At 51.8% G+C, this 276,924-nt stretch overlaps 12 protein-coding genes and 1 pseudogene across 38 annotated transcripts; 8 read left to right on the top strand and 5 right to left on the bottom strand.

Moving 5' to 3' along the window:
* Window positions 1-2,913: 2,913 nt before the first annotated feature.
* Window positions 2,914-40,766, bottom strand: MED12 (mediator complex subunit 12). Of its 3 annotated transcripts, none has more exons than XM_072876757.1 (44): window positions 40,436-40,766; window positions 39,956-40,060; window positions 38,915-39,106; window positions 36,993-37,152; window positions 35,515-35,690; window positions 35,125-35,235; window positions 34,311-34,565; window positions 31,952-32,098; window positions 31,561-31,660; window positions 30,964-31,100; window positions 29,994-30,125; window positions 29,460-29,586; window positions 28,588-28,817; window positions 28,074-28,154; window positions 26,999-27,172; window positions 26,576-26,720; window positions 25,530-25,648; window positions 25,236-25,379; window positions 24,286-24,449; window positions 23,903-24,034; window positions 21,360-21,587; window positions 21,019-21,163; window positions 20,608-20,728; window positions 19,817-19,918; window positions 18,994-19,107; window positions 18,543-18,706; window positions 15,426-15,605; window positions 15,169-15,240; window positions 14,709-14,869; window positions 14,456-14,617; window positions 14,259-14,370; window positions 13,921-14,010; window positions 13,372-13,481; window positions 12,735-12,870; window positions 12,299-12,460; window positions 11,390-11,767; window positions 10,909-11,059; window positions 10,499-10,704; window positions 9,945-10,025; window positions 9,483-9,700; window positions 8,706-8,868; window positions 5,797-5,964; window positions 5,550-5,631; window positions 2,914-3,630 (listed from the first exon to the last, which is right to left on the bottom strand). In XM_072876757.1, exons 1-44 carry the CDS (start codon window positions 40,532-40,534, stop codon window positions 3,587-3,589), a joined length of 6,480 nt encoding a protein of 2,159 aa, XP_072732858.1. In that variant the 5' UTR covers window positions 40,535-40,766; the 3' UTR covers window positions 2,914-3,586. The 3 variants fall into 3 exon arrangements, with proteins under 3 accessions (XP_072732858.1, XP_072732859.1, XP_072732857.1); XM_072876758.1 differs by having other exon boundaries at window positions 5,797-5,961; XM_072876756.1 differs by having other exon boundaries at window positions 2,916-3,630; window positions 5,797-5,967.
* A 279-nt stretch (window positions 40,767-41,045) lies between these two features.
* IL2RG (interleukin 2 receptor subunit gamma) lies at window positions 41,046-50,866 on the top strand. 4 transcript variants are annotated; one of them, XM_072876990.1, is made up of 13 exons: window positions 41,046-41,246; window positions 41,618-41,655; window positions 43,556-43,646; window positions 43,886-44,070; window positions 44,230-44,372; window positions 44,482-44,644; window positions 47,894-47,984; window positions 48,224-48,408; window positions 48,566-48,708; window positions 48,818-48,980; window positions 49,449-49,557; window positions 49,628-49,712; window positions 49,816-50,866. In XM_072876990.1, exons 3-13 carry the CDS (start codon window positions 43,588-43,590, stop codon window positions 50,017-50,019), a joined length of 1,530 nt encoding a protein of 509 aa, XP_072733091.1. In that variant the 5' UTR covers window positions 41,046-41,246; window positions 41,618-41,655; window positions 43,556-43,587; the 3' UTR covers window positions 50,020-50,866. The 4 variants fall into 4 exon arrangements, with proteins under 4 accessions (XP_072733091.1, XP_072733090.1, XP_072733089.1 ...); XM_072876989.1 differs by lacking the exon at window positions 41,046-41,246 and having other exon boundaries at window positions 41,510-41,655; XM_072876988.1 differs by lacking the exons at window positions 41,046-41,246; window positions 41,618-41,655 and having other exon boundaries at window positions 43,386-43,646.
* Window positions 50,867-51,013: 147 nt separating this feature from the next.
* C12HXorf65 (chromosome 12 CXorf65 homolog) lies at window positions 51,014-52,743 on the top strand. Its single transcript, XM_072876996.1, is given in 6 exon segments — window positions 51,014-51,124; window positions 51,127-51,277; window positions 51,454-51,588; window positions 51,692-51,760; window positions 51,875-51,996; window positions 52,596-52,743. Coding segments are annotated over 6 exon segments (711 nt in total). The 3' UTR covers window positions 52,719-52,743.
* A 330-nt stretch (window positions 52,744-53,073) lies between these two features.
* Window positions 53,074-59,630, top strand: LOC140658492 (sestrin-3-like). 3 transcript variants are annotated; one of them, XM_072876994.1, is made up of 10 exons: window positions 53,116-53,270; window positions 55,099-55,231; window positions 55,366-55,569; window positions 55,784-55,966; window positions 56,077-56,313; window positions 56,399-56,510; window positions 56,772-56,890; window positions 57,322-57,512; window positions 57,835-57,979; window positions 58,194-59,630. In XM_072876994.1, exons 2-10 carry the CDS (start codon window positions 55,229-55,231, stop codon window positions 58,281-58,283), a joined length of 1,284 nt encoding a protein of 427 aa, XP_072733095.1. In that variant the 5' UTR covers window positions 53,116-53,270; window positions 55,099-55,228; the 3' UTR covers window positions 58,284-59,630. The 3 variants fall into 3 exon arrangements, with proteins under 3 accessions (XP_072733094.1, XP_072733093.1, XP_072733095.1); XM_072876993.1 differs by lacking the exon at window positions 55,099-55,231 and having other exon boundaries at window positions 53,074-53,270; window positions 56,772-56,875; XM_072876992.1 differs by lacking the exon at window positions 55,099-55,231 and having other exon boundaries at window positions 53,075-53,270.
* Window positions 59,631-64,646: 5,016 nt separating this feature from the next.
* On the bottom strand, window positions 64,647-87,395 carry FOXO4 (forkhead box O4). Its single transcript, XM_072876853.1, has 3 exons — window positions 86,810-87,395; window positions 74,501-75,742; window positions 64,647-70,003 (listed from the first exon to the last, which is right to left on the bottom strand). The coding sequence occupies exons 1-2, from the start codon at window positions 87,206-87,208 to the stop codon at window positions 74,519-74,521; spliced, it is 1,623 nt and encodes a 540-aa protein (XP_072732954.1). The 5' UTR covers window positions 87,209-87,395; the 3' UTR covers window positions 64,647-70,003; window positions 74,501-74,518.
* An 862-nt stretch (window positions 87,396-88,257) lies between these two features.
* Window positions 88,258-93,020, top strand: SNX12 (sorting nexin 12). The gene is made up of 4 exons (XM_072876856.1): window positions 88,258-88,458; window positions 90,276-90,371; window positions 90,589-90,713; window positions 91,216-93,020. The coding sequence occupies exons 1-4, from the start codon at window positions 88,294-88,296 to the stop codon at window positions 91,316-91,318; spliced, it is 489 nt and encodes a 162-aa protein (XP_072732957.1). The 5' UTR covers window positions 88,258-88,293; the 3' UTR covers window positions 91,319-93,020.
* Window positions 93,021-93,093: 73 nt separating this feature from the next.
* Window positions 93,094-97,368, top strand: LOC140658428 (uncharacterized). 2 transcript variants are annotated; one of them, XM_072876854.1, is made up of 8 exons: window positions 93,094-93,871; window positions 93,948-94,067; window positions 94,459-94,584; window positions 94,936-95,037; window positions 95,733-95,833; window positions 96,640-96,712; window positions 96,929-97,000; window positions 97,179-97,368. In XM_072876854.1, exons 1-8 carry the CDS (start codon window positions 93,226-93,228, stop codon window positions 97,232-97,234), a joined length of 1,296 nt encoding a protein of 431 aa, XP_072732955.1. In that variant the 5' UTR covers window positions 93,094-93,225; the 3' UTR covers window positions 97,235-97,368. The 2 variants fall into 2 exon arrangements, with proteins under 2 accessions (XP_072732955.1, XP_072732956.1); XM_072876855.1 differs by lacking the exon at window positions 94,459-94,584.
* A 5,055-nt stretch (window positions 97,369-102,423) lies between these two features.
* SLC7A3 (solute carrier family 7 member 3) lies at window positions 102,424-110,178 on the top strand. 2 transcript variants are annotated; one of them, XM_072876851.1, is made up of 12 exons: window positions 102,424-102,609; window positions 104,573-104,981; window positions 105,187-105,345; window positions 105,432-105,600; window positions 105,702-105,814; window positions 106,782-107,004; window positions 107,196-107,335; window positions 107,415-107,517; window positions 107,815-108,026; window positions 108,672-108,838; window positions 109,119-109,227; window positions 109,335-110,178. In XM_072876851.1, exons 2-12 carry the CDS (start codon window positions 104,612-104,614, stop codon window positions 109,466-109,468), a joined length of 1,899 nt encoding a protein of 632 aa, XP_072732952.1. In that variant the 5' UTR covers window positions 102,424-102,609; window positions 104,573-104,611; the 3' UTR covers window positions 109,469-110,178. The 2 variants fall into 2 exon arrangements, with proteins under 2 accessions (XP_072732952.1, XP_072732953.1); XM_072876852.1 differs by lacking the exon at window positions 102,424-102,609 and adding an exon at window positions 102,686-102,835.
* A 1,176-nt stretch (window positions 110,179-111,354) lies between these two features.
* Window positions 111,355-114,353, top strand: LOC140658685 (serine protease 23-like; annotated as a pseudogene).
* Window positions 114,354-117,939: 3,586 nt separating this feature from the next.
* Window positions 117,940-121,446, bottom strand: LOC140658334 (nuclear cap-binding protein subunit 2). The gene is made up of 4 exons (XM_072876592.1): window positions 121,254-121,446; window positions 120,820-121,001; window positions 119,854-119,992; window positions 117,940-119,173 (listed from the first exon to the last, which is right to left on the bottom strand). Exons 1-4 carry the CDS (start codon window positions 121,338-121,340, stop codon window positions 119,075-119,077), a joined length of 507 nt encoding a protein of 168 aa, XP_072732693.1. The 5' UTR covers window positions 121,341-121,446; the 3' UTR covers window positions 117,940-119,074.
* A 177-nt stretch (window positions 121,447-121,623) lies between these two features.
* TEX11 (testis expressed 11) lies at window positions 121,624-163,763 on the top strand. Of its 13 annotated transcripts, XR_012044696.1 has the most exons (31): window positions 121,624-121,697; window positions 121,837-122,045; window positions 124,184-124,268; window positions 125,434-125,513; window positions 125,991-126,071; window positions 126,153-126,272; window positions 127,086-127,112; window positions 127,799-127,879; window positions 130,376-130,461; window positions 131,939-131,996; window positions 132,825-132,920; window positions 134,530-134,611; window positions 136,533-136,611; window positions 138,276-138,427; window positions 139,158-139,243; window positions 140,424-140,561; window positions 141,372-141,474; window positions 142,582-142,706; window positions 143,475-143,560; window positions 144,244-144,297; window positions 145,051-145,091; window positions 146,346-146,432; window positions 148,063-148,133; window positions 148,691-148,807; window positions 149,698-149,770; window positions 151,274-151,423; window positions 152,443-152,551; window positions 153,557-153,677; window positions 155,460-155,624; window positions 156,181-157,648; window positions 162,518-163,763. XR_012044696.1 is itself a non-coding variant. In XM_072876577.1 (30 exons), the coding sequence occupies exons 1-30, from the start codon at window positions 121,667-121,669 to the stop codon at window positions 156,736-156,738; spliced, it is 2,868 nt and encodes a 955-aa protein (XP_072732678.1). In that variant the 5' UTR covers window positions 121,624-121,666; the 3' UTR covers window positions 156,739-160,541. The 13 variants fall into 13 exon arrangements, 10 of the variants coding, with proteins under 10 accessions (XP_072732678.1, XP_072732676.1, XP_072732679.1 ...); XM_072876577.1 differs by lacking the exon at window positions 162,518-163,763 and having other exon boundaries at window positions 156,664-160,541; XM_072876575.1 differs by lacking the exon at window positions 162,518-163,763 and having other exon boundaries at window positions 156,181-160,541.
* DLG3 (discs large MAGUK scaffold protein 3) lies at window positions 163,663-244,337 on the bottom strand. Of its 6 annotated transcripts, XM_072876591.1 has the most exons (24): window positions 244,155-244,337; window positions 241,894-242,025; window positions 234,644-234,792; window positions 232,833-232,988; window positions 204,467-204,520; window positions 196,830-196,880; window positions 193,606-193,730; window positions 192,941-193,110; window positions 192,429-192,565; window positions 191,966-192,110; window positions 191,654-191,813; window positions 186,848-187,004; window positions 186,292-186,394; window positions 180,245-180,359; window positions 176,275-176,451; window positions 175,514-175,589; window positions 174,804-174,903; window positions 171,868-171,909; window positions 171,139-171,189; window positions 170,217-170,318; window positions 169,863-170,035; window positions 169,181-169,290; window positions 168,081-168,172; window positions 163,663-166,285 (listed from the first exon to the last, which is right to left on the bottom strand). In XM_072876591.1, exons 1-24 carry the CDS (start codon window positions 244,168-244,170, stop codon window positions 166,179-166,181), a joined length of 2,700 nt encoding a protein of 899 aa, XP_072732692.1. In that variant the 5' UTR covers window positions 244,171-244,337; the 3' UTR covers window positions 163,663-166,178. The 6 variants fall into 6 exon arrangements, with proteins under 6 accessions (XP_072732692.1, XP_072732687.1, XP_072732688.1 ...); XM_072876586.1 differs by lacking the exons at window positions 174,804-174,903; window positions 232,833-232,988; window positions 234,644-234,792; window positions 241,894-242,025; window positions 244,155-244,337 and adding exons at window positions 173,018-173,063; window positions 218,271-218,603; XM_072876587.1 differs by lacking the exons at window positions 171,868-171,909; window positions 174,804-174,903; window positions 232,833-232,988; ... (1 more) ...; window positions 241,894-242,025; window positions 244,155-244,337 and adding exons at window positions 173,018-173,063; window positions 218,271-218,603.
* A 423-nt stretch (window positions 244,338-244,760) lies between these two features.
* Window positions 244,761-253,634, bottom strand: GDPD2 (glycerophosphodiester phosphodiesterase domain containing 2). The gene is made up of 15 exons (XM_072877060.1): window positions 253,521-253,634; window positions 252,236-252,339; window positions 252,069-252,162; window positions 251,761-251,820; window positions 251,293-251,391; window positions 250,822-250,915; window positions 250,238-250,383; window positions 249,643-249,725; window positions 248,947-249,097; window positions 248,178-248,393; window positions 247,167-247,318; window positions 246,655-246,802; window positions 246,336-246,418; window positions 245,868-245,896; window positions 244,761-245,566 (listed from the first exon to the last, which is right to left on the bottom strand). The coding sequence occupies exons 1-15, from the start codon at window positions 253,632-253,634 to the stop codon at window positions 245,514-245,516; spliced, it is 1,626 nt and encodes a 541-aa protein (XP_072733161.1). The 3' UTR covers window positions 244,761-245,513.
* Between the last annotated feature and the right edge of the window lie 23,290 nt (window positions 253,635-276,924).

The raw sequence follows: 276,924 nt of genomic DNA, 5'->3' as shown, positions 1-276,924 counted from the left end.
GGAGATCCTTGCACCCTGATGCAGGTTGGGCTTCACCTGCCCTAGCACCTTCCGGCTGCCGCTGCAGAGCAGGTCGGAGTTTCCTGCCCCTCCTGCCCCACTCCCTCTCCAAGGGACTGCTCGCTAGTGGGCGGCAGCTTGACCAATTTTGTTGCTGGCCTGTTATAAGCAGGGTGAGCTGCACGCTGCCACCCTGTATGCCCTTGAGCAGATAACATGGTCCAACACCCTGTGGGAAGGATGCACAACCCTGCCCATGCCCACCAGGGTTCAGCAGCCCTGAGAAGCATCTTGAAGGGGCCCCTGGACTGGTGGCCGGGCTGCCCTGCAGCAAGCAGGGCTCCAGGCATGGCTCCCTGTCTCGCTGCCCAGCAAAACCAGCCCAGGATGGGGTCATGGTGCATGGCTACAGCAGTGCCTCGTAGCCTGCTCCCCACCATGGGCACTGCACAGGGAGGGCTGGGTGCTCACAGAGCTGCTCCACTCCCGGCTTCAGCTGCTTGAGTGGGCAGCAATTGATTTTCTTGCACAACACCAGCTCTGACAGTGCTTGACAAACTGCCTTGCCCAGGGCACAGTCCGTGGGGACCACCTGTGCCAGGCTGCCGGGTGCGGTGGGTGCATGGGGCACGACCTGCTCCTGCCCATCCATCACCCTACTGTGCCAAGCTTTGTGCAACCTCAGGCTTCTCCCCATGTGCTGGGCACACACCATGCAGCATCACCTGCACACACCACCCGTTGACCCTGCCCAGGCACCCTTTATGGCTGACCCAGCCCTAGGGAGCCCAGCATCAAACACACACATCCCACCCCAGACCGGTGGCCACAGCAGGGCAGCTGTGTGAGTTAATGGGCAGTTTGTAATAAAATTCCTCTGGTTGCCTCTGGCTCTGTCACAAGCAGCATTTAGCCACAACTCAGAGAAGGAGCAGAAGGGCTGGAAGCTGTCACAACTGCTTAAAACCACCGCGGCCAGTGCTAACGTGCAGCACAGCAGTGGCAGCTGGAAGGCACGCACCCAGGCTGGGCACCAAACATGCCCTGTGCCGTGACCAGGTCTTGCCCCAGTCCCCACGTTCCCCTGCAGCCTCCTGCACCCACTGGAAACCTCTGGGCAGCCAGAGGGTCTTGGATACCGGCAGCCCTGCGTCCATCACCACAATGGAGCTCTGGAGTCCTGCTCATCCCACGCAGACCCAGCCTGCCAAGCAGCTGGCACAGCTGGGGGGAACCTTTTGTGGGAGGAAAGAGCAGGGGCAGCCCAGTTGCTGGGCCATGCAATAAAGCAGGGTGCCCTGGCAGCAGGCATCTGGCTCAGGGAGGCACAAGTCACCCCCTTTCGCAGAGAGGCAGGGTGGTCCCTAGGGCACTTTCACCAGATCCCTGGGGCACTGAAGGGCACAAAACAGGAGGTCAGCACCTGACTGTGTGCTCTCCTGCAGCAGCACCCCCAACACTGCCACAGCCACCATGCAAGTGGCACCCCTGCCCAGAGCTGCTCATGGCCGTGCTGCATTCCCCCGCCCCGCTCCGGCTGCTGCAGCGAGCCGCCCACCTCCCACCTCCGGCACAGCAGCGATGCAGAAGGCAGCATTCAAGATGCCACTTGGCGCAGGCTCAGCTGCCTCCCAGGGCCGGCACAGGAGGTGGCCGCCGGCCGTGGAGACAGTGCCCAGCTCCCCCAGGCTGTGGCTCTGCTGGCCCTGGGACAATCCCTGCCCACACACCAGCCCCCTCCTGCCCCAGCCGTGGGTCCCTCAGAGCAGGGGCCAGCTGTCACTGCCATGGCCATGAGCAGGGCTTCCACCTCCGGGGTCACCCAGCACAGGCTGTGAGCAAGCAGAGCCCCTAGCACCAGCCCCCTCTGGGGCATGAGGGGATGGGGGACGAGATAGGCTGCTCCTAACAGCCAGCTCAAGGCTGCTCCCCAGCCTGATCGTCGTGGAAGGGGACAAGCAGGGATGCACAGAGGAAGCAGCCCTGCACACGTATCTGTCCTCATAAATGAGGGAGTGAGTCTCCACCAGGCCTGGCCAGCAACACCTTCCAACCCACCTGCAACAACACGGCAGGAGCCTGGTGCAGGTGCAAGAGCAGTGCCCTTTGGGGATGAGCAGGGCATAGGGTGGGCATGGTGCCAGGCAGCCCCACAGCTGGCCCCCTGAAAGCAGCCACCTGCCTGCTCCCCAGGAGGAAAGGGCTCAGCTCCAGTTCTTGGGGCAGCAGACAGGCTCATCAGCCAGCACATGGGGCACTGCCCTAGGTCACTGACATCCCTCACAGTAGTCTGAGCACAGCTGAGGGCTACAGCCCCAACATCCCTCATTCCACTCCCTAAGCTTGCCTTCTTGCTATGGCCTACCCTACGGAACTGTTTATTTGCCCTTAGATTAAGATCAAGTGCAGCTCTTCCATCAGTCCCTGTGAGCCTCACCATATCCCACACAGATGGGACAGAGGGAAGACATTGGTCAAGAAAAGCTACCAGAGGGAACCAGAGGTCAAATGGTCCACAAGCAAGTTGCTGAGAAAGAACCAAAGAGAGAAGAAAGGTGCTGGTGAGGGCAGTTTCCAGGTTCAACAGACAGCAGGAATGGAGAGCACTAAGCTAAAGCAGCCTGCTACAGAGATGAGACTCCATGCCAGCAGGCTGCATTAGCCAGGTCAAAAGTTGAGAACGCAGCATGTTACTCATCAGAGAAAGCACTGTGGCTGTCAGGAAGGAGCTAGCAGAGGAGCCTTGGTGCTTATCAGCAAAAGTGTGCTGCAAGGAGAAGTAGTGTTGTGAGTGCGCTCGGTCTGCAGCTCCTTGTAGACTGCAGAGGTACTAGCTTGAGCATCTCAGTTACTGCTGTGGCTGGGAAGCTGAGCTTGTTAAGGCTCAGAATTACCCTGCAATAACTCCCCCTTTACTTTATACCTCTGTCCTGGTGGAACATGCCACAGGCTACTAATAAAGCTCTTAATCAACAAAAATCCTACAAAGCTCGCAAAAACCCTTGCAAGCATTGTGAACACCAGCTTATGAAACAAACAGGGAAGAAGGGCTTTCTTTCCCAAACCAAATTGTTTAGCCGTTCACAGAAGCTGAAAACGCAGACGATGAAGAGATGAAGACCATGTGTAGATCTGCTGCTGGGCTGTACTGGGAGGAGCGCTGAGGAGGAGAGGCAGGCTCTGAATACACACTCCTTTTGCAAAGTAAGCTCTCTGTATTCATCCAAGAATGTCTGCAGTACGGGGTTCATCTGGTATAAATAAGATACAAAATTTTACAATGTCTTAATCATTATTTTAACAAAAATACTAAAAACTGAGTAAAAACTGAAACCAAAGTGGGAAGGGAGACTATCAGCCACAAGGGATCTCCATAAACATTTGTAGAAATCGGATAGTAAAAACACTTTCTCTGTACAATAAAACCATCCTCCTGGCATCTTCCTGTGAGACGGGCAGCAGCAGCACTGGGGGCACAGGCCCAAGGACGCGGTTGGGGGCAGCCCCAGTTTGTGGGTCAGGCTGAAAAGGCTGTATCCAGTCCACAGTGATGTCTCCCTCCTGGATCAGGCTGAAGTGCCACAGATCAGTAGCGTCCAAATGGGTTGTTGTTCTGCTGCGTCTGTGTATCTGTTGAGGTCAAGACAGAGTTAGACATTCACAAGGTCTGGTTCAGAAAAGAGATCCCTCTCCCCACATCACCAGCACAGTATGAGGAGTGTGTCGCAGGCTGAGAAGAAAAAAAATGTAACCTTTATGGCACTCCCTGCTCTGCTCATTTGTCTGAACCTTTAGGCAGCAGCACAGTCAGGACCCCACATTCTTTGAAGAGATAGATATGTGCCAGTCCCAATCCTGAAGCTTCTCCAGAGAAGACCTCTCCCTCCCTTGTGGTGGAATTGGTGCACCGTAACAAAGCCCTGAAAGGTGGCAGCTAGGATGAGTTTATGGATGAATTATTTCTGATTTTGAAAGACAAATCAGCCCTATAAGATTGCATAATACCTGCAGCCATACAAGCTGCTCAGAAAGCTAGTGTCAAACACTCATCCTGAGGCACACTCAGAAACCTGAGTTAGTGAAGGTTTCAGAGACAACTATCCTGGCTCCCTGTCAGTATCTCAGTACAAATGAAGGATATGCCCAAAGGACTTCCAGATGGCACAAAAAGGGCAGGAAACATGGTAAAGTTATATTCAAGAACCTCATGAACTCTCAAACTGCTGTGACTGGTGTTTTGTGATGTACAGTGCTCACAGTATACTTGGATACTGTCCGATTAATAAAATTCTGTAGTTTTTTTCCTGAAACCCCATCAGCATGTTTGACCCTAAGTCAGACTAAGTAAAAGGAGACCAGCATAACCTGGCTAGTCCGCTCTCCTCCTCAACGCTGCTGGACAACAGTACATTCAGGGATACCCTGGAGCCTCCTAACACAGCCTATCCTGGGCCCAAAGTATTCTTGTCCCCCTCCTACAGGCTGTTCTTAGTTTATGTCCTGCCTTCCACTCCATCCCAGACACTACAAATAAGAACTCCAGATGGTTCCTGGTGGAACTGATGCAAACCCAGTGACAGAGCATGGAAGCTGCACGCTGACACATTGGCTGCATTGGACCCACACATCTGTTCCATATAAAACAGTTCCATTTGCTGTACAGACAGGATACAAAAATATGGCTATTCTGCTATATTCAGATTCTTATATGAGGTCTTCTACACTTGAATGTCCTGGCTGGGATCCTTGCACAGACGTGTGGTTTGTGAATCAGGCTAGTGGGAAACAGCATGTTAAAACTTCTGTGCAGTCCATTTCTGGGCATTTTCGTAGCATGTCTGCCATTTTTATAGCACAAAAACCAGTCAGGTGACAGTAAAACAGCAGGCCATTCAGAAGGGAACAGCACAGTGGGTTCTGTTTCTAGATTCCCCAGTCAGTAGTTCAATGCAGATTATAGGAATACAGTGCCAGACTGAACACCCTGAACACCATCTATGCCATTACCCTGTCTGTGACAGCAGCCACAGAAGCCCACAGAACACTGCAAACACAGCAAACGTGCAGCAACACTTCCCAGAGTACCCTCCCTGCCTCCAAGGAGTCTTGTCCTGATCACAACACGAACACAGTATCTCTGGGTCATCCACCAAGTGGATTGGTCATCCACCCCAGGGATTACAGCCTCCCTGTGCCTCTCAGAGGTTGTCTGCAGCAGAGGAAATACCTCTGAATGCTTTAAAGCTGCAGACTGGATCCTTTCGGGAAAGCTGCATGGCAGCCCCTACAAAGGCTCAGCTCCCTCGTCCTTCTGCAGACAGCAGAAGGAAGGTCTGGAAGGTTGCTCACAAGCTGGCAAGCACTGCCTGCCCTGCTGCTGTGCCCCCTTGGGCCAGGAGCTCTAAGCCCTCATGCCACCACCCTGCCAGCATCATTTATGGCCTCAGACAAGACAGTCTGGCTTGGCCTTGCTTCTCTACACCGGGGTACCTGCAACAGAAAACGGCAGGAAGGAGACTGGGGACAGGATCAATAACACCAAGGCTTACTGGAAAGCTGCTGTTGAAGCTGTCGAACCAGAGCAGCTGTTTGCTGCTGCTGCTGTGTCTGCTGAAGGCCCTGACGCTGGAACTGCAAAGAGAGAAATGTAGTTATAGCCACACCACCTGGCTGGCAGCCTTGGCATTCACACAAGTCCTGGGAAGCACAGGGGAGGGGAGAAGGGGGGATGCAGGTGGAGCACCGTTGGATTTGTGGTGGACTATCATGTCCCTCTGCCTCTGAGGGAACACTCACAATGGGCTGCTGGGGGGGAAGAGCCTGCATCCCCAGCCCTGGGGGCTGGCCCTGCGCCTGCGGCTGAGGCACTGTGGAGACCTGGGGTTGCTGCTGCGGCTGTGGCGGCTGTGGCGGCTGCGGCTGCTGCTGCTGCTGTTGCTGTTGCTGCTGCTGTTGCTGCTGCTGCTGCTGTGAAGACAAAAGAGAAGAGACCATCAGGGAACTATCTGGGCAATGCACACAGCAACAGGGCACAGGAAGGGCTGAAGGAGGAAGGATGTTCCATGCAGTAACATACCCTCTTACACCATTTTCCTTACAGGTACCTAAATTACCCAAATTTCACCAGCACCCTGTCCCGGGCTGAGAAATGGCAAGAAATGGACAGTAACAAGGTTCTCATCTAACAACGATGAGGTATTGACAGATGGCAGGAAGAGAACTACAAGTTTACTGGTCAGCTGGGGAATGAGTAGGAGCAAACAAGATACAAGAAGAGAAAACAACTAAGAGCTAGCTCAAGAGGTTGGCTGGTTCATCTCTTGCCTCCTGGTGAAGATCAGCAATACTGACTTCACTGAGTATTTGCCTGACCTGTTCTCAAAATTTTTCAAGAGGTAGCAACAGAGCTCCTATGACCTCCCTACACAATCCACTCCAGGTCACAGTTACTCCTACTACTGGAGTTTTCCCTGATCTCTACCGTGAATCTCATGTTAAGATTTAAGGCCATTTCTTGTCCCAAAGCCAAGGGACAAGAATAGATAAGGGTTTTTTGGCTTTTTTTGAAAACAAAAAATTTGGAGACTTATGTCTCTTCCTGTCTCTGCCTCTCTAACTCGATGCCCAGCTATTTCAGCCTTTCCTTCTCAGTCATGTTTCCCAACTCTTTGATCTATCTTGCTGCCCTTCTCTGCCACTCAAGCCAGCTGGAGTTGCACTTCAGTAAAAGGATGCAGATAAAACTGGATGCAGTGCTCCAACCTAGATGTTGACAGAACTAGTTACGGTGAGAAGAATATTCAGCACGTTGAACAGTCAGAATATACTCACAAATCTCAAGGTTTTTTCATTTCTCCTAATTTTCAGACATTTCTCCCCTTCTGCCAATGTAGTTTTGAACTCTAGATCAACAGAAGAATTTCTAGCAGAAACAGAAAACTACTAATGCTATCATAAAAAAACCAACATGGTGATGCTAGGTACAGTTCCGATCACTGGCTCAAAAGGATAAGGTTCAAACCTTGAACAGACTCAGAAAACAGACAAAAATACAATCAGAAGGGACAGTATCTTATGAGAGGAGATAAGAAAAACCTGACCTATGGAAGCTGCAAGTGCTCCCTAGGAATACATTGGGTAAACATCAGAGAGAAAGAAGAACCAGTAAACAACAGGACACAGTGGACAATAATTGGATACAAGAACCAGTCACAAACACATTGAGACTTGGATAAAGGATTCTACCCAAAGGGAGTGAGTTTCTAGAACAGCCTCCTAACTTCCATTTGAATCCAGTTTGACCACTTAGGTTCTTGAAATGGATGCTATGACCTGGGTACACAAGAAAGCAAATGACTGAATAAATGAGCCAGAATACCCCTCCCAATTTCATGCCCTACCTTCTTGCAACAGTTGACTACCAACCCATGCAAGACAAACCAAAAGGCCATCCATCGTTTCTACAAGCCACTGCATCATGACAGTCAACTCAAGCACCCAGGAGTCTGTTCTGCATCTGGTATGCTTCTGATAACACAGCAGGAGTCACAGTAACAGCGGAGATTTTGGGCACTCCACTTTTTTTTTTTTAAGCAATCAAGCAATGTCAGCTAAAAGCTGAAGGTATACATGAAGTTACTGAGTTAGGAGAAGTGCTAGCAATTTGTCTGAGGCATGTTCTTTTTCTAAATACGAGTGATGGAGAATGCTAAAAGAAACCAAGTGAATAGTCAGGGGGTGTTACTCATCAAAAGGACTAAAAGCTGCTGACCATGCTACAGGCAGTCTCTTGTCCAGTGCAAGGCAGCAATTCTCAAATACTGCTGACTGCAGCTCTCTGCAGGAAGCGCTGTCTCGCTCAGGCCCCTCTGAGAACACAAAGCCTCAGCACTCTGTGCCATATAAAGTCTCCCCATATTCTACAGGTTTACTAGGCCTTGTCATAAGGTTCACCAATTCACCAATTAACCCAAACTATTTCTGTGTTTCTCTGTCAATTCAATAAATTTCTGTAACTCCAAGAAATGTATTCATATCTGTATATCATAAGTGTTTAATATTCATAAGACCATAATGCAAATCCATAGAATACTCATATCTGTTGACACACACCTGTGAACTTCAAACCTAGAGAGTTGGGTCTAACAGCTTACTTTGGATCAATTTTTCACCATCCGCTGTTAGCTGTGGAGTACATGGACTGATTCACACCAGATTTCTTGCCATTGGAAACTGCAACCAATGCTTATTTTGATCTTGTGAAAATGCAGATATGCCCCTAAAAATGATCTTGTAAGGAACAACTCTACCTGCTCTTGTGTGGGCAGGGGGATTTTCACTTTGTTTCTAGCTCCTACAACACTTCTAAGACAGCTAGCTTTCTGCACAATCTTATGGGCTCAGCTGGAGCAGGAAGAGGTGGGATGCAGGCCACAGAGGATTAAACAGACCTTTACTGCTCCTAACTTCCCTTTAGCTCATGCTGGGTGACTGGCAAAAGGTAGCGCAGCAGGCATCTCCATCAGGAGTGGCCAGCTCTAAGGAAGGCAGAACTGCCTAGCAAATTATTACAGACAGCCCCCAACAGAGCTGACATGCTTCCTGGCACAGAGGGGCAGAGCAGAGCGTTGCTGACACAGAGGTAAGCAGCGCTGGGCAAGTCTCCTCCAGCTCCAGCAGCCTTCGTCTTGTCAGCAACCACTCACCCTCAGCATCTGCTGCTGCTGTTGCTGCTGCTGCCTCAGGTACTGCTGCTGCTGCTGGTCAGGCAGTATCTGGCTGGGTCGAATTCCTGAGGGGACTCCTTGTGGACCCAAATGGTTCATCCCACTCATCATGGGGGCCTGCTGTATTGACTGGTGAGGAAACCTGCAAGAGAAAAGGACAAGCTCATGGAGTAAAAGATTCATGGGCAGCCAGCTTCTTTAATCCAAACCCAACTTCTGCCATCAACAAGACAGACAGCCCAAACAGCCCCTTGCAATCTATGCTGCCTCTCTGCAGAAAGGTGAGGGACACCAGGGCCTCTCAAGGGTTTCATCCAACCTGTTTTTCTGGAAGCCCTAAGTAACAGTCCTCAGCCCACTGGTTCTGCATGATTTCCCTGCTGGATTTATACTTGCTCAGGAGCAGTGGAAATCCCAGATCTAGCCCTTTGATGGTGATCTGCTGGTTAGATTTAAAACCAAAACTATGACTTTCCCAGGTCATTTTTCTCATACTTCCCAATTCCATCTTTCTCTGGCTGGTAACACTGTCTCCTGCCTGAAAATAGCATCTCTGAATTTCATCTTGTCTCTCTGTTTCTTCCCAGGACTGAAAGTTGGATAAAGATGTTCCCCTGAAGGTGCAAAGGACTCAGATGCTGTATAACACAGCACGGAGAACAGGATTTTCACAGATTGCTGTTAGGGTTCTGTGAGCAGAGCGGGGAAGCCCTTAATGAAATACAGCTTATTAACATCCAGTAGGGTAGGAGGTACCTCTGTGCATTGCCCAAGGTGTGCCCATAGCCAGGGGCCTGCTGGTGTACATAGCCACTTGGTCTCTGCTGCATCTGTCTAACAGGATCCACCAGGGCAGGATTAGAGCTGGGGTGGGAATTCTGATAGGGCTGGCCAGTATAGGTAGGAGGTACCATTGTGCCTGACTGGGAGGGGTGCTGCTGAAGGCCTATGTGGGAGACATAAGATGTGTAACCCTGAAATGAAACAAAAAGCCTTTATCAGTCGTGGGGTAAGGTACAAAAGAGAATTTGGAACACAGGACATCAGTCTCTTGTAAATATTGTCACAAGGCTGCTCATCTCTGGAATTCGGATTCATACTGTCCAGTAAGTGAGGAGTGAGAAGAACCAAGAGATTTCAGGCTTTAGCTGCAGAAACAAAGATGCTGCCCTGTGCTGGAGCCAGATTCCAGTGTTACCTGTGGTAACTGACACTTACCTGGGAGGGCTGCAGAGCTCCATAGGATGGGGTTGGAGCCATCTGGCGCACAGGCTGCTGTCCCATTATGCCTTGACCCTGCTGGAAGGCAACAGAGGAACACTTTTTTCAACATCTCCAAAGGGCAGGACACTGTTGCTCTCTTCTCGGCAGCTCCCACCAAACCGGACAAGTAGCTTCACTGCTAAATCTACGAGGCTGCTGCACAGCATGCAGATGCTAATGACTTCTGCCTCACCCCAACTTGGGACAAATAGGCAACTAATATCCCTACCACCCCACAGCCAAGATGTGCCCCTCTCACTGCCCAACAGCCACAGACACCCCAGTACATCTCACTGACAGCCTCCACCAACTGTCAGTGACGTGGGCCCACAAAGCAGGTGGCAAACACAGTGCTGCACCAAAGGAATAGACACAAGAAGCAACATCTTTCCAGGGCAGAAACAGAGACAGGGTTGGAGACTTCTGGCTAGAAGGGACAGCCCCAGCAAACAGCTTGGGCTTGCTGTACTGTGGGGTCCAGCAACAGCAAGAGCACAGCTCTGACTTACCAACTTTGCTTGAAGCTGCTGCCTCAGTATCTGTCCCTGGGACACTGGAGGCTGCTGTCTGTACACTGCTGGCTTGTAGGAGGGGTCAATGCCCATCATGCTCCCCATCCCTGGAGGCAGCACACCACTATAGGGAGGACGACTCTGAACAAGTTTCCCCAGTGGCATGCGTACAGGTCTGTAGGATGTATCCAGGCGAGGGCCACCTGCAAGAGGAAGAGAAACAGGCTGACTAGTCACATGCTATTGCTGAGCCTTGTAGCTCCAGAATGACTGTTCATCACTGTATCTAGACCCACGACAGGCAAAAGGGGAAAGCGTAGGGGCCTGCGTAGGACCAACTCACAGAAGGGGTTCTTACAAGAGGTTCCCAGAAAGGTGCAATATGCTCACCGCTCCTGTGTGCCTACCTGCTGGAAGAGGCTGATTCTGGGCATAGAGACCCACTGGTGATTGTCCATATGCCAGCCTCGACATAGTGCTTCCTGACTGGTGATGCAAGAGATCTGTAGGCATACCAACTCCGTATGAAACCCCTCGGCTAGGGCCCAACACAAAATCCTGCAAAGACAAAGAAGGAGTAAGAAAGATCAATGTGCACTGGGAATTCATGAATGAAGAGTATGAAAGCATTGCAAAGTCCACAGGAGAAAGCCTGGGATGCTATCTGAGCTGGGCAGTCTCCTTCCCTCCCATCAGGGATTAAGAAAATGTTTGCCCTGCCCCAGGCTAGAGAGAGCAGGATAGAGCTCCAGCACTCTCAGCTGAGAGGAAACACATCCCATCCTCACCATTACACCACTCTCAGGCTCCTCAGGAAGGCTCAAGGGAGTGCTCTGTGACTAGGAGGGGGGGATACGGGAGATTCATAGCTGTTGGGCAGTCAGTTACCTCAGTTTTGCTGGCAGATTGGTTGCGTTTCTTGGTTTTGCTCTGTTTCTTCTTGCGTTCTTCAGTAGAGGTGGCAGGATTGGAGCTTGTTTTATCAGCCTTGGCTGGTTCTGCAGCTTTCTTCTCTGGCTCTAAAGCCACAGGTGTAGGAGGCTCTTCCTCTTCAGGGGGCAGCGGCAATGGCTCCAGGTAGTAACTACGGGGCTTGGGTTTCAAGTGCGTGTGGTACAGAAGAAGCCTCTGCTGCTCCTCAAATCTAGACACCTTGCGATCCACCCGGACTGTCCCAAACCATCCCCAGGACAGGGGGGCTGAATGCTTTAAGCCCTCAAACAGATCCCAAGGGGAAATCTTCTGCTTTGTAGAGACTTGCAAACCCTTTAAAGCAAAAGAGATAAGAACCTCCAAGTCCCTGTTGTTTCTCCTACAAGGGTACAGAAAACTCTATGCTTTCTTCAGGCTCTACTCCACACGTCCCAGTAAACAGGCTGAGCCCTTACTAGTGGTCCCTGCTCTTCCACGTGGCAAAGCAGTAATTTCTAAAGGCCTTCATCAACAACTGCCAGTCTCCTTCATCCCATCTCTGCCAGTCTTCTGCACACTGGCATTGCCCAGTAACTCACGTGACAGGGATTATGAGTTTCTCTTTATGGTTTATATAGCCGTAAGTACAAAACCAAAGCTTAAATAACTTCTCAGGCCATAGCAGCATGCGCTGCCCAGCATTAACACCCAGCTTTGCCCTTTTTGGACATGGTCAAGCTTGTCTGTGTGCAGCCAGCCACTTCAAGCTCAGCAGGCAACACAGCACTGCATACAGATGCCTCCCAAGCTGTGTAGGCTCAAGGCATCAGAGGACAAAGCGACACCTGCACTCAGCTGTGAGGCAGACAAAAAAGCCTCACTTACCTCCTTCTTGAAGATGGAGTCAAATCCAGCTATTTTATTGCCTTTGGTGTCAATGAGGGATCCCTGAGGTTCACAGGTGATGACATCTCGGGTTTGTTTGGGAAGTGGCAGTAACTGTCGAACCTTCTCCAGGCTGTCAGATTGCCGGTCCCCCAGCTCTTTCTGTACAAGTGGAACAGAGAAGACTTGAAGAATCGCTCAGGAAAAAAATCATCCAAAGCCCACCTGTGCCTCTTCTGGTGTCAACCTTCATCCCTTCATTACCTCTCACCTTTGCACCCTTCAGCCCTACAGAGCCATTGGGGCCACCCTCACCGCTTCATCTGAATAGCAGCAACAGGACAAGCACCATTTGTGAGGCACAGATAAATCTGCATAGTTGGACAACCACGACACAGCACACACTGCTCCCCGTACAGGGCCTGGTGTCCCTCACCCTGAGTTTCTTGACAAGATTCATGTACGCCCGCTTGTTCTCCTCCATGCTGCCCTGAGAAATGCTGGACATATCAGCAGCCAGGGTGCCATTGATAAGAACACTCAGCATGTCCAATACGGTGGTGAAGAGCTCACTGTTGGTCAGAGCAAAAAGGTCAAAGTCACCTGAGAAGCAGATATAAAGCCTCTGCCATCATAGTAACACCAAACATTAGATTGCCAAGAGTACTGCCTACAGTCAGAAGTGCCAAGTGCTCTTCAGACTAACCTCCCAGACTAATCCTCCTTTTGCTTATACACCACAGGGTGTTCACACTTGACTCAAGTGCAGTATCACAGATTAAGACTGGCCTCCTGTCTATCCATTCAGCTTCTCCAAGAAGCAGGTCCAGACTCAGCTCTCCCCTGCTTATCTCTCTGCATCTGGAAAGCCAAGTTTGCTCTGGATATGTCAGACTGCACTGGGATACTAGGACCTAGGTTGTAGCCTGCTATTATTCCAAAGTCTCCTTCAGCTGTCACGGTACTTCTGACAGATTGTCTAGAGAGACAGCTAGCTCACATGAGAGAAGGGGCCATGCTAACGACTGCCTCCCTTGGGAAGTGTATGGATCAGAAGTCAGCCAGAAAGTTACTTGTTTGATTGCATGTCCACAGTGCCACTGCTGATGATGTCCAGGAGAAGCACAGCCCATTCAGTCGTCTGCTGTGTACTGCGTTGAACTGTATCAAACATTCCCCCCACCTAGCAGAGAAAAGTAGTTTAATCACAAGGACACCATGAAGAAACACTAAGATTTAAAAGTGAGAAATGAGCCTAAACCAGAGCAGCTCCTGTGCTACAGCAACTCCTACTGAGAGCTGAAGGAGACTGCAGTCAGCAGGACAAACCTCAGATGCAAGTAGTAGTGCTGTGGACTGCGAAAGCATTGAAATGAGAAGGTACGTCTCCAAAACAGAGACCAAGGCTGTGGATTTCATCCTGGTGAAATACAGCAAGGGAGTTTTTCCATGCACCCTATCCCACTCAGGGCTCAATACCCAAAAGCAATAGAAGTGCCTCTCCTACTTCCTTGCCTCAGGACATATATAGCCCCTCCAGTATGTGCATGTTCCAAAAAGAGAAAAAAAGGCAGACAACTCTTCACTCCATATGGCTAAGCTCTTTTTCTGCAACTGCTCACCAAATTCAGCCGTAGTTTCAGGGCCTCATGCATCAGCTGTTTGGCTTTGCAGTCATCTTGGTACTGATCTTCCCGCCAATTTGTAACAATCTAAGAAATTTAGAAGAGAGGACAGACCTCACAAGCTGTACGCTGAAGTTTACAGAGAGCAGCTTGTACTGCCCACTGTCCAGTCACTCAGAGATGATCAGCTCAAGCACCCTATACCAACCAGGGTAAGATCTTTGCCTTATTGAGCATATAATCAGACAGACAACATCCCCGAGGACGTGCCCAATAGCCTGCCTGCTGGAGGAGCGAGCCCTTGAGGAAAGTGAGGGGAGAAGCAAGACACCTACCTGCTGGACCTGACTGTACAGAGAGGTGAGGAGGCCTTCCCGCTGCTCATCCTGTCCTTTCAAGCATGTTAGCACCAGTGACAGAAATGGCTGCTGGCTCAGGAGGGACATGCTGCAGAGAGAATCGAGATGGAGCTATACTGCCAAGCTGGGGGATCAGCACAGCGAGCTTTGCCTGCCCTTTCCCCAGGACTCACCTCTTCTGCTTCTGGCGGTCCCGCTCTTTGCGGGATGATGACCCCAGATGTTGTCCTTTCTCCAGTTCTTCTCCAGCAGCTTTCAGCACATGGCCCTGCACTGATGTTGGAAGCTTGGCAATCAGAGGGGCCACCAGCCACACTCCTGATCTCTCCAGGGAGCTGTGACAACACAGGAGAGAAAAGCAGTTTGCAATCCAGCCTATGATTCAAACTTGTCTACAAGGCAGCTGCATGCTGGGACTACACCTACCTGAGGATGGGTTTGGATTTGTTGCTGGCAGGCGTAGCACTTGCTGAGCTACTGATACTGTTGACTCCATTGCCAGCAGAGCTAGCAGAGCTGGTCTCTGCTGACTGCTGGAATACCTCAATGGTGGCCTTAGCTATATTTTCTAACAAGGAGTTCATCTCCTGGAGACAGGGAAGAAAAGACAGCCAAGTCCTTCTCTGAGAGCACCCACTGACAGGGCTTGCACATTTCAACACAACTCAGTACAAACCCAGTTTGCCAACTCCCCCACGGCTGCTGCTCTTTGGGTCTCAGACTCATTGCATCCTTCTCATGCTTAGCTTTCACAAGCCTGACTCCCTCTCTGTTTACTTTCTCCCTATTCCCACTTCTGCCAGGCCACCTCCCCACCACCTCACAAGCAGCCACTTCATCACTGGCAACACACATCCCTGTATGGTTCCTCTGAGCAGAAACTCACATTATTTGCCGTCTGCTTAATCATGAGCTGCAGCTCTAGCGAGGACTGCCTCATGGTCCACTGGTCCAGATTCTGCAACACATGCACACATACTTTATATGAGTCCTTATCTCAGTTCAAACTACATCAACCCACGCCCTCAGCTCCCATGATAATGAGCGTCAGACCCCTCAGAGGGCTGCATTTTTGACAACCCCACTCTAACACTACATTAGAAAATTACTAGGACACTCTTAGATTCTGCCAGGAGCCTGCACCTGTAAGATGCGTTTAATCCTCTGCCGCTGAGGATTTTCTCCTTCCTCATTGTCCAGCAGCCGGTGTGGATAACAAATCAGCTGCATCAGCCTCTGGGCCTGTGTGCTGCTCAGGACAGGATCCTGCAAGTCATTGCTGTCTTCACAGAGGGACTTCAGACATCGCTCACCTACCCACTCCTGCAAGACAAAGGCAGAGTCAGCACAGTCAAACTGATGTCTGATTCCAAACCAGCACCCCTGCTTTCAACCTTGGAGAGATGCAGGGAACATGTCAAATTCATAAAAACCTTATTAGTATGCAGTTACGCCTGATAATCATTTCTCTTCATGAGCTGTACTATCCTGATTCAGCAGGCGTCAGGCACAGCACAGCAATCACAACAGAGGAAACATCAACTTTGACAAGTCAGCAGTGGTGAAACACAGTAGCTGCTGTTTCTTTTGATAAAATATTGGTCTCATTTAACAGTACACAGTCACTGCCATGCCCAGGCTCCATCAACACTGCCGCTTGGGCTCAAAAGATCAGAAGGGATCACTTAAAATTATTTGGTCTATTTCCTGCACAACAAAGCCCTGAAGCTGTCCTAAATTAAATAATTCAGGGCTGCAGCTAAGGCTAAACTAGAACATGTCTTAGGGAAAAGCACACCCCTTAATTTTCAAATAGTGATGGAAAACACACTGCCATCCTTAGCAAAAACCAATGACTTTCTCAGAGCCTGGAAGGGGAAACAACTGACTGGACACAAGCTATTTATAAAGTCACAAATCACGTACAGAAGGTAGACAAAAAACTATTACTGTCAGCCTCTCAATTTCAGTTGGTGGTCCCTAAATGTATGATAATAAAGGCAGCAGTTTCCAAAACAAACATGAGGTAGGTGCTTCTTCACACAATTTACAGCTAAACTGCAGCATTTGTTACTGCAGGATTTTTTCATATTGAAAATCAATTAGGTAAATTCATGAAATTAAAATCTACAGAGGACTGCTATATAGGCACTTCTGCAGCTGCAGAGCAAGCCTGATCAGATAATTCTTCCACTGAGAAGTGACAACTAGAGGAGAAAAGATGAGGATCCAGTTCATGAAGCACAGGTGCTGGCGCTAAGACTAGAAAGCTGGGAACAGTCCCTCTCAGCAGCAGACAGCACTCTAAGCACTAAGTAGAGCACAAAGATTGGAAAGGCTAAATCTCTGCTTTGAAATCCTTGTGAAACCACAGCCTAGATCTTCAACTTCATCCCAGATGAAGTTTCCACTTTGCCAATACATGTGATCTGGTGATTTCTCCAATGCCTATTGCATTTCTCCCCTTCAGTGTCGCTACATCATAATCTTTGAAACTTCTCTTCCTTGCACACGTAATATGCATATCCTTGGGAAGACGGTTTTTGTCACTTGCTCAGCTTCCTACAAGAATTCAGACTTTGTCTCTGATCCACTTTATTGGTATAATCTCACAAATAAGTATGAAGTCAACTACCATCTTCAACCTTGAGGGACTTCTAGCCTCTCTCTCTCTCTGCAACAATTCTTTACAACACAGCTGCCTCCGCAGGCTTCATATTACTGAAACAGAGCCCCTCATCTGCCTCTTCACAGGAGAGCACTATGAACACATTTTCCAAGCACTATGGACAACTCCACCATCCCAATCACCAGATTCAGGTTAGCACCTTTGACTCAAGCCTCCCTCTTGGTTCCCACTGTGGTTTATCACAACTCTATGAAATTAACCTTTTCAAAAGGCCATTTTGGCCTTTCCAAAAGGCCATTTTTAAATTACATTTATTAATTTAAACAGGCTAAAGGGAAGACCAGCAACTACGTCATAATCATTTGCACCTAAGAAACCTTTAACTTAATTCTATAATCTGCTCCTCTTCCCCACCCCCTCATGATGAAGAAAAATCACAACCTATAGTTTAAGGCATTCTACAGACATTTGAAAATTTATAGTGCGAGTTCTGCAGCATCCACCGCTCACACTGGAGGTGCTAATATTACACACATCATTTTAGCAGCCCTTTATAGCTGCAGGAACCCTGCAGGAGCTCTGGCACAATCTGGTGGTACTCATTGGTGTCTACTGGAATGCTCACTTCTACATAACCGGTGCTGCCAACAATTGGTACGAGTAGTGATATCCAACACTGCTACTCCCTCCTGTACACACACATACTATCTACTTACTGTGAGCCCTTCCTACATAGACTGGGACCAGCAAGGAAATATCTACTTCTGTCAATGCTACAGTCAGGTCTCAGTAACACCAAGTATGTTGAATTTATGCTCATAAATAGGTGGCTCCAATTCTTCTTTAGCAGGCTGGTAACATTGCTATATAGTGAGCCAATTAATAAACAACAGCATCACAAAGCATGAGGACAACACACCACTAATGTGTTGTGTGTACACATTAGTAATATAGAATACAGGTTTCAAATTGTAATTCTGCATCTTTCCTGTTAACAGAATAAATTTGCAACCAAGGCCAAAGACACCCTTCAACACCCATTTTCATACAGTAGTGGTAACAGCCACTCCACTCTGCAACTAAGTACCTTATTAGCCAGGTTTCAGTTCTTCAAATGTCAATTTTCCACAAAGGAACAGAAATACTGGTGCTGTCAGATTAGGCTAAGCAAAAGATTGTTGTTGTTGTTCCTTTAATTAACTAAACAGGGCACTACAAAGCCCAGGGATACATTAACAGCCTAGCTGCAAAGCAACACTTAAGCTGCATTCTGAAAGGCACCATTTATCACTTCCACAAGCTTTCTCATGCTTATCTTCTTTGCCTCCAGCACACATTTCAGCAAACCACTCCCAGCACTCCCCTCCTTGGACATGAGCCCTGTGCTGTTGCCAAAGCAAAGGGGATGTGCAGTCCCTGCATACTGCAACACCTAATTCTTGACAACTGTTTGCCTCTCTATTTTTTGCTAATGGTGAGCAATCCTTAGCGCCATCACGTGGCAGAACCATCGCAGGCTCTTTACTGATCTTTCAAAGAAATACCCGCCAAACCCAATCTGCAGAAAGTCATATGTGGTACACCTGTCTGCAGAAGGGATAAGGACAAACCTAGAGATGGGACAGACTCACCTGTTGACATATACTCCTTAGTACATACTTGGCATAAATATCCAAGCTAGCTGTTTCTACAGTTACTACCCTACCACCGGCCTTCCTGGTGCCCAGCTCATCATCCATGAGATCATCGACACCTCCAGGGTGGGAAAAGCCAGAGCCTTTCAGTTCTGCATCTCCTACAAGGAAAGCACAAGTGTCAGTTAATCATCAATGCTAAATCCAAAGCCTGACCCACAAAACATCTTGAGCTTTTGTAAACTCTCTCTGCGATCAGTGATCTCTCTGCAGCTAAGAGATACAAAGCATGTTTACAGCTCAACCAAAGGGCTTCAGACAAGCCATATATCCACCAAAACAGATCATCTTCCTCTGGCTTCTGTACAGCCAACACATGCAATACAGTGTCTTTCTCCCACCTCCCTAAAATACATTCTTACAGGTTCAGGCTAACACAGGTACACACCCAGAACAAAGACAGCCTTCAGCACTGCAAAGACAGCTCCATCCACAATACGATTCTGGGAAGCTGCCAGTAAGTGACGGTCACAGGAAGAGCGGATTCCCACCGTGGGTTTGTCTGCAAAGAGGACAATGAAGAAGGGCAATACCCAGCGAGAGAGAAAGGTGCAGGCTCCAGAGCTGACTGAATTATGTGCCAGCCAGTACCGTAGAATCCAGCTCAGAGAATCCTGAGGCTAGTCCTTTTCCCAACTGTAACATGGAGTCAATTTAATTAAGTATCACAATCACACTGTGACAACTGAACCATGAAATCCAAATGGGGAGCAGTGTCATGAACTGTCATGAACTCCAAGCTCCAACAGTACCCTAACCTAGAATACAGGCTGGGTTTAGAGATCTGAGCTATCAGGATACTGATGAGGAGCCAAGAACAGAGCTTCCTGGACTGTTTCCATCGTCAGATAAAAAGGGAGTACTGTAAAATAGCAGCTTCTGGCAGCAAGTTAAGAGGCTATACAAAGCTCTAGACATAAAAAAAGAAGTGATCATTACTCTAATGGCTTAGTGACAGCAAGGCCACCTCTACTGGCTGGTTTCCTGTCTCCAAGGGCCTCCTCCCCAACATGCCTGGCTACCATGGAGTGACATAAATGAAAAGATATTGTTCTTTGTCCTCTGCAGAAAGCAGTGTATTAGGCTTCGCCTGCTTTATTCAAAGCAAGCAGGTCATGATCTCTAATCATAGGGTTCAGTATCTCTTTTCTTGGGGTGCAAGAGCCTCAGTACTTTCACAATAAAGAAAGGCTCTACTTTCATTCACTTACTGCCATCTTGCTGGCATGGGTTCAGCTGTGGAGTCTTAAACAGATGGAGTAAAATCCGGCAGGTCAAACGTGCTCCTGGTTCCGAGTCCTGTTCACTGCAGGCTATGTAAAGAAAACAGTCAACTGAGACTTCTTAAGCACTGGGACAGCTGACTCTCAATCCAAAAGCTATTCACAGTGCAGTGCCCTGGAGCAGCCAGTTGAGAAGCTGCAACAGCCTTATTGTATTTACAAATATGGAGCATGTGCAGCAATTAACATGCAAGTGAGCAAATCCATCAGTATTATCCCCAATGACATGCACTGCATCCTGCTTGCTCCATCTTCCCAGCTTCACCCTGTCAGAGTCTGGATGCTGCAATCCCCAGAGCAAAGCTAGGATGGCTGGTGGCAGAGTAAAGGTAGAGTGACCCAGGCACTGTAGGCCCAATCAGTCAGCTCTAGCCAAAATGCTAAGCTGAACCATATCAGCAGTGGGAGTCGTACTGCTGGAGCTCAGAGCTGAGGAACTGGTTGGACAGTGTGGCTGATAACATCTCTCCGTGCTTATTTCAGCTTGCACATAAATTCCAGAGAGCAAGACATTGAAAAACCTTAGCACAACCAGTTTTTGACAGAAAGCAAAAGGCCAGAAACCTTCTAAAGCAAAACGTTCAATTCTTAAGTACCACACTATAAAAGAAGTATTGGAGGCATGTTTCACAACTATGGGGTTCATGGAGTATCCATTAAGCACAGGCCTTTAGGCCAGAACTGAGACTAAGACCAGCTTTCTGCAGTGATGCACTCACCAGCATTGAGGAGTGAGGGGATAGCAGCACAGCGAATCAGGTCCTCCAGCAGCAAGCACTGACGGGCAATGAGAATGGCAACAAAGGTGGCCAAGGAATCATGGAAAGATAAGTCACTGACCTGGAAGAGAGGAGACCAGCCAGTGATCACAACAGCCTCTGCCTCATTCCCTCTGTCAGCAATTCCTCAGCTTGTCTAGAAGCTGGGGGGTAGAAGGACCCATAACCCCAGGTCAATGTCCATGATCAGCCCAGGCTGCAACAAACACCAAAAGGTAGCCCCAGTATTCAAAACCTTTCCCCTGTCCTCAGAAGACAAAGCCTCCATCCCTTGTTCATTTCTGCCTTCTCCCAAAGGATCCCTCCACTCCTGCTTCAGTTCCTTTTCCCCTTTTGAATGTTTGCACTTGCATCAACATTGCAGAGGAGATCATTGAAGCCACAGGTCCCGTTATTAGAGGAACAGCACAAAGCTTTGAGCACACCCAGCCACTCGGCACTTAGAGACTTGCAGTAGCCAGTTAGCTCAGCACACAGGATAGCAATGTCGTTCACCCTGTTAAATAATGAAAAAAGCAGAGGGTCAACTTTGCTACTTATGCACGCCATCAGGTCAGTGATTCTCTAAGGGACCCCAGCCTTGGCTCCTCCTTCCTCACACCCCAAGACAGCCAAGGAATGGCTACTGGCTTTCTTACCCTCACCTAAAGATTTTATTATCTCAGTAGAACAATGAAAGTTCTGCCTCTCACCTGTCTGGATCATGGTGTCCCACACACACATGCATAAGTGCATTACAGACAAAACTGTAGCGGTTGGCTGGGTTTTCATTGAGGCTCTTGCCCAGGTTGGTGTATGTAAAGTTATGTGCAGATGGATTTTCAATAGTGTCAATCATGAACTCTGGTTCCCATAGCATGTTGGAGTCAGATGGCTCAACATTGCAGTAGATTGTGTTCTTCACTTTGGAGCAGAAGTCACTAAACAGGACAAGAAAGAGATTAGGAACACAAAAAACTAAGCTTCCACCGAACTCTGACAAGCAAAGCAATCCTGTGCAAGACAAGTCCTCCCTGGGCAAGAACATGTGGAAACTCAAGATCACTGTGTACCAACAAAGACTCTCCCAAAAGAGTGAAGCTGGTTCTTTGTTGTGGAAGCACCTGAAAGTTACCTGTGGGCTCAGTGTACATAGCATGGGAATGGCTATTCCAGATCAGATCAGGAAAACTCCTAGCTCAGCCCTTGGTGTCAGAACAATTGATGCCCAGGGAAGAGTTTAAGAGCAAGGCAGGCATGTGGCAATACTGCTCCAGCATCCTTCCCCACCCTGCTGCAACTTAGGGCTCACAGATTTTCAGAGTTAAAGATAATGCTCTCCTCAACAGATTTTCCTCCTGCAAGTTTGTCCACCTACTTTTTGAATCCAGTAGATTCTTGATGTTCACAACATGGAATGAGTTCCATGTTAACTATGAGAGCTATGAATTTTATTCTTTTGTTCTGAACCTACCATTTGTTATTTTCTATTCATTCCTTTTTGTGCTTGTATTGTAAGACATGAACATTCAGTTTATTTTCCATATCAACCAGAACTTTACAAACTTCTACCATTCCCCCTCAGTCCTCCTCTTCTGTGGGGAGAAAATTCAGTTCCTCATAAGTCAGTCATTCCAAACCTCCGGTCATCTATCCACTCACCCTCCTTTGGGCCTAACTCCACTACATGCTTTTTGGAGTCTGTTGTCCCAAACCACAAAGCACAATTGTACCATGACTTAAATGGTGGCCTAATGATGCTCTCTGGTCTGTTCTTCATTCCTTTCCAAACAATACCTAACATTTAATTTGCTTTTTGATTGTTACTGAACACTATGATGACATTTTCAATTATGTATCTGTTGCAGCTCAAAGATCCTTTATCCGACCGGTAGTATATATCCATCATTACATAAGAGTTTGGAAGGGAACAAGAACAAGAATCCTTTGTGCACTATTTTGTGTTTAACAACACTAAACTTCATCTACCAGTTTATCACCTGGTCACCATCACTGCGCCCTACTACAACAATCTGCAGCCAACTTCTATTGTTATATGATGAATAACAGTTATATGAAAAGTTTTGATATCACCACTCATACAACTTCCGATGTGTAGAACAGCACAAGCACCAGAGTCCTATGGGACGCCTCAGGGAGGGATCACCCTCAAAAGACAAACTCCTTCCCAACCCCTTGTGTCGCATCTCTAACCTATTGTTTGCCTGCTAGAGGATATTCCCTTTTATCTGTGGCCATTTACTTCAAAGCCTTGATGAACAGCTTTTGGGAATTCAGTTAGACTAACATCAGGTTTCTCATTTCCGTACGTATGATGACTCCTTCAAAGAACTCCAATGCACCTGTGACCACAGCACTCCCTCTTGCTCTCAATTCAGTCCAGAGAGAGACTTCAAAGGCTCTCAGCAGCCAGGAGTTTAGCCAGCTGACACCAAGGCACAAGCCACTCTCACAGCCCCTCAATGGGGGGTAACACTGAGGGTTATATGTCCCTATGGCATGCCTGCACTGGAAACACTAATAGGGAGCAGGGGCTGCGAGAGAAGACAAAGTGAAGAACTGTACTGGAAAACAGGGCTGTCAGGAGAATTACCCCTTCACAGGATCATGTAAGCAAAAAGCCAGGGAGATCTGTGAACTCCATCTCTGGGTTACTAAGGGAGGACCTCCACAGGGAGCTGGTGGGGGGACAGTTCCCAAGAGAAGAACTGCAAGGGGCAGAAGGCCACAGAGTAAAGTAAGCCCACAGGACAGAGCCTGGGGGCAATATCAGCAGAGCAGAACCTGAAGAGCCAACAGGGGCAGAACATGGATAAGAAGTGCAAAGTAGCACAGGAACAAACCCAGAACCAAGCAGAGCAGGTTCAGAAGCAGTCCAAGGATTATTAGGGAGCTGAGCACAAGCAGAGAACAACCTTTAGGATGAACTGCTCAGTCATCAGAGTTTGGTAGGAACAGACCTCTCTACTTCTGTCCTCTAGGAGTAGGGTAAGAACACACCTGTGGAGGTGCAGAGAACTACTGAAGGCAATTTACCAAAAACAACTTGACAATCTAAGAGTCAAGATTATACACTGCATCATTACTGCCTGTAAAACAGGCACTAGTCCCAAGACTTCAGTGCCCCGTTGAGAGGATCTCAGGGACAATCTCATCAAACAAGATCACAAGCAAAGCTTAAGCCAAGGTGCTACACTGATCAGCACCCACTGCATCCCACCTGCCTCAGACTCACCTAAAGAGCTCCCCAAATTTACTTTTGAGGTGACTGCAGGAAGTATACAGGTCGTAGAGATAGGCCAGGATACAGCGCTCTGCTGAGGAGCCATCTGAGCGGTTCATGCCATGTTTCACCACCCCACACAGACTGTATAGAGACAAAAAAATGCTGCAGCAACACAGATCTGAAGGAATAACCTCATTACATAGATATCTTCCTGAGCTCACAGCAACAGTGCTCACTGGGTAACATATCCCATCCCCCACAAATTCTGTAAGCTGAACCCTCAGGCACAAAGTTGCTGCCTTTTAGGAAGGACACAGATATATCCCTGCCCCTTACAAGCCCCCAGAAGATACGTTACTTCCTTCCGCACAGTGAGGGGAAGATTCCCTTACCCTTCGAAGACCTGAGCCATCTGGTCCTGGTTCAATATAAGGCAGGAGTGGTAGTGCCGCAGCACAGCCACAATGCACAGGCACAAGCTGGTGGTGTAGCTGCCAACAAGGTCGGAGGATTTCAACAGCAGTTCTGCCTCCACCACGCTCAGTTCATTCAGCAACTGCACCCAATGACAGAAAAACCCTTCAACAGCCACAGGGGTAAGGTGCGGTCAGAAATGGAGCAGGCACACCACACCCACAGCCTACAGGACCTGCCAGGAAAGGGACCGGCAGGCACTTTCTGCCTAGAGATGTACCCCTGGAACAGCTGGCACCCTGTACTTAGGCACAATGTCTCACTCTGGCAGTACAAGTGCTGGGGTATCAGAAGGCAATTGGGATATGGCCACACATAGTATCAGGCAGCTTGTTTGGTAATTCTGTCCTGCATAAATCTCACTTGGCTCCCTTTTTAAGGGCTAACAGCCTCAATTCCATCAGCAACCATAGCAAGGCTTCAAGAAACACCTGGCACAAGCTGCAGAAACAGCAACAGGATTTTAGCAGGATCCAGAAGGCAGCCTGCGCTGCCACGTGCCAAGGATCTTTCAGGGGAGCAAGGTGGGAGAGTTGCCAGAGACAGATGATCTCCTTCCCACTCAGAACAAGGCCTTGCTGCAGCCAGGGACAGAGATGCAATGCAAGTCCTTTGGAGACAACCCTGAAGCCTCTGGAAGAATAATCCTCAGAACAGAACATGTAAGACTATCTGCCACAAACAACCTATTCCTAACAGCTGCAGCCCAGGAGCACCACAATGACCACCTCCAATCTGACCACCTCCATGACACAGGTCAGAGAGTCACTAGCGATCCCAGGAGCAGCCCAACTATCGCAGCACAGATCTGCTGCCTTTCAGGCTGATGAATCCCTCCCCAGGAAGCATCTGAGCACGCTGCGCCTACCTGGATGGCAAAGTCAATAAGACCACTGATATTGAGTGAATACTCCATCAAGTCAAATATGAACTGCACATGCTGTACCAGAGGCAGGTGGTATGACATTCCCAAGGCAAAGCTGGTGATCTGTTCCAAGACATTGCGAGATACCTGCAAGTGCAAGACAACACATAGTACTATCTCCCCTTGCAGAAGTCCCTCAGCAGGCCCATCTCCCTCTCCCTCCAGGAATCTGCTCTCAATAACGCAAAGGGACACAGTCAGGGCCCAAGAAGGACAGCAGTCTTGAAAGTTTCATACCTGAGATGTGACTTGGTGCTGATCAAAGTGAGAAAGGTGCTGGAACTTTGCAAAGATATCTTCAGCTGTTGGGAATGCTTCTGGTTTGCTCTTTTTCCGCTTCTGGCCTTCCTCTCCACCTACCAAAGTTGGGAGGATCAGAAAACAGTATTAGGCTACCTTCCTCATCAGAGGAGGACTAGACATCAGCTATCAGCACCTGCCAGTCCCTCAGCAAGACATGCAGCATAGCCAAAAAAGCCTGAGTCCCAGACCTTAAGCTGATAATGACCATCCTGAATTCAAAACAATAAACTGCTGAGGAAGGAATTCCTAACCTGAGAATGACAGTAGGGTTAACATCTAGTTTATCCCAAGCAAAGGTACTCCTTGGAAGGGGAAAACACTTTCTCTCTCGATTTAGAGGTACACTGATTCCCTGATGAGAACAGGCATTCTGGATTGGAAATGTTCAGCCTCAAAATTTCTTTGTTAGAACACCCCATTGTTTAAAGAATCATCTTTCTACCACATTTCAAGTTGCCTTTCAGGAATCAGACTAAGAGAAAAAAAATTGTAGTCAGATTCTCAGCTGATGGAAGTCAGAGGCTTTCTATTGATTTTGACACAGCTATCCAAATTTCCCATCCTATGCATTTAGCACATGCCCCAGGGATAACGGCATGCTACATTTAATCAAGGTCTTTGCCAAATATACATAGGCAAAGTCCTCTTTGCTTCTTGTGCAAGGATCTAAATGCAAGAACTAAAGAAAATAAAATTTGAAAAGCCAAAGTTTTGGCCAGGGTCTCACTCTGAACCTGTTATGACTTAACCCTCTTCTGAAGAAAAGTTCAATTAAACAGATATTGTCAGCAGGAAACCAATTGTCTTGCCAGTTAGTATGTTTGGGAACAGAGCACCATTCCAGAGTCTCAGTGACTGATACAGCTTACCAAACACTGCAGGTTATATAAAATCCTTTCACTGTGAGAGTCCAGACAAAGGAGCCAGCCAACTGGAAAGACACTCCTACTTCAGAAAGGAGTGGCTCAAGCTCTACTAACCTGTCTCTGCAGTGCTCTTTCTGTTTAAGACTTTTAGAATGTCTTTGGTTATTTTCTTGATCGTATGCCGAGCATCGTCGCGTTGTTTTCCAACCCCAAACAGAACTACCAACCGTTGGTTACACTCATGACTGCATGACTCCTCCTAGGGAGCCAAAAGAGACAACTGCATTAGCAACTGTAACGCTGAATGCTTTAATCTTGTTTCAACATCTGGATTTCTTAAAGGAAAAGGAAAGCTTCATCTCAGAAGTTGCTCTGGGAGTAAGCAAGGAGACATCTTAAGTAGATCACCTCCTGCAGCAGTGCAGGAAAGCATGACTGCTCCTTACCCACCCACAGCAGTACTGCAGGGAAACACAGCAGCCTCATGACCAGAGCACAAGGCAGCAACAGGGGAGCTGTTATGAGCAGGTCTCATACCTGAGGAATAGGAAAGTGTGTTGCATACTGGATGTGCCGAGGCTGGTCATACAGGGATGCTAGCATTCCTTCCACAGACTTATCCTTCAGCAGAGGCTTTGCTTCCTTTTCAGGATCTGGTTTCTCAGGAGAAGGGCTGGCTTTAGATTCACAATGCATTGGAGGAGAAAACATCTAGGGAGATGTAAGAACAAGAAAAGGTAGTTAGGGAACATGGTCATGCAACAGTGAAGATTGTTGAAGGAAGGTACATCTGCTCAGGCCTAAAAAGGAGCAGGAAGAGGGAGGGCTGGAGAACATCCGGTTCTTAGGGCAATGACCAAGGCAACGTGCTAAGACACTATTCCCATTTCTGCTTCTGGTCCATGTTGTATATTGAGTTAAAAACAACAGGAAATAAATAACCATGACTTAGGATTTTGGGAACAACCACCTCCACAGAACAAGCAAGGATCCTGGGAAAGCCACATAGCTCTGCACATCACACCTACTTAACATGTAACCTTGAAAGGCCAGAAATGACTGGATGAATGTAGGTACTCAGGGATTTTTCAACCACCACAAGTTATTTTTATTACTAAGTGCTTCAAAACATTCTGCAACCATGACCTATGCCCATAAACATTATGAAGAACTGTAAAACTGAAGAAGTACTGAAGGCCACACAGTACGATGATAGCAGACCTGTGTCTTCTCCCAGGTCATCAAGAAAACCCCTGCCAACAGTAAGTGGTCACTCCCAGTCTCCTGGTGCTATCATGGTCATCCATTTCCCATCCACTTCCAAGCAGCCCACTTCTTACTCTGCCCGAACACTGGGCTGGCAGTGGCCAGAGCGTAGGAGATCCCAGGAATGACTGGGACTCACTCTATTCTGACAGACCTGACCTGCATAAACAGGTTATATGGACCTTTTTGCAGTGTCAGCTGCCTTACAACCCAGCTACTTCCAGCATACTGGCTTTACAGTAGAGAGGGAGTACTCACACAAAAGCAAGGCACATGCTTGTCCCTGGTTCCACTACAACATACTGACCTACTCACTGAGTAGCAGATAGAAAATGCAGGAACATACCGAAAAGTCTGTCTTCTCCATGTCATCAAAGAGCATGCTGGAGTTGTGGTCGATGTCCATGGGCTCAGAAAGACCTGTGTCCTGGGAACAGACAGCTTTACATCTCAGTGATGCACCAGGGAACAAGAGAGTATTTGTTTACTACAGCACTCAATGGCCATGCTGGACAGTTAGAGCAGCATGCCAACACACCCATGGTGCCTGACAAGTTGGAGCCTAATACACTGCAAACATCATGGACAGGCGTCACACAGCACCTCATGATATGCTGCTTTGAGCAATGCAAGATTTTCCTATCTACCCCTTTACATTCTGCAGGCCCTTTCCAGCCACTTAGAGCACAGCCTTCTACTTTTGAAACTGAAATGTTAAGGAAATAGGTTGAGGGAAGGAGAAGCATGAGTCACTGGTACATCCTCCAGCAGGTAATAGCAAGGAGGCTGCAAAGCTCGTAAAAACAGGCAAGCACAACACTGGGACATGTACAGGAGGGCCGTGGTGCTTGTGCTCTCACCTCTAACTTGATGCCACTGTTTCCCTCCATCTCCTTCCTGTCGTGCTCCTCAGCAGGGTCATCGAAAGGTGAGGGCGGGCGAGGCCCATGAGAATCCATGGCAAGATCACCCCGGGAGATGAGCGTGCACATGTAGATGTTGTGAGAGAAGACATCATGTCGGATGAGCTCACAGAACAGCAGCACCAGGTTAAAGAACTCCACCTTCTCATTTTCCTTCCCAGGATCAGCTGAAAGGACAGCACAGACAGTCAGGGCTATCAGAGTCCTTCTGCAACACTCTGAGCAACACCAGCCACCTAACCTAGGGCTAGAGAAAGTATTTCCAGATATCTCAACATAGTAAGTGACTGATAAACAGTTCTGAGATTACAGCAGGGACTAGAAGCAGAAAGCCCAGTTTCAACAGGTGGCAATTAGGCAAGTCAAAAGCTCTCCAGTTAGTCTCACAGACCAGAAGCATAGGACTTTAGCCTGGAAGTGCCTGGAAGTTGCCTGCATCATTCAGAGTTGTATCTTGTCCCCCTTAATCTGTTTGCAGTACTTCCACTGAGAGACTATTCCAGAGCTTTGTCACTTACTAGTTAGAAACCTCCCTCTAGTTCTTGGCCTGAATTAATTCCTGATTAGGCTATACTCATTTATTCTTGGCCAATGCTCTGTTAACAGAAGTGCTTCTGCATTATCTTTCTGTCATCTGGCCCTCCAGGCTGCTTTCCCTCCCTCTCTAAGGTATGCTCTGGATTGCAAAGAAGCCAGAGAGAGAATTTACATACATCCAAGACCTACACACAAGAGAACAGCACACAAATTCAAAGTTTGCAGGAGAGAGAAAGCTAGAAACTGGGAGACCACAGGTTCTTATTACATACTTAGCATAGGAGCTTGAGTGTCAAGGAACTGCATAAGGACATCCTGAAAGACAGGAGCACTGGCTGCTGAGAGAGAGCCCGAGGAGATGGAGCCCTTCTCATCCACGACTTCAGAGTCCCCACATCTCTGTAGAAACAGAAAAAAGTACCAACTGCTGTCAGAGAGGAGAAACTCACTATCCATAAACCCCAAAAAAGAAGTCTTCAAGAGACTTTTCCTATCTTGCACTTACAGGAAAGCCACCACACACGTTTCTGTAAGCTAATTCACAGTCTCCAAGCATGCCAGTACTTCCACACCGCAATCAACTGTCTTCAAACGTACACAAGAAATGGGATACATGCCATCCCACAGGCTCACTCATTTATGACCTATTTTGGGTTAGACGGAGCAAATGCCATAATTAACAGCACCAGTGTTAAGAGGCATTGTGCTGCTCAGCCTTTGCCTTTCAGTGTAATAGTTAGATAATGGTAGTTAGGTAGCCTCTGCTCTCCTTTACCGCTGCTAGCCTTCCAGGACTAAGGACTTACCTCAGCCTCTATCTCTGCTTGACGCTTCTCGAGGAGCTTGGCCACGACCATAGCCCTGTGACGTCCAGACCGTTTATAGCTGACAGCCCACTCGCACAGCAAGGCCACCACTGCATCATCATCTGGGGAGATCTGTTGAGATATAAGCACTACAGTGAGAATCTGAGCCAAACAGAAGAGGTGAGCAGTCCTAAGGCTTCAGGTTGGATATAACAGTGAGTCTACTTCTAGTAGAGCACAGCCTGAAGACTGCTACATTCCCCTCTTCCTAACATGGAGGACAGATGTCAAGCTAGAGCCCTCCTGCTTTGTCTCTGCTTTGACTCCACTTTGCAACATGAGGTGATCCACAGCCCTTGACAAATCTCCAGGCTGGCTTTGCTTCAGAAAATCATGTCTCTTCCAGCAGCACATATATGGAGTGCTAATCTTAACACAGAGTGAAACACAGCTTCTCGACAGCATTATACAAAGTATGCAAACTACCAGTCCTGCAGCTCACTTCCAGGAACCAATGCAGTATTGGTTGCACTATGGTCCTGCACATCATAAATATGTCACCTCCCAGGCTAAGAGGAACTTGAACTGTGTACTCCCAGGAAGCAGCTGCCAGCCCAGAATTTGACAAGGCTAGCATTTCCTTCTCTCAGACACATAGCATGTCTTTATCATCAATCTGCTATCCAGACTGATGTCTTCCATCAGGAGACTCCCCTCAGTTAGCTATGTGGATTCTTTCAAGCTTACACAGTTGTTAGCATAGACTTTCTAGAGCACAGACCCCCTAATTCTCACTTTAGTACCTCCCTAACTTAAGGCTGCACAAAATCCTTTTCAATGGAGATCACATCTCTTGGCCAAAGGCCACTACCTAGTCAGCTCTCTGCAGACAGAGGACAGTAACCGTGGAATATAAACAAGAATATAGCCACGTCCAAGACCAGGGCCTAGCAGCAAAGTCCCAAGGCACCTCATGACTGTCTTTGGTTGGACCCAGCCCAAATATCCTGTTATACAAGGAATCCAAAGAGTTGCTGAAGTCAGATCTTTCAAAGCTGTGACTGTCCAGAACTTCTAAAGTGTGCAAGACACGGCCAATAGTGAAACCTAGAAGAGAACAGAGAAGCGAAATGTGTATTTGGCAACTGGTACAACAGACTCTGGAGCAAAAGTTTGTGTGAGCTCATTGCTCAGGAGACTGCCTAAGGAAAGCTGTACCACTCAAGCAAGGGTCCACCTAGCTTAGTATCCTGACTCTCACAGCAGCCAACAGCAGATGTTAGGGGAAAGCATCAGAACATGGCACGTATACAAGATGTAGTTCTCTTGTACATGTTTCCAGCTTCCAGTAACAGAAACTCCCCCTATACCTGAGGAAATGCACCCATGCAAGATTTTGCACTGGAAAAAAAAAAAAAGAGCCATTTGGGTTTGGTTTTTTTCACTACTGACAGTAAACACCAATGGCAGCAAACCAGAAAAATATCAAAGACAACAGCCAGACAGGAGGTTTCTCAGGGTAACACATGGAACAAGGGGAGAGAAACTCTAACCTACAGCAAGTTACCTGCTGTGGTTTCCTGGCACTTGTCAAATGACCAGCGAACCTCCACAGCCTGGCCACGTTCCTTTATCTGCTGCTCAATTTCACGCAGCTTTGCCCGAACCTAGAAGCAACGGACTTGTGTAAACATACAAAAGGATGTCTTAGAAGTCCTGTGTACAAAATTATCAGAAAACAAAGAGAGTGACAGTAATTCTACTCAAGGTTAGATTTTGCCTGTCTTCCAAGGACATCACTGTCTTGCTTATAGCAGAATAGGAGCAGTTAATTCCTTGGGAGTGAGACAGCATCTCCAGCTCTGCTTATCACACAACATGAAAAGAAAATCCTGAAGGATCTAAGATACAGCTATTATCCTGGACCAGAAGAGTTCCCTTTTTTGAAAGCTGCTCACCTGCTGTGTAAAGGCTGAATTCCCTCCTGGCATGGGCAAGTTGGATGGGGCTATAGGCAGGTGGTCCAATGGAGAGCCGGTCTTTATCCTGCTATCAGTCAATGAGTAATGCCACACAAGGGCACTTGGGCAACACAAAATTATACTCTGCAACAGATAGAAAAGTCAGTATCATTGAGCAAATCAAGGTCAAAACAATTAAGTTAGATTACCTTCTACAGAAATAACCACTCTTTTACCCTACTGACCAGGCATTCACCATCCTGTATACATATTTACTATTTGGGTTTTTTTTGTTCTAAGCTCTGAAAGAGTCTTTGGGCTAAAAACCATACAAGAGTAGAAAGGAGTGAACTAGTATTTTTGCTGCACTGAGTTTCTTGCCCTAGGTACGCTTAGGAAGCAAAGATCAGAGTTCCACGTTATCCAAAAGCAACAACACGTTGCTGCAGAGCTCCCTGCTACTTCTAAACAGAACTTATTTTCTACAACTCACACCATCAATGCACAATCCAACCCTCGTGGTCCAGCAGCAGCATTTACATTAGTGACTTACAGCCCCCATCAAGAGTAAAATGTGAGAAGAAATATGAGTCAACAGACCCAAACTCATTATACTATATTATTTAATAATTAAAGTATGATTATAATAACAATACTATTATATATGCGTTTTCATTCTTTTACAATCTTGTATAGACACCCACACAAACACAGACAAAACTTCACTGAACAATTCCTAGGATACACCCCTACAGCTTCTGGCTCACAAGAAGCCAGACATTAAGACAGACAGCCAAGGCTGTTTTAAACACTCAAACCAAAGAATCCATCATATCTCAAGAACATTTGAGCAAAGGTTAATTATATACACTATTATATACACTATATGCACTAGAAATGCATCTGTTTCCAGCCTGACTTTACCCAGCTCCAACTTCCAACCACTAGATCTTATTTTGCCTTAGCCTTATCTACTATCTGCAGACCAGATTTGTAGATCTTCTATCAGAAGAGCTCTTCTGAGACATACTAAAAAAGATCAGACCACCATTAATCAATTTGAACTTTTTAAGCAGGTTGTGTTCAAACCCCAAATCAGCCAAATCTTTGAGGTGTATATGTTCATATATTTTCCCTAAACAAAGCTCCGCAAACAAAGGATTTTTATGTTTTAAAAGACATGTTTTATCACACAGAAACTAGAAAAAACAACCTAAACTTTTTAAACTGAAAATTACCAAGAAAGACTTAATAGGAATACAAAGGGGTTATTTATAACCCCTGCATTGCTCTCTAGCCCTTGCAGACAGATCTCTACTTCTAGCCAACTGTGCTCTAGGAATTTTCTTTCTACCCTGTTTGAGAGCTGGCTGGCTGCTTCTTGATCCTGTCAGGCCTCCTTGACCTCAAGTTTCTCTGTTGACCTGCAGGTTCCCAAGCTCTGTGCTCTCTTCCTCTCCACCCCCTGCTCCACCCTGCACTCTGGAATCTCCTCTGCTTTAACGTGCTCCTTTCCTCCCCTGGAAGGGACAATCTCCACTCCTTCTGCAGGGACCCACCTGACCTAGTCACTCTCCTCTTGTAGGAGAAAGACACAACCACGCACATACATGCTGAACAGAACTCACAAGGACAGTAGGGACTGAGTCCCACAGTGACACAACTAGCATTTGCCCTTCAAATGTCCATAAACAAGGCTTCAGAAACATTGCCCTTTTACCACAGGTAAGGTTTAATCAATTTCAAGTATAAAGATTATGAGTTTAGAGTCATTCCTTTTCATAGCCTGCTGCCACTCCTGGGGAGAGTGGTCTGCCTAAACCATTAAAGTTCTTCCATAAAGAAGCACAGAGGGGGTGGTTTTTGTGTGTGCTGGTTGTTTGGTTTGAAGGGGTGGGTTTGGTTTGGTCTGTGGGGGTGGGTTTTTCTGATGAGGGGTTCTTTGTTTTTAAGAGCTCACAAAATTACAAACCACCCTTTCAGTTCTGGCATAATTTCCTTTCCTAGATGACAACCTGTTACTGACATATGCAAAATGAAATAACCCCTTCTTTCTCATCCCCTCTTCTGCAAAGCCTTCCCAGCCATCTGGGGCACCTGTGAATAGAGCAAAAGGCTCTATTCCAACCCATTTTTCTTGCAAGTCTGCAAGTCAGTCAAGGGCACTGCTACAGCACTGATGTCTGGTACAAAAGCTCTGCAACATATCAGCAAAGACCTACCCTTTGACAATCACGGTTTGACATTTCTGTACTCAGGAAGTTGCTGACTCAGATTGTAATGATTTTTCTGTGATGGCATACAATATAAACTGTTCCTGTTGACCCCACTATCACCAACCACTACTCAAACGTACCTGGAGGATGCAGCTGAGCCCATACACCACTGGCCGGTGCTGGGGGCATAGCAGTAAGTCACTGAAAGGGCTGGGAGGAGGATTCCCTGCAGCTGGCTGAGGGGTGGGAGTTGAAGGAAGAGCATTCCCTGTCTGCGCAGACAGGATGTGGGGTGGGTGCCCGCCAGCACCATCCAGTTGCATAGCAAGCCTGCGGGTGCAGAAGTAGGCCAGACGTCTGGACAGGTATGCAGACTGCACAAACTCTCCAGAGTACTGTAGGGAAGAGGGTGGGGGGGGGGAAAACATCCGCATTACAAGCAACACAAGAGAAACCCTTGACCCTCCCAAAGTAGTATATGGTGTGGCACTGCCTTGTAGATACAGTCCCTTTTTACAGAGAGCTCCTTAGCATCATCAATCACCCACTGGCTACTAAGCATCAGAAAAAGCCTTTAAATGCTCTATGGCAAAGACTTCATGTATCAAAATGTACCCACACCCAGCCTTCCCAGGGCTTCAAAGGTCTGCCTAGAATCTGTTGCAACAGAAAGAAAAGCAGTTTCCATATAGTGGTGCACAATGAGTCCAACTATCACAGCTATGACATAGGCAGGGATTACCAAGTCCAGTGCAGGGAAACAGGGTAAAAGAGAAAGAAACAGAAGAGAGCAGGATAAAAAGGTATCCTTGCATGAGCTAAAAAGGATGCTCAGAGGGACACTCCCTAGTGTTCTCAGTGCAAAATAGCTCATCATCCCTCAGGTGATAAGAAGGGGACTGACAACAGCGAAGTCAGCACTCTCCTGAAGCAAGCCGGGTACATATTTCTCACCCGCAGCAGCAGGGGTAGGAGCATTTTCAGAAATTCATCTTCTCCTGACCGTATCTTCTCAAAGCACTCAAGGACCCATGTCAGGAATTCATGCCGGTCCAGCATGCCATCCTGCACATAAAGGCAGAGCAAATGGACAAAAGCTGAAGCAACATTCACTAAGGAAAGGTAGAGCAGCAGCAGCTGCTTGCTTTCTATAACTGGAAATAACTCTAGAAGTTTGCACAGTTCTGTACTACCCCTGTTCTACTACTGAGCTCAAAACTGCATCCAGCCCTAACATTCTATTCACAGAAAGAGAATATTCTGCAAAAGTAAATCACTTTGCATCCACTTCCTCTAGCCCTCCTCTGCTACGCCCCCACCCAGCAGCCCCCTCCAGTCCCTCACCTGGAACATGAACATAGCTAGTTTCTCATTGTAGTCCCACTGCTTCAAAGCTTGTTCCACTTCCTGGGGCATTGGCCCAGACGGTGAACCACAGCCTTGCCCTGGGAGCTGTCTATAGAACTCTGCAACTTTCTGCAGCTGCTCTGACAGGTACTTGGTGATGATCTGTGTCCATTCTGGAGAAGAGGAAACAGGTTAGCAACAAGCGCCGTGATAAACAGAAGCAGGAAAGAACCAGGCTGGTGCACAGGTGGAAACCCAAAAAAGTTCCTGGCATTTGAAAAGGACGGAAAGATAAAGAAAGAAAAGTAAGTGCCACATTAGCTTTATTTGTGGCCTGGGGGTGGTAGGGAGGAAGAGGCACCCACAGAAATAGGGAACAAGGGGAAAGACTTCTGTGTTTGGGGGGCAGGGTTACTTTGTACAAGAAAAGCTGGGAAGAAAGATTCCTCAGCTGCAGTTGTTGAGAATTAGCAGGTGAAGAGAAGAGGCTTTCCAGCGGGGAGCAGTGTTAGGCCAGCCTGGTTTAGCATCCTCAATAATCTGACAGACGGCAGAAACGCTGGAAACACTTCAACTCTGAACTTGTTCTTAATCTCTTACAGATATCAGTGTAAAGCCATGATCAACGATTTTTTAAAATAATTGTTTTTACTAAAACCTAACCATATAAGAGACAAAGTGACAGCATGATTACGCTCCTCTGGGACAATGCAGATGGCAAAATATGCAAGAACATGAAACAAACAACACTTACAGAGTCAGCAGTAGGACAAACACCCAAAACAACAGGAAAGTAAATGGAATAAATATATGTAACAAACCAATCAACCTCCAGAAACAGAGTTAAGAAGTCTGTGTAATTTTTATACCAAAGATAAACAAGAAGGAAAAAAAAAAAAGTATCCACGGACTTCAGCTGCTAATACTGCTTTTCAAAGGAGTGTGGTCAGGTCCTGTAGTCACAGCCATACAAACCAGAAAACAGCCAGGGGAGCTCTCCTAGACCGCAGCAATCTGGAGCAGGCCAGGATGCAAAGGATGTTAGATATGGGATCCAGTAAGGCTTAATAAAATTGGAATCACAAGCAGGGAATAACATACTGGAATTCTCTGAGAAACGTACTTACTCACTTGAGAAGAAGCTAACCAGTCATCGCTAAATTATAATGTTTACAGTCTTTGTACGGTAAGAAAAAAAACAGGCTATACAGCAGAGGAGCACAGTAGAACTTAACAGGGAGAAAGAAGAGGTAGGCTCTCAGGAAGTATTTGTGGCTGGTAAGACCTATTTTTCAACAGTGTACTCGCACAGGCGGCCCCTGTTGTTTTAGACAGTTAGGCACATCAGAGAGCTAGGACTTATCAGCAGGAAACAAGTTTATATGGATTTCCAGGCTACCTCTTACTATTCAAGAGCAGGCTGAGAAGGAAACATCTGGGATGGACAAAACCAGTGCTCTACACAAAGCGCTTACCAATGAAGGGATCAATGACATGACGCTTTTTCACCTTGGTTTCTGTGATGGCAGCATAATAGGCACAAGTCATTTTGATGAGCCAGGCTGCTCTCATTACTGGAACAGTGTATTTCGCCAAATAACCGAAGACCTCTTCCTTCTTGCTAAAGATGGGCACCTGTAACAGAATTGAGAGGGAGAATTGCAACCAAGGACTTAGATGGGAACTATTCCAAAGCAACTACACATGCTGTAGGTGCTGCAAGCTGTGAAAAAGGTAAAAAGGGAAAAGGTACTGTGTTGCTCTCTGTATCTCAAAAAACCTACTGCAAGAATTCACCTCTGGTCAGAAAGCAACAGTACCAGAGCTGCATTTCAGTATAAACAGAAACAAAACAAATTGAAAGAAGACAGAAAACATAATTACATCACTGTAAATCCACACCCTGAATCCTGCAAACAGCTTTGAGGATATACTCCAGAGAGGATATAAACAACTACAAAAGGTACAGACTAAGAACTGAGTCAGAAACACAGAGTATCTACTGTACAGACTGAAGATAAAGACTCTTCATTTTGTAAACAAAACAGAGTGCTTACAAAAGTCTTGTAATATCATGAGTAGCCAACAGAAGACTGTGAGAAACAGGGAATTGAGTACCATAGTAGGAAGGAATTCATTAATCCAAGATTCAAAATTCAAGACACAACATGGGAGGATACCAGTGAAATCATCAGACTGCAGATCTATAAACCAGGAAGCAATAACACATCACAGGAAAAAGTACAGCTGTGGGGCTCATTTCCACAGGATACTACAGAGAGCAAAAGTGTGCATGTGTTCACAGAGGAATGAGATAAATTCACAGAGAACAGGTCCATTTGGTAGGTATCTCGAAGTCCCTGAACTACTGACAGTTCAGTCACTTACTTGCTATGTTTCTTACATTCTTCCCAATTATTCTCTGATGCCTCAAAGACAAGACTACTTGACTACTGACAGTTGCTGCTTTCATGTCTAAGTCCATGAAAACTGATGGAGCCCATTGCAGGAAACTGGGGAAGGCCTTGAAAGGTTTAAGCTTTCACAATGACCTCAGGAAACTGACAGCCAACATGCAAAGGACACAAGGACTAAGTTTATAAACAGACAGATTCTGGGAAAATCTGATTATTTTCTTCCAACAGTGACTCAGAACACCAAGGACTAGACAAACCCCAGCTTCTGAACTACATGCTCTGCTACCATTTTGCAACTGGGAGTTGTGTTTTTCCACAAGGCATACTAGATTCCCGAGTTCCTTGTTTATAGGCCCACCCTGATAGTTAGCTCCCCTTGCTATTGGGCCCGATAAAATGCCAGAGTAAGACCCTTCTTTCTTCTTTCATACTCTACAGACTTCAATGCTACCAGGGAAATATCTAGCCCTAGACCCCAGAGCGCAGAAATGTTCTAGCCTGGATGAGACCAAGCTATAATACACATACTCTTCTCAGCTTAAAACCAGAAACATGTGTCACTGCAACAAAATTCTGGAAAGTCACTCAGCTGATTATTTCCAGTAATCCTCACTATGACTTTTGAAAACTTGAAAAACCCTCCACAATAGGAATGGTCCTAATCTAAACAACAGACCAAAGGCAACAGTGGCAGCTCTTCTGAAGAAGATCTGAAACATTGAAATAAATCAGTTGTATCATAGAAGCCAAAAGGCAACCTCCAACCAACAGACGAGGGACCAGTTCTTTGAGTGGGGACAACTACAGCCAGTGCTGTAATTGTAAACAAATCCTGGATACGCTCTTCAAGCTGAAAGCTTCAAGAGATGCAGTGAGAAGAAACTTCTCCAAATAGTAAAAACCTTCTACTACACAAACACTTCAGAAACAAGCATAGATTAAATGCTCTGTCAGGCCAGGCAGCCTCTCCTGTAACACACCTTCTTAGCAAGATGAGTGAGGGGCTTAGTTCCAGCCAGATCTGTGAACCAATTGTTTATGGCACTCTGAGAACGTGCTGTCACTAGCCAAAAGTTATCCTTCTGATTCACCTGGGGTTTCCGTCTTCCTGTGTCAGGCAGTGTATTGCACCGCAGCTTTTCTGCGATAATACTGCTAAAATTTGAACTGATCTGGAAAAAAAGAAAAAAAGGACAAATTACATTTCACAGGTCAAAGATCTATTCTATGTGCTTAAAATCTCATTTATCATTCCTACCAGAAGTCTCACCAGTATCAACCTTTGAAACACAAAAAAACTGCCAATAATTTCCTTTGTTATACTTACAAAGAGGAATGCTTCTAGACAACTCATACAATAACCAAGCAGGGACTCAAGCTGAGGAGGATACAACTCTATAAATACTTGTCAAAGCAGACAGAAGGCTTCTCAGACAGACATCAGCCAAGGAAAACAAATATACTATGCTTATTCATTGCTTTCCATCCCAGGTCATTACCAGTCCTCTTGTCAGAGAGGCCAGGAAGTTAACAACTTGATTTTAGAGACTGGAAAAATGGAGTTGAAGCCTGTTATATAACTCCCATGTTTAAATTGCCACACATTTCAAGAAATCTTAGTTCTCTTCTACCACGGCCATAATGTAACCAAACCAATAAAGTTTCACGCTTCTGGTATCCTAGTCTTCTGTTTTAATTACAGAATATAAGGAGTTCTAGATGCTGGTTTAACAAAGACTGCGGTTACAGACCTGCCTCTAAGACGTACAGAGCAAGACAAGAACCTGCTCTCTCAGAGGTGGGACACAGTTCCAAAAGAATACAGAACTTTGATTCTAAAGGGACAAAGGGTTAGGTCCTGAAACACCCATCCCAAAGGGAATGTCTAAAGGTCCCTAAGACCTTTAGGTCTTCAGAATGTCTAAGGTCCCTAAAGGGACCCAGGAATGTCCAGGACCCAGTAGCCTGCCCATATGGCACCAGGCCCTGCCAAACCCCCACACCGTCCTGATGGCTCTCACCTTCGCTGGGTTGAAATTGACATTTTTGGCACTGCCGTGCTCATCCCCAGAGACTGCCGGCTGGTTATTGAAGCCTTGCTTCACGTTCAGAGCAGTCAGCTCATCCTGCGGGGGAAGGACAATCAGCAGGGCCCGGCAAGGCCCATCCACGCCAAACGCCCGCAGCCTCTGTCCCCGCCACGGCGGCTCAGCCAGCATGGGGACAGGGCAAGGCGAGGGTCCGGCGGGGACCAGACAGCCTCCCCCAGGCCCTCGCTGCCAGGCAGCGCCCCAGGCGAGTGCTGGGACACAGGAACCGCGGGTGGCTCGGCCAGGCCCCCCACCCACAACCCGGGGCCACGCCAGGACGAGCCCCTCACGCCCAGCCAACACGAGGACGGAGAGCTCCCTACCCCCACCCCGGGGACTCCCAGCGCACCCCCAGGGCCTCCTCACGGCCAGCCCCGGCACGGCGGCCCGGCACACCGGGTCCCCCCACACCTCCTTCTGCTTAGGGTCCTGCGGATAAACGTCGGGCGGACCAAGGCGCGGGCGCTTGAGCGGACGGTGCTCGTAGCTGAGGACGCCGAAGGCCGCCATCCCAGGCCGGCCGGCGGGCAGAGGCTGCCGGGCCACAACAAGGACCGCCGGGGCCGCCCGCGCCTGCGCCCTGCGCCGGGGCCGCCCGAGCGCCGCCGGAGAGGCCCGAGCGACGCGCCGCTGTCACGGGCGCCGCCGTGGGGAGCCGGAGCGTCCCGAAGCCGGGCCGAGGAAGGACGAAGAGTTCCGAGCGCCGCCGGGGAGGGCCCGAACCTGCGCCGAGCGGAGGCGGAAAGTGTCGAAGATGCACGGGGCGGCCCCAGGGGCACGCGGCGCCCCCTGGCGGACTGGCGGAGGCGCTGCGCCGGCGGCGCGCCGGGCTGAGGTCACGTGACCGCCCCCCTCCCCACCCCTCGGCTGCCTCCATCGTTACCCCCAGGACCGCCCCGCAGCCCACCGCCCCCAACCGCCCCCGCTGCCCGGGACACCGTCCCCCCGACCACACCCCCCTCGCTGCGCCCATGTCCCCGTCACTGCCCCTCTCGCTGGCGCCATCACTGGCCCCCGCGACCACCTCCCGTAACTGCCCCCAACTCCCTACAACTGCCCCCATGAGCCCCTTTGCAACCGTCTCCCCGTAGCTGCCCCCGGGACTGCCCCAGTGACTCCCAGTTCTGCCCAGTTCTCAGGGACCCAGACCAGGACACCCACAGTCAGGCCGTGGGTCAGGATCCCCACACCGGCCCTGCTCCTGGGGGGCAGCCCTGTGGGGGTGAGCCATGGCAGGGCGAGCCGTGGGAACACGGCAGGATGAACCGGGGGGTCCCGGTGGGGCAGGCGGTGGGGCCCGGAGGCATGAGCCGTGGGGCCTGGGCGGGAAGGGTGGCAGGGCCCCAGTGGGATGAGCTGTGGGGCCCCACTGGGGTGAGCCATGGTCCCCGTTGGAGTGACCTGTGGGGCACTGCGTGGGGTGGGCCCCTTGGCGGCGGGCGGTGCCGTGGGGCAGGAAGCGGCGCGGGTGCGGAAGCCGGCAGCCCTGCGCGGTGGGCTGTGTGCGGAGGCTGTTCGCACGCGCCCCACGGCTCACCCCGCCATGGCGGTGCCTGGCGCCTTCCTCGCGCCCTTCCTCCTCCTCCTCTGCAGGCTGGGCCCCTACCTTGCTGCTGCCCGCAGCCCCCCAGGTAAGGGGGCACATGGGCCCCGGGGGGGCGGGAGGCCACAGCGCCCCATGGGTGGGGGGGCTGGGGGATGTCACTCCCCGGTGATGGCAGGCGAGGAGGACAGGACGTGGGGCTGTGTGGGCTGGCGAGCTGTTGGGGCATGCACCAGAGATCCCCCGACCCCTGATGTGCCCCGGGACCCCCAGCACCGACATGGCCCCTTGCAGTGGGGCTGCCGGGAGAGCCGGGCTGTGCCATGGAGCCCCGTTGGGTGTCCTTGCTCCTGCCCCAGCGCTAGAGCACCGCTGGCACCACCGGCCCCGTGGCTGCCGGCCCTGCGTTTCTCGTGCCCCATGGCTCTACTGGCCCCACAGCTCCCAGCCCTGCACTTCTGCCAGCCCTGGGGGCTGCCAGCCCTGCAGGCAGTGCTACCAGGAGGGACCCTGGCCATGGGGGTCCCCCATGGCAGGCCGGGCCGCAGGGCAGTGGCAGGATGCGATGTGCAGATCCTATCGGCCCCGTGCATCAGCCAGGCAGGGTGTCAGCCGGCGGAGCTGCGCCAGCCGCCCTTTCCATCCCGGTCACGTCAGCAGTGCTGCACACAGGCAGGGGGCAGGGGACAGGGGACAGCGGCTCCTCTTTCCACCCGGCACCCTCGCTCCAGCCATCATTTTCCGAGAAAAAATCTACTTCTTGGCTGGCTGTCAGTAAAACACCAGCTTTCCGCGGAAATGCAGACTCTCTGTACCCCTGGATTTCCTGGGCTGGGCTGGGAAGGTGCCCTCCATCTCCACGTGCAGAAACAGCCAGAGCACAGTGCCTGTTTGCTCTGTCACATGACATTACAACCCGGGAAAGCCTGGCTCTGGCTTTCTCCTGTCCCTGCAGTGCTGGCTGATGGGTTTGGACCTCGGAAGGGACCAGGTGTCCCATTGCCTGATCTTTAGGAGGAAAAATCCCATTTTCTGGGAGCCTCCAGGACAACTCTCAGCCGCCAGCAGCTGGTTTAGCACTTGCAAGGGCTCTGCCAGGTGCCTTAGTCCATCAGAAGAGCTCGTCCCGCAACAAGCCGTGCCAGCGGCTGCTGGAGCAGGCTGCGGCACGATGCCCAGCACGGGGACCAGCACTGCCCCAGTGGCCCTGCAGCCCCCAGCCAGCCCAGGATGTGGCCTCCGGCTGCGTGGGCAGGACCGGGGCCAGCACAGCGTGGTGGAAGGAGAGGGCAGAGGAGCCGGCGTGGGTGCCTGGAGCGGCTGCTCGGCCTCCCGGGGCTCGGCAGTGTTTCCTGCAGAGATCAAACCGCTGGGGCTCGGCCCCTGGCCCCGTGGCGGAGGGGCTGCGGTGGAAAGCACAGCCCAGCATAGCCCCCGTCACCCAGACACAGGGACACATGGGCACCTGCAAGCACCCAAAAGGGTAACAGCGAGATGAATTTAGCCAGGATGGAAACATCAGGCACAAATCCTGGAACACCTCCGATTTCCTCATGGGACAAGCGAAATGGGTTGTCAGGGAGGAGTTTCCATTCTGCCCCACAGAGCCAGGGGCTGCAAACAGCAGCCGCGGGGCAACTAAGGGGAGCAGATGGAGGCATTGGGGTGAAAGACCACATCCACAGCATGAGAAGCCAACAGCATGGATGCGGGAGGAACAGCTGCTTGGCCAGCAGTCCTTCGGAGGAAGATGGGCTGCCTGGGCATCACCGGCACGGCATGTGTGAACAGGGTGGTGGAGGCCTGGCATTGCAGGCAGGCTGCACCGCAGCTCCGCCGGGAAGAGCTGGGCTTGTTTGGCTCAGACGGAAGAAGGCAGACGTGAATGTGCAGAGACCCCTGGCATGTGCCATGTCTCCCCGGTGCACCTCCGGGCCCTGGTGCAGCCGCCCACCACCGTGGTGCCCAGCGGTGTCTGTCCCTTGCAGGGGTGGAGTGTGTCCTCTTCAACGAGGAGTACATGACCTGCACATGGGGAAGCAGAGAGACGCTCACGGCCAACTACTCCCTCTACTACTGGTAGGTGCCCCTGCCCCATGGCCAGCCCCACAGCAGGGTGTCCAGCGGTGGGTCCCTGTGTGGGGGCCTACTGCCAGCATTGCTGGTCCCAGCATCAGCCTGCTCCTCTTCCCTGAGCCCAGGGTGAGAGAGGCTCTGTCTCCAGGGCAAGCGGGATGGGATGTGCCAGGGAGAGGGCTTCTGGGAAGGGCTGAGGTCTGTGGGGTCTTGGGGAGCCCCGGTAACCCACTGCAGCACAGGTATGAGAACAGATCCCCCATGGTGGAGTGCAAGCACTACCTGCAGGACCAGGGCGTCAGCATCGGCTGCCGCTTCAACCAAAGCGAGATCATCCAGTTCCAGCCTTTCCACGTCCTCGTCAATGCCAGCCTCGGTGGCAGGACCCTGGAGATCCCCAGCAAGCGCATGGAGCTGCAGGACCTGGGTACGGGGCGTTGGGGGGGCACCCACTCTCCTCTGTGGGACTGCTGTGGGGCAGGAGCAGGGCTGTGGGTCCCCAGGGCTGCCCCATCACCTCCCGGCTGGCAGCAGGGCCACCGGGGTGTGGGGACGGCACTCACCAGGCATCACCTGTGCCTTGCAGTGAAACCGGAGGCACCCGTCAACCTGACCATCCGCAACATGAGCAGCAACCAGCTGCAGCTGACGTGGACTTCCCCGTACCCCAAAGCCCAATGCCTGGAGCACGCCGTCAAGTACAAGAGCAACAAGGACACCAGCTGGACGGTGAGAGCCCCCAAGACACGGCACCCTCCCGCTTGTGCCCGGGGACAAGCTGTGCACCAGCCTCCATGGCAGTGCCGGCCCTCATCGCATGGCCCACGTCTCTCTGCAGGAGCACCGAGTGAAAGGAGACGTCTTCTCCTTCCCCAGTGTGGACTACGAGAAGTACTACACCTTCTATGTGCGCAGCAAGATCAACAGCTACTGCGGCAGCACCCAGCTCTGGAGCGAGTGGAGCGTCCCTGTGGTCTGGGGCAGCAATTCCACCAGCAAGGGTAGGTCCTGGGGGCTGCGGCGGGACAGGGTGGGCTGGGGCATGGTGGGGCTCAGCAGGTGAGGGATGGCCAAGCAAGTGGAAAACCGGCCCAAGGCAGCGGCTGTAGGGGCGAGACCCGTCCGGGTGCCTGGGGCGCAGGCAGTGGCATCAGCCCCTGCGGGCGGAGGCGTGGGCGCTTGAGCGGACGGTGCTCGTAGCTGAGGACGCCGAAGGCCGCCATCCCAGGCCGGCCGGCGGGCAGAGGCTGCCGGGCCACAACAAGGACCGCCGGGGCCGCCCGCGCCTGCGCCCTGCGCCGGGGCCGCCCGAGCGCCGCCGGAGAGGCCCGAGCGACGCGCCGCTGTCACGGGCGCCGCCGTGGGGAGCCGGAGCGTCCCGAAGCCGGGCCGAGGAAGGACGAAGAGTTCCGAGCGCCGCCGGGGAGGGCCCGAACCTGCGCCGAGCGGAGGCGGAAAGTGTCGAAGATGCACGGGGCGGCCCCAGGGGCACGCGGCGCCCCCTGGCGGACTGGCGGAGGCGCTGCGCCGGCGGCGCGCCGGGCTGAGGTCACGTGACCGCCCCCCTCCCCACCCCTCGGCTGCCTCCATCGTTACCCCCAGGACCGCCCCGCAGCCCACCGCCCCCAACCGCCCCCGCTGCCCGGGACACCGTCCCCCCGACCACACCCCCCTCGCTGCGCCCATGTCCCCGTCACTGCCCCTCTCGCTGGCGCCATCACTGGCCCCCGCGACCACCTCCCGTAACTGCCCCCAACTCCCTACAACTGCCCCCATGAGCCCCTTTGCAACCGTCTCCCCGTAGCTGCCCCCGGGACTGCCCCAGTGACTCCCAGTTCTGCCCAGTTCTCAGGGACCCAGACCAGGACACCCACAGTCAGGCCGTGGGTCAGGATCCCCACACCGGCCCTGCTCCTGGGGGGCAGCCCTGTGGGGGTGAGCCATGGCGGGGCGAGCCGTGGGAACACGGCAGGATGAACCGGGGGGTCCCGGTGGGGCAGGCGGTGGGGCCCGGAGGCATGAGCCGTGGGGCCTGGGCGGGAAGGGTGGCAGGGCCCCAGTGGGATGAGCTGTGGGGCCCCACTGGGGTGAGCCATGGTCCCCGTTGGAGTGACCTGTGGGGCACTGCGTGGGGTGGGCCCCTTGGCGGCGGGCGGTGCCGTGGGGCAGGAAGCGGCGCGGGTGCGGAAGCCGGCAGCCCTGCGCGGTGGGCTGTGTGCGGAGGCTGTTCGCACGCGCCCCACGGCTCACCCCGCCATGGCGGTGCCTGGCGCCTTCCTCGCGCCCTTCCTCCTCCTCCTCTGCAGGCTGGGCCCCTACCTTGCTGCTGCCCGCAGCCCCCCAGGTAAGGGGGCACATGGGCCCCGGGGGGGCGGGAGGCCACAGCGCCCCATGGGTGGGGGGGCTGGGGGATGTCACTCCCCGGTGATGGCAGGCGAGGAGGACAGGACGTGGGGCTGTGTGGGCTGGCGAGCTGTTGGGGCATGCACCAGAGATCCCCCGACCCCTGATGTGCCCCGGGACCCCAGCACCGACATGGCCCCTTGCAGTGGGGCTGCCGGGAGAGCCGGGCTGTGCCATGGAGCCCCGTTGGGTGTCCTTGCTCCTGCCCCAGCGCTAGAGCACCGCTGGCACCACCGGCCCCGTGGCTGCCGGCCCTGCGTTTCTCGTGCCCCATGGCTCTACTGGCCCCACAGCTCCCAGCCCTGCACTTCTGCCAGCCCTGGGGGCTGCCAGCCCTGCAGGCAGTGCTACCAGGAGGGACCCTGGCCATGGGGGTCCCCCATGGCAGGCCGGGCCGCAGGGCAGTGGCAGGATGCGATGTGCAGATCCTATCGGCCCCGTGCATCAGCCAGGCAGGGTGTCAGCCGGCGGAGCTGCGCCAGCCGCCCTTTCCATCCCGGTCACGTCAGCAGTGCTGCACACAGGCAGGGGGCAGGGGGCAGGGGACAGGGGACAGCGGCTCCTCTTTCCACCCGGCACCCTCGCTCCAGCCATCATTTTCCGAGAAAAAATCTACTTCTTGGCTGGCTGTCAGTAAAACACCAGCTTTCCGCGGAAATGCAGACTCTCTGTACCCCTGGATTTCCTGGGCTGGGCTGGGAAGGTGCCCTCCATCTCCACGTGCAGAAACAGCCAGAGCACAGTGCCTGTTTGCTCTGTCACATGACATTACAACCCGGGAAAGCCTGGCTCTGGCTTTCTCCTGTCCCTGCAGTGCTGGCTGATGGGTTTGGACCTCGGAAGGGACCAGGTGTCCCATTGCCTGATCTTTAGGAGGAAAAATCCCATTTTCTGGGAGCCTCCAGGACAACTCTCAGCCGCCAGCAGCTGGTTTAGCACTTGCAAGGGCTCTGCCAGGTGCCTTAGTCCATCAGAAGAGCTCGTCCCGCAACAAGCCGTGCCAGCGGCTGCTGGAGCAGGCTGCGGCACGATGCCCAGCACGGGGACCAGCACTGCCCCAGTGGCCCTGCAGCCCCCAGCCAGCCCAGGATGTGGCCTCCGGCTGCGTGGGCAGGACCGGGGCCAGCACAGCGTGGTGGAAGGAGAGGGCAGAGGAGCCGGCGTGGGTGCCTGGAGCGGCTGCTCGGCCTCCCGGGGCTCGGCAGTGTTTCCTGCAGAGATCAAACCGCTGGGGCTCGGCCCCTGGCCCCGTGGCGGAGGGGCTGCGGTGGAAAGCACAGCCCAGCATAGCCCCCGTCACCCAGACACAGGGACACATGGGCACCTGCAAGCACCCAAAAGGGTAACAGCGAGATGAATTTAGCCAGGATGGAAACATCAGGCACAAATCCTGGAACACCTCCGATTTCCTCATGGGACAAGCGAAATGGGTTGTCAGGGAGGAGTTTCCATTCTGCCCCACAGAGCCAGGGGCTGCAAACAGCAGCCGCGGGGCAACTAAGGGGAGCAGATGGAGGCATTGGGGTGAAAGACCACATCCACAGCATGAGAAGCCAACAGCATGGATGCGGGAGGAACAGCTGCTTGGCCAGCAGTCCTTCGGAGGAAGATGGGCTGCCTGGGCATCACCGGCACGGCATGTGTGAACAGGGTGGTGGAGGCCTGGCATTGCAGGCAGGCTGCACCGCAGCTCCGCCGGGAAGAGCTGGGCTTGTTTGGCTCAGACGGAAGAAGGCAGACGTGAATGTGCAGAGACCCCTGGCATGTGCCATGTCTCCCCGGTGCACCTCCGGGCCCTGGTGCAGCCGCCCACCACCGTGGTGCCCAGCGGTGTCTGTCCCTTGCAGGGGTGGAGTGTGTCCTCTTCAACGAGGAGTACATGACCTGCACATGGGGAAGCAGAGAGACGCTCACGGCCAACTACTCCCTCTACTACTGGTAGGTGCCCCTGCCCCATGGCCAGCCCCACAGCAGGGTGTCCAGCGGTGGGTCCCTGTGTGGGGGCCTACTGCCAGCATTGCTGGTCCCAGCATCAGCCTGCTCCTCTTCCCTGAGCCCAGGGTGAGAGAGGCTCTGTCTCCAGGGCAAGCGGGATGGGATGTGCCAGGGAGAGGGCTTCTGGGAAGGGCTGAGGTCTGTGGGGTCTTGGGGAGCCCCGGTAACCCACTGCAGCACAGGTATGAGAACAGATCCCCCATGGTGGAGTGCAAGCACTACCTGCAGGACCAGGGCGTCAGCATCGGCTGCCGCTTCAACCAAAGCGAGATCATCCAGTTCCAGCCTTTCCACGTCCTCGTCAATGCCAGCCTCGGTGGCAGGACCCTGGAGATCCCCAGCAAGCGCATGGAGCTGCAGGACCTGGGTACGGGCGTTGGGGGGCACCCACTCTCCTCTGTGGGACTGCTGTGGGGCAGGAGCAGGGCTGTGGGTCCCCAGGGCTGCCCCATCACCTCCCGGCTGGCAGCAGGGCCACCGGGGTGTGGGGACGGCACTCACCAGGCATCACCTGTGCCTTGCAGTGAAACCGGAGGCACCCGTCAACCTGACCATCCGCAACATGAGCAGCAACCAGCTGCAGCTGACGTGGACTTCCCCGTACCCCAAAGCCCAATGCCTGGAGCACGCCGTCAAGTACAAGAGCAACAAGGACACCAGCTGGACGGTGAGAGCCCCCAAGACACGGCACCCTCCCGCTTGTGCCCGGGGACAAGCTGTGCACCAGCCTCCATGGCAGTGCCGGCCCTCATCGCATGGCCCACGTCTCTCTGCAGGAGCACCGAGTGAAAGGAGACGTCTTCTCCTTCCCCAGTGTGGACTACGAGAAGTACTACACCTTCTATGTGCGCAGCAAGATCAACAGCTACTGCGGCAGCACCCAGCTCTGGAGCGAGTGGAGCGTCCCTGTGGTCTGGGGCAGCAATTCCACCAGCAAGGGTAGGTCCTGGGGGCTGCGGCGGGACAGGGTGGGCTGGGGCATGGTGGGGCTCAGCAGGTGAGGGATGGCCAAGCAAGTGGAAAACCGGCCCAAGGCAGCGGCTGTAGGGGCGAGACCCGTCCGGGTGCCTGGGGCGCAGTCAGCGGCATCAGCCCCTGCGTCCTTTGCACTTCTGAAAGCCAAAGTACCAACCCCCGCCAGTAGCACCTGCTGACTTTTGCCAGGGGTTTCTTACCCCTGGAGGGCTGCTCTGACACAGCCGGCCCAGGACACAGTCACCAGCCAGTTGTGGTGACAGCGTGGCAGAGCTTGGGGATGGGCCCCTTCTCCATCCTCTGCTCCCAGCTGAGCCCTGCCACAGACAATGCTGAGCTCCCATGTCCACCCACGAAGGGCCACTGGCATGCACACCCCACTGCCATGGCAGTGCACTGGCCGGGGATCTGTGTCACCCCAGCTCTTTCCAGGCATGGCGGAGGAGCAGCTGCACTGGTTCTGGATCCACACGGTGTTGATCCCCATTGCCTCCTGCATGATCCTGCTGGTCCTTGTCGTCCTGCTGGTACGCATGGAAAGGTGAGCATGGGGGGTTGGTGGGGTCAGCAGCACTGGGGCTCTTCCCCTCCGACACATCTCTCCTGCACAGGGTGTGGGTCATCCTCATGCCCCGAATCCCCAACCCCAGCAAGAACTTCGACGAGCTCTTCATCACCCACAACGGCAACTTCCAGGTAAGGCGGCTGTGGGCAGCCCTGCCCAGGGCTCACCCCCTGTCCCGTGGGGCTGGGGCTGGGTTGGGTGGTGGCTCCTCTCACCCCACTCTGCTCCCTGGAGGAATGGGCCGGAGTCCCCAAAGACGTCATGGAGAGCTTCAAGCCCAACTACAGCGAGAGCATCTGCTACGTGAGCGAGCTGCCCCCCAAGGACAGTTACGAGCCCCTCTGGCAAAGCAGCAACCATGCACCGTCTGTGACGCCCGGGGCCCCGGCCGCCCCTTGTGAGCACAGCCCCTACAAGAACAGCTACGTGGGAGTGTGATGCACTCCTGCACCCCTGTGCCCCGCACGCTCTGCACGCCCGCTTGCCCAAAACCTCACTGCCCCGTGGGCCTTGCTCCCTGCTCCCACCCTGCCCCTGCCAAATGCCCGGGACCCCCAGCCCTGCCCCCTGCCACGGCCACACTGAGCCCCCCACGACACGGCGGCTGTAACTGCACTGCCGGGTGCTGGGTGCACTGCAGGGTGCTAGGTGAGCTGGATGCAGTGCACAGTGCGCTGGGTGGTGCACGGGGGTGCAGTGCATAGCACCCTGGGTGCACTCTTTGTTGCATTGGGTGCTCTGTGTGATGCATCGGGTGCACTGGGTGCTGCTCTGGGTGCGTTGAGGCACGCTGGGCGCACTGCACGGTGTGCCAGCACCTGCCCTGTCTTTGGGGCGTCCAGGAGGGCAGGGTGACATCCCACCACGAGCCCTGCCGCGTGCAGGATCCCTTGAGGGGTTGCCACGGCAGAGCAGAGCCGTGGGAGGGCGGAAGGGCTCCCACGCTGCCGTCCTGTGGGCTCCCGTGCTGGGCGTGTTGGAGCTGCTGGGGGCTCGCCGACCCCCCTCCCTGCTCTGAGGTGCCCGCAAGCATGCCAGGGATGTGTCCTGGCGAGGGGGCAGCCCAGGGGCCCGACCCTAGCCGATGCCAAGCCCAGCTGCGGCCAAGCAGGCCGGAGCCACCGGCCGACTGACGGGGACACCGGGGCTGAGGAGCACCAAGGGCCAGAGGGGCCAAGCCAGCATGTCACCCCCGGCCCCGAGGGCTGCTGCCCCCGGGGCACCGGGTGAGCCCGGCTGTCCCCCCGGGGCCTCGCCGCTCCTTCGCCTGCGCCCCGGGTTTTCTGCTGCAATAAAGCTCTGCTGCGCTGGGGGCTCGGCCGGGCTCGTCTCGCAGGGTCTGGGGGAAGCGCCGGTGGAGCCCCGCGCCTCGCCCACCTCTGACCTCACAAACGCCGTCCCAGCCCCACCGCCCCGGGCTCGCACCGGCAGCATGTTCCTCTACGTCAAGCACGGGGGTGAGTCCCCTCCCGGCCATCCCACGGGTGCCTGCCCCCCGGGCACGGGGGGGATGCGCCGTGGCCTCGCCGGGCGGCGGGCTCGGCCTCTGGGCTCTGCGGCCGTTGCCAGGGCCGCCGGCTGCCCTCAGCCACCGCCGCTCTCCCTCCAGATGACCAGAGCTTCCTGGCCAACGCCAACTGCGCCGTCCTGCGGCTGCTCTCCTACGTGAGGAGGATGGTGGGGGTCCCCAACACCAGTGAGCCCTGGCTGCGGGGCTGCAGCTCCCCCCCGCCTTGGTGGCAGCAGCAGCACTTCATCCCATCTCCAGTGGGATGCCGCACAGGCTCCACGTGGTGTGGGCACAGCAGTGAGGTGGGAGGTCCCTGGCTCACCACGCCGGCAGCCCACACAACCCCTCCCCGGCTTTTCCAGGCGTCATCGACCTGTGTGACGAGCTGGGCACCCCCAAGCTGCTCTTCCAGGTGACCAGCCTGAACAAGAGGGCCAGCGAGTTCCTCCAGGCACATGGCACCTACTATGTGTGCGGGGTGGAGTTCAGAGCACGTCGTAGGTGTCCAGGCAAGCAGAGTCCCCTGGTCTCTCAGGGTCCTAGCAGTGCACAGGGTGGTGGGGTGCAGCAGGCAGGAGTGACCATGGGGCCGTCCCACAGGGACCGAGGAGGAGCACTGGTGCTGGTCCTTCACGCCCCTCCTGGAGCACCCCAGCCCAGCACTGACAGGTGGGTGAGGGGATGGGGATGGGGAGCAGCCAGGCTGGTGGGCACAGGCATGGGGGCCCAGCGCTGGGGCCAGGGGCCACTACGGGGCCCCCAGACCCATCTCTCTGTTGGCAGAGGCCCTGCAGCTGCAGGGCAAGCATGTGCACAGGAGGCAGACCGGTGCCCCACAGATGCCAGAGGAGAGGAGGACGCCTGACACAGAGACACTGCCCTCCATGGCGCAAGGCCAAGGAGTGGTAAGGGGCTGCCAGTGGCCCCCAGGGCAGCCAGCATGGCCTTGCCCACCTTCACCAAGGCCACTTCTGCCCTGGGGACAGGGGGACACTGTCAGCCACAGGCCAGCCCTGCCCAGGGGACCTTCCCACCCCTGCGGCCTCCAGTGGCTTGTGGTCACACAGCTCACAGCAGGACCTGCCCCATCCCTATGCCTGCTGTCCCCATGCCATGTTGCCCTTGGGCCCCACTGTCCTGTCCCTATGTCTGCTGTCCCCACGCCCTGTCACCCTCATGCCCCACTGCCCCATCCCCATGCCCATCACCCTCATGCCCCACTGCCCCAGCCCTATGCCTGCTGTCCCATGCCCATCACCCTTGTGCCCTGCTATCTGGTCCCCATGTCTGCTGTCCTGACATGTCATCACCTTATGGCCCACTTCCCTGTCCCCACGCCTGCTGTCCCCATGCCCTGTCACCCTCATGCCCCACTGCCCTGTCCACCACCCTCAAGCTCCGTTCCTCTGCCCTTCCATCCCCGTGACCACATCCCTGTACCCCGTTGTCCCCATGCACCTCCACCCCCCTGCTGCAGCCCCCAGCACCATGCCTCTCTGCACAGGGGAAGGCATCGGGGCGAGGCCCAGGCAGAGCAGGGACCGAGGGGACCCGGTGCAAAGCAGCTTCACCTCCAGAGCGTGGCCGGGGCCGGGCCAGCAGGACAGGCGGCGCTGGGTCTCAATAAAGGCTGGGGCCATCCCCACCACGCACTGCCCGGGGCTGTGGCTTTACTGGGGACGGGCAGGGCCCGGACGGGGCGGACGGGCGGCAGACAAGGGAGGGGACGAAGACAGGGAGACACGGGGACAGGGGGACACGGGGACAGACATCCCCCCCGGCCTCGCAGCGACTCCCCAGCGGCGGGCAGATCCGGCCCCGCCCCCTACCCGAGGTGGGCGGGGCCCTCCGCGCTTGACGGACGGGTAACTTTCCACCCCTGCCCACGTGGTGCGCCGAACGTCCGCCCCCTCGCGGCCGATTGGGGGCGCGGCGCCGGAGGCCCCGCCTCCTTGCGGCCGTGATTGGCGGAGACGGAGCGGCGGGCACGCCCCTCGCAGCTCGGGCTGCCGCGGTCCCCCGCTCGGCGCTGCCGGGACGGGGCAGGCAGGACCGGCGCCGGTCACCGGTACTGCGCACAGCACGGCGCGGCGCGGCACAGCACGGGCTCACCATGATCGTGTGTCCCCAGAGTGTGGAGCACCCGCGAGGAAGCCGGTGCCAGCGGCTGCCGGGGCAGGTAGGACCCGCCCCGCCGCCACCGGAGCCCGTACCGGAGCACCGGGCTCGGCCCTACTCGCCGCCACCGGCCCGGCCCGCCTGCGGCACCACCAGGCCAGGGCATTCCCGCCGCCTGTCGGTGGTGCGCGGGGCCGGCGGTGCCGCGCTCTTCCGATGCGGTGGCCGGCGGCCCGGTGCCGGTGCGGAGGCGCCGTCCCTGTCCCCTTTGTGCGGGATGCGGGAGGTGCCGTGCCTCCATCACTGCCAATCAAACTTGTTTTTCTCTCTCCGCCTGCACTGCCCGCGCCGCGCACCGGGGGCGCTGCCGCCGCCCGCACAATGGGGCCCCGGTTACCGGCTGCCGACACAGGGCCCGGCACCGCCGTGGGGACCCCTGCTGCGGGCACTAGCACTTCCCCCCTCCCCTCGAGAACCGGGGCGGGTGGCCGGGCGAGAGGTGGCCGCGTCCCCAGCGAGCATCACCGGCGGAGCCACCGGTACCGGCGGAGCCACCGGTCTCGCCTCACGGAGGGATGGAGCCCTGGGGGTGGCGGGGTTCACACCTCGGAGTCTTGCCTGGCGAGGCGGGGTCCCCCGGCCCCTCTCCCGCGGCTCCCGCCGCTGCCCGGGCTTGCTCCCAGTCGCAGGGCGCAGGACCGGCTGGGCTCCTCCATCCTCCTGCCTGCTTTACATGCAAACTGCTGCCCGGCGATTGGCTGGCCAGGCAGCGCCGGGATATCGTTCCCCCGGCAGCACCTGCCCGGGCAGGGAGGGGGTGAGGCTGGCGGTGAGTACGGGCTCCGGGTGCCTATTGGGGTTCAGGGGGCTCGGACACACGAAAGCCTCCCCGGGGAGGGAGGCAATGCTCCCACTGTTCAGGGATGCGAGTGCGTGCAGGAGAGGAGGAGGAGGAGGGTTATGGCTGGGGAGCGTGTCGAAGGTGGCACTGGGAGCAATGCGAGAGACTGGGGGCACAAGGCCGGGGGGATGTGGCTGGTGGTGCCGGCAGGAGAAACCCTGAGCTGAGCCAGTGCTGTGGGGAGAGTGCAGGAGAGCCCGGCTGGGGGACGAGGGCTCAGGTGGGGGGCTTCCCTGCACATTCCTTCATCATCCCCTGCCTTCATCATCTGCATCCAAGGGTGCTGCCTGGACTCCCGCATGTGAGTGGGAGCCATGACTTTCTGTCTGACAAGGGTTAGTGCCTGCTGCACCCGTGCCTCGGGGCGAGTGGGCTGCGGGTGCAGACCCCGCTGTTGGGTGGGAGGTGTGGCAACAGGCTGTTGGGGCGCAGCAGCTGCCTGGGTGCCTTTTGCACATCCCCACCCTCTGCTCCCACCACCCTCTCAGGAGGGACTGGGGCGGTGTGGCTCAGGGCTGTGCTCGGCTGGGGCACTGGTGCAGGGCTGGGGCGGGCGCCGCTGGCCCCCCCTTGCCGAGTTGCCCATCTGTGTTTTCACCGGTGGGTGCACCCAGTGCCAGCTGTGCCATGCACCTGTGTGCTGTGGGACCTGCTCCCACGCTGTCTCCTTAGGCAGCACGTGGGGAGACCTCTGAGCCCCTCTGTGTGCTCCCAACTGCGTGGCAGGTGCCAGGACATCACTTGCCCCTTGGCTTGCCAGGGCAGAAACCTGGGAGCAGCTCAGCTGGCTCCACAGCTCTCTCCCTGTCCCCGTGCTGGGCGGGAGGGCTCAGTGCTGGCGGTGCAGGGGCCTGGCAGTAAGGCTGATGGGCTGCTCCATTCTGGGAGGTTTTTAATCTGTCACGTTTCTCCTGCTCCAGCCTTGCATTTGCCTCTAAGACTGCAAGGAAACATCACTCCTAGTTTGCTCTTTGCTTCTGCTCACCAGGCAATGCCCTCTCCCAGGCACAACCAGTGTTTCTTGCAGCCTGTCCTCCTGCTAGCAGTGACCCTGCCGAGCAGTGCTCTGCCCAGCTCCCCAGCCCGAGCCCAAGCCCTCCGCGGTGGCTTCTGACCTGATGGTATCCCTCTGGGAGATGGATAGAGGGAGATGGAGAGAGGAGGCCAGCCCCTCGCAGAGCCCGGGCTTGGCTTGGCTGGGCTGCTGCAGCAGGGGCTGCTCCGGGGAGAGCTAAGCAGAGCGCATTCCCTGCAGGTAGTGAAGATGTCCGGCAGCGACTCTGAGCGCCCCCAGTTCCTCTTCGTGAAGGTGCTGGCGAGCCGGGGGCGGCTGGAGGCGGTGACCCAGCAGATGGGCTACCACCCGCAGTACCTCGACAGCTTCCTCAAGACGCAGCACTACCTGATGCACATGGACGGCCCGCTGCCCTTTGACTGCCGGCACTACATCGCCATCATGGTGAGCCCTGCTAGGAGCTACCAGAGGGGATGGAGGGCTCTGCTCGGCCCTGCGAGGCTCCCCCATCTCCCTCCACCAGACAGCCTGTGCCACAGGCTTCTCTGCAGAGGCCAAAATCATAATGTTCTGGAGGTTCGGCAAGAGGTGGGCACAGGGTCCCAGGATACCTATCCCGCCGGCGTGGTGCGGGGATGCTGACGGGCTGCTCTTGCAGGCAGCCGCCCGGCACCAGTGCCGGTACCTGGTGAACCTGCATGTGCTGCAGTTCCTGCGGGCAGGGGGTGATCCCCAGTGGCTGCGCGGCCTCGACTTCATCCCCCCCAAACTCCGCAACCTCAACGAGATCAACAAGATCCTGGCACACCGGCCATGGCTCATCACCAAGGAGCACATTGAGGTATTGTGGGGGGGCTATCATCCAGTGGCAGGGACAGCAGCATCCCCGGGAGGTGCCGGCATCCTGCCCACCTGCCCGTGTCGCATTGCTGGTCTGCCCGTGTCCTGCAGAAGCTGCTGAAAATCAGCGAGTGGAGCTGGTCGCTGGCAGAGCTGGTGCACGCCGTCGTCCTCCTGGCACACTGCCACGCGCTCGCCAGCTTTGTCTTTGGCTGTGGCTGCGAGCAGGACGAGGGGCCAGGGGGCCGAGGCTTGCTGAAGCCCTTGTCGCCCGGGAACCAGTGCTTCTGTGAAGCCACCGCCGGCAACGGCTGCAGCCAGGAGCTGCTGTGCATCAACCGCAAGCGGGTGAGCCCTCGAGGGTGGGTCCGTGGGCGGGAAACGGGGCACAGCTGGGACCGCTGCCCTCACCCCTGAGCCTGTGTCTGTGCAGTCCCTGGACTCCTGCATGGAGCTGGATTCCCTCCGGGAACGTGTGCAGCGGATCCACGTGGAGACCGAGGGCAGGGAGGAGATGAGGCTGCTGCAGCAAGACCGAGAGGAAGGTGAGGGGCAGGGAGTGGACATGGGTGTGCAGGATGGGAGTTTGTATGGCATACCTGGGTGTTGCTCCCCCATGTCTATATTTATATTTTCCATGATGTATGGTTCGGAGAGGGGCTCCTGGGATGCTGGTGGCGGGGAAGAAGGCTGTGGCGCTTCCCAAAGAGGCACAGCAAGGCCCGGCTTTCGACGCCTGCTGCGGCTGGGAACCAGGGCAGCTGAGCATTGCTTTGACCCATCTGTGGGGCTCTCCCCTCTCACAGATACCGATGGGGAAGTCACCAGTGCTGCCAATCTTGCATGCTACATGCAGGACCCTGACTTTGGGTACCAGGACTTTGCCCGGCGTGACGAGGACCAGACGCAGGTATTCAGAGTCCAGGTGAGGTTCCTGCTCTCTCGGTGGGCAGCAGCCCAGGCTGCCACCTCTGCTTTTCTCTCTGCTCCTGGTGGGGAGCGGACGGTTGCGGGCGTGACCACGCAGCCTGGATCTGGTGCAGCTGCTTTTGCAAAATGCCTGAGCGGGGAAGCTCAGCTCTGAGAGGGGACCTGCCCCACTAGGGTTGGGGAGAGGGAGGTGACTGGTGACTGCTGTCCCCAAGGGCTGCTGATTTCTTCACATCACCCTCACAGAGGCAAGGGTCAAAATCATTCAAAAGCTGCCTGATGAGGGATGTTGTGGTTTGTGGCAGAGCTGCCCCCAGAGCAAACCTATTGAATTCTGCTGCGTTCCGAGGTCTCCAGCCTTTCTTCCTGGGAACATACCCCAGGCTCCTTTTTGCAATTGCGAAAGCCTCTTGCTGTGCTCAACAGGATTACTCCTGGGAAGACCATGGTTTCTCACTGGTCAATCGGCTCTACTCTGACATCGGGCATCTCCTGGATGAGAAGTTTCGGATGGTGGATGGTCTGCAAAGCAGTGCTATGGCCAAGCGGCAGGGCTGTGAACCCTCCGTCTTCAAGCGGGGCATCTGGAACTACATCCACTGCATGTTTGGCATTAGGTAGGGAAACCAACCTTGCGGTCCAGGGGAGAAAACTTGAGCTGACCCAGGTGGGAGGAGGGTAGGGCACTTGGGCTGTCTTGCAGATGGGCTTGGAAAAGAGGCGGAGGTGAATTGCCTGCCTGGGTGTTGGGCCAGGCAGGGAAGAGATGCTCAGCTTCTCTGGCCAGGGCAGGGCACTCTGGGGATGGGCTTCAGTGCCTGGTGGCCGCTGCCATGTGTCCCCCTGCCCCATGGCTGTGCTGTGCCCCAGGCAAACCACGGGCGAGGTGCTCCATAGGGATATGGTGCTGGCCGTGACTCGCCCCTGTGCTCCCCACAGGTACGATGACTACGACTACGCAGAAGTGAATCAGCTCCTGGAGCGAATGCTCAAAGTTTACATTAAAACTGTAACCTGCTACCCAGAGAAGACAAACTCAGAAATGTTTGACAGGTTCTGGAAGCAGTTCAAGCACAGTGAAAAGGTGGGACAGCCGGCCCCTGGCTCTGACTCGCTGCGGTGGGGCTGGGAGCGGGCAGGGGCTGCAGACTGGGGTGCTTCGGGCGGTTTATGGGAAACCTTTGAGTCACCAAACCAGTCCAAGGCAGGTGGGAGGGGAAGTAGAAACTGGCTGTTTGTAAGGAGTTGGGCTTAGCATGGCACTGTGGCTGCCTGAACCTCTCTTGCTTCTCCCTTAGGTCCACGTGAACCTGCTCATCCTGGAAGCCCGAATGCAGGCAGAGCTGCTGTATGCATTGCAGGCCATCACCCAGTACATGATCTCCTAGATGGTGGGGAGCTGTGCTGCGGCAGGGCTGGGCAGCACCCTCTCTCCCTGGACTCATGTGTGACCTGTCATGCTGGGATGGACAGCAAGGGATTACTCAGTTTAGTTTACTTGACTATCTTGTTCCTTCCCGCCCACACCCCCCTTGTGGGGCTCACTGAGTGGCCCCGTTACGTGCAATTACCAAACTGTGAGGCAAGTCCGTGCTGCTGAGATATCGGTGTGATGCTGGAGACTTGAACATGTCCAAGGAGGACTGCCAAAGATGCGGGGGGAGAGGGAGGTGGGAGGGGACTGGGGTCGGTTTAGAGGGATGCTCCCCCACTAGCAGAAGCTCCTTGCCTGGCCGCTGCAGGAGCCTCGGCCGCTGCAGGAGCCTCGGCCGCTGCAGGGAGGGCAGAGCGGAGAGCTGGCATCCTCCCCTGTGCTGCAGCAGCTGCCCTGCTTGCAAGCCACCCTTCGGCACCTGGCTTCGTTGGGGTGATGCATCTCGCTTGGGAACAGCATGGGCGGCTCGCAGTTGCGTTGCAATGGCCTGAGTTGTGTGGTCAGGCAGGGAGGAGAGCTGGCTCTGAGCGAGGGCCCTTCTCCAGTCCGGGACGGGAAGGAGATGTGCTTGCTGCCTACGCGTCCTGCCCTTTAGGTCTATGTGCCAAACCCCTCTGGGACGGACAAGCGATGACCCAGGCGAACTCCAAACTGTGAAGCTCTTGCTGGCAGGGCCCCCTTGTGCTCTGCCTTCTCTGACAGCAGAGTGAGAAGGTCTCTGACAGTGTTCAGGCTCTGGAGTTTTCTGCAGGGGACTTTGGGCAGTCCTTGGGGAGCTTGCCCCAAAGCCCTTCCTCTGCCTCCCGTCAGCGGAGGGGCAGGAGGAACAAGGGAGGCTTCCTGTGTTCACGTGGCTTGTATCTCCTTACCACCATGAGAGGGCTGAGGTCCTGTGCCCAGTCACTTGCTCCTTAACAGCATTCTCCTTGAACCTGTGCTGGGGAGGACACCCTGGGCTGTCCCCATTTGAACAGAGGCAGCCCGTACACCAGCCTTGCCCTCTGCTTGGCGGGCAGGAGCATGCACCACTGCTCCCCCCCGGTCCCAGGGCTGCTCCCTGCCTGTGCCGCAGCCCCTGGCTGGGGAGGTGCAAGGGACTCAGCACAGGCTCCAGAGAGCAGCCAGTGCAAGGGGAGCCATGAGGCCACCTGTGATAAGTGGGAGCCTGAAGCAAGGGCAGCTGTTGAGTCAGCCCAGCACACGCTGTTTCAGTTGACCTGTTTACTGCGTAAATGTACGGGGAGAAAACCTTGTGTACGGAAGCTACAGAAAAAGCCTATTTTTGCTATAAATATATTGTTTGACATGGATGCGTGCTTTATTTCTGCCAGATGTTGGGAAGGGGATCCAAACTTACACGGCTGCTTTGAAGGCAGACCTGGCTGACCGCAGCCCCGAGATAGCTCCAGCTCCAGGAAACCCAATGTTCCCAGCCACAGCAGGATCCTGCACTGACAGCTCACTGAGGCTGGACCCATCCTGTTCAGCTCAGCTACGTCCTCTTCCCATGCTCAGATGAGCAACTCCCGCAGCGTTGCATATTCCGTAGGAAAAGAGGGAAGGATTTCAAGGGGCTTTGGTGCTCCGGCAAGGAGGAGGGTGCTGGAGGAAGGAGCTAGCTTCTCCCCTGCCAGGTACCTGGGCACGGGTGGGCGAGGTGTAGGTGCTGCTTCTGCAGCTGAGGAAGAAGCATTTTGCTCGCGCTCATAAGCATCTGACCAGCAAGCAAGGCCAGAAACCAGGACCAGCTCTTTCCCCAGCCACGCTGCAGGTGCCCTCCCTGCTGCATGGGCTGGAGGAACCAGCACTGGGGCTGGGCAGCCCAGCCGTTTGTACTGGGCCAAGCTGGTGCCCGGGCAGTAAAATGCCAGGACAACTGGTGCTGGGCAGTACTGGCTGAGCCAGTACTGGTGCCAGGACAGTGGCACCAGTGCCAGGATGACTGGTGCTGGGACAGCTGCCACCAGGCTTGGCTCAACAGTACTGGGACAGGGACTGCTGTACCGTCATTTAGCCCCAGCAAGGGCTGGGCACGGTCACAGATTGGGGCAGCTGGGTGTCCTGCTCACTGTCAGGCGTAGCACTCTGATTAACCGTCGCAGCCTGGATGCCTGCCAGCCATTTTGCCAACCTTTCCCCTGCCCCTGCAAAAGCAGCTCTGTCCCCTTGCAGGGCTGGGATGAGCCACAGCAGCCAGTTCTCCGCAGGGCTCAGCATTCCTGAAGCAAGCAGCGCATCCACAGCTCTGCGCAGCTCGGCACTGGCTCCCGGCAGGCTGGGGGGGTGGGGATCTGTTCTGTGCAGGAATGGGCCGGAGTCCCCAAAGACGTCATGGAGAGCTTCAAGCCCAACTACAGCGAGAGCATCTGCTACGTGAGCGAGCTGCCCCCCAAGGACAGTTACGAGCCCCTCTGGCAAAGCAGCAACCATGCACCGTCTGTGACGCCCGGGGCCCCGGCCGCCCCTTGTGAGCACAGCCCCTACAAGAACAGCTACGTGGGAGTGTGATGCACTCCTGCACCCCTGTGCCCCGCACGCTCTGCACGCCCGCTTGCCCAAAACCTCACTGCCCCGTGGGCCTTGCTCCCTGCTCCCACCCTGCCCCTGCCAAATGCCCGGGACCCCCAGCCCTGCCCCCTGCCACGGCCACACTGAGCCCCCCACGACACGGCGGCTGTAACTGCACTGCCGGGTGCTGGGTGCACTGCAGGGTGCTAGGTGAGCTGGATGCAGTGCACAGTGCGCTGGGTGGTGCACGGGGGTGCAGTGCATAGCACCCTGGGTGCACTCTTTGTTGCATTGGGTGCTCTGTGTGATGCATCGGGTGCACTGGGTGCTGCTCTGGGTGCGTTGAGGCACGCTGGGCGCACTGCACGGTGTGCCAGCACCTGCCCTGTCTTTGGGGCGTCCAGGAGGGCAGGGTGACATCCCACCACGAGCCCTGCCGCGTGCAGGATCCCTTGAGGGGTTGCCACGGCAGAGCAGAGCCGTGGGAGGGTGGAAGGGCTCCCACGCTGCCGTCCCGTGGGCTCCCGTGCTGGGCGTGTTGGAGCTGCTGGGGGCTCGCCGACCCCCCTCCCTGCTCCGAGGTGCCCGCAAGCATGCCAGGGATGTGTCCTGGCGAGGGGGCAGCCCAGGGGCCCGACCCTAGCCGATGCCAAGCCCAGCTGCGGCCAAGCAGGCCGGAGCCACCGGCCGACTGACGGGGACACCGGGGCTGAGGAGCACCAAGGGCCAGAGGGGCCAAGCCAGCATGTCACCCCCGGCCCCGAGGGCTGCTGCCCCCGGGGCACCAGGTGAGCCCGGCTGTCCCCCCGGGGCCTCGCCGCTCCTTCGCCTGCGCCCCGGGTTTTCTGCTGCAATAAAGCTCTGCTGCGCTGGGGGCTCGGCTGGGCTCGTCTCGCAGGGTCTGGGGGAAGCGCCGGTGGAGCCCCGCGCCTCGCCCACCTCTGACCTCACAAACGCCGTCCCAGCCCCACCGCCCCGGGCTCGCACCGGCAGCATGTTCCTCTACGTCAAGCACGGGGGTGAGTCCCCTCCCGGCCATCCCACGGGTGCCTGCCCCCCGGGCACGGGGGGGATGCGCCGTGGCCTCGCCGGGCGGCGGGCTCGGCCTCTGGGCTCTGCGGCTGCTGCCAGGGCCGCCGGCTGCCCTCAGCCACCGCCGCTCTCCCTCCAGATGACCAGAGCTTTCAGCTCCGCGCAGCCCGGGGCTGGGTCCCTGTGTACTGCCAGCAGCAGCATCCTCACCATCCGCCATCATCCTGCGCTGCTGCGGAGAGAGAAGGGGGAAGGCAATGACAGAACGGCTCTGACTGGGCACGAAGGGCTGCCTGTCCTCTGGAGGCACGGAGCAGGTTCCCTTTTGCCCCCCCATCTCTCTCCGTTTATGCACAAAGAGCTGGCCTTGCATGAGCCAGGGCAGCTGCCACTTGCTCTGTCTCACAGAACAAGCACTGGTCACAGCAGCAAGATGAAGGGCTCCATGGGCTGGCAACCCTGGCCAGAAACAAGCACAGCTGCTGGCCAGGCCAGGGGAAACTGTCAGCCTCAGCTCCCTGACAAGGAGAAAATATCCCCACATAATCTCAGAGCTAGAAAGCAAGAGATGAAGCAACCATCTACTCCCATTCCTGCAGAGCCAGCAAAGTTACTATCATGTCCCAAGTAGGTCTCGTAGCAGATAACTCAAGTATGAGGGATTGTGTCACTGGAGAAGCTTGTAAGGGTCTTGTTGACCAGGCACTTCAGGGCAGGTCTACACCCACACCAGTAACTACAGCTTAGCTTTCGAAAACCATGAGCTGGTCCTTCACCTTATCAATACCCCCTGCTCTTCCCCTGTGCCCAGCCAGGCTGTGAAGCTGTTGCACTCACTGAGGCCCAGGCTTTGAGGCTTCCTGGGAAAGGCAGTGCAGGCACTACACCATTCGAGGTAAGTAGATGGATGACTCTAAGCCATGTGGCATGCCATGAGTCTGGCAACTTCAAGACTTGTGGTGCCCTGGTGCCCCCTGCACCCTTCATCTGCTTGGACTAGGATATTCCTCTCTATTGCTCTGTGGCTGGAAAGAGGAGAGCTGCCGGAGCCCGGAATACCTCTCCTCTGCAGGAACCCTCCAGGATGTCCAGCACACCCACATGTGAGCCAGGCCACTGTGACCCTACCTGGAATTACTGAGGGAAGGATGCAGGCACACGTCCAAAGCAGTCGCTGGGTTTCTTGCAACAGTCTGTAACTGTTGGTGGTGGGAGGAATGGTGTGTCCTAGTCTGCAGAGAACAGCAAGCCACACTACAGCAATGCTTACTGTCACAGCTCTTACAATCCACCCATTAAAAGCCAGGCCTATGGCTGCTGGTCTTACCACAGCAGTGGAGGGGAAAAAAAAATAGCACATGGGAGCTGGGGACAGACTGTCCTACCAGGACAGCTCTGGAGCAGGCAATCTGCACCCCACCATCCCCCCATTCCCCAGCCTGCCTTCTCCACACACCAGCTACTCTACCACAAAAGCCACGTGAAGTAGAGCAACAGACTTCCCCGCTGTGCTTTCACACGTGGTCTCGTCACTGGTGGCACAGGAGAAGCGTTCACCAACCAGCAAGCATCTGGGGCAAAACAGGTCTCTGGCCAGAAACTAAGCTGAGCAGAAAAGATGGTGAAGTTTTTGCACTGGCTTCAGGTACTGCTGCTCTGCAGGCAACTACTCCATAGGCCAAAATGCTTATGGTGACAACTTGGGAGAGCTATGAGGTCTCCAAGACTGCAAGAAAGGCAGACCTACTGCAAACAAGGTGCACTGAACCCATGTAGCTGCTAGGACAGAACACGGCAGGACTCTTGGTGACTACTGCAGATGGTGTCACAGACATCGAAAGTGACCCTGAGCCAAGGCATCCAGGTCTTGTCTTCTGGAAGACTTCTCCTGAGCCATGGTGCATGGAGCACCCCCAGGGCAGAGGGGGACAGCACATTTTCTAGCCTCATCCCAGGTGCAAGAAGGCAGACCTGCTGGAATGACACGCTGTTTTGATTCAAGGGCTCCACCACGTTCCTTGCAAGTTGCTTCACTGGCTCAGACTGTATCTGCATTCCTACTTGCCTCATGTCAAGGAAGGACCCCTTAAGGTACCTAGCTGAAGCCTTCTCCTGGCCAGAGAGGCCTCTTACCCACTTGCACACCTCTGAGCAGTCCCAAGGAAGGACCAGCTCCTGGCTTCCACTCTGACATTCATGCTCCCATTGATGGGCAGCTCAAGCCATTATCTTCTAATATCAAAAATGCTCCCCAGCTATAGTAACCTTCCTTTTTCTGATGGAGGATTTGGGGTATGCAAGCAAAGATAAAAGCTCACTCACATGCTCATCTGTCCTAATTAAGTGTCAGCATCTGCTTGTGGATGGGGTGGCTGAAAGAAGCAAACCCATCTCTCTATTCCTAGAGATAACTGGTAGAGTTGCTGACACTCAAAGATGTTTGAATGGAACTAGAAAGGCAAAGAATGAAGGGGCTAGGGTGACTCTAGACTAGTCCTGCAGAAGTTGAAACTCTCCAGGTCACTTTTAGGGCTTGGTAACCCATGGGTCCCCATGCACTGCTGGCAAGTTGTAACAAGGGGCTCTATACACTACAGAGCGCACTGGAGCCTTTGTGGGCAGTCACGCTGCAACCCTTCCACCTCTGGCCAGTTAAGGGGCATTTAACCAAGGGGTTGCCCTAACAGGTGAGGAGGGCAGAGGAAAGAAGCCAAGGGCAAGGAAAAAACAGCTGGTCCTTGCCAGGGAAACAGAACAAACCGCATGAGACACAGAGCAGAGGATTACAGGTTTTTATTTGTCAAACATTCCCCCCTAGTCTAGCACATTCTACAGTCTTGCTAGCACAGATGGCAACAAAGAGCCTGTAATGGTTCAGAAGTTACACTGCTACAGAGAGCAAACAAAAGCAGAGATTTATTATGTAAAAAAAATTGTGAGAAATGGGCAAAACAGTGCAGAGGGGATGGGGTGGAAATTATGTCAGCTAGTGGTGCCTGCCCTGTGTGCAGCAGACGTCTGTGCTAGCAATGCAGAAACCCTTCCTGGGATTGTACCAGGTGAAGACTCCACTGTGCTGGAAGCATCATTTCACAGAACCATCCCCATTGCTTTATGAAGAAGGCTTCTTTCAGGAGAAGTGACCTATCTTCTATGTAGCCAAACCTCTCAAGACACCTTGGGGAGCACCACAGAGTAGCACCACGGCACCAGCTGCAAACATCCCCTTCTACCACACACCATAACGCTGCCTTAGCCAGAGAACCATAAATGCAACACCATCAGCTCTTTCACCTTCAGCTTCTGCTGCCTCTTCTCCCTGCTTTATGCCATGATATTAGATGTGATTTTGATTCCATCAGAGATTGTTTTCCATCAACTACAGACACACTGGGGTGCACGGAGAGACATAAAGGCTACTGAAGAGAGAGGGGATCCCTTTCTTGAAGGGTGAGCAACTGTGGTGATGGGTTACCACATGCTACCGAGCTTTCACATGGACAGATCTTTCAGGCTTCAGGAGTCACCTCTTGCTTGCTTTTCCCCATATGAATTAGAACATGTTTTTCATTAGACATGCAACGGAGGCAAACCCTAAGCTATCCCTGTTCATGTTCATGTCCCAAAGTTGATGATTTGTTGTGGTTTTTTTTGATAATGGGTCCAAACTTGCACACTATTTTGGTGACAGTCCAGGACACCACTCCCAAGGCACTCCTACCTGTGGCACCAGACAAAGGTTTCTCATTCCTGGAGCAAGGCTAGCCCTGAAACATTTGAGTGTGGCTATAAATAAGCAACTAAGTAAGAAAATTAACAAATGATGATCTACATAAAAGCTTTCTAGGCATTTCCTTTGGAAAAACTGATTAGTGCTACTTGCTTCCAGTATGAGCCTTGTTTATGAATACACCCGGGCTCTGGAATGCTCCTACTGCTTTCATTCCTTTCACTTACCAGGATGATTCGACTGCTGTTTTTAAAGCAGCACAGGGTAGGGGATGACATGGTTTTAGACACACTAACAAGGAAAATTAGGGGCTCCAAGAAGTTTTCAATATTCTAAGCTCTCACAGGAAGCTAGGAGTATAATATGATATGCTTAAGTTATAAAGAAGGCTCAAGCAATTTGCTAAACCCAGGTGTAAATAAAAGCAACAAGTCTGCCTCCTACTAGGCTCCATGGGCCTAGTTACCTGAATTGTTCATGACCCAGCGCTGCATGGTGGCTTCATGCTGTGAAAGATGGCATTTGGTCCCCTGGAGATGAAGAAACTTGTTACCCGAGCTCAGTGAGGACAAGGAAAACACATACAGCACAACATAAGGCTTCATGCCATGAGTCCCCTGCCCACTCCCTTCAGGCACTTACCCAGGAGCATCACTCCCCATGTCATGGGCCCCCACCCAGCTGTCCCCACCCAGCTCACAGCTGCTCTTGAAATCCCAGTCCAATCCTTCATTAGAGCAAAAACTAGCCCACAAGTACGGGGCCTACAGAACGAAGATCCACCAAGACACTATCCCGAATTCAGCAGCAGTCAGTAGCAAACACTTTGGGCAAGAATACAAAAAACTGAACAAGTATTGAGCAACCCCCTGCCAGGTACAGTCTTTCAGCAAGCAGCAGTTTAGGAACTTTAAAGTCTCCTGTGTCCTATGGGGAAATATCCCAGGTTAAAAAGCTCAAGGTTTATGAAAAGGAAGCTATTTGAGAAGGGGCTGGAGGACTCCTGAATTCTCTGCATCCCTGCTCTCCGTGCCCACAATCCAAGCTATCTTGCTACACATACAAACAAGAAGCTAAGTTGCCTGCCTGAGCCTGCAACATTACATTCATGGCTTATTAAGCACTCCGGGCGCACCTTTAGTCTTCCAAACACCATCCTCAGCACTAGCGCGCTCTCAGGCTTCTTCAACCACTGCCAGCTCCTGATGCGTTAAGGAGACAGAGAGCACCTGCACGGACTGCCGCAAGACAGAGACATCACTGTCAGCATACTGGTACAGCAGGACTCCAGCCAGAGGTGCTCCTGTCTCCAGTGCTGTCCCCAGGACAGGCAATTCTGCAGGAGTCTGGCCTGGGAATACAGGAAAAAAAACCCACCACACAACAGAGGTGCTCTATTTCTTAATAAAAGGACAGGGTCTCTTGTGAACTCATACTGTAGGGCACCAACCATGATAAGCCTTGGTGTACCTGGGCTGCAGCTCCTTCAGCTGGTACAGGGTGAGGACGTGTACTAGCTGAGAGTATGTCAGATCTCCCCAGGGCTCTACCCGAGTGCTCAGGGCCAGGCTTCCTGCAGCCAGAGATCAGGCCAGGTCCCCAGTGCTGTCACACCTAGGGGACACCTTGGAACAGCCTGAAGACAGCACTTCTTCCCCACAGACTAACCCAGCCAGAGATGGCTCACCACATGTCTGAAGCACTGGTTACTAATATTGTCTTTCCTATTGCTTTGGGCTCCGTTTCCATGAGAAACGGGCTAGAGATTCACATATAACATGACCACACATACCAGTGTCTTGTCCTTTGATACAAGGCTGCGAAGCACAGGCAGCCAGTCAACTTGCTCTGGAGATCATTTCCTCTCAGGGCCCAAGCTGACAAGTACCATATTATGTGCCAAATAACACAAATCCCACCAGATCTATTAGCTGCAGCCCAGAATGGCAGATTCTTGTGTGGCACATGCCATCAGGTATTTGTGGAAAGGGTATCTATCCATTTGTGTAACAAACTAACTGCAGTGAAAATGTGCATCTATGACTCAAGTCTGCAAGACCTGGGATCCCAGCTTAGGATCTGCCTTTTTGTTTGTTACAATGAGGTATGTCCAGACATGCAAGATTGTGGGTAAATTTGAAACATATCACCATGAGGTCTGCCATGAAGACAGCCTTCAAAGCAAAGGTTATCAAACCATTCAAAGGCTCTGATGGCAAAGCATGCTAAAGATAAGACTGTTGAAGACTCCTTGTTGCAGGTAACCAGACAAACCACTCCTGTTCCAATCTCCACTCAAGTGAAATGAAACCCATGAAAACAGAGCAGACAAGGTGATAAAACAGTATGGCTCATTGCACTGCATGATACAAACCTTCTGAACAGAAGCCAACACCACCTTCAGAAAGGACTGGAGAGGCTTTCTGCCAGACCAAGCCTACCAGAACACCATGAAAGCACCATGTCTCCCACAGATCCTGCCACTGCAAACACCAAAAAGGTGACAGGAACATGCCAGCTAATGCTCTGAACTCCTAGCTTCTGTCCTGCAAGAACAAAGAGACAGGGCAGGATCCTAGGCACATCCCAAGGGTATGCCTACAGGCTTCAAGTTCCCCAGCAGTAGCAGAAACTTCAGCAAGAAAACAAAAACCTTCAGAAACCAAAAAGCAAGCTACCAAATACAACTCATCGTGTCCTCCATAAGGGCTACCCAGAGCGTCAGCAGATCTAGCATGATCCAGTCCATACCACCTTCTTAGCAGACTAGGGAATCTGTTCTATGTATCACCTGCAGTCCAGCTACTTAAGGGATTAGCTGAGAATGAGCATGCTGTTAATGATTAGCATTCCCTAACATTGTGCTCTCAGCTTGGCAGGAGTGCCCAGTCAAGGAAAGAGACTGAGTAGCTGTGGCTGAATGCCATGCCACGCAAGCACCTTCCACCTGTTCTGGGGAGAGAAGCCATTCCCCAGTTACGCTGTGGTGCCCTTCCCGCTTTTCCAATGACATTTTCAGCTTCTTGGCCCAAAAAGCCTTAGGTCTGTCCCCTCCCATACTGTAGTGTTAACTGATATCAAGGGGACAGATGCAGCAAATGTGGTTGTTTTTTTTTAATCCAATAATCTCATTTTCAATTAAAATATATAATATATATTTAAAAAGGTTTAGAAAAGCTTCTATGTAATTTGCAGCTACTTTTACATATAGATTACAATAATGTACAACTCTTCCCCAAGGTGGTTTGAAACCACGGGGACCTGCTGATTCTTTCCCCTCAATCATATACATTATCAAACATTAAATGTATTTGTTCCTAATACAGCTCTGAAAAAGAAGTCTGTCACTGGTACCTTCTCAGAGGGAGAGATGCCTAATACACCTAATGGGGACACACTTAACATTGGCTTCATATTCACTGTAGAAAGTTCCCAGATTAGTAAAAAAATATTTCATCTATAGAAAATGCCCTTCTGAAAAGCAACCAGGGCTCTGTTAAGGCCACATCCAGGCTTTCCATTTCTCTGCTGTAGCAAGACAGATCAGAAACAAACCCAAAATGAAGTTTTTATGTCCCAGAAACAGCTATTAGCACCTGTGCTTATTTTACAGCAGCCTGCTGTATCAGGAAAGTGCTGAGAACAGCATAGGGACTTCTTGAAACATGCTTCTGATTCAATGGGGCTCAGCTGGCACAGTGAAAAACTCAATGTCCTCCCGTTCCACTCAGGTGGGCAAGAGGAAGCCTTCTACACCATGACCACCACCCTTCCCTGCAGAATGATGATGGGTGCTCCAGAGATGGGCACACGGAAACCACTGAAACCAACCCCTGAAATAGCACACCCTTTTCCCACAGGGCTTCCACCAACAAGCTCCTTCCAATTCCTCTGCGAGTCTGTGGGATACCAAGTGCGCACCTGGTGGCTTAATGAAAATGTCCAACTACTTTGCCCCAGAGGGCAAGCCAAGTGAGAGCAGAGCCAGCCCTCTGCCAGTTCGAGGCACCGGGAGACTTTCTGCCATAGCAGAGAGAGGATAGCCATTGAGATATTCCTCCAGCAAACCCAACTCTTCACATGGGAAAACACTATTGCCCGGCACAACATCTTCTGGCCAAGGTTTTTACCAGGGCTCTTCTTTGGACGTGTATAGTCCAGGGCTTCTCCAGATGGTCCAAGGCAGGGTCAGGTTTGTAGGAAGAGCCGTGGCACATAACAGAATTATTATTTTTAAACTCTTCCTGTTGCAGCCAGATGCAGGTTGCCCCTTCTTCCCAGGTGGGCAGGTCCTTCTGCCCCAGGCATGGTGTGCAGGGAAACTGAATCCAATGTGCTCCTTTCTTTTCTCTGCCAGGGGTGGGAAGTGAAGTCAGAATCCGATGTTCAAAACCTGAAGGACACTAGGAAGAAGAAAAATAGAGTGAATGGTTAGATCTCAGCTTCAGTGGGAATCCTGGATGCATAGATAAGGAGTTAATTACTATCAATCAGCCTCTGCCACTCAAAGGATGCCAACTTCCAGCAAGGAACAAACACAGATCACAAGAGACCTTGACCAATGGAGAGTCAAGTGGAGGATGCAACTGCTCAGCTCTAAGATTCAGAGTAGGATTGAGACAGACAAAACAAAAGCACAAAGGTCAAAAGTAAGCACTCCTCCTGTAAGCTGATAGCACCAACAATGCTCTGCAAGATAAGGAGGTTTAAAGGAGGACTTGGTTTACCCCAGACACATTGCAGGAAAGCAGCAAGAAGAGGAAAATCACTCTTCACCTTAAGCAACTACAAATATCAATTGGTGGGAAAAAGACTAACAAAGGGATTTTTAGAGATCACACACTAAAACTGTTTATGCTCACCCACTTAAAGAAAACCTGTATCTACCTGCAAATAGTTAAACATTCCTAGATATCTCATTCCCCCGCAAGTCTATAGATCCCTTCTGAGGTCTTCTGCCTCACCTCAACAAAGCTGCCACAACTCATTCAAACAAGCCTTGGAATAGGTCTGAGCAGACTTAAGACACTGACATAAAACCTCCACCGTAGGTCTATGATCCACTTTGGAAGGCAGAATAGTGAGATAAACATAGGGCATCCAATCAATTGCATTCAGTAATAGTGAGCATGAAATAAACTTGTGGAAAGGGAAAGAAGCTACAAGAGGGAATCAGCCTTGTACAAGAAAAGACAGTAACTTAAAACAGAAGCCAGAGCATCAGGCTACTTGGGGAAATTGCAAGTTGATGGGAGTTTTATTTATTTATTAATGTTTTGGTAGACAAAAATACAGTATTTGGACCAAAGGGAATTAGATAGAGCACAGCAAGAAAACCATGAGTCCAGACCAAGCTGGGCAAGGGATAAAGAATTATCTAGGCTATGAAGCTATAGGGAGTCTAACTGAACAACTAAAGATCATTAACTAATGCCCACCAGAAGAGTGGATGGACTTTACACTCATCAATGCGGCACAAACTGTACCACTGTACAAAAGAGGCAATTCTGTTCCCAGGTATTCCTCCTACTGGCTTGCAGAAATACATGACAGAGGTAGATGAGGAAGCCCAAAGTCCCTGAGCTGCTCAGAGACAGCCGGGTGGCCACCCACACCTCCCACGATCAGAATGGAGGACACTTGCATTAAGTGCTGAAGGCAAGAGTAGTTGCCTGTGATTGAGCACTTGTGTGCCACAGTCTTTTCCCATCATCTTGCTCATTAAGGCTCCCTTAAGTCACTCTGTATGGCTTGCACATCCAGTGCCTTAACCTGTGAATGGCAGGCTTACAACTAAGTGAGCCGCAGCTACCAGACAACAGCAGCAGAAATTGTAGAATTTCTGTTTTTCCTAGTCAAGGGAAGTATTCACACACTGGCTTTCTTCCTCTACGGCTAACAGCTAGGTTTGTGGGTGTTGCACCGCTGCTGGGCAGAGGCAAAGTTTCAGTGTTTGATCTCTAATCTCCAAGTAAAGAGACACAGGGTTCAAACAGACTCCTGGTGAAGATGTGGACAAGCTCTTCAGCATTTAACTTGCAAGAAGGGGATAAAGTCATGTCAGCTTTGAGCACCACAGGTAACATCAACTAGCTTGTGTCTTCCCAAGTGCTGCAGAGAGACTAAGTACTTATTCCTAAAGATCTTCTCTTGCCTACAAAGAGAAATATTTCTTCAGCTCCAGTTTCATTCTGGCTGTTCAAATCAGAGTGTGATCACTGGCATTTATTGATGAACCATTTTTGCTCAGTGTTACACCCATAACTGACCCAGAAGGCTATAGGATAAGCCCACAGTAACTACTCAGAAGGACAACTTTAGGTTAGTGATCACTTAGAGTAGCTTTTGCCAATGTGACTTTAACATGGAAAAACCCCACATTCATAGAAAGCATATGAAAGGAAAAAAGCCTGTAACACCGGAACAATATATAGTGGCAGCCATGCTTTCCCTGAACAGTGATTTCCAAACAGGGACCCCAGTAACTCACTGCAGTAACAGATTCAGATAAGGGAGAGATGACACAATCTTGACCTCCTCACAGACACTGATGTCTGCAGCTCACTTGGTTTTGGAACTTGTAAATTTGAGAAAGCATTCTACCTTCTTTTCCCAGGGTCCTTCCTGGCCTCCAGGAACACTCCTATTTCTCTCCACATGCACCCTGTTTCCCCTTTCTTAGAAACCTGGCCCACCTCTGCTCCTCTGCTATGATTAATCAATTCACATGGTAAGTATGGAATAATAATATGGACCAAGAACATAACCATGCTGTTAAGAGCTCAGGTTCTCCCTCTTAAGCATTTGATTATAGCCACATCTTCACCAGTACTAGACCCTACCCTTTGATAAACATTCCCTCAGCTCCTCTGCTTTATGCTCTTAAAAAAAAAATCTGTGCCTGGTATTCCGTAGACAGAGGTCTTGTCTATCCAGCCCAGGTAATTAATGCACCCGGGACTGCAGGACAGCTTGCATACGTTTTGAAAATGTTCCTGTGAAAAACATTTTGCCCCTGCAAAGTCAATGTCTTCCCCAAATATGATGGCCTGCCCTAGCATGGCATGAAAAAAAACAACCCACAAAAAAACCACAAAAGCTCAGAACAATATCCAGTGGAAACACTACTCAAAAGGCCACAGCCTCTGTCACTAACTTGCAAACAGTCCTACCATGGATGAAGGATGCCAATGTTTTGTAAACCAAATTTGTCTTTGAAATCGAAACTGAGTTTCTGTATTCCACCTGAAGTTAAGATATTCAATTTAAGCCACTCAGTAATTCAGCAAGAGCACAGCTAACAAATGCACAAGACTATAAAAAGCCCCATAACGAAACAGAAAAGCTCGATTGATCCTCCCTCTCTCTACAGTGAAGAGATCTGTTAAGTACAGACAGAAGAACGTTACTAATAAATTAAATCCTAAGAAGTGTGGTAGGACTTGGAATAAGAAGGAGTTAAATTGTGTTTAAAAAGTCAATATATAGTGGTGTATCAGTATGTTGACAAAGTTTAAGTACCACCAGCTCAAAGGACGGCATTTCACTTTGTCTAGACCCAAGACACTTGTCTAGAATGGCTGTACTGGGGCAGAGCAGAAAAATATTTAACTTAATATCTGGTCTCCAGCATGAACAGCAGCAGCAATCACCAGAAAACTGAGGTTTAAATGGGCCTCCAGAGGTCACCTAGTCCAAACTACCTCCAGCTTACTCAGGTGCCTCAGAAGGAGTATTAAGGTCAAGTACCTGATAATTTCACTTCAGTCACCATAATTTTGAAGCTCAAGGGCTTCCCACAACTGAAGCAGTATCTGCAATTTGCCCTTAATTCTGCCTGCTCAGCTGGCCAGTATTAGGGGTTGAATTTACAACACTAACCATATCTGCCTCCTAAAAAGGAAATATTCTTGGCAAGGCTTCCACTTTCCATGCAATATCCAGCCTATGCTCCAGTACATAAAATAAACTGTCCATTTTCTGTTAGCTAACTGAGCTCCAAGTGTGAAGTATGCCTTCAGCTCCATTTCTCTAATTCTTCAACTGCCTCAGTGGTTAGAGAGCTTCAAATCAGGGTGTCACACCCCCAGAGAGGAAGACATTTTTATTTTCAACTCTTCTTCTCATATACACCATTTCCCAAACTGACTCCAGAAATCTTTGTGCAAATATGAAAGATCGCTGAAGAGGCAGCTTTGCTGTGCATGGGATAGCACTAACACGTCCTTCCTCCTTCCATCTCCATCCACTCGCATTTCCCATTCTCATTCCAATAATGGGTACATAAGCAATTCAGTAGTTAATGCTGATGAACCAGCTTACCAGACTTTACAGACACTATCCCAGATAAGGGCAGGGCAGAAGGTCTGATAACTGAGAGTGATTGTGTCCTGCTACATACAGGGCAAAGCAGGCAGTCATGACACAGACATGCTTTGCAACTACACATACTAGAAAATTTTGCAAGGATAATAATAACCCGGATAGAAACACAGCATGTGCTTGGCTCAGTTCAACCGTTCTGTATACATAGGATCATGTCTTTATTTATGGAATCAGCATATGCTCTCATGTCAACTTCAGAGATATAGGCATTGCCTGGCAGAGACCGACATCCTGTAACGCAGTCATCTTTGGTAACGAGAGACAACAGGAGTTTCATTCAGGATGCTGTTCTACTCCATAAAGGAGTTTACTACCTGGTAAGTTAAATCGACCTACCTTTACACAGCTTTTTCTCCATCTAAAAGGGAATGTGGCTCTCCCAGAAGCTTTTTACTCAAAGACCACCTGTGCTTCCAAAGAGGTATCTTTAACTGCTGCAGAGATGGGCAGAGGAACCATCCTAGACATGGCTGTTCCCACTATAGAGCTGTAGCATTTTACATAACTACACGTACCTTTTTGTGCTCCTGAAGTTAACTTGGTACCCAGGTATGGTTGGAGGCCTGTGAGGTGCTGGGATAGCTGGGAGTAGACAGAATGGGTTCAAAATTAAAGTCCAGTCCTTCTCCATCCATGAGTTCACTGTTGATTATGTAATCCATATCACATTCAAGGTTCTCCATGTACATGTCAATGTCCAGGTCAATAGGCAGCCTGTCCTGGTTCAATCCCAAGGGAGCAGGGCTATCAGAAGAAAGAAGCAGTGGACTACCCAGCTGGACCGACTGGGCAGTTGTTGTAGAAACTGGAGCCTTCAAACTGGTGACACTGGCAGTGTTTTGAGGAGATGTTACTATGGGAAGCGTTGAAGGCAAAACACTGGCACTGACTGGTTCTGCCTGCTGCTCTGTAGGCTTTCCTTGTGTATTGCCTGAGCTGATCTTACTCTGGGAGGCTTGTCCACCTAGAAGCAGAAGAGTTCGGCTGCTCATCCTATTACCAGTCTGTGGGAGAACTGGATCCACCTGAGTCATCATAACATCCCTTGGAGGTGGAGAGCTGGGTGTCAGAAGAGCTTCCAAGGTCTGAGGGGCAGAGAAATGGCTGACAGAACTTTGCAGTGAGATATCAACAGGGTTAAACAGGGAATTGCCAAAAGTAGTGGTCTGACCAGCTGCATTCGGGCTCCGCAAGGAAAAGCTGGAATCTCTCTGGATCTGACCACTTGAGGCAGATTGCTGGGTAGATAATACAGATGAGCTGGGAGACATCAAATTTAACCCATCAATGAGCTCAAGCTCCTCAGTCACAGTTGGTGGAACATTGCTGGATGCACTGGAGTACACGAGAGAAGGAAGCAACTCTTCATCATGGAGGTCATCCTGCTCTGTCAGGATAGGAGAAAGCCTGGCACTAATGGTGCTTGCATTGGAACTGGTTCGAGGCCGGAAGGTGTTCCACACATCAGAGTCCTCATTGCTTCTTGAGGATGGGCTCCCAGGCCACTTAGGGAATTGGGAGCCAGGACTGTCAGCAGTGGATTCTGGAGCAGACTGGAGAGGAGGCTTCTTTTTGGATGCTTTACCTCTGACTTTTGCAAGTTTGCTGCTGTTGTCCATGGAGGCAGCTCTTCTTCTTGGTGCTTTTCCACTTTTACCACCCTCAGGATTGAGCATCCACCAAGAGCTCTTCCCTGTGGCTTCATTATGGACTTTAATGAACTTGCTGTGCAGGGACAGGTTATGCCTAATAGAGTTCTGGAAAAAAAAAAAAACCAAAAAACCAAAACAAGATATGAGGACCTGACAGTTGACATACCTCCCACCTAGAAACTTCACAAGCATAAATGCGACAGCATCCAGAGAAGAAAGTTCTAACAAAGACCTACCCATAAAAACCTGCTATTTCTGCTTGAACATGCTTGACAGCACTAGCAAGCAGTGCCATGTCTCACTGCAGCACCAAGGGTGAAACTACCATGACAACTAGCAGCTTCCAACTAGCAAAATACTAACACAAAAGAACTTTTCAAGACCATACAGAATCTGCAAAAATTAAGCATACCATAGAGCAAGTAAGCAAATTCCCAAATACAGCTTGCAACTTCAACATGAGCCTAACTGAATTTGAGCTAATGCTGCTCCCACCCTTCTGCCAACCCCATTAGCCAGCATAAGCCTGGCTGATGTTTTTAATTTTTATATGGCTAGCTTTCAGACGGATTTGGACACAGCACAGCAGTGAATCAAATAGACTGGGTGAAGAGAAATGGCAAAACACTTCTAATTCAGTATGCCCATTAGCATCTTCATCCCAAAGCCAGAGAAACAAGAGAGAAACTTTGTGGAACAAGAGTCTTAGTAACCCTGGAGCCTGCCAGCCTCACTCTGCAAGGAGGCAGTATGCTTTCCTCTATGTGCATTTCTAATGGGGTAAGATGTTCAGCAGATAGTGCACTCCCACACAGTACATGCCAGTTTTAGCCTCTCCCATCTTTCCGTTTGGCAAGGCACGCATTCCGTGCCTCTCCCAACTCCCTCCTTTTGGTTTAGCTTTGCGGGAAACTGCAAGCTAACATATCTGCACACCATCATCAAACTGAATTTTCATTCTGCAACTGATAAACTCCCCAGTATTTTAGGATCAGCAAGCAATACTCTCATTGTTTGAACAGATCCTCCATAAACTCCCCTTGAGGCCTGTGTCATGCATTTATTTGATATTTGCATTTAATTTGTTCAGATGGTCAAATTACACATCATTAAAAGGTGCTACACCAGTAGCATAACAACGGTCCAACTGCAACACCTTTTTCATATAAACCAAAAGGTATATAGCAGCCTTCAGCTTTCATGCATGCTCTCTTAATTCTTAACAAAGTTAACTGTGCTTTTATCATCCTTTCCCACCACCTCTGAACACAGTTCTTTCCTGCCTGCTGCTTTCCCTCTCCCCACCCTCTTCCTCTCGGACCTCACCATGCTAATTTTGGCCACCTCACCAAAAGTACTATCCTAGAACAAAGCAGATGTAGATAAACAATACAGGAAAAATGGAAAGTTTTCATGGAGAGGGAAGGAGATGTGAGAATCATTCTGCGTTAGCTTTCATTTTAACCTTTGGCTGTTGAGGACTTGGAGAAGACTGGCTGCTTGTTGTGATTGGTATCAAAGGATACATGTGCTCTTACTCAGAGAGCACCCCAAAGGTTACTGTGGAGCCAGGGCCTGATGGAACATGTGTCAGGTCAATGGTCTTACATAGTTTTATTATTTGAGTTGTTCACAGTAATAGCTATACAACACTCCTGCCTGGCATCTTCTCTAAATAAAGCTTTGTTTTCCTTCAAGTCTCAAAAAAAGTAATTCAGGCTTGTACCCTGTCTCCTGGAAGGCTGCTGCTTTCATTTCCAAAGAATGCCCCTCCTTTTCCCAGGTAAATGTGCATGACTTCAAATGCATACTGCTGCAGCAATAAGAACCACCAGGTTGTCACTAATTCTTCATTTATTCTCCTGAAAGTGATTTGTGAACTCAGGATGACACCCAGTCCCGTCAGGAATGACCCAATAGCTTGTACACACAGTATACATTTGGAGTCTCATAACCACCCATTTTTTAGCTCCATTTACTAAAATGGAACTTTAAACCAATAGGTTCAGGGTTTCAAAATTTCACAGCTAACTATATTCTGTTTTCTTCTCATGCATGGCTATAGCCAGGTTTTAATTCCTGTGTCAGCAAAAGCACACTGCACTGGTGTATGCATTTCTGCACTGGTGCAAGCATTTCAGTAACACCAAAACCTCAAGAAAATTAGCACCACTTCAGGTATCATAAGTGACAACTTTAGTAACTAGTTTTCTAGTTTTTTTGGCTGAAAAGCTGCTTGAAATAAGACATATTGAAATAAGACTAGGATTCACATGAACACAGATATGCGAAGCCTGGTACCTTTTGTGAAACAAAGTGCTTTTACATGTTACTGCTAAACTGACATAACGGCTAATAGCTGTAGGAACAGATAATTGCTGTGCCACCCCTTCCTTCCTCAACTTCAAACTCTCCTCCTCCCATAATACAAGGATCTGTGAGCTGGTTCAGAGAGCTAACCCAACCGAAAAGCAGCCCTATCCCTCCTTGAAAATTAATTTTCCTGCCTCTTTTATCTCTACCTGTTTTTTTGAACTACCTTGCTGTGGGGGTCGAGCACCAAAAACTAAGAAAGAGAACAGAATGTGTGGTTGGAGGCAGAGGAAAAAACCCAAACACTTCTTACATTAGGGTTAACTGCTGTCAAAAGTGCAATGCCTAAATTATCACTTTTGCACCTCTCCTGCAGACTTTGTGAGGCAGCTCACCACCACAGCCACAGCACCCAGAGCCGTAACACACCTGCATGACTGAGCTTGCCTGCATACTGGAGACTCAGGTCCAGAGGGTCCCAAAATACAACTGAACCGATGCACCTACCAGCCTGGGTGCTGTAAGACAACACAAGAGATTCACACTTGCATACCGCACACTCCCCAGCACAAGAATGCATCTGCTAGAATGATTTAATACACCTAACATATGGAGGGCACCCTCAAATCTCATTGAGAAAGTGAGGGACAAATCAGTCACGCTAAAATAATCACAGAACTCCAGGTCAAACATGACAGGAGAGGAAACGACAGAGTTCAGTCACCCAGGCAACCCTGACGTATTTCCTTTCTCAATGTTAAGCAACTCAAACCAGAAACATATAGATGACATTAACTTTTTAGATGCTCAACTTCAGCAGTGCAGGAGGATCCCAGTTGGTCTGAGCATCTGCAATCCACACAAGGCCTTGGCTCTGCAACATCTTTGACCATAAGGAAGCATGACCTGAAGGAAGAGGCACAGGCAGGAATCTTTCAAATCCCTAGGGACCTCTTCAACAACTAGTCAGGGGTGGTTAGTGCTGTTTATTCAGGTATCTTATAGAGGTTCTTATGTATATTAAGTATTGCAGTAAAAAAAATGCCAGTCTGTCTGTAATCCATCATAGATCAAGGATGATTCCTGTAAACCACATTCAGACAAAACCATTCTGAAATTAATGACAGGTATTACGCAAAAAATTAAAGTTTGGCTAGAGACATTTATTGTACACTGAAGGGTGGACCGTTCACTAGGTCCCAACCACTGTGTGTACAAGCTAGGATATATGGACCAGCCATAGAAGTGTGGCTAGCAGCATACACAAACTATTTCCTACATCTCAGTTACCACAACATTAAATCCTCTTTGATAAAATCTCCTAGCCCTATCTAAAGGACAGGAACACTCCTCACCATCATACCAGGCCTGCCCCTAGACCAGCATGAGTGCTGCTGTGGACCCTGCCCAACACTGAACAGTGCTTTGGTCTCAGGATGGAGAATAGCCACAGGAGCTGGCAGCACAACCAACCAACCCAGTCAGCCTTCTGGACAACTGCCATAGACACCAAGATACTATGGAAAATGCACAAGTGGGTCATACAGAAGACAGAATGCCAGTGACAGCCTTGCCAGGGGACTACATTGGCTTTGTAGGTAAGAGCGAGGTTATCTACCATGAAACTGAAGTTTCACTCAGATCAGGTCAGAACATTCAGGATGGATGGTTTGTTCAGACTTTAAGGTTCCTCACACTAAAAATAAGCTTAAACTCACCCTCCTGTGATGTACTTTCTTCTAAGCACCAATGTGACAGGAGCAGAAGGAAGCTCTTGTGCCCTGTCTGCAGGAGCTCTGTGCCCTGTGCTAGCAGAGTGCTCCAGGCCAAGCACAAGCTATGCTGAGAAAGACACAAGAAACAGTAGCTATCCTTGATAATTTTGTGCTTGCCCACATTTGCCTGGCTTTTCAACCACTGTTCCCTAGCACCAGAGCCATTCTCCCAGGAACGTCAAGTTTCTACTACAAACCACAGAGGCACCAGATTTCTTAACAAAAAATCTCTCTCAAGAATGAGCAACAGGAGGGGAAAAAAAAAATGCAATCACTGCAGCTGCCTGTAATACACCCTCACTGCCTCGGAGACACACAAAAGAACATGGTCGCATCCCAGCACAGGGCCATGTTCCAAAGCCAGGCCTATAATTGTGCCAAATTATCACTTGCCATGGCATTCTTGGGAGGCTGCAAGGGCAGAACACCCCGCCTGCTGCATTTGTCAGTGCCTGTCTCGGCACTCACCCGGCCACTTGGCTTCGAAGGCTTCAGGAAAAAGCCTTCATTGCAGAGATTTTGCAAAGTAACACTCCAGCAAGTAAACAACTGCTCCGGAGCCAGGGAGCTAAAACATTTCCCCAGCAATCCCCTTCCACAAGGCACACATGAGCACAGACGTCAATCATGGCAGACAGGGAGCTGTATCTTAGGATGAACATTTTCCTTTCTGTAATCTTTCAATGGGAGCCCAGAAGAAGCAAATCCTAGCTCTCTAAAAAGCAAAGACCGAGGTGATGTACAAGTTTACCAAGACAGGCAGGCATATACAACAAAAGCTGTTCGGGATTAGATAGAGCAGAAGAAACTTGTTGGAACAAGTAATACCAGCAGCCCAGGAGCAGCCTTCACCGAGGACTGCCGGGAAAATTAAGCCGTGCTGCAAGGAAGAATCTTCCAACAAAGCAGCTTTCCAGAACAAACTGGCAGGGAGCAGGAAAGAGCAGCAGCAAAATCTTCAGGTAATTTGACTGGCATTGCATGGGGCAGATGGACTTTTGCCAAAAGACGAGCTCTCCCCCACTTTTGAGAGAGACAACTACACTCTATAAGGCTTCAAATGAAAAAAATAAATCTTGCACTTCCATACTTATTCAGAGCATTACACCTTGTTTGGGACAAGGGGTTCTTAATGTCACTTTAACAAGAGCTAAGTATATGTTGCTACATTGCTATGGTGGGCCCTCATCACATTTGATCACTCATCAATAAGTTTTATCCCACCTGAAAAACAGGACACCTGGTGACCCCACATTTGCACCATCATCCTGTTCCTATGCACTGCCACTGGCCTCATTTTCCATACCCAGCACTTCACCGTCCTCCCGTCCACAACACCCTGCCATGCCCAGCTGCCCTCCGCCCTCCTCACCGGGCCCTCACCTAGGCCAGACTACTTGCTGTAGCCAGACCATTTAAGGACTAATGGGATTAAAAGGTAAAAGATTCTGTTAAAAGAAAGACTGATGGACAAAAGCCACACCCATGCTCCTCAGGCTTCCATGACAGACTCTTTACTACAGCCTCTGAACAACAGTCATTCAGCTTCTGTCTGTTATTTTCCGCCCTGCTTTAAGGAAACCCAGCTAGGCTGTCAGCAGCTGGGACAGAGAACATCTCCCTGCTGCCACGACTAAGCACGTTGTTAACACCACATGAATACATTTGGGGGCATACAAGGTAATGTCAAGAGTCCAGCAGTTTCCATCCACCCCCAGCTACTCTGGATTCGAACAGCCAGACTCTCCCTCCTCTTGCAGGGCAGCAACTTCCAAGAAACCAAAAGAATCCCAACTTAATAGAAAGCAGCACCTACAACACCACTAAAGATTAACTGGACTTAAATTAAGTACCAACGATGACAGCAATGACATCACTATTCCGATTCGATTTAAAACATGCAATTTTTCATTTTTAGCGTCAGACGGTTTAATGGAGAATTGTATAATTTCAGGCACATGGACTTCAGAGTAAACACTATGGGCTTTCTCAGCACAGTCAACAGAAAGTACAGTCAACTTCTTCACAGACTGAGGTTGATGGCTCTGTGCAGCAGAGAGACCCCCAGACTCTAGACTGAGGGTCCCCTATGCACAAACCTGCGCCAGGCTGAAGGTCGGGCAGAATTATACTTTGCTCAGAGCTAAGATGCTGAGTTTAAATTTTGTGTTTCCTTTTACTTTATGACATCAAGTCAGTTATGCCTCAGTGAGCAAAGACAGGGAAATATTTTGAATGTCTTCTCAAACCATCATCTTGAAATTATCACTACCAAAAGTCAAAAGCAAACCCGTTTAAAGCGTTCCCACCAGATGTTCCTTTCCAGACAAAGGGTTTCTTTGTGAAATTAAAGAAAGCTCTCCCGATGGTGATTTGGGCCCTTACCTGTCCATGTTAAGAAGCTACGATTCTGACAAGTCTGAGCCAAAAAATCTTCAAGGATATAGCACAGTCCAGATGGACATAAGCAAAAGCTAATGTGACTATTTTAGGAACCAACCATTGCTTTTTTGTAGATCTGACTACAGAAAAACACCAAAAGCTGGCTGAACAGTAGTCAACAAGCCAACGAACGATAAATTTTTCATCTTTACCAAAACAAGTGTTCACACAATTTTGTATCCACTGAACTGGAATTTATTTGCAAGGCATAAGGATAACCTGGCAGAACCTATCAGCTGCAGCACAGCACAAATAGTCCAGAAGATTGACAGGCTTGCTTTTGTCCGATAGCCTATTATTCTTTCATGGAGGAGCTTCAGAGGGCCACAGGATGAGCAGCTGCTCCAACCTGAGCACGCTCTGTGCACGCTCTGCCAGGAGGCCAGACAGCCTCAGCTCTGGGAGAGGCCGGGGACCTTCAGAGCCAGCACTATGGCACTGGAAACCAGTGAAGTCACTCTATCATCATAAACTGAATTGCAGGGCACATGCAAGGAAGCACCTAAGAGCCCTCAGCCAGGTCTCCCAATCCATCTGGTCAACAGTTGACATCAACTATGGGCAATACGCATATAACACAAGCGTGGAATGGAAGGGTTTAAAGTAAAATGCTGCCCACTGCAATGAAGATTAAGAACTAGCTGAGTTTCCAGACGGATGACACCTTCTGTTTCAGACAAGCAGAATGCTTGGTAATTCTTAATTTGTAATACAGCTACTTGAGTTGTCGCACATATGTATGTGTATATACATGTACACACTTGAATCAAAGTGAATGCAAAGTACCAGAATGCAGAGGTGTGACTTCAGCCTCCTATAACTAATGCAATACTGCAGAATCATTTGTTCTTTCCTTCACATTGCACGCATAGGAAATGCCCGATTTTTGCTTCAGTGAAGTGTCTTTGGAGGGTGAAAAGGATGGTTTTAAAGTTCATTCTGTTCCTACAAAGGGAGAGACAACAGCTTTGGGAAAATACACGGAATGTTTCACTGAGAAAGACTAGTCTTTAACATTGCTCCTCACTGTGTCAAACTTGCTCATACTCATGGATGCGAGAAATGCAACAACCAGTGCAAACTGCTTCAGCAGGGTTTATGCACTTCTACATTATTCAACACCTTCCTCCCCCAAAGAATCTCAAAGCCAGAAGGAATTATCCTCTTATCCACAGAGCAGCTTGCAGAGCACCGAGGTGAGGATTACAAAGAAGCCCTGCGACACACCCCTGCAAGGACACTTCTGCCTTTCAGGCTGGTTAATTCTTAACTTCAGCTGAATTACTGCAGGGAAAGGACAGACTGCACACCCAGCAAATCTGTCCTTTACAAAGCACTTGAAGCAATTCAAGAACAGCAAACACCACCTTCCTCGAAAACACAGATTCTTCCGGAATTCACAGAGGTTACACCCTGGCAGCCTGTAACAGCTGTATTTCCCCCAATTGTATAGTGGAATAGGACAGCTGTAAAGCAATTATGAAGCAACAATGAGTTTATGGGGTTTATATTAACTAAAATAGATTTAAAAAAAAAAGTTTTTCAAGACACATTTCTTTTAATGTCCAATTTAAAATTTTCTATTAGAACCACACTACATACAAATAGGACATATTATCAGTACGGCTCTGCCCAAACAACACAGAAATAACAGAACTCTAGGAGCTGTAGTACTACCTTAACAGGCATCAAAATGCTACATCAGCATTTAGCAGCAGCTCTACATTAATTTCCTTTATCCAAACTCATTCAGTTCAAAACTGAGAAATCAATAAAGCTAAGATAACTCAAGAAGTTTTTATTTTACTTTACAAATTAAAAAAAGATGCAAGCAGAGCTTCACAGCTCTAAAAATAACAAGGAACAGTGAAAACAAAAAATCGGGCAGGTCCATTCCTCAACTGAAGAGACATCTTCTGTTTATTCAGTTTGTCTTAAATATAAAACACGCACCTATTAAATTTACTCTAAGTCCACAAAATCAAATTGAACTGATTTGATTGATTCCACATGTTTAAAACTGTAAATGTCTAACCTGCCTTAATCTAATGCACCTTTATGCAAATAGACTAAGTAAAACAAACAAAACCTTTTGCAATTCCATATAACTGTATGTTAACATAAAGCAAGACTAAAAGTCAGAGCTCTGTAGTCACACGTGATGGGGCACGCATCCTGCCAAGCCCTGCCAACAGGATTTGAGAGCACGAGCAGGGAAGAAAGTGGAGCAGAGGGAATATACCGCAGCCCCCTTTGCCTCTCCTGGGCACGTAAGATTAACTGCATACCCCCTACATACCAACCCAAACTTTGACAGTATTTGTTAAAAATGAAAACAAGTTTTTATGAGAATTTCCCCTGACATTTAAACAGTTTCAACTGTATTTCTATCATGGTTTTCTGTTTGCTGGTTAAAGCCAAGGACTTTAAACTGCCCTAATCATAAGGCAGGCTGATTCCTACCACAGTTGCTGTCATTCTGCCCTCCCTCATCTTTCCTGGCAAGAAATTGTTTCTGTTTTCTTCCTCTACTAAAGCCAGCCTGAGTTAGCCCATTCCCAGGCTGAAAAACTACAAATGAATTTCACACTGAAAAGTCATGACAGAACAGCTACAGCAACAGTGTCTGAGCAGGAACCTCAACCCTTGTATGTGCACAAATTCTCATCTCTGCCTTTCTGCAAGTTAAATCCAACTGTACGTTTCCCAAAAGTGATACATGATTAAAACACAGAGTAAAACCAAAGACTGACGGTCCTGTTACACATGAACGAATGTAACAAAAGAACAGCCATACTGAATCAAGCCAGAAGTCTACCTATTCCAGCATCCCATCTGGCAAGATACTTCACTATATTCCACCTACCCCACGATATCTATGGATGCATTTCAGAAGCTACACTAAACTTCAGTCTCAGGCACTACTGCCAAACAGATACAGACACATTCCTGAAGAGAAAATGCACCAGTTCCATAAACTCTCTGCCAAGATAATGTGACTCCACACAGCAGCAGCAGGACCAGGACAGTGTGCCTAGCCTGAGGAAGCAAGAACTGTCTTCCAGTGAGACCACCAAATCTTCTGAAGAGAAAGAAAATGCACCCAAGCACTGTCCCAAATCAGAACTTAATAAGGAGGATTCAACCTGCACAAAGGAGGGGAAAAAAAAAAGTCAGTTTTAGTCAAACTACATGCACTCTCCAGGAACTGTCAGTGAGCCAGATAAATGGGAAAGGTGAAAAGTTTCGTATCAATCTGTGCCAGCCTAAACTGTGACAGCTGTGTCCCTCTCACCACATTCAAGCAAACGTGGCGAGATGGACCTCTCTCAAGCAAACATTCGCACTCATGCAACCACATGGCGTGCCACTTCAGAGACCTGAGCAAGCTGAAAGCTAACCTACCAGAAAAAGCTATCTTCCCCCCCCCCCCCAATTAACTCTCTGTGCTGACTTACTGCTCGGTCACACAGGCAGAGGAACGCATGGCTGGAGTCACGGAAGCCCCAAACTACACTGGCTCAAGTTGCCACAGAACTGCAGTATGGACAAACTGCTAACCAACACTGCAAATGGAGAGGTACACTGCAAACAAGAGTGTGGCATTAAGTGTAATTCCAGTCTGCAGTGAGGGCAATAGATCACACTCTTTAGACTCCAGTCACTGCGACATCCACTGCAATATATCAGGACAACCTGAGGGACTATCTCGCAAGCCAGCTCTCACATCTTCCTTTCTTTTTGCTGGAGTTTGTTTGACTCCGAGAAGAGAGTCAAAGAGAACGGGAACACCAGGCTGCCGCCTGCAGAGGACGGAAATGGAGTTTAGCTCTTTTAACAGAACTTCGCATGTGTCTATTTCCAGAGCGAGAGGAGAAGACAATGTTGAGACTTTGGAGCAGTATATTGCTTTCCCTTTTCCGAACTCCAGCAGAGGTCCCCAGTCCCTGCCTGACTGCAGCACTGGCGCTGCTCTGGGACACAGCACCCTTTTTAAAGGGAGCCTCTTGAAAGCCAAGAATGCCTGCTATGAAACAGTTATTTATATTAAGCTTTAGCACAGTCAGGTGACAAAAAAAACGCGGCCTTGTATTTAAAAACCCTTCAGCTCATGCACAGAAGCTTAGCTACAGCCTTTTAACTAACCCTTGCTGCTTTCCTGGAAAACTTTCCAAACGCAAAGGGCGCAAGAAGCAGCCTCACGGGGCCATGAGGCTAACCACCCACCCAGAGAAGCCTGCTCCTCTCTGGTCCAGCTGCACAGAGCCGGAGCTTGGCCTGGGCCTGAGAAGATCCTACTCCACACTCCCGAGCTAACAAACCCGTGCCAGCCAAGCAGCTTTCGGCAGAGCTGAACCCCAGGCCGCTGCACTGCAGCGTGGGGATTAGGCGCTGGCGCCAACGCCAAGTGCGCAGAGCCTGGCTGGCGACGCGTAGCAACAGGCGAGCACGGGGCTGCGCGGCGGGGAGGGCGGCAGGCCGGGGCAAGCGGCAGCACCAGCTCGGCAGCAGGGGAGCGGGAAGGCGCCTCAGGCAGCCGCTCCTTGCCTGGCCGCACAGCCCGCCCCGGCCCCGGCACAGCGCAGCCGCCCCGCCGAAGGCCAGCCCCGTCCCTCCCGCCCCGTCCCGGCCCGTCGCGCACCTTCCAGCCGGCGGAGCTGTTGCTGTCGCCCTTGTCCTTGAAGTAGGGGACGGAGCGGACCATCCACTCGTAGATCTGCGCCAGCGTGAGCCGCTTCTCGGGGGCGCTCTCGATGGCCTGGCTGATGAGCTCGGCGTAGGACTGGTTGCCCCAGGCGTTGCGCCGGGAGCCGCCCTTCCGCGCCGCCGCGCCACCCGCCCGCGCCCCCTCGGCCCGCCCGGGCCCCACCGCCGCGCCACCTGCGCCCTCCTCCGCCGCGCCCGCCGCGCCGCCCGCCTCCGCCGGCGCCGCCGGCAGCTCAGGCCGTGGCAGCGGCCAGGTGCAGGAGCGCGGCCGGCTCTGCGGCTCGAAGTCGGGATCGATGTCCGGCGGCGCCGCGGCGCCGCCCGCCTCCGCCATGGGCGCCTGCCTCAGCGCCGCCGCCGCCGCCGCCACCGGGTCTGAGCCGCTCCACCGCCGCGCATCGGCCCAGCCCGGCCCGCCACCCCTTTGTGAGACCCGGGCCCCGCCGCTGCCGCCGCGCCGCTCTGTTTACCAGGGAGCAGCGCCGCGCCCTGCGCCTGCGCGCGCGGGGCACGCCGGGAGCGGTAGTCCCGGAGGGGCGGCGGCAGGCGGCCCTGTCCCGTCGACGGACTACAATACCCAGCGTCCCCCCGCGCCGGAGGGGCGGGGGAGGGGCGTGGCCCCGACGGGCGAGCGTGGCAGCCGATGCGCCCGCACGACTACAACTCCCAGCGGGCACCGCGGCGGCCCCGCTTACATAACCTGCGCCGCCCCGTTCCACGCCTCACCCTGGGGGTCTCCGGGCCCGCTGGCCCCGCGCCGGAGCCCTGTGAAGTGAAGCGAACCGCGCCCGCACGAGAGCGCGCTACGGCACTCTGGGGTGTGCGGGCCCGGGAGTGCTGCTCCCTCGCGCCGTCCCGTCACGGACGGGAGCCCGTTTCCGGGACACGCCCCAGCGCAAGGCGTGACAGGCCCGCGTGCCGGTCCCGGTCCGTTCGTCGGAAGTGCGGCAACCAGGTTCCGGGGGCCTGGCACTCCCCGCGCCATACACCGCCCGGGATTTGTCCCGCCCAGGACGCTGTATGGCGTAGTCCCTATGTACGTTTTTCGGCCCCGCGCCCCGGTTCCCAGCGCAGGCGCCCAGCGCGGCCGCCTCGATCTCGGGCTCTGCACCGCCCCGCGAGGGCCTGGCTGGGGTGACCCAGGCGGCGCGGGGGAGTGGAGAGTGAGCCCGGCGTGCAGGTTCCGGGGCTGCGCCGTGGCATGCCCCGCGCCCTGAATACCCGCTCCGCTTATTCAGGCGACGGCGGGGCGGCGGCGATGGCGTGCGCAGGCGGGGCGGCGGCTGAGGGGCCCCAAACCCTGGATACCCACTGCGTTATGCAGGCTGCGGGCCGGCGACGTCGCGTCGTGCGCGGGCGGGGCGGGCTGCGGCAGCGGACGGGGCGGGCCGGGCGGGGCGGGGCGGTGGCGGCACCACCATGTCGGAGGCGGCGGTGGCGGATACCCGGCGCCTGAACGCCAAGCCGCAGGACCTGACGGACGCGTACGGGCCGCCTAGCAACTTCCTCGAGATCGACATCTTCAACCCGCAGACTGTGGGCATGGGCCGCGCCAGATACACCAGCTACGAGCTCCGGATGCGGGTGCGGGCCTGGGCCCGGGGCGGGGGCAGGCCTCGGGGCCCGCCGTGGGCCGCGGAGCCCTGTGCGGGGCTGGGCTGCCCAGCGGCCGGGTGTACGGCCCGGGGAGGGGTGGCAGCGCTTGGTGTGTGGTGCTGGGGTGGCCGGGGGAGCAGCGGGGGGGCGGGGCGGGGCCGGGGTGGTCTCGCTGCTCTGTCCGAGCGCGGCCTGCGCGGTCGGGACGGGGAGCGGAGGTGTGTGCGTAGGGAGCCCGGCGAGGGCCGCCCCGTGCAGCCCGGGCGTAGGTCCTGGGGCTCGGGGTAGCCAGGCAGGGGCTGTGCTTGTCTGCGGTGGTGGGGGGCTGAGGAGGTGAGCCCTGGCCCTGCAAGCCGGGTAGTGCTGGGCTGGGGCTGGCAGCTTGCCTGCGGCTCTCCAGCAGGCCAGGGCTCAAGGTCAGAGCGCTCGCAGCTGGTGGGTTTGCCGGGGCCCTCTGGCATCCAGCGAGGGCTGGTATGCACAAGGACAAGGAGGGTGCTCCTTCAGCAGGTTCCTGCTCCTGTCTCCTCTCTAGAGCCCGAGGCCTGGCACTTGGGCACCGTTGGGTGGTTGCTGCGCAGGGCATGACTGCACGCAGCTGGTTATCTCAAGCAGGGGAGGAAAGCTAGCTAGCAGTGTCTTGGGACCTGATCACAATGCAGTCTAGCAACCCTTTCTGCATCAGCTTGATCACTACAAAGAGCCCGTGATCCAGGAGTGTGAGTAGCAGGCTGAGGATTTCTTGCAGGGTTCTCTTTGCTGGGCCTTAACCAAGCCAAACTGGGGACCTCTTTGCAGCTCTGCATCTGATAGCTGAAAGAAGTAAAATTGAGCTTCCCCTGAAACAAGCTAGCATACGTTACCATGCTGGTGTTGACTTCTGTTCATAGTGTGATTTAACTGCTAAGTCTCCACTGCCTTTCAGAAGAATTGAGTGTTTGCTTTTTTCTGTTCTGACGCTTGGTTTCCATCAGCCTGCTGAAGGGTGGCTGGCAGGTGGCAATGAGAACCTTTTAGTGTCACTGAAACTAGGTCTTGCAGAGATGCTTTGAAAGCAGCTGGTTTTATTTTGCAGACCTCATAAGAATAGTTAAACATGCTGTAGCAATACCTGTGTTCATCTGGGTGCTGCTTGTCAGAAGGTTTTGCTACCTCAGTTCCTTGAACATTTCGGCCTGCATTGATAGGGTAAAGGTGAAGTTACTGTAGCTGTCAGTCTTTAGACTCTAGTGGCGAGGGAGAAGGGTGGGAAATTGCTGTACGTTTGTCCAGTGACAGAAGCCAGATACGGAAAAAGCTGATCACCTGTTAGGGTAGGCGATCTGTTTTGAGAGAAGATTGTAGCACAAGGTCTGGCCTTGAACAGTTGCTGGGACAAGATTTCCTCCCTTAGTTCTTCCATGGAAACGCCAGTGTCGGGTCAGAGGTTCCTTTGCTTTGCAGGCTGCTGTGAAGCTCTCTTGTAGATCACTCCAAAATGGAGTGAACTCAGGGGAAAAAAAATCAGCCTTCTCTGTATTGTGAGCCCTGGTTCCAGCGCATGCCCCTGGGAGGGGGTGTGTTCCTGAAATAGTCACCTGAAGGGGAGGGAATGGCTGGCTTTGAGTAGCCTGGCAAGTGCTTGCTTGATTCTGAAGGGCTTTGGTGCATGTGCTCTGTCCCGAATGAAGAAGCTAGGTGTTCTTGTGATGCCTCCTTTTCAGGGGGCTTGGTTTTCTAAACACAGCTTCAGGTTTCAATTACATGTTGAAATACTGTCTGGCTTCCAAAGCAACCTGCAAATTAACTACTTCTCTTCATTACAGACAAACCTCCCAATCTTCAAATTGAAGGAGTCATGTGTGAGAAGACGATACAGTGACTTTGAATGGCTGAAGAATGAGCTGGAACGAGACAGTAAGGTGAGGACTGGCTCAGACCTGCCTATTCCTGAAACCAGGACCTATGGGAACAGTTGTAGCAACCAGATTGAGCTGCCCAGAAGAGAGGCTGTGGTGGTGGGTAGCTGTTGGGGCTTGATCTCTATCCACTTAATAGGGCTGGAGATGAGTGTCAAATGGCAAAGGATATCCACTTGCAGGTGGCTGTTCTGCTGACAGGGTGATTCTGTGCTTTCAGATTGTAGTGCCACCACTGCCTGGAAAAGCTTTGAAACGACAGCTTCCCTTCCGAGGAGATGAAGGCATCTTTGAGGAGTCCTTCATTGAGGAGCGGAGACAGGGACTAGAACAGTTTATTAACAAGTAAGCTTGATGTCCTGGGTTTGCTGTGTGCTGCCTTTCCGGCTACTGCCGGTAGAAGAGGGCTGTGGGTTGACCAGGAAGGAGTCTTGATCTGTTGCACGCAGGTGCCATGCTAAAGGGTGGTGCCTGCAGCTGGGTAATGAAACCACAGTTCTGAAGCAAGTCCTGCCTTGAGTGTGGGTCATGTTCAGCGCTCTCTTCTGAGAGTGAAGCAAATATTAGCAGAATAGCTGTGCTGCAGAGAGCGACCAACAGGGTAGCGTTGGTTCAGGATGCTCATGTCCTGCTGCAGGGCATGGTGTGGGAAGGAACACCCTGTGCTCAAGCACCTCTTGCTGGCCCTGTTGCACACCGATCTGGTGACCTTGGTCTGAGCCCGGTGCGGGTGTACTTGGAACTGGTTGCCCGTTAGCAAGGAGGTCTGCCTTACTCCCTACAGAGAGTGGAGGTGTGGGGGTCTCTGTGGCAGCTGTGCTAACCTCCACATCTGATTTTCTTCCAGAATTGCTGGACACCCGCTGGCACAGAATGAGCGCTGCTTACATATGTTCCTGCAAGAGGAGACTATTGATAGGAATTACGTCCCAGGGAAAGTGCGCCAGTAGGAGCACCTGGCACTGTCTTCCTCCATTCCACCCTCCCTCCTGCAAAAATGACATTTATTTTTACACTAAATCTGTCTTCTCTGAACCAGCTTTTCCTCTCTTGAACCTCCCAGTTTGTTCAGTATTTTCCTCTTTTGTAACTGGCAGCAACTTGTTCTACTGGGCTGTGGTCTTGGCCTAAAGGCATGAAGATTAATGCAAGTGAGCGTTTTGTCCTGCACCTAGGGGCAGATGTGAATAGGTGTGGAGCAGGAACTTGCTTATGGCGTTATGGTGTAGGAGCTGCCTCTCTCCCTGTACAGGAAGGTATGAGATGACCTTCACTCCCCTGTCCGTGCAGCCCCAAGCATCTCTGCAGGAGACTCTGAAGAATAGCAGTTGTCATGTTGGTCAGTGATTGCATCAGGTATTAGTTATAAGGCTTATCCAAAACAGTGAGTTAGGTGCCTGGGTGTGTTGGTCTCTCGTCCACCCCATTCACCCTGCATGAAACCCCCATTCTTCACTGTCTGGAAGTGCTGAGACCCAAGACTTACTCTAACCCTGCTCTCAGCCTCCTGCATTACAGACCTGTTTGGTGTATTTGTGTTAATCCCCCTCCTTTCTAACGTGCTGCTGGCAGCTTGAGGGGTTTCCATGACGTGCTCTCACGATGCTCTCCGTGGGCAGTTTGGCGTGTGGAAGCTGGGATAGCCTGGGCTGTAGCAGTGTGTGCTGTGGTGCCTTGGCCCAGGGTTTAAAAAACACCACAGCTTGCTCTGCTGTGCGCTGGTGTGGTGGTGTTTCCAGTAGCACCCTGCTCAGCTGAGCCGTGGTGATCTTATCCTGCGCCCTGGCTGCAGAGGGGAGGAGATGGGTCTGGCTGAGGAGGAGCAGGAGAGGGCTGTTGGGGGCTGTTGTAGTGTGCAGCTGTGATGGCTGCCATAGGAGGAGCCCAGCAGTGGGGCCTGGGGGGGGGGCACCTCTCCTAAAAGGGACGGCAGAAAATGGTCTGTCAGTCCTGGGTTAGACATTTGCTTATGAAGCAGGAGAAGGAACAGTGGCTTTTTGTGTGTTCTCCCCTGTTGTGCAGTGAGCTAGGCAGTTACTTGTGTGGAAGCAAGGACACAAGACTGGTCAGGGAAGCGTTCAGAGCTTGAGAGGGACCATGAGGCTGTGACTTGCTGCAGCAGAACTGTCCTTTGCAGGCTCCCCCAGCTGCCACAGCTGTGATGAGTGAGGTTGGGCCTCAGCTTGGGGGCTCCTCAGGTCAAGACTGGCTGGTTTATAAGCGCTCGGTCAGTTTGTGGTGGCACAGTTGAGCCTTTCTTGGAGCACAGGCCTGCAGTGACTGCCCTCCTGTTCCTGCCAAGCATGTCCCCCAAGGCCTCCCTAAAGTCTCCTGCGTTTTCTGGTGAGGAACTGGTGCTTCTGGGTGAGAGGTGGCTCTTGGGTAAGAGAAGTCGCTGAAACGGGGAGGGAACTGCTCCGGGGGCCGGCTTGGCCCGGGAAGGGCAGTGGGGCAGTGTAGAGGCTGGTGCCGATGGAGGAAGCCGTGCCCGCAGCGGGGCTTAGCCCCTGTCCCCCTGCTGCTGCCGGTCCCCGCTTGGGGCGGCCCCTTCCTCCTGCCTGTCCTGCCGCGGAGCTGCCATCCACCCAGCTGTCTCCACCCTGTCCAGTGTAACGTCCCGGTTCCGTTCGCATTAAACCACTGTGAAGCCAAGTCTCCGCCTCGTCCTGGGGGCTACCGGCGCGGAGGGGGCAGCACCGGGAGGGGGCAGCACCGGGTACTGCGCGGAGGCGCCGAGACGGGAGGAGTGCGGGTGGCCCTCCCCCGCGGCAGGGGGCGCTGTGCGGAGGCGGGGGGGGGGGTGTGCACGTGGGCCTCCCCGGCGACAGGGGGCGCTGCGCGGCAGCGCTGAGGCGGGATGTGGCGGTCGGAGCAGCCGCCGGCGGGCTCCGGCTCGCCGGGCTGCCCCGACGTGCTGCGACACGTAGGCGGCCAGCGCTCGCCGCTCTCCCCGCTGTACCTCACCTTCTTTGAGGAGGAGTGCCGTGCCATCGCCGCCCGCCTGCGCCTCGGCGCTGCCGCTGCGGCGGAGCCCTCGCCGGGCCCGGGCGAGGGCAGCGCCCTGTGGCCCGCCGCCGCCGGGCTCGTCACCTCCACGCCGCTGCAGAACTCGCCGCCCCTCGACGAGGGGGCCCCGGGCAGCGCCACGCCCGCCGCCCGCCCGAGCACGGGTGGCTGCGAGGCCGCCGCCGCCCCGGGCCCGGCCCGCGGGGAGCCCCGGCGCCTCCCGCAGCCCGCTGCCGGCGGTTGCCCCGGTGCAGCGCGCTCCGGTTCCCGCCTTGCCCGCCCGCAGGCCCTGTCCCGTAAGGCAGCACGGCGCGGTGTCGGACAGCCCCCCTGCGGCGGGCCGGGCCCCGCGGGCCGCCCCCGCACCCCCGCCCGGTCCCCGGGCCGCGGCGGCGGCAGGCTCTCTCTCTCCCGGGCACGGGTCTCTCTGGGTCTGGAGCTCCCCAAGGCCGGCAAGGGGCTCGGTGCCCGGGGAACGAGGTTCCCCCAGCCCCCAGGTGAGCCGGGTCGCTGGAGAGAGCCCCAGCACAGCAACCGCTTCCCCGGGACTGCAAAGCTCTCTCTCTTCCCCAGGTACCAAGCTGAAGCTGATGCCCGCGGCCAAGTCCAGGCTTCCGCATCCCAGCAGGGCTTTGCAGCTGGCACAACCCTCTGCTGTTCCCAGACCCACCTCCCGGGACACAGAGATGGAAAGTAATTCTGCACCTGCCAGTTGCCTCACGCAAAGCAGGGAAGCTTGGGGGGACTGATGCTGCAGCTAGAAGGGGGAAGGTGTGGGCTGCAGCATGGGATAGGGACAGGGTGTGGGGACTGGGGAGTCCCTGGAAGCGGCACAGGTAGGAGCCCAGGAAATGTGCTCATGCCCCAAGTGCTGTATTAATTAGCACTATCTGGCTTCCCGCCGATGTGGGCTAGCAGCCTGTTGGCTTGGAGCCCTCGCCCCATGGTCTTGTGGGGTTGTGGGGGTGCTGGTGCCCATGGGCCTGGGGCGGGCAGCCTGGCTGAGCCCTGGGCTGCCCTAGGAGAGGTGCAGTGTAGCTGCTTTGGAGTGGCAGCCTCTGTGCCTAATGTTTGTCCACTATAGCTGCTGTCAAGGTTGGGGGCCGCAGACAGCCCTCCCAGAGGCTCTCTACAGCGATTCCTGCCGTGGCTTCTTGCTCCCGACTGCAGCTGCTGGGAAAAGTGGCTTCCCCCAAGCGCTTTTGCCTCAGTAAGGGTGAATCTGGGCAGAAGCCCCGGAGGGTCTGGTGTCATGGGAGGGGGGAGCTGCTGCCCTGGGGAGAACATTCAGGTCTTGGCTGCAGTCAAGGCTGATCCCAGGCAAAGGACAGGAGGGGACAGCGTGTGCTCGGGCTCAGAGGAGGGGAAGTGAAATGCAGGGCAGTAAGGCTAGGCGAAGTCCCTTTCCCTGGAGAGGCACCCCACAAAGAGCCTGAACAAATCTGGTACTCTAGCTCATCTGTAGGACAGGGAGTGGCCCCGGTCAGTGCATGTTGCTGCCAGGGCACTGTCTGAGCAGGGGTTGATGTTCTTCGCTTTCATTTCCTGGACCCCACTTCAGGATCAACTACACAGGAGCTGATGTGCAATACAACCCGAGAGCTGAAGGAAAACAGTGAGAGCAAAGAACGGCTGGTTGCAGCAGGGACTGTCTTGGGAGCAGGTGAGCAGTATGGAGGTGTGGTCCCACGCAGGAGTGGGGAGCTGGAGCTTTCTCCCCTGTAGAGAGGAGCCCCTCTGGAGCTTTCCTGGCTCCTGACTGCCAAAGACCTGCTGAAAACCAAGGGTCATGTGAGCATACCACGGTGAGGAGAGTCTACATTTCTGCGTTGGGCTCTGGTGGATTCTCGCCTTGTGTTGGGGTGAGGATGGGGGAACATGGGCAGCTGCCTAGGGCAGCTGGCAGTGCTTGTTTGGCAGTGCCACTCGCCAGCAGGGTCCTCGCTCAACGGGCGTGCCTGGGGGTGCTCCAGCCTGCTCTGCAGGCAAGGTGCTCTGCCTTCCCCGAGAACTGCAGATGGGCAGCCTGCAGTCCTGGGCCCTGCAGAGGAAGAGGAAGCACGGAGGCCGTCCCCACTCTGCTGGGACTGCCCTGCCCAGGGCAGCTGTCTGCCCTCCCTGTGCGAGCAGACTGTGAGCAGGAACCCAGAGCTGCTGGGAGCTAGGCCGTGCAGGACCACCTTCTCCCAGCAGCACCCATACAGGCCAGGCCAGCAGCATCCGTTGGGCTGGAGGGGCTTGAAGACCTCTGGCTCCCTTGGACAGGTTCTGCCCCTGGTCTGGAGCAGCTCTGTGGTGTGGTTGAAGGGTGGCCGGGGATGGTGGTGAAGTTTCTAGTGGCAACGCTTCTCTTCACAGGTAAGGCTGACCAGACATGGGTGTGTGTGGGGTCCTCTTTTTCCAGCAAGTTGCCCCCTGCCCTGACTCCAGGGTGTGGGGATGCAGTCCCTGCTGAGCAGGTAAGAGCCAACTGTGTCCTGGCACCATGGAGCACCATTCAGCCAGTGGCTTGGGCCAGCTGTGCCGGAGGTGGGAGGTGATGGGACCTGGGGCTGCTAATTTCTGGGCTGGCACCTGAGCTGTTTTAGCCTTTGCCTGGGGTTTACACAAGATCTTGTGCATTTGCTGCATGGCTTTACCACCCCTCCAGTGCTCAGGGGACCGCAGGCTTCTGTCCAGTTAATTTTTTTAAGGGGCTTTTGAAAGATGCATGCCCCCTGTGGCTTGTGGTGTCACTTTTATACCCCCTGACATGTGGGACGTGTCCCCAGGATGGGCTGAGCAGAGCCTGCAGCAAGGCGAGGCTCCAAGGTGTGAAGTCTCCTACCTGCAAAATATGTTCGTGTGTATTTGCCAATGGTTTTAGGGCTCTTCGCTATGTGGCTGTGGCCTGCTAAAGGGATCCTTGTGACCCACGGGTGCTGGCAGTTGCTCGCTGACAAGCAAACAGTGTCTCCTTTGCCAGGCACCGCTGCTGTGATGAATACAGCCTGGCAGTGGTCCCGTGAGTGCTAGGCTTGGGGTGTCAGTTGGGCTGCACTGCAGCAGTGCCAGGCTCCTGAAGCAGGGGTGAATGTCAAAATGGGGCCCTGCTCTGAGATGCTGATGGGGGTGAGCAGGGCTCCCCAAGCCCAAGAACTGCTGGTGTGCGTGTGCTGCCTGCAGAGATCCTCCTCCACAGGAAGGGCTGTGCTGGGGCTGGGCTGTGGGTCACTGTGTGGGGGTGACCACTCCCTGCATCACACTTACACCCTGCCCTTGCCAGTCTGCAGGTGATCAGCTGTCCGAGGAGCTGAAGCGTATAAAGAAGGAGCTGGAGCGAATGAAGGGCGAGCTTGGTACGTGGGGCTGGCTGTTTTGGGGGCTGCGGGACACCCACGATCTAGATGACGCCCCCTGCACTTGTACCTGGAGCCCAGGGCCTACAGCTCTGTGGGGATGGGGCTGGCTTCTTGTTCGGGGGTAGAGCAGGATCCCAGCTGCCCCCCCACAGGGTCTGGGGGTGAGGTGTTCAGGACAGGCTGAGCACACACCTACTTGCCTCCTGCCTGCAGCGGACAAGACTGCCCAGTGTGAAGCCTATTACCAGACCATCTCCTCCTTGCAGGCTCAGCTCAGAGCAGCAGGTATGTTCCCTTGCTGGGGTGAGCCCTTGCCCCCGGGCAGGCTGCAGGGATGCTCCGGTGATCCCTTGCCAGTGTAACAGGGCTGGCAGGTTGAAGGGACACAGCTCGTGGCCTTTCCTGTGGAGCAGGTGCTGAGTGCTGGGAGCAGTGGTGCTTTGATTCTGACATTGCTCCCCAGGAATCTGTCTGGAAGATGCAGCAGTGGAGGAGAGTGGTGACTCGGGGAGAGACTGACAGCTGGCACATGGGGACACTCACAACAGCCACTTGTGCAGCTGCCTGAGCTGCTGGGCCAGTGATATTTGTGGAGCTCTTGAATGAATGACTTTTTTAACTCCTTGTATTTAAAATAAAGATGACTTTTCCCAGTAATGCTTGCTGTCTGCTGGGGTAGGGCCAGTGCCTGGTGCTGCCCGCTGTTCTCCAAAGGGCTGGGCAGAAAGGGGTGGGTCTGTGTCCGGCTGTGGCTGGTTCTGCTCAGCCAGAGACTTGAGGTCTGCTGTGTGGAGGAGGTGGGTGCTGGTGGATGGAGGCACAGCATGGCTCTGGGGAGGCCTTTCTGGACAAACCTGGTGCTTCCAGGTGGAATGCTTGGATGTGTGGCGGCGGCAGGCAGCTGTATGGGCAGGTTTCTGCCTTAAACTGCCTTCATGCTGGACGTGGGAAGAGCCAGTGCTGGCTGATGACACGCCGGGCTTCTGCAGCCATTAGCTGCTGCTGCTTACCTTTTCATTAGCTGGTGTCTTGTGTCAGCATCTGGGGGCAGGTGGTGGGGAAGCAGTGCTTGGGACTCAGTCCCTCACTGTTCCTGCCCACCAGTGCTGGAAGCCCTGCCCTGCTGCCTTCTCTCTGTTGTAGGTTGATGCAGGCACCTTGTTGTGCTGCCTCACATCTGGATGAGGCCCTGGAGAGTTCCGCTGTCTGCTGCTGGCGGTGCCCCTGAGGCTGGGCCGGGAAGGCTGGCCTGCTCCTGCTCCCCTATTATCTCCCGCTGGTGTTCCTGGCTGCCCTGGAGTGCCGCAGGCAGCCCACACCCCTTCCTGGGGTGGCTGCCCTTGACCGTGTGCAGGGGTGGCTGCACAGGGATGTTCTGTCTGCTGTTTCCCACCCCTGCTGGGCACTCAGTCGCCAAGGCGAGCAGCTCCAGTGCCAGCCTGATCCTCAGTGGAGCACTCTAGTGCACTGTACATGGGGGGTTCCCTGTACATGCATGTTGAAGATAACTTCTTGGTGCAGGTACTAAGGGAGCCAACTAGGAAAGGTGCCCTGCTAGATTTGTTGTTTGTAAACAGAGAGGGACTCATGGGTGAAGTGGTGATTGGTGGCTGCCTTGGTCCCAGTGACCACGAAGTAGTTGGAGTTTCAAATCATTGTCGATAGGAGAAAACTGCCAGGAAAACTTTGACCCTGGGTATGGGGAGAGCAGACTTTGGGCTGCTGAAGGAGCTAGTTAGTAAGGTCCACTGCGAATCTGCTTTTGAAGGTATTGGGGTCCATGAATGCTGGTCACTTTTTAAAAGCCATCTCTTAAGGGCACAGGAGCAGGCAATTCCAAAGTGTTGGAAGTCAAGCAAGCAAGGCAGAAGACCAGCTTGGCTGAGCAGGGATCTTCTTTCAGAACTTAGGCGGAAAAGGAAAGTGTACGGACATTGGAAGCAAGGACAGGCAACACAGGAGGACTACAGAGATGCTGTCTGCCACTGTAGGGAGAAAATTAGTGTGTTGAAAGCTCGATTAGAGTTCAAGCTGGCCAGCACTCTGAAGGACAACAAAAAGGGCTTTTTAAAATATGTTAATAGCAAAAGGAGAATCAGAGGTAACATTGGTGCGTTGCTTGACGAGGTCAGTCACCTCACAAATAGGGATGTAGCAGAGATTAATGCTGCCTTCGCCTCTGTCTTCAACACCAATAATGGGCCCTGGGACCCTCTGAGCCCTGTGTTGGAAGACCATGACTGGGGGGATGATAAACTCCCAGCCAACCCTGAACTTGTTCAAGACTTGCTGCTCCAGCTGGACACGCATAAATCTATGGGGCCCGATGGGATTCATGCCAGGGTACTGAAAGAGCTGGCCAATGTCATCGTGGGGCCTCTCCCCATTATTTTTCAGTGGTTCTGGGAGTCTGGAGAGGTCCCAGTAGGCTGGAAGCTGGCAAATGTTGTCCCAATTTTCAAGAAGGTTAAGAAGGGAGACCCTGGTAATTACAGGCCTGTCAGTCTCACTTCAGTGCCTGGTAAAATTATGGAGAAGGTTATTCTAGGAGTTATTGAAAAACACTTGAGAGACAATGCAGTCATTGGTCATAGCCAGCATGGGTTCACAAGGGAAAGTCCTGCTTAACCAACTTAATTTCCTTTTATGACAAGGTCACCCATCTAGTTGACCAAGGGAAGCCAGTAGATGTGGTAGTTTTGGATTTTAGCAAAGCTTTTGATACTGTCTCTCACAGTATCCTTCAGGATAAACTGTCCAGCACACAGCTAGACAAGTCCATAATACATTGGGTGAGCAATTGGCTGATGGGTCGGGCTCAAAGGGTTATGGTAAATGGGGTCACATCAGGCTGGTGGCCAGTCACCAGTGGGGTTCCCCAGGGCTCAGTTTTAGGGCCAGTGCTCTTTAATGTTTTTATAAATGATCTGGACACAGGAATTAACTGTACATTAAGTAAGTTTGCTGACAATACTAAACTAGGAGGAGCTTTGGACTCCCCTGAGGGTAGAGAGGCCTTACAGAGAGATCTGGATAGACTAGAGAGCTGGGCAATCACCAGCTGTATGACATATAACAAGAGCAAGAGCCGGATTCTGCACCTGGGACAGGGTAGTCCTGGTTATACACACAAACTGGGGGATGAGAGGCTGGAGAGCAGCCCCGCAGAAAGAGATCTGGGGGTTTGGGTTGACAACAATGAGTTGACAGTTGCAGAGAGTTGACAACAGTGGTTGACAATGAGTCAACAGTGTGCCCTGGCAGCCAAAAGGGCCATCTGTGTCCTGGGGTGCATGAAGCACAGCATAGCTAGCCGGTCAAGGGAGGTGATTGCCCCACTCTGCACTGCACTGGTGCGGTCCCACCTCCAGTACTGTGTGCAGTTTTGGGCACCTCACTGTAAGAAGGACATCAAACTATTGGAGTGTGTCCAGAGGAGGGTGACCAAGATGGTGGAAGGCCTCAAGGGCAAGACTTACGAGGAGCAGCTGAGGTCACTTGGTTTGCTCCGCTTGGAGAAGAGAAGGCTGAAGGGCGACCTCATCGCAGTCTACAACTTCCTCAAAGGGGGCAAAGGAGGGGGAGCTGCTGATCTCCTCTCTCTGGGGACCAGCGATAGGACACGAGGAAATGGAATGAAGCTGTGTCAGGGGAAGTTCAGATTGGACGTTAGGAAAAAGTTCTTCACTGAGAGGGTGGTTGGTCACTGGAACAGGGTCCCTGGGGAAGTGGTCACGGCACCAAGGCTGTCAGAGTTCAAGGAGCGTCTGGACAACGCTCTTAGTCATATGGCTTAGTTTTAGGTAGTCCTGCGAGGAGCAGGGAGTTGGACTCAATGATCTTTATAGGTCCCTTCCAACTGTAGATATTCTATGCCCCAGTCGTGGAACGTGATGGGGCTCCAAGGGCTGATTCAGATCTGCTTCTGCAGGGCTTTTGGCCCCCTTTCCGGGCTGGAGCTACCTCCTACCCTCCTTGGCACTGGCTACACGTGCCCTGCCACTGTCTGCCTTTCTGCTGCTCCTGTAGGGATGTGCGCTTGTCTCGCTCCATGCTTCTGCTTGCTCTCGGCCCTTGGCCTGTGTTGCTGGATCAGGGCCCTGAACGGGGCGGGGGTGGGGGGAGGACAGCGGTAGACTGGGAGGTGAGGATGGGGTGCTGGGAAGATGGATGTGGAGCTGTGTGTGAGGTCTGGAAGCTGGAGCCATGTTTGGTGCCCTGGTGCTGCTCCCTGCCTGAAACTGCCTCCCAACGGCTGCTGTTGCAAGAGGGTTTCTGGGAATAGGCGAGTCTTCGTGTCATCCCCCCCTTGCCACTCTAGGTACCCAGCCTCTTCTTGGCTGGGCCAGGGCGTCCCCCCATGGAGCCCTGCTGTGCCTGTGGTGCTGCCTGTCCTGCCCAGGAGCACCCTCGGTGATGGTGCCGCCCACAGCGCCATAGGCAGCAGGGCTTTTGCCCAGCTGGGTCCCTGTCTGCTGCAGGCAGCCCAAGAAGGAGCCTGGGCACTAACAGCGAGGCTGCAGGGGATTTCTGTATCTTGATCTTGAGCTCACTTCCTTCCTGGTGGGGACCATGCGGCCGGGGAGGAGAAGGGGTGTTGCTGAGCCACGGTTGATTCATTCGCAAGGGCTGAGAGCGGGAGGAGAGCCTGCGTCACTGCCTGGCAGCTGCGCTCGCAGGATGCTGCGTTGCTGTTTCCATCACCGTGAGGTCATTTTGCCGAGCAGAGACCTTTTGTCTCCTCGGCCCTTGTGTGTGCACCCCCAGGGGAGGCAGGCACCCAGTGCGGGGCCTGTAGCGGCCTGCCCGGTGCTTCTGCCTGCTCTGCCGCAAACGGCTGGAAGCCTGTTGTCTCTGTGTCCTTGGCAGTGGCGCTGGAGCAGAGCCTTGTCTGCGATGCCAGGGAGGGGCTGGCTCACCTCCCGGCATCGCTGCCTGTTTGAATGGGTTCGCCGCACGCAAACGCTGGATTGCATCAGGAGCAGGTTTCTGGGTAGCTGGTCCAAGCCTGCGTGCTGGAGAAAGGTGCTGGCTCCCGCCTTGCTCCTGGCTGCTGGCCCAACTGCCAAACAGTTCTCCTGAGACTGGTGTTTCCCATCACTTAGAGCTGCCTGTTGCTCCCAGAGTTGAGGAGGCTGTAGCAGAGCAGCGGGGGCGCTGGCCGAGACTCAGTCCCTGCGGAGCACATGGGGTTCGGGGCAGAGCCCCCCTCCGTGCCTCGGGCTGAGCTCCAGCCGCACTCCCTGTGGCAGGGCTGGCCTCCCCACTGCGCCCCAGCCCTCGCCTCGCTCCCAGCCCCAGCGGGGCAAGGCCGGGGCAGGCTCTGCCCTCCTGGCGCACGTGGGCTCCGGGGACCCTCAGCCACCCCCTCCGTGACCTCTCGCGGGGGAGCACGGCTGATGCCGCCGGCCGCACAGTCCCTTGCCCTGGGCTCGGCGTTGCCGCCCGCAGCAGCCGCACTCCCAGGGGCCGAACCGTGCCTGGCGCCCGCCCCGGTGCCATTTATGACTTGAATGTATATTGTTTTTAAATGTGTGACCTGGGGGGCGGCAGGGTGGCAGGGCGCGGGGAACCGGGCACGGGTGGGGCTGGGAAGGGACGGGCTTCCCCGCATCGGCCGCGGGGCTGGTCTCGCTCACCCGTCGCTTCCCCTGGGGCGGCGGGGCGGGTCTGCGGGGAGCGAGGGGGGCGGCCCGGGGGGGCCGAGCGCCGGTGCCTGTTTCCGGAGCTCGGCTCGGGGCGGCGCGCTCCGGCATCCGGCGGGCGGAGCTGGTCCGCCCTTCGACCCCCTCGGCGGCAGCGGCGACGGCAGTCCCGGGGCGAGCGGAGCGGAGCGGAAGGGGACTCCGCGGAGCGAGCCGAGCCGAGCCGAGCCGAGCCGCGCCGCGCCGCCGGTGAGTCGCGGCGGGCGCCGCCGCAGGGCCGGACGGGGCCTGGCGCAACCGGTGCCGCGCTTGCATCAGCCGCCGCCCGCACGTGGGGCCGGTGCGGGAGGCGGCCGGGACCTGGCGCGGCATCCCATCCCGGTCCCGCCGTCCCCGGGGCAGCGCCGGGCTCCCCGGCGGGACGGAGCGTGGCTGGCAGCTCCCCGGAGCTGGAGATGTCCCCGCGGGCGCTGGGGTGAGGGTCCCGAGCAGGGGCTGACGGCCCCCGGCACCTGCCCCGAGCTGCGGCGGGATGCGGTGCTTACCGGGATGCAGTGGGCAGCGGGAGGCTCCGGCCGGCGGGAGCCGTCGCCCGACACGCTGCTTCTCCTCTCCTCTGCCCGCCCGTAGCTCGCTGCGCGCTCTCCATTTCGGGCGCCAACGTGACAGCGTGGCTTTCTGCGAGACACCGCTCCGGCCGTGGGCTGAGCCGCCCCGGAACCAGCCGACCCGCCCGAGCAGCTTTCCCTGGGCCGGCTCTGACGCTTGCTGGTGTGGGTCTGGGTGCTTAACGCGTTCCTTTCACCGGGCACGGCGAATTCCAGCGCAGCAGGGCCCGCGGGGGCTAGGAAGGGGAGGCTGTCCCACGTCTTCCTGCTCGGCGCCGCTCGCGCTTTTTTCTCTGCGCTGCGCTGGGAATAAGGGCTGAGCACGTTTCTGCTGCCAGCCCCGTGCTTGCAGTTTGCAGGGCTCGCGTCGGCCGTCAGCAATCCTTGGAGCAATTGAGCAGCGCTGGGGAAGGCAGGCAGAACTGTCCGGGCAGTGGCTGGGGAGGGTGCCAGTGCCAGGGCACTTCTTGTTCCCTTGAAACGTGGCCCAGAGGCTGCCCTGGGCTGGGACGGCTCCTTGGGCCAAGGCCGAATGTGGCACGTGCCAGCTTAGGAGGAGGTTTCTCCAGAAACGGGCTGGTTTGCTGGTTATGGGGAAGCAGCTGAGGTGGTGGCTGTCACTGCAACCCTGGTAATCCCCCTCAGTGGAAAAGGGTCACAACGTTATCCTTGTGCGTATTTACGCTGATCCATAGAGCGTGGTGTCGGTGCTGCCCTGGGCACCTGGCTGGGGCATGTTTCGTTTCCCAATGAAGGGAGCAGCCGCGGGGGAGAAGGGGCTGGTGGGCGGGTGCTGCAGTGCTGGGCATGGGGTGCCAGCTGCAACCGTGGGCATTGGGAGCCGCTTTCCTTGCAGCTCCTCTCACCCTGTGCCAGCTGCCTGCCTGCTCCACAGGGTGCTCATCTCCCAGAGCTTTTTGGGGATGGGTGGCTGCTGTGAGCAAGGGCAGTGGGGGTGTCGCATGTTTAGGGTGCTTGCAGCCTGGGGAGTATGCGGGCTGCTCAGCAAATGCCGTCGGTACACAGGAGATGTGTGCTGGGGGCCTGCGCTGTGTGTCTGGCCGTGCATCCCTGCCGAGGTGTAGTGCAGATGCTGGGGGCAAAGGAGGAATGGCCGCGTCCCAGTGAGTCAGCCCAGCCTGCCAAATCCTCCGCTGGAGGAATGCTTTGTCTCCCTGCCATCGCTGCTGTGCACGCCCACACGTCAGGCCAGAGGGATGCGGCAGCAGTCAAGTTTGGGCTGCGGGATCTCCAGGCTGCCAGATCAGTGGGCAAGCTCTGGGACGTACCCGGGGGCCCCGAGGTAGGGACCACACAGGGCTTGTGCAGTGAACCTGTTTCCCACCATGGACTCGCGGGGTTCATCCTTGGCTCGCTGTCCTGGCGCAGGGGCTGCGCAAGTGGGGTATGCGCAGCCCCCCAGTGCCTTGGAGGGAGCCGCCACTGTCTCTGCCCCACCAGCGTGGCGGGGGCTTGGTGCTGACAGGTTGGCCGGGATCAGGCACAGCTCCTGTGGGCATCGCTGCCTGCCCTGCTCCCCAAGTGTGGGTCCTATTGCCTGCAGGACACTGAGCTTCACACCCTTATGGTCACTTCTCTTGCAGGGGTTTTGAGCAGCTGAGCACCACCCACGAGAGGACAAGATGTTTGGGGGAAAAATGACCAGTGTTGGGAAGAAGCTGATCCGCCGGCGCGTGGTCGATCTCAGCTCTGAGGACACGCGTTTCGCTCGCTGCCTCTCCACGCTGGACCTCATAGCCCTGGGGGTGGGCAGCACGCTGGGGGCCGGTGTGTACGTGCTGGCCGGGGAGGTGGCCAAGGAGATGGCTGGTCCCTCCATCGTCCTCTGCTTCCTGGTGGCTGCTCTTTCATCGGTACTGGCCGGACTCTGCTACGCAGAGTTTGGGGCCCGTGTCCCCAAGACTGGCTCTGCCTACCTCTACAGCTACGTCACTGTTGGCGAGATCTGGGCTTTCACAACTGGCTGGAACCTCATCCTCTCCTACGTGATAGGTATGGGGCCGGGCAGGGTGCTGGCACATGTGCCCAGGCTCCTTCCAGCACCGCACTGTCAGCATGGGGGGCTTGTGGGGGCAGTGTGTGGTGCTGCCGGAGCAGGGTGTGGGGTGGATCAGCAGGGAGGTGGGTGCTGGGGTGGGGTTGGCCAGTGCCGCTCTGCCCTGGGCTCGGACTAATGCACAGATTTGCCATTGACCAGGCACGGCCAGCGTGGCTCGAGCCTGGAGTGCAGCATTTGACAACATCATTGGCAACCACATCTCTACCTTCTTCATGAACAAGACTACTGTGCACCTGCCAGGGGTGCTGGCTGAGCGCCCAGACTTTTTTGCCCTGATCCTGATTGTGCTGCTCACCGGTGAGTGCGTAGGAGTGGCTCCATGGCACTGTGGGTGGTGGCATGGGAGCCCAGCAGGTCTCCACTCACCCCTTCCGTCCCCGCAGCACTGCTGACCTTTGGTGTCAGTGAATCCGCCCTCGTGAACAAAATCTTCACGGCGGTGAACCTGGTGGTGTTGTGCTTCGTCATCATTGCCGGCTTTGTGAAGGGAGACATCAAGAACTGGCAGCTCTCGGAGGAGGACTACCTCAACCACCCGCTGGATGACATCGAGTAAGGAGAGCAACTGTGCCAGGCCAGGGTCCGGCACGGGGCTGGCACTGGCCCCGCTGTCCATGCACCCCATGGCAGCTGCTCTCCTCCCTCCTTTCCAGGAAAAAAGCCTTTGGTTCCGGGGGGTTTGTCCCCTTTGGACTGGAAGGGATCCTGACCGGCGCTGCCACCTGTTTCTATGCTTTTGTGGGCTTTGACTGCATTGCCACCACAGGTAACGCCTTGGGTGAGGGTGGCGTGGGCATTTCCCCAGCTCAGCCAGTGGCTGGCTGGACCTGCCGGGAAGAATGCTCTGTGGTGTGGGAAACAGCTCTCTCCACCGCTGCTGGGAGGTTTCCGCATGGTGGCTCTGTCCCCAGCTGGGCCAGCACTAAAGGACTCACAGCCTGCCCTGCCCCAGGAGAAGGGGCTCCCCACACTGCACAGTGGGAGTGGGGCTGCACCCTGCCTGCGCAGGCAGCTCCCGGGGCAGCGGGGAGCCTTTCCACTGCTGAGTTGAGGCTGCAACAGCGCTGGGAATTGCTAGTGCCTCCTGGTTATTTCCCAGCCTCAAGCAATGTTTTTCTAAATGACTGAGTACATGCAGAACCGCCACTCTCTGGAGCACAGGGAGCCCTCTTAATTTCCTCTCATTCCCCCAGGAATCTACTTAGTGGGTGGCTGGTACAGGCTGTTCTGCCTGACCTCCCTGCCTGTGCCTCCCCGCCCCCAGGGGCTGCCCGGCCTCCTTCCCTCCTATGCTGGATGCTGAGCCCCTTGCCGGGGAGCGACGGTGCAGCAGGAGAGCAGGCTTTTGCAAAGGCCAGGGGGCAGAGGGCACGGTGGCTGCATCGCTGTGCCCACGCGCATGGAGGATCCGCATTCAGCGGGCTCTGTGGGGAGCGGGAGCTGCTGGTGGGGGCAGAGGGCCGGCATGGCCGGAGGGGCTGCGAGCCCAGCTGCCGGGCAGCTGCATGCCTGGAAGCTGGGGCTGCAGCCACGCACCTCTGCTCTCGGCAGTGCTGAAGCCTCTGCCAGCGCAGCAGCATGGCTGGGGACCCCTGCTCTCCAACAGCCCATGCCTGCTGCTGCCCAGCCCCATGCTGCAATGGAAATTCCCTGCTGCGGCTCATCCCCTGGGGCCAGATGCCCCACACTGTGCCGTGGAGCAGGGACGGACGCTGCCTATTGTCTCCGCACAGGGGAGGAAGCCAGGAACCCACAGCGCTCGATCCCCATTGGCATCATTGTGTCCCTCCTCATCTGCTTCGTGGCTTATTTCGGGGTCTCTGCGGCCCTGACCCTCATGGTGCCCTACTTCCTCCTGAACAAGGAGAGCCCCCTGCCTGAGGCTTTCAAGGCAGTGGGCTGGGAGCCCGCCCGCTACGCCGTTGCTGTTGGCTCGCTCTGTGCCCTCTCCACCAGGTAGGACTGGCTCCATTCCTGGCACCACCTGGCATGGCACGGGGACCAGCAGCACACATCCTGGCTGGGCTGGGGGTTTGCCCTGTCCGGCTGCTGTCCTGCTCCCAGCACAGAGCTGGTCCTGTCCCCATCTGAGTGGTGGGTGTGGACAGCTTGCCTGGCAGGCCCTGAGCCATCTCTCCCCACGGCAGCTTGCTGGGCTCCATGTTCCCCATGCCTCGCGTGATCTATGCCATGGCAGAGGATGGCCTGCTCTTCAAGTTCCTCTCCAGCATCAACAGCCGCACAAAGACCCCTCTGTCAGCCACCATCACCTCAGGGGTCCTCGCAGGTAAGGCTACCTGCCGCGGCCTCATGCTCGGCCCCGTGGCAGTCTGGAGCTGTTCTCATGCTGCATGTCCTCATTGCAGCGGTGATGGCCTTCCTGCTTGACCTGAAGGACCTGGTGGACCTCATGTCGATTGGCACGCTGCTGGCCTACTCCTTGGTGGCAGTGTGTGTGCTCATCCTCCGGTGGGTGCCTTCTCTCTCATGGTGGTGCCTGGGGTGGATGTGCCTTGCGTCGAGCTTGTGGCCACAGGTTTTTCCCCAGAGGGACGCAGCCTGGGGAAGGATCAAGCCCCCAAGATGGAAGCTGCTCACAAGAGCCTGCGTGGTGTCTCTGGGCACATCCATGGGGTGGCCATCGCAGGGCTGCTGCTAGAGCAGCACGTGGGGCTGGAGGAGTGGGAGGGGTATGAGGGTGCTGCCCACAGTCCCCCTGGGCTGGGAAGTTCCTTTGCTCTGCTGCAGCTTGTCCCATCTGCTCAGGTACCAACCCGGGCAGCTGAACTCCCCAAAGGCCATGGAAATGCTGGAGCTAAACAGGAACGAGGAAGAGAGGGTGATCATGAACCCGACCATCACCGCTGCCAGTGCCCAGCAGAAAGAGACACTGTCCTTGGTGACGCTCTTCAACCCACCCACAGACACCCCCACCGCGCTCTCGGGGCGCATCGTCTACATCTGTGTCTCAGTCATAGGTGAGGGAGCGGGAGCTGGCGCCGGCAGCCGATGTCCCCTCCTGCCAGGGGCCGGAGTGTTTTGGTGTGTCTCTGTAGAGCCAGGGAGGGATGGTGGGCAAGCCGGGCAGAGGAGAGGGGCCGGGCAGCACAGGCTGCCAGCTGCTGTTGATCCACCCTGAGAAGGGTGCCAAGTCCAGGGCACAGCTAGGGTTTTGGGTGCGTGGGGGCTGATGGAGGACATGGGCACTAAGCCAGGTATGTGCAGGTGGTCACGGGAGCTCCCTGTGATGAGTCTGGCCCAGGCTGGCCACCCAGCGAGGGTGGTCCCCAGCCCCCTGGGAGCGCTTGAGCTCAGCCAGCAAGGTTTGATCTGTCCATCAATGGCTTCATTGTGCAGCCAGAATGGGGTGGCTCAGCCAGGTCTGGGTAAGCGTCAGAGCTGGGTTCAAGCCCAGACGAGTGCAGGCTCCCCTTGGCTCACTGGGCTGGCGAGTTCTCCCGGCAAAGAGCTTTCCTGGGGCTTTGGGGTGGGTGTTGGAGAAGCATGTGCTCGACCCATACCTGACCGAGAGGAGCGGGTGCCTCAGGCCAGCCGTTGGTGAGGCCTGGGGCCCCAGGGAGGCCACATGCTGTGCAGCCCCCCGACTGCCCCCTCTCTTGCAGCCACACTGATCACGCTCATCTGCGTGGTCCTGACCCTGAAAGTGACCGCGCTGAAGGATGCCAGTGTGGGCTGGATCGCGTCCCTGGTGCTGCTCCTTGTGGCTCTGCTTATTCCCACCATCATTGTTTGGAGGCAGCCGCAGAGCAACACGCGGTTGAACTTCAAAGTGAGTGCAGCCCCCAGCAGCTCGGCATCTGCACGCCTGTGGAGCCCTGGCAGGGTCTGGGCCATTGCAGGGTGTGCCAGGGCTCACTGCCGGGCAGTCATCATCTGGGAAAGCCCAGGGCCCCGAGACACGGCTCTCTGAGGTGCAGTCCCCAGCGTGGAAGTGCCCGGGTGCTCTGTGGGCTGTGGCAGGGCTGGGATCCCTCTGTGGCCAGGAGCATCCTCGAGCCTGGCCGCGTCCCTCAAGGCATAGCTGACACAGCACCTCTTGTCCCTCGCAGGTACCTTTCCTCCCACTCCTGCCAGTCTTCAGCATCTTCATTAACATCCTGCTGATGGTACAGCTGAGTGCCGGCACCTGGGTGCGGTTTGCCATCTGGATGGCCGTGGGTAGGTGTCCTGCAGAGGGGAGCGCGGTGCCCACAGGGTCTCCCCTGGAGGGGCTGTTACTCTGGCAGCCTGCCGCTGTGCATTTTATTGTGGAAACTGTCCTGCAGGTTTTATGATTTACTTCGGCTACGGGATTCGGAACAGCGTGGAAGGGAAAAACGTGAAGGAACCCTGTGCCACAATAGAAAAGCCTCTGCACCATCCTGGACTGGACCTCAGCCCTGGGGCTGCTGCGGTCTGAGGGACTGGGAACCGGCACTCCGTGGACCTCTGCCAGTATTCCCGCTGGGGAAACAAGATCATGATCTGCACGGTACATCCATCCCTCTCAGGCAGGGAGTGAGTCCCAGAGTCAGGACCACGGAGCCGGGTTGTGCTCTGCCCTTTCCCCTCACAGAGCAGAGGTCACGGACATGAGTCCCTGGGCCGGGTGGGAGCACTGGTGGCCCAGGGCTGGTCTCTGCCATCCCCCTCACCCCACCAAGGAGCAGTGACACTGGCATGGCCCTCCCACCGTGGAAGCTGCTGTCAGGAATGCTGCTTTCCCTGTGCACGGGAGGCCCTGTGATGGTGCAGCTGTATTTTTTCCATTTGTCCATGTGGCTGTGGTCACCACCTCCTCTCTGTGCTTTCCAAGTGCTGGGTGTGTACATGGCAGCCATGGCTGGAGCTGTGTGACGAGGCTTGGGGCAGCTCGTTCTGGTGTACCACCAGCAGTCCCGTGCTCCCTGGCAGCATGGGGCTCAGCAAAACCCTCTCTGTGCCTGGGATTTGCACCCCATGCTGAGCCCCATGCTGCCCCGATCATGCTGCTTTCTGTGAGCATCTAGTTCGGGTGTCCATGAAGATGTCCACAGTGTAGCCGTACTAGTGTCCAACCTCATATGCCTTTGTATAATTGCTGTTTTAATGTCGACTTTTATACCTATTAAACTAAATGTTTTTTAAGTGCTTGGCTTTGTTGGTCCTGCTGCATCTCGTGTTAATACCCTGTGGTCACAGACCCCCCGGGCAGGACCCCATGTACTACCAGGCTGGGTGCCAGGCTGGTGCCAGTGCAGAACAGGGCTCGGCCACAGCCGGTTGTGCTGTGTGAACTCACTGCCTGAAACCTGCTGGCTGGAACCACGAGTCCTCACACTGTCCCCTGGCACAGTGAGCCAGGAACTGTGGAACAGTGCTCCAGGTCAGCTCAACCCCGCGCTGCTGGTACCTGTAGGCAGGACACCAGCCTGCCGTGGCCCTGCCCTGCAGGCCCTATGCTGCGTGGGAGTGTGTCACCAGGTTCCAGGACAGCGGCTCCAGTAAAAAGACCTTGGAAATATCTCCTGGAGGCTCCAGCAATGGCCTGCAGAGGAAGTGTGGCGAGGAGCTGGTCTGCATCCCTGTGAGAAGATGATTTCCCAGATTCTGGTCTGGTCTAAATCAGCCCTGACAGATTATTTTGCAAAATAAACTAATTTAGGGCAGATGGATCTTGCGTGGTTTTGGCATCTCTCCCTGTTTACTGGCAGTGGAGCAGGGTCACTGCATGGTCAGCAGCGAGGGCCCCACACCATCAGCTCTGCTTGGCCCCTGAGCTGGAGCTGTGAGCCCTGCCCTAGGGCTGTGCCTGTAGCACCTGCTCTGGCCCTGGGCCGGGCACTGCCGGCCCCGCTGCCCCGGGCCAGGGTGCCCTGCCAGAGCCTCAGGCTCCAGCCCTCAGGCGCAGCTGACTCCTGGCACTGGCTCCTCACAGGTGCTTCCAGCTCTCCTGGTCATGCCGGTGCCCTGGTGTGCCACGCTGGGTCCCACCACCCCGCCTGGTGGGTATCTTCTGGCCAGAGGCAGCACATGGGGCACTGCTGAGCCCTGAGCCCGCAGTCCCCCTGGCACCCATGCACCTGGATTCGGTGCTGTTGCCAAAGCCTGGTGGGCAATGGGCCTGTGATACGGCTGCAGCTCTCACCCCCTGGCTTGGCACTGCTGCAGCCCCCCCCATGCCTTTGTGTGTGCCCATGTCTCTGTGCCATGGCCATGCATGGGTCTGTTTGTGTCCATGGGCATGTCCATGCCTGGCTCCAGGCCATCCCACTGAGCACCGGCGTCCCATCCTGGGCACCCACTGGGACCGGCAGACCTCCGGACATGGAGTGGGGTGCTGGAAGGGAGGGAGGGAAGCTGCTGTCTGGCAGCCGCCAGTCCATGCAGGTGTGGCGTGGTAGGTTGGTGCCATCCTGCCATGGGCACCAGTGCTGGCAGGAGCAGCACCGCAGCAGCCCTGTCCACCCCCAGGCCCCGTGCCAGGTGCCCTGCCCTTAGCTGCCTGTCTGGGGGGTCCGCCCCAGCCCTGGGTGCCCACTCTGGGTGGACCCTGCCGCCCTCTGCCTACTGCCTCCTTCTGCCCCATACGGGCTAGCAGAGCTGCCAGGGATGGCACTGCATCCTCCGCCGGGCAGCGCCTCTGCCTTTCCTGGGTGCTGCTGGCATTACTGTAAATCTTGGTGCATCAGTTCGTGGGTGAATAACACCCAGCTGGTGCCCCAGCATGTGGTTGGCACAAGGGAGCAGCCTGCGCTGCTCCCACTGCTTTAACTGCTGCTGTGCCAGTCTGCGTGTGGCCTGCTGAGATGCTCTGATAGCAACCTGGGGCTCCATTATGCAGAGAGGGGCCAGAAAGGAAGCATGTTCCTGGGTGAAGGCTGTCAGGTGTTGGGGGCTGCAGGGTGGGCTTTCCCCTCCTGTGCCACTCTGGAAGGGGCCATTTTCTGGTTTGAGAAAATGCAGCAAAAAGCAGAGCCTGGCTTTGCTGCTGAGAGGCCTGGTCCCCAGCCCTGTGCACGGCTGCCTGTGGTTTGCTCTGTCAGCCGGGGAGTTTCCACCCAGATTCGCAGCACAGGCTGTGTTCCGGCCTGCTGCCTGGCTGTGGGCCTCCCCAGGGTGGCTCCAGCCCTGGCAGAGCGGCTGGCAGAGCCCTGGAGGGAACCAAACAAGCCTGAAGCTGCTCCCCTGCCTGTGCCTCTGCCGCTGCATGGGTGCCAGGCAAACAAGGCACAAGTGTGGGCAGGAGCATGGGCAGGGGAGGCAAGGCTGGCTCCTGTTTCAGTGCTACCTTGCTGGCTGTAGTGCCGGGGGCAGCACTCAGGCAGGCCCCCCTGGGAGCTACAGCCAAGGCTTGGTTTGTGGTCTCCCTGTTGCCGTCCCCCCTGGGTTTAAAGGGGAGCTGGAGGCTGTTGGCTCCGGCTGTGTTTGGCCCAAGCCATGCAGTTAGGGGCAACATTGCCATGGAGGCCTGGCTGCAGCCACCAGCTGATGGTGACAGTGATGAGAGGAGCCCGTGTGGGTGCGCAGGCTTGGGGCAGTATGGAGACAGAGGGCTGTGCCACTGAGCCTTTGGAGGGAGAGCTGGCACTGCAGAGCCTGCCCCCCCGCACTGCTCCCCTGCCAGAACAGGGGTGGCCCTGGCATGTGGAGATGTAGCAGCAGATTACATTTTAAATTGGGTACAATGATCCCTTTGGGAGTTAAAATAGGCTGGCTGGTCCGCACTGCTCTGTGACACCAAATACTTCAACCTCAGGAGTTAATGCTCCTTCTGCTTCCCTGTAGGACCAGCAAGCAGGTACCGTCAGATCCTCTTCCCCACAGGTGACCAGCTGGTGGAGCGGAGCTGCGGTGGCTGCTGGGTGGGATGCATCTGTCAGTGGGACTTGAGCCGTGGCATCCGGGGAATCAACGCCGGGGCAGACGGGGCTACTGACGTGACAGAGCAAACTCTGCCTGTGATATTTCTGCAGCAGTGCTGGGTTGTGCTGCAGGGCCTCACCATCCAGAAGAGCTCCAGGAGATGAAAGCCAGTGCCGAGTGAGATTCCTATCGCTCCTTACTCACCCGGCTCCAGGCAGGTCCCAACCCTTCTGCTTTCTGTGGTAACAGCTTAAGCATGCACGACCCAGTAGCTGGCACGAGGCTGCGTGCATCCGATAATCCTCCCGGCCCCGAGCTGTGGCAGGTGGCAAGCTCTCTAATCATGCAGGCTTAATGCTCTCCTTGCTCTGTCTTTGCAGGCCTGCCATGATGACTTGCTGCCAAGTGGTTGCTCTTCTCTTGCTCTCCTTTCTTCCCAGTGCTGCAGCGGGTGACCTGGTTCCCACTCTTGTTCCTCAGTCCATGCTGCAACTAGCCAAAGGGCGCTTCTTGTCACAGCCTGTCCTGGAGCTGACAACATGCTGCGACTGTGCCTGCACCCAGCAGGAGGCTGCCCTGGTCCTTTAGGACTTCCAGGAATACCTCTTGTAAGACAGTGTATCCCAACGGCACGCGCACCCTCACTGTGGTGGAAGTGAGCCCCTGGGCAAGTGGTGCGGAGAGGAGACGGCAGAGGCGGCGTGTGCAATGCAAACAGCAGATTTATGGCACAGACAGGCGGTTTTCCATCAGCGGGAACCAATTCCGGATGAACTACCCCTTCTCTGCCACCAAGATCTCCATGGGCTGCGTGGGCACACTGGTGTCTGAGAGGCATGTCCTCACTGCTGTCCGCTGCACTCATGACAGCAAAGACTACGTGAAGGGGGCCAAGAAGATCAAGGTGGGTTTCCTGACGCCAGTGCAGGGCGCTTTCAACAGGATGGGGATGGGGAGGCTGGTGATGCGCTGGGCTTGGGTGCAGTACATGCAGGTGCCCATGGGCTGGATCTGGGGCCCCAACTCAGTCAGCATGGACTATGATTATGCCTTTTTGGAGCTGTGCAGGCCACACCGGCGCCCACACATGAAGCTGATGACAGCTCTGGCAGCGGAGGAGATGGCTGGGAAGAGGATTCCTTTCTCAGGGTTTGACAGTGACCAGCCAGGCGAGCTGGTCTACCGCTTCTGTGGGGTGGAGGATGAGATGGTCCACCTCATCTACCAGCACTGCAATGCCAGGCCTGGTGTGTCCAGCGCTGGGGTGTATGGCAAAGTGTGGGACCCTGTATGGACACAAATGGAAGAGGAAGGTGATGAGGGTCTTCTCAGGGCACCAGTGGCTGGAAGTGGCTGGGGAGCACCACAGCTATAATGTTGCTGTTTGCCTGATCGCTCTAAAGTTTTCTCAGATTTGTTACTGGATCAAAGGGGACTCTAAAAGCTGTTGCACTGAATGAGAACTGCAGCCTACCTCTTCCCATCCGCAGTGCACATGGCTTTAAGTGTGGTGTTCCTGAGCAAGAGCGTGGCTGAGGAGCGTGGCTGCTCATGGCTTGGATGGGTGTACTCTTCGCTGGGTAAAGAACTGGCTGGATGGCCGGGCCCAAAGAGTGGTGGTGAATGGAGTTTACTCCAGTTGGCGGCCGGTCACAAGTGGTGTTACCCAAGGCTCTGTGTTGGGGCCAGTTGTGTTTAATATCTTTATAAATGATCTGGATGAAGGGATTGAGTGCACCCTCAGTAAGTTTGCAGATGACACCAAGTTGTGAGGGAGTGTTGATCTGCTTGAGGGTAGGAAGGCTCTGCAGAGGGACCTGGACAGGCTGGATCGATGGGCTGGGGCCAATTGTATGAGGTCCAACAAGGCCAAGTGCAAGGTCCTGCACTTGGGCCACAGCAACCCCATGCAACGCTACAGGCTTGGGGAAGAGTGGCTGGAAAGCTGCCTGGCAGAAAAGGACCTGGGGGTGATGGTCAACAGCTGGCTGAATATGAGCCAGCAGTGTGCCCAGGTGGCCAAGAAAGCCAATGGCATCCTGGCTTGTATCAGAAATAGCGAGGCCAGCAGGACTAGGGAAGTGATCGTGCCCCTGTACTCGGCACTGGTGAGGCCGCACCTCGAATACTGTGTTCGGTTTTGGGCCCCTCACTACAAGAGAGACATTGAGGTGCTGGAGTGTGTCCAGAGAAGGGCAATGAAGCTGGTGAAGGGTCTGGAGCACAAGTCTGATGAGAAGTGGCTGAGGGAACTGGGGTTGTTTAGCCTGGGGAAAAGGAGACTGAGGGGAGACCTTATCACTCTCTACAGCTACCTGAAAGGAGGTTGTAGAGAGGTGGGGGTCGGTCTCTTCTCCCAAGTAACAAGTGATAGGACAAGAGGAAATGGCCTCAAGTTGTGCCAGGGGAGGTTTAGACCGTATATTAGGAAATTTTAATTCACTGAAAGGGTTATCAAGCATTGGAACAGGCTGCCCAGTGAAGTGGTTGAGTCGCCATCCCTGGAAGTATTTAAAAGACGTTTGGATGAGGTGCTTAGGGACATGGTATAGTGGTGGTCTTGGTAGTGTTAGGTTTACGGTTGGACTCGGTAATCTTAAAGGTCTTTTCCAACCTATACGATTCTGTGATTCTGTGAAGAGGGTCTCTACAGATCACAAGGGATCCAGCAGAAACTCACTGGAGTCCAAGTCCTGCACCATCCCGGTAGCAATTGGCACCTGCTGTTCTTCAACTCGCAGCAATCCCACAATGAAGGGATCTTCTGAGAGGCCAGGCAGGGTAGACAGCTGTTTGATCTTCTCTGTGTTCACAGTGGCTACACCAAAAGTCCATCGGTACCCTTTTGGGTCCTTGAAGTACCCTCTCCTGAGATAGTCTATGCCAAGGATAAAAGAGGCCTCTGGGCTGGTCACAATGGGGTGCTTTTGCCACTTGTTCCCTGTTAAGTTCACCTTAGCCTCCAATAGGGACAATTCTTGGCATCCCCCTGTCACTCCAGAGATCCAGATGGATTCTGTGCCCCTATACCCTGATGGCACCAGCATACACCATGCACCAGACACAGTGTCTACCAAAGCCTTATACTTCTGTGGGTCTGACGTGCCAGGCCATTGAATTGACACAGTCCAGTATACCCAGTCATCCCTTTCCTCCTCCTGGCCAAAGGCAGGGACCTTCTATTCCTGTTCCTGGTCAGAGTATTCACTGTCTGATCCTTTCAGTACCAGACCAGAAGTCCCCTCACCAGGATCAAGGGACGTGATCTCAGTCCTTCTATGACTGGGAGATCACTGATTGCCTTCTTGTGTCTCTACAGCAACTAAGCTGACAGCCTTCTTGGGTGGCCCCTTCTTAACAGCTGTCTTCCCTCTTGGTTTGCATACACAGGCTTCCAGCTTAAAGGTGGGTTCACCATCCCACTCCCTATTGTCCTCCCCCTGGTCATGCAGGAGGGACCAGAGTGTGCCACGCAGCATGCGCCTGGGGCTCCCTTTCCCTCTGACTGGGGCAGGAGAGGACTGACTTCTTGGGGCGCCCCTGACAGCCAAGCTGCTGGCCCATAGGGATGAGGAGGGACAGAGATTTTCTTCAAAGTTTTGGAGCCAAGGAGACACTCTCTCCACAGCTGGTGTATCTCTATCTGGGCAATACCTTGCTGCCAAGCTGTTAGAATATGATGCTGGGGCACTTTGAATCCCCTTCCTCCACATGGCACAGGACTTCCTCTGAATCTTTGGAGACCTCATCATTGTCTAGATCACGGTGGATCAGTTCCAGCACCGCTAATTCTCTCAGGTACTGGGTGCCTTCATCTGCAGTAGTCCACTTTCCTGGGGAGTTCACAAGATCGGCCTTGAATGGATATCTTGCCCTCACACTTGAGAGGAGCCCTCTCCAGAGACTGCAGATTGCTGCCTCTTTTCCAATTCCTCTCTCAATTCCCTGATTCCTAGCAAGGGATCCCACCTGTTGGGCTTCCTTACCTTCCAATTGCTGACTGTTGGCCCCGTTATCCCAGCATTGGAGCAGCCAGGCAGCAATCCACTCACCTGGCTGGCGGCTGTAATCTTTCTGCACGTCTCGAAGTTCTGATGAGGTCAGAGAGTGAGTAGTTTCCACTTCTTGTCTGAATTCTCTCACTCCTTCCTCCAATTTCTTTGCTGAAGGACCAGCTTCTTGATCAAACCCTTCCTCTTCTTCCTGCTCCCTTACTAATCGATGATATGGACCTGTTGACCTTGTCCACTGTTTCTTTTTCACTACTGGGGCAATTCTAGTTGTTGTTCTTTGGGCCCCTATCTCTACTATCATGTCCTCAGATGCAGTTTGCACCCCGGTCTCAGTCAAGGTATCTTCTATCAGGTGGGGTGTCAGTTTGCCAGGGTTACTTGCCTGTTCAGGTGTAAAGTCCCAGGCTATGGGAGGTGATAACTGCCCTAGGCTCCTGCCCAAATCCTTCCACACACCCTGCCACCCAGGGACTGGCTGCTTCAGGGCACATCATTGCAGTATTGCCTCACCCAAAAGTTGTCTTCTCTTACAGCAGGACGACACCAGATTCCACAAACCCCGTAATATGCCAACAGTGTTAATTAGTAGTACTAAACAGCTCCTGTATGGTGAGCAAGGACCTTGGGAGCCTGCATAATAAACCCACCCACATCAATCCCGAGTAGGAAGAGGGAGATGTATTCTCTCATCCTCTCCACAAGATAGCTCCCCCAGCACAGCAAGGCCATCAACGCCAGGGCAAAGCACATAGCCATTGTTTGTACTAACATGTTCACAAGCTCAGCAAAATAAAGAGTAAGCAGTGCAAGCCAACAAACTCCGTGACCCACACAGAAGCTTGCTACTTAATAACTACTATAGCTATAGCACGCTTAATACAAAATTGCCATTGTCTAGGGCCCCATGTTGGGCACCAAAAAGGACTGTAATGGGTTGACCCTGGCTGGACGCCAGGTGTCCACCAAGCTGCTCTATCACTCCCCTCCTCAGCAGGATGGAGGGGAGAAAATAAGATGGAAAAGAACTCGTGAGTCAAGATAAAGGCAGTTTAATAAAGCAAAAGCAAAGGCCACATGCGGAAGCAAAGGAAAATAAAGAATTTATTCTCTACTTCCCATCAACAGGCAATGTCCAGCCACTTCCCAGGAAGTAGGGCTTCAGTAGGTGTAGCGGTTGCTCCAGAAGACAAATGTCATAATAACGAATGCCCCCCCCCACCTCTTTCTCTTAGCTTTTATTGCTGAGCAGACATCATATAGTACGGAATCTCCCTTTGGTCAGTTTGGGTCAGCTGTCCTGGCTATGTCCCCTCACAAGATCTTGCCCATCCCCATCCTACTGGGCAAGGGGGGGAAATGCTGGAGAGACAGCCTTGATGCTGTGGGAGCACTGCTCAGCAGTAGCCAAAACACTGGTGTGTTATCAACACCCTTCTAGCTACCAATATAAAGCACAGCGTGATGAGGGCTGCTAGGGGGAAAATTAACTCCATCTCAGCCAGACCCAGTACAACTGTTTATTTAAAAAATTAAAAGAAACTTTTAACAAAATCACGCCAAACAGTGAGGATCTGAAAAGCCAGGCAGCACTGGGGTCATCGTAAAGAGAAATGCTCTGTAGGCCCTGACCAACCCAAGGGCTAGATGTGCAGTCAAGCACCTCCAAGTGGATGATAAGACCTTGTTCCACTTCTCTCATCCAAACAGCAATACTGCTTTGTAAGCAGATGAGGTTGTAAATTAGAAACCTGAATCTCTCGTGCATGCCCACAAGGTGCGCAGGCACCCAGACGGCTTCGATGGTAGTAAGCTTTTAAGAAGTTCCATTTGAGAGCAACCACGTCTGCAGTCACAGCTTGGAGGAAGCCACCTGCTTAGCTGCAACATGAAGAGTATGCCATAGCACAAGGTGTGTGTGACATGCTGCACTTCTTACCCAGAATCCTGCAGAGCTGTCCATTTTTTTTTCCCCCTTGTTGCCCTGTATCAGCACAGAACATCCTCTCTAGCCCAGAAGGAAGGGGGAATGAATACATGTATATCCACAGTCTAAGGAGGGTCACCTTTTGCTGGAACTTGGATCTCACTCCCTACCCCAATCCAAAATGTGAGAACAGGGCTAGCTCTGGAAGGACAGAGCCCTCTACGAGCTAGGACCCACGAGGCAATTAATAGATTGCAGGCTGATGATTTGCCTTCTGCATCTGAATGATCTTGCCAAAGCCACCTCTTCCCACATCGTAGTCTGTCCGGTACTCATCTCGCACCTGGGGCACAGTAGTAACACAGATATTAGTACCCTGTACTGCCTGTCTCCTGCTAGACTTCAGAATCATCATCCCCTCCTTGCTCAGTTGGTGGGGAACTGAAGTTCAGGTTAGAAGCACTCTGACTCATTTGAAATCTCTTCAAATAATCCACCAAAAAGGTGGTAATGGTGGTGAAAATGACAAATGAGGATAGATCTGATGGCTGAGGTCTTTTTAGACAAGAAGCAAAGACGACCTCAAAATATTTTCATATAGCTTTGCAGTCCAGCTTTCTGAATTGCCAGGCTTGGCCTCCAGAATATTTTCTCCCCTTCACCCTGGAAATCTGCAAAGGAACCTCACCTTTGCACTGGGGCAAACTGCTGCGTTATGAGATTGGCCTAGCAGCTATGCTGTCCCCCTCCATTCAAATTCTGCATCATTTTAAGAGTACTAGCTTGGATTAGGGAACATTCTGCTTGCATTGCAGGAAGTTTGGAGTCCTAGACAGAAATGGCCTTAAGTTCTATTTCTAGCTTTTAACACCAGACATCAGTAACCAAAACAACCTGGAAGTGGCTAAAGTTCATTATCAGGTCTTTACAGTCCACACATTGTTCTGCATGAGACAAAACTAGCAAAGCAGTACACTGTCTTAGGGGGATCAAATTCAAGGTATGAACTGGTATTGCCTTTACCTGTCCTCCAGTCTTTCCTCTTCCATACTGTCGCCCCTCCTTAAACCCTGCATCCCAGTCAGTTCGAATGATGCGGTCATCTAGTCGTGTGCCATTGATAAAACGCATTGCATGTTCAGCGTCTGCTCTTGTGTAGTATCTGAAGCATACTATAAGGAGAACTAAGCGTGCTATTTTGTTGGGTACAGGGAAAATAAAAAAGAGAGATATTGTATTTGAGAAGCAGAAAATCCCTGCCTTCCAGCCTTTTCTACTCTTCCTGCTCTTCTCTATGGGATCAAAAACTGCGCTCCTATAAATCCAAGCTAAAAACAGCTCCCACTCAGAAAGGATTCTGAACTTTAATGTTAGTACCTGCACAGACAAGAAGTAGCTTTGGATCACTTATTTCACAAGAAGATGAAACAAACATGTTAAAGGCTTGCTAAGGGCAAGAAATCTGTAATATGCCTTTTTATACTACATGAAACTTGACTGAATTTGAACAAGAGGGGCAAGCCTCACAGGAAAGCTTTGCAGAGACAGTTCATGGTACAACTTGTACAAGCACGTACCCTGTGCTTGGGAATACTGCCATGGCTTATTCTGCTTCTTCATTCAAGTGTAAAGTTAAGGTGAGAAAGTGAACATGTGCTCTGGCCACGCAAGAGCTCAGACTGATGACTGTAACAGTTCTCATTTGGTCCTAAAATCATTAAAGAAATTAACAAACTAAAGGAGCTCTCTGCCACCTCCAGAAAGTATAGCATCGGTAGCACTTTTCACCTATGGCACTGCTATACAGTCTGTCTCTCAATTAAGGTGGTGGTGGGGAAGTAGCAAGGTGGGAAGGAAAGCGCCTGGTAGAAAGCACTTATCACTCCTTTTCAGGTTTTCCACAGCAGTACAGCTAAGCTTGCTGTGCAGAGAGGAACTAAAAGTGGCAACCACACACGGCTGACAGTACCAGAGAACCAGAAAGGATACTCAACAAAGCAGAAGCCACAGGGGGTTTTCTTGATCTTGTCCAGCCCCATGACAATCCTCTTGACGTCTCCGCACTTGGAGAAGAGCTCCTGGATCTGCTCCTCGGTGGTGTAGAAGGACAGGTTGCCAACATACAGCGTAGAGGAAATTTTCAGGGATTTCTCCTGCAGCTGTCTGCTACCCTGAGGGCAGAGAGGAGCACGCAGCGGGGTGAGCACGCCTGCCGCCCCGCTCCCGGCGCCAGGCCTCGGCGGGTACCTCCCGCCGCCCCGGAGATGCGGTGCCGTCCCACTCACCGGCTCCCCGCACGGCCCTGCCCCGGCAACAGCCCTCCCCCTCGGGCGCTGCTCCACGCCCCTCCCCCCCCGGCCGGGCCCCGCTGCCTCGGGCCCCGCCACCGCCCCCCGCCCCTCAGGCCCGGCCGCCGGGCGCACCCGGAAGTGCTGGTCGCGGTACTGGCTGATCTCGCAGTAGGAGTCGCTGTTGAGCCCGCTCAGCGTGGTGTGGAGCAGCCCCGACATTTCGCCTGCGCCCGGCGGGGCCCTGCTCCCGGGATCCTTCCAGAACCGCCGCGGCGCCCACCGGACGGCAAGCGGAGGAGCCGGTCCGCCGCGCCGTCCGATTGGCCCCAGCGCCTGTCGCTCGGGGCGGGGAGGCGGGGCGGTAGCGCGGGACAGCCAATTGACGTGCGGAGCCACCGGGAGTGCTGGGTTCGGCGCGGCCGTGGCGCAGGGCCCGGCATGCTCCGCGACGGTGCAGGCGCTGGCGGGCAGTGCGCATGCGGGGCTTTTACCTCCCCTGCGGTCTCCTCACAGTGCGGGGGTGGTGTTGTGGGGTGGCTCTGGCCATGGCGGGAGAGCGGCTGGCAGCGGTGGAAGGTACCGCCTGCCGCGGGGCGAGGGGTCCCGTCCCGTCCCGTCCCGTCCCGTCCCGTCCCGTCCCGTCCCGTCAAGCGCCTGAGAGCCGCTGCCTGTTGTTGGGCTGTGCCTCGCGCTCCCCTTTCGTCCTGTCTTACAGGGCTGGTGCGGGAGCTGCTGAGGGAGGAGGCCCCGTCCCGCATCGCCGCCCTCACTGAGGAGCTTTTCCAGGCGGCGGGGAGCATCTCTGAGGAGGGTGGGAGCGCGGCTGAGGTAGAGCTCCGGCTTCCCGGCCCGATGCCCCTCTCCAGTACGCCTGAAGAAATGGGCGTTCCACGTGCTTCACACCACAGAGCAGCGCTCGCCCAGGTGGGTGGCTGCGGTTCCTGCAGCTCTGTGAGCAAGTGCTCCTGCTTCCCCTCTTCTGCGGTGAAGCTAAACGTTCAACTCTAGCGCTGTTGGAATGTAAACAGAACAGTTTATTTTTTCCTCTTTTAACACAATAGCGTGAAAGTCCAAAATAAAGTGGAAAATGTTACATTTTAAAAGTCAATGCAAAATGTTGATCCTAAATATAAAAGTGTGCATCATAGTGGAAAAGTTACTGGTATCTTAGTGTTGTTAATGTTTTTATTATTTCAATTTTCTAGTAGTATCTAATTGTAATTTCAAGTAAAAATGCAAGCATAGAGCACTAATGCATTAAGAGTTTGGTACTGGGTCAGAGGAGAGGTCCTTCTCATCCCATATGTGGATTCTGATAATGATAGCAGATACTTGAAAACAAGCAAGCATGTCATTTTAACTGCCTGGTAAAGCCAGTACATAATATTGGAGTAGGAAGTACTCATCTTCATACATTATAAAAGTGAATTATGTTGTTGTTTATAATGTTTTTAAATTTTTTTTCCTGTGTATTTCTTCTAGAGGAGTACTTATAAAGTACTAAATGTCTACTTTAAAAGGCCTTTTTCAAAAAGAAGTCTGATGACTAATACATGAATCTGGAATAAAAACAAGACCAGCTGAGATACTGTCCAACCTTTTCCTTCAAAATTATATTTTAAAGGGAGATTTAACTCATAGCGATTATCATCTAAGGAAGACTGATTTTGAAAGTCCTAAATTTGTGACAAGGAGCAAGACACGTCAGCAAGTATCACAACAGAAAGTACGCTTAGTGCAGTCTGTAAAGAAATACAGGAGCATAAAACTGGTATCCTTCAGCTCTTCCTGAATCAGTTGGGCTAAATTATTTTTAAAGAAAGGAGAAATCATTAATTTATAATCTGATCTCTTCAATAAAAGGGGCCATAAAATGTCTCCTGGTTAGGCAAGAGCATATTTGTAGGCAAGATCTGCCATGGAAACTAGGATTTGTGGTGATGGAAGGTGCAGCCCTTCAAGGTGGGTTGTTAATGGAGCTTATTGCCTTTATGTAGGACCGCATCATCTTTTTAACAAGAGTACATAGTCAGTAGCCTTTGTTCTTTGTTTGCTAATATCAGAAGTTTCCCAATGTAGGTATTTAAAATAATTAAACTACTTAGTTTTCTTTTTGATAGGCAAAAGAGGTGAAGCCTTGCTATAGGTATGTTTTCAAACCTGATACAATTCTTAGAGCTCTTTTCCAATCCCTTCAAATTTTTCAACATCTGTTTAAAATGTACATAATGTATTCTGAAAGCTGCCAATGAATCAGTTGTATTTTGGACATGGTGATGTGCTATTGCACAAATTTTGTATCTATGAGTGTTTGTGAGAAAACTTCATCCCAGATGGATAGGGTAAGTGAGGTCATGTTTTGGTAAGTTTGGAAAAGGACTTGATAGAAACATAGGTTCAGACATTTCAGTAATATGACAGATTAATGGGATTTGTTTAGGAACATATTTGAATGTTTCTGAAGTCCACCACTTCACTTACAGAATTTGCTATTATGCATAACTTCAAATTGGAGCTGAAGGCACTGTTGGATGATGTGCACTATTGGTCATATGATTAATCGGTTCTTTTTGTTTTCAGGTCTTGTCAGCCTTGGATTTACACAGTCATGTTCTTTCTTACCTTGCTTCTTAGAAGTGCTCTCATGTTTTTAGATGTGAAATAGTCTTCTATAAGACTGAATGTCTTATGACTGAATGTCTTAAGACTGAATATATGTTATGAAATATATTTATGAAAAGAGTATGTGCTTCCTGCCAGCTGCTTATAATTCTTCTGAAATGATGGATCTATAGAAAAGAATGATCCATCCTTTTAGCTGAAGAAATGCTATGTGGTCCATTCAGTGACTGTTTTCAGGTCACTATCCCAAATCACCCTGTGGGATCATGTAACAGTTTCATGGAAAACACACCTTTAATCCAGCATAAAAGGAAGTTGCACAAACATGTGGGCAGGTCATTACTGTGATACACATGAAAGATGGTTCCTTTTCCAGTAGTAAATTTCAGTGTGACCCAAATCCAGGACAAAATTGAATCTAATGGAATTCTCCTACCCAGGTTGAAGAGGGTGCAATAAGCCTGTGGAACTGGGCTGTGACCAAACACGCGGGTTCTGTTGTCAATGATGAGCAAAGAGCTAAATGTACGTACGTGTTCTATACCTTCCTAAATGTGTTTTGTGTGCTGTAGCATGAAAAGGAAAAACTGCTGACAGGCATATCTGTAGTGCTGTAGATTTGTTTGGGTCTTTGCAGATAGAGTGTAGACAGAGGAAAATATACAGCTGGGCTTGTGTAAACAGTTCAGGAAGGAGCATCCTGGTGTAATAGTGATGTTGTCACACAGAATCAGTGTAGGTGTTCTTATCACTCTCCCTTTCCATGCCGGAGCATCAGTAAAGAGGTGATGTGACCAAAGGAAGCTGTAATTTGCCTTCTAATGCTATGGTTTTAATCTAAAAATGTGTGGAAATAACATAGATGTAAATTTTAGACTGTTGGTCAGTTTATATGAAGTTACATTAAAGAAACAATCTCATCAATGTTTACATACAGAAAAACTCCAAGTCCTCTTTTTACTTCCCTGCTTTAGCCAGCTACATGGCTGGTGGGTTTGCTTGGAGCTAGAAGCTGGGCTGGGGGAAAGCAGAAGTGAGCTTTTGGTCTTTTCCCTCAACCTTTTCTTTATGTGGTTCTGCAGGATTGCAATATCTGGCCTACATTTTTGTCTTGAGGGATTATAGTCAAAATTATGTATAATCTGCATCACATAAATTATATCAGGTAAAGGGAAAAGGGTAAGTTTACACAAAATAAGTAGTAATTGTAGAATGTAATGTTCTCAGATCTTATATCACAGCTGAAGGGCCAGGGAGAGGCTATTTTAAATACATTAAGTGGTGTCTTTTCCATCCCTGATGTATAAGGAAGGCCTGAAAATATTTTTGCTTTTTACTTTGAAAATGTAAAGATTATTAAACTTCATTTCCCTATTTTGCTGAAGGCTATTTTGAAGCTTGCAAGACATGTTACTGTAAGCACCTATAATGTAATTAAGTCTTTGAATACCATGTTTTAAACTTAATCTCTCTCTAAAGTGTTTAATAGGTATTTTGATGAGAATATTTTTTTTTTCTTACTACATAAAAAGCAGTTTTAAGCAGCTTGGCTAAAACTCAGACTGCTTTGACTCCTGAAGCTTTCAAATTTTTCTCTCTTGTAATTTAAAGTGGCAAGCAGTCTTTCAGATATAGCAGGGCCTGACTTTCAAGAAAAAAAACAACTTATGTCTGCACTGTTTTCTTGCAGTACGGTTTGTTGCTTGCAGACTGGTGTGCCTTTGTGAAGGCAGTGATCCTCCGGAGGGAACCATTCGAAGACAGATTTTGGTAAGGCTAATGGTGGGTGAGCAATGAAGTACAGTTGATCACCAAGGGAGGGTTGATCACCTTCGAACCCTGTTACGGTTGCTTTGGAAAGGGAGTGAAACATACCTGTAGTTCTGGGGAATATACATGCTGAAGGGGACCTGTATTATCACAGGGATACCTTGCTGAGCCAGTGCAGTTAGGAACTTCTGGACAGTGTGGTTAGCATCACATCTTTGTCATATGGTAAAATGTTATATGAGCAGCATATTCATTTATTTCAGTATCTTATAATATTGTCTAGTAGGGCACCATAAGCCTTATGCTGCATTTAAGCGTTCAGGACTTAATTCAGACGTGAGAGGCACTTGTCAAAAATTGAAGAACTGAAATACCCCTCTCCTACGTTAGGTATGTGCATCAATGAGATGAGACCTAACATTGCCTTTCTTGAAAGTGACTGTATTTTCACAAAGCACTTACCATTTTCTCCTTCAGATGTCTATGAAAACTGGGAAAGGATGGATAGATATTGGAAAAGCTGATCTTGCTGATCGATTTCTAGAGATTGCCATGAGTGTAAGTTCTTTTCCAGTTTTAATTTCTTATAAACACACCTATTTCTAAGTTCCATGGGTGATACCTACGCTTTTTTTCCAGAGTATAGAAAAACTGTATGCGAAGTTACTTAAGGGGAGCGATGGTGAAGCAGATATTCACGTGCACAAAGCTGATGTGGAGAAGAACCTCTTCAAAGTACTCTCTTATCAGGCTGAATCAGTATGTGTTCTTCCCAGTTTTCCTTATAAGTGACTAGGGGTGACTCCCTAGTCATAGAGGGAAACTCTGACCCAGTTATTAGATGTATGAATGCTTGGCATTGAAGACTTGCTGAGGGATACATTTCCTTCACTTAGATGTAAGATAGCAGCTCTTGTGTTTGCATTCGGTGTTGCAATCATTTAATGATTTTTAATTTGCCTAATTTATCGCAGTAATTTCTGCTGTGGTGTTTATATCTTCTAGTTCAGACTCGTTGCTGTATGATTTGTCTAGCATTGCTGTGTTTAAAACAAACAACTGCCTTTCTGAATCATTAATGTGTCATTTCCAAAGGTGTCCTGTGCTTGACTGGAGAAGGGGGATAGGACTGGTGTAGGGCCTGGGTCCCCCAAACTACATTCCTGTAACATGCACACAGCAAGACTAGTCACTTTGGAATGCTCATCATACTGTGCAGCAAATGTAGCTAGCTACATTTGCAGCTAGGCTGACTGAAAATACATGAAGGTAGTATTCATCATGGCTGCAGATAGCGAAGGTTCATATCTAACAAGTAGATACTATAAGCCGCATGTGCAAAGTCTTCTGTGACTTACAACTTTCATGACTCTGCAAACTCATGAACATCATCAAAGCTATTAATATTATATGCCATCAGACAGAGATCTTTCTATACATGGATACCCTCTCTTCCATGACCTCATACATGCTGCTTTCCACGTATAAAGGCTTTAAACAGTGGGAGAATCAGTATAAAATTACAAGATCTGGAAATAGCGAGTTCCATGACATATGATATTTTCTTTAAAGTCTCAACCTCTGGCATCACACAATGAGGTAAGAATCATGGTGATAATTATTAAAAAAAAAAAGCCTAGTGCAATATGAGAGAAGTCTGAAAAAGTGCTAAAGGTTTTCTGGGGGATCAACAACACAAATTACAATAATTCAAAATGTGTAATTTAGAAATTCTAAGTTTGTGAGGCATTGTCGTGCCTGACTGGTTTCTGAGTACTTTATCAATGCTATAGAGTATTACAGACATATGAGTGTAAATATGAGAAAATGTTGCCTGCATTTGTTGATAACACCACTGACCTCAGTATCTAGAAGGGGCATACTATCTCCAAAATTCTCAGGAGTTTCCCTAAACAGGCCAAAGCAGCAGCCAAAATTTTTAATTTGATCATGGAGACAAAAGAGGACCTTAAATTATTGAAGAGGTGGTTTAAGATTTGCTGAACTGTTGTATTGTCTTAACATCTGAATGAACTTGTCCCATGCATCTGGCCTTTTCACACTACCTAAGGACTGCAGTGTTTTTCTGGATGTCTTTTATCATCTGGCAATATATAGAAATACACAGCATTACTGTAGCACTGTAAGGACAGATATCTAATCCCAAACCTAGCTTTACTGAATGTGAAAAACCCAAGTCCTATTTTAGAGAATCAGTCTTTTAATGAATTTTAAAGACAAATTGCTCACTAACAGTTTGTTGGCATGCTCTACTGCTTTCTTAGGCAGTTGCTCAAGGGGATTTTCAAAAAGCGGTGATGTGCATGCAGCGCTGCAAAGATATGTTGATGAAATTGCCAAAAGAGGTAAGTGAAATCATCCCTTCTTTATTACGCCAAGCTTTGAAAATCTGCTTTCCTCTCTTTATGTTAGAGAGTGACATATGCCATATAACATTTTGAAAAGTACTCTCAACTGTGTGTCTCTTCTGTGGTTGCTTGCTTCTTTGAGACTTTCTTACTAAATATTTTACATGTAAACAGGAAGTTTTTTCTTCAAAGTTCATTTTTTTTCTTATTTATCATAGTTTATAATTTGAAATAGAATGATAAACTCTTTCTAAAGAATGAGAGAATACAAATCAGCAAGCAAGGCAGAAAGATTTCTAAATTGAATATGCCATCTACTCTTCTACAGAACCAGCTGCATTTTACATCTTGATCTTTTATATCGCTTCTTCACTTGTACCCATGTGAACTTTTGTCCTGTGGCAGATTGGACAAGAGAAGAGCTGAGTTACTAAGTTTTTGATATGCGAGTCTATCACTACCCTCAGTACTTATCTTCATCTTCATGAAGCTGTAGAGCTATGAATGGAGGCTTCCCATTGCACTAAACTGTGTTTTTTGTAGTTCTTGTGTCACAGAACAATGTCCAAGGAAAACAAACTCTAGCATATGCAGACTAGTTCTTTGCTTGCAAAGATAAAAGTCTAATCTGTTTATATCAGAATAAACTTCCCCACATTTATTTTCATTTGCTTACTTTAATGTTTTCCCAATATTTAGGAAACATTTTGTTTCTGTGTCAGTGGTACAGGTAATAAAATTCAAAGGAGTAGATGTGAATTCTGAAAGGGAAATACGAGAAATACGAAAAAAACAATTTTAAATTGGTTTTTGTGATCTGCAGGACTTGTTCAGTGCATCTGAGTGACTAAGTCAGTTGCAGGGGTTTAGCTTTGATTTGAATCATAAGAGCAGAGCTTCTCACTGGGAATTGTTGAAAATGCTCAGTGGGATCTTTGCATTACTGTTCCTCATTTAATTTTAAATTAATTTCATACTTTCTGCTTAAACTCCTCCATTAAATAATATTAAACTTCTCATGATGGATGCTCTTCACAAACCAGGAGCACTGATGCAGACAAGGAAAAGGTTTCTGATCATGAGAGATACAATTTAGTTCTGGTTTAAAGAGTAGTATTTAAACAATGAGAAAAAAGGAAAGAGCTAGTGATTGCTGAGTGACTTCAAAACTTTTGGACCACTAGGTAGCTGTCAGTCCTTAACTCTTCCAGGTTCCCATTGTACCAGACAGCACTTGCAGAGTATCACAAGGACATTGTTGCATTATGGTAACGTATGGTACCACAGATGAGCTGGAGAGGATTTGTGGCTTGTGAATCATCAGTGGTCTATGAACCATAACTGGGAACTCTTGCCCTACAGGGTGAAATGCCAGAATTGTTCCAAACACTTGTTGTTCAGAGAGGTGCCAGGTTAGTGGGATATTTAGTGTTACGCTTGATGCCTGGAACACAGTCATTCACTGAAACAGTATTTTGATTATCCTTTGAAATACTTCTTTTCCAAGCATGCAAGTAAATGACTGGGGTATGCCACAGTATGCCTACAGTGTTATGCTAAACACTTTGCATGAAACTCTCTCAATACAGTAAACTTTCTGTGCTGGAAAGAAAACGTTCAGAAATGAACTTATGAAAAATAAGGGTTTCATATCTGAGAGTGAACATTTTTTTTGTTCATGCGTACCGAATCTGTGCTTTTGTCTCTGGATTGCAATGAGATAAACAATAAATTTGAAGCAAGATGTTGTGCTACCTCTCTCATTCTTGCCTGAGGATTTGAAATCTGTAGTCAATTGCAAGAAACGTCATTTATACTTGGAAAAGAAAGTTACTGCAGAAGCAAAATGGATGTAAATATTGGCAGCCTTCTAGCATATAAAATGACTTTTCTGTCTCTTCTTTGGACGACATATGACAGGTGCAAATAATTTCAAAGGAAAGACAAGTTGTTATGAACAGACATTGTCAGGGCTGACTGATAAAGCAGAAAGCAACAGTGCTCTGAATAACCAAGCATTCAAAAACAGTTTTCTCCTAAAACTTGTCATGTGGATGATCCTTTTTTAACCCTAAAGAGACATGCTGAGAAGAAGCCTACCATGGTAGAGTCCACTTAACTATGTAAAACTTTTTTGTCACTTTTAAAAATTAAGTTGTAATATTCCAGTTTTTCCTTGCAAGTTTTAATTTTTATTGTTTACTTTACACAGTTCTAGTGCTTTCAGTGTGATTTCTCGAGGAACTATTCTACCTCATGTTTCAAGAATCCTGCTGTTTTGCATGTCCTGGCCTGGTTAATGATACTTCACTTTCCCACACAATTATGATTCCATTTTAGTAATGTTCAATATCCCCTTGTATAAGGTCAGAAGTGATAACAGTGGATATATCTTTAAAGTAAAATGCATTTTAAAGAACCCGAGACTAGAGTGCTGTAGATCTTATGATGTTTCTACAAGAACATTGTAGAAGCAGGAGTCTTTTATTGCAGGCGTGTTACCTGTCAATCCTCTGTTACAATTTTGGAGTGGAAACCTATGAATGGAAGAGGTATGAAGAGAGCTCCTTCTGGCTCAGGTAATGTGTAAAGGCAAACAAAATAAAATCCTGCTTTTGAGATGTAGAAAATATGTGTGAAGGGGAGGGGGGAGCAAGGGAAAGTAGAGGTTTAATTAAAAATGTGAGAATATAAGATTTTAGCTGAACCAAATTAGCTGAGCAGATACTTAGTGACTCTCTTACTCTGTTGCCTAACATTTATATCTGCTTTCCATTGATTTTCATGTCATTAGAATGAAAGTTTTCTTTCCATGGTTCTTGTCAATTCTCTCCCTAACACTTCTTCCAAAGAGATTATTTTTATGAAGAGGCTATTTCCAGTTCTTGTGCTGTTCATAAGTGATAGTGAAGGGATTTGAAAACTTTGGAAAAGAATAGACAAATTCTTCTGACTGGTTTTAAATGGATCTGTTTTAAACAGTATTTGAATTTCTCATAAAGGAGGTGCTTCATTGAGAGCAAATCATTGACTGATGAAAGGTGAAAAAGGAATAGTTAGAGATGGTTTGGGTAGGATCCAAATAAGTAATGTGGTACTACTAAGGAAGAAAAAATGTAGGCTATCGGGAAGAGTATCCTCATGCCAAGGTCACAGCCTCAGCTCAGAAAATTTGTTTTTATTTCTTCTTGTTCTTTTTCTTTTAAATAGTCAGAAGAAAATGAATGGCAACATATCAAGTTCAAAATAGTTATGGTCACATATGTTGTCAAAGAGGATTTATAGAAATGCTTAGAATTAATTACAGCTGGTGCTTTGGAGATTATTTTATATTTTATTCTTGTGGAAAATTAAATACCGAGTCCTGATGACAAAATTTGAGGAGGAAATAAACCTTTGCAAAGTGCAGTTATCTGGAGAAAGAGATGTAGCTCCATCTAGTGGGTTAAGATTTCCCTGTACTGAGAATATATTAGATAAAGAAACAAATGCCCAATTATTGTTTTTCTTTCTAACAGTTCTTAATTCACAGCATTTGCAATCAAATCTGTTTTTGTGGAATTACCACTGTGTTTTCTCCTGGGTGGTCCTTTGTGCTGTTATTTAACTTTTAGAAAAAGAATGGGGAATCATGGCTCCCAGGTTCTGTTTCTGTCTCTGCTATTGATTTGCTGTGATCTTGAGACCAGGTCGTGTATAACTTTTGTGTATGACTGTATTTATATGTCAGGTGAGAATGAGAACACTTGCTTCTTCAAATCCCCTATGGTTAGAACTGATAAAGTCTACTGAAATGTTTGAATAGAAGATGTTACAGAAGGTGGTGCAGCAGGTTGAAAAAAGTGATTGAGTACAATTTTTAATGTGATGATTTAGAAAGAAAACAAAATTTTCTGTTCTCTAGTAAGAGTGAGTACTGAGATTAGTTTGTGTGATTTATGTGGTATCTAACTGGTTAAGAAGTGGGAACAGATAGGAGTGTTGCACATAACAGAAGACTGGCTGAGTTTATCTCTGTTATCCCATTTAATTCTAACTTTCACTTATCATTAATAGCCAGAGTTATGACATTGGGAAGATGGACATGAAATATTCGGTTGGCAAAGAAATGCAGGTAAGAAATAGAGAAACTCCTGTTTACAAATAGGAGGATTTTATTAACCTGACTCCACTGTATCATCTGCCTCTGCTGTGCCAAACCTGACCAGTGATTCTTTGGCCTCCTCTTTAGTACTGTCTGCTATGAAGTTTGGCAAAGTTGCAAGTTCAGTTGCTATGAGCATCAGTCTGAGAGTTCAGTCACTGGTGGGTGCCCTTAAATCACATTTGAATCTACTGTTTCACAGAAAAAAAATTGTAGAAAGTAAGGCTGAAATAGACCCTGAAAGGTCATCTCTTCTTCCCTTCCCCCTCTTCTTTCAAGGCATCATCAGTTACATCTGTGTCATTTCTGATAGGTATTTGTCTGTCTCATTCATAAGGCTCTAATTCACTCCTTTTACTACTCGCAGTGGATATGGAGAAGATTTTAATCTCTTCCTCTTTATATAAATAATTTCTATAATTTGAAGGCCATAATCATGTATGCGTTTGTGTTGGTTTTTTTTCTCAGTGAAGTTTGTACCTCCTGTTCCTTCAATTTCTTTTTTCATTCTGTTTTTTCCAGATCTCTGATTTTCCTTGCTACCCTTCTGTTCTCCTCTGAACTCTAGTTGATTCATGTCCTGTGTGAATTGCAGTGCTGAAGACTGGATACGCTTCAGAACTGAGCAATCACTTTATATGTCTGATACCAGGCAGGCATTCTTTTGACTCAAAGAGCTTTTATTTTTCATGACCTTAAAATTTAAGTCTTTTATATTCATATGTATGTTCACGTGTGGCTATTTTTTTTTCTGCTCTTCAGATGGCATTTAAACTTCCAGTTTGTTTTTCTTTCCAGGCTAAAGTGCTGCGATTGTTAGCTACAGCCTATTTCGAGTGGGACTGCAATCTGTATCTTGACCAGGCACTGAAAGCTATAAGCTTGGCAAATCAGGTAGTAATGTGTAACTGTATTTATGGTGGGCAATAGTTGAAACTCAAGCATTTATTAACATAATAATATGGACCACATTAATCACTGGTGTGTTATCCTTGACATCAGACAGAGGTGTGTTTTCTTTGCTTTGGTTTTCATACTCATAAGTATGTTTTGATGTTCCCAGCTTTTTTATAGATAAATACTTCTTTGCATGTAGATGTAGAGCTGTCTTGCTGCCTCATATCTATTAATAGTGAAGTCCTTTGATAACGATATGACTAAAATTTCTCTGCTATGTATTAATGAAAACTGTACAAACAGAATAAACTACAGTGTAGTCCACCTGAGATTTATAGTAGCTGGCTTTTTATGCACCAGACCTTTGGTCTTGCTTTGGGTTATAATGGATGTGTCCATACTACATTTTGAGTCCCTATCTCATTATCTGTACAAATGTTTGAGCAAGCACCAGAGTTCAGTTTTGAAAGCTGTGTAGCCATGCTGCATTAGTCTTATTTCAAACAATTAATTTAGCTATTGCGCTTTACTAACATGACTGTACTTCTTCTGGAACCTGAAAAATGAGCTGTATAAACATACCAGCTACCCTGAAGAAAGTTCATGTATCTCTAAGCAGTCGCTACAGTGAGATCTGTTGCTCTTGTACAAATTCCGTTTCCCATATAAAGACTTGAATTAATTTTGTGCTTCTATCTTTTCAGGTTAGTTAGAGTAACTTAAATATGAAAAATTTATATTTGTCTTTGGTTGACCAGAGTCAATCTTTGGTTGACTTTAAATTTCCAGTATCTGTTTCATACCAAACAAGCTTTAAGTATAAAATCCTGTTTTAAATGAAAGCTCAAATTAAGTTTTCTGCATGCTGTTAAAACTTTCAGACAGATGATGATGCACGTGCTCGTGAGATCAGGATAAAAGGCAGTGTATTTTAGTCATTCAAATAACATGCTACTACAGTATCTAAGCCCTTTGCAGTTTTTATTGTATTTATTTTTCGCAAAACCTTTTGAGGCGGAAAGTGTTTTTATAATAATTTTTGATAATGAATGTTTTGATATTGTATGAGAGTATGGAAAACTAGAAGAAAATGTTTATTCTAGAGTCTGAAATGTGCAGTGTTTTAGTGAGAGCTGTAGTATTCAGTCTTCATTATGTCAATTTGATCCTATTGTTGTTCTCTCCTAAATTTCATATTATTATTATTATAAATATACTTTGAATTCTGCTCATATTAATTTTAGAGTAATCCAGCCAATTCATACATAGAAAAGCAGGAAACGTTTCTGTCATTCAGTATTGTTCAGCTTCTATTTAAAAGTATCAGAAATGGGCCACAGCAAAATGAGAATCATGTATCTCTTGCTTTCATTGTCCTCATGGTCTTTTGGCAGTATAAGAACAAATAATAAAGATGCACATTGCATTTAAGAAGAAAATATTACCAGTTGCCTACCTATTACTTCAGTCATTAAAATGGAACTGAAGAATACAGTAGAGTGTATGTGATTTCCTGATATTTGTCTGTTATGAATGTGCTGGACTCTCACAAGATCTGTATTCTACAAACAGCTGTCCAAGTAATGTATTGTTTTTCATTGTGCAGGAGAATTTGCATCCAGCAGGGGTTTTTTTGAAAGTTAAAATTCTTCTTAAAAGTGGAGCATCAGATGAAGATATCAACTCAGGTATCACAGCTCTGTATAGGTTTCATAGTAAGGTCATACTACTCCATATCCAAGAATATGGCCTGAGTTGTAGACAGGATTTATTTTTTTTCTTTTCTTTCTTGTGTGTTAGAGGCATCTTCATTAGCTAAATTTTGAGCAACATTATCTGATTTGTACATTCTGAGGTATTTTCACTTCAGGATCACTAGTAACACATCAAGGGCATATTTTTTCCAGTTACTTTATAGGATTTTTTTTTTTTTAATGTATAACTTTCTTATGTCTGCAGAGTAATTGTCTGCATTCTGGTTTTGGAGTGTGAGACATAGTAGTCAGTGTTTACAGAGGATTTATCCAGGTGCTAATGTACGTTTGAGTTAAGCATGATTTTATTGAGAATTTAAACAGACTTGCTGGAAATAGGGAAGGGGGAAGACTCTGAAGCCTGTTAGAATTAAGACAGTGAAAATATAGCAATGTAAAGGTATGGTTTATTTTATACATATGCCTAAAGTTACTCAAAAAGAGTGAAGGTGGATTGTCTCTTACGCAGTCAGCATAGAAGAAAGGCTTGTGAAACATTGCTATTCTCTCTGTGTGATTTTGCAGATTTGGCTGAGACATCAAGTGCTGATCAGTGTGTTGTTATAAACCTCTGTTACCAGAGTTTATTTAGTTTATCTAGGGCATATAAACTCTTTTCTCCTTTTTCTTCAAACTTGTCATTTGAAGAGAACTGATTTTTCTATTGGTATGAGAGGAGAAGAAAGTTTTTTGGGGGACTTTAATACAGAAAGGGTAGTGTATCAGGAGGAATTTATTTCCGTAAATAATGAATTCTTAAGAAAGAGAGGCTTTGTACTCTTCATAGTTGGAAAGCATCAGATGCGTAATGACTGCCCTGAGAAATAAATGTACGATGAGATGAGGAATTTCTTGCAGAGAGCTGAATGGTTTGAATGCTGCCAGACTAGCAGGAATGGAAACTCCATTTCAGATTGCTCCTGGGGAATTTCAGCCAGCTTTCAAGTGGACAGTTATTCAAAACTTACCATTGCAATGGTTGGCTTCTGTTCTGCAATTTGAATTGTGAAGCCATAGTGTTGCCTATCAAAACACACTTTGCTTATATTTAGTAGCACTAAGACTTCAGTCAGTTTTTCAGGCAAGTTTATTAATGAGTGGATGTCTGTCTTGTCTTGTACAGCTGGCAGAAAAGAGTGTTGTGTCCATGCACTGCAACTTCTCTTCCTCTTGAGAGAAGGTTCCTGCTAAATTTTAGACATTTGGCTAAAATTGTGTATTGTGCACTTGTACACAGGTGCCTTAGAAATGCTTCCTTTAACAACTGTTACAGTCAAGTCCCTGTGTATTCCTTCTCTGATCTCATCCAAGCTACAAATATATAAATCTTGTTATTAACCATCCAGCACAGTCTAGCAATTTTTAAACTTTATCTGAGTGGTCTAAAACTGATACCTACTTATCAGCACCACTCAATTCAACAGCTGATGCTAAAGGCATTAGGCTTAAGTAATTCCTATTGCAATGGGATACTACCACACAGCCTGAGCACCGACCTCAGTCTTAAGTGGTTCCTTTTGGATAAGGATGAGACATTTTGATGGACAGCAACTTGAGGCAAAAGTTGGTGCTACTAATGCCTATGCTGTTCCTGTTTAAAGAGACAGAGGGCTAGAATTCCAGGGCTATCAGTCTGTCACCCTTCTGTAGTACTACATTAATTGTACAGTGAAAGAAAAGGCAAAGCGTAACAGACATGTTTTATTCTTCCTTTTGTTTTAGAATTATTATATTGGGGGTTTTTGGGTTTTTTTTGTTTGTTTTTTTCAAAGAAGCTGTAAGAGGTAAATGGTAAATTGAGTGGTTAAGTGTCTAAGGTGATTAAACAATCTCAACTGCTTTGTGTTCTGTCTAGCTGTTGCAGAATTCCTGCACCATGAGCTGTCTTTAGACTTTTGTTTGAATACTGCCAAACTGCTGCTGGAGCATGGAAGGTATGAAAGCATCACTAAAGTGGGGTGAACACAATATTTTGGCTTTGTAGATGTTCTTTTATAAGCAAAGAACATCCATTATACAATGATGCTTTATTTTAAATAAAAACTCACAGAGGTAGGTAAACAGTTTTGAGAAGGAGCCTGTCTTTTCTATAGCAAGGTGATACAGATCATGGCAGCAGCAGAACAGTATGTGAAATAATGTTGAGTGGCAATTTGCAATGCTGTAACCTTACTTCAGAATGATTAAGATTGTCCCTATCTAGTTGTTTTTGGGTTGTGGGGTTTTTTTTTTGTTTGTTTGTTTAGTTTGGAAAAGACCTTTAAGATCATCAAGTCCAACTGTTAACCTAGCACTGCGAAGTCCACCACTAAACCATGTCCCTAAGCACCACATCTACATGTCTTTTAAATACCTCCACGGATGGTGACTCAATCACTTCCCTGGGCAGCCTGTTCCAATGCTTGACAACCCTTTCAGTGAAGAAATTTTTCCTAATATCCAATCTGAACCTCCCCTGGCGCAACTTGAGGCCATTTCCTCTTGTCCTATTACTTGTTACTTGGGAGAAGAGACCGACAACCACCTTGCTACAACCTCCTTTCAGGTAGTTGTAGAGAGTGATAAGGTCTTCCCTGAGTCTCCTTTTCCCCAGGCTAAACAGCCTCAGTTCCCTCAGCCGCTTCTCATAAGACTTGTGCTCTAGACCCTTCACCAGCTTCATTGCCCTTCTTTGGACACACTCCAGCACCTCAACGTCTCTCTTGTAGTGAGGGGCCCAAAACCGAACACAGTATTTGGGGTGCAGCCTCACCAGTGCTGAGTACAGGGGCACGATCACTTCCCTAGTCCTGCTGGCCTCGCTATTTCTGATACAAGCCAGGATGCTATTGGCTTTCTTGGCCACCTGAGCACACTGCTGGCTCATATTCAGCCAGCTGTTGACCATCACCCCCAGGTCCTTTTCTGCCAGGCAGCTTTCCAGCCACTCTTCCCCAAGCCTGTAGCATTGCATGGGGTTGTTGTGGCCCAAGTGCAGGACCCGGCACTGAGCCTTGTTGAACCTCATACAATTGGCCCCAGCCCATCGATCCAGCCTGTCCAGGTCCCTCTGCAGAGCCTTCCTACCCTCAAGCAGATCAACACTCCTGCCCAGCTTGGTGTTGTCTGCAAACTTACTGAGGGTGCACTCGATCCCCTTGTCCAGATCACTGATAAAGATATGAAACAGAACTTTTTAGTATATATCTGGAATAATATATCTGGAATAATATATATATGAGTCTGGAATTATCTGACTGAATTCTTTCTTCCACATTAACTAACTAACCCTCAGAATGAAAGAGAGTCCTAGAATAATTCTTGTGAAAAACAGTATAAGGATGAACAAGTCACTGCACAATAAATTGAAATTTCACACTGTTGAATGCTCCATCAAGATTACCTATGTATATGCTTCTATCTTGCAGTGAATTCTTACTCTTTCATTGTGAGGAGTAAACATTGTGAGGAGTACTGTGGAACAAGCATGTGCTAATAGGAGGTTACTACGGAATAGATGAACTGCAGCTATTAAATATAACTTCATAGTAATAACTGCTGCTATTAAAATTAACAGCTCTTCTTGTGCAGCCTCTTAAAAATGCATCTTTGTGAATAGGGAATCAGTTGGTTTTGATTTTCTGAAATCCATTCCTGAACGGTTTGAATCTTCACCTGACCTTGGAAAAATTACCCTGCTCCACATCGAGTTCCTGTTGCAGAATGAGAGAGAGCTGCTTGCTAAGCAAAAGGTTGAAGAAATTATTATAGGTCTGTATCCATCTTTTGCTGCTGTTTACTGAAAGCTGGTTTAGTCGGCTAAAGTCTTGAATTCTGATTTTCCCTTTTTTGTTTATTCTCATCTTTCTTTCTATTTGTGTCTGTTTTTCCTTATGTTTATTTTGCATGATAACTCTCAACTTCCATAATGAATGACACTCATGATAAAGCTCAGGGTTAAATTCACTTGCTAGAACAGTTCCTTTTTGTTAGTGTAGACTGTGTGTGACTGATAAATGTGGGATTAGAAGCATTTATCAGAAGTTCTGTGTAATGCTAATACTCTGTCCATCCAGCCCAATGTGTTTTTGTTTGTTAGTATTAAAACAGGTTGCATATCCTTGTTTGAGGAGCTGAATAACAGTTTCTTTTTCAGGTCTGTTGCACCTGTAGCACTGTAGTATTTTTTGACTGTCAGATCTGCTGGAAATCAAACCGTATTTTACATAGCATCAAGCTAGGTGCAAGAACCACATTTACATTGTTCAAGCATGAAATTATTTATTCTCTTACCCACTGTTTTTGGGGGGTTTTGTTTACTTGGTTTTTTTGTTTTTTTTCCAGAAGCAGGATATGAAACACTGGGTCCTGGCTGAAACTATTGCTGTGTCAGTGTTTTTTTGTTGTAGGCTATGGGACGGTCTTTCTCAGATAATTCTAGGTGCTTCTCAGTGTGCTTCTTAAAGTTCTTATAAAGTGATGATTTGCAGTATCTTTTCAGGTCATTATACTGGGAAACAGCTGTTGCCTGAAGCCTTGAACCAGCTGCACATCATCTTGTGGGACAGAGCTGCCAAACATTATGAGGTTTGGGACCAAACAGTAGTGTTGTTATTTGTATCAGTGAAAATGAAGATCTGCTTTTTCTGACCTCTTTGGTATGTCTCTTTTTGGTTAGAGTGCAAGCTGTTACTAAGATCCCTGTTCCAGTTGGGACTAGTTTTATTTTCGTCCAGTTGGGTACTCTTTTCCATTCCATGAAGTTTCAGGTAGCCTCATCTCAAGGTTTGTACATGGGAACAGTTATGGCCAGAATTGATCAGCTGAGGAACCTGTGCAGCCCATCATTCTGGTTCTGTCCTGGGAAGGGTACAAAAAAATTAAAATATTCTTTACATTGAGCTGTTTGTTTTACAGTTCCTACCCTCTGACAGTCAGTTGTTGCTTTAAGGAGCATGAAGTGTTACCATTTCTACACTGGTTTTCTTTTTAGCCTATATAAAGTAGCTTTGAATGCCTACATTGTATCTTAGTTCATACACATTTGTACTCGCAATACACATTGTGAGTGTATATATAAGTACTATTATTCAAAACCAGATAGCTTCTTATTCTTTCAGTATTTGGAGAAGATGAGCTCATGTTCTATTCTTGTATTTGTCATATGCTCGTTTCTTGAATATATAAAAAAAAACACGTGCCATTTTATTACCTCTCATCTGTGTAGTCAAGAAGGAATTTTGCTAATGACACAGCTTCCTTCCTCCTCATTTTAAAATGAATTCTCTGTCCAAATTGGAACTATAGTTGGGAGTACTGTCTTCAGCATAGTATGGGATAAAACACTTTTGTCTTTTTCTCTTAGTTTCAGTTGCTTTGTATCATGAAGAGTGAGGTTTTTTGACATATTTCTGTTTTGTATTTAGTCATAAGAATGTCCTTTCTGGGTCGGACAAATCTAGTCCATCTAGTCCACCCATCTAGTCCAGTGTCCTGTCTTTGATAATGGCCATAAGAGTAAGGGAAGAGTAGGAACAGGTGAAGCGTCAGTTCTCCTAATGTGTATTACCTGTGTTGTGGGACCAATGATCACTCATCTGGGGGAAAGGTTGCACTAGAATATACTTGATTATCTAAATCTTTCATTTCCTGTAACCTTTTTTTTTTTTTTAATTTGGGAAAACATGGGCAGTTTAATCACCCAAATAAGGGTCTGTGGTGTTTTTGTTTTTTGTTTTTGTTTTTTTTTTTTTTTTAAATTTCCTAGGCAAAAAGCTATTCTGAAGCTCTTCACTGGTACAAATATTCTGTCAGCTTCTACACACCTGGGCAGATAGATCAGAACTTGGCTAAGCTGCAGAGGAACATGGCTTCTTGCTATCTTCATCTGAAACAAGTTGACAAGGTGTATATGTAATATATAAGTATACACATTTATTTATTTATTTGCATTGTTTTTATTTTTGTAGCTATGTCATTGGGACTTAATTTATATCTTTGTTACTGTACCTCTTTTGCTTTGAGAGAGGGAACTGTCTTTGCCTATCTTGCATCATCTGGCAGAGGGATGTTGTTCATCACCTTAGCTGCTATGGCATCATCCAGCAGAGAGATGATGTTCATCATCTTAGCTGCTATGGGGGCCTCTTGTATCACCTATCATTCTAATGGGGGAAACAGTCCACAAGCTGTGTGACCATGCCTCAGTATATCAGGTTTCTTCTCAGATTAGAGGTTCTCCTTTCTTCAAGACAGATGAGCCCTGGCAGGAAAAACGTTTGATGTGTCTTACTAGAACTTCCCACAACAGTGTGTTAGCCCTCACCTCTGCAGAGAAGTTCACCTGCTTTACCTATCTAGTCCTTCTGGTTTGGGGGTGTTAAACTTCACAGTTCAAAGTGACAGAAGGGAGTTTAATTTTTCAGCACTCTCAGGGCGTTTCTTGCTTTCTGATTCTGCAGCTCTAATTTAGAGGAACTAGCTTTTTCCTCAGTCTGGTCATTGTCAGCCTTTGGTGCTATCTTCTGCTCTTGTCACTTTGCCTTGCTTTCCAGGGAAGATGTTGTTGGCAACCAAACTTCTTGAGTAATTATACAAATATCAACAATATAACCATTAACATTTTGTGTATCTTTTTAGCTGTCTTCTATTGCAAATTATATTACTGATTTTAAGATGTCATTTACTGATTTCCTTTAATCTCTTCTGTGAATAGGCTAAAGAGGCAATTAAAGAAGCAGAGAGGTGTGATCCAAATGGCATCTTTACTAAATTCATTGTCTACAAGATTGCAGTGATGGAGAAAGATACTGATAAAGGTAGAACTTGAGCAATAAAGGGTCCGCTACAAGGAGCATAAGTGCCAAATATGTTAGAAGATACTAAGGAGGTTTGGACTGTTCATCTTGACAAAGGCACAATTGAGGGAAGCTAGAAGAAGGGTCTATAAAGTCATTGAAACTGTCAGATTTAAACTGTCAGAGTGGGATGCTTTTTGCACACAGTATGTAAGATGTGAAGTCTTATCTATCAGCCATATCTGATATTGTCTGGATGGAGCCTCTGGCTAGGAAGTCTCTAATCTTCCCATAGGCAGAAGCTATAGTACCATCCCAGGGTGAGAATCATTGTATACTTACTGTTTCTAATATTCTTTTGTATGCATATACAATATAAGAAAAGGACACTGAGCTAAATGAACCTTAACTGAACCATTACTGCTTCTCTTAATTTCTCTGGACAAGTAGAGCCTGAAGTTACGAGAAAATACATGAATTACTGAGATGACTTACAGAATGACATATCTCTATAGACTTTCTTCTTTATAATGAGTTCTTCCATTTCATATTTTAACGAGAATCTTAGCTCAAGTAATGAAAATTGAGAAATATAGTCTATACTTACTTAGAATACAGAGTAACATGCAGAACTTATTTTCTGATGAGTTCTGTGCCAATTAATTGTTCTCTATACATCTTTTTAATGACAGCATAATTTGCTCACATAATATAGAGTGGGAATCACAGCACAGTGTGAACATAAAAGCAGCAGCACCCTTAGCATAAGCCAAGACGTGGGAGGTTGGAATCACGCCCAGACAATGTATTAGAGAAAGTCTTCTGTCTTTGGTGATAAACAATTATTTAGCAGAACAAAATTAAGGATGTGAGATAGAGTTTCATTTGTATGGCATCTTTGTTTCCTTAGATTAGTAGCTTGGAAAGCCTTTTGGCACCTCTCTAGGAAGAAATGCATAATTGTGGGGAAGTGCTGGTATGGTCAGGTTTTCTTGTCTTGGTTTTTCATATTAAAAAAAATTATAGCCTTTCCTAAGTTGTTTCTAAAGCCTCATTAAAACAGTAGAACTTTCCACCTTCTAATTGCTTCTATTAAAAAAAAATAAAATTTCCCTATGTATATTTCAGCTGTGGAAGCAGTTATTGAAATGGGGAAGCTAGCAGAAAAGCCATCTCAACATGAAAACAAGCTGAGAGTGGATGAAAATACAGGCACTAACCTCCTGAGTTTAGCTGCCCAGATTGCTTTCGAGGTAGAGTAGATAAAGTTGTCTTTACTTTGCTTTATTGATATAAGTAGGACAGCTGTAACCTTTGTAACCTGGCCTACTCTTAATATTTCTGTGTATTTCATGCATTTCTGAGTATTTCATGCTTCTATGACCAAGGCCTCACTCAAATGTGTTGTGTAATGCAAAGTAGAAATTGATTTCACATATAAAGAAATTGTATTTTTTAATATTTCTTCAGGAAAATAAAGGATTCTGAGTTATAATGTTGGTATCTGGAAATGACATGGTGTATTTCTGTAAAATTCTCTTTAGCAAAATGTTACATCTTTTTCTGCTCTGGGATTTGATCTTTGACGTGCTAGGGGGATCTTTGACATGCTGTGTACAAAATACACATAAGTCAACGATGAAAGACTGAAAATTCACTTGTCCCTCCTATTTGCCTCTTGGTTGGTGACTTGAGTGATGTCTGAACTAGCTGATTACATTGGCATAATTAGAAGAGGCTTTTTGTTGCCTTTTAGGGCTTTGTTCATAGCAGTGTAAGGCATGAAAGCCTTGCCAACTTGTACTGATCCTGTTCTTGCCATAGGCTCTTTGTGTGTGGAATTATATGGTCTCTCCTTATGGTTTTCTCTTGACTCTGAGGTTCTTCTGTGCAGAGTCCTTTGTTCTTTTTTCTGCTAGTAGATGGCACGGACTTTTGGAATATGCTGTTGCTTGGGTTTTTTTTTTTTGGCGGTAACTGAGGTAGTGCTATTTATACAAAATGTTTTAATTTCTTTTCAGAATGAACAACAAGTTGTGGCTATCAAAGCTTTGGAGTATTTGTCTGAACATTTACAGGACTGCCGACAATTATTTGCAGCTTTAAAGTGAGAATTCAATATATTTACAAGGAAAGAGAAATTTTACTGGTTTCTTTTTCAGAAAGAATTTATTCTTTTTGAATATTATATACATATATATTGAATATTATATATATTGAGGAAGGTGGAAAACAGAGTAGATGAAAGATTAGTTAGCAGTCTTTTTGGTGCTGCGGATGTACCTCAAGCCTGAACTCTTAATATCTACAGATGTTCCAAGTCTCTCCCACACAAATAGTATTAGTTGCTCTGAATTTTATGATTACGTTGTGATTTGAACAGATGATGAACAGTGACTCTAATGAGATTACAACAATATACTTGGTGAAAATACCAGTTCATTTGTATCCTCTGATGAAGCGATATCTTCTTACTGAAATATTCCATCATGTTTATAAAAACAAATATTGTGAGACAAATGTATTTGTTCCAATATTTGCTTAAAGCCTCTGTTAAAGTACACTTATTTACTTACTATTACGTGATTTAAGAAAGTGATATACAAAATAAGGAAATAGGGTGGGAAATAGTATAATCTTATTCTTGGTTTGACACTTTGAATTCTTCTATGAGTTCCACGGACTGATAGCGTAAGGAAGAAAAGTGGGATCCTTTTTGGAAAATTAGGACAAAGTACACTGTTGGAAAAGAAGTCTTGTTTCTTCATTGCTTGTTTTTCTCATATTTAGATGTTTGGTTCGTCTTACGTTGTCAAAGGTCATGGCAGAAAATGAAGAGAAAAGGTGAGTCCATTTGCAAAACTATTTTCTTGTGGTGGATATGTTGTACAAATGGTGTAATATTTTTTTGCTGGGCTTATTTTCTTGCAGAGTAATCAAGAGATTAGTTTTTATGCTAGTAAAAAGTCCACCCAGATGACTTCTCAGCTTGACCTAATGACATCACATAGGAACATCTTTTCTACTTATATAACCTTTCCTTTAAATGTTTGCTCTTTGCCTTCCTCTTTTATTAATGTGTAAGACTGTCAGGTATTTTTGATGGGGAATGTGAGCTAAGCAACCTCTTTAACTTTGACACTAGGATGTGATATCTTTCAGAAGTTCTGAGAGAACTTCAGAGTGGGACCTCCCTTGCTGAACACTAGCCACTTGGTAGTGGCTTAAGCAAATGTGGCATTAGCAAATGGTGTGTTGGCTTAGAAGTTGGAGAACTGTACTGCTGGATTTTGACTGTCAAGAAAACAGTGTAGCGTCAGTAGGGTTTGAAGCTTAGCCTGCAGCCGCAACAACTGAGAAAATCGCGCTACACTTCTACGACCTGCACTGCTGCAGATCAGTAAAACTTTTTGCAGGCCTTCAGTACTCCTTCTGCATCTTCAAATGCTAGAAGTTTCTAATGCCTGAGATGTTTGTCAGGGGAAGAATGATTATATCCATAATTACGGAGATGTTGTATTCCAACATAAATCATGTATTCTGTTGTAAGAAAGTTAATCAAACGTTTTCTAAAACTTAGTTTTTCCTCCATTCTAGAGATGAAGATATAAACTCAATGCTGACTTACTTGACCTTGGGTATGCTTTTGTTTTATTTACCTTTTCTGTAGTTCTTCCATCTGTAAACATTTTATTATATGATTAGGTCCATACCAACCAAATGTTTAGACTTCTTATTTCAGTCTAGGTTCCCAGCTTCCCACTGAAATTGGTGAAAATTAAAACTGGCGATTCAACCGTTTTGTGAAGTTGGATCTCAGTGCTACAGGGTTTTGCTATGGAAAGCTTGCAGGCTAGTGTTGGAAAAACTGTTTCTAGTAAAGCCTATACTTGGGAACTTCTCTCAGACAAAGGGTCAGTTTCTTGTAGGCATTTTCACTTTAATCCTTCATAAGGCCATGCGTGCAAACAACAGATATTTGGGTATAAGCCACAGCCTGGGTGGCCTTGAGTAACAGTCTTCTACTCTGACTGCATTGGCAGGAACCAAGTTAGTATCTTTAGTAGCAGGGCTACCACAAAAGGAAGAAGTTTGGTTTTGTAAACTGAATTAACAGCATAACTTTCTACTGGCATTAATTAAATGCCAATGGTAGTCTTTGCTGTTCTAGCTGTTTAAAAGGGAGCATTTTTTAAATTAAGTTAATGCTATTTTTTTTGCCCTGGAAGGCTTAGAAAACTGCAAAGAGTAATAGCAAATTGCTGAAAGATGGGAAAGGCTTGTCAAAATTGGTTCCCACTTTTAAGGTGCGCTGTCCTTCAAAAAAGAATTGTCTTGTTTGCATTGGAAAAGATACAGGAGTTTTACAGAGGACTTTTTCTCCATCAGCAGAAATACTTACTTTCACTAAATCTTTTTTTAACCCTCTCTTCCTATCTTGGACAAGAAAGTTAATGATTGTAGAACTTCTTCTACATTAGCCATTCTTACTGCAACTAAGAGAAGAGAATGAAGACTAGAATTAAATTAATTAAAGTTTCCTTGAAGAAAGACCTCAAACCTGTTGTTAAATTTAAAAACCCTCAACTTTTTGTGAAATTAGGTAAAACTCCTCTGCATTAGACTTCAGTGTCAGTAAACTTTGAAGAGGCAGTACTTGTTGGCAGCCTTATATATCTTATCTAAAATGCTGTTTGAGGTGCCTTTTGATGTTTTTTTTATAAGCTGCTCTGGTCAAGCATATTAGATTTAGGTTGTGAGAATAACTCTTCATCAGGAATTATATGGGAGTTTTGGAAACCTCTGTTTTGTGGTGTAGTTAGTAGACTTGGAAGTGTTTTTATTCTGCTCAGAAAGTGTTACTTACATATTGAACAACACATTTTCTGCAGCTCACAAGAGGCTTGCTGAATCTTTCACAGAAGGGAAATTTACAGGGGACATGAGGATCCTTGAAGCTCACTGGTTTAGAAAAGTTGGTAGGTTGCACTCTCAAAATCTAAACTGAATCCCCTCCACCTCCACTTAGCCAGACCTTAAGGAAGAAAGAAGTGTTTAAAGATGTAGTAGATTTATAAAACTTGTCACCTTTGGCAGTTGCTACCTTAACTAGTCTTAAAGTTCTCCTGCACTTTCTGGCTTCTGAAACTATCTGATATGGCTCATGTTTTAAGTCAGTTATCAAGACATGTACTCACACAAGGTCTGTTTGACTGATGGGATAGCTGATACATTATTCCCTTCACCACAGGAATTGTTATATGTGCCCATGATACAACTCTTCAGAGTTCACCATTTTTCTCTTAGTTAGCCCTTCACTACCAAGACTCTGTTATAGAAGTAAAATTTAAATGGTTTTCTTCAATGTCTGAAAAAAAATGCTGCTAAGAGCAATTAAAAAACCTTACTGCTGATTCTGAGTATGCGTATTCTCATGTAGGCAAAATAAGAATTGGGAAGTTCAGATGAGTGTACTGGTGTGATTGGTGCAGTATGAGCTTACTTCTGCCACCCAGATAGACTGTCTTCATTAGTCCCTCAAATCAGCAGTGCTGGAGTTTGCCTTGAACTACAGTATATGAAATCTAAACAGCAAACATTATCATAGATAAAGTATTTCCTAGTGGGAAATGCAGCTCCCATGGAGCTGTCCTAAGCACTATCCATAGTGCGTCTCTGGATCCTCATTTAGTAGTCTTGTTATGCTGTTTTGGTAAAGGAGTCACTGCATTTGCTGTCTATAAATAAAAATATAAGCGTAGGGTAATGGGTTGAAGCAATTTTTCAGATTCTTGCTTCTGCCAGAGCATACAGGAGAGAAAATAGTTGGAATCAATAACAGAAGACATCTGCCATGATGAGTTTTTGCACACATCCTCACAATGTAGACATGCTCCAATAAAGAGCAGCAAAGGAGGGAGAGAAGCAGCAGAGGTCAAATATAGTAACACGAGTGTGAGTGGAATCTGTGGTGACCATGACCTTTCCAAGGCAGCATTCTCACTCACAGAATAAACAATTCAGAGACTACAAAAACATGCCCTAGGGAATAAATTAACATGGAAGTTAGAATCTGCAAAGTCACTGTAGAATCTAAACATTTAATCGGGTCAGATTCTGATACATAAATCATTTGATTGTCTTTAGATGGCTCATCCATTGACTAATCAGAATTGTGTGTTTAATTGCCATGTACTTGATGCTGCTGGGGTAAAATGGAGAATTTTTCAAAATGTGGGGTTTTTTCCTTTTTTTTTTTTTTTAATTTGTTTTGGGAATATTGTTCAACACTTTTATTCAGATAGTAGGGTTTTTTTACTAATGTAAGAAAATGCTTCTTCCAATTCATGCTCTTGTGGGTAGGGTATATAGTAGAATGGATACTTGGTTATGATGAAATTATTAAGACAAAATTTGAAAGCATGAATAAGCTATTTTAACAAATCACTAATAACAGTATTTATTGCTGTTGCTAAATGAGCTGTTGGTGATCTTTTCATTAAGAAATTGAATTGTAGAATGTGAACGGCCTATTACTAGAGATTAGATAGGCATATGCATAACGCTGAAGATTTTTATTCTAGTCTCCATTTTCTATGTCTTTGTTAGCTTGGAACTTAGCTGTACAGTTCAGGGGCTGCCCTGAAAAGATGAGGGATTTTTTTCTACTGTCTTTCAAGGTATGTACTCTTGCTAATAGTATCTCTGAGGAATATTGTCATCTGTCTAGTTCTATTAGAAGTTACATCCATGTATTGGGTATCTCCTTGGAGACATGCTTGTATGCTCTGAAGGCAGAGCACTTTTGTCAGAAGGAGATTGACTTGTAATACAAAATGTAAGCATTATTGTCATACTTTACATTCTGTTGCTTAAAAATGTCATAAGAAACTTAGACTTCAATGAGAACTTTCTAAAATGAATGGATTCTGATGTTTGGAAGCTGTATCGTTAATACAAACATGTTAAGTACTCGAATCCTAATCTCCATACTGAACTTCTACCAACACTGTCAGTTTTGTATGTGTTTGTAGAGAGGGGACTTCAACACTGCTTTACACTTTATATTTAAATAATCTTCTTGTGTAATTGTACAAGTACAATTGCAATATGAATATATACTATTCATGACTGATTACTAGAAGTGTCATAGAGGAGACTCAGCAATCATCTGTTCACGAGCAAATTGCTTTATATGGGCAGAATTCTCATTACCTTTTCCTATTTTTGGTGTCAGTTGTCCCAGTTTTGTCCTTCTGACAAAGCTGTTCTAATTGCTCAGAAGACGTGCCTGTTAATGGCAGCTGCAGTTGATCTGGAAATGGGGAGACAAGAAGTAACACCTTCTGAACAGGTAGGGCATTGCTCTGTTAACTGATTCTGTATGTATCAATGTAGCTTTTTTTAAATTATTTTGAAGTCTTAGTTGTTTCACTCAGAACAGGATATTGAGAATGTAAGCGTGGGAACCTTTCATAGTTAATTAGAATCAATGCACCTAGTGCTTTCCAGACAATTGTAAATGTTGGTTTTCTGTAAATTAGTTCTGTTAACTTCAGTGGATTTGAACAGATTTGTATGAGCAAGGGGTCATGGCAGTACCTTCTCTTAGAGGAATTTTGGTCTACCTTATATATTATGTAAGGAGTCTGCTGCTAAACATTGGTTGGTCAGGCAGATAATACTGCATCTTTAGGGTTATGCCATTGCTGAAAGTAGTTACCAGTATGGTTGTGATAAAGCTCGCAATTTTTTTTGTTTTTTATGGATACATCCTTTTTTGGGGGGTGTTGTACTTACTGTGGTAAGAAGATTAAGGAAGATGTACAGTGGTTATGAAGGAAGTACGGAAGTCTGCTGTACAGTGATTGTTGTAGAAACTTACTTTTGTGGAGAGCAATGCACAGCAATTTGTGTTGTGGAATTTAGTGGTTTGTCAGTCTCAATAGCACTATTTTATGCTTGGGAGCTAAAATAAATGATGTCCCATAGGAACCCATATGGTTCTTTCTGGACCAATGGAACGTTCAGTATGAAGAGGCTTTGAGATGTGGAGGTCTTTAAAAAAGAGAGAAAAAAAAAAACAACCCAAAAAACAGTAACTGGTGTAGATGATGTACTAATTACATCTTATTTTTATTCTTAATTTATTTTATAGTTAGATATAAAGACCCTGTTAGTTGTGACATATCCCTTCCCTTTTAAAACTATGACAAAAATAACTTCTTAAATTTTGTAAAATAGACGGAACTTTTGACTCAGGCCCTTCAACATCTCCAGGCATGCAAGGAGATATGGAAAGTTCTGAAATTAACAGGTAAGCTACAAAGTGTGTCTGTTCAGCACATGTAACTGTTAGACATAGTCACTGTATTCATTAAAAATATAGGGCACGTGGAATTGCTGTCTCAGCTGAAGAGTGTTGAAGCAGATATATGGCAATATGATAAAAGAATTGGCAAAGCCAAGTACTGTTTTTTGTATGTCATTGCAGGCTTTTTATTGTATAGGTGCTGTGAAGTATGGAACAATCTTTCAAAGTGAAGTTGCATTGACTGTTCTGTCATAAACCTTAAGAAGCTCCAAGCTTTTTGCTCTAGAGTGGAGTCGCTCTTGCACTGTTTTAATAGTTTTGCTAGCCTCTTCCTATATAAAGCATTTCAGAATACAGAAAGTCCTGCTACCATACTTTGAAGTGCCAAAACCCATCCTCTGTTCCCTGACATTCCTCTGTTCCATGTCAATTTAGACTGGATATTACTGGAGTCTGGCATGCTTTCAGCTGACAGCTGAGATGCGGAGTGACTGTTAGCCTAGAGGATGCGTGCTTCACTTTTTTGGTAGTATATTGGCAGAAAAATTCGATTATGCAGTCCTTGTCTGGCCTGTGGTCTGGTTTCTTTTCAGTTATAGGTTTGGAACACTGTGGAGTTTCCATTGTAAGATGCATTATTATTTCACTTTTGTCAGGAAATTTACTTGCTGGTTTTTTTCCCCTTAAAATTTCAGAATGAAAGGTTCATTATATGGCCTGGATTTGAGATTCTCTTTGCCCTTTTGCACTGAAGGCAAGATAATTCAGGAAGACTCCTTCCCTTTTAATTTTCCATCCTTAGAATCCCAAGGGGTTGATTATCTCAGAACAGGGACATATTGGAGCTTCTCCTGCAGAGGTTTGTGGAACGGTAGCCTGGTGCTTCCTTCACTTCTTCACTAGACCTTGGCCAATGTGTGGACAAGTCTGTTGCCCTGGAGGAAGCTGAGAATGTCTTTTAGATGTAAAAACAAAGGTCTTTGTGATAGTTCAGTAAAGGATTGTTTGGCATTTGTATCTGGTTTACACCTTCCTATCAGTTCTACTGTTCTCCCACCCTTCTTCTGTGTTTAAGGATTTCCTGAGGGCTTTTCTACCAGAAAGGGGACAAGTCCTATAGAAAAATTTGGAGCTGATGATAACTTATTTCATAAGCTGACCTTTCTGAGCTGGTGGCCCTCTGTTATCTCTTTTACCTGTCTATGAAAATAGCTTCCCTAGTAGCTATTACCTTGCCTAGGAAGGTTGCATGAATTTAGCCAATTACAGACAATCCAGATTTTTTTTGCAGGGGGGGGCAGGGAGGCATGGTGGTTGGTGGGGTTGTGCTTTGGACATCTGAGGTTTCTGTCCAAGACTGCTTCAGAATTCCACTTGCTCTACTGTTAAATCTGAGTACCTTAATGGTTTTTCTGCCTGTTGGAAAGAAAATTTATACCTTATGGTACACCACGTGGCTTTAAGAAAATGAATCATTACATACAGGCAATTCTGTCTCTTCTGTAGGAGATTTTGCTAAAGACCCAACAGACACATTGTTGCTGCTTTATGAATTTGAAGCAAGATCCAAACTGAATGATCCAACACTCCATAACCTTATGGAGTCAGTATGGGAGCAACCACAAATAGAGGTCAAGACGCTAGAAATCATTGCATGTAAGGACTGCATTTGTACTTTCATAGTTCTTCAAGTCATGAAAAATGGCTTTCGTTGCTCTTTCCTGTTCATTTGGGGTGACCAGGATTATCACGTGTTGTGCAGCATGCAGAAAATGGGTCTAACAATATATGTTGTGTCCTGAAGCAAAGATACGTAGGATCTCAGCAACATTAGGAGATCTGTATTTTGAAATACCGTATTACGTGGATGATGAACCAGAAATTTGCGACATCCTTCCTTTTCTAGACCCTGAGACATTTGTATAGGTTACAAGTCTGGACAAGATTATTCAGATAAACTTCTACAAGCTCCAAACTGGCAAAGGCCAGAGAATGACCCTAGTTGATTCATGCCCCAATACAGAAGTTTTAGGATATGGACTTTGGATAGATAAGCAGTTTCAACTTAAAGTTAGTGTAGTTAATTTGTAAATAGCACTTCTCTATACTGTACCATACTTTCATCACAAAGTTCTAGTCATGCCTCCTTGAGAATCTAGAGTAGGATCCAAGGAAGATGTGTAAAATTTAGAACTACTGTGGCAAATCTTTGGAGAGGATTGTGTAGGATTGCATAAACACCTACTTATCTCCCTTGTCTTGCGGGAGTACACGCCTGGGCTTGGAAATACCATACTGACATCCCACCACTGCCTAATTTTTCCATCCAGATTTTCATGTTTGAGGAGACAAACAAAACAATACTCTTTACTTTAGAGACACCCCCCCCCCCCCCAATATTTTTGGCTTACTGCACCAGAAGTAAACAGCAGTGAGAGTACTTGTTAATTATGAAATCTGTGCTTCTGCCTTGTAGTCCTCATTGGTGATGTGCACAGTAAGAAAGTAGTAGAGAAGCACTAGCTTGTGACCAGCCCAGGCATTAAGCAAATCTCTTTTCATTTGTTTATCACAAGGGATCTGGCAACATGCTGTAGTTTATTTTAGTGACCAATGAGATTAAAGTCTGGCTCCAGTCATTTCTTTCTTCTTCTCTATTTTCTTTTGCTTTTAAGCATTAGCAATGGAATCTCCAGCTCGGTATCCTGTACTGTGTAAGAAAGCTCTCAAGAGTGCACTAAACCTTCACAGAAAGCAGACTGTCATTGATGCTGTGAAATTTAGGTTAGTGTTATCACATAGCTTTGCTATGAGCCTGTGACTTGAAATGCTGACAGGGAATAAAGCCTGCAATTTGAAAAAAGTGGATTTTAGCTTATGTGCAAGGTTCCACTTCTTGCTGGCCAACCAATGTATGTCTCAAGTATGACTGTCTAATAGATGGGTTAACTGCAATTTGTTTACTTGGCATATTTTCTGAAACAGTTGTATTTCCAATAAATTAATCTATTGAGGAAGGAAAATGGAAACTAGAACCAGGAGAGGTCTCTGGCTGTTTCTTGTGAGGAAGGTGTTAATTTCAAATGTTAACCTGCAGTAGTGAACTAGGTATTTCAAAGACAATGAAGTGAAGAGAAATTAAGGGCTGAGAAGAAAGCCATGAGTTGTAAGTTAGTGATATGATGCCATAGTACATACGTGATTTATTTTGCTGGGTAACTGGCTCTCTAATAGCTTTACTTTATGGAATCTGAAAAACAGCCTGGTGTGTGTCCTTCTCTCTCACTTGTATCCCATAAAGGATATTTTTCCTCCTTTCTGAGTTCCTTGCAGTAACCACTGGGCAAAGGCAATGGTTAATACTGCCTTTCTTACTTCACACTGAAAGACCTGTTTTCAGAAACCATGGATTTGTTACTGATTTTTCTGAGGATGCTGAATACTTAGTTCTTGTTGGTGAAGTTAGAAAAGGTACTTTTTCCTTGCTGTCATGTGTAGCACCCTAGAAAATACTATGTCTTTCCTTCTGTGTTACTTTAGAGCCCAGCAATGAAAATAATGAAGTACTTGCTGCTCTTGGCTCTCTTTTTGCATCGTTTGTATGAATGAGATCTGATACTAGGAAAATTTATGTTTCTGCTGTAATAATGCAAGTGTAGTAAGCACCAAGGTGGACATGTCTCTCTGACAATCATAGAGACATAAGTTAGTGTGCTGCCGATACTAAAAAGTAGCTGTTTGTGCCTATGGTATTTAATGTTTCCTCTTTTGCTCTGTTTCAATTCTCAGCAAATGCTTACATAGCTTGATTAATCTTTCTTTGCCGACTGGATTAACAGACTTGGATGCCTGTGTACTGCAGGAGGTGTGGGACTACTTTGAAGATGCGCTGAGCGTAGTCAGCAGCACAGTAAGTTGAACAGGAAAACAAGAGTCTGGGAGATGATCCTGAGCACATTTAAAAAAAATTCTCATCAGGCAGAGAATAATTAGTAGACTGAACATTATATAGTGTTATATGTGGAGCAACTAAGACTTCTTCAGTAAAAGATACACTGAAATTACCTCAAAAGAAATGCCTCTTGGATATTTATGACTGAATTACGAATTTCCCTGGATTTTGTAAGATTTTGTGAGTCTTTTTTAGAGACATTTAAGGCCAAATTTTCAGTGCCTATTTTAGAAACATCTTGAGCTAGAACATCCATCTTTCCTCCTCTTGCTTTCTACATTCTTAGGCTGAATATGTTTTTTTAAATGCAGATTATTTTTCCAGATCAGTTTAAAGCTGGCTAAAATTTGGATACCAGTCTTGCTTTTTTCTCAGCTCTGTTTTTTTAAATGTATTTGGGAAGTTATTAGACTACTATTTTTTCCAAATGACCTAGAACTAGATTCCAAGTGCGGTCAGTACTTGTGGCACCACATGCCTTGTTTCTGTGAGGACAGGTATATGGAGAGTAAAGTCTTTCTTTCAGTAAGCATTTCTGCTGCTCCTTTCAGGCCTGAAGCATAATGCTGTACAGTGAAGGCAGTTGTACTGAGGAAGTCAGACATTTCTACTTAGAATTTCATAGGTAAAAGTCAGTTGAGTATTCCTGTTCAGGACTAACGAAACCAATACTATGTTTCATAGCTTCATTCCATTGCATGGTTGTTTCTTTAGTCAGGTTTGAATGTCTCTTCTTTTATAAAAGTGGCATAAAGATATGCCACTGTTCCTGACTTCCCAAAAAAAGAATGTGTCCGCATTCATGCCTGCCTTTCACTGAAGTTCTCATCTATAACTTTGATAATGTTATTGTTGAAGGGTATGAATGAAGTGTTATTGTGGACTGATACTTATAACAGCAAAATTTCACAGTACTAGAACCCTTCTTTTGCAGTCTTGCTCATGGGAGCAGGTACTAATGGTACCATTCTAAGAGAAGGACACTGGGGCAGTACATCAGTACATTATCAGTTAGAAAGCTGGTATACCACTCATGATTTATACCTCCTATTCATAAATGGATGCTGCAGTTCAGAAATTCACTCTGGGCACTCTTACTTAGGATGAGAAGTATCTATCAAAGAGGGAAAAGAAGTCCTTCTGGCCTCCCCTTAAGGATTTGCATGGCAAATAAATAATTGCTTGTCCTTCCCTTCTCCAAGTGAATCAGTTCCCCACCAGGTTCAAAGTATCGTTGGGTACTTTGGCTTCTGTTCTGCAGTTATAAGGGCAGCTTTCACTCTGGCAAGCCATTGCCAGAGTGCATAGAGAAATTCTGAAGACATAAGAACTGCTGCGTCTGATCTGTAGTGAGCAACTATGTCCTGCTATTCAGTACTGTTTGGATGAACTGGAAAGTACCGTGGCAGCAAGTTCAGCCTGTCTGCAGATAGGCTGTTGGAAAGCATACTTCCATTCTAGCATCATTCTGAGTCCCACAGAATTGTATTTTCTGACCTACCAATAAGTAACTGGAACATGACTTACCCATGTTGGAAACAAGCTGTTTGACAGTAGTGCAGATGAACTGTGAAGTACGGGATGGCTCTGAAGGAATTGCCCTTTGCTTAGGAGAAAAAAACCCAAACAACCAACTGGTTTCCCATTCTAAAACTAAACTCTAATGCACTCTTGACTTGTCAGGTTTAAAGTGAAGAGTCTATTTTCTGATGAGCTGCTGCTTCTTGTGTGCTACTCCAGGATGCTTACCCAGAGATGGAGATCCTTTGGTTGATGACGAGAGCCTGGAATACAGGAATATTTCAGTATACTGTTGGTAAATATAAGGAAGCTGAGCAGTGGTGTGGATTAGGAATGCATTTCCTCAATCACTTAGGATCGCTGAAGAAAAGCTATGAAGGCCATGTAAGTGTGAGCAGATGGATTTGAGGATGTGGGATTGGATGTCTGGCCTGAATTTGAGATATAGATCTGGGTGAAGAAACCACTATAGATGATCTTTAAAGAGTTTCAGGAAAAGCATGGTACCTAAATATTTTGTGGGAGCTTGATGCTAAAAGATTTTTTCAAAGTGAGGCCAGAAAAGTTTTGATAGACAATAGAAAGAGTAATGTAGAGTCCTTTTACTGGAAGGATCATGTAAATGGCTGACTGGAAATAAACTTCTGACTATTTGTGGCCATGGGAGAACCTTTGTACCTTGCCTGCTTTCACTAAAGTCAAGGTGCTATACCAGTTTACTTAAATCAGCTGTTGTATGAATACTTTCAAGCTTGGTTTCTAGTATAATCTAATGTCTTATAAATAGGGTATAAGCTGATATGAATAAAATCATTAAAGCTCATCTTTTCAGGTGTAGCTTAGCCACTTCCTGTGAGGGGGAGAAATTTCAGGGCTAGTACCTCTGTAGAAAGCAATTATGCTTTTTCTTACTCTGTCTCAAGTAAGCTTCTCTCTACAGTTTTTGGCTGGTGCTCCTACCTTGATTGCAACACAGTGCAGCCTGGCTGGTGTATGGAATCATCATTCATTCTCTTTTATGCATGAACTGGCAATCAAAAGCTGGTTGCAACTTTTGTAGCATTTTAAGTACATCAGTTAAGACCATAAGAATCAAGATCACTTCCTTCCAACCTCAACCATTCTGTGATTCCGTGAATGGTTTATTCACTGATGTAAGACTTGGCTATAAACTATGCTTTATGTCAGTATAAATAAAACCACCTTTGTTAGGTTGCACTGATTTAAGTATTTTTTTCTTAAACCACTGTATTTAAATCTGTGCCAAAGTCTTTATGTCAATCTGAAATTTTAGGTTTAGAAGCTGGTGGTAGTCTCCCACCTATTCCCTTGCTTCTGTTCCCTGTCACTTTGTTCTGTTATCTAGTTGAATGATACAACTTTATCCATCCTTGTTGACAACTATGGTGCTTGTATTCTCCAGATGATTGGTCTTTATAGTGAGGTTCTGGACAAATTGGACAGAGCAAAAGGGTTTCTTCCAAATGAAGAGGAATAATGACAGCCACAACTGCAACAAAGGAGGACAGCAGTCCTCTTGGAAATGTTCTGCTGAATGAAAGATGCCGTTAGCTCTGCGAAGGCATGGGGTCATGGGAGCAGTGGAAAAGAAACCAGGATCATCTTCTTGTTGGCAATGGTTATGTACTTTTTAGGAAGTGTTTATTAAATAAATGTAATTGTTTTCCTTTAGGGAATAATTTTCATTCTATGGAGCTATATAACAGTTAGAAATAAATACGTTTTCGTGAGATGCATCTGCTGTTGTGTAACAGGTCGGTTTAAATACCTGATTTTAGTAGTAAGTGGCAATGCGAAAAATAAAAGTATTCCAAGATCAGGCATCTCCTCTGGATGTCATAGCTGCCTTGCTATGTAAATATTTATCAGATTGTTTAGGTTTCAGTCAGTATGGACAAGAATTCAGAGCTCTTTGCCAGTTTCACAATTTAGATAGAATAAAAAAGAGCAGGTACTATTTAGCTCGCAGAAAAAGCTAAAGCTTTGACTAGGTACTGCTGTTTATAGACTACTGTGATGGATGCACTCCTCCTATTTGAACTAACTGAACTTTGGTCTAGGCAGATCAGATGCTCAGCAATTAGGCCTAATCAAAGTTAATCCTATTGTGTGAGGCTACCCGTGAGAACTCAGCACCAAACCCAAAAAAACTGGTTTCACTGGAGACTGGGCTGATAAGCGGCCGAAACTACATTATCACAGAAGAAAATCTGACTACAAATCAACCACTTTACACTATAAATATCTGCAGCCATCAGGGCCCACTGAGCTCTCCCTCCATAGCAGCTGGCTGCGTGGCGGTGATCTCCCCTTGAGTAGGGATGCCTCTCAAGGTTACCCCTCGAGGCTGAGGGATCCCTTACCTGACAGCAGACATCCATGGGTTGGTAAGTGACGTTTTTTGCATGCACGTAATATTTAAGATACGTATAGTAAGCTTAAGTGATAATCTTTGCATCCCTTACTAACTTTAAGTGTAGTAAATAGTAGAGTATTGACCACCAATCCATCTGTACTTATTAAATATTTTACATACCTAATTTTACTGATTAGAGCTTAATAAACTAACTACTAGCTCAGATCTGTCTGAGTGATCTCTGACTCTTCTCCTGTGACAACTACAAACTGTAACACAGCAGTCACAGTTCAGCATGAAATCCCCCCAAATCCACATAAAAACACAGGCTGGTAAATGGATGGATCTTACTGCAGCTGGATTGAAGAGATATCTCCCACCTGAAATTCAATGTGGATAGTGAGGAGTGTGGAGAGGTGGAGTGGGGTTAAGAAACATAATTAGTTCTATATAACTGTTGCTGCGTTTCACCAGCAGATTCAGAAGTCAGAAAAAAACATGGCCTGAGTGTTGTCTTCTGTACTGTAGCACAGATGTGCTCCATGACACCTCTTGGTGTCCTGACTACAGGGGACAAACTGTGATTGCATTCTACCTGCATATGAGCACAAGGCCATGCATCTTCCAATGTGCCCAGCCCTCCTCTGGAAGGAAATAAAGGACTGGGGTGGGAGGGAGCAACAATGCACTCCAATAAAGCCCTTTGAGTGCCTGGGGATCAGTACTGTGGGTTCTAGCAGAGCCTACGTATACTTAGTATAGGAGTTTTTCTTTTTTTTTTTTTTTTTTTAAAAAAAGACGACTGATGGGATGCTTGAGCAAAAAGCACAGATTCGGGCTATCAGTTGCCTGCTTAGAAGATGAGGTAGGTGTCATAGCTGGTAGATGTATACTGATTGCTTTTCAGTTAGGGCTGCTGCACCATAGTAAGCAGGTACAAGGCAGGTCAAAGTAAAGATGGTAGTGATAGACCACATATACATTTGCATGATCCATAACTGAGTATACATCCTATAAGTAGATTATTTTGCTGTTTCTTTAAGAGAATATTCAAGCACCCTAAGGAACACTATAACAGTCATTTCAGGTCCTCTGGTTTGCTTACTAGAGAGCTAAAAGTGCTTTGCTGTTTATTCTTTACAAACATTACACAGAAGGCAGGGCTGATGGACAGCAGTATCTTTCAGCTATAAGATAATCTGGTTTGAGATTAAGACTTATTTAATTTTGTTTTTAAAATTTAAAAATATATTTTACTTAGAACCAGATTATTAAAGCCTATTCAGACAGACGACAGGACCACTAACAGCAGTATAGTGGCTATAGAAAAGAAGAAATTGCATTAGTCGTAGTCCATTCTGAAAGCCTGACATGCTCTGGAAGAAGAGCTTACTAGTGTGCTTAGTGCAGTGGTCAAGGCCAAGAAGTAATTTAAAAAGTCAGCTGCATTGCAGTTTCTATCAATGTTCCAGGTCGGTCTTCTTTTCATAGTCTGAGTAAACCAAATATTAGTCATCTCTGCTTTTTGTGTGTACCAGGCACCACTTTGCATCCTACGGCTAAAGTTAGAAACCAGCCCTTAGCATAGCTGCCACATCCTCATGTCTGTTGTGCAGCTGGATATAGGGTCATTTCCTGAAGGCAGGTATGTGCAGACACATAAGTCAGTGTGGCATTTACAGCAACATTAAGTAGGAACATACTGTACTAGATGCTTTGCAGTACTGCACAGGTTAGTATCAGCTTCTGGATAATAGTGCAAGAATGGGACTTGCCTAAAGGAGTGAATTATATTGAAGGTGGCAACCAGGGAAGTATTGGGAAGTTTATAGGGTCTGGTGCCTGTGATAGCAAGATACTGGATGCTATAGCTGAGACTGATGCTGCCTGAGCTGTGCCTCTGCTAGAGAGTTTGTTGTGAAGTTGCTCTTCAGGCTCAGCTAGATAGAACTATGTATTGGTAGGAACAGGAAGGTACCTTTGTGGAAATAGTCAAGCAGGATGCAAAGATAAAAGCAAAAATAATTATGTTCAACTGGAAGTTATGTATGTGTTCTTATTCCTAAAGTCTACCACAGGGCCTTGATTCTTCAGGCTGAGTTAGTATAAGCAGTGGAAGCCACTTCCACTGAAATTCAGTGGCATTCTGTTTATGGTACCCAGACAAATCACCCAGGCTGCCTGATGCAGATGGCTGCTGAGAGACACATATAGGAGGATAGATCTGTTTAGAGTAAATTCTCTACCTCGTGTGCTCAGTTCACCAGGTCTAATTTGGATCTCTGTGAGCCGCTGCTTTCACATCTTTAATGCACAATGTGCTGTCTGTGTAACTAAGAAACACCTTTGAACCCATAAAAAGACAGGCCTCAAATGCCACAGAAAATTGTCGGAGTTACAGTTTTGGAGATATATGCTGCATCACATTAACGCAGGGACTGTAAATGATGCCGTAGAGTCAAAGGTATCCATTGCTGCCTGTAGTATCTCCTTGGTGCCTGCCAGGCTGGCTTTAATTATTGTTCTCAGTTCTGACTTGCACAAGCACATAAACAGGCAAAGGTGTCACACTGTACCAGATGAGAAGGTCATGTTTGGCCAGTAAGTGTAGCAGGTAATTACATACAGCTATAGAAGGCAGCAAGTATTAAATGTGTTTTTGCCTACAGCCAGAATTGTTTGAATTTTTTTCCTTGGAGATGCTCATTTTGATTTCTTTTATGCTACAGACTTTACTAAGGAGTCCAGATCACATCAGTTACAGACTCTGCTGATTGATAGTACTTCTCACCTCTTCTCTGCACATTTTTTGCATTGTACATTTTATTCCAGGCTTAGTATTTACCATAGGTTTTAAGTAGGGCAAGAATTCCTCTCCTAGTTGAATCATACCTTAATTAGCTGGATTTCCAGTCATCATTCGCAATGGGTAGTTTGCGTGCAATCACTCTGCTTTGCAAGTGATTGTGCACTGAGTTTGCTAGTCTAGATGCAGGCTGGTCCAGTGTTTATTTTACTAGGCTAAATGTTGCTTTATAGTTCAGTAGCCCAGCTAGCATGACTGTGGGATATAAATCTTTTTAAACCAGCAACAGCTGACTCGGGGGAAAAAAAGATCAGTGCTGCTCATTCCTCCCCCAGTCTTCTCTTTTTATTGATCACTCTTTTGTTGTAGCATCGTTTCAGCTTAGAGAGTCTGGGTGCTCATCCTGAGATGTTAACAGATTGCTCCAGAGGGTGGCATTGCAGCAGTAGTTTCTGATTTACACATCATTGTGGAAACTACAGCGTGTGCTGGACACTTGCTCTGTAGCTGCAGAGTTCCTCCTTGCTTCTGAGAACACAAATTAATCCTCTAGGGCAGTAGTTCACAAATTTCCCCCCTTTCCTCAGTCTGTATTTTATGTCCTGTCTCTTTTCCTAATCTGATAATTTCTTAACTGTTTGGGGAACAGCAACAGGCTAGAGGCACAAGGGAAATGCAATGTGACTTGGAGAATTGGTCCAGGGAGAGGGTATTTTTACCACCGAGCCACTAGGAATGTGGCCTGCAGGGAACCTGCCCAGGTACTTGCTGAGAAGAGTCTGGGAGTGGGGCAGGGCAGAGAAGATGATAGAGCTATAGCTGCTGAGCCCTGGAGCCCCTTCTGTCACCTCTCACCCAAAGGTGCCTGCAGTAGGAGGCATTCACACTGGCTCTCCAGGAGCTTTCCACTTGGGGTGCACCTCAGGCTACCTCCCACCATACAGTTTGAGAAGAGCTTTGCTGTTGTTAATGTCGTGCCTGCATTGAGGAGTCTGGAGAGGCAGGAAGGAAGAGGGGCTGGTCTGGCCACTAGCACTTAGAATTGAAGTGATCACAGTAATCAGAAATCAAGGTAATTGGAAGAGGGCTGAAGCTCATTAGAGGACTGGGCAGAAGCTTTTGTCTAGTGCACTGGAACTAAGGGAGGAAATACAACTGTCACCCCTGCAGTGAGCCAAGTGTGGCCCCAGCAAGGTATTGCTGGTCCCACAGTGCTCCTGTGTGCTTGCACCATTAACAGACCCAAACAACTTTAGGTTTTTTAACCCTAAGGAAAAACATTAAGTCAAACAACATGACCCTCATTTTGGAGGCAAGGGATATAAATAAACACTGAAGGTCAGGGGTTACCTAAGGATTCTTCAAGGAAAGAGACACCTTTAACGTGATGATAACTTTACCTGCTTCACAGCAGATGCTTTAGTGCCATAAATCCTGCTGTGACAGCTTGAGGAAAGCAGAGAGTAGCAGTCCTTGAAGGTTATGCTGCCAAGCGTAATTAGCAAGAAAAGATGTAAGACAGCTGTCCAGATGCATGCATCTCAGAGAGAAAATTTTTGAGAAAATTATTATTAAATTCCTTTAAAACCCCTCTTCCAGTAGGCTCACAGATCCTGTGCTCCTCTGCTTAACAAAGGCCAAGACAGTTAATTAACCAGAAGCATAGACATGTTTCTTTATAGCACAAGCAGCTTATGGTCTAATTTTCTAGAAGTGTCTTAGGACAGATTAGTTTCATGCCTGTTCCAGGCAGCTGTAGCAGGACATCTTGGGAGAGAAAAGAACCATCCCCCCCTACATTTCACAATGAGACAGGACCATTAACAGGACAATGCTCTGCTATTGTATGGTCCAGAATGACCTTGCTAAGGTCCTGGTAGGCAGAGCAATTTGGCCTTAGCCAGAAAAATTGCTCATTAAAAACCTTCACAAGAGCAAGTTCTTCTTTCCCTTCATGCCACCCTCATTCTCTTAGCATGTGGGTTACTCTTCCAGTGGTTGTCTTCACCTTACAGGAGTGGCATGATTTATTTGAGAACATAACCCCACATTCCTCTCCTCACTTGGAACCTTAATGTTTCACTGTCAGAGCAGATCAAGATGACACATCAGCTCAGGACACATCATGGATTGTCTAGGGAGGAGTGTCTGCAGATCCACATACTGCAACTCAGAGATCCTGGAACTAACTCTGCGGACTGGACAGAGAAGCCTGGCAGCTACCATGGCAGCCATTAACGGACAATGTTCCTGTGATGGTTTACATCAACAACTTCATCATTCCAAATCCGTCACTATGTAAAGGAAACAGTTTGATTTCTGGGAGTGGTAATACCAGCATCAGATCTGCTTAGCAACTGTTTAATCTTCCAGTGTTCTATGGACAACCACCACCACAAGACTGTTGATCTGATCACTTAAAGGGGTTTCTAAACTGTGTTTTATTTGTCCAGTGAGCTTCATAAACAGTGAACTGTCTGCAAACTATATGCCCATGCTCAGTACAACACCCCTGTTACCTTGAAATCTCACTTTACTTCTCTTGTGTGCAGTTTGAAAGGAAAAAAAAAACATTCAAGATTTAAAAAACAAAACCCTCTCACCTTTCAATTAGCCCAGCTAAATAACAAAGCAGATTCAGGCAGGAATGTATAATGATACCCCATTAACCATATTTGTCTTCCAGTGAACTCTCCTGTTCTCTGCACTTAAAGATACTAGTTGTCTTTACAACTTCTTTCTTCTTCTCTCTGATGTCTAAACAGCATGTTAAACTGTAAAAAGATGCTTTATATTAGCTGGACTATATATTTACTTTGCTGTCTTTACAGCCAATACAGGAAAAATTATGTAACAGCACATAAACCCTATTATTTGATCTGCATTTGTAAAGCAAACTCCCCACAATTCAAGCCATATTTATGGTCATGAGACCAGAGTCAACCTGTGTTACAACAACCTAGAGCTTTTCAGTGGCCCGGTTACGGCTGTAAATGAGCCCACTTCCTTTCTTTTCTTTTTTTTTTTTTTCCATTTCCTTTTTCTTTTAGGCAAGTTCTCAGTGACCACCTCATACTAAAAAGGCAATTTTTATTTTCTTTTTTAAAACCACTGTCAACACTTAAGTTTGCTATGGAGAGACCATATCAATAGTTGCTAAGATCAGCGCCAAAAAAACAGCTCTGGCACACAATGAAGGCCTCTGCAAGAAGGTCTCAAAGACAGAGTTCTTTGCAACTTTCTGTTTATTAAAAATATATGTCTCCTTGGAAGAAACACTGGTAACCAACTAGTGTTGTCATGATCGATTCGATACTGTCAGCTATGCCATGGAGTACATCATCTTTTTCTCCATGTGACTTGAGAGAGAGACAGGCGGGGGGGGGGGGGGGGGGGGGTTAGAAAAAGACAGGAACAGTGTGACCAGTATCTTAAGGACGTTTGTTTCACTTACTCCACTTCTCTAGGGAATGATGTTTATAGTATGTGGAACAGGACCTGCAGGTGTACGCTCCTTTAGGGTTGGTCCCACTGAGAGCAGAATCCTTCCTGCCCTTCACCACACTAGTGGCCGCATCTCTTCTGCAGCACTGCTTTCTGTCCCAGGAAGCTGCTCAGTCCCTGCAGGGCTCCTTGTGATGCAGGACAAGTAAAGACAGCTTCTCACCAGACAGTACATGTACAATCTTACAGCAGTTCTCATTCACACTGAAAACCGTGGCCTGTGCGCACCATGCACCGACTGACACACTGGTAACTGTTACCTTCAGGAAAGGGGACCAGCACCCTGTGTGTTCAGTTATCCCTATAAAATAGGGGAAGGGAGAATGGGCCAAGACTTACCTGCTTGTACTCGTATGGTGACCTCCTTTGTTCTGGTGCTTGGCACTGTGTCTGAGAAACAGCATTCGCCAGTTCTTTGTAAGGTTGGAGCGTTCTTCTACCTGTACTATGAGTACCCAGCAACATAGCTCCTTCTCAAAGGCTGTGCAAGTTCCCCCCTCCAGCTTCTGTTCCCATGATGGAGCCTCATTCAAGTGTGGAAGCCAAAGTGTCCTCAAAGACAGATATTTCTCAGCTTAGGGCCAACTGTCTCAGCACCAATGGTCACCTCACTTGAAAAAAATCACAGTGCACAGCAGATGGATGCAGCTCTCATCCCCCTGCCCACAGACCTGCAAGCACAGGGCACCCAATTGAGTTTTCTCAGGTGATCTTGAGAGAGGGAACAGAGCCCAGTTTCAGAAAGAGGATTTATGCAGAGATGTCAGAGACAGAACCAGGTGAGGCAGCCACGTGTTCACCTGCCAAGCCCCAGCTCCCAGAGCAGCAGGTGAGGTCCCTGCTGTGCTGGAAGGATGGTCCTTCCACTGGGAAGGCCACCACCACCACCTGCATGCAACAGAGCTGGGAATTTGGCATGGAGCAGGGAAGAAAGGGAGGAAGTTTTTAAATTCTGTTACTGATTTGGAGAAGTGTGAGCGTCCATCCAAAGCACAGCTGGGGGCTTTTCCTGCCAGTGACTAATGCAGAAGGGAATGGCAGCATGATGCCACAAGCTAGAATAAGTCATTTCACCTGCATCCACAGGTACAGGGCCAGCCCAACGTCCCAGGTTTTCCACAGCAACACAGGACAGTGAGTACATTTGTTCCATGTGGCCAGTAGAGTATTTCCTAACTAAACACTGCAGATCTAGATTCTATTTACAATAGAGCCAGCTTAAAAAATAAGTTAAAAAACAGGATTTTATACCCACTCAGTTCATTATTAACAAGAGAAAAATGGAATAATGAGGAAAAAAAAGCCAACACAGCAACACAATATGGTTTTGGTTTAAAATCAGCTTAAAAAAATAGAACCAAAAGGAAACCTCTCATGCAAACACATAAGGTGGTGTGTAAAACAGTGTGCAATTTAATATGTAGTATCATCCATTCTCTTGCTCTGCAGCCTCCTGCTCAGTCTCTGTCTCCCAGCTGCTGCTCCTTGCTGTGTTACTCTGGACCTCTAGTCCCTTCTGCACAGGCAGCGTACCAGTCTCTGCTCTGCCTCATAGACCCAGGGTGGCTGGCAGGAGGCTGGCCCCGACGGGAGATGCTTCTGAAGCACCTGGTAACGTTTTGAGCTCTTCCTGCCCAAGTGGACTCACTATGCCCAGCGGTTGGGACAGAGAAACTGAAAGATCCTTAATAATACAATACCTTTTAAGAGAGGTCCCTCGGGTTTCCTAGTCCACATACATACATATATATAATATATATATAATATCTCTCTATATATTATATATAAATTACATATACAGATAAATAAAATGCTTTCTGCTGCCTTTCTGTTGCACTGTTCAGAGCTGCTAGACAGTCACACTTGGAAAAATGCCCCTGGAGCTCTGATACTAGCTCATGTGCTCAGAGTCCATTGTTTCACTTGTTTCTTACGTTAGTCCTTAGCCGCCTCCTCCCATCTTGATTATTGGTTTAGTTAATAATAATAATAAAAAAATGACCTTGAATGGGTTCTCATCTGTCTCTAATGGAGCAGTGGGAAGGTCCATGCAGGAACGGTGGGAACAGTCACATGATGAATGAGATGAGTTCATCCCAACAAAAGAAACAGGACTAGAAAACTCAATTTTGCAACAATCTAAAAAAGGGGGCAGGAATAGTTTTCATATCCCCCTCCTTGGGGCAGAGGGCTTGGGTGGGGTGGGACTTCGGAGATCTTCTGCTCACAGGGAAGCAGGTGGGGGACATCTTCAGAGTTTCTCTGGGGACGGGACCCAGATGTAGTGCCCAGACTGGTCCTCAATGATCTGTTTGATTTTGCTGTAAATCTCTTCAAGAGAGTCTCCTTGTACGATGGCTGGAAGAGGAGAGAACAAGCAAGACCTTGAACATCAGGCAGCACTGTGCCTTCCCCACCACAAGCTATGGGAAAGGCCTTCACTCTGCACCAAAGGGGCCAATGTGGCATGGCCAACAATTAATGAACGAGACAAGCCGCGTCAAAGGAGCTGTAACAGGCGCGCAATGACACAGAGGGTTAACCCAGCGTGTCCAAGGGGATTAGCAAGAGCTGATCCCGTGCTGGCAGAGCTCCTTGCGCGTGTGAAGTGCCGGCTGGGTTCTCCACAACAGGCTGCTAATCAGCTTTGCAAGCTGTATCACACCACCGTGCCGAGGCTGCAGGCAGCTGGCCCTGGCACTGCAGCTACTCCGCTGCAGTGAAGGGGAGGGCCTCGCACAGATTAGCCGGTGTGCGCCGAGCACGTACCCCAAGGTGCCGGATTTGTCCATCCCCTCGGGTCAGCTGCTGAGGGCTCCTCGTGTTTGCTGCTTCCTCTGCTGCAGGGTGGGAATTGCAGCACTGTCAGGCTGGAAAAGGCCAGCTTATGGCTGTTGCTCCTAGCAGTAACTCATGCCCAAAGACCAGCGACAGTCTCGCTGCTTAGTACAGACACAACACGAAGCACTTCACTGTGCTTCCTACATCAAAGGATGAAGATGCACATGGAGGGCCAGACCTTTCTGGTAATTCAGCCTGCCTCTGTAGCCCAGCCAGGACCATCCCTCAGCATCTCTGTTCCCTCATTATAAGTTCCTGGCACAGAACTTACTAGAGCGACCATCTCTCTGCCCATTACCCACTTCTTTCAACAACGGGTTTCAGCCAAGAGCATTCCTTCCCCAGGTCAACTGCAAACTCACTGTCCAAGTGCACGATGGCATGCTGAGGGTCTGGCAAAACTGCGGCATGTGTTTCCTTTGCACTCTTCCTGGAAGAGCAACTGGCAGCTCTGGAACTGCTGCCTGGGACAGGAGGTCTGGGGGAAGCTTTTACCCTGTTTGTATCCATACATTTGCTGAGCTGAGATCCATTTTTGGAAAGTGTTCTGCTTGGGATTTTTCCTGGTAGCTGTTAGGTGGGTAATACAGGGTTTGGCAGGATTATCACTCCTCAACTTGAGAAGAAACAGTCACTGCACTGGAGGAAGGATGGAAGACCAGTTTCTCTGCCTTTTCACCTGCCCTTGATTTTTCAGAATGAATCATGTTACAAACATTAGTTCCTTAATGCACAAGGATGCCTGTGTCATGAGCAGCTCATCTCTGCAGGCACAAAGTGCCAGGCAGCCCCTGACTGGCTCTTCAGCAAAGACTACTTAGGAAGCCAGCCAAACATCCAGTCTTTTTTTGGGAGATGTTTTGTAATAACCAGGACAGTCTCCACCATTTAGGTCACTAATTTTTTATCTTTCCTCTTTAAAATGACTATTTTCTCTTTTTGAAAATGCTCCCCTTTCCCCCATGCAGGGAGTTTTATTTCCTGTAGCCTTGTAGCACCCTGAATCTATGCTGTGCTTCCCCTGCTTGGTTTTTTTTTTTTTTTTATTATTACTGAAGTTGGCAATAAGCTTTCACAAACTCAGAAAATCCTGCCTGACAACTTGTCTCCTCTAGGGCTGGTTTACTCTTATCCACTGATCTTGGAGCAGCCCCTTTGCAGAGCCCTGCTGGCAAAGTGCCATTTCTTTTTTGCTTTGATGAAGCTGGACATTTTCCCATGACCCTGCAGTAAGACAGTGCTGATAGAGAGGTCACAGCTGCCAGCTGGAAAAATAAAATAAATCAGATACAAGCCTGCTCAGGACACTCACCTGTAAAATACTCTCCAAACTCTTGCTCGAGTTTCATGGCTTTGTCAAAAACCTTGTTGGCCTGTTCATATGTCTGTCTCCGGTTCATCTCCCTGCCATGTAAAAAATAGAAACTTAGCTCTTTTTCTTAGCAATGAACAGAAGCAAAAATAGCCCACAGAGCCAGGGTGCCTGGGAAGCCTCTGCACATCAGGAATGGAAGCTGTGCAGGACCCAGCTCTCAAAGGCAGGACCCTTCCCCATGCACTCTTTGCTGCCTTGGCACTTCATCTCAACTTCCAACAGTTCTTCCCATTGCCACCGACACCCCCCCCCCCCGCCCCTTCACCATAGCACAGAAGTGGACTCAAATCCAGACAATCCTCCAAATTTGCAAGACCACTGAAGAAGTCTCCCTGCTTTTCCAGAGCCTGTCACCACCCTCCTTGCCTAGGTTCCCTCATCTTCATACAATGCCCAAATAAGCAATTCAACCCCTTCTGGCTTGAGGAGGGGTTTTCCCAGTTGCCTTGGTGACAGCAGAGTCTCTTCTGATCTCAGAGTCCATCTCTAGCTACTGAATCTCCTCACGGATAATATTCTCTGCTGCTGCTCGGAAGAGTTGCAAGCTCAGCTCTTATGTCCTTTCCAGCCTGCACTGCCCAGGGGCAGGAGCAGCAGGACAAGCAGAAGGTCCCCCTTAGGCACACAGGAAATGTCTCCTCTCTGCTCCCCACGGCTGTCCTGGCTCAGCCACCATCCAGCTGTGATCCACCACTACGGGCTGTCGGCAGCTCTCCTGGCTGGACTCAGGGCCCAGGTGAGCAGGTTATATCAGGCACATTTAGAAGCATTTTTAATTTTCCATGAATAATCCTCTTTGGGGCAAATGAAGGGCTTTAAGCTGGAACAATCCATGGAGCCTAGAGGCACCGTGGCATTAGATGTGGAGGGACACCACAGAGACAGCAATGGGCCCAGCTCCTCTTAACAAGGGACAAGTTCAGCACCAGCAGCAACCTTCACTGCTTTCTAAAAGGTACAGGCAGCAGACATACAACCCCCCAACATGCCAAGAGCTGCTCGCCCTGGAGGGGTGCAGAACATGGTGTTGCACTTACATGAGAGCTTCAATGGATTTTGGTTTGATGAAAATGGCAATAGGATAAAGTTGTGCTTGTTGCAACCTCTTGATAGCATTGCCAGAAACATCCAGGATGCAGTGTTTCCCCTGGAAAGGAGACAGTTGGGATCAGACCTACCCACACAGTCTACTCCGTGCAGAAAACAGCTTGCTCATACAGATGTGCTTACAAGAGAGAGGAGCCACAGAGATGAAACACCAGTCCTAAGACACAAGCCAACTCCCAGTGACCTTATGTTCCTGCCTGCTTAGGGCAGGACAGCAGCACTGCAAAGGGCCTGAATCCGTCTCTGAACACGTGAAACAATTTACAAGCCATGAGTACACTCCAGTACTCCTGCAGAAGGAATGCTGCTGCTTCGACGAGGGCAGCCAGGCACCTTTGCCCTGCGAGCTCCTGAGCACAAGGCTGGTGCCGCTAGTGCTGGGCTTTTGGGTGGAGTTTGGACGACAGAGGTACGACAGAGGTGGAGTAACATGGCTGAGAAAAGCAGCCACGTGGCGTGGCAGGACTCCGGAGGGAGGAGAGGCTCATGCCCCGCTTGCTTAATGTAGTTACAGCCCTTTGTTAACACCACGGGGAGAGGAGGGGAACTGCCGAATGCATCTGGGTTCAGGCTGGATGTGTCCCGGTCCCAGGAATGCCACCCGACACTCACCCTCTCTGCCACTGCCCGCACTGACTGAATGCTGGTCCCGTAGAGATTGTCATTGAACTGCCCAGCCTCTATGAACTTGTTGTCCTGGATGTCTTTCTCCATCTGTTCGCGGGATACAACAAAGTGGTAGTCTTGTCCGTCCACCTCGTTCTCGCGCCGAGGCCTGGTAGTGTCTGGAGGAGAGTGGGCATCATGAGCAAACCCGGAGTGATGCACACCAAACCTCCTGGGAGGGAGAAAAATCTACCTGTGCTCCCAGCCCCCTCCCCACACCATGGGCTAGACCCTGCAAGTAGCAGAGCAACCCCTCTTCCCTCCCTCCAGCAAGGGTACAGAGTGCCAGCTGAGACTTACGTGGCACGCAGGAACCAAACTTGTGTGGGAATTCAGAGATGAGGTCATCATTAATTCGGTCCTTTGTGGGCCCCAGGATGATCACTGGCCTCGCATAGTGAACTGCAAACAAGAGCCACAACCTGAGGCCCCCTCTGCACTGCGGGCAGCTGACCCTACTGCCACTTTTGGCGTCAGCCTACCATCTCCCAGCTTGCAGTGGGTGCTCCTGCTCACATGGGCACCCAAAGGTGCCTCCTCCATGTGAGTTTATCTCCTCCTGGTCACAGTCAACACCTCCTTCCCATCTGACCCAAACCATCTGCACAGCCCCAGGAAGGTGCTGCAGGTCTCCGGGACTGCAGATCAGCAAAGCCGCTTCCTCGCTCAGGGCAGGAGCCAGACAACCGGGACAGCTCGGCGAGGATGCCACAGAGCTGGGGGAGTGATGGGAGCCTAACAGTCTGATCCAGCTTCTGGCAAGGAGAGACCACCGAGGCTGGGACTATTCAGCCTGCGAAAGGGTGTGCAGGGATTGAGCATTGAGCCCAGTTAAACGCTGAGGGGTGGGGGGGGGGGGTGGGGGTTTGCTCTGCAGCAGGGACCTGGCCCGAGGCAGGGAGGGATAGTCCTGTCCTCAGCTGGGGACTAAAGCCCAGCTCAGTTTTAGCTCTAGATCTCTCCCTTGGTCTTGCAGACCAGGTCACATGTCTCTTCTGTTGATTAAAAAGGGGTGATCAAGGCCAGGGAAAGCCTCGCAAGGTGGTGTGCACACCTGCCTTCCCTGCTGTATGCAACAGACAAGAAACTCCACTTGTGTTCACCCGGCATTGTGCTGGTATGCCAGAGGAGGGGAGGAGGTCACACTGGTTGCCCTGGCTGTGCCGGGGACACAGGTGCCCATGCTAGAGCAGGCACGGGGCAGCCCAGCGCCAAGACTTACTTTCTTGCCGTGTCACTGGCTCGTACGACAGGATGGTGTCCTCTTGTCCTTCTGCAACAGAGCCAGGGAGAGGCAGGTGAGCACTTGCAGCAGCTTTCTAGCCCCTCCACACCTACGAGGAGCTGGCTCCTGCCCCCCACCAGCCTCCTGCAGCCCTGGGGACACCTCCAGGCTACCCCCATCATGCCACCAGCTGACATGGAGCGTGACAGGCATGCAGTTACCAGCCCTTGATCCATGTTAATTATTCATGTCCCAGCTCTGGGCCTCCTCTTTCCCTCCCCACTGCTGCAGGCTCAGGTCCCATTGGGACACACTGTCCTCCCTGTGCTGCAGATGTTTAGAGGACCCACTGGGGATAAATGGAGCATTTGCTGCAGCTGGACCCCCATGCTCTTGTACAGACCTGGGCTCCAGGAGCCACCTATGCTACAGACCCAGCCTCTGGCCATTGCTTCCCGCAGCAGGCACCGAGGATGGGGGACCACCATGGACTGGGAACCCACCACCCAGCCCTGGAGCAGAGCCCTGCAGCCAGGAGAGAGCAGGGAAGCAGGCAGGCCCCGCCCCAAGGAGAGAGATGGCTGTAGCATCTCAGTGTCACCAGCAGGAAGGACCAGCCTCCGAACAGAACCACCACCAGGACAAGACAAGATGGAAGTGCCAAAATGTGCACACACATACACACACACGCACAGGGGCAGGAGAGCAGGCAAGACGCACACTTACTGGAACTGCTCTCGCTGTCACTGGTGTTTGATGTCACACCCTCTGCAAAGCAACCAGACAGACCTCCTTCAGAAGCAGCACGGGCGGAAGGCATGGGGGCACCCTGGCTGTCACCCAGCACTACTGACCCAGGGTAGGGCAGCACTGGTCTCCTGAAAAACCCACACCCCAGCACCTGCTGGGATGAGCCTGCGCCGCATGGGCAGGGCAGCATCTCTTGCCCTTTGCTGAGAAACCGGGGATGTGCAGGGGGATACTTGGCTACTCTGGGAGAAGGCAGGAATGGCGGGAGGGGGCTGCCTGGCAGGCGTGGGCAGGCACGTGCAGGCGCTGGGCTTCCCAGGCTGAGGGAGGGAAGGTGGAGTGCATGGGGAGGAAGGTGCTGGCAGGGAAAGCAGGTGCAGCATGCACATGGGGGACAGGGGAGGGCACAGCTCCACGCCGGCATGGGGACGGGGCTGGGACTCACAGAGACAAGACAGTGACAGGATGGGACAGAATTTGGGTCTTTGCTTGCTCAGGCTGATCCCAGTGCTGTGACCGCCCCAGAGGCTTGCTGGCCACTGCTTGCTCCCAGTCGGGCTCTGCACTGGTCGGGGTGGATGCGGAGCTCAGCAGGGGACTCGTGCCCAGCTGGGAAGGCCAAGGGGCTCCCGCCATCGTTGTTTTGCAGCTCTGGGTATGTGTTGCCCCAGAGGAAGGTTGCAACACTTCAAAATGCTGTCACTCGCCCCACTCAGAAGGGACCTGTTGTCACAGCCACCTCCCACCTGCACTGGCAGTGGCTCCGAGTCTCTGAGCACCAAACCAGCAGCCAGCCCAGCTAGGAGCAGGAGGAAGAGGAGGATAAGGAGGTACAGCTCACCCCAGGTGCAGCAGGCAGCCCTCAGCTGGGCACACTTTGGGCACAGCCAACATCCCTAAGCAAACTCCCCCGTCCCCTCCCATGTGCAGCAGCAGTGCCTCCTCAAGCCCAGCAGCTTCCGCCGGCAGAGGCAGCCTTCCCTGGCAGAGGAGCAGCACCCACCGGGCTCCTCCTTCCCCACACGCAGAGAAGCACAGCTGCCCCAGCCGGAGCCCGGCTGTTCCCCAGGCCCACCAGGCATGCCAGCGATGGAAAGTGAATGATGCGCATCGAAATTTGACTTACTCAGGTTCTTTGCTCCATAATAATCGTCACTTAACCCAGGGAAGTCCTGATTTCACAGACAGCAAGAAGGGGGAGAGGAGGAGAGAAGAGAGCATGGGAGAGGGCAGTCAGAGGGATGGGGGAGACAGAGCCAGACCAGCATTAGTGACAGGAGTGCAGAACGGCCCAGAGCTGCAACTGCAAGTGAGGTTAAATGTTTTCAGAGCTGATGCCATCAGCCTGCTGCCAACATCTCGCCTTGTGGAGCTGGACCCCCCGCACTGAGCTCATCCTTTCTGCCAAAGAGCCCCCAAGGGCAACCCTGGGTCTGGGGACGGCAGGGCAGCCATGGCAGCATCTGCTGGCACTGAGCGGTTGCAGGCCCGAGCTGCTGGCAAGCAGGGCTGAGGTGTTTCTCTGTGATGCCTCACAGGGTGTACTGGCAGGGCACAGCAGCTCTGCAATCCCCTGGAACAGCCCAGCCACTCTGGGGGCAGACACAGCACAGCCAGTCCTGTAACACACAGCACATTTTTCCCCACCTGCGTGCATTAGCTGCCCATGCCCCAGTGCTTGCATGGGCTGTGGAAACATGGGGGAAGGACCCTGCACTGCAAGCTGGGATGGATAGTGGCAGAGCATGGGGAGGGAACTGGCTGTGGGTCTGTGACGTGAGCTGGCAAAGAACGTTGCCTGCCCCATCCCCACGCCGTACATCACTGCACTGCAGGGCTGGCCAAAAGCAGCACCCCAGCAAGCCCCCAGGTCCAGAACGGAGCTGACTGGAGCCCAGCCATGTCCAGGCACTATGAGAGATACCCAGGCACACAGACTTAACCTTCACTGCAGGCCAGAGGCTTGCGCTGATCTTGCACCAAGCTCACTGGAAGCCAGCACCAGTCTGGCACGGGCAGCAGCCCAGGGGCAGCCCAGCATCAACCTCCTGCCTCTGCATTGTGCCTTGGAGAGCCACTGTAGGGGAGGGGACGCGCTCGCTGCACTAGCACTGGGGCAGAGACACTGCCCACCTCCTCTTCCCCGAGGTGCAAGGACCTCGGCTCTCTGTCTGGACGCTTGCCGAAGGAGTGGATGCAGTTTAGTGTCTGGAAGGAGGAGGGGCTGGGTTCGGCAAGCAGCTCCAGTGCTGCCCACGTCAGGATTTGGGGCAACACACTGAATGCCCTGCCTTCGCTGGGAGCCCCAGGGTGCTGCCAGGTGAGAGCTGGGGACTCCCCAACATCTGCAGCCAGCTACCAAAGATGTGCCTCAGTCGCGGGGGGGCAGCTCCTCCACCAGCAAGGGCACAGGTCCCCTGTGCCCACAGGGTTAACCCGCAGGAAGGGCTCTCAGATGGGAGTATGCGGCTGTGAGTCACTTCTAGAGGAGATGGGGAGCGCAGCCTGGACCACCCCAGCCCCTCAGCCCTGATGAGGACAGGAGAAGCTCTGCAGGAGGTGGCCAGCCCCTTGCTTGGAGGGGAGCAGCCCTTGGGAGGCAAAGGGAGGGAGCAGAGCCCACAGCAGAGGGGGGAGACCAGGGGGAGGCAGAGCAAAGGGTCAGGTGGGTGTAAAGTTGGATGAAAGGATGAAGACATTGAACATGAGAGAGAGAAAGAGAGTGCCAGCCCACAGCCGTTGCTTTAGTTTCAAGCTCCAGTTTCTCCCTAGCTGCTGGCATGACTGCAGAGCATAGACCTGAACACGGGCAGATGCCAGGACCCTGGCTACAGAAATGTGCCGAATCTCCCCCCCCAAGGCAGGGGACCTGAGGGTCGCACGCTTGCCCTCTCTGGCTAGCTGCTACTTACGTTCCTGTCCGCTGCTCTCCTGGGCCAGGTTCTCTTTGCTCTTGTAAAATGGAAACTTTCGAGAAAGGCGGAAACTCTTTTTACGTTTCGTTTTGATCGACTGAAGAACATGGAGATGGGAGGGAGGACAGAAAAAACAATGGTGTTTAACGCATGTGGGAAAAATTAAAATGAAGAGACAATGAGGAGCTGTGTCAGGGCAGTTACCCTCAGATGAAATCATGGAGATTACATGAAAATTGTAATGCAGGAAAAAAATTAAGCGTGGAGAAAAACATGTGGCAGGGATGCTGGGAAGCTGACGGGGCAATCAGCAGCTCTGCAGGGGTAGCCAGGCCATTCTCCCTTCCTTGTCCGCTCACTAAGTGCTCTGCGCAAGGGGTGAGGGCAGCTACCTTCACCTGCGTGAGCTGCCTGTAGTCAGCTCCCAGCCATGGGCTGCGGTGGGATGGGCTCTGCTACCCCACCACTCCAACCAGGGGTCCTTCCCCAGCACTATTCGCACCATCCCGGGCTCCTCTGCTCACCCCCTGCACAGTCACAGAGGATTCATGCCGAGCAGATGCGGGCCTGGGGCAGGTCCAGTCACACTTCTCTTTGCTTTGGGATTGCTCCAGATGCCCCACCGGAAGCTCTGGCTGCTGGGACTCATCCTGCCCCTACTAGCTACCAGCTCCAGGCACCCCACTGAGCCCCAGCTCGGCACTTACCCTGTTGGACTCAATCATGCCGGTCCTGGCGTGGAACTTCACTGTTTTCAACCGTGCTCTCTCCTTCTTTTCCACCCTGATCGGAAGTTAAAGGGGAGAAAGAGCCGCTAGTCCCGTGCATGTGCCCTCTGTGCCACCCACTTGGCTCCCCAGGTGCACCCTTGGGTGGTGGCCTGGTTGGTGAAGGGCAGATCCTTCCCAGAGAGGAACAGAGGTGCAGCTGCCTGCCCAGGGTCTGACCAAGGCCAGAATCTGCAGGAGAAGGAGAGGGGACAAGCCAGCCTTCCTGGGAGGGGAGGGATGGAGGACAGAGATGGGGCTGGCTCTGCAGACCTGAAGGCAGTGGCAGCCAGCTCCTCTGTTCCCTGCGACTTCCCATCTCATGGGACCTGGCTCGCAGAGCTGGGCAGGTTGTCAGAGGACACAAGGAGCAGCCCACAGTCACTGCTGTGACTCTGCTCTCAGTTGGAGGCCCAGACTGGCTAATACCAGCTTTCCATCCCCATGGGGACCACAGAGGAGGCTGAGTGCTCCCCTCCTCACCTGGAGTCTCACCCAGATCTCCCCAGGGAGACCTGCATGCAGCCCACCCCAGCTTCCAACCGGGGTGCCCCTCACGCTGCACAGCCACAGAGTGGCAGGTGGGCCGAGACCACAAGGAGATCCCAGCCTGAGCAGACCCCCGAGGGCTGCAGGGCTTGTGGAGGCTGGGGAGCTCCAGGAGGCACCACGTGTGACAGCTCCTGCTGATGGACACTCACCTTTTCTTGCTGGGGATGACCCCAATCTGCTCACTCTCGCCATGGGGCGTGACAAGCCTGGCTTGCCACCACTCATCGTCAGAGGCATTGATGACGTGCAGGATGTCCCCATAGGAGAAGCTGAGCCCCTGGCTGGGCAAGCAACTGTCCCGGGTCCGGTCATAGTCAAACAGGGCTCTGCAGAAGAGCAGAGAGAGGAGCGATGCCTTTACCAAGCACGGCCAGGCAGTGAGGGCAGCAGCACTGACGACCTCCTGGGGCACTGCCACCTTCATACCTTAAAGGATTTAAACTCAAACTTTGGGGAAGCCTCCTGCCAAGGCAAGCGGTGCCGCACAGCCACCAGCACATCCCTCCCACTGGCAGGCTCAGCACAAGCCCTGCAGCGTGCAACGCAGGAACAACTGCTGGACCAAAACAACTCGCTTTTGATCTTAGCTGCAAGAAGCATGCGAACCACAGACATATTGAAGGCAGCTGTGGTTAGTGAGCAGGCTAAGCTCATGTGGACTCAAGAAAGCAGCAGCGTACAGGAGGGCAGTGGGGAGCCAGGGTGCAGAGCTGCTCCCCGCCATCCCTCCCCAGCAGCTGTGGGGCCAAGGATCAGGATGGGGAACATCAGACCGCACTGCTGGTGGACAGTCTCACAGGCAGAGACCACGGAGCACTTTGAGCACACACTTTATTTATATACAGGTGTACATTAGTGTTCCTAATTAGAATTAGGAACACATCTGAGGGTATATATATCTGCTTCCACAACTGATCCTTTTCAGAGTCCTAAATACTTCCCCTGAGAACAGTTTATTTAGTTTAATATTATCTTCAATATTAAACTAACCAGCTACAGAAAAGATTTTTTTTTTTAAACTAGAGGAGCACTAATACTCTTCCTGTGTACACTTTATCGCACACAGCACTGCAGCCCGCACCTACAAGCTGCTCTTGGTGGCTTCACGTGCAACTCAATCTACTAATGTCAGATCTCAAACCGTGTCTGCTTTGATATATGCACTTTGCAGCAAACCAAACCAAGGGAACAGTCACTAAAAGCACGACTGCTGGCAGCACAACCCCTGTCTTTGCTCCTGGGATATCAGCCCCGCTTGCCCCCCCAGCCTGACACAAACCCAGGCACCACAAACACTGGCTGCTGGTTTAATCCTGGCACTAACAAGCCTTGCTCAACCAGGAGACACACCCTCTGCCCTCCTCATTACCCCCTTCCACTGTGGGGACTCCTAAGGGGGTAAGGGGGTCTGAAAGCACATGGTGCAAATGGGAGGGCTGAGGGACCATGCAGCAGGTCCCTGTGGAGCAGCAGAGCTGGGAGGGCACTTCTTCAGCCAGATCCCTGCTCCAGCACTGCCAGGGCAATGAAACTTTTTGGTTCATTTGGGACGGGGTCAAGGCAGCCGGTCTGGAACGGGGAGGAGGAGAAGAGGGGTTGCCCTGTGGCTTGGGGAGGGCTCTTTGGGATGAGACCCAATGCAGCCCTACGCGTCCAGGTCCATCCATCCCCCTTTCCCAGATTGCTCAGGGCTGGGGCAGCTCTCATGCTCGGTCCCTCTGCACCCAAAATCACAGCCCCCAACACACTGAAGCTGGCAGCAAAGACACTTTGGCCGGAGGCAAGCAACCCTCGCCAGCAGCTCCTGGCTAACAGATAAGGCTGCATGTGGCCGGCAGGCCCCTGTGAGGCCAGTGCCATCGGGAGCAAAGCACAAGCCCCGGGGAACTGGTCAGGCTGGTTCCTGAACCGAGGCGGGCTGCAGGGCACCCTGCCCACACCCTGCACCCTGCTCTGCAGAGCAGCGCTGGCCCCGTAGCTCCCTGCCTCCTCCCACAGCAGCCACTGGCATCCCAGGGCAGGCACAGCAAGATCTGTGCACCTGCAAAGCAGAGGCACGAGGCATTTGCTTCCCCAAGGTGTGATGCTCCTGGAGACCAGCCCCTGGCTGTGCCGGCACCCAGGACTCACTGCGGCTGGTGTTCCCCAGGGCAGCACAGCATGCAGGGGCCAGATGGCAGCGTGGTCGCTCCACTCTGCCCCCGGGGCCAGCTTGCTGTACAAGCAGCCAGGAGAGCAGACGGTTTGGCTGGAGGGCAAGCGAGCAGTGCCAGGGACTTGGCACGGCCTCCTCCCGGTGCCCAGGCACAATGCCCACCTGACCCCTGTCCCTGCCTGGCACAGCCCCAGTGCCGGTGGACTTTGCCCTGCGGCAGCACATGCAGGCAGCACGAGAACCTGCCTCACCCCTGCCCATGCTGTGCAGCTGCAGCTCCAAAACACGTGGTGAACACCGGCACTCCCAAATCGGCTCCAGTAGGCACTTGGGTGCCTGGCTCCAGCCCCATCGACAGCATGCAGGGTGCAATGCAGCCTCACAGGGCTGACTCAAGCAGTTGGGTAGCAAGTCCTGTAATTGATGTCCTGTCCACAGCACAGCAGCTCAGCTGGTTTCAGGTAAACTGTGCTCGAAACTACCCCGCCCAGAAGGGTTGGGGCAGCCCGGGCACCCGGTGGCTCTCGCAAGCACGTTTGTGGGGTGTGTGGCCGCCAGAGCCAGGGAGGGTTGGGAAGGGCCATGCTGGGGGAAAAGCTCTCCCCTGGGACCACCCTCTCAGGAAGGCACTGCCCAGCTCCTGTCTGAAGCCACCTGGGTGTATGTGAGAGGACACAGTGCTGCAGAGGCCACCAAAGCCATGTGGAGGGATGCGTCAAGAGATGCAAGATGCTACAAGCAGCCCAGAGGCAGTGGGGAGCTCTCTGGCTCACAGGCATGCCCTGATACGTGCAGCACCTATCCAGGCAGGGAACAGGAGTCTCACAAGCTCAACTCAAGCTGGACTCAGACTAAACCCTGCTCCACGCATGAGGGTGTCCATGGGACAGTAGGGGAGCGAGGACAGGACTAGCAAGAAGATGTTTATTCAACACAGCACCCAGCTCATTGCACACCCCCAGCACGGAGCCCTGAAATGCTAATCAAGCAAGATGCCTGCAGAGCCTCACAGGAAGGCATGAATTGCAGGAACCCAGAGCTGCAGCTCTCCTCTCCTGCCAGGCTGGGCTTGTGCCAGGTCCAGCAACAGCCTGAAGCCCCTCTGCATGGAGCAGCCATGCAGTGGGAGATGCAGGCTGAGGCTGATGCAGCCTCGGCCATTGTCATCCTTCCCATGGGGAAGGAGAAGCATCCCCTGCTCCTGCCAGCCCCCACCCGCAACAGGCTGTGCAGGGTGAGGATTTACAGGATTATTTTAATTACCAAGTTAAAATTACTCATTAGCTGTCACCCCACTCGTGCTGTGGCAGGCAGGAGGTGGCAGGAGGCAGGCAGTGAGCAGGGGCTGCCCTGGTGGTGCAGGACTTGCAGCAGTTAGAGCTGCATGGCTGCTTAACCCCTGCCTGCCCTGCACCTGGCTCCAGACCAAAGGTGCATCAAGGGCTCAGAGCAATAATCTTCCTAAGAGCTCATCTCCCCTCCAGTCAGATGCTGCTGCAGGAATGGCAGGAGGAGATGGGGAGAAGCCTGTTAGCAGGGAGCGGTTCAAGGAGAGCGCCCTGAATGCTGCCCTGAGCTGCCCAGGGCAGAAGCAGAGCTGGATGCCTGCCATTTCCCTGTTTACCAGTGGTTCCCAGTGGGTTGGCCTGGCCAGCAGCCACCCAGGGCTCTGTGGAGACACCAGTGCTTTCCAAAGCAGAGCAGCCCTTGGAAGAGGCATTCAAGTGCAGAGCACCCAACCCCGGCGAACCAGTGCAAAAGCACTGCTGTCCCTGCTGCACCCTCCAGGCTTCATGATGCATCTATCACACTTGCTTCCCTGCCCTCCAAAACACCTGTCCACAGAGGTGCTGCACAGCCCAGGCTGAACTGTCCCACCCTGCATCCCACACTGTGGGGATATACCCATCCAACCCACCTCCGGCTGCCTGGAGCAAGGGGGCAGGCAGGGGGCAGGACCTTACCGGACATAGAGAGATCTCTTCTCGCTTGTCCGGAGTGAGCCGGAGCCCGAGCTCATGCTGCTGTTCATCATCTGCTCTCTCAGGTCGTGGATCTTTGACTCGAAGCGGCTGTACTCTGCAGGGAGAGAGGTGGTCAGTGCAGGCAGGAGCTGCCTCCGAGCCACCCCCCCCGCACCAAGTGGGGCACAACTGGTAAGCGCCGAGAGAGGCAATGACAGACGGTCTGTGGGGCATCTTCCCCATGAGCCTGTCCGTCCCCGCACACGAGGGAGGACGAAGCTGAAGAAGCTGCAGCACCCTGCAGGAGTCCAGGCAGGGCATCTGGAGCAGGCAGGCCACTGTCTGCTCCCAAACCCACCCCAAACTTCTGCACAAGCAGCTCAGGCAAGGGCTGCAGAGACCTCCACTGCTACTGAGCTGCAGCTCAGTGAGGGAACGGCTGGGCAGGGCTCAGCAAGCCACTGACCTACGGAGCAGTTCAAAGTGTGCAGAGAAAGAGAGCCTCTCCAGGAGACCGTCACCCACCAGCTGGAGCAGCAAGGCATGACTGCAGCCATCAGGGGGGTCCCCACTCACCACTCTGCCAGCAGCAGAGCCCCTCTCCCCAGCAGGGATGCGGAAGGGGGAGGCAAAGCATAGCCCCCACCCATGGAAGGGGAGCGGAGAGGAGGAATTCACCTTTTGCTCATACATCCTGGTGGCAGAGACCTGCAGGAGGAGCTGGGGGACCCTCCAGAAGCCGCCACTGCCACCTCCCTGCCAGGCAGCTGGACGGGAGCAGCCACCACCCCGGAACCTGCTGCCGTGCCAGCCTGACCTTCAGCCAGGTGTAAAGGTCGGGCTGGCAAGCAGAGGGTGGAGGCACCGGCCCTGCTTACCCAGGACCAACCGGGGAAGGTTTGCCAGGCAGCGAGCAACTGCGGCACCGTGCCACCAGGGAAGCTGCTGGCACTGCCACAGCCCACCCCAGAAGTTCTCACCCGGTACCCTTAATTTTGTCCCCTGGGCACACCCTGCAGTTACATCCCCGCATGCTGGCGGGAGGCGACCAGTCTCATCTCTGCCCTAAGACTTGCCTAGAAAGCCTTCTCCACAACCCAGTTGTTAGATATGGTTTTGTTTTGTTTTTTTTTTTTTTTTTTTGTGAACTGGAGCACAGCAGCTTAGCAGCGGAGGCAAGCGCTCGCTGCAGAGCGGAGCCCCAGCAGTGCAGGGGATTGTGCAGGCTGCTGCCTGACATGCAGAGCTGCATCGCACAGGGGTAGCAGGAACAACACACTAAGAAATACACTGCGGGCTGTGTTTGACAGCACCGTGCAAGGGGAGAGGCAACTCTCAGTGTAGACGCACGTGGGACTGGGATTATGAGGTTATGCAGCTGCAGCTCGGCATTTCCTGACTCTCCAGCCCTTCACTCTGCAGCCAGACCCACCTGGGCATCCCCCTCCCACACCCAGCTGCCAAAGATGCATTTTTACTTAAAGACTGAAAAAAAAGGCAATACACACAAAAACCACCAAGTGGCACACAGAAACTCCACATGAAGCCCCTTCGCCTGCCACGGGACATCAAGAGGTGCCACATGCCGGGGAGGGTCAGCCACTTAATGCGGAAGTCACCAGACCCCTGCCAACCCTGGCTGCCCCATGCTGAGGGGCACCCACCACCCCCCGCCTGCCTTCCTCCTAGCAGAGGGAAACACAGAAGCAGCCAGGCATGGACAAGGCTTATTGCATAAGAAAACTGAATTCTGAAGCACAAAGAAGCACTTTTGCACTTGCTGACCTGCACTGGGGTTTTACGGAGCCCTCAGCAGAGGGAAGTGAGCTTCATCCCACTCTGCACCTCTCGCCCGACACCAGGGTGGACCACAGCATCTGCGGCACAGCTCATTCTGCCCCAGGATGCCCATGAGCTCTTATATCCCAGAGGATATAAGAGGAGCATCCGCCAGAAGCGGGTGCAGCTGCTCTGTAAACCCTCTTTGGTATGGAAGGGCTATTTCCCCCGGAAAGCTGCTGAGCTGGGTGCTACAACCCCTGTCCCCAGCAGAGTTGTCCCAAACCCTGCTGGGGGCACAGACTCTCTGCACACTCCACGCCGAGAGGACTGCTAATCCCTGCCACGTGGGCTCACGTCCCTCCCACGACATCCTTCTCCACGAGAAGCCCGGCGTGGAGGACACACTGCCTGGGATCGGGCAGGTAGTGAAGGGCAAAAGCAGGTTTAGCTGCCATTGGCATCAGAGCAGGGATGTCGGGAGGACAACCTTTGGGTGCCACTACCCTGCCAGCAACTGCGTCCCCTGCATGCAACCCAAGGGCAGAGCTCTCAAACACCCCCACCTCGGCTGGGGCACTCCACGGAAGGGGACTTTCCAAATTTTGCTGGAGGACACACTGCTTGGAGGGGCTGGGAAAACCCTGCCTGCACGACAAGGAGCACAAGCCAGGCTGGCTGCAGCCAACTGAAGGACACAAGGGCTGCTCTGGCTTTATCTCCTGGAGAGTAAACGCAGTCCTGTCCTAGGAAGGGTCTCCCAAGGAGCCACCAACCCAGGCTCGCTCCGACTGTGGGAGGGCACAGGGCAGAGGAGCAGCCAGCCCCAAACGCAAACCCACCATGTCCCTCTCAGTGCAGGGGACACAAGGTTACCCCGCGAGTGAGCACGGGATGCTCCCAGATGCCACCAGCCCCCCCTTATCTGCGTGCTGGAGCAGCCTCCAAGGCAATTACTGGCAGATAACCCCCAGCAAGCAGTGCTCCTGCCTTTGCTCCCTGGCTCACAGCCACTTTGCCTCCACATCCTGGAAGATCTCCTGTGCAGCTGAAATTCGCCTGGGAAGCTTGCCCATGGCACGGCAGGGAGGTGAGCCACGGCTGATCCCTACCTCCCCAGAATTCCCATGGGACCCAGGTGCTGGACACATTCAGGACACACTTATCAAGACTGAAAAATATGCAACAGGTAACCCGGCGCCTCTTTCCATGAGTGCCACTGCAGCGCTACACCACGTGCCAGGAGGGGCAGGACGTTTGCTATTTGTACTCAGCAACTCAATAAAAACACCGCTCCACCCTCCCGCCACTCTTCCCTTCCCAGGGTGCAGGTTCCCCTGGAGTTGGGCCTGATCCTGCACCGCAGGGCGAGTTTGGCGCTGGGAGCAGGATACGGCCCTGCACGCCCGAGCGCAGACCATTAAGATCAGGCAGGGATCGCCTGCCTGCACCAAGGATCCCCCGCACTGGCACACGGTCGTGTGGTGCAGCTGCAAATATACTCAGCAGAGCCAACAAGATGGTGGGCCTGCAGTCAATTTCTGAGCACCAGGAGACAGTACAAGGGGAGAAGATGCTGGTAGAGAGGGGAACTACATCAGAAAGCAATCTCCAAGCACGCATAAAGCCTCATGCGTGTGCCCTGCTCTCTCTGGCACGCAAACCCACCTGCCCAGGGCTAGGCCAGCTCTGCTGGGCCACCAGCAGAGCCAAGGGTGCTCGGCCACAGGCTCCAGCCCAGCCACCTGCAAAAACTACCCCCAGCTCCAACCTTCCCCTCCAGCCCGGCATTTTATCACCCTGACCCCACACACCTTCCAGCTGCAGGGTTAAAGTACAGACACCTCCCTGCACAGGGCACTCATGCTGCAGGCCCAGGCGAGCAGACAGGAGCACGGCCATAGGGAAAGCTTGGAGGCTTTTAGAAGTCACCGTGCAGCCCTGGCACTTCCTTTTCAGCGGCCAGCTCAGAGAAACGCTGTCACGTGAGTTTTTGTATTTTCAGGTACAGGAGGAATAGCAAGGCTTTGTTGTGTGGGGTGTGAGGAGGGGGAACTGCCAAACCCAAGCACTGGTGATAGCAGCAGGCAAAGGTCAGGGGGAGAAGTGCTCAAAGGGAAGGGACCTCACAAACAGCTCAGAGGCACCATCACAGGGAGCAGCCTCCTCCTTCTCCCTGATGGCATGCAGCAGTGGTCAGAGGTGCTGTGCCAGGCACAGGTGCTCAGAAGAAAGGCAGGACGACAGCTTCTCTTTCTATCCTTCCCTGGTTTTGTCTTTGCTTCTTTCCACTCCTAGTGCCTGGCAGGACACCACAGGGAGGGCACCTCATCCCCTGAGACCTGTGCAAGCAGCCTCTCTGCTCCCTCGGAGCCACAGCAAGGTCAGATGCAGAGCACACGTGCACGCATCCAGCACCCCACTGGCAAGCCCTACCCACACTCCGGTACAAGAGACAGGTGTCATCCTCCGCCTCTGCTAGCAGGGAGGAACTTCTCAAAGCCCCTTTCCACCAGCATCTCCTCCTCTGGGCATCCTACGATCCAGCTCTCCTGCTCTTTCCGCAGCCATGATGCACATAGAAAAGGCAAACATTTGGGAGCACACATCCCCTTGAGGGGACCCAGCCTCACCCACACCTGGGGGTCATGCCAGGGAGACCTTTCTCCTTAGCTCCCAGGCCTTCAAGCCTCCAGAATGCTGAGGTCAACTCTCAAGACACAACGTTCTGCCTTTCACAGCAGCAACGCTGCCTCCCAGGATGGCTGCAGCCCGTGTGCTGGGTGCTGCTGCCCGCGTGTGCCAGGAGCCATCGCAGACCCAGAAAGCCACTGGCTACAAAGCACTGACGTTTCAGCCTCAGTCTAAAAGGGTTTCAAAACATTTTGTCCTGTTTGACATTTAGGAACCACTCTTGATTGGTGTCTTTGCCAAATCTCAAGTGGCAAAGGGAGCCAGAAATACAAGAACATTAAGTGCTTCCTGGAAAGAAAGAAAGAAAAAAAAAAAGCCAAAACAAACAAACCCCACACCCACAGCACACCCCTGAGTGGCACTAACGGCTCCACGCCCCAATGGCTTCTGCCATGGAATGGAGGAGGAACAGCGGGGACAAGGACCCGCAGGGCACTGCCCAGCGATGCCACCGAGGAGGTACAAGGCAAAGGGCAGGTGAGGGGCAGCACGCTGGCCTCAGCAGCGAGGACCAGAGCTGCTGGGGGAGAAGACCAGCGGGGACCAGGAAAGACACCTTCATCAGGGGACGTAAATTGCTGCATCCCGGCACTGGCACGGTGCCGCTCAGGACACGTTAACAGCGTGGCAGCAGCCCCGGGAGCAGCTCCCGGCCCCTCGCCCGCCGGCGGGACGTCCTACCCAGCGCTCGCCCTTCCAGCCCACAGGTGACGCTTCAGCCCTGCCAGCCCGGGGAGGGTTTCGGTAGGCAGCTGCCAGCTCCCTTCCCGCAGCGGCCTGCCACTGGCCGCCCCACGCAGGACCCTGCCACCCCGCGCAGGACCACCGGCCCTCGACACCTTTGCCGAGGGAATTAAAGGCCAGCACTAATGAAAGACAGCCGTTGGGGTAGCGCGGCAGGCGGGATGCTCAGAGTCGGGGACGAGCCCTCACCCAGCACCGAGGCCCCGGTTCCAGCTCCGCCGGCCCGGTGGTCGCAGGGGGGGGAAGGGAGCCGTCCCCCAGGACGAGTGGGGGGCGGCCGCCGCAGCCGTGAGCCCCGCCGGAGTACCCCCTCGGTCTCGGGCCCCCCAGCAAGGGCCACGGGACCCCCACGGAGCGGGATCTCACGGCGACGCCCTCCAGCAAACAGACCCAACCCCCCCCCCCCTCGCCACCGGAGACGACCCCCCTCCCGGCGAGGCCACCCACCGGCCCAGACCCGGAGGGGGCGGCCCGGCCCGTGTCGCCGGGCCAGCCGCAGAGCCGCGGGCGAGGTCGGCGGAGCCCCGCTGGCCTGCAGGCCGGTGGGGGGCGGCGGCGCGCCCGGCAGCAGCCCCGGAGCCGCCCGGCCCGCACACAAAGCCGCGCAGCCACCGCCGGCGGGACACCGCCGCCCCGCCTCCCCCGCCGCGCCGGCCAATCGGCGCCCGCAACTCCCCCCGGGCCCCGCCCCCGCCAATCGGCTCCCCGCGGGCCGCCCCCCGCCCCGGCCTCCCGGCCCGCCCGAACCGCGCGCCAGCCCCCGGCCCGCCCCCTCATCTGCATGCGACGCCCCGCCCCCGCTCCCGGTTCCCCGTTCCCGGCGGCGGTACCTTCGGGCCGGTACTGCGCGATGATGGTCACCGTCTGCCCCGCCCGCTTCAGCGCCGCCGCCGCCTGCTCGTGGGTGGCGTTGCGGAGGTTCACGCCGTTCACCTGCCGGGACAGAGCGGCTCCGCTGGACCGGACAGACCGGGGCTCGCACCGACGGCTGCTGCTGCGCCCCGACCCTCGGCACCGCTGCCCCCGGCCCTGCAGCGGTACCCGTGGTACCCACACTCTCTGCGCCTCGTCACCCAGCCTCTGTGCCCCCAGTACCGGCATCTCTAGTACTGGCACCCCCCGTACCGGCCCCCGGCCGGCCTGGGTATCGGGGGTGCCCTCCACCGGCAGGCGGGCAAGGACCCGGCCAGCCCCTGCTCTACCGCAGGACAGATCCCGGGCAGGCTGCTGCTCCGATTCCATGCACCCAGGGGCCACGTCCACACCGGCACCGGGGATGGACCCTGCCGAACCGTGTCCCAGGTGGCAGGGGACAGGTGTCCTGTGGGCGCCTGCCCGGGGCTGTGGGAGGCTGTGCAGGGGCAGCAGGTGGCCCTGCCGACTCACCGAGAGGATGCGGTCTCCCCTCCGCAGCTCCCCGCTGAGGTCGGCAGGGCCTCCGGCCAGGATGAACGACACGAAGATCCCCTCACCATCTTCCCCCCCGACGATGTTGAAGCCCAGGCCAGTGGAGCCTTTGTGCAGGATGATTTTCCGGGGCTCCCTGGAAGGACAGACACGGGACAGGGAGACATGAGGGTGAGGAGCAGCGAAGCTGGTGACAGGGTTGGCTGTGCCCAGGCTGCCCGGCACACCAGCAGGGCTGGAGTCACCCTGAGTGTGACCTGGTGTGACTCAGCCCTCGGCACCAAGGAGGCTGATAAGGTGGGAGAGATGCAGGCAGTTGCAGGAGTGACAAGAGAAAGAGCACGAACGGAGACAGAGCATCCGCTGTGAAATCATGCACAGAAACATCGGACTGCAAAGCGGCATTGGATGCTGTGAGCCTGGGCATCAAGGACAGTGTGGCTGTTCCAGGAGAGGGGGATCAAGCCCCTCTGCACCCGTGCAGGACAGCAAGTGTGCCTGCAACCCCACACACCCCCATGCCACAGGCCCTGCGCGGCTCAAGAGAAGTCCTAAATTTTTCAATGATGACTTAATTCTTTCGCAGCTCAAACAATAAGCAGGCAAAGGCAGAAAGACTGCCTGGCATCGCAAAAATCCTGCGTCAATTTTTGTCTGGGAAAAACAACCAAGTCTGATGGGAACAACGGCAGCTCCCAGCTCAAGCAGTGGATCAAAATAAGAAGGAATAAATGATGCCAGACAATTAGCACAGGCTGGTGGTGATCATCAGCCGACACGACACTGAAGACCATCAGTGCATCCACTCTGGTGATTGGCTGGATCTCAGGTGCTCCGGCAGGTACCGCAAGGACTGAGGACCTGCCAGTGAGCTCAGCAGCCTGATCAACCCTGCACCTGCTGGGGAGCAGAGCGAGATCTCCAGGACATGGTAGGAGAGATGCTGGAGCCCCAGGCATGGCACTGGCCGAGGGCACCCATGGTGGACCCTAAAATGCTGGCAGGCTTGTGCTAAGGGGACTCTGGGGCACCGGGGGGGCTGGCCCAGCTGGCCCCCCCCAGCTGCTGGCAACAGCCAGGGAAGGAGCGGGGCTCAGGCAGCATGAGTGGAGCAGAGGCCCAGGGGAATAAAGTTTGGCTGAGCAGACAGTATGAAGCCCTGCAGCCTGGCAGCGTGCTCCCAGGCCACTCTTGCATGAAAACATCTTTTTCAGCCCCTTGGGCCAGGCTGGAGCATCACTGCTGTCACCTGGGCAGATGGGGGGAAGGTTTTGGTGCTTTCAGGGATGCAGGTGGTAGGATTTACCTCCAGGGACATGTGCCAGCACCCCAGGAAAAGTCTCCCACCATCCTTGCCCATGGGGGAGTCCTGATGGGCTGAATGTCACTTAGCTCCAGGCTATAAGGAGCAATAGGAGCAGGAGATGGACAGACAAAGTGCAGGACATCTTTCAAGAAGGTCTTGGTGGGCTCCTGCCCTGCTCAGACCTCAGGCTCAGCACAGCCCAACCCTCCTGGCTCTCCCAGCTGCTCCTCTCCCTGTCCCTGCGCCTCCCACCAGGCACAGCAGCATCCCAGTCCCCTACCTCTGGTCACACTTGCTCCTGTGGCCTTGCCGCTGCCTGGAAGGGGACAGGGATGGCTGTCCCCTGTAGGACATGGACGATGAGACATTGACAGTGAACATTGCGACGTGGCAGGCTCTGCTGGTGGCGCCGGCCAGGAGGCACGAGGGGCAGGAATGTTCTGAATGCTCCGCACCACAGTCGCCCCGTGCTGCCTGTCTCTGCCTCTGGCCAGCTGCAGGGCCAGCGGCTTCCCCAGTTTTTTATGGAATCGCACTTTCGTTCTGCTAGACTCTACAGACTTAACCCCTTCCTGTGCCTGCAGGCACAGACAGCACTGCCCTAACTGGGGGAGCACCCAAGTGAGGGCAAATTTGCAGCCCAGCTCCCCATGCCTGCAGCCTCCACATGCACCATGCATTGCCACAGCCCCTTGCCTTCAAACGCAGAGGTATGGCAGAGTTGTAACTCCAGCTATGCATTTCTGATAGGGCAGAGGCTGAATCTACCTTGTGACCTCCAGAAAATACTTGCTTTATCCTTATGGCCTTTGGATGCCTTCAAGCTCTGAGCTAAGCGGGGCTCAGGACTCAGCTGGACCGTAGCACGGGGCTGGGATGCACCGGGACCAGGAGGAGACCAGGGAAATGCCATGGAAATGCCATTGGGGTCAAAAGAGGCTCAACCCCAAGTCCTCAGGATGCCACAGCGCTTGGCTCAGGGGCAGTTGTGATGGGGCAGGGAGGGCTGCAGCCATCAGTCCCTCTGCAGCAAAGCTACGCCTGGGGCTAGAGCTCTCCCAGGGGAAGAAATAGGTCAGATTTCTGGGTCTGCAAACCCTGCCTCCAACCAGCTGATGAAATTGCTCTGCCCCTTGGGTTTTGCTGCTGCCTAAGCAGAGTGCAGGAACTTGGCCTGGTGGGAAGCATCCCCAGCACCCATGAGGATCAGGTGGTTTGGTGGAAGGTAGACAGACACTACAGGAACCAAGGAGAGGAAATGAAGCCCCAGACAGGTACACCTCAGGTCTCAGTCATGACATGCACTCTCCACTTCCATCCTCATCCCAGGAGGAAGGACATGGATACTGCAGGCAAATCCCACGCTGGACATTGCAGTGTTAACCCTGGGACCTCAGCACAGAGTGACTGCGGGGATCCTGTCGGGCTGTGCCAGGTCTGGGTTGCAGCGGTGGAGCTCACTGGAAAACAGATGCTCTGGTCTCTGGCCCTGGGTGCTGCAGGACACAAGGGTCACTGGAGCCACATCCACATCTGCAGCAGCACTTGTGCCCGCAGGAGGGGAAGAGGCTTGATACTGGATCCAGGCTAGGACCTCTGCTTCTCCTGGGGAATGGCTGGCAGGAGCTTCCTGGGAGACAACTGCTTTTTCAGGGGAATTGCTGCATTTCCCCACACCAGTAAGACGCATTTGGACCACACTGGTCCCGGTGCACAATCTTGGTGATGCACGAGCCAACAGACCGGCAGCAATGAAGCTGTCCTGGGGGGTTTCAGTGATGCACATGAGGTTTTCAGTGCTGCCCTGGGATGGACGAGGGAGGTGCTGAGCCCACTGCAGGCTGCGAATCTGTTGGGAAGCAGGGGGCTGTGGCTGGGGACAGTGGCCGAGCGGTGCCAGCCTGTCTGCAGCGGGGCCCTCTGCAAGGCAGCACCATCCTCTAGCGGCCACCGGCATGTGCTGCACCAGGGCCACTGCCAAGCCCCCGCTGAGCCACTGCCGAGCCGTCGCCGTGCCATTGCCACTGGGCAGTACCCAGCCCAGGCTGGGCTGCTCTCTCCACTCTCTGGCCTGCAAATAAGGACGTCGGCGCATGTAGGAAAGGACACCCTGGTGGAACCGGGGTCCCCAGAGAGAGGCAGATGGTGTGTTTTCCGAGTGCTGGGACTCAGTCCCTTCTGTGGTGCAATGTAATGGCAGAAAGCACTGCTCCTGTGTGTGGCATCATCCCCCCATGCCCTGCCAGCACGGGAGTTACTACACCCGGTGAGGATGCAGCGCTGGGAACAGGCTGTAGAACTGGCATTGTTGGTGCCGAGACCAGGCGGGAGAGATGGGGTGCAGGCAGAGGCCAGTGCTGCACAGGTCACGGAGCACAGAGGCATGCAGCTGTGGACGAGCACCAAGAAGTGAGAAATCCCTGTGACGAAGGTGAGAGCAGCCACTTTCCGGGAGGACAGCGGACCTGATGTCGGATGGCAAGTCAGGGTCTCCTGCTCCAGCATCCACCAGTGCCCCACAGAACAGGACAATCCCAGCCAAGGCTATGGTATCTTCCACTGCAAACGCAACCCCGAAACCAGCCTGTGACCTTGCTCCTAAGCACAGAGCCAGCCCTAAGCCTAACCTGAGTGTCAGTCCTAAGGATACAGCCTGAGCCCTACAGCCCTGGCCCTGGGGATACCAAACCCAGAGCACTGGCCTTGAGGCTGTTGCAAGCAGAGGGAAAGCTGTGAGCCCAGGCAAGCAGAGCAGGACCAGCCAGGTCTCACTCTCCTGTCCTCAGCATGAGGCTTTGGAGAACTTTTACACCGCATTTAGACTCAGAGCAACATCTCCTTTGTGCTCCTCTTTGTTTCCTGGGTTAAGGAAACAAACCTGCTCGTGCAGCATAAATGATGCTAGTGGGGAAATGGGAGCTGTGCCAGGACTGTGCAGGAGGCTGTCAAGCCCGGGGCTGGCAGCTGGTGAAATGGCACCCGGGTGCAGGTGGCTTGGGATGCTGGGCTCAGGGAGTGTGGGAGGAGGGCTCTACTTGTACCCAGAGCTGTGCCCCCCGCCCCCGGCCCTTCATCCCCAGCATGGCTCCACTCTGGGACAGCCTTCTCGCAGCCTGGGAGCCTGCGGCGCTGCCGGCACCGGGTGGCACCATAAGAGCAGGGAACACCTTGTATTCCAGGTATTGTAAAACAAGTAAGAGAACAAAGCTGAAAGGAAGACTTGTAAGGCTCAGGGAGGAGCAGGAGGGGGAATGGGGAAGGGGGGATGCAGTGAGCCAGGGAGCGACACAGCAGGGCTGGTCTCAGGGCAGTGAGCATGGAGCTCGCTGCAGGGGCCCCAAGCTTTACACCATGCACCCACAAACAGGCTTTCAGCTGAGGCTCTGCACCGGCAGTGGGGATGAGGCCAAGCAGCTAGGGAGGGAAAGAGAGGGAAGGAAAAGGAGCAGGGATTAGGGATGCTCATGCCTGGTACTCACCTGGTGAAGTCCTCGTCCCCGATCATGTGCCGAGGGATGGGTGAGTACCGGGACGGAGTCACCTGGGGAGGGACGGGATAGGCAGGCTTGCTCTCAACGCTGCCCAGGTAGCCCAGACTGGAGTTATGGCTTATGTGGTTGTCAGCCAAGGCTGAGAAGGCTGCAGGGGAGGAGAAGGGCATCAGGAGCAGAAATCCATCCGCAACACGGATGTGGAGACCAGCCCAGTGTTGCCAGCTGTCCCAGCACACTCCATCCCCCAAAACCCTGCGGTGCCTGGGCTGCTGCACCAGCAGCCGGCGGTGTACGTACTGCTGGCGTAGTCAGGGGGCGCGTACATGTCGTTGAGGTGGATGTTGCCAGGCTTGGCCACTTTCAGGTACACCATGTCAGAGGTGTTCTTCAGGGCGGCCACTGCCTCCTCGTGCCGCACGTCCTGCAGGTTCGTGTTATTCACCTGCCAGAGGGAAGCAGCTGGGTGACATGGCCACAGGCAGGAGAGCAGGGGCTGATGCAGCCCTGCGGGAGTGGAGCGGTTTCCTGCAGGGTAGGTGCTGCAGTAGCTCCGGAGACAGGGTCGCATCTCCATGGATTTGGCCCTCCCGCCTGCAGCTGGTGCTGCGTCTGCCCCTCCCACAGCACCGTCCCAGCAGGGACCTCAGGGAAGGGGTGCGGGGCTGCCGGCGGCAGGGGTGCAGTGCTTCAGGATCGGCACTGTGGCATGGTGGAGACTGCCCAGCTTTGCCTCGCGGCCAGCTGCGGGCATGGGGCTTACCGCGAGCAGCCGGTCCCCGATCTGCAGCCGCCCGTCCTTCTGGGCAGCGCCTCCCTCGATGATCTTGGTGATGTAGATGCTGTTGTCCCCAGGGATGTGCTGGTTCCCAATGCCCCCTGCAATGCTGAACCCCAGGCCTGAGGAGGAGTGAGAGGGCAGGTGAGGGGTGAGGGACAGACGGATGGACAGAGCCCCAGGCTGGCACCCCTCTGCCTCACTGGGCTTCCCACCCTGCTCCAAACCCGGCAGGCAATGGGCTACCCCACTGCTGCACAGGGACAGCCCAGCCACCGTGCACTGCACCGTGGGGCTGTCCCATACCCTGAGCCCCATAGCATCCCATGCTGCTGGGCCACCCTGCAGCATCCTGCACCATGGCGGTGCCACCTCACATCCCACGTCCCCCGTGATGCTGCCTTGCACCCCATGGCATCCTACACCGAGGAGTCACCCCACACTGTCCTGTGGGGCAGCAGGGCACCCTGGTCCTGCAAGCAGAGTGAGGGGTTCACCTTTGGGGCCTTTCATCAGGTTGACCTCCATGATGGTCTCTGGTGGGGGCTGCCGGCGGCGCACCACGAGCCGCACCACAGGGCCTGCTTCCTTCAGGGCCTCCACGGCTTTGCTGTGCACCACCTCAGAGACATCCACGTCGTTCACCCGCAGCACGCAGTCGTTCACCCTGCAAGGCACAGGGTGACCCTGAGCTCCCCTGGGGACCTGCCAGCCTGTGCCACCCTCCTCTGGACACCTCTGCCACCCTCCTCTGACTGCGCACACCCTTGTGTGAAGGAGAGCTGCTCAAGCTGGCCAGATCCTGCCCTGCTGGGGTGAGAGCGGGGTCCCTCCCGAAGGGGGAGGCAGTGGGGCTGGTCCCCACGGGGCGACCCTGGTGGAGATGGGAGACGAGGGGAAAGGCTGGATCCTGCCCTGGGCTGCAGGGGAAAGGATGGGAGCTGGAGCCTGGCACAGGGAGGGGAGGAGGGGTGGCTGCAAACAGGAGGCTGGTGGCCAGGTACCATGGGCATCCTTGCACTGAGGGGACCTGGCTATGGGGAAGGGACCAGAGGGGCCGGGGACCATAGCAGAGGAGGGGGCCAGGAGCTGCCTAGAGGGTCCCTGGGGAGATCGTAGGTGACACCCTCATGGGGCTGCTCCCCTGGCCCTGTACACTCACCCCAGACGGCCGTCCATGGCTGCTGCTCCCCCAGGGATGATTTTGGTGATGAAGATACCTGGGTCATCTGGAACATGAGGGTTGTCAATTCCTCCCGCTATGCTGAAGCCAAGGCCGGAGTTACCCTGTGGGAAATCAAACACCGTGTCTTTCCCCCGTGGGCAACCGCTTGCTGCCGGCCGTCCCGAAGCAGTTCCTCCCAGCTGCAGCTGCCTGGGGTGCGGCAGCCCTTACAGCATCTGTTGTGCCCCAGTGTGCCCGGCTAAGGGGGCAGAGGGCTGTGTGGCCAGAGGGGAGGCCAGCGCTCATCAGCCGAGGTGCTCGGTGCAGCAGCACGGAGCACTAAACAGATGGAGCGGGAGTGGGAGCCACCGAGGACCTCCCTCACCACCGCGTCTCTGCCGAGAGGCTCTGAGGCAGGCGGCGAGCTGGGGGAAGAGGGGGTGGTCCTTGGCAGAGAAAACCTCCCCTTGCTGGCTGCTCCCCAGAAGGAGACACTGATGCTGCAGCCCGCATGGAGCAGCGGGGCTTGTGCCAGTCACCAGCATCCCACCCCTGGCCCCCCTGCGCCCTGGGATGCAGCCCCGGCATGGAGCCAACTCGGGGACCAGCAGTGCTAATGCCAAAATTTGCAGGACTGGGTGGAGGGGGCTGTTAGGATGGAGCAGGGTCTCCAGTTCTGCCTCCTCTTCCTCCTGGACATGCTTGGAGCATCACTTGAGCTTCATCCTGCTAAGTCTGCCCAGGGGAAATGCAGGGGCCATGCCACATCTCCAGCCCCATCCCGGCAGCATCCCAGGACGAGTGGCTGTGGCCCTGTGCTGCCTCTCCCACTTACAAGATCCCCATTAGTGACACACTCACAGGCACTGCTTCCAGCTCCGTGCTTGATGCAAGTGGACAATTCCTGCTTTTTCTTCTCTGCCTTGAAAATCAGATGGCTCCTCGCCTTGTTTTCTCATGTGGAAGAGCTGACACTTAGTCACGTCCTATCATGCCTGCCTCTCTCGTACACAAACGGGCTTCAGCCAAGCACTCTCCTGGCTGCCCATGTCCCCAGTGCTCAGTGTTAGGCTATGGGGAGCTCTGCCCTTCTGGGGGACCTGTGCCCAGGAGGGCCACACCGGAGCTCAGGCTCCCCGGGATCATCTAGCACCAGCAGCCAGCTGGGGCTCGCGCTTCTCCCCAGCAATTTGGCCTCAGCACCAGCTCTTGCAGTGATACAGAGGTCTCCGCTCTGACTTTATGCCACTCATGACACAGCACATGGCATCTTGGGGAGCCACCAATGCCTCTCACTACACAACGCTCCCAGATGCTCTCCTGCTGGCTGGGATTTGGCCGGGACATGACAAGGAGGCACTCAACAGTGAAAGGTCTGAGGCTGCCCTCCTTCCTCTAAGATGGATTCTGGTTACCCCATGCCCAGCTCAGAAAAGCTGCTTACTGTCACTGGAGACCCAGTCTGGCCCCAGCAAGGCAGGTGAGACTCTGCAAAATGGTCTCCAGCCATTTGTTTTGCCTGTCTATGGAAGGGTGTGCTCCAATGCTAGCTACAAAACCTGGGAGGTGTTTATTTTTATTTTGATATACCTTGAAATGGAGTTCAAGGGATTTCTTAGCTGGCATCGGGGTTGATGTAGACACGGGGGCAGCTTCTGCTGTGGACACATGTATGGTGGGTGTCCACCATAGCCATGTCTCTCTGCAGACAGTGTTTTCCTCAGTTATTGCCCCCAAAATGCTGCTGCATTTGCCCTTGTCTTTACAACAAGGACAAGGATTAATAACAGTGACAGACCAGCAATTTTGGGGTACACTGAGGTCAACTCTGGGAGCCAAACACCCCAGGAAGGGGACAGTCTCACCCGCAGGCACCAGGATGCTTCTCCTGCAGTAAGATGGGGCTGTTGGATCCCACTGGGGACCAGGTGAAGGGGAAGGACCTGGGTATGGTCCGTGCTGGTCCTGGCTGCTAAGCACTGAAATTTCCTCATGGTTTCTCACTGCTGGAGAGGGAATCGCTGCCTGGGGCTTTGAAATGGGGGCAGCAATGAGTGCTGCTTCTCCGTGCGACCCTGCCAGCTCCCCCCTGCTCCCGCTGTGGGCTGAGGACAGAGGATACTCTGAAGAATCCCTGAAAAGAAGGCTTTTGCCTATAAATTGGGCCCGGAGCAAGAAGCGCTCAGCCCAAAAAAGAAGCGTCCCCTGGGCTGGTTTCGTCAGGCACACTGGGGAAGCGGTGGGTGAGGCGGCAGCCCCAGATAACCTTCCGTCCACCCACCTCCGTGATGCAGAGCCAAAGGGAGGAGGGAGATGACTAAAGGCAGAGAGGAACAGAATAACGAGCAATGCATCTTCCCCTGCGATGCTGGCCACGTGGCGAGGCCGAACCACCCTGTGCAGCAGTGAGGAGGAGGCAAGGTGTGCTGTGGAGCACCGCAGGCAGCCTCCCACCCCAGCCATCCCCACTTGGTAAGACTGTGCCCACCTCTCGCAGCAAACCTTGGGCCAGCTTTTCCCGCTCCCTCTCCATCCCTCCATCCCTGCCGCTCCCTGGGTGCCAGGGGAAAGCCCTCGCTACCCTGTGCTGTGCTGGCTCACCCCTGGATAAGCCCCATCTGTGGGGGGAGTTAATTTTAGCCAAGGCCGGTGTGGTGCATGCCGTCAGCTCTGCGTTGCCAACAGACAAGAAAAGGCTCAAGCAGAAACTCCCCCCGTTGCAGTCCGGTTTACTAGAAAACCCATCCTTGCTGCTTAGCATACCCCGGAACGATGGGGAGTCCCATGGCGGGGAGGCATCAGTCCTCCGTGCCTGGCTGTGGGGTTTGCCTGCCCGTGCGCCTGCACGAGCAGAGCTCCCTGCACCTCCATTTTCTGGCAAAGGCGGTGACAAAGAGCCTCCCCCGCCCCTGGCTCCACGGTGGTGGGTTTGTGGGGGTGAGGGTGTGAACGAGGGAGGCGAGGGAGAAGCCCTCCTCCCTCCCTTCTGGAGGGGTCTGCGGGGGGGGAGCAGCAAGCCCACCTCTCCCTGCACCATGGGGGCCGTGCGGGGAAGGCAAGTGCGACACCCTCAAAAGCCTTCAGAGAGAGCGGGGAGTGGAGACCGACCTCTCCCCATCAGCTGGCACGGGGATGCAGGGGGTGCTGGCTGCGCCGGTGGGAGGGTGAGTGGGAAGAGGCAGCAAAGGCTGCCAGCGGGCAAGTAAAGAGCACTTACTTACCCTTTCCAAGACGATCTCCTCATATTTGAACATCCCATCACTGCCGTTCACCTGGGGAGAGGGAGACAGTGTGTTACGGCTCTGTGCCGGTCCCGGGGGATTTGCTTTTCCCCTCTGATAGCCGAATATCAAGAATCCAACCTAAAAGCTGCTCCATCACTGCCGAAAAACCTTAAACATAATCGCTCGAGCCTGCCCTGGAATTAAACCGTGTGTTGCTTTTCTTTCTGGGCATGAGCCAAAGCCCACTGACTTTAATGCACTTCAGTGCAAAGCCTTTATTCTCCTGCCTCATTTCTCCAGCCATGAAAAGGAACACAACCGAAGGCACAAAAAGAAATATTGCCTTTGTTACATAGCATGTAATTAACCTCAGGAATTCACTGCTGCAGGAGGAAAGAAAGGGGGTCGGTCCGTTTAAAGGGAAAAAAATGTCTGTACATAATAACATAATAAACACCTTTAGCAGCTTATATCTTTTAAATCTTTTAGTAGCGTGACTGTGTTAACGGGGAATTCAGAATAATTTATTCCACTGAATTAGTTGGGTGCAAAGGAAACGAGGTACGAGTGTGGGTCACAGTGAGAGGGGAAAACACTGTGATGCCCTTATATAAAAAAATGGTGTAGCCTGTCTCAATGCTGTACACCATATTGATCCCCACACTTAAAAATACCCCATAACCAGAGTGTCAAAGCAGGGTTCTGGGAAATGTAATGGCTTGAAACAAAAGTGATGCAACTGTAGGCTCTAAAATAAGAAATAGTAAATGTACAGGTCAAAAACATCCATTTTGCCCATAAGCAACAATGCACAAGAAAATAAGGCCGCAGTTGCACTCCAGGTCATCAGGATCAGGCCATAAACAGCTGCCGAGGTCTAAAATTTTGCCAGGATTTGCAAAGCAATTGGCTATTGGAACATCCAGAGCTGTTACACTCAACAGCAACGGTTTTGGAGGGGACTCAACCTCACAATTTGAGTCACTCTGGGAAACAAGGGATGGGACGCAGCCAGGTCTGCACGTCACAGCAGAGGCAGCAGGACCCAGGGCTCAGCAGGCAAATGCCTCTCCCATCATGCAGCGCTGCCTCTGCCCCTGGACAACGTGCAGGGTTCCTCATGTGGATTTTACATCCACCCTTAATTGATGGCTTGTAGACTGTATGGAGCCACTTTCTGTACGCGCTCCGTATCCCAAACTGGAGCTGCCGAGGCTTTGTTTGGATAACAAACAAATAAGGTCCCCTTATTCGGCACCAGCACACTGGTTGTGTCCTGCTTGTCCAGCTTCCTGCTATCCGCCCCCGCAGAGGCACAGCTCGGCCATCCTCCAAAATCCCACAGTGCTGGGTTGTTAGATGGAGGGGACAGCAAACATCATTTATGCTAAAGCCCTGACACCATGGAAGGAAACTCAGCGAGGCAGCTGTGAGGCCCTATTTATAGGTAGGAAGAGGAAACAGGAGTTTTTCTAGGTGGGAATAATCAGGTGCCCAAGTGGAAGAGCAGTTCTGCATGCTAGGATCTGAGATGGGGCTGTGCCACCTGCGACACATGCACCCTCATCCCCTGTCTGGTTCAGCCCCGGTGAGGCCAAAGCAATCCCACACCCTGTTGTGGGTATCGCGCTTCAAGAAGGATGAGGTTGGGGAGAGTCCAGAGCGGAGAGACGGGATGGGGGCTTCAGGGAACACAGGGGAGAGGGTTGTCCTCCTCGGATGTGCTCCGTGCCTGGTGACTCTTAGCCATGGGAAGATTTCAGAGCACGGTTCTGGGTCAGGACATCCGTATGCTCCAATATTAGGATGCTCTGATCCTCTCAGCACACTGGGAACGGCTTTGGTCAGCTCTTGAACAGGACCCCTCTGCAGAAAAGCACCGGGAGTGGTCGGATTAACCCACAGCAGGATCCCTGACAGCCTTGGAGGGACAGGGACACGTGGCCATTGCCACCTCCTGCCACAACACCACCCTGGGCCATGCTCCCACAGGTAAGGGGGGCATCGCTTCCTTCACCACAGGCTCCCCCTCTGCCATGCGTTGCCTTTCCCTCCTCGCATCCTACCGTACTGAGTAATCCTGAGTGGAGCCGGCTCACTGGCCTGTGCCGCCCTCACAGCATCCCTTGCCACAGCCTCCAGGCTCATCTTGTCTCCGCAGTTGGTAGCCCGGTGCGTGGGGAGCAGCGTTGCCTCTCCCCAGCTTTCCAGCAACTCGGATTCCTGGCACCCTTCGCTACTACACACATTGTCCTCTCTGCTTTGGCATTCAACACAGTTGCCACACAGCCAGCCATATGCACACCCACGACCGCAGAGGAACAGCACATACATACCTACAGGATGGGGATGTGCAGAAAACTTTGACAATCTGTGAGCCGCGGAGAGAGCCAGCAGCGTGTGAGCCCCGCCAAGCGAGCGGCCGCTGCCGGCAAGCGCCTGGGGCGCAGAGACACCCTGGCATGCAACCCCATCAGGCATCCCGCTACCAGGCAGGTGAGTTTGGGTATCCCCGCCTCCCAAATCTCGGGGCTGCCAATGCTGAGCAGTGTTTCGCATCACTCCCTGAAAGCGAGTGGTGTCAGCGCTCGCCCAGCGCAGCGCATGCTGGGAGCAGCCTGCTCTGGCCGGGCACGCTGGGGTCAGCCAGGCCTGACCATGAAGTTTTAGCTTTGATTATGTTTCCAAAATCCATGCAACAGAATGCCAGTTAATTGCACAAGGAAGCCAAATGGAGAACTTAATATATACCACGTAACCAAGGGAACAAGCCAACAAAGCAAACGTTCCAGCATCGGAAAACTGAATACCAGTCACTCACTGACGGCAAAACCTCTCCATGGCATCCACTGGAGCCGCCACGACCTGGCTCTGCTGCAGGCCGTTCCCCTCTCCTTCACTCGTGCCCTGCACTCCTCCCCAGCTCCCGTTTGGGGCCGTCTCAGCGCTATGGGCTCGGTGGGGAGATGCCCGGCTGCATCGCCCCTGAGCAGCGAGAGCACACCCCACCCTGCTCTCATCTCCCCATGTAATGCCTGCAGAGCTGACGGGGGTGTCGGGGGCTTATTAGCTGTTCCCAGTGTATCCCGATCCTAAGCACCGTCTGATTTCTCATGGAAAAGAGTATTTTTTTCCAACTCCTTCCCACGCAGCAAGCCCACCTGAGGGCTCTGGAAGAGGCCCCCTTCGCTGGCCTTTGCTTCCCTTTCATGTTTTGAGCAGCAGGGAAATAGTTAGCGATGATGACATTTAAATCATCAACAGAAGGCTGCAGAGTTAACACTCATTTGATAAACAGAAGAGCACACACCTTCCAGAGCTACTGCAAGCTGTCTGCAGGCTCTGCCGGCCAACACCGTACCAGCGCATGTGGAACGCGCTTTGCAATTTGCTAGAGAGTCAGGATTTGGTTTGGGGGTTTTTTTTGTTTTCTTTTTTTTTTAAATAAAAAAAGGAGGCCAAATTTTGAAGACTAGGATGGGGTTCCTCAAACCCAACCCAAATAGCCCATCAGGCTGCAAGAGGAAATAACCTGCAGGAAGGATAACGCTGCCCACAGCCACTTTTGGAGGAGGACCTAGCCCATATCTTGTGGATGCAATGGGGACAGGCACAAGGACCTGGTGGTGCAGCAGCCGTGTACCGACATAATGAAGGGAGTCTGAAAGATGGAGGGTCAGCCCTTGGCATCACCAGCTGGACTCAGGGGTAGAGGGCACCTGGTGATGCCCCACGCCTGCCCCAGCAAGGGGAAAGGAGAGTAGCCCTGTGGCGGGGCAGTGGGTGCAATGGGCACCTCCTCTCTGGCGCGGGCACTGGCAGCGCTGGCAAGGGAGAGCTCTCCCTGCCTACACATGGCAGGGGGCCCAGAGAAAATAGGTCAAGAGCTCCCTCCCTTCACCTCCCCGCATCCACATGTCCTGCTGCAGCACTGAAACCTACTGACTTGCTTCCAGCTAACCTGTGGCCTCAACCCCCTTGCGTGCATTGCCCATGGTGTTGGCCTTGTGCACAGAGTAAATAAACACCGTATTTCTGGTCAGCCTTTTGCCAGAGGGCCATGGGGCCGAGCCTGCTGAGCTCGGGCAGAGGGAAGGGGTTTGAAGCCTGAAAGCCCCAGCATACAGCTGGGAGGGCTCCGCAGCCACACTGTCTGCGGGAACTGACAGCGGGATGTGCCACTGCCAGTGCTTGGGACCAAAGCGTGAGGGTGACAGTTTAGTTTTGATTTTTTTCTGTTTTTTCAGGCTTACAAGCAACTTTTGCCCTGCTCAAAGGCACTGGACCATGGTGGCCATGTCTGCTGTCCCCCACCCTGCAGCGACCATGGCTGGGGACCCTGGTAGCAGTCAGCACTGCACAAGGAAGTTGCCTCTGCGCTCACCAGTGGCAGAGCCTGGGGCTCCCATGGCGCTCACTGGCCAGGATCAGGCCTGGGAAGCACTTGGCTTCCTCAGACCTGGCTTTTAGAGATAGAAGTGGTGGCACCTCGCTGCTGGGCAGTAGGGCACCAAAGGAGGGCTCCAAGGACCCAGACTATGAAACCTTCAACTCCTCAAGGGCTTTGGAGTGACCTTCGCTGCTCACTTTGGGACTGCCTGGCAGCAGTTGCCATGCACCCTGGGCACCAAGAAGTTGTTTCAGCTTCAGAGAGGCAGCTCTGAAACACAGAGACCCCGTTCACCATGGGAACTGGGCTTCTGATGCTCCATCTCCCCACTATGAACCTTCTGGGCAAAATACACCAAGGGGTGAAACTGTGAGCAACAACCTAGAGCTGGCACAGGTGATCCCCCCCCGGCACCCGTCCTTACCCTTCAAGGAATGCTTTTAATACAGCAGGAATTTTATAAGGATTTATTTGGGTTTTTACGCCCTGGGGGTGCTGGGCTCTGCACAAGCCACAGGCAGCAGAGCTGAGCCCCGGCCCTGGTGGTGAGTGGGACCTGGCGCTGCAGCTCATACCTTACGGTGCTGCTGGTGCCACATGCTCTTGGGGATGGAGGTGGGTGGACAGAGAGATTGAAATGTGGAGCAGACTTCTTGATAAACAGCCGGGGCCAAATTCAGCCCAGCAGCTAGTCCAATGCAATCAATGGAGCTAGAACAGGAAGGAACTAGACTACATCCATCTGTTTATCATGAAGGAAAGCATTGAATAGTTAAAGACTGGAAGATGTGACTTTAACCCTTCCAAAAACATACTATACCAACAGGCTTCAGCTTTTGGGTTTCTAAAAAAAAACCATGCTTCCAGATTTGCCATTTTGGTGTGCTCTTCTGCAGCAAGCACCTGGTGTGGCTCCTTTGCTGACCTTGGAAACTGCCGAATGGGAGATTTTGGGGTGTGTTTTCCCTGGAGCCTGAGGAGCCTGGCACGCCAGAGAAGGAAAGGATGGAGCAGGGGTCGTTTCTGTGCTGGTATGACATGAAGTAGAAGGCAAGAAGGTTTCCAGGATGGAGGTTGAGAGGAATCAAAGTGAGGTGTCTCCCCCGCCCTGGGCACAGGCTCCTCCAGGCACCCCACAGGCAGCACATGCCTAGGCACGGAGCTGGTGGTCCCTGCTCTGCCCAGCAGATGAGAGCCACAACCTGCCCCTTCCTTTTGACCACCGCAGGGCAGTTCCCGCCCTGGCATGTGCTGCTGGGATTGGATGGATGGAGTAGGTGACTGCCATCCCCCGGGATGATGCTGGTGGCTGCCAGGGGGCCAGAGCAGGCCCCAAAACCTGGCCAAACCCACCCCAGGGGCTGCAGGAAGGGAGCTCCCATCTAGCACAGCAAGAAGGAGCTGCGGCCAAGGCGCAGGGAGAAGGGGCGGATGGAGACATGGAGCTAACGAGGTGGAGGGAGAGGGGGCGGGAGGGATATGGAGTTAATGAGACAGAGGTGGGGGAGGCAGCCAGGAGGGCAGGAAAGTGGAGTGCACTGCAGTGGGAGGAGGCAGCTGCTGGCCCCATGGATGAGTTCCCTGCTGCTGGCTTCTGCAGGGCTTGGGAGCCTGCCTGGGGTCACGGAGTATGTCCTTGGCCCTCAGGCTCACCTCTCGCTGCCCTTGGGCACACAGGCAGGGAGGAGGGACAGGCATGGCTGGAGCCTGGTGAAGGATGTGGCGCTGGTGGCTGCACTGGCAAACAGGCAATGTTCCTCCAAGAGAGGGAGGGTACAAAACAGACGTGAAAGCAGATGTTCCATCCAGGAATACCTGTGGGCCCTGCCCACAGCACACCCCTCACTCACCCCAGTCCAACCTTGCAGTGTGTCCTTCCCCTCCAGGAGACATTGCCCTTTTTCCAGTTCCCTGTAGAATGGCACCAGCCGGGTGAGTGTGGACAGCAGGCTGCAACACGGCACTGCCCTGCAGCCGGGGCACCCAGCACGCTGCGAGAAGCCTCCAACCCCACAAACACCCTGCTATGCCATGCATTTGGAGAAGGAAACCTTTGGGGACAGCAGCTCTCTTCTGCCACGTTCATACAAGACTGCTGGACCCAGGACCACCACGCTGAGAGACACCATTGCCTTCCTCCCCAGTGCCAGGTGGCTTCAGTTCAGCAGTTCAGCACCCGAGGCATAATTAAACCATACAGCCAGGGTTGCAGAGGTCTCAGCTGGGCTTCCCTTCCTTTTCGTAGCCCTGCCCAGCAGCCCAGCACAGCTCTGATGCACACTGACCCCATCACAGGCTGTGGGCTGAGATCTGCAGTTCTTTACAAGGAAGGTTCAACCACCAGAAGTCACCTGCAGCCCTCCACTGTGACTCTAAAGACAAACCAAGCCCAGCTCTGAGTCCTGGTGCTGCTTCATTAATGTGGAAAGCAGCTGAAATTTGCTGCATCAGAAGAAAACCATGTGCAAAGCACCCAGCCCTGGCAAGCTGTCAACTGAGCTCCCTTTGGGGAAAAAAGGGGAGCACCCCATGAGCATGGAGCCAGTGCTGCACAAATCCACACTGGCCACCCTGCTCCCTCCATCCCCCTGGCAGGAATGCTCCTCTGCAACAAACTGAGGAGGATTATCTTTATACTATGCTAAGAGTGCCAAATGCACTGTGGCTGCAAACACTCACGGTCACCAAGCACTGCTCAGCTGCTAGCAGCCTTCACTGGGAGAGGAGCAGCATCTGATGGGTCCTGCTGGACCCACCCCTGAGGACCAGCGGGTGCAATGCCAGTGAGCACCCAGAGCCCTGTCTCCCTCCTGAGGGGCTGGGGCTGCCGAAGGGGGCTGAGGCAGTGCAGGAAGGTAACGGATGCCCCAGCAGAGCCTCGCAGCCACCCTGCATGGGAGGCTGAGGAAATGGCTGTGTGGGTAACCCTGAACGCAGCCAGCCCACCTCCCCCTGCTCCTCTGATGCCTGCTTACCCCACAGTGTGCCCCTCTGAGTGCCTTCTGCCTTGTATCCTCCCTGTGCTGGAGTCCCCAGCGTCGCTTGCTAGCCTTGGCTCTGCTCAGCGTCACCCAGCCCCAGCGAGGTTTGGGGGTGGAATGTGCTGTGGGGACATGGTGCAGGTACCAGGCTCCTCTGCCACCTTGCCAGGGCCTTCTTGGGCTGGAGGAGCCTTTCCTGCACTGCTGAGCAGGGAAAACGCACTGCTTGTTCAAAGGAAGCGAAACAAAACCAGGAGACTTACAGAAAGCCCTTGTTCCAGCGAGTCTGTGTTCACGATAATGGGAGCAGGGCTGGCCTGTGAGGAGACAAAAGCGGGATGTCACCAAGCTGAGTGATGAACCCAGCCCTTCGCAGTGTACTGCCTCTCCCCTGGCTGTGCCACCACAGGCGGAAGAGAGCAATTCAGGAAGGGCTCTGCTCTTGTCCCTCCTCCAGGTGCCCAACAGCCCTGGGACAGGAGCAGGGCCACAGCATGGCTCTGGGCATCGGTCCCCTCCTCAGGCCTGGTGTATCCCCAACACCCCATGGCCTTGGCTGCTGGGAAAGAGACAGGGAAGACTCTCCCAGCCTCGGGCCAGAATCTCACCAGCACCAAAATTTACTTGAAATCCACATTACCGAGACATTAGGAAATAGGAGGAGTAGGGAAGGAGGTCCTTCTGAGGGAGGGACCTAATGCCAGCAGACCAGCCCTGAGGCCTTCACGCACCTTCCAGCAGCTGCTGCTGCCCCTCCTAAGCACAGGGCCACCATGCCCTGGGAGAGGTGGCAGCATTTGGTCCATCATCCTTGTTACCCCTGGGGTAAACCCTCTGCTCGGCAGCCTTGGCTCATCCCCACCACCAGCACATGCATCCCCCCTCTCTTGCAGGGCTCCCCATAAACTTCTCTCCGGGTCCCCCTTCTCCTGGGCTGCCCTCGGCCCATGAGCTGTTTGCACATCGTCGGAGGGACACACGCCCAGAGGGCAAGCGCGGGCAGGAGAAGGCGGGGACGAGGCCCTAAAGGGAGGGAGGCTCTCCCGGGAGAAGGGCACGGGGGAAGCTGCAGCGCCGGTGGCCGGAGGGACGGGGCGGACGCGGCCCCCGAAAGCCGCCCCGGGGTCCCGGCGCGCCGGAGCTGTCCAGCGCCGCAACCTCCTGAAGGCGCGGTGCCCCGCGGAGCCCGCAGCGCAGCCCCTTTCCCCCGGGAGCAACCCCTGCCGGCGCGGCTGCTGGGGCAAGGGAGCTGGGGAAGGCGTCTGTCTCTGAGCCGGAGCGTGAGGGAGAAGCGGCAAAAAGTGAGAAATTTAAGATTAATTACAAGGCCGAAATTCCTCGCTGACACGCAACAGCAAGTGGTGCAAAATCTGGAAGGTCAGGGGTGAGCCAGGATTCACATCATCGTTCCAAGGCTCGTGTGGAGAATAACAGCCAGAGCGAGATGGGGAAACGCTAAGAGACATGAGCTACAAGGGGAGGTGAACCCTCTGCTGCAGGGAATCAGAAACATCAGAGTCAGGGACAGGAGCAAGCAAGTCAAGGTGTGGGCTAGCGCAGCAATTGACAGGAATGACTGTCTGTCCAGTAATGTGGGTAGTTGGAATGCACAGCCCAATGGCCTCTGTGAGTCTGTGATACTTTCACAGGAGCAGGCTACCACCTCATTGCCCTCCTCTGGGTTTATAGGCCCCCGACAGAGACCAACCTCCTCACATAACCCGGCATGGCAGTCCCTACAACCTCCTGTTTTAGCTGATAGTATTTCTGGACTTTTCACTCTCCTCATTTTGTAGGTGGGAGAGTTAGGGGTCAACCAGATTGTGGTTTAAATCTTGCCCTGAAAGGTTCTGCTCTCATATGAATGGAGCAGGAAATAGTTAATTTGATTTATTCAGATGCTTTCTGATCTTTCCTGCAGCTGTAACTATTGGTTACAAAACCACAGTTTTTATGGCAATTAATTCTGTAGCTCAGGCAAATATGACCACTTCCAAGCACTCCTGCCAAACCCCTCCCACACACATAAGAGAATCGCAATTTTCAGGTCCAATGTCTTGGGATCTCCATGGCCCAGAAGCAATGTTAAGCTGGGAATATCCCCTCTCTGGCAGTACACAGTCCTTGTATTTAATACATATAATTTGTGAGATAGCATATATTAAACCTGGCACTGACTTTCATTAGTCCCCAGTGCAATTCTAGGAAGGGATTCCACATTTCAAGGCAAAAAAGAAGTTCTTCTACTGCCAGCAATTAACAAACGATGGATGTTTGAACCTTGATGTGCCAGAGGCCAGCTCTTATTAGATGAGTTTCCAGGAAGGATGCAGAAGAGGCAGCCTAAGTGAATATAGCCCATCACGTGCCCCATGACTTATGACATGAATTCAACTCCACAAATGATGCTTTGGATCACTCCCAGGGAGAAGTGCTCTGTATGATAGTGTTAGAGAGGCTTTTGCAGGTCCAGCCTGAGTCCTCCACTGAGCCCCACTGCAGTCTCTTTGTTGAATTACTAATAGCCCACAAATCACACGTCACATTGCCTCGCTCACTCAGTGGTGAGCCCTAAGGACATATTTTGTCTAGCCTGCTCACTGCACACCAAGCATCCTTTGCAGCCATTCCACACTAGTGATTTTTACATCTCAAAATACTGCTAGGAGCACAGTTTCCCACTCAGGCTCCAGATGGGACCCAGGAGATGCCGAATGTGAGTGGCTGCTTAATACAAAGTCACACATAGTCAGAAGGAATTCAGACCAGGAAATCCCTGCTTGCCTCCTGTGGCCAGCTATTCCAGCTACTACAAGAAAGGTGTTTCGACATTAGCTCTGACTTCCACTTGCAAATATTCCAACATTTGCACCTTGCCTGTTCTACTGCAGAGTCAGACAAGACCTAAGACTCAGAAATAAGCAGAGGGCCTGAAAATGAAAAGCCTCTGCTTCCCTTCGTCAGGCAGGCACCTGTACCAAGCCCTCTGCTAGCCAGGCGAGGAGAGAGAACATAATAATTTTTTGCTGGGCAGCAGGAACGTGCTGGTGAATTAACCATGCCCTCAATTCTATAGGTAAGTAATTTATGCCCTAAGGAGCAGGGGGTTGCTGCACACAGGGAGGAGAAGGAATAGGCCTGTGCATTCAGGTCACATTCAATGGGGGCTGTCAGATCTCTTCCATCTAAACCGCTTCATCACACTATTATTATTTACCAAGCCCTGTTTGTGCCTGGGGAGTTTACAAATGGAAAGAGCAGAGGCCCAAACCCTACGGTGCTCACCCCAAGGCAGCAGGACTACCAAAGCCCAGCAGAGCTGGAGGTGCCCTGAACTCCCTCCATCAAGCAGAGGTGCAGGGGGCCACACAGATCCTTGGGCTCAGGAGCTGGAGGCTGCGGGGAAGGTGGGACTCAAGGAGGACCTTGGGGAGCAAGGAGGGTCACTGCACAGACGCAGAGAGATTGATCTAGGCACAAAGCCAGTGAGGTAGAGGACAGCTGTTGGGAAAATTTCGGCAGCAACAGGAGTCAAAGGGAATAATGGTGAAGGGGGATGAGGTTTGAAGGTCAGGATTCAAGAGCTCTCTGGTCTCATGGGGGCTGAGAAAAGCAGAGCCTCACATTCACCTGTGTTGAGGCACCAGTGCTTGAGCACTACACAACAGTCCCAGTGCAGCCACAGCCCAGGTGCTAATGGAGGAAGCAGCAACCTGCCCCATGCAGCCCACAGCAAGGAGCTGGCTCCCTGCAGAGGCCCTGGGAGAGCCCAGAGCCTGTCTGGGGGCAGCTGCCTCTGTTGCTAAAGCCAGGAGGAGGCTGCGGGTCTGCATGAAGGGCAGGAGGGCCATCTCCTCCCCGACAGCCCACAGCCCCCCCTGGGCTGGAGCAATTCCACTGCAGCGTGTGAAGGGAGCAGCAAGACAGCTGGCAGCGCTCAGACACACCTCAGGCACAGGATGCGGCCTTTCAGAAACACCTTTAGATATCACCTCTGGGCAGTCATCTGAGAGGGACCACTGCTGTTTGGGCTGTATTTCTCATGGGTGACTGGTCTCAGCAGCCCAGGGGCACTAGCCTGGTGGCAGCCAAGCCCCAAACGTCTATAGGTATCACCCTTCACCTCCGTTTCTATTGCAGTCATCTGCTGGGGCAAAGGTAGGAATTGCAAAACATGATGATTTTCCAAAACTTCCAAAGAAAAGAAAAGCTGCAATTAAATGCAAACAGAGGAGGTTCGTTAGCTTGCTTCTGAGGGCCAAGCCTTGCCCTGTGGCATTTCCTCAAGGACTGCTCTCCGGGCTGGCACAAGGGAGCCGAGCGGGGAGACTCTGAACTGAAAGTTCAAGATAGTGTCTTTAGAGCTGAAATCCCGAAGTTTTGCAACAGTTTCACATCCTCCACAGAGCCGGCATGGGGGCCAGCCCACAGAGGTCAGGAATTACGTACTTCCTCCAGACAAAATAAATGCGCTGCAGACATCCCAGGCCAACGGCAACTGGATTGTGCCCACATATAAACCCATTTCCATCTTAACCAGCAACAGGACTCAGACAGAAGCCTCCAGAGCTGACAAATACCAAGCCTAACACACGGAGCTGGTCTCTGCAGGAGGCCGGTGTGCCCCATGTGTCACGTCCCGAGGGATGCGCAGGACAGGGTGACTATTTGTGACGCTGGGCTAGTGCATAAGAAGCAAAGTACTAACTTAACTCCTTTACTTCTGCAACTTTCCCAGATTGGATCAGAGTGAAAAGTCAATCTGCCTTTTAATATCCTTTGCTTCATATCATCTGAGGTATAATAGTAATACTCAAAAGGAAATGGTTCTGGAGATAATTGAAATTCAGTCCTTACATCCTTTTAAAAGCTCTCAGGAACGGACCCCAAGTGGAGAGATGCCCAACAGAAGCATCTAAACAGGGTGGACACACTGGGCTGCCTGTAGCCCAGCTCCATCTGCTTTGATTTTTTTTTTTAAAGGGTGTTAAACCATGGAGAACGCTGTGCATTTACAGCTATGAAAGCAGCTGCTGTGTGGCAGGACGCCACAGTGCCAGGCGCTAGCTGTGAACACGCAGGTACCGGCTTGGGGACACTGAGGAGTGGTGTGATGCTGCCACGGCAGCAGGGTCGGCTGCGGGATGCCCAGGCACTGACAGGCTCCCGCTGCTGGGAGGAGCAGGTTTGCACCAAGCTAATGAATTAATTTCACAGGAGCGAGCCCAGGTCCTCCCGGCGCAGCACACACGGTGAGCCCACGCTCACCGCCACTCACCCTGATAAGCACCGACACGCTCATCTGTTTCGCGCCAGACTTCCCTGCCCTTTGCACAGACGCTGGTTTCCCCAGTGCTGGGGCTGCCTCCTGCACCAACCTAGAGCCCAACACATAGCTGCCAAAAACATCACCTCCCAAAGCACCTGAGATGACACAGCTCCTCCACAGCAACCTGTGGGCACTTCTGAGGTTGACGCAGGACAGAAACCCACTCCTGAGGCTCCCTGTGCCCAAGGTGAGGGAGGGGACGAGCCCTGGCTCTGCCCCTGCTGGAGGACAGGTATGTAGAGCAGAGGAGTGTTGGCACCATCCCTCCAGGCTGCTCTGAGCACCCCTGATGCCTGCACACCTACAGACCCCCTCAGCTTTCACCTGGACATGCCCAGGGAAGCCACTTCACAGGCCTCCTGTTAAGAAATGATGCATGGCACATCCCCTCCGGATGGAAGCCTGGCTCCGAGCTGGCCCAAAAGATGTAGGGCTTTTCCTACATCTCAATACCAAATCCATGCTTTGGCCTTCCTATCCCTTTCCTTCTCAAGGACAGCGGTACCACACTGCTGCCAGAGGCTGGTCTCCTCCTCACAGCTCCCTGTGCTCACCTCTTTTTGCTTTCATGGGCTCTCTACACGGTGGCCAGAGCCAAGGGTGCTTGGGAGTGTCAGAGAGCTGCAGAGCCCTGAGGGATCACTGCATCCCTCAGGGCTCCCACGCGCTGGGGTGGGGAAAGGGAGCAAAAGAAAATGGAGGCTGGAAACTTCTGGAGACTGAAGAATTTCATGACCAGAGATGAGTCTCCCTTCCCTTTAACTGGGCTGGACAAAATAACTCTCTTTGCATTTTTTCTCACCCACTGCAAGAGCAACCTGTTGGCTGACACTGTTTGGGCCTGCATGAAGGGGAGTAACAGGCTGAGCCTGACCCCATGCCCTCCTTCTGCACAGCTCAAAATGTGGAATAAATGACGTAGGGAGTGATGCCGGGGCTGACTATGGAGCTTGTGGGTGCCCAGATCCCCCATGTTGGTCCCAGCCAGCCAGGCACTTGCTGCTGTCTGTGCCCCTGTGCTCAGCTCCCAGCCAGCGTGGTACCCTGTGGGTGAGAGCAGCCCTCCTCTCCAGGCTGCCTCTGGGAGACATCAGACCTGGGCCGTTTCGGTGGTGTAAGCAGGCTCTGGGGCCGCAGCGGCAGAGCCCCTGCCCCGCGGCTGCACCTCAGCACTGGCTCAAAGCACTGCAGCCATCCGGAAATGGGGAATGCAGGACTTGAAAGGTCCCTGGTCACAAGGATCTTTGGCAAAGCTGCTGAAGTGCCCAAAGTGTAATGTGAACACAAGCAGCTACTGAGGGTTTAATCTTTGTTTTGGTGCCCTTTTTTTTTTTTTTTAAAGAGTAAGCTTAAATAGGGACTGGAAAAAGCCTTCACTCAGTGGAGAAGGAAGAAAGCTTCCCCAAACAGAAGCTCTGTGGAGTCTAAGTTTCCGTTTAGAAACCATTAAGGCCAGCATGTTCGTACTTGAAAGTTAGACATCCTGTTCCAGGCTCAGCCCGCTAAAATAAGTGACCCAATTTGCAGAGGTGCTGGGCTCCGGTAGCTTCCCTCTGACCTGGCGGTACCAAATAAAATTGACTCAATTCCTTTTTTCACAGGAATAGTTATTATCATCTGAAAGACTCACATGCTTTTTTCCCCCCTCTCAGACAAATACATATATACAGGGGGAAAAAAAAAAGAAGAGTGAATAAGGGACGGTGTTAAAATAAAGATTTCTTTGGTCCCTGGGATTCAAATATCCTGTTTTCTTCTCTTCGGTAAGTTCCAGTGCACACCTAGTTACAAAGTGTTAAGAAACATGTTTCTGTGGGACAAAAGCAAACCAAGATCCATCAACAAAGCCTCCAACTAAATTCCAGTTAATACGAAGGTGACAAGAGGGTATTTAGGGCCTGGCCCGGGGTGCTCTGAAGCACCACGTGTTCCCAAAAATAATTACACCTTCTGAGCAGTCCTTCAACGAGCCCCATCCAAGTGAGCTTCTGCAGACTAAACTGTGAACTTCATTTCAAATTCAGGTATTCTGAACTTGTTAAATTCTGTCTTGAAAGTTTTCATCTCCAAGTCCCTGATATATGTTCATAGCATATTGTTGGATTTGCAACAAGGGCCTTTGAGGGATCCCTGTATCATCCCATCTTTGCATGTGCTAAAACCAGCTGTGAGCATTAGCACCATTAGCACTAGCCCATTGCATCCCCAGCACTGGCACGACCTTACAGCGAGGGTTATGCCCATTCCCAAATCGCAGCTGCAATGCTGAGCCAGAGACACACCATCCCTCCTACCAGTGCGCGGGGTTTGGGATGGCAGGCAGAGCCCCCATGCCCCAACCACACTGAGCTCCTCATGCTGCAGCGCAGATCAGTGCTGGACCTGCTCTCCCCCGGGGCCCAGAGACCATGGTTCCCTCAGAGAGCATCCTGCACGGGGCTGTGCGCTGCAGGCACCCGGCACATAGCCACGGCCACAGCTGATTATGGCCTGATTAGTCTTAATGACTTCCTCTCTCTAAATGAGCATCCGCAGCTAGGGAAGGAACGGAAGCTCCTCTCCTCCCATCACGGCATATGATGCGCTGAGGGGCTTACCCAAATGAGGCAACTCTCCAGGGACAGCAACAGTTTCTCCTTTGCTCCCTCCTCCCACCCACCTCTGTACCCAGGGTACCTGGACGGGACCTCTGGTACGGCCATCCCCTGGGTTTCCCTCTCATGCAACCCCCCGTGGGACCCTCCTTCCTTGAGCACAGCCCAAGGACAGCCAGTTTGTTTTGGTGACACCCCCCCCCCCCTTTTTTTTTTTTTTAAAGAGTAAGCTGAAATAGGGACTGGAAAAAGCCTTCACTCAGCGGAGAAGGAAGAAAGCTTCCCGAAACAGAAGCTCTGTGGAGCCTAAGTTTCCATTTAGAAACCGGATCCCTGCCGAATCCCCGGGCACTGGTCAGAAGCAGACTCAGGCAGGCCCCAGCCATGTAACACCCAAAACTATGGGGGAAGAGCTAGGTGGAAAGAGCAGCCATGAGGGCATGGGGAGCATCTCTCCAGCAGGGGTGAGGGCAGGTGCTGCCACAGCGGAAGCTGAAGGTCTTCCTGCCACTCCCAAGTTCTTCATGAGGAGCCACCTCCTCCACATTGGCTACATCCCTGCTGAAACCTGCCCGTGCTTGGTCCTGGCTGCCTCACCAATGCACTCTCCTCCTCCTCTGACAACGTGGCAGGGCCACATCCTCCCATTTTCAGCAGGTACTTTCCTCTTCTACCACATGTTGCGCTGATGGGGTCTCTCCCACTTACGTAGCTTTGGATGCTGCCTTTACAGCAGCAGCTACATCTCTACTATGGCCAGTTTGGACACCGGCTCCAGTGCCTCTCCCTGTGCTGCTCCCAGGGTCCCTCCAGCAGCTTGACAGCCCAAAACCAGCAGTGGGGTGCAGCTCTGGGGCCACGGTCTGCGCATCTGGGCTGGCTGGCTGGCAGGCAGCAGTTGGTAATCCAGCCAGAGAGGAGCTAAGCTCAGTCCTTCAACTCCCCTCTCTACTTCCAACATTATCCCTTTCCATATTAACGGGATGTGTCGGAAGGGTCAGCAAGCACAAGTGCACAGCCCCTGTCCAAGGGATTCACATGCTCAAGGGAAGGGGAAAAAGTCTTACAGGTTTGGGAAAGAGCACTGAGAACATCTGACCTTCCTCAGCCCGGTCCAGGGGATGGGTGACAGCAGGACATGGGATGCTCCGGGGTGGGCAAGGGAAACCGGCTCACCTGGCATTTGGGTCTTAAGGCATAAGTTTCCCCAGGAGATGGACAGGGAGGGGGGAACGACTTTATAAAGCATTAACTGAGCCTTGGTTCCAGCTGGGTAGCCGGAAAGGAAGGTCAAGACCATCAGAAATATCAGCTGCCTCCCAGGTCCACAGGGCAAGGGGTCGAGGGCAGGCACAAGGCTGGGTTTGGGGGAAGAAGAGCAGCTCAGCACCTGCTTATAGCAACTCAACTGGGTGATGACGGCAGGATCACCAGACGGAGATGCCCAAGAAACAAGCTGAGAGGTGAAATCAGATGGAGGGAGATATATTAGGAACAGACATGCAGATTTACATATCGTGAGTGAGGAGGTGACAAACAGGTCTGTGGGATGGGAATCAAACTCTCACAATGAGGGAGTGGAGTGCGATGAGGAGTGATGGAGAGGGAAGACCCTCCCGGGACTCCGGCTGGCGGGAGGACATGCTGGAAGAGATGCTGGAGGTGGAGGGAGGGCAGGGGGACCACCAGCGACTGCAGAGCAGGGGCCAGGCAGATGGACGGGGTCAGGAACAGACAAGCACCGCGTTCAGTGATGGAGCCAGACGTGAAGGGCAAGTTTCACTACACTTGTATCTACATTTAGGTTGCCAAAAATACCTTTCACAGATTGGCTGTCTTTAATTAAAAGGATGTCTTCTCTGCTCCTGGCATGATGCAGAGCTCGTCCTGCCATGGAGGGCTCTGCATGGACGCTCTGCAGGGGGCCTTTCCCACGGGGTGGCTCCTCTCTGCCCATGTCCTCCTGCGCCCTGCCAGGAGGGCAAGTCAGGCAGCGGTGCTTCCCCGAAATGCCCCTCCACGGCACAGGCACAGAGCAAAGTAGGAAAATTTCACCCCCTTCCTGTTTTGGCTTCTCTCCTTCCCTCCAAACGTGGAGAACGCCTTCCTCCTCTCTCCTCCTCCACCTTCCAGTGCAAAGATTTAGCTAATTTCTTCTATGAATAGCACAGGAGTAGCCATAGCAACATCACCCTGCCAACCTCACCACCTCCACTGCCTCCGTGTCCCCGGCACGCCGTTCCTCTCACCCTCCCTCGCACCTCCCCAGGAAACATCTGGGGCTTCAGCCATTTCCCACGAAGCAACCCGCGTTTGGCTTCCTACCTGCCCCCTCGGCACTCTCCCTCCTTCCTTCCAGCCATGCCTGCCCATTGCTCAGAAACCCAGCCCAGACCCCCCCCGCCTTCCCAAGGCTCTTTCCTCCCCCCACCACCCATGCCCCAAGAGCCCCAAATCTAGCAGCACCCGAAGGCTTGGTGAAGGCTGGTGCTTCCGGCAAGATGTGCCACCCTGTGCCCACCTACTCCAGGTAATTCCCTAGTGCACGGAAGAAACTATAAGAAGCAATGTTTGTGCGTGGAAAAACACCTCCTTCGGTGAAACACTACCTGCCAAAGACAGGCAGGGAGGACCTGTCCCCCTCCTCCACCTGCCTGGCCATGAAACTCCTATGCCGGGGGGGCGCGGGGAGAGGGGCACGCAAGCCCTGTGTGCTCCGGGCACTTGCCAGTGGTCAGGGACTCATTGCGATGCTGCTCTAACCCCCCTCTGCATCCTCCTGAGCCCCCCAAGAGGGAGAAAGGGGCTGCAGAAAGACATCGCATTTCTGGCCAAGCAGGGCCAGCAAACCTGGGGCAGCCCCGGGGGCGGAGGGCACTTCCCAACCACGTGCTGCAGAACTGCACTGCCCCAAGACCCTTCCCCAGCCATGAGAGGAGGTGCCCATGCCCCAGCCACCCCAAATGCACATTAAAATGCTGGTGAGACCCTTGGGAGCCTCATGGGGGACCCCGCTCTGGCCACCGTGCCCAGCACCAGGGACCTCGGGCTGAACTAAGCCACAGGGCTGGACCTTCCCCGCGAGAGGGAAAGGTGCCGGCTGCTGCTGGACTCACAGTGCAGGGAGCAGCGCCGGAGAAGGGGCTCGGGCATGGCCGGGCAGCTCAGCTCTCCTCTCCGGAGAGGCTGTGGGCGTCACTGTGCAGGGGAGAGGAGAGGTTTGAGTGCTTTGCTCCTCTACTGCGCATCAGGGATGCTTCCCTGGATTGCGCTGCTATTCCTTCCCCAAAGCCGGGAGTCCTCCGCTCACCCCAGTCTGGCAGGGGAGGACTCGAGTCCCCCACCAGCAAGTGAGGGAGGACAAGGAGGGCACAGGGCCAGCCGGAGGAATGGTGATGGGAACAATGGAGGACAGCAATGACAGCAAGCACAGGGAGTGGGGACTAATGAACAGGGAACATGGATAGATAAGGGAGAAGAAATGGAAGTGATCTCAGAGGGGAGAAGAAAAGGAAAGCAAAAAGAAATGAGGAACACAGAGCTCAGAGATCTCCTCCTCCCTACAGTCAGGATTAGGGGTTCTCAGTTACTGGCATTGCCTGAGCAAGCTAATTTGTGTCCTAGAGAAGGGAAGAGGCAGGAGGAGAGAACTAACGGGGCACTGGAGGTGGGAGGAGGTGCGGGTTGACATTGGGACTGTGCCGTGTGTTGGGCAGCACGTGTGGGCACGTCTCACATGCCGCGGAGCTGCGCACAGGGTCTGCAAGTACACATGATGTCAGAGAATATACACCACCATATGCAACCATGAGCACATTTCCGATGTCAGAGCATCTGCACACACGGCCACACCAGAGTGCGCAGGTGGTGTGCACTCTCCTCTGCTTGCGTGAAGAAGCAAGAGGAGAAAAAAGGCTTAAATGAGAGGTGGTGAAGCTCCCTGGGAGGTGAACAGATCCCTGCTTTCCCGGGGAAGCCTCCTGCCACGCACACCCTTTCCCACCTCTGCTGCTGGAAGTGCTTCCAGGGACAGGGAGCTCATTTAAAGGGGCAGCCCTGAAAAATGGCAGCCCTGCCTCTAGCAGAGGCTCTTGAGGACACAGAGGCTGTCTCCTCAGCTCCTGCAAAGGAGACTGGCTTCGCATTGGCAGCATCTGGCCAAATCTACCCAGAGCCCAACATCTCCGGGCCCCCCAGAGCCAAACCCATCTGCCTGGGCACAAGCCATGCCCAGCTGTTTCCATTTTACCACTTTTTGTCCCTCTGCCCACCACTGGACTGAGAATAACATGGATTCCTGATGGCTCAGGCACTTTGCACCCTCAGATCGGAAGGGGAGCATTGCTGAGGTATTTGCTGCAAAGCTTTACTCATTGCATACATTTGCTACACACCAGGGAGCAATCCTGCCTCCTCTGATACAGGCAGCGCACATAGCACACATGTCATATTCTACATGCAGACCCCACTATGCTCACATAGCCTCACACACTGGCATCCTCTGTTGCTTGCAATGCCGCGAGGAGCTTTTGATTATTTTTTTTCATCTTCAGAAAGGCTAAGGCCGAGCAGAGATTCCCAACGTGGACTTTCAGAGCAGCCCAAGCCCCGGAGCTCCGTGGCAGCACCACAAAGACAATGATTTCTCTTCCACCATTGCAAAAACATGAAAGGCTCCCTGACCAGCCTACCACGGCAGCAATGCAGCTGGCATCACTTTCTTCCCAGCCTGCTTGCAATCGTCTTACCAGGAACCCTGGGCTGGACCTTTCATGCAAGCAGAAGTGGAAAGGAGGGAGCAGACATACTTCAGTTCCCTGCTCCTACCCAGGTCCCCGAGCTTGCTGCTTTGGATGGAGGGAAGGAAAGAAATAGCGAAGGAAAGATGGAAGAATGCTTGCCAGGAATCAGCAGGCAAGAGAGAGCAGAGGCTGATTTTGATGCAAAGAGTGGCAGAGAAAGAGACAGAAAGCAGGACCAGGCTGATAGGAAGGTGGCTGGGTTTTTGGGTGCTTTCTGTAAACATCATCTGAGCGTATCAGCTTTGAATCTAATTATTTCAACCAGAGCTACAGACTGAGACAGTAATGAAGAAAAAACAGGGGAAGGGAAGAAGAGGGTTGTGTTTTCCGAGGGGAAAGGAGGAGAGAATTCCCATTGATTCCCATGTGTCTGCCTGCTACAGCATCTTGAAATAATAATTAGAAGGATCAATAAGAAATCATGTGAGGTTTGAAGATAATGAATGAAAGAGGGAGAAGCAGCAAATTGAAATGCCTTTCTGTAAAGCAGTGTAAATTGTTTTTCAGGCAGGGTCTAGCCTCCATTTTAATGCTTTCCAAACAGCTCCAACCATTTTCTAAGCTGGCTTGTGCCTTCAAAAAAAGATTGGTCCCTCCATTTAAGGGAGAAAGAGAGACACAGCCTGAGAATGGGTCCTGGAGGAGAACACTAATAAAACGAATGTGTGTGGGAAGCAATGGAAGCAGTGAAATGGGGCAGAATGCACACAGCATGCCAGCGACCAGAGCAGGGTTACGTAATAATCTTAGGGAGCAGGGACGTAGCAGCAGAGCGAGGAAACCACAACTCAATGGAGAGCAGGTGCCAGTTTGGGAGCGCTGGCAAGCAGCACCGCGAGCCCACGAGGCTGCCCGGCAGGCAGCACACCCCATGCCTGCTAAACACAGTATGATGGGATGCCCTTGACAGTGCCGAGGCTTCACGCAATGGCATCGTAAGCAGCGAGGACCTCGGGTGGGGTGTCTGAAAAACATCGGGCAACAACTCGATGCCCACCTTGAGCCGAGCAAGACCCAGCTGGCCAAGCTTGGCCCTGGGGAGGCTGCTCTGAGGCAGAGCTCCTACGCTGGGCAAGACCACGGCGGCCAGCCCAAGCAACAGCGATGCCAACCTGAGCGACACCGGCGGCCAGCCCGAGCAACGATGACAGCCAACTGCAACAACGCTGGCGTCCAGCCCCAGCCATGCCAGCATCCACCCCGGCCACCCGCGATGCCCCAGGGGTGACGCTGCACCCTGCCACGACCCAGCCACTCTCCCCGGGTTACCCCCCATCAGCCACCCGCCCCGTCCTCTCCCGTCCCGCACCGGGGAGCCGCTGCCCGTACGGCTGGCCCGTACCTGCTCGTACCAGTCGCGGCTCGAACACGTGCACTCGGGCCACCAGCCCGGGCCGCTCCCGTTCACCTTGGGCGCGCTCTTCCCCGGCGGCGGCGGCGGCGGCGGCGGCTTCAGCGCGACAGGGTCGCGGGCGGGGGGCCCCAGCTTGGCCTTGCCGCGGGCAGCGGGCGCGGCCCCCCCGGGCGCGGGCAGGGTCTGCGAGCCGTACCCGCCGTAGCCGTACTGCTCGTGCTGCCACTCGCCGTAGGAGGGGGGCTCCATGCGCCGCAGGGCCGCCATCCGCGTCACCTCGTAGCACTCGGGGCACTTGCAGCAGTGGTGGTGCTTGTGCATCGCTGCCCTCACACCATAGAGCCGGCAGAGAGGGAGGGAGGGAGGCGGCGCGGAGGGAGGGAGGGAGGGAGGGATGCTCGGGGGACGGCAGCGGCCCCCGCCCCGCGCAAGGCGCGCCTGCCGCCTCCTCGCCCGCTCGGCGCCCCCGGCCCCGCGGGCGGCAGCGGGAGGAGGAGGAGGAGGAGGAGGAGGAGGAGGAGGAGGAGGAGGAGGAGGAGGCGTGGGGGGTTACAGCGCGGTGATCTCCGCGGGGGCGCGCCGCGGCATCGCCCGCAGCGCCGCTCAGTCCCGGGGCCGCTCCCGGCGCGGCGCGCGGGGCAGCGGCTCCGCCCCGCTCCGCTGCATGGGGCAGCTCAGCCCGGCCCGGCGCGGCTCGGGAGCGCGGAGCGCGGCACCTGCGGCGGCGCGAAGCATCCCCCGCCTCCCCCCCCCCCCGGCGGCCAATCCGCGCTGGCGGAGCCTCCGCGCCCCGCCCCGCCCCGCCCCGGCGATGAGCGCGGGGCTGAGGGGCGCCGGTCGCCGTGCGCCGCGGCCGCGCTCACCCCCACCGGACGGGGCAGTTCCCGGGCAGGGGGTCCAAAACCCGGCTGCGAGCAGCGGGCCCTGCGGGAGTGCCCGCGCTGCCCCCGCTGCTCCCCGGCAGCCTGCGGCTGGCGGCATCCGGAAGGAACAGCAATCCTCCGCTCAACAGCCTCATGCATCACCTGCGGCTGCCCTCACCCCGTCCCCATCCGCAGACGCACCAGGCAGCTCTTGTGCGGCTCCGTTCCTCTAGCCCTAGCACGGTGGTGGGCAGCCCTGCCAGCTTTGTGGGTTGTGAACCACAAATAGGGGTTCACTTCGCATCAGCTGTGATCCACACTGGAGTAAGAAATAATTTTTCCAGACCTGAACCATGGTCACTAGCCCGGCAGCAGCATCTCTGTTGCATCCCCACGTCTCACCCTGCTTTGCTGGAAATGTTACCGCACGCTCCAGCACAGCACCCTGGGGATGCTGCCATTGCCCAGTGAGCCACGGGTGCATTGGAGGTGTAGAAACACGAAGGGCCTTTGCTGGGCATTCCACCTACTGCCATCAGGGGATGGTAAAAGCAGAGCAGAAATGCCTGCTGGTGCAGCAGGGCAAGGGTGCTGCTCCCAGTGCAGCTCAGGCAGCCCCCCCCACCTCTTGCACAGAAGTGCCAGACTGGAAGAAGTTCAGAAGAGAGTCACCCAGACAAATTGAAGGGTAGAAAGAAAAACCGTTACAAAACCCCACGTCTGACCAGTTAGAACCTGAACATGGCCTCCTAATGGTTAAGGTTTGTAATAAACACTAGGGTGGGTGAAGAATTATTTGAAGAAATGGTACATAAATATGTAGAAGAGCAATGAAAGGTGCGCAACAGGGCTCCTGCAGGATACAGGCAAAGGAATGAGACAGAAGCGGTAGGGGGCTGCAAGTTGAGCCACAAGACGTGGTGGTTCAACACCCCAATTCAGGCTGCAAGATCTGCAGGCTCCTACTGGCCTCAAGCAGCCAGCTCAATAAGGCCCTGCTCACAAGCAGGGCTGCGGGAGGACGGAGCATGTGACGGCTGGTCGGACAAATGCCCATGCCCACTCCTGTTTTCTTTAGCTCTTTAAACTGCAATACAAAATTACTTCTGCACTTGACCACCGCAAACAGAGGTGCTCCTGCAGTGTTTGCTCCCAAGTGGTCAAGTGAAACGGTTGCTTCTGGGCGAAGGGGAGGGGCAGAAGACACCCAGTAATCAGGATCCGCATTGTCCCCAAGCCCCACGGTCCCTACCATGCCGTACAGAGCCTGTCCTCTCCAGCACTGCCTGCACTTCATTGCCTCTGGGCTGCTGAGGTTACCTCCATCACAGGATGGATGCTACAATCACATGCCGCTCCATGCTTAATTAATGCCATGGAACAGTGTTGTGGCTCAGATACACTACACTGAAATTTCCCCAACTGCAAGCTTAGGACAGTCATAGTGTTGCTGGACAAGCAAGTCTAGAGAGCCTGTCCCCACCATGCTGGCCTTGAGCAGCCGAGCACAGCACTGCTGCTGAGCTCTTGGAGACACATCCACAGGTGAGCTTCACCCTGCTGCTCCCAGGAGCTCTTGCTGATGGTCAGTTATGGGACCCAGGTGCACTGTGGCACTGACTCAAAGACCCAGAGATGCAGCAAGATGAAGCCAATTGCACATAAAGTACTTCTACCCTGCAGAGCTCAGTGCCACAGGACACTGCAGACCCGAGGAGCTCACTAAGGCAAGGAAGGATTGGATGCCTGCATGCAAAGCAAGCTTGCTCAGAGTTATTTTAATCAATGAAAAACTGTGTTTGTGTGCATGGAAGGAAAGCATGCAGTGTTGGCATTAACAGAGAACTTTACACTTCAGGCTTTAAGAAATTAGGATCATCTCCACATCTTCTACTGCTCCTTGTGCCATCTCCCAGAGCACATGGTGCTGGCCCTGCAGGAGGATGCTGGGCTGAAGAGCCCTGTGCTCCAAGGAGACCCTGTACCTCCTCAACAGCCAGGGTGGACCATGGGGCTGGAGGATGTCATCTGTGGGGAGAGGGCATCTTGCAGCAGTGAGGGCAGGGGTGGGAACGAGGGGAGGGACTGGGGCAGGAATGAAGCTGAGGTAGGGGATTGCTGCACCAAAGCAATAAGCCTTGTAGAAACAGGCAGGTGGCCAGTGTTTCCTGCATGAGAGTAAAAGGACATGAAGTCCATCTTGGCTACCCACCACCTGCCCCCCTGCGGCACCTCTGAGATCTGAGTCACTTCATCAACGAGACGTGCCCAGAACCTGTAACACAACCATTACTAATTACTTCTCCAGCCCAGCTGCAAACCTCCCTCCCATCGCAGTTCCCACCCTAGGATGGCACGGTTCGGCTGCAGGGACCATGCAGTGTGCAGAGCCCCAGTGGCCACCCAGTGAGGCCCCCTCTACTACCATGAGCCTCCACCAAAGCCATCCTTGGGCCAAGGTCAGGCAGGAGACCCATGTCTAGAAGAGGCTGACTTGGTTGGGAGGAGAGCACCAGGGAAGGGCACATGCGGAGTTTGTAACCCCAACTGCTTGCACCTGCCCTGCTCTGGACACATCTCCTTTCACTCAGCCCTGTGGTGGGGGCAGGCAGGGAGATGGGCATTCACTTAGAGGGGAAGTGCAAAAGCAAAGGACAAGACCTGTTAGGGAAAAATGCTTTAATAAGGAGCTGAGTGAACAATTAAGAGAAGCATTTGGGTTTTTTTCCCTCCATGGTACTGGAGTGCGTCCTCCACAAGGAAGGTCTCTGGTCCTCTCCCTGCTCTATCTCCAGCAGCCCCGCAGATGGGGCAGCCATGCTTGCAATGGGCATCCCCGCATGGGAAACACCCTCACCGCCAGCCCTGGAGTGCCAGCATCGCTGCCTCCACCCGACTCCGCTTGCCAGCTCACAAACTCAGGGACAGCTCCACGATCTAAAACCTTCTGCTGCTTCCCCCAGGTCTCTTATCTGTTAGTACCTCATCGCCACCTGCAAACGGAGGGGCCTTGAGCCTCAGCCGCTGCAGGTCTGACGGAGCCCTTCCCTACCCGCTTGTGGCTCCCCCCTAAAAAACCGCATGTCCCATTTTAGCTGCCACGAGAGTTGTTTAATTCCTACTCATTCGTAGTGAACTGCATCTGCCACCTGCTAGCCCCAATTAAAAGGAAAAAAAAATCCCTGGTTGCTGCCACCTGCTTGCAGTGCTCCCTAATGCTGTGCGAGGCTTGGGACATGTTATCAAGCTCAAGAGAAGGCCAGGGCCGGCTGGCCAGGGCCACCTGCATCCTGCACTTCTCCAGCTTGCTTCAGTGAGTAGTGGCATTTTAACTACTGGGAGTGGCACTGCCTGAGTCCAAACGGCGCAGGCACCTGCACTGGGGTGCCCAGACCTGGGTCTGGCAGGGCAGGCACAGTGCCCAGTGCCTTCAGGCATCTGTGGGCATCTCGCCCCAGTGATGTGGGCATTAAGCAGGGCTAAAGGAGCTGGGAGCTGATTTCCAGGCAGGTACCTTCATGGAGGGAAGCGATTCAGGGAAACCAAGAGCTCTCTCATCCTCTACCCTCTTCCTCTGGTAAAGCCTGCCCGTCTTATTTAAATTCAGCTTTGGCAGCTTCTCTTTTTACAGGTGCTAATTTCAGCAAAGTGTTAAGAAATCCCCGGAGATGGTGCTATTTACACGGCATGAAGGCGGCACAAAGCTAGGTTTTATCTGGCGTTGCCAGCATTTCAGCCCCTGTTGTCGCTTCCTTCCTCTCACATGAAGTCCTGCGGGAAGAGGAAGGCAAGTGTGAGGGACCAGGAGCTGCGGGTTTGTTGCACCTACGGCCTTTCTAGGAGCAGAAGATGAGGCAGGCTGAAGGCAGCCAGCTTCCTGCAGAGACAATGGTCACACAAGTGCTGTCATGCTGCTCCTTGCCTTTAGCCCAAGCAGGATCTGGGTCCTGCCAGGGGAACCGAAGCCACGCGTTAGCTCTGAGCCTGGGTGCAGATGGGGAAGATGTCATCTTTGTAATGCTGGGTGAGGAGGCAGGGGACAGTTTTGCGTGGCAGAGGTACCTTTCTCGACCGCAATCACCTGCAAAAAGCTACCCAATGTCCGAAGTGCAGGGGAGGCAGCGGGGTCTGCAGCCACCCAGCTGAGAATGGGGTTGAGGAGCACTGGGAGGTAAATGTGGGGGGCGGGGGGGGGGGGAGGAGGACACAGAGAGATGAGCAGCAAGGGGACGAACCAACCAAACTTGGATCAGTCTGTCAGTCGGTTCCTTAGCACTGCCAGAGACCCCCATCCAGCAGGGATTTGCAATTTGCTGTGTCTGGGGCTTGTCAAATGAAACTTGAACAGGCGCTCTGCAGAGCCAGCTACACAGCCAGTGGGCAAATGGGGCTGGTGGTTCCCGTGAGCACTGGAGGGTTTGTGCAGTCACGGGTGAGTGGGAAGGGGCAGGATAACGAACGTCTCATGCTGAGACTGTTCCTCCCTGCCACCGGCAGTGATTCACGCCAGGAAATGTGCAGCTGGGATAATAATAACCAGGCATAGCAAGGGAGCGATAGCTCTTAGCGCTCTCAGGGCAGTTGCCAAAGAAATTATTCTCCTCCAGGGCAAAACCATTTTCATTCTATTAATGATCCCTGATACGTTGCCTAGTGCCACTACGCAGTTCCCGTATCCTCACTTGTGGCAGCAATGGCACGAGGTCTTCAATAATTACTTTCTGCAATTGAAATTACGGCCAACTAAATGTCTTCCATGGCTGCGCTGGTGGGGGAGAGGAGTGATGGAGACCTGCGGCAGGTCCCTGCAGCAGAGCCCAGGCTCCCTCCCTGTGAAGGAGAGCCTGGAGGCTCTATTTAATAGCAATCATCAACTGCAGCAGGCTTTATGGATTTCCTGACAGCCTCACAACGCCCACAGCCACTCTCCCCATCACCTGGCAGAGAGGCTCCTGCCTTGCGCTGGAGCACTTGAAGCATGGGCTGGCCGTGGGCTGCCTTCCTGCAGCACCTCCCTGGGCACAAGGGGGGAGCATTGCTGCTGCATGGGCATGGCAATTACAGCACTGCCATGTCTTGTGGTCTGTGGGTGCCCAGTCCTTTTGTGTGCCTCATTTCCTTTAGAATAAAGCACATTTCCAGCCTGATGGAGCAGAAGGAAGGTTTGAAAATGTGACCAGGACACAACTTCACCACTGCAAGCCAGAGTCAGAGCAAGGTATTTTGAAGTCTCGTGTCTTTAAGAGAATCGGTTGATATGGTTTTGGTCCTGTACCTTGATCTCCAGCTGGTTGTGCCTAGTGTGACCCCACCAGACATCCTGTTTCCCTGGAACTTTCACTCGTCCCGAGTTGTCCCTGGGTGCGCTTACACACTCAGAATTAGCGGCAGCTGAACACACCCTACTCATGCTGTACAAGGCTGTCAGAGGTCTCCTGGCCGGCCCTGCCTAAGCCAATGTGCCCTTGGGGCCACAAAGCCCCATGAATCGCCTCTCGTGGGCTCCTCACCCAGAGCCAGCCCTGCAGGAACCAGTCCCATCCTTGGAGTGGGTCAACATGTGGCTCTGAAAGTGCTGCAAGGGCTCAGCGCCACTCTGCTCAGATATGGGGCTGCCCTGGGCAGCACAGACCTGCCCAGAGGGACCTTTCCCCACATCCACAGCCCAGGGATACCCTTTCCTCGATTATTCCCACCCTGCATGGGGAACAAGAAGGGAAGTTCTGTGGGTCCACACCTTCTTTCTTTCGCCTGGCCAGCCCTGCTCCAATCTGCCCCTTCCAGACAGAACAAAGCCCGTCCAGCAGCTCCCACTGCCCCCAGCCAGTGGCTTGTGGGGATAGTGGCACCTCGTCTGGGCTGTGCTGCCCCAGGACACGCTTTCCGGCGTGGGAACCTGCCCAACCTCTGGGAGAAAAATGAATGCTGGTGTCCCTGGGAGCCCCGGGCACCCGCAGTGGACGGGAGGTGGGCGCCGGGTTGGCCCTGGCCCTCCCTGCCGCCACTGCCCTGTCCCCTTTAAGGGAGAAAGTGCTGCTCGGAAATTTCTGAATGGCTGTCCCCGCCCCCGGCCCGCCTGCCGGCCGCTCGGCCAATCAGCGCGCGTGCCGCAGGGCCGCAGCCGGCTCACGGGCCTCTCTTAAAGGCGCACTGTCGCCACTCGCCCGTGCCCTCTGTCGCCTGCACGCCAGGAGAAGACACGACCATTTCGGAAGCCCCGAAGTGACCTTCAAACCGGGTCTCAGCCGTGGGGTGAGGAGGTGTTCCCGCGACGCAGGCACATCCGTACACGTGTTCCTCAGGAGTGACACACTAGCAACACAAGCCCTGGGTGACAGATGACATCGAGGGATGACATGCCACTTCCCTCACCCTGGCTTCAGGGCTTGGTTTGGACAAGGGATGGTTGGGTCCCAGGGACTGGGCATCCACAGGGGCCAGAGTGCACAGCTGGGTTGAGTTTCACCCCAAAGGAAGCCAGGCCATGAGCTCTGCCACCAAGCCACGGTGCGGTGAGAGCAGGCAGCTGGGAAGCAGTTTCATCACCACACTCCTGTTTCTGAACTAGAGCACTAACGCAGGAGTGCTCCCACAGCAGCAGAGCCCCAAAGCTTACAAAACCTCCCTGCAAAAACACCCCATGAGATTCAGCTATGCAAAATCGACCACCACACAGAGGGGAAATAGCTGTGTAGTATGTGCCAAGGGAACAGGAATGAACAGTGCAGCAACGGGACTGCAACACGCTGGCAAAGCAGCGGGCAAAGCTTGCCTCTGGCTTCAGCAATGAATCCAGCTCCAGGACCAGCCTGGGTCTCCCCCTTGCACCGCAGTGCAGTGCCCCCTTGCTTGCTCTGCCACAGCTCCTCCCGCAGTCTGCTGTAGCCCAGGCTGTGAAATGATCTAGTCTAAAAATACCCCTTAAAAGGGGGGGACAGCCTGGAAGGACATTGCCACATTTCCTGGACATGCGCAGGTGGGAAGCTGGTTGTGAGGCTGGGGAAGCGACGCCAGCCAGGCATGATGGTCTCCATGCTAGTGCTTTGGGCACGGACGCTGGTGTGCCTGAGCGGTGCCAGCCCTGAGAGCTATCTAGGCCACAGACTGCAGGAGGCCTTTGCCTGAGTCTCTGTCCAAGTATTCTTGGAATAATTTTTAGGTGCAATGCCAGCAAGGCTCCTGCATGGTGCTTTGTACCTGCAGGCTGCAGGGCTTTGGCAGGTGCTGCCCTGGAGCAAACCCTCGCTTCCTGCAGCAGGGCATGAGGTTGGCTTGAAACACTTGCACTGCTGCAGCCACGCATAGTCTAAGCCACCACAGCAGGCAGAGCAAAGCAAGAGGAGGCAGCAGATAGCAGAGAGCACCTTTCAAAGGGCTCACACTCAGATTCACAAGAGGGACGATTCCCAAACCCACACTCATCTGCTGTCCTTCCGCTGCAATTTCCCTAGCTCCTACCAATGCCAAGGATAATGGATCTCTCAGCATAGCTTGATACTGATCCTCCAAATCCTAAAGACTAAAAACCTTCGTGAGCAGTTATCATGGCTGCTCTATTTATAACAGTGCTGGTATTGCCTCTGCCACCAGAATCCTGATTTCCGTCCAGCCTGATGCCATTAAGATGCAGTGACGTTCCCCCAGCTCCAGCGCTCCAGATAGAAAGCAGCTGGCCTGCCAGGCTCTGCCTTCAAGCTTGGTTTGTTCCTTTAAAAAATGGCGAGGAGAGCCCATTTGTTTTGCAGAAATGCACCCAGGAGATTTGTCCTCAGCCTCCTGAGATGCTGGGGTGGCTGCGAGGGGGAGCAGAGTGTGGATGAGTGGAGGTTGGGGTGGTACATCCCATGCTGTGAGCACAGAGGCTCCGCACTTTGAGAGCCTCTGGTTGGTTTGTGCTACGGGAGATGGGCTCCAGCATTTCACTTCAGTTGCAGCAGCAATGTGGTCAGTCACCCGGCAACGCAAAGCAGGAAAGGAGGGACCTGGGTGCTGCTGTGGGGACCCTGCACGGAGGCTGCACCAGCTCATTTTGGAAACTTGATGAGCAAAGCAGACAGAGACCCAGCGGGGACAGTGCGGTGGCTCATGGAGCTCCTGGCCAAGGCACTGATGGGGGCTGGCCCCTGTTCAGTCCCCATCCCGCTGAGATGCCTGTGAATGGTCTCAGTTCTTGCTTTCAGAGCTATGCATGAAACCCATCAGTGTGAATCTCAGTGTGTGAGTTGTCCCAGCAGCTGTGCTTCCCTGGGGATGGGCAGACACGTGCACTACACAGAGGCAAACGAAGCTGGAGCATGAATCTGGAGAGATGATGGATGGGCTCCAGGCTCATCTGGATGACTCTGGAGCATGGCTGTCTGCAGGACACTCCTCAAAGCCACTGTCCCCTTTCCACCACTGCATGGGGAGCACTGCACGCACTTGCACCATCACAAAATAACTTCAAAACAGTGACAATGACTTGGATGAATGGATGGACCAAGAGCCCTGTGTCCGACAGGGCTTTCCTATGCTGTGCAGCCAGAAAAGCCCTGGTGTCTGCTGAGGATCTTCCTTTTGCCACTGGTTTTAGACAGAAAGTCCCCAAATAGAGTCGGAACAGGTAGCCATGCATGAGCCTTTAGTTTGACAGCCTGGTGGCTCTACTGGTTTCTTCATCCTCTGCTGAAGCTGTATATTGAGCTGGGAGAACTGAGGTCTAAGCATCTCCTTGTTCATGTCCATAGCAGGAATAGCAAGAGCCTGTTGTAAAGCTGAGGCCATTCAACCCGAAAACATCCACTGAAGTGACAGCTCTTACTGACACAGCCCATGCTGACCCCACTTTGAGCAGCAGCATCCTTGGGACACAGGCAGCTGGCTGCCCAGCCAGGTGTCCATGCTGTGCGGGGCTGATGTATGGTTCAGTCTGAGTGCGCTATTGCAGACAGACACCCTCTTGGCTTCAGTGCTTTGGCTTTCAAGCCTGTGTCTGCAATTTCAAAACACAAAACTGCTGGAGAGCATCTGAATGCAGAGCCCTGAAGTGACCTCCAGGCACAAAGTGGCTCAAGTGACATAGGGGCAGCAGCCGGAGCCTCTGGGCTGTGGGTTGCTGCTTTTCTTCTCTGCTTCTCCTAAAATTACACATGCTCTCAAAGCTGCATGGGGATGCAATGGGGAGGGGGGGTCCCTCTGGGAGCTGGTTGCTCCTCTGCTCCCATTGCTTGAGCATTACCTACTTCCCAGGATTTTGGAGTCGCAAGGCTGATGCTGCCAGGCTTGAGCTGCAATAAAGCAGTGGCCACTCTGGCCTGCAGCAATGGCTTTGGCTGCCTGCCCAGCCAGCCCACAGAGAGGACGTGGGGTGGTGGGGACAGCAGGACATGTGCAACCAAGCAACCTCATGGGGGGCTTCTTGGGGGGGGACGGGGACTGTATTCATTGTCGGACATTTGTCTGCATCAGGGACCTGCTTAGTTTCCCTGATGCTCCTTGCAATAGCAAACAGCTACATGGTGCTTCCCCTCTCACACACCTTGCAGAGAAAATGAAGAGTGGTGGGGCTGCAGCCAGGGCAGGGGGGAGTGGGGAGCTTGCAGCGGGGAATTCTGCAGCTGCAGCATCTGCCACATGCTGGTCTTATCCTGACCTGCTGTGGGTGCCCAGAGCTGCTCCCGCCAGGCAAAGGCACAGAGCACGGGAATGCCATTCTCTTTGGCCAAAGGCAAATCGGGAAAGAGGAAAATGCACTCGAGAGAAGGACAGGGGAAGCAGACAGCCTGTCGCCACACTGGCGGCACAGCCTGCCTTTCTCTGCCAAATCCCCCAGGGAGCTCCATGAACCTATTTTGCACTTGAGCTGTGGGTTATAGGGCAGACGGACACATCTTCTTCAGCAGCAGGTGCAGCAGGGAGGGCTCTTAACATCCTGCCAGGGTGTTTCTGCAGAGCTGGGCTGTCCCCTCCCTGGGACGCAGGGAGGGAAGGGGACATTTTTGGCCTCAGCCCAGCAGGGCTAAAGCACAGCCTGCACCTGGCATGCTGTGGGCACGCTCAGTGGCATCCCACGCACCCACAGCCTGCGAGAGCGGCAGCACCCCCTGCCATCGAGGTTTCCTGTTCACTGGTGATTTCGGAGCACACACAGAATGTGTCCTCTGAAGCAGTCTCCCTCGCTCTCTCCATCACGTTAAGACCTGCTGTTGCTCAGTGTCAGCTGTTGGGCTGAGCAAGGACAGAGCCGTGGCATTGGCGTCGGGCAGCGAAGCAATGAAACCCTTGTCAGGCAGGAGGGAGAGAGGGATGCACAGGCAGGCGACTGCAGGAGGGGCAGCACCGCACTGGCGCGACGGCAGGGATGAAGTCAGAGTGGCTGCAGAGCCGTGCTGGGAGGCAGGAGAGGGTGGCAGGGGAAAAGCAGCGCTTCCTTGCAGGCGCAGAGTTTCTGCTCATCAGTGGCATTGTTCCTCTTTCATTTATCTTTACAGCTGGCTGCTCTCTGCTCCCTGCACGGAGGATGAGAACGTCGTTTACTGAGAGAAGCAGCCTTCCTGCCAGCCTGCGAGCGCAGATGAGTGGCACCAGCCACGGGAGCATCCTCGTGGGTCTTCCCGCTGTGGATGCACAGAAGCCCTGAGCAGCCCTGCTAAGGCAACCACAGGGCTCGGGGAAAGGTTGAAATGGAGGATTTGGCAAATAAAACCCCACAAACTCCAGAGCTCAGGCAGGATTGTGCCTCTGAGCGCCTCAACAGGGCATTTCAGCTGGCTGAGTCCCTTGGCTCTTGCCCCATTGAGGGCTGAACATCCACTTTCCCATGGAGGGATGGTTTCAGCCCACTAAGCCTCGTTGTCAGGAAGCACGTTGCTGCTGTATTTACTGGTCCCACTTCCTTTGCAGCAGCCATTTGCACACTGCAGGGCTCCTCAGAGTGCACACACATCCTCACCAGCTGACAGAAAATTTCCTGTTCCTGGAAGCATTTGTGGGGAGAGGCAATTTATTTCTCATGCATCTTCCTGGCTAAGGCAGGTTGTGGTGGCTTTTGCTCTGCTATCACCGCCAGGGAGAGCTGCAGGCAGGGGAGAGGACAAAGCCAGGACAACAGAAAACGTATTTACATTGATGGATGCGATAAGAGAATTGCACTTACTTCAGGCAGGACAAGCCCGTTCATCATCTTGCCTTTTATCAGCGGCAGGGTGTCTGCTAGAGCTCTTGTTCCTGGGCTGATAGCACCAGCGGGTTAGCTGCTCTGCCCTGCAGCTGGTGCCCTTCTGCCCTAGCATTAAATATCACCTATTATAAAAGCTTCCCTGTTTTTTCCAAGTGCCATTTACCATCTCAAGTGTTATCCTGAAACCCACTTTGGAAAGGCTCGTGGCAAAAAGCATGCACCGAGGGTTGGGGAGCAAGAAGTCACCATGGAGGTGGGCAGGAGCTGGATGTGTAGGTGTTATCCAGCCCCGATGCTGTCTTGCACGCTGGGGCTGTTGAGAACCAACATGAGAGGTGATGCTGGGCAGGAGCTGAGGTGTCGTCAGTGCCTTCATGCAGGAGTGAGGGATGCAAAGCAGGGCCCATGCTGTGGTCCATCGGCACAGCCTGCCCCCATGCACAGCCAATGGCATGTCATGGTCCGGATCGCTGACATGGGGGACTGCTGGAAATGCTCTTGCTCCACCAGGGCAAGGCCTGCGTTCAGCGATGAAGATGACGTCTCAGGGAACAGGCTCACCGCCGTGTCAAAGGCCCCCATATCCCAGCACAGGGGCTGCTGCAGAGGAGCAGTGCTCGAGCCTGCAGCTCTCCAGCACTGCTTAGTCCCAGTTTCCAGGAAAGCTGCTGGGTCTCCACAGAAAGCTGAGTTTCAGGCAGGACTATGGTCATGGATAAGCCCAGTACTGAACACTACCATCCCAACGGTTTTTCCCCTCCAGGTCCCTGCTCTGCCTGCGGCCAGGCTGTGAAGTGGCCATCCTCTGGGATGAAAGAGGCTGCAGATGAGAGGGCCTTGCCAGAGCACAGCCCACCCAGAGCCTTGTCCTGCCCACCCAGGTCCCCACTGCCCCCTCCCTCTCGGGGCATTGACCCCCTGCTCCAGGCTGGCAGCTGCGGGCCCCACGGATGGGTGACCCCAAAACGCCAGCATGGGGCACCAAGGACTGGCTCCTGACCTGTACCAACACAGGCTAGGAAAGGAGGAGGCTGAAAATAAAAAGAGCTTCGGAAAAGAATGACAGGAATTATTTCAGGGCTGGAACAACCTGCCTCACACTGAGCGAGTGAAGAAGCCAATCTGTTTAGTTTATCTAAGGGAAAGTTGAGAGGGAACTTAGACGCATCTATAAATACCTACATGTTAGGAACATTTCTGATTGCCGTGGTCCTTTATCCTAGCAAACAAAGGCAGCAAAATTTCCTGGGGCTGGGAGCTAAAGCAAGAGAAATCCAGGCTAACAGCAAAGTCCAGATTTTTAATGGGAAGCATAAATAACCATCAGGCCAACCAGGCTAGGGACACAGCAGATTCCCCATTGCATGAAGTCTTAAAATCAAAGCTAGGTGGCTGCTGCTAAAGGAGACATTGCAATTCAGCTAGATATTTGGGGCTGGATGCAAGAGCCGCTGCACTCCACAGCCTGGGACAGTTAGGAAGAAAATCCCTTAAAATCTGACTGTTCCCAACTGATCAGGCTTTCACCCCTCGTGGGTTTTGCCCCGTGACTCCCCCATCTGCGGTCATAGTTCCCTCCCACGGGTGAATGGAGACCGGCAGCTGAGCTCATCCTCCTGTCGTGTTCAGAAAACCACCATCCTGCCCTTCCAAAACTGGCAAAGATTTTATGAATGTTTGAAAACATAGAAAGTAGCAAGAGGAAAAGGAGAAATTAAACAGTAAGGGAAAAAAATGGGGCGTTACCCATTTTATTGCAGTCCAGAATAAGAACAGAAACATTTAAAAAGGAGAGAAAAGAAGCAGCGCAATTTTCATATTTAAAATATTTCGGAAGAAGACTGACTTAGCAAACAAGCATCATTTCAAACTATGCCAAGGAAAACAACATTTTCATATAACTTTAAATCTGTGGTAAGCTCCATTCATCCTAGCCTCTTCATCCCCCCCCAAAAGTGCATTTTGCCCTTTGCTCATCCCTAAAACTCCCCTCAAATGCGTAGCCCAAATGATGCACTCGCACCAGGAGGAAGCTGAGATTTACAATGCACATCCAAATAAACAGCGTTTCCAAGTAAATAAGACAGCAGAGAAAAGCTCCTGGTAAGCTGAGGAATGGACCTGCCATTTAAGAGCTCAGAGGAAAAAGTACGGAAATCTGAAATGTGGAAGTGTGCCAGCGCTGGGGGCGAGCGGGACAGGGCTGAGAGGATTTCCAGCTCCATGCAGCCTCTTTATTTCTGTGCCATATCCACCTGCCCTGGGCTGACACTGGGCCATGGTAAATGCTACTGCAAGGTGATGATTTTGGTGTTGTCCAGCCCCTGGCACAGGTGACTGCTAGGTTTCCGAGCCCGAGCATCACCAGAATAGCCATGAGGAAACACTGCCAGCTCCTGGGGAGCAAAACGCCTCCCCGGCACCATCCCTGCAGTGCTACGGGCACACAGCCCTGGTGCTGTCCCCTCAGTGCCAGCCATCAGCTGGGCTGGCAGGGTGGGACACGGTGTGGGGCGAACGGAGGCTCACCTGGGGCAGGGCGCTGCGAGAGCCGAGCACCAGGCTGCAGACACTGGCCGGTGCCTCCGTCCTCCGTGCCGTCACCCTCACCAACCGCGGCGGCGTCCCTGGTGCACTGTCCCCAGCCCCTGCGAGAAGCCTTCGCTCACTGTCCTGGGATGGATCCTGAAATGAGACAGGGGGTACATGCGGGTAGGGCTGGTCAGCTGCCTCCAGGCCCCCCCCCGCCTCTTCTGGAAGGGCCAAAACAAGCTTTCCCCCATGCAGCTTTCCCACTCATACTGCCTTCAGTGAGCATCTGTGACAGCAGATGACCTGGCACTGGCCCCGTGGGCAGCGGGGTCACTGCAGGCAACCGTGGAGGCTTGCAGGCAGGGGACTCCGGGGCTGTCCTGCTGCTGGACAGGGGCAGCTCCCTGTTGCATTTCACGTTTCAGCAACACAAGACGCCTCAAACACATTTTTTGGAGAAAGGAGGAGAGATTTGATGGTGTTGATCGGCTTGGGCTGTGTTTGGTGCAGGGAAGCCCTGAGACCTGCTGCTTTGCTTTGCCCCCTCTGCGCGCAGGGCACTGCATGCAGGGGGAGCAGGAGTGTCCCTCACTCCAGCTGTGCCAGGCCCACGGCTGCTTCCCCACTTGTTTCCACATTGATCTTTAAATGTCCTTATTGACTGTCACATCTCCTTGGGGCCCCATGGACTGGCCTGGCCGCAGAGACCAGCGGCTGTTGCCAGCAGAGCTTGCCAGTGGGTGGATCAAGGCTACAGGAGACCCAAAAAACCAAAGCGGGATCCCACTGCCTATCGTACAACATCACTAAAAATTCATTCATAAACACAGACTAGATCTGCAGGTTTGCCTTTAACTAAAGGGACTGTCAATGTGAAGGGGGTCAAGAAAAAATGGGACTAAAATGGTTCCTGAGTCAGTGACACATATCTCCTGCACTGATTGTGGGCAGTTTTGTCCCCTCTGTTCTTGATCATCACACTCCTTTAAAGTGTTCCTCCTTACAAGACATTGTTCAGCTCCATCGTCCCTATGCGCCACGCAAATTTGGTGTTCCCCACAATGATGGGGACACCAAATGATGGGAAGCCAGTTCAGTCTGTGAGGCAGAAATATGGTGTTTATCTGATAGGATTATTTCACTGAAAGGAGGAATCCCCGAATTTTTGCATTTCTACACAAATGTTCCTGTACCCCCAGTTCAGGGAGATCCCACAGCATCCCTTGGCAGGGCACAAGGCAGTGAGAGGGGGACAGGAAGAGGGCCTGCAAAGGCATGAGGCAATTTTATTTACCTTGGTACCTTTGAGATAACTGAGACCCTACTGCTCAATTCCTGCCTCCCCACCTGGTGCCGATATTTTAAAAGGCTATTGTAAATTAAAGACAATGCAAAAAAGAGAGACAGAAGTTATCTGAGAGCTGGAATAAAATCCTGAAAAGGGAAACTTAAAAGACTCAACCTACTTCACTTATCAAAAGCAGCCCGTGAGGTAGCTAGATCAGAGAGCTGAAACGCCTCCGTGGGAGACAGCGTCAGATGGGAGCAACTAATCCAGCTGCAACAGCAGAGCAGGAACCAGAGCTGGAGCTGAAGCTATTTGCATTAGGAATAATTCAATTAACACTTGTGAACCAGAGAAGTTGCCTCATTAATGAGACAAGCTATGACAGAGAAGGTGTGGAAACACCCTGGGTGTGAGTTGGCCGGGCTGTGGTGGACAGCAGCCTCCCGTGCCCCTTGCCTCCCCCTTGTTGCAGAAGCGTGCAGGGTCTGGCCCCACTGCATCGTGCCAGAGCAGCTCTTACCTCGGGGAGGTTTTGGGGCTCTCTGGGTGTGACTGCGGAGCTGGACTTGCTGGTCCCATGCTGCTGCCTGGCTGTGCCACGATGTGCGTCCAGGCTGGGAGGCTGCAGGGGCGCAGAGCGCAGCGTGAAATCGTAGAATTCATGGATATCTGCAAAACAGCACGAGAAACATCCACAGGACCGGGGAGGCAGCCTGATGCCAGTGTTCTGCATGGGGTGCAGCACCTGTGCCCACCCGCTCTGCCCCCAGAGCATCATAAGGCTGAGCCCTCTGTGAGAGGCTGGCACCGAGGTGATGGGCTGGGACAGGGCTCTGCTGGCTTCCCACCCTTGCTGCGCTGCCCACCATGCCCTGCCCTGCAAGGCAAGAGGTGCAATGGGGTGCCTAGCTTAGCATGCAGTGCCCCATGGGTGTGGAAGGCATGGGCATTTCCACGGAACAATGACCCTACACTTCACAGGGACTAAGAGCAAACCGCACTCAGCAACATCAATCATAAACCCACCCCATCCCACTCTCCTCCTCCGGGCTGTGCCAGCCCCGTGCATGGTCCCATGTCCCTTCTGCTCCGAGAAGCCTTCTGTGCCAGGTAGCCCCTTCCTGCCTGCCCTGACGCAGCCAGGCTTTTCCCTCTCCATTCTGCTCCCCAGCACCCCTGGCCCGCAAGAGGGGCTCCCTTCCCACAGGGACAGGCAGAGAGAGCACAGGGCACTAGGACAGCAGGCTCACAGTGTACAATCTCTAAAGCTGATGGCTACAGCCGTGTTATCTCCAGCTCCTTCCCCGATAAATTCCCTCTTTCCACCTGGCACAATACTACCTGTGCACTGCCACAAGCAGATGCCAGGTATCCTCACTCTGGGCTGCAAGGACCTGAGTCTGCTGCTGTAAATCATAGTTGCTCTGGAGAGAGGCATGAGAATGGGATGTCCCAGCCCTCACTGCTCCAGAGACAGTTACGGGATGACAGCGGGACCTGACGGCAGCTGCTGCCTGGGTGTAGCTCCAGAGGGGCTGTGGGAACCCAGACCCTCTCCTACCCCTGCCAGGAGCATTTTACCCTCTCCTGGTCACACATGGAGGATTGCAGGGAGCAGCAGGGCTACAGCAGGCTTCGCTCCTCCCTAAGGAAGCCCCCACTGCTGCACACTCAGGCAGCTGCCGGCCCCCAGCAGCCCCCAGCTCATCTCCAGATCCAGCACCTCCATAGGAGCAATGAAAGCCAATGTACCCATTGCAGAAGTGTTTAATTTCAGAAAGGGAACTACATAAAAAGTGAGAAGCTTTTTTATGAAGAAACTGAAAGGGGTAACAAAGAGGGTAAAACATTTGTGGGAGGCACTGAGCCTATTTAGAGAGACCCCACTGGGACATCAGAGCAAATGCACAGCGCCTGGCCGGAGGATACTGTAAAGGCAAAAGGGAGGAAAGCAAGGCTGGACCACAGGGGAAGGGAGGCTATTAAAAATGAGAAGACATTCATCCAAACAGCTAAAGCTGTGTCCAAATGAGAAAACCAGAAAGGATGGTAAATGCTGCCAGGTTAAAGGTAAAGCTCCAAAAGGTCAGCCAACAGAGTTTGGTAAACGCCTTGCAAATGGCATAAAAAAGTAATAAATCCCTTCAAGCACCTGGGAAACAGGAAGCCTGGTGGAGCTAGCAAGGCCAAAAAGTCACGGCAGCATAAATAAGCATTCAGAGCAGGGAAAGCCACAGCAGGAACCTGAGTTCATTTTCTGTACCTGCGTCCACTGCGGAGGAGGCTGGTGAGCCCCTCTTCTGCGAGCGACCCCAAGGGCAAGTGGTGGGTCTCAGCTCAAGGGGGCCGTGGCCATTCCTCCGGTGGTCCCTGGGAGCTCAGGGATGAAGCGGCTGCACCAGCCCTTCAGTGTGCAATTTCTCACCTGAAACTGTGCCACACCGAGGCACCACAGGGTATTAAATGTCCACTTTATAAAGACTTACAAAGGAAATCTGGTGAGCGCTGGGCAGTGTAAGCAGGGAAATGCTGAGCCCTGTCTGAGGCTATTTCCCAGGGAGGCTTTCACAAAGCAGGATTACACCCTCAGATGCAAGTGCCCATCCTCTCCCTGTGCTTAACCACATGCCCATACACTGCAGCAGTACATCCATGTTGCAGATGGGACAGGGAGCAGCATCGACCCCCATCATCCAGCTCCCAGGGGCTGCCTGGTGACCTTCCAGCCGCAGGGAAGAAGCTGCTATAAATCTCGGCTGCCGGCAGAGTGGCTTTGTGCCCATGGGGAGCCCGGCCAGGCCATGCGGCTGCCCGAGTCCAGAGAGCACCGTGCCACTGCCTGGCGTCGATGCCGCTTTTGGAGCTGCTGCTTCACGCTGCATCACTGCCAGGCTCTGTCCTGTGCTCTGGGAGAAATGGGGCAGCTGGCAATGACAAGAAGAGTGGGAGTCCCCAGATCCACCCACCACACCTGGGGCATCCCCTCTGCAGCCTCCCCAGTGCTGAGCGTGCTGCTGGCAGCCCCTAAAGCCCTCCTAAATCAGACATGAGGTCACGGCAAGCAGTCATCGCACAGCCAGACAAATGGGACTTTGTTTTCATGCAAAAACATCTCTCCCTCTGGTTATAAAAATAGTCATTGCGTAACGGGATAGCAGGAGCTCCTGGCTGCACGGATTACGCTTGGAACGCACGAAACTTCGCAAAAATGAAAACAGGATTTGAACAGCCCCATCGCGGGTGTGCACCACTGCCGGCATCCCTGTTTGTCACCCATCTGCTGCAGGAACACAGCCTTGGGCAGCCAAGCTGGCAGGCGCCTATGGAGCAAGAAGCTTGTCCTTCAAAGCAGCCGCTCTCCACCTCCGAAACCCTCAGCCCATTTTAGATGCTTGCCAGGAGAGGGAATCGTTGCTGGCAGCAGGGATTAGAGAAGTTTCAGGATTGGGGGACAGGGTTCAGGCAGCAAAGGGCACGGCCATGACAGGAGTACACTTTAGGACACATGTGCATATGGCATTAAAGATAATTTAAATATATGCTGGTTTCATTAATTTCTTATGGGCATCACAAGTCGCACACAAGTCTGTCTCGCCTGTGCACTTTAAGAGCAGTGCTACCTGAAAAGCCTCAGTAAGAAGACATTGTGGTAGCAAAAGATGATGCTGCATGTTCTGTCTTACAGCCCAATTTCTGTTTGATGACAGTATAAATCCACTCTGGATCTAATAAGGAAAAGTAACTCAAGATTTACAGAGATTAGAATTTGTCTAACAATTTCCTCCTGGGGTCAATACATCAAATAAATGTCATTAAATATTTCTTTAGCACCAGCATCCGAGGGCTAATGCAGAGCCCTTGTGCCAGCTGGCACGTGCACTTCCAGAAAATGACATTTCTTCCCTGATGCATGCACTGTTATCAGCTGCGTCACTGCAGATTTACCCCAAGCAGAAACTCCAGCCTAGCACCAGCCTCCCAGCCGCAGCCCGGCTGCCGTAGGGAGGATTCACACCTATGGCCATCACAGTGGAGCTTTCAAGCAAGCTACGAGTTTCCATCCTTGGCTATGGGCTAATTTGCAAGAGGAAGAGTCCTCAAGGCTGGGAATCCTCCAGATTCCTCCAGTTTTCCACCCTGTCTCCTGCAGCCATCTGGTTAAGCCGCAACTGCCAGCCCCAGCAGTGCTGTTGGCGAGCCGAGTTCCCAGCTGGAGTTTTGCACCCAGGGAAGCACTGCAGGTCAGCAACAGCCTGCCCTCTCCTCATGGCTCCGCAGAAGCAGGGCTCTCCAGGAGGAAGCTTTTTGGGGGTAAAAGGAGCTGCAGGGGAGGGTTGGGGGCCCTTTGGGCTGCTGGCAGCTGGGGTGGCCAAGCACATGCAAACCCTCCCTGTCTGCCCAGCTTCGCTGCTGCAAAGGGCACAACGGCCCCTTTCAGCCCTGGCTCCGGGAAGGAAAGGTCAGGGAGCTGCTTCTGCATGTGAGCCCCGTCCCTCCTGGCAGCACGAGATGAGGCCAAGCATCAACTCGAGGGGCTCCGGGGAGCAGAGGGAAGGCAGGGCCACAATTGCCCCAGCCCAGCCACAGCATCTCTGAGCCCAGGCTCCTCAAGCACCCTTTCACCAGGCTGTTTCCCTGCAAGTCACGCGCTTGGCTCTATGGCCTCAGACGCAGGGAAAGAGGGGCCAGGAGGAGGGAGCCAGCATAGCCTGTTTTCCCTCTGCACCGCCAAGGAATTTCTTTTGTGTGGAGCAGGGGTTAGCGCATTCCAGCGCAGAGCAGCTCCCACATCACTGCACTGAGCCAGCTGCCGCGGCACCCACCGGGGCAGGAGCCGTCCTGGCAGAGTCAGTGTGGCCCGGGGCACGGGTAGCTCCTGGGAGAGGGAGGTGAGTTTGGCACTGTGGTCACAAGGATTTAAAGGGCTGTGTTGTGCTCAGAGGAGTCTGGCAGAAAATGGTGCATGTGCAGAGCAACACTGGGCACGATCACGGCAACAGATACATCCAGCCCTGGACACCGCACAGGCTTTATCTGAAAATCCCAGCAGATCGTCCCCTGGAGCTGGGCAAACTGGAGTCCACAAAACAACTTATTCTTAAAAAAAAGCATATGGAAAGCCATATCCCTGGAATTTTTCATGTGGACCAACTTGGAAAGCTCCATGACGTTTGACGCTTCTGGTAACTCTACTATGACATAATGCATTTTGGTGTTCAAACTCAAGCCAGCCAATGCATGTCTTAGGAGAACATTACCTGTAGGAGCATGCGATCTGAAGACAGGGAGGTACCATCCTCTGCATTCATGTTCCCCAGGGGCTGAAAAAAGCAGGCCCATGTTTCTGAAAGGCTGCAAGAGGAGGGACTTCTGCAGGCCGAGACCTCTCTGGAGCCAGAAGCATCTGGCATGGCATGGGGCAGCGAGATGGGAGCCCCTGCGCTGTGAGGCGTACCTGCAGCTCTCCTGCAAATCCTCCTCCCTCATATAAACTCTGAACCAACTCCATGACTCTGAGCAAACTTCAGACAGAGACACAGCAGCCCACTGGGAAAAGGGGGGGTGAAAAGCAAACAAAATAGAAATGCTCCACCACCTTCCCAGAGCTGTCACCATGCTCCAGTGGGTCCAGACCACGAACACTGAATGACCCCAGTGTGTGCCAGCCGTATGCAGGCACAGCGAGCGTGCAGCCGGACACAGCATTGCATGTGTCCATGCACGGATGGAGGAATTCACAAACCCAAGCTCTGGGGGGGGGGCAGGGGGAGGCGGAAGTAATTAATCCAAATTCCTAGTTAGGTAAACACATCTAGAGAAAGCTCGCTCTGGCACAGGGAACTAATATCCTGTTAAACCAGTTGAAAAGGTCACCAGCAATCAAGAGACACTCCCTTGTGCCAGCATTGACAGGACACCAAGACAGACAGCTTAGAGCAGGGAGCTGGGAAGTCTGTGTAGCGTCCATGTGCCAGTGTTGCAAACTGCAGCCAGCTCGGCCTGTGTGTAGCTCTCTCCAGCTATGCTCTCCCCGCAACACTGGGAAAGCTGCTCTCCCCACAGCAGCTTGGGAAGGCAGCTTCACTGCCTTCACACAGCCCTGGGGAGGGCTGGGGGAGCAAACAAAAGCAGCAAGAGGTGTTGGGCTCATGTCAGGTTTGCCAAGGCGATCACAGCCCTGCTGGGGACCACTGCCTCCAGCGTGGGGCTAACCATGGGCTGGGTTGAGAGCAGGTTGTATAAATTTTGAGAGCGGGTTGTATAAATGAAGAGGCAAGAAAGGAGATGCATGCTGGTCTCTTCGGCATGGGGGCCCACTGCCCCGGGGAGCCCTCCCTTGCCACATGTCTTTGCTGCCGATGGCACAGACATCCCAGCGCAAGCCCTGCACAAGGACATGCTGGGGCTGAAAGCCTCTAGGTAATGGTCCAACAGCAAGAACAAGGAAAGGAGAGAAGAAAATAGCTGATGACACACTGCTCATCGCATGGTTGTATTTAATTTTCAATGGATAACCTGAAGCACAGAGGAGCTGCTGGCAACTCAGGGCTCTGCAGGCACAGAAATGGGTCTCTGGCTGCAGAGGTGCGAAGAAAAGGCAAGAGCTGCGGAGGGAGGAGAGCAATGGCGAGGGGGAGTGCCAGGGCCGAGACAGCCTTAGGTCAAAACACACCAAGAATGAGGCACAGACCACGTGTGGAGCTCTGTACTCCAGGGCCCAGGTCCTCCTCTAGGGTGCAGAGCTTCTGGGGTGCTTTCCCTTCCTTCCAATCAGGGAAACTCGACTTCTCTCTCAGGAGGCCCAGGAATGGAAACTGCCAGGGCTGCGTGCGCTTCTCTGAGGCCCACAGTGAGTGGGACTTAAGGAGAGGAGCTGAGCAGGAGCTCCTGCGCCCCTCTTGGCACACGGCAGCTTCTCCAAAATTAGTGCCCTAAGTGAACCTGCACAGCCAGGATCTGGTCTGCTGTGGCAGGGAATGGAGCCGAGCAATTTCAGAGTCCAAAACCATTGAATTTTGTTTTTCTAAAAAAAAATACTTTGCAAAGAAAGTGCATTTTCAAATGACCTTGTTCAGCGAGATAGCCATGCGTCTTGCATGGAGAAGCTGCGTAGGTTGGTGAGACTCCAGCTGTGTTTGTCTAAATCCACATGGAGAACTTTAAGCTGCACTCCAAATGGCATTTTCTGGTGCCCAGCCCCAAGATGAGCCTTGCTGTCAAGCCTGTTTCCTGTGTGAAATGGAGCTGCTTGCACAGCGTGTTACTCGCAAGCGCTTATGGGTCTAAGAGCAAGAAAGGCTAGGATGCCCCAACAGTAGCAGGTTGTGATGAAGCTGAGAAGCAGAGGGAGGAGGGAGGCCCCATGGCGGAGTGTCCTTAGTACAGCAGCAGAGCTGGAAACGCAGTGGTGGCTGCGCACACACCACGCCTGCACTGCGCAGAGGGTGCTCACGGCATTGTAGCATCATTTAGTGGGTGCTGGATGGATCTGGCATGGCCTGATGAAGAAGGGTTTACCCCTCGTCCACAATCACCCAAGGGAAGAATCCTGTTCACGTTGCAAACACTCAGCAACTGCAGCCCCGACCCCCACTATCTCCTGCCCAAGCCCTAGAGGGGAAAGACAGCCCAGCTCCCAGGCGTTACAGGCACCCATGTGTTTGCACAGGATGCACCCAGCCTGGTCAGTGCCAGCCACCTGTGCAGGATCAGGCCCCCACGAAAGCCCACTGACCGCAAAGCCCCAGGGACCGCACAGCAGGGGCTTACCCAGCAGAGCCTGGAAGAGTTCACTTTGGAAGATGTGCGAGACTTTTCCAATGGAGGCTTTTAGCTCCTGCTCCTCCGGGGACCGCAGGGTGCTTTGGTATCTAGTCAGAATTTCCACTGCCCGTTCAGTGTCTGCAGAGATGACACAGGAGTAACAAGGCATTAACACTGAAGGATGGACAGACATTGTCAGGGAAGGCTTGAGTGCAGCCTTGAAGCAGTGCAAAGGGCTCACCTGGGTAATGTCTCAAGTTGCCTTCCAGCTCTGGAAGTCAGACAGCCACAAAAGCAGCCTCCTTACACGTACCTGGAAGAGCTAACCCTGCCGTGAGGTGCAGAGGGGGGCCATGGCAGAGAGGTGGGCAGGGGCTGGAAGGGAGGTGGTTCTCCTTGTTGGCCCTCCTCAACCCTGAAAATAGGGGACTAAACCCAGGTTGACTCACCTCCAAAGCTCATGGCACTGGGCAACCTGAGCACCTCTGCCACCTCCCAGGCAAAGAAGCTGTTCAGGAGCTGGACATGTCCCAGTTGCACAGGGCTATGAGTACTACCCCAGGACCTGCAGTCTCCCACATGGGGCCAGATGGCTGCAGCAAAGCCGAGTGTAGCCCCACTCATGTAGCACAAGATACCGCAAACAGCTCAGCTACATGAGTGGCAAAACTTGGGTTTCTACAGGGTGAAGCCTAAGAATTGCTCCACGCAGCAAGGAGCCTTGGGTCAGCAGGAGACACAGTGGGAAAGGAACATAATGCCTTGGGGTCAGGGAAGGAGGAATGCTGGCTAGGAGGGGAGCTGGAGGCTGCCATGAAGCAATGCTCTGGTTAAAGGCTCGGCTCACCATAGCTGTGATCGCCTACAACAGTGGGGCTGTGATCTCTCTGTGCCAGGACACCTCCATGCTTCTCTGGGCAGATGCCTGGAGCTGCCAGTCCAGCTCCAGCCCCAGATGTGACCCATCTCTCAGGCGCGTGGGGAGCTCCCATGGACCTTGAGCCCGTCCCAGCCCTATCAGTGAATATTTCCCTTTGTCACCCAGGCCGCCCGCAGACAAAGGCCGTCTGTGTGAGGAGGCGGGGAGCTGTTCCGCCACTGTTGGGGACTCATCTTTTAACCCAGGAACTCATGCAGAAAGGATGACCCTGCTCATCCCAGGGCTCTGGGCAGGGAATTCAGGTCATCGAACAAGGGCGCCTGTGTCTGCTAGGGTGTGTGCCACCTGCTGTCCCAGCTCACCCGGCTGGCTCCCCTCCCAGCTCCTCCTTGGCCAAAAGGGGAAGGGGGTCCTGCCTGTGTCACCGGCCCACACTGACTCATTGTGGGAGCAGAACAGAGAAAGGAGTTTGGGAAAGCGTGAATAGCTCCTGTTCAGAGCTGGGTTCCACACTAGCTCAGGAAAAGCAGGCACTTCCCAAAGCTCCAGATTTATTGGGCTTTATGGACATCCCAGCCCTGTGTTATCACAAAGGGCTTCCTTTTCTGCAAGATCAGACAGTGGCTTCAGACACTGTCCAGCATCCCGCAAGCAGGGTTGAGTCATCTTCACCTGGTCATTCCTGACCTTATCAGCAGAAGCTAAAGAAGCAGGTGGAGAACTGGGGCCACCACATCAGGACACAAAGACTGCGAACCTGGTGCGAACATCCCACCCCAGTCCAGGCTGCACAGAAAAAGCAACATGCACCCTGTGCTTACCCCTGCACTGCTGGCCACGACCAGCACCGGGTGACAGCCAGCTGGAGCAGGGGAGTGCTGGCACTGGATCACCAAACCCAGGGAGGTGCTGTGCCCCCAGCACACGGGAGAGACCGGAGCACCCTTCCTGCAGCACCCAAGAAAAAGCACGCGGTGTCTGGGGCCCATGTCACCATATCTCAAGGTGCAAGTCCCACTTACAGGAGGTCCTTCCTCGCAGGGCCCACAACCCTATACCTGCCATCCCCACAGCACCCAAGGGTGCTGCAAGCACGGCATCCCATAGCTACCCACTCCGAGCCATAGTGGCACAAAGACATGTCCTACAGCCCAGAGAGTGTGTGAAGCCGGGGCACCCGGTCATCAGGTATCAACCCCGGGGGTGCACCGGGCAGGGCGGCCCGGCCTATGGCTGGGGGAGAGGGAGGGAAGGAGGGCGAGAGCTGCCCGGCAGAAGCGCGGGGCAGCGGGTGCAATCCCGGTGCCGGTACCGGCAGGGCAGACACTTGTTGAGCGCGGTGGGCCGCGGTGCCCGGGGCTGCGGGGCAGGGCAGGGCGCTCCTTACCTTCCCGGCGGATCATCGCTCCGCCGCGGCCGGCGGCCGCTCCGGTCGGTGCCAGCCCGCAAGCGGCCGAGCCGCCGCCCGCCCCGCGGGAACCGGCCGAGGAGCCGCCCCCCGCCCGCCTCCCGCCGGCACCGCCCCGGCACCGAGAGCGAGCCCGCACCCAGGCGCACCCGCTAGCTCTGCCCCGGGGCGCGGCTGCTCGGAGCCCGCCGGGCTACCGGGGCGGCTCGGCGTGCGCACCCCGCCCCGGGAACCCCGTCAGGCACGCCCGGCTCGGCCTCCCCTCCCTCCTCGCTGCGGAGGGCCCGGCCCGAAGGAGCCGCTCGGCCCCCAGCACCGCTTCCCCGCGCTGTCACTAGATGGCACGGACGCGCCGCGGATCCCCGCCTGCCCCGGGCCGGTACCGGCTGGGCTGCGCCTGCCCCGGGGCCGGCAGCGTTCCCGGCAGCCGGGACCTGCGGGTAAAGGTAGGGGGGTGCAGGGGAGCGCGAAAGGGGGAGGAAGCAGTTATGCCCAACTCACCCCTTCGGGGTCCGTCTACCGCTCCCGCTGATTTATTGACATAAATAGGTAGGAACAAGTAAAACTGACCCGACCCCCTTTTCCAAGTTCAAGGCCCAGCTGCAAAGTGACCGACGCTGAGTCCCACCACTCCCCTCTGTAGCCTTGCAGCAGCAGGAGCGCGACCATGGTCCTGCCAGCCCCAGACATGACACCCTCCACCCCCAGCCCCTGCTCCCTTTCCCCCCAGAGCAGCAGGCACTAACTACTGCATGGGGTGCCAGCACCCTGGCCCGCAAGCATGAAGCCAGCAGCAGCAGGGGCAGGACTTGTGTCCAGCATGGGGGTGAGAAGAGGTCAGCTCCCCCACCATCTTGTGAAAAGCTACCCCACCACACCTCCTCAAGCCACGGGGCAGGGCAGCCCCCAGGGCAGCATCCCTTTAAACAAGGTTTCCCCAGCACTGGCTGCAGAGCTGCTGATGACAGGTAGAGGCTGCCCTTTCCCTGCACCGAACAGCAACTCAAATCTCCACTAGCGTCTAAACCCCAGGGCAGAGGTCTTAGCCCCAGCTCTGCTGGGTAAGTACTCAGCCCCCAGGCACAAGCCAGCCCCAGGAAACCTCTGCAAAGGCTCCGGTGCCTTGCTGCCAGTGGGAACTGGGAACCCAGTTCCAGGTCTTTTCAGCTGAGGGCAGTTGCACACCACACAAGGAGCCAGGAAGGCTACAGGGGACAGGAAGCTCAGGAAGGAGTCTGCGAGGGAAAGGAGCCTCGAAGCTGGCCTGAGGAGTGCTCCCCACTTGAGCTGTGCAGGGCTCTGGCTGCCCCTCCCCATGGCTGATGCAGGCCAGAGGGGTCACTCTTGCATCAAGCTGTTGATCTTTGTGAGCAGCACGTCTGTCTCGGACTCTGGGGAGACAGAGAGAAAAAACAGTCATTGAAGGCAGCCACCATTCCGCAGTGACAGGCAGAGCAGCCTGAAAAGCAGGTCTGAGGAGACTTGGGGAATGTGGGATTCCCCAGTGCTGTCCCACAGGGCTGTTTGCTCAGGGCAGGACAGGAACTCCCTGGGCTGGGATTCCCTTCCCTCCCCAGCCGTCCCAAACCGCTCTGTCATGTTCAGCTGGAGAAAGCTGCCTGCCTGCCAGGGAGAGTCCTGCAGGCACAGCCTGGCTCCGAGGGAGGGGAGCTCACATCTGTGCGCACTCACCCACTGGCCATCTTCTCTGGGAGCATTTCCTAGGAGATGGAATAGGACTGATGTTAGCATGTCAGTCTGGCCTCCCCCTTCCCTCCCCTGAGCTCCCAGCTGGACACTGTGGGGCCCCACAGGGATCTGCTCTCAGTACCTGCAGCACTGGTAAAGGAGCAGGGCCAACGTCCCCCAGCCTCAGCCTACCAAGCCCTGGGGTGCAGAGCAAGCTATTAAGTGTGAACTAAGGCATCCAGCAGCTCAAGGAAGGGTCAGGCCAGATTTTTAGCTGCAGCCTGGTGATAAAAGCTGCCTCCACACATTGCTGTCTCACTTAGCCAGACAGGAGAAGGACCCCCCAGGATGTGAGTCCAGAGAGGGGTGGCAGCAGATACAACTGGGTTTGGGTATGTACCAGTCACCCAGGGCACACTAAAGCTTCCCCCAAAAAACATGCCCCGGAAGGGGGAAAGGGATCAAACGTACTTCAGCAAGAGGAAGGCCCAGAGGATGGCAAGGAAGGAAGTGCAGTCTACAACAATCCAGATCATGAGGTACGTGCTGCTGGGCTGCAAGGCAACAAGACAAGCCATGAACACCAGCCAGGGATGGTGTGCTAGTGGCACAGCCCAGCCTGCTGTGCTAGCAGTCCCTTCTCCAGGGTCACATGTTCCCATGCCAGCACAGCACTGAGCAAAAGCCACCCTCCAGGCAGCTGGCTGCCCAGGGCTGCTGCAAAAAGGGACCCACAAGTGCCTGGGGCACAGGGCTGTGGGGCAGGGTGAAGGATGGAGGGGTCACTTACGAGCAGCCAGATGGGGTGTTTCATCTCCTTCAGCACCTGGCAGGCATTGGTGGTGACAGAGCTCACCCCAGAGCACCACAGCACGGAGAAAAGCCAGGGCTGGTTCACCACATACAAGTTGACAGAGATGTCGTCCTGGCGGTACTGCCTGCATAGGGACAGTTGTGCTCAGAGCAGCAGACAGCAGGGTGCCGGCACACTCAGCGTACAGCCAGAGAGGACTGTATGTCTGGGATGCGATCCAGCGTTTGCAGCCACACGGAGCAACTGTCTGGAGAGCCAGACCCAGGGCATACTTGCTGGCAAGGCAGGAGGACTGCAGCTAGTTCCATCCCCTGCACCAGCCCTGCCTGATAAGGCGTGCTTGTCTGCAAGGCTGTAGCACACACCCTGCCCTTCCCAGCAGTGCACTAGCACTCACCGTCAGCTGGCCCTCACCTCTGCTGGCCCCTGGGACAGTGCCCAGGCCCCACAGCCCACAGCTCCCAGGCTCCTGGGCTCAGGGCTCTCACCTGATCTCCTCAGAGCTCATGTCCTGGTAGCGCAGATTGACATGCAGCAGTGGCTCCTTCTCATTCTGGTGTCTCTTCCGGCCATAAACTTGCTGAACACCTGGGGCTTGCTGTTTGACCTGTTCCCTGAACGCATCTGGCAGCCAAAGGACCTAGGCAAGAGCCAGAGAGCACATGCAGAGGAGAGGTGCTCCAGAGAGCTTGCTCTCTTCCGATATTTCCTTGCAGGTCCACATGGCCTGCTCAGACAGCTGCTTCCTGTCCCCCCCCCTTCTCCATGCTCAGCTCCTCCATGAGGATCTCAGCCAGGACAGTCTCCTAAGAGCTTGTGCTTACTTCTTGTCTGGGACAACAGACCCCACTGAGGGGGGAAAGCAGATCCAGCCCAAGAAAGCTGCAGCAGTTATGTCCTTTCTGGGTCCCTGAATGCTTCAAGCAGTGCATCCTTTTGGCCCCAACTCTGCAGCAACAATGCACCTTGGATCAACACTACAGTACAAGTCTTTGCTGTGTCCTCTCCTGCTCTGCATTCCCAAAAAGCCAAGAAGGGAAAGCGATTTGGGTGCTAATTCATCCCCTCAGGGCAGCACATGTCCTGTGTGGCAGAGGTTGGAAGAAGTGCAAAGGCAACACAGGAGGTTGCAGCAGAGTTCAAGAGCTGCAGGAAGAGGTGTGGCGCAGCACAGGGAGGGGGAAGCCTAAGCATTTTTTTCCTGCTCTTGCTGTTGGTCCCCTCCCTACACTGAGTCACTGTTCACACACCAGGGTGGCCAGTGCTAGGGAATCAGAGTATGTGGAGGGGTCTGAAGCTGTAGGCATTAACTCCTAATTATTGGCAACTTCTCCCAGCTAGAGAACCCCACACCTGGACAGGGTTGCCCAGCAGGGATCACATATGGGTATTTGGTGTATGGGGTGGCAGGGATGCTCGGTGGGGTTGGCAGGGCAGCTCCCACCACAGCAGGGGTGTGACAGCAGGGCCCGTCAGTGCTGGGGTGGTGGCCAGCTCACCTGCTGTAGTGGGATGCCTGACTGTAAGATCACTTCCAGGGTGGCATTGACGAAGCTCTGATAGTCACTGTGGTTCTCAGGCCGGAGGTCAAACATGATGGAGATATTGCTCTGCTTGGCTGCCTTTAGCACCTCTTCCAGGGATGGGATCCTCTGTTTAGTCACCTGGTCGCGATCATCAGCAGAAAGACTCTGCACAGTGGGAAATGGCCTCCGCTGCGACGGTGAGAGAGAGTTAGTCATCATAGGCAGACCCCCGTAAGCTTCCACCTCCCAAACTGGTGCCTCTCTCTGGCTCTCAGTTTCCTACACTGGCCTCTCCACATGCTCTCCAGTGCAGGCAGGCACAGGGGTCCTTCCCCTGCACATCCACGGGGCACCTCTACCCTTCTCCCCACTAACAGCACAGTTCAAGCAGCCCCAACACCTGTGGCCATTCAGAGCAGCTCAACAGTTGGTTAGTCACCTTTTGGGTAGAGCCTTGCCACAGCTGCCTCCAAGCCCAGGCAGGCTATGCAGCTCAGAGCAAACGCATGAGACATCTCCCCTCAAACCAGCCTCCTCCGTGACTCAGCTGAGGAGCCAGAACATACCCCAGCTTGGGGTGTAACCGCACCCAAGGGATTCATGCAAGTGTGGAAGTGCTTCTGCACCCTGTCCAGGTGTCTGCCAGGACCAGTGCTGCAGAGGGAACCTTCCCCAGGGCAGGGCTCGTGCTTCACTCACAAATGCACCCATCCCTGACCAGCCACCCCAGGGGCATCCTGACCTCCAGGAACCAGCTGCCAGCATCCAGCTGCTGGAGGTCTGTCCAGTTGAAGGCGGTGCTGTTCAGGGCAGCCCTCTCAGGGAACACAGCCTGCACGTTGGTGGTCCTGGTGAGTTCCTCGTCATGCATGAGGAATGGGACCCCGTCAGCACTGGCAAAGGAGCAGAGAGGGAAGCTCTGTGTTGCAAGCTGTTTGTCCCCTGTCCCTGCCCTGGCATTTCTGCCCCATCCCAGCCACCCTGCTAGGGTAATCCCTACGCTTATGCCTACTTGTGGTCATCTACGCAAAAAGGTGAGTGTCTGGAAAGCACAGAGCACCTAGAGACCAAGCCAGGAACCAAGTAGTTCCTTGCTCACTGCAACAGCTGTCCCCATAGTAGGACTGCATGAGATGAACTAGAATCAGGGTCTGTTTTCCAAGCAGTGCCCCTCCCCTGATGGTGCCTCCCTCCTAATGCCCTGGAAAGCAACCTGCGTGGGGAAGACAGAAACCCAGCACCTTTCCCAGATCGTTAGGACACCAAGCTGGAGCCAGTCCCATACTGGGAAGGTGGGAATGGCAGAGCCCTTTGAACAGGGCTGCCTCCAAATGCAGGCTATATCAGTCCTCCAGGTGTGTTCCAGAACACCCCACATGGAAGGTGACATCCCAGGATATACAGGCCCCTTCCTCCGAGTCCCTGCTTGCCCCTTTACCTCACCATGACGTCTGTCTCAAAGACTTGCACACCACAGTCCACCGCCTTGCGCAGCGACATGAGGGTGTTTTCAGGGGCCAGCTGGAAAAGGAACAGTGTTAGTGCAGAGGCACAGGCCGGAAGGGGCAGGAGGCAGGCACTCACCCTGCCTGGCTGCACCCAGCAGCATGGCTGAGTTCTACAGCAACCACAATGAGACCGGGGTGACCCTGGTAGGGTGGGGGACGGAAAAGGGCTGGGTGCAGACAGCCGGAGCCTGCCTAGTCCCTGCTTCCCAGCCCACAATACACAGCCAGGCTTTCTGCTGAGAGTTGCCTGTTCCTGGTCCAGCAGCACTCAGCAAGCAGCTCTGCCCTGTGGCTGCTGTGCCTACCCTCCTTATTCTGTGCTCACCCATCCTCCAGCCCTGTGCTGCCCTGGCTGGTGTGGGGACCCCTCTCTACTGGGCTGGCTAGAGCTCGTCCAGGCCTGCAGCAGCAAGGGTCTGATGCCCATGCCCCATGGCCAGGCACGGCCTAGCTTTTGCTGGCAGACCAGCCTGCCCCATCCACCCTGACCACTGTGCCAGAACGCTGCCGGTGCTGGTCGCTCACCATGGGGGCTCCTCGGTGGCCAACCAGGGCTGGCTTGGGAGGCAGCTGGTTCCCCTCCATGATGCAAGGGGAGGTGATTCCCAGAGGAGCCAGATACAGTGCGATCATCACTGCGCAGTACACAAGCAGCAGAAATACCTTGAGACCTGCAGGTAGAGACAGAGAAGACAGATGAGTGAGGTACAGAGGAAGTATTTTGCAGGCCGTTAGTAATAAGCCAAGGCTGCTTCACGTGGCATTAACTTATGGTTGCCTTAGGTCAGGCATTGCATCCCCAGCCTCAGAAACACTGCAGATTTATTCTTGGCCTACTACATGTCCTTGCACCCCAACCCAGCACTTCTGCAGGACTCAGTCTGCCATCCATAGCCCTCCTTCAGCTGCAAAGGCTGAAGCTGCACCAAGGGCTGGGCATGAGAAGCAGCAACCAAGAGGAGGCGTTACTACCAGACTAAGTCCTGGGGACCTGCTCCCACTGCACCGATGCTCTCTGTGCACCACTCTGCCACCCCTGCCACTCAGTTGGGTGGTAGGAAGCAAAGCACCAGCCAAGGGGCGGGGTGGAGACCTTGGAGGGGGATTACCTGTGTTGCGGGTGCGGTAGATGAAGCTGGCCAGGGGCCAGGCAAGGAATGTCATTCCCCCTACGATTCCAATGTGCAGGAAGGGACCTGTTGCCTGGGGAGGCAAAGGCATGATGTCAGCCAGCACCAGCAGCCCCATCCCCAAAATCCACATGCTCCAATGCCAGGGATCTGCCACTGCAGCCAGCACCGCTGGAAGAACCACAGTGCCAGGGAGGGAAGGACAGGTTCCTGGGGGGACTGAACAGACTCCTCAACTCCACCGTTCATCACCCTGACTGCAGCTGCTCCAGGCAGGACTGCAAGAGCAGGAGGAGCACCTTGCCTGGCCAGGCAGCAGAAGTCAAGGGCAGGGAGTTAACCCCCATGGCACACAGCCATGCTTGGGGCTCCAGTTACCACCCTTCAGCTCATCCCCACAGGCCACATCCTGGGTACAGCGGGGGAGTCTCTGGTATTGAGGTGACTCACCTGCAGGGAGATACGTGCACTTCTCCACTCCTCCGCCCACTTTATTCCCAGCCCTGTGAAGGCTGCAGCCACCACCAAGGCAGTTAAGATCAGCAGGGTCTGTGGGGCAGGGCACAGGGCAGTTAGGGGAGCACACAGCATCCTGCAGGCCAGCTGGTCTCTGCCCTGGAAGGGCTGGCAGAGTCCTCCTCATCCTTTCCTCCTGAGCCCCTGCAAGTCCTGAGACCCCGATTCCCCCATCTGGGTTTACAGCTGAGCTCTGTACCCCACGCTTTGAGCAAGGGGAATATTCCCATCTGAGAGATGTGTGGCTGGGGGACTAACAGCTGCAGCCCAGCTCAGCAGGGACATTCAGCCACTCAGTGGGGTTACAGCAGCCATATGCAGTCCCAGTAGGCTGGTCACAGCTTCCCAAGGTGCAAGGGCAGCCAGAGCAGGCATGATCTCCCTGCACCCCCAGTCTCTCACCTTGTGCAGCCAGTGTAGCTTCAAGGGCTGGCCGCAGAGCTGCAAGCACAAAGCAAGGACCTGTGAGAAGAACAAGGAGATGTCACAGCTGGGTTGTACCCCACACCTCAGCACTCTGAGGGCACAGGACTCAGCCACAGGAGCTCTGGCCCACTGACACAGGCAGGGTCTCTGGCCATGCTCAGGCTAACACAGCTCCAGCAGGCCACCAGCAGGCTCCACCTTGCTCTGCACAGGGCATGGCAGACAGTCTGTGCTCAGTACAGCTCCCTGCCCCCACTAGCCCAGGCAGGATCAGTGGGGCTCACCAGCAGCACAGCTGAGTAGGTGATCAGCATGGCCGTAGCTATGAGCAGGACCAGGGACCAGTCTAGCCACAACTTCCTCTGCCTGAAGATGAACCTGCCAACAAAGGAGACTGTCAGAGGGGCAGGGGTTACATGGGGAGCAAGGCTGGATGTGGGATCCTACTCACTCATTGAAGTTGTGGAAATCATTGAGGATGACGATGGCGAAGTAGACCCACACCAGTGTGAAGAGGAAGACACAGAAGAGGAAAAGGAACCAGCTGCAGTCACACTGAAAGCCAGAGATGACAGCTATGATACACCTGCAGGGCACCTAGCCCCTGGCCAGGTTGCTGAGACCCCTGGTGAGCACCCAGCCTGCAGCAGGGTGCACAGGGCGTCACAGCAGGCACTGGCCTCGTGGGTCCAGGCACTGAGCTGCCCCATGGAGAGGGAACAGAGCTCCCCAGGAGAGCTTTTTTGGCTGGACCCATGCTACAGGAAAGATGGACCAGCATCTCCTTCAACAAGCTAAAAAGCTGCCCATGCCAGGCTGGGGAGGACGGCCCCTGTGGCAGGACTGCCTCCTTTCCCATGCAGCAGCCCTTGGGAGCAGGCTGGGATTTGGACATGGGAAGGGGCAGGGAGCCAGGTCCTGTTCCCTTCTAGCTGGGTGATCTGTGGGCTGGGCAGAGAGGGGTGCTGTGCCTCAGAGCTGCCATTGCAGCAGTGAGCCTGCAGACTGCTCCTGCCTGCCCAGCCAAAGCCAGGTCCAGCTTCAGGGTCTCCATCCCCCTGTCCTGCATACACGGGGAGGTGAGGGGTACCACAGGTGCTGAATGGGACACGTGGCAGCCCAGACCAGCTCACACATTCCAGGCAAGACGGGACAAGCAGCAGCACAGCCGCTCCCATGGGAGTTGGAGACCTCAGAGAATCCCAGGGCCTCACCCCTCCCAGGTTACAAATTGCCAGGGACACCCCCTTCCAGCACCCCATCGGTGGGGGCCACACCCAGCTCAGGAACCGTGACTCCCACGTGCCTTGCCAGGCACTCAGCGCCCCGGGACCTGCCCGCCACGCTCAGCCCTCAGGGAGCACAGCACTCTTCTCCAGGCACACACGAGCCCTGCCGCAGACACATGCTCAGCTGGGCAGGGGATGGCCACGGCTCAGCCTTGCTGCTCTAGAGCGTGCTGCTCTACCCTTCTTGTCACCCAGCGGGAACAGACAGCTCACCCTCTCACCTTCTCACTGCTCCAGGCTAGGGCAGTCTCTGGACAGAGAGGGTGCCAGGTAGCACCCCAGCTGTCTTGGGGCTCAGCACTGGGAAGCAGGACCAGTGGCAAAGGCTCAGCAGCCCAATGGCTGGGCTGAGTGCCCCAGCCGGAGCCCTTCCCCACCCTAGCCAACACTCTGAGCCTCCCACGCAGGGGCTGGCCAGCCCCAGCTCGGCATCACCCATGGTATCACCTTGGTGGTTCTCAGGCCCTTCCTCTTCTCCTTCTTGGCGGTGATCCACTGGCAGCTGTAGAGGCAGAGCAGGCAGGTGGCACAGGGGCGGCAGCAGCCAGGGGGGTCTGCCATAGCGCCAGGCTGTCCCAGGCCAAAGGTTAGGCGTCCTGTGGGAGTGCACACAGTGTGTTGGCACAGACCTCCCAAGACACACTACCCCCTGCCCGGTGGGGATGGGGCATTGCAGCATCCTGGGTCCAGGTACCCTGGCAAGCGGCTGCCCCAGAGCCCTGGGAGGCAGTGGGGCTGCTGGCCGTGTTCCCAGGCAAGGCATGGTGCCAGGGAAAGCGGGAGCACAGGGTGCAGCCCAACCTGTTCAGCAGGCTACCCTGGGACCCTTCACTCAATGAGCTGGAACAACCGCAGAGCTGGTAGGGAGCAGGGCCTGCTCCCCAGCCCAGGGTTTGGCACTCCACCTCGGAGTCAACGGCACTGTGCAGGCTCCAGGGGCTGGCAGCCTTGCTGGCCAGCTTTACACAACCTTGCACCCAGGCTCCCCAGGAGTAGCCCAGCTGCAAGGACCACGCAGCCCCATGCCGCAGCCCAGGACTCCTGCTGCGCAGCTGGGGTTATGTGCGACAGCCTGGGAAGTACTCGTCCTCCTCCCTAAGCCCAGGTCCCTGCTGAGGCAGCACCATCCTGGCAGTCCCTCCAGCTCAGCTCGCCCAGCAAAGGGTCCCCAGGGGGGCTGGAGGAGCTGCAGCTGAGCAGGCGCAGGATGGTTGTTGGTCCAAGCGCTGTGGGGGGTGGGGGGGAGAGCAGCAGTTATGGGGGGAAACCCATTGGTACAGTCACGGACACACAGGTTGGGTGCAGGGCTACCACTGGGTTTCCCACGCACTGAGAAGGGGAGAGGGCCAGGACACTTTGCTGTGGTCCCCAAATTCCTGGTGCTCGGCTGGAAGAAGCAGGGAGCCCCAAACAAGGTCTCCCTTTATCCACTCTGAGAAACCCATGTTTGTTACCACTTGCCCTGCTGTGGAGTTACTCCCTCTCCTCATCTCAATATCCCCAAGAGGCCAGGCACCCCACGCAACACTATCACCTCACAGATTAAGCCAGGCTCTCATTTCACTATGACCACTGAGCCAGGCATGGGAGCCAGCCGACCACATCCTCCCAGCCACATCCTCTCCAATGTTGGGGGCAAGGGTGTGTCTAGCAGGGCCGTGTCCCGTCCCAACCTGGGCCCTGGAGAGGGGGAGCAGAGCTAGCCCAGGCCCTCCCAGCCCCAGACAGGCACACCAGAGTGGCTCTGCCATGCCCTGGCTATGGCCAAGGTCAGCCTGGTCTCCCCCTGTGATGTAGCAGGGCCCCAGCACGGCACCTCCCTCCCAAATACCACCAGTGTGTTGGTCTCCAGGGCTGGGGTGCAGAGCCTCCCCCAGGACCCACACAGAGCTGTGGCTGCTGTGGCACACACAGCCAGGTACCAACCCAAGAGCAGGACCCCTAACCTGTCCAGCCAGCTTCTGCAGGCTGGGGGAGGTCTGGGGGCTGCCATCAGCAGGTCCAGCCAGCCAAGGCACAGGGGATGCTGAGCAGCACAGCGGTGCCCACATCCGCTGCCCCCTCTGTCTTCTAGGGACCAGATCAGCAGCTGTGATCTGCTCAGTGATCACACCAAAGGAGCCAGCCCTAACATAAGTACAGGAAGCTGTGGGACCAGAGAGTTTCCCTCCCTGATGCCCAGGGGCTCCGGCTGCAGGCTTATACCCCTGCTGTCACCAGAAGCAGAGGCACCACTTCCACCAGGGAGCAGTGGGCTCAACCAGCATCCCCTGGGACTCACCCCATCCCCCTGTTGCTGCTCACACAGGCAGAGCGCTGGTGCCAGCAGTGCTCAGGGAAACCCTGCCACCCCCCTATCTGGCTCCTAACACAGGGTACAAAGTACAGTAGGAGTGACTGTAGGTACCAGCTGAACTTCAGCACTCAACTGCTCTGAGAGGCTGTTGCTGCCAGGACTGGAGCTTGGCAGAGCAGTGGCACAGGACTGGTCACAAATCTACACCAGCAGTGCTATCTGGAGGGTTTGGAGCGAAAATGCCACCCTGTTCCCCAGCTCAGAGTGGGACTGCAGTTGCTACTGTGCACCAGTAGTTATTGTGCAACACCCCTTCAACAGGGCACAGGTCCTAAACAGAGCTGGGCTGGGCATGCAGCAGACTCCGCTCAACTTCTGCTCTGGCTCCAAGGGGAGAGCTGCACAGCAGGAGCTGGGGGTCCGCCAGGGCCAGAAGGAGCCCTCCTTCAGCTCCCACCAAACAACCCCCACAGCATTTCCCTGGCCCTAGTCTGGGAGGCACAGGGGGCTCGAAGGGGTGACAAACCCATTGCTATAGTCACCGACACGGCAGCATGCGCTTGCAGCCCCGCAGGGACCTTTGTGCCTCAGGGGTGCTGGCAGAGGACAACCAGGTGGCCATGGGCAGGGCAAGACCCCCTCGCCCTTGCAGAATTGAGCCAGCCCAGGCTGCGTGCCACTGAGCAGGTCAGCAGGAGCTGACACCCAGCCCTGCTGTCCCCTGACCTCACAGGAGGGAGAGCAGAACTCCCGGCTCAGCATGGGGAACAGGGTGACCCCAAAGCAGCAAGACAAGCACAGCCTGGCCCAGACCCCCCACTCCCTGCCTCATGCCCCACATCTCCCCCATGCAGTCAGCCCTGGGCTCCCTGTCCCTGCTCTCTGGAGCACGGGAACAGCACGTACAGCCCCTTTCCTTCTCCCCCTCAGCTGCACACAGGGCCAGGACGATCACCCCCCTTGCTGCTCCGCCAGCTCTCCCACAGCTCCCGTGGCAGCATGGGACGGCGTCCCGATGGCATGGGCTGCCACCCCAGGGCAGCAAGCCAAGCGGGAAAAATACCTGCTCCCTGTAAACGTCGGGTTCCTGCAGCTGGGACGCCGGCAGGCCGGGTGAGTGCTGGAGCTGGGCGCTCAATTGGGCGTCCCTGCGTGGCAGAGCCCTGCTCTGCTCCTCTGCTGCCTGCTCACACCCTCCTGGGTGTGTTTGCGGCCCAGCGGGGCTGCCGATGCCGCCTGCAGGTCTGCACAGGCCGGCAGAGGCGGGCTGCCCGCAGCGGGCACAGCAGGCAGGGCCAGGGGTCAGGGCGGGCCCCTGCCAGCGGCTTTGTGCCCCGCTGACTCCGGCACAGCCTCTGCTCCGTGGCCACTGGGAAAGCGGAGAAGGGGCCCAGGGGGGCGTCATGCGCCGCAGCACAGAGGCGTTTGCAGGCAGCCCACGCTCCAGACGGATTAAGGCTCCAGGGAGACCTCCGGGAACGGGGAAGGCAGATGGAGGCAGAGCTTCATGCATTGCCGGGCCTTTGAGGAAGGGGCTGTGGGAGTCCCTTTCTCAAAGGGAGACTTTTCCCTTCCTTGCAGAGGAAGCCTGGGACAGACACATCCCGGGCCACCACAGCTGGCTCAGCTGACACTGGGGCATGCTTTGAAGGCAGAAGCACAGAGGTAAAAGTGGTTTCTTGCCTTAAGCCAAGAGAAACGCTTCAGAGCCAATGCATTTGAATTTGCTAAAAGCAGCAGGTGAAAGGAGGCTCGGAGACAGGGGCCTGATGCCACCTGCAGATGGATGGGGCGATGCCTTCCATCTCCCCGGCTCCCTCCCTGTGGCACTGCACAGCTGTGTCCCCCCCCCCTCCATTCCAGGTCTCAGCAGAGGCACAGCCCCTCTACAGGTACCTGGACCTTTCCATGTCAGTGATTTCCTCTGTCATTGCCTGGGATCTCGGGGGAGCTCTGTGATCTCCTGCCACTTGCAAAGGAGCCAAGAGAGCTGATTTACAGTGAGGTGACAGCATCCTGCAGTGACACAGCAACTGCCAGGCTAGGAAGAAGACTCAGCACTCGCCCTCACAGCTGATCCTATTCCACACCATTATTAACAGTTTTGGCACAAATCATTGAACAGCTCCATGAAATGTGCTGATCAAGTACATCTGCAAGGCCTTATCCGTGGAGGGTCTAGAGCACTGCAGGAGGGGTTGTGTAATAACACCCTTTGCTCCACTCTCAAAGGAATAAGCCGAAAGCATTGCAATGGCCAGGAACGCCCCTGGGATGATCAAGCAGCCCTGCATCCCAATTTTTTTCAGCTGTGAACAGCTAGCAGTGAGGTTCACCTCCCACATCCACATGCTCTGCCGGCTCCGGCACAGACCAACCGTGGTGCCACAGGGAAGAGCAAACCTGTGGCGGGGGTCTTCCCAGTGGGACTGCGTCCTAGGAGAGCCCCTGGGATGCAGAGAGCCCGTTTTACCAGATTAAAGATATTTAGTGCTGGGGATGGGGTTGCAGATTATAAGGAGATGAAGAAGTGAGCACTGCGGAGGGGTGAAGGCCCACTTAAGCCAAGAAACAGCTTAGGCAGCAGACAGGGGAAAACTGACCATGAATGAAGAGACTGAGGTGATACTGGAAGAGGGGAGGTTGGAGCAGAGCTCCTGGAGACCCAAAAGGTGTGGATTTTAGGGATGTGGGGCAAAGTTGATGGGAGAGGCATCCCTCAACCACGGGCAGATGGAGCAGCAGGACCAGAGGCTTCCCCCAGGGATCCCCCCGGGTACTGGCCGCCGTCTAACCGCGCCGAGCAGGAGCCCCCTTCTCTCTTGAAGATCAAACTTCGGCGCTACGGAGGGAGCGAGGCCTCCGCGGGCCGCACCGGGCCCTCGCCAGAGGAGCCCCGCGAGAGATTGGCGCGCAGCCCCCGCTGCCTGCAGTGGCCGCCTCTGCCCACCAGAGGGCGCTGCCGCCGGCGCAGTGGCTCTGCCGCCCCCGAGCACCGCCCCGCACTCTATGGTCCCGCAGCCCCTCCCGCCGCGCTGGCGGGACCGCTGCCGGTTCGTGGCCGGGCGGTGCGGTCCTGCCCGGCGGCGCCCGGACACGGACAGCGCCAGAGAAGGGGAGCGGCGGCAGGACCGCTATACCCCTGTGAACCCCCGGCTTCAGCCCCGTGGGAAGCGGCAGCCATATTGAGCGAGGGCAGCGGCACCGTATTGGTGCCTGTAGGGGGCGTAAGCCATTTTGAGTACTGGCACGTGCGGCGGGCGACAGCACCGCCCAGGCCCTGCGCGGTCAGTGCCGGCGCGCAGCCGCCAGCGGGCGCGCTCGTCCCGCGCTGCCCCGCCTCAGGGCGGCCGCCTCAGCGATCCGTTTCACTCCGCGCCCGCACTGCCGCCTCCGGAGCGGCTGCCCCCGGCCAGCCGCTCCCTCGGAAGGGCCCGGCCCCCGGGAGCTGCGTGAGAGCTGTCAGGACAGCTCGCCGCAGGCCGCGGCGGCCGCGCTCCAGCCGGCAGCTCGCCCGGGAGGCTCCTCGGGCTCCCCCTTCCACAGAGGTGCGCCTCGGCCACAGCACAGCCCTCGCCAGGAGCTGCCTACTGCCTCAGATGACTCGGGCTCAGATCGTTTTGGTGTTGTAAGAGGCCAATGGAGGTGACTTACACTGACATCTACTTTACTTCTATCCACATTTTAGGTCTTCCTGCAGTTGATGTTCACACAATAGGAGTCAGCAGCTCACTGAGCTGAATTGCTGCTGCTTTGTGATGAGGGAGATCTGCCTTGTGCCACCTCCATTCAAAGTGAGCCTTACCAGAGGAGCAGGTCCTGGCTGCCTCAGCCTGCTACAGCACAGGAGTGCAGGCCAAGGTTTCACCAGAAGGAAGGAGCAGAAGTTAGGGACACTTGATGGCAGAGTCTATCAGACTGCCAAAAACAGGCATCCTAGGCATACGCTGGTCTGCCAGCTCAGATGCTTGTCTGACCTCCAGGAGCCAAGTCACAGTTGAACAGTTAAAGCTAACAACCAGAATGCATAGTCAAGCTAGCTTAGCTCTACAGCTGTCTCACCATGAAGTCAGAAGTGCCAGAATTAGTTGGGAAGAAGACAGAAGATAATGTCCCTGTCAGCACAGTTGAATCAGCTCATGCACAACATCAAGTGTTGCATTGCTGTAAGTAGGGTTTGTGCCCTGCCTTCACTTGTGAACAGTCTCATCTGTAAACATTCTTTTAAATTCTAGTAAAGGCATGAAAATAAATGCACAGAGTGATTAGGGAAACTGGTCTAAGTGATCAGGGAAACTTATGTTGGTATATCACAGTTCAGCTGAAGTTACCTCCCTAGACTTTTAACTTGGGGAGCAGAGAAGGTATTTTCAACATATGGAAGTGACTTAATAGCTTTATGTTAGATTCTTGTTTGTCAGCTGAACTGGTCACAAACCAGTCTTTTCAGAAAAAGATGTAAGCCACTTTCAGTACCTTCTGTTTTTCACTATATGGTGTGTAATCTACAAGAAATACAGCTTTTAAGTTTCACTGTTTCAGGGAATGTTTTCCCTTCATGTAATCTCTTATGGGACTCAAGATCTGGGATAAAAGGGTAAGGCAACACAGGTTTCTGTAACCATTATTTCCCACTCTCTCAGCTTGTAATGGACAACAAAAATTCAGCATATCACCATTCCTCTGCTGTCAACACTTTAAAAGCCAGTGGCACAGACTGTGCTTCCACCCCAGCTAGTAGCTGACCTACATAAACTGATAGGCCAAGGCAAAGATCTCTCCATCATGAATCTAAAAATAGCTACTTGCTGATAATCTGCAGCAATATAGAATTTGCTACATTTTGAAGCTATCTTGCATAGGCACATTAAGAAATTAAGTTGTTAGAAAGAACTACTCAGAAGGTAAAATGCCTGCTTAAGGGAGGGTATATGGATCATGGCACTAGTCTCAACGGTTAGGTTCACTTTTTCCTAAAGGCCAGAAGCTTATAAGGAATGTGGTGAACAAACTTTGGATCAGAGATTTTTTTTCTCAGAAGTAGGCTAGTTAAGGAGATCAGGAATGCAGATTGTGAGAGTATTGTTCAGCATGAGAAAAACCTCTGTGGAGAACTGTATTTATTTCAGCTCTTACCACTGAGTTTGTATGATACAAGGCAAATCACTTGACCCAAACTTTTCATGGGTGGTCCTTATAGTTTTAATTTCTTAAGTACTTGAAAACAGCATGGGGCTGATTTTCAGGAGTGCTAATCATTCATTGTTGTAATTGAGATGAATCATAGGAGCTCTGAGGATCAAATACTAACCAGTGTTAGGAGTTTGAGCTGCACAGTAACAGTAGACCTCAGATTGGGCACTGTACCAGTGCAGCATTTAGCCCCACTATTTTCATAGGAATCTAACATGCCTCAAGGGTTTATGGAGATACATTTATTATTGTATGGAGAACACAGATTTTTACAAGCACACAGTAGAAAAGCAGAAGGTAATCTGTTCAGTAAACATTATACTGTATACATACAGTTAGGAAATGATTTTTTTAGGCATTGTGGCATGGCATATCTAAAGTTGATAAGAAGGCAAACGAGTATTCTTGGGCTCCCTGAAAAAAAGAGGAATTCAAACAGGCAAGTCTTGCTTTCATTGAAAAAAATTTAATTACCAGATTCTGATATTTCTGTCAGAGATCTGTCCTGTAAGATTTACATACTATACTTAAGTGGTGATTTCAAGGACTGAAATAATTGTTTTTGTTCAGATGCAGCTTTTTGTTTTTGCAACTTGAACTAGTTTATAATTTGAAGTTGTTTATCATTTGCCATTTCCTAATTGCCTTATCATTGCATACTTAACTGAAGCTACACAATAACAAACTGAAGCCAAATCTTAAGTATTATATTTAAGATATGATAGAAGGGATGCTCACAGGGTACACTCACATGCAGTTTTGCATCTTAAGCTACATATTTTTGGGTTTTGTATCATCTACAAAGGAAGCTGACTAATTTAGTTATAGCAGAACTGTTTTTCTAGTTCATTTCCTTTACAGGGATAATTAGCTTTACTGGAAGTTAAATAGTAGGCATAACTTACTGAATGGGGCAACACTGATACTCTGCAGATCTGGTTCCACTTGCTCTGCATTGAAAAACATACTTGAGCAGTATCAGTGGTTTATGTTATTTTCTGACTAATATTTGTGGGGTTTTTTTTCAGAAAAAATATAATACTTCTCTTGTCAATAAGCATAAAATATCTTATCTGCCACTTACTTCCATTGTTCTACTACAGAAGCTTTTTTATTTAGCTTGTTTTGTTTACTAACTTTTAAGACATTATTTTTGTACTGGGATAAGCCTTTGCTATGGAGTGTTTGCTCCTGACACATTTCTAACTTCTGTTCAGAGTTACAGTTACTGTAGAACAGCATTTTTCCCCCCTTTCAGGATCTAAAAGCAGCTGTGAGATCACTATATTAAGGCATGCTATGGAACACAAAATCTATTTGTTGCTTAAGCTGCCTTTCTTTTCTCATTGTTTCAGAAGCCTTCTATGAAGTCATTACTGCTCACTGATGCTACTGTTAAGCCATATACTTTTTGCAGCATTACTGAGGAGCTAACAGCAGTCTGGAGAGAATAAGACTCTGGATCAGTATTCATGTCAAAAACAAGTTTAAGTACTTGACAAAGAAAAGCTCAACTCTCAAACTATAACAAGCACCTATTAGGGTACAGCCCAAGCTCCCAAACACCTGACCTGTAAGCGCTTGCTTTGCATTCAAGTATCAACACAGATAGTGGTTCAAGTCAGTCCTTGCTCAAGGAATACCACTTCTGTTGCTCTACTAGCCTTATCACTCACAGGATTCTATCCTCTCTACTCTATAAATGTACACAGAGAGAACAAAGCCCTCTTACACATCTATTTTACTATCACTTCCTTATTCTCAGATAGGTTATTTGAGGACAGATAGTACTTTTGAGAGTCATGATGTGCTGCAGCCAGTAATACTCACATTGTACTTGCAGTGCTACTATATTTTTCCTCCTAATACCTATAAGCTGTTGTTATCAGATAGCATCACAGAACTATTGGAGCCTTTCCTGTTGTCTTAAGGGAAAGAATTTGTTTATATTAGACACTTCTATAAAAGCAACTTTCCTACACATATAACTTATCTACATCCCATATTTTACAATTGCTATAAGCTATTAGTTTCAATACTGAAAAAAAACCCCAAGAAAAGACCCCAAACTAGCACACTTACCAGACAGAAGCAGCTTCCTGTTTCAAACTCTGTAGTACATATAAGCAGCAGCTGTTTACCATTGCCAAATTTATAGGACCAGCCTCCAGAGCACTGTGCTGAGGGTAGGTTTATATAAAGGGCCCTTGCTAGGGAGTGGTGAGTAGTCTGGTGGGGAGGTGGTGTCTATGTGTGTTTAGGTGGCTGGGGTTATAGCTGTGTTGTAGTGAAGTCAGTATGTAGAATTATTAATACAGGAGTAGCTTTTATTTAAAAAAATAATGTGTTGGGTCTATAATAGTTTAACTTATTTTGTTCCCTGTAAGTATAATTCCTGACCTTATGGCCTATCATTTATGGCTTATTTTCTTGTATCTATTTAAGGCCTTCTCAGTCAGAAGTATCTTTGGGTAAAGGCTCTACTGAATTGTTTAATATAGCTAAAATATTATAGTAGTTAAAGGAAAAAAAGGCTTTAGTACTGTCTAGCATTGGTTTTCTTACTTGACTCTACTGTGAGTATCTATAAGGGCTCTGTTTTGGTAACTTCTATATGAATTTTCTTCTGAGCCTTTAACTAGTGCAAAGGGTTGTGGGGGCTTTCTAGCTAGTGGTCTGCATTTGTATTTTTCTCTGAGCTACTATGTAATCAGTATCTCTGGGGCTTTGTGTCTAGCTGCCCCTGGTTTCTCATGTTCAGTGTTTGTGGACAAAATGCTTATATCTGGGGAAAAAGTATCTGCCTCTCAGACTGCAGAAGGTATTTGTGCAGTTGTGGAGATAACATTTTCTGGATATCAAATGTTGGTTGGGGAAAAAAAGGCTCTTTTTGCATTGAAGTTAGGAAAGTGGAAGTATAACCTTTTTTGTCTTGCCTCCTGTGAAACCACCTTCTCTGGAACTCAGGCTGTAAGAGACACTTGCTGCTTTTTCAGATGGAGTGGTTGACAGCATGGAGAGGCATAATGTTGTGGCTGAGCTGTTCTGATGAAGAGTTGCTACGTGAAAGTATAGTAGAAAGCTATTTGTTTTTTTCTTGTTAGTTTTCTGACAATAGAAAACTGAATTTCCTGTAGTGATGGAGAGGCTCAGCTGAAATGTGGAACTTCAAAATGTAAAAACCTTAGGCTGCCAAAGCCCTTTCCACAACAGTGCTTTGGCTTCTACCTGAGGGACCTGCTGCAAATGACTGGTTCTGGCAAATTAGGGCTAGGTCTTGTAGCTTGCGCAGGTAAATACTGTCCAGAATCAGTGTTTCTCTGCTGTCAGCTTGAAGTGGCTGTGCCTGTTTGAACCTTTAGAATAGCAAAATACCCTTTCCAATGAGCAAGGAGAATATACTGTGGGAATGTATTAACAGCTTAAATGACTTTTACTGTAGTATCTTGAATCTGTGTATGTATGGGCTATCTCTGTTGGAGGTGCATTCTTAGCTGCTTGGGAAATGATTTTCAGTAGGTGCATATGTGATCCTTTCTTTTAAGCTTATTAGCTCCCAGCTTATCTGGAAGCCCACCAGCTTGTTCCTGCTAAATTTTAATTGATGATTGGAAATAATGGTAGAATTAAAAAAGTCATACTTCTAGGTTGTTCTGCTTTTGAGTCAGTAAAAGCATCACAGATTCAGCTGTTACAAAGACCAGATAAATAGTAACTTTGGAGGTAGTGGTACTTAAACCAGCATGTGTATATCTTTGGGACTTGGTGGATTTAGGTGGATAGGATATATAGGCAGGAATATGACACTAATGCCTGCATATAATGAACTTTATGCTTAATTTTTTTTGCTTAGCTACTTCAACAGACTGGAGTATTATAAGCAATTAATTTACCATTTGCATATCTCTTCAAGGTGTTCTTTGAGCTTTCACTAGCTTTTAGTATCACTAGCTTTTAGTTGTGCATTGGCTAGCTGTTTGTTTGGTGGTCATTTGCTTAATTGGTTTTGCTTTCTTTTGTTAGTGTTAATTAATGGCTTACCATGGATCAGCTTGCATCCAGGCATGGATTTGAAGAACTTCTGGCTGATTTCCAAACAAATACTCATTGTTCTGCACTTGTATGTCTTGAATGATGCTTGTTACTTTGTCTGGTCCTTTTTTCTCCAGATTGCTTATATTTCACTCAAATGCAAAGCTCATGCAGTTAACTAGCTTGTGCAGTTAAGACGTGCCAATTGCTTTCCCCCACGATGAAGCTGATGATAAAATCTTAATTCACTTTTATGCTTCTTGCTAAGTTATTCTTGGGTTTTGCTGTTAAATTAAGTATTTGACCCTGTGTCCAGAACAGACTAATTTGCATTAGGAAATGAAAACAGCCTTGTAATTCTTGTCTCCTATGTTGCCACATGCACTGATACTCACTAAGAAGTTCTAGGCATCCCTGTAAAGTGCTCACTAGATAAGATACATAAAGATCTAACATCTGTTCACAGAACTTACCTTTATTTTAAGAAGGTGCTTGAGTGGTCAGAAGAGGTTCTGTTATTGTTTGGCAGAACTGGGCTGATCCATGACTTACAAGTGCACAGTGGGTTTAGAATTTGTGAAGTTCTTTGAAGGTGCCGTGCTGCCTTGATCACTGCAGGGTGATGCTGATGTGGGAGGATTTGTTGCCAAAAGTCCTTATCTCCGACACTGGGAAGAAAAGAAGCATACCTGGAAAAAGGTCTTAAGAACAAGTCCTGAGAGGACCTTCAATGGTTGAAATGGATATTGAGATGAAAAATGCCACACACTAAGTTTGCAGCTGTCATATTTGAAGCTACCATCACAGATTGTACCTCATTGTGTTAGACATTGTACAGCTATAGGATGAAGGTGATTGTTGCCTCAGGTACTTGCACTTCCTTGCTTTGTCAGATACAGTTACAGACAGATGGTTATGAGGAACACAGAATATGCATAGCTCAGCATGAAGGGCATTTGTCTTGGCACTCTAGCTGTTTTGTCACTGTCAAGCTTTGTTTCTAGGTTATGCAGAATTATACAGAAGCTGAGCAAGTACTGCTTGTATTTGAGACAGTCCCCACATGTGAAGGCTAGCATGGGAGAAAACAAAACATGCTTGTTTGCAAAACAAAAGAACTGGTGAGGAGAGTATAGGAGAATGCATTCAGGATTAATATGAATGGAACAAGCCCAAAACAGGGATGCAGCATTGACTGAAGCTTAAGCTGAGAGTTCTAGTTGTGTAATAAAATGTTAGGAATAAAACTGCAAAATGTAGACAGATATTGCTGGGGCCTTGTGTCCAGACTGAGTTGTGTGTGACACTGGCATTCTGCTTCTGAATGCTGTTGGTAATCAGTGGAAAAAATAGTGGAAAGCTTGCAGAAAGCTTTTGGGGTACTTTACAGTCTCCCTGGGGACTCTTGGAAACCCAGGATTAGATGCAGCTGTGATCTAGTCTGTGGGTAGCAGAGGCTACTGGGTAGTTCCCACTACAGTGTAGTCCAAACTGCCCCTTCCATGCTTTGTGGTGCTACAGGGGTGCTTGCTAGATTCTCTTTATCTTCGTTCACTTTTGTGATCAGGAATTGCTGTTTGAACTGGACAGCTTTGGGGAGTGTTAGACAGATTAGGCTAAGAATCACTTAAACAGCGCTAACTGCAAGCTCTGACATTCCTGTTCTGCTCTGTTGTAGTGCAAATACTTGTGCTAATTTGTACTGTTTTTACAGTCACTTCTGCAATATATAAACTACTCTTTCAGATGCCTAATTAAACACTACAAGTATCCTGACTAGAAATGCTTTAATAAGAATACTACCTGAGGTTACTGCTACCAGAAATGTATTTCCTTGAGTTATTGAATAACTCTATTCTAATGACATAAACAGCTGGACCACTAAATGCTGTTAAACCTTTTTTCTAACTACAAGCATGTTATCACATCAGTCCTACTCTAAATATCGAGAAACACAGACTTTGCAAAAACAGCAGCAGGTGAGAAATTAAACCTGTGTTGAATTCCAATAGACATTACCAAAACTCAACAGCATGATTTGAGAGAATGGGTTTTGCTGTAAAAGCACAAGTCAAGGTATTTAATGATAAAAAATGAGGGACAGAAGAGGCTTTTCAAAAGAGCACTACCTGGCACAGGAACAGTCAATTCACTGGAACAGAAAGGTCAGAGGAGTGAGTGGAAGTGATCAAGATCTCATTGCCCAGACTGCAGGTATCATTTCTTTGGGAAGCAGTACTGTCATGTCCTGGCTGGTGGTGGGGAAAGCTACTCTTTATCTGATTATGGAGCCTTGGAGTATCATTATGGAGGATGTAAGTCTTAACCTTGATTTAACTGGCATAAATGGCTATGCTGTCCAAAGGAAAAAATCTTAGGCTCCTGCACTTAGGAGGGATAAATGATGTAGATATTAGCTATGCATGGCAGTGTGAAATGAGAATTGCAGAATTCTTAGAGGAAGGCATTTGGGTTCTTTGGTTAGGTTATGGCTAGCTGTACACAGCAGCAGATTCAGCAGGTTAAACAAGCAAGGTCAGCAGATCAGGAGGTGGCTAGAGGCCTGTCCAGTAATCCACACATACAGTGAAGAAGCAGGGATAAGAGCATTGGACTTGTCTGAGCTGCTGTAAGAGAGGAACCTCAATGTCCATGACCCAGTGGGTAATCCATTCTTGGGTGACTGTGGGCTGTTTGTCAATAGGCTGACTTGAGTAGCTGATCTTGGTTGTCCTAATCCCATGCTTGTTTTAGTCAATTCTTAGCTTTGACAGATAGCTGATAGTCAGGTCTCTGTTCCAGCTGAAAGCATTGTGCCTAAACTCCTGGTGGGGCATAGCAAGGCTGCTGTGTACTTTGAAACACTACAAATCCAAACAGATAATTTAGAGAAAATCTTTATATAGTTTTCCAAGTGAAGCATTTCATATCCTCTAGAGCAATGAATCAATTTTGGTTTTAATGCCCATATGTGCAACTCATCTCCCCTAACTTTGCTATTACTGAAATTGCCAAAGGTGTAAGTGAAGAGTCCTGAAGAGCAGACAAGTTCTATTGCTAATATTAGAGCACTTAGTTATTTGTTTCTAACAACTGCTAGGCTGTACTAAGCTTTACTGCACAAAAATAACTGTCCCAGTTGCAGCTTTCTTGTTTCTCTAGTAAGTTTAAGTGGTAATTAAAAAAAGATTCCATTAAGAATGCCAGATCTCTCATCCTCTCTGCATGTGTATACACACATGTATATAGGGAAGGAAGAAACTGTTTTGAAACAAAGCCCTTTCTGCAGCAAATATTTGATTTACCTGGAAGAGAGTTTACCTTGAAGGGCTGCCCAGAACAATGGGCTATGCAGCAATGTGATCTCTTTGCATATCACATTCTTCATTTTAAGATTATTTAGCTCAATTGCTTGAATCAAGCAAAAAATGGCAGTCCCATCCCATCTGGCATGATGCATTAATTTTCAGCATGCTGAAGGCAACTCACTGGTTATATGCAAGTTTCCTTATACCTCTCTTGCACTTTGAGAGAGCATGTTGAGTATGAAGTTGAGTTAGACTGAATAGTTCCCAGCTGAGAGCACCTGTAGAGTGTCCAAAAGCTGTTGATACTCTACTCTTTTAGGCTGATATTAACTAATGCAGGAGATGGTAGTGAAAGTGAATGTGCACAGACTTTAAATAACCTGAGCATTTCCTCACCCTACAAAGCTGCTCATCCACAGAGGTGATGCCACTAGGCTTTGCTCCTACCCCTAAGGTACAAAATAGAGGACTGCAAGCCAGCATTCTTGGGATCTCTTCCTTGCTCTCCTCTGCCTTCTGGCAGAGGACATCTAGTTTAGTTTCTCAGTGACTTCTGTGGGAAATGGATTTTACATGGCCTAAGTACTCACCTCCAAATATGGCAAAGCCACTTGGAAAGTGGTTTTGACTGGATAAGGAACAAAGCTAAAAGTATTGCTTTTCATCTCATGGACTCTATCAAACTAAAAATGTCTTTCTCAGCAGAATTTCCTGCAGTGTGTAAATCCAGCCCTGTACTTTTGAAGTCCCAGCTGCAAGATGTTTTGCATTAAAATATTCTGCTGCTACAGTGGTGTCTTAGTACAGCTGAAAATTTCTGTGCATCATTTTATGGAAGGAGGAGTCTTGACAGGCTTCTTTCATAGGGTTGTTCTTACTATATATGACATTCGCTATACTTATGAAGTAGTTTATAATGCTGCCTAAAGTTATTTATAATGTAGCTTTTATGTCCAAAAAGCAAAAATGTGCCAGAATTCTTTAAATAGGTTCTATTCTACTATGTTGATGAATACCATATATCTTGTCAATGTATTGTTTACCTTCCCATATCATGCTGAAAGCCTGAAATGTTATTTAGTAGGGAATAGTCTCACATGACCTAACAAAAAATAGCAAGGTAATATTTACAGTAAAATGGTCCAACATGTTTTTCCAAACTGTGTAGAAAAAACCTAATGTCTCTAATGCTAAAGTATGTTTCTTCTGGAGAGCAAAGTAGTTATTGCCTTGATTTGAAAATATCTATATTTAGAGCAGGAAAGAGTCCATATTCAAATTCTCCCAGAACCTACTATAAACAAGGTGAAATCCCACTTCTTGTTTTAGTGTTGCCAATTGGCTTGTACTCAGGGGGCATTACAGTGTGAAAGCTTTGTGGCTAGAAACGATGGATGGTTGTACAGTTGCATAAATAGTTTTCCTTTTGAGCTAAATAAAATGCCATGCTTGTTAATCTACCTATATGCTAAATAGGATTCTGTCCCTTCTTTACCTTCTCTTTCATGATGGCAAAGGTTGTGGGAGAACAATTAAATATGGCCAATTTAGGCAGGCAGAGATGTAGCAAGTTTTTAGGTTAACCTCATCTTTAGTGGACTTTCCTGACTTTCAGTGTAGTAATAAAATCCTTCAGAACTGGCCAATCTGTTGAACAGTCCAAATCTGGTGGTACAGAGGCACATCTGGCACTGATAAGTGTAGCTACATTGGCATGAAGAGGTAAGTTTCTGTCCCACACCTGGGGAAGGTAGTCATCCATTAACTCAACCACAGCAGTAATATCAGTTTGGGCATTCAGGCTCTGCATACTGATGCAATTTATTCTCTTCCTTTGTTCTAATCCCTGATCTGAAGTTCAAATTAGTTGATGTTGACATAACTGGTAAAGAAATTACTAACATGGACCTAGGACTTCAGTGTTAAGGGTAACATTGGAATAGGGGAAATAGAAAAATAGTCTATGCATATTTGCTTATGAAATCTTATCTTAAAGAAAACTGAAATGAAGACCTGTGAATGATTCAATGCCTTGTGTCTAGCTGTGATTGTTTAGATTAATTCAAATGATTGAGATAGTTGATTGAAGGCAAAGGAGGACCTTCAGAACTGAAATTCTTATAAAAGTGTGGGGTGCTTAGCCTCTTCTAAACTTAAATATTTGAAAAAAATCCTCTGTATATTTGTTTTGTCATTTGAGGCAATTTGGTAAACCTTTGAAATACCTCTGCCAGAGTCAGTGCGTTAATGCTGTTCATGATCTAGGACACATGGTTGTATCTCGCAGGGAAAGCAGTTCTTGATGTGGCTAGAGAGAGTATGATGGTTCTTGGATGCTAGGAGGTAAGCGCATACAACTATGGAATTGCTTCACATTTCCAATGTCCCTGGAGTATAAGTAACACTCAACACAAATCTATTCAGCCAATCAGTTGACAGGATTTCAAGTACATGCAAATGTTAGTATTCAGCAATTACTGTAGTCAGTAAATTACCCTAACTGAAGGGACGTGTATAAAATGATCAAAGAGGCTATTTCTGCCTTGACTCCTTTCAGGGTAGGAGATACCATGTAAGAGGTGAAGATACGAAAGCTAGCTAGAGCCTTCTTAATTCCAGAGTTATAGAAGCTAGCTAGGGCCCTCTTAATTCCAGAGACCAGAGATTACAGATCATACTTGATCTTTGAGTTGGGCTGTGGAGCTTTACTCATCCATAATGTTCTGTAGATTGGCATGTTCTAGGAGTTAAAGATCATAAATATTTAGATACTGTGACTTATGGGCAATGCTATTTATTTTGAATGTGTTCTTTATGGTATGCCTTACATAAAGTGCTTTAAAAGTTCACTTAAAACTTATGCAAATTTGAAATAAAGGATTAGGATTCTCACTGAGGCAAACTGTTGGAAATTCATCTCTGTGGTTAGTGCTAGCCAAGTATCTCTTGATGCTTAGAAAAGAAGATATGCTGGGACAGTCTTGAATACAGTTTCCCCCAGTTGAGGGAGTAAATCTGTTCCTGTCTCTTTGCCTACTCTAGAATACCTCTGAGAATGAAAGGACTGAAAATAAATTAAAAAAAATCTCCTTCCCTATTCATTGTGCTTTTGGAGTTCCTTCTTCCTACACTTCTGAAATGGAAGAGCTAATTGCAAATATACAAGGGAGTCTGCTGAATTCAGCAAAAAGTTGTGTTTTAGTGTTGGAGGTATTTGCCAAGGAGTGCTTTAACTTCTCAGATCAAGACTCTTGGCTAATGCACATATTTTTAGCTGTTTAGGGGAATTTACGTAAGTAATAATGTATGTTTAACTACTTTGTGTGCATTATGTAGGTGTTATGTATTATGTTAAACTCTGAATGAGCCTCCCAGGATGTTAGTTACTTGGTTAACAGAGCTAGTTAAAGTTAATGTGACCTTTAATTCTGTGAAATATTCTAATGACTTGTTTCTGAAGGTTTTTTCCTTTGAGGCCTAGATAATTGTGTTGCACTTTCTGTTTCTGTAAAAAATCTCCGGATGAATGTTGCTAATAGGAATGAGTATATCTTACATTTAAGTATTCTTATACCTATGCTTTTGAGATAAGCAGATGGGAGATGTGTATTGCAAAGACATAGGGTATAATCAGAGTTATTGCAAAATGTATGCTGAGCTGTTTAATCTGTTATAGCATAGCTGCCAATGGAAGGTTGTTAATGTTGATTTATATTGCTGATTGGCTGTATATTAATACATCTAATCAATAAGCTGAGGTCATTATAGCCTTTTCACATTAAACCATTTATAATCAGCAATCCATTTTTCTTGCAGGAAGAGTAAGGCCTCTGTGAGCATATTGTGTCTGTATATGTATGTGGGAAAGAAAATAGAAAAAAAGCAAAAACTTGAATATTCCTACCATAGGGTCTTGCTCTAAATCTGTTGTGACTTAAGCAGAGGTGGCAGGTAACAGCCTGACTGCAAATGCTACATTAGGTGATTTTTTTTTTTCATTTCAAGAACATAGTTGCATTCAGTCACAGAGGGATGAAGCATTTGGAGTAGCTTCTTAAATGGCAGGGGACTGGTAACCCAGATGGTTCTTTCTGGCTCTTTGTTAATTTCCTACCCTAGTGTCTTGTGTTAATGAAGTACCAGAGTTGTCCTTTCCTGTTCCCTTTGGAGAAGGGCCTGGCTATACCTTGAAGGGCATCCTATGAGGAGAGCAAAAGGGATTGTTGAGAACAGAGGTGCTTTTTTGTACAAGAGCGTAGGCCATTCCTGGTAGTGTTCCAAGTCAAGGGAGTGTTTTCATCTAACTTGTACCTCCTGAAAATATTCATGGCAGTAAATGTACCTTAAGACCCTTAAATGTGAATAATTTTAATGGAAGGACCCCCAAACTGGAAATAGATTTTGTGGTAGGGAGCTGCTGTGTTGGAGACCTCATCAGGCAATTTTTCTATTCCAGAGTCTGGTGTCTTAACACCAATTCAGTGCGTGGTCTTTGCTGAAAGCACATAGCTACCTTTTCCCTGTGATAAGCAAGTATCTATGCATAAAGACTTCAGGTGAGATAAGCAACATGTAATTAAACAAGGATGCATGCAATCTAGAGAGTCCTGGACTGCAGAGACCTGCTTGGAGTACAAACTACTGCTGGTAATATGTCCGTATGGGAACTGCAGTGCCAGGGGGTGGCTTTTGGAAAGGATACTACTAGCAGGTGCAGCCAAGTATCCTGCTGCAATGGGCAGATGGTGGTGATTCACTTAACAGCTTGAAGTAACTGTTGGGGATGCAGGCATTATCTGGGACTTATGTGCCAGCAAATGACCAAGCACCTGATCTTTAAATCTCTTTAAATACCTAAAGATCAAGTCTCTCTAATGGGATTTAAAAAAAAAACACTTAAGAACAGTGTGAATTTCTTAGTCACTGAAACCAATGAGACCAGTACCTTTTGGTATCTTAGTCTAGTCACTAGGCTGTGCTTTTAGCACAGTACTGTGCTCCTTTCCTGTGATCAGTCTTTGAAACAAAGTGGTGCTTCTTGGTACTGTTCTTCTTGTTGGGGCTGTAACTCTTCCTCCCACCAGAATGGTGTGAGTGTGGAAACCCAGACTGAGCCAGAATGAAGGTAACAGCTGAATGTTGCACTGGTGCCAATCTAGCTAGCTAGCATTACAGCATCTCTGAAGTACTAGTGCAGCTCAGTGTGCATCCTCCTTTTCTGCATGTGCTGTGACAGCCAAAGCTGTAGAATGATCACACTTGGCTGGACTCTTGCATCAGAGCTCTTCCATATGCATGGAAAAGTTTCTCCACTGAATATCTCCATTCATACTACCTAGGAGCTAGCCCCTCCTGTGGAAACTCACCCTGAGATAGCAAAAGATTGAAGCTGTTTTGCACTGTTTCTGGGAAGTGTGAAGACACAGGGCCAGAAATGGAAGCTGAAGGGTATGATGTCTGGAAGGTGGCTGAGTTTTCCTGTTTTGCTCCATTTTTCTCCTTAGCTGTTGCTCTTCTGCTTTCCTGGTTCCTGTAGGTAGCATGGTCCTAGAAGCACATCCCTAGGAACAGGGCTCTGTAGCTGGGTTCTTTCCCTTTGAGTAAGTAAAGGTCTTTAAGATCATCCGTATCTTCCATTAGAGTGGAGATAGCTGCCAGCACCATCTAGTTGCTTTCATACTAAAAGAGCACCTTTCCAATACATGTATATCTTATGCACTGAGTAGCATTGCTTTCTGTATAGATACAACAGTGTTGAAGGTAAGAATACCTCTCATCTCCTTAAGTTCCCTATATATCCCCATTCCTTGAGTGTACATAGTAGGCAAACCACCTATACATAAGTTTTCCTGCCACATGGGCCCCATTCCTGGAGCATGTGGTCCACCTGTCATTAGGAGAATGACAAGTGGATTATTAATGACATAAACTTCGTTGAAACTAGCTGAGCCCTGACCTCAGTGCAACAGTTGCTGTATTACACTGGTGTCAGAACATGGTGAAATACACTGTATTAATGATGTGATGACAGTATAAAGGCTAAAAGTACCTGCGGTGTACTAAAGCTCATAAAGCAGAGGAAAGGTAATAAACAGTAAAAGGAGCAGGCCCTACTTGCTCCTCTCCTTGTATTTGCTGTCAGGGTTGTGTTGAAGCACCAGGGCTGGTACTTACTGTTTTGCTGGAGACCTCAGGCCCATCTGAGATTCCCCACTGTTTTATTTTCCTTTCTTTTGGCTCTTAGTTGATTTGCCTCTTAACCTTACACATTACACCTGCTATTATGCACTGTTGCTAAACTGCTGTTCAATTTACCTCATTTTCTGCAAAATGTTTTGAATTATGTTGAAATTGCTCAGCAAAAACCTGTGCTGTTTCTTAGCTTTTCATCAGTGCAAGCTGCTGTCTGGCTTGCAATGGAGAGCCAGATTCTGGGCAGTATTGATATGTTTTTCCCTGTTTGCAAGGCAGGGAAGACACAGCCAAGGATTTTAACCTCTGTTCTATTAAGCCATTGTAAAATATTATAAATAAATAATCTTCAAACACCACTGGTGAGTGTCACATGAGTTTCTGAATATATTGTTGTTGCAGGAGTCTCTTGAGTAAATTGTTGAATAAATTGCATTCTTTTACTGCGCTGCTGGACTACTGAATAAAAAAAGCATAACTATGTGCTACTTTGATATTTTTATTAGGATTAGCAGGCGATTTGGGAGTATTTACTTATTTGTCCTTCTTTGTACTTTATTGTATGTTTGTACTGCACCATACTGTGCTAATTCAAAAATCCTGAAGTGAGTAAAAAAATGTAGTACTTTCTCTAGAAGAGTCACTGCATTAGGTACTGGATTGCTCCCACCTGAGATGGTGAGTGGCTCTGAGTCATGAAATCATAACGGAAATTTGATGAAAGGTGCTAAATTTACAGAACTAGTTACACAGTGTTGGTAACACCATAATTTACAAGCCAGACTCTTTTTCCTCTTGAAACATATGATAACAAATGGAGAGGTTTTCCTCAGCTCTTCCAACGACCAGTGATTAAATTTACAGAACTGCTTTTATGTTTCTCAGCTCTAGCTGCTATAATAAAACATTTTATCACTGACTGGGTGGTCCCCTGTGGTACTGAGCTGTATGACAGTTTTGAGCATCAGGCCAGCTGTTTTTATTTCAGACTGCATCTTCCCAAGGTGAGTAGTGTGTAAAATTATCAGTTTCTTGTCAGGGAATTTTGGAATATTGCATAGGTTTTTGTTTTAGTCCTAAGGCGATATATAACTTGGAGTAGCTAGCCTGAGAACATAGTGATGGACTATCATGATTGATCATAGCTCTGCATCAAAAAGTCTAACAGCTGGTAGAGAATGTGCATACCCTGAAAGAGATGCTACTATGTGCCATTAGATTGGATAAGAAGGGATGTCAAGTGTGCATTTTATTTGTATTTGAAATGTTGCCCTTCAGAGTTTGCTGTTACTAGGAAGCATCTTCCAGAGGTTCAAGATACCTCTCAGGCTAAACCAATTCTGTCCTATTAATCTTTTTCTTTTTTCTCTAAATTCTTGTTAATGAAAACTTCTTCCAACTCATTGTCACATGCAAAAGATGGAGCTTCTGAAGTGAGTGTCTAGAAGCTGGTGATAGTGGAGCATAACATAGCATAGTGTGTAGCATAGCATGTTCTCATGCTGCAAGTGCATCGATTCTTGAGTGAATGACTGAGTGAGTAGCTGCTCACATGATACAGTAGGGAAATGGCACTTCCTGGAGAGTGCAGAGGAGATGGCCATTCTTACACCTGTTTATTGTAGCTTTTCAATTTGAATAAATTCTATTTAATGAAAAAGCTGGAGTGAAGGCTGGCTGTAGGAGGAGGTCAAAGCAAGAGCAGTTGTGGTGGCCTGTCTGTCTAGCAACCTCTGTAAGCAATTAGCCTATGCTCTGCTTCTTCCAACTGCTTTGCTCTAACCTGTAAGTAATGCTTCAGGTGCCTGGGCTGTACCAGGACACCTGAGGTCTGGTATGCCACATTATGCTGTGCAGATACAGTCATGACTGTAGGCTAGAGCTGCTCTGCCTTGAATCCTTGTGGGTACTACTGAACAAGCTCTGTTTCTTACAAGGTAAAATACCATTGATCAACTACTGAGCAATATCCTGCTTCTGGCTTACAGCTCCATCTGGATGTGAACTCAACAGAAACTTTGTCTCAGAAGATCTTGTCTCTGAGAAGCAGTGGCTTCTTGCTGTATATATCTGCTTGATTCCCCACCTAGAGAAACTGAGCAGATACCTATTTCTCTGGCAACTGCTCTCCTTGCCTGTCCTGAGTCAATGGACAACATGTTGAGGACCAGGGGGGTAAAGCCCCTCCCACTGTAAGGGAAGATCAGGTTCGTGACCACCTGAGGAACCTGAACATACATAAGTCTATGGGACCTGATGAGATGCATCCCAGAGTCCTGAGGGAATTGGCTGATGTAGCTGCCAAGCCACTCTCCATGATATTTGAAAAGTCATGGCAGTCAGGTGAAGTCCCTGGTGACTGGAAGAAGGGAAACATTGTGCCCATCTTTTAAAAGGGTAGAAAGGATGACCCTGGGAATTACCAACCTGTCAGCCTCACCTCTGTGCCTGGAAAGATCATGGAACAGATCCTCCTAGAAGCTATGCTAGAGCACATGGAGGACACAGAGGTGATTTGAGACAGGCAGCATGGCTTCACTAATGGCAAGTCCTGCCTGACCAACTTAGTGGCTTTCTACAAGGTAGTTACCACAACAGTGGACAATGGAAAAGCAATGGATGTTATCTATCTGGACTTCTGTAAGGCCTTTGACATGGTCCCCCACAACATCCTTCTCTCTAAATGGGAGAGATAGGGATTTGATGGGTAGACTGTTCAGTGGATGAGGAATTGGTTGGATGGTCTCATCCAGAGGGTAGTGGTCAATGTGTCAGTGTCCAGATGGAGGTCAGTGACAAGTGGTGTCCCTCAGGGGTCTGTACTGGGACC

This window comes from Ciconia boyciana, chromosome 12 (genome assembly GCF_034638445.1).
Source record: "Ciconia boyciana chromosome 12, ASM3463844v1, whole genome shotgun sequence".
NCBI lineage: Eukaryota > Metazoa > Chordata > Aves > Ciconiiformes > Ciconiidae > Ciconia > Ciconia boyciana.
Note: the sequence above shows the minus strand (reverse complement) of the source record. Positions and strands in the feature narration are given on the sequence as shown.

Coding starts and splice junctions, on each gene's coding strand:
- GDPD2 (XM_072877060.1), bottom strand. CDS start 253,634: ATGGCAGACCCCCCTGGCTGCTGCCGCCCCTGTGCCACCTGCCTGCTC. Junction 246,803..247,166: donor ATGAGCTCTGAGGAGATCAG/GTGAGAGCCCTG, acceptor GTCCCTATGCAG/GCAGTACCGCCAGGACGACA. Junction 246,419..246,654: donor AACACCCCATCTGGCTGCTC/GTAAGTGACCCC, acceptor GTTGCCTTGCAG/CCCAGCAGCACGTACCTCAT.
- IL2RG (XM_072876988.1), top strand. CDS start 43,453: ATGTGCAGAGACCCCTGGCATGTGCCATGTCTCCCCGGTGCACCTCCG. Junction 47,985..48,223: donor AACTACTCCCTCTACTACTG/GTAGGTGCCCCT, acceptor ACTGCAGCACAG/GTATGAGAACAGATCCCCCA. Junction 48,409..48,565: donor CATGGAGCTGCAGGACCTGG/GTACGGGCGTTG, acceptor TGTGCCTTGCAG/TGAAACCGGAGGCACCCGTC.
- LOC140658492 (XM_072876992.1), top strand. CDS start 53,205: ATGATCGTGTGTCCCCAGAGTGTGGAGCACCCGCGAGGAAGCCGGTGC. Junction 55,967..56,076: donor TCACCAAGGAGCACATTGAG/GTATTGTGGGGG, acceptor CGTGTCCTGCAG/AAGCTGCTGAAAATCAGCGA. Junction 56,511..56,771: donor GCAGCAAGACCGAGAGGAAG/GTGAGGGGCAGG, acceptor CCCCTCTCACAG/ATACCGATGGGGAAGTCACC.
- SLC7A3 (XM_072876851.1), top strand. CDS start 104,612: ATGTTTGGGGGAAAAATGACCAGTGTTGGGAAGAAGCTGATCCGCCGG. Junction 104,982..105,186: donor CATCCTCTCCTACGTGATAG/GTATGGGGCCGG, acceptor GCCATTGACCAG/GCACGGCCAGCGTGGCTCGA. Junction 107,005..107,195: donor CTCTGTGCCCTCTCCACCAG/GTAGGACTGGCT, acceptor TCCCCACGGCAG/CTTGCTGGGCTCCATGTTCC.
- MED12 (XM_072876756.1), bottom strand. CDS start 40,534: ATGGCGGCCTTCGGCGTCCTCAGCTACGAGCACCGTCCGCTCAAGCGC. Junction 31,661..31,951: donor ATTCAGCCTTTACACAGCAG/GTGAGCAGCTTT, acceptor CGTTGCTTCTAG/GTTCGGGCAAAGCTGCGTGA. Junction 11,768..12,298: donor ACTCCATCTTCAAGAAGGAG/GTAAGTGAGGCT, acceptor TTTGCTTTAAAG/GGTTTGCAAGTCTCTACAAA.
- FOXO4 (XM_072876853.1), bottom strand. CDS start 87,208: ATGGCGGAGGCGGGCGGCGCCGCGGCGCCGCCGGACATCGATCCCGAC. Junction 75,743..86,809: donor ACAGCTCCGCCGGCTGGAAG/GTGCGCGACGGG, acceptor TTTTTTTTCCAG/AACTCTATTAGGCATAACCT.
- LOC140658428 (XM_072876854.1), top strand. CDS start 93,226: ATGTGGCGGTCGGAGCAGCCGCCGGCGGGCTCCGGCTCGCCGGGCTGC. Junction 95,834..96,639: donor ATGCAGTCCCTGCTGAGCAG/GTAAGAGCCAAC, acceptor TGCCCTTGCCAG/TCTGCAGGTGATCAGCTGTC. Junction 97,001..97,178: donor GGCTCAGCTCAGAGCAGCAG/GTATGTTCCCTT, acceptor ATTGCTCCCCAG/GAATCTGTCTGGAAGATGCA.
- TEX11 (XM_072876575.1), top strand. CDS start 121,667: ATGGCGGGAGAGCGGCTGGCAGCGGTGGAAG. Junction 141,475..142,581: donor GGAGAAAGATACTGATAAAG/GTAGAACTTGAG, acceptor TGTATATTTCAG/CTGTGGAAGCAGTTATTGAA. Junction 148,134..148,690: donor TTTTTCTACTGTCTTTCAAG/GTATGTACTCTT, acceptor TTTTGGTGTCAG/TTGTCCCAGTTTTGTCCTTC.
- DLG3 (XM_072876591.1), bottom strand. Junction 170,319..171,138: donor GCCAGTGACACGGCAAGAAA/GTAAGTCTTGGC, acceptor TCTTGTTTGCAG/TTCACTATGCGAGGCCAGTG. Junction 170,036..170,216: donor GTTTGGTTCCTGCGTGCCAC/GTAAGTCTCAGC, acceptor ACTCTCCTCCAG/ACACTACCAGGCCTCGGCGC.
- SNX12 (XM_072876856.1), top strand. CDS start 88,294: ATGTCGGAGGCGGCGGTGGCGGATACCCGGCGCCTGAACGCCAAGCCG. Junction 88,459..90,275: donor GCTACGAGCTCCGGATGCGG/GTGCGGGCCTGG, acceptor TCTTCATTACAG/ACAAACCTCCCAATCTTCAA. Junction 90,714..91,215: donor CTAGAACAGTTTATTAACAA/GTAAGCTTGATG, acceptor ATTTTCTTCCAG/AATTGCTGGACACCCGCTGG.
- LOC140658334 (XM_072876592.1), bottom strand. CDS start 121,340: ATGTCGGGGCTGCTCCACACCACGCTGAGCGGGCTCAACAGCGACTCC. Junction 121,002..121,253: donor ACCGCGACCAGCACTTCCGG/GTGCGCCCGGCG, acceptor CTCTGCCCTCAG/GGTAGCAGACAGCTGCAGGA. Junction 119,174..119,853: donor GAGGAAAGACTGGAGGACAG/GTAAAGGCAATA, acceptor ACTGTGCCCCAG/GTGCGAGATGAGTACCGGAC.